General features: G+C 41.1%; 1 protein-coding gene across 3 annotated transcripts; it reads left to right on the plus strand.

The window, feature by feature from the left end:
- Window positions 1-24,327: 24,327 nt before the first annotated feature.
- On the plus strand, window positions 24,328-225,025 carry ITPKB (inositol-trisphosphate 3-kinase B). 3 transcript variants are annotated; one of them, XM_072647686.1, is made up of 9 exons: window positions 24,328-24,522; window positions 30,104-30,144; window positions 69,344-71,604; window positions 196,809-196,908; window positions 199,409-199,622; window positions 206,909-207,113; window positions 210,993-211,094; window positions 213,942-214,013; window positions 220,885-221,528. In XM_072647686.1, the coding sequence occupies exons 3-9, from the start codon at window positions 69,568-69,570 to the stop codon at window positions 221,098-221,100; spliced, it is 2,946 nt and encodes a 981-aa protein (XP_072503787.1). In that variant the 5' UTR covers window positions 24,328-24,522; window positions 30,104-30,144; window positions 69,344-69,567; the 3' UTR covers window positions 221,101-221,528. The 3 variants fall into 3 exon arrangements, with proteins under 3 accessions (XP_072503787.1, XP_072503788.1, XP_072503786.1); XM_072647687.1 differs by lacking the exons at window positions 24,328-24,522; window positions 30,104-30,144 and adding exons at window positions 67,328-67,512; window positions 222,522-225,025 and having other exon boundaries at window positions 220,885-221,083; XM_072647685.1 differs by lacking the exons at window positions 24,328-24,522; window positions 30,104-30,144 and adding an exon at window positions 67,328-67,512.
- Window positions 225,026-260,546: the final 35,521 nt, after the last annotated feature.

Genomic DNA, 260,546 nt, shown 5'->3' on the forward strand with positions numbered 1-260,546 from the left:
ATGGGAGAACCTGGAGGAAAGGTGAGATGTAACATATTTCAGGTGGTGGGGGCCAGGATGACCCGTTATATAAGGTACAACCAGATAGATTCCCAGTGCTGGTGCTTGTGAGAGTAGGTGGTAGAAACCAGCCCTGGTTATATATGGAAGGAAAGAGCATATTTTAATCAGCTTTTGAATATTAGTATTAATAGCTAGCATTTATATGGAGCCTACTATGTGCCACGCATTACGCTAAATGCTTTACAAATATTATATCATTTGATTTCCATAACAATCCTGCAAGGTAGGTGTTATATTTTCTCCATTTTACAGTTGAGGAAACCGAGGCAGGCAGAGGTTAAGTGACTTGCCCAGCATCGCACAGATGGTAAGTGTCTGAGGTCAAATTTGAACTTGTGTCTTGAGATAGACCCCTGCTGATGGGGTGAAGTATACAGAAGAGCAGTGAGACTTTTTGTATGGGAGATATAGACCTGAGCAGTCAGTATTTTTCCCACTCTGAGAAGGACTATCTCCAGCTCTGAGCTAGACCTGGCTGTTCCCTGTTTCAAGAGTGTTTGAACTCCACTCTGCACCAAAGGCAACTGTGGCTGTCTGGACTCACAAAGGCCCGGCCTCTTCCTCTTCATATCACTTTTTTTGGGTTTGGAACTTTTCTAGAAATGAGATCCCAAGGCATTTAGAGGGACTCTAGGCATAGGTTCCCTAGTTTTGGAAAGTGGAATGGTTAGGATGTGAGAGAGGTGAAAGCTGAGATGAGAAGCTAAGGGTTCTCTGTGGGCCAAACCTCAAGAAACAAATCTTCCCTGACTCCCTAAAGAGACTGTGAGTGTTATGGTAGGAGATGGACTTTCTTTCTCCATTCCTGTCTTTTCCTTTTGTTCTTCAGAATGACTCCCAACAGGAGTAAGCCCTGATCAGCAGCTGTCACTTAGCCTTGCACATGAGGGCAGTAGTGGGATGGAAGGGGGTGTCAGAGAAAGAATGATTTTATGGGTTAAAGGGTTTGAAATCAAAGATGCAGGTATGACTGTATCCCCCTCCTATTCACAACATTCCAGTAACTCCTCATGGTCTCCAGGATCAAATAGAGAATTCTTTGCTTGATTTTTAAGGTCTTTCATAACCTGACTCTTTTCTACTTTTTCTGGACCTCTTACCCTTGCTCCCCTCTATTCACTCTACAGTCCAGAGATCAGTAACACTAACCTCCTTGCTCTTCCACATGACACTCCATCTCTGGGCCCTGGGTCTTTTCTCTGGCTGCCCCCAGGCCTGGAATGCTCTCCCTCCTCATCTCTGCCTCCTGGTGATGCTGGCTTCCTTCAAACCTCAGCTAAAGTCCCATCTTCTGCAATATGAATTTCTCATTCCTTCTTAATCTTGGCACCCCCCCCCCAGATTATTCTCATTTTATCATATATATATACATATATATATGTGTATGTGTGTGTATGTATATAAATGTGTGTGTGTGTATATATATATTGCTTGTACCTAGTAGTCTGTATGTTGTCTCCCCCATTAGGCTGTGAGTTTCTGGAGAGCAGGGACTGTTTCTTGCCTGAGCACAGTGCCTCTCACACAGCAGGCATTTAATAAAAGTTGACCAACAGACTGATTGCCAGTTCGGGGGGTGAGGGGAGAAGAAAAACAAGTGATAAGATTTTTTCGGTTCCAACTATGAAAAAACCCTCTGAATTTGAAACCACATAGGAGTAGGGGTGAGAGAAACTGTAAGCTTGGGAGGGACTTCTTAAGAGTTACAATTCAGGAATGAATGTTGGATTACTGAGGTTCCCACTCACTGCACTGACTCTCAGCCAGATCTCTTGTCACCCACCTGCCCACCCCCAAATTAAACAAACAATAAACTATCTGGATTTCCCATGATCATCTAGAATGTTTTGTATCTTACAAACAAAGTGGTTACTTGATTATTTCCCCAGTCCCACACACGTATTTGGTGATGTATAGACACAACCACATGTGGTTCTTTCTTTTGATTTCCTTAACTCGGGCCAAAAGGAGATCAGAAATCTGACCAGAAATAACCCATTTGAATATTGGCCCGTCTGGCATCCACAAAAGACACTAAATGCTTTTGAATGAGAATAGGAATAGGTACTAGACTGATGATTTCATTGGTTGAGGGAACTCCTGGGTAAGCAAACTGCCTCTTCCAATGCAAGTTTACATTTCATCTAGAGAGCTGTCTCGAGAACTGAGAAATTAAATGACTTATCCAAGGTCTCATAGCTAGTGTGTATGATAGACAAGACAGGAATGCCATGCTTCCTGATTTCAAGACCAGCTCTCAATTCAGTAAGTCACACAGCCTTACACGCAACTTTTGGATGACAAAAGACCTAATTAAACATAAAACTTTTTGTTCTGGGTCCTGCCACCTGTTCCCCACCATGTCACAGATGGCATACCCATCCCACAGTGGCAAGACTTCAACTGTGTCTTTATCCAGCTGAGTGCCCCTACACCCACGTTGCCAGGGAGAGTAGAACAGCAAGTTCCCATCAGCTTGTCTTGTTAAATCACACCAGGCTGTCCATACCCCAGGAGCAGCATGTATCTTGGCTATTCACACGCCATTGGGACCACTGCTGTCTCTCTTTCTCAGACATGGAACCTGAAGAGCTGCTCAGTCCCTCAGCTTCTACTTCTCCCAATTGCTTCAGAAAAATGGATAGCAATCTAAACTCTTCCAGACGTTGCCACAAATTCTCTGTGTAATCTCTTCTATCAGACCTGTCATGCAGACTGGGAGGTATAAAGTAAACTGTTTTCTGTTGACAGATGGTTCTGGGGAAAGAAAGAAAAAAAAATGAATGAGAATAATAGTTATTCAAACTTTTTGTTCTTTTGGGGAAATGTCAAGTACATAAAACAGAAGGAAACCAATTTCTTCATAAAATATACATTCCCACAAAACTCCAAAAGTGGTTCTGGGAAGAATGACCCCAGACTTCTGTTTTGAAAGCAAAATTGTCTGTCTTCAATAAGATACTTAAGCTGTTAGGGAGGGGAAAAAAAACAAAAGAATTTTTCCCAATCCCTTAGAGCTACTTTCTCCACTTCCTAACCCATCAGCCACTTCTTACCAACAAAACAAAACAAAACAAAACTCCTTAGGTTTGATCCAGGTGTGACCCACCCGGAACTGATGAAGAGGGCCCGGCAGGCAACACTGTGCCTGCTTTGACTTCTTTAAGAAAGAGGAGTGTGAGAAAGAATGATCAGAAGATTTGGATGGAAGCTCAAATCCATAGACTACTGTCATCAGAATCTAGTTTTTAGAATCCTTGATTTTGAGCCCTAGGGGACCTTAGAAATCAGTTAGTCCAACCACCTCATTTTACAGATGGGGAAACTGTCTCAGAGAGGGGCAAGGGACTTGCCCAAAGTCATAGAGATAAGTGGTAGAGTCCAAATTAGAACCCAAGACCTCTAAATACCAATCCTGGGATTTTGTGAATGCCAGTCAACTGCAGAAATGAAAGTCAGGTAGGCCAAAGGAGATAGGTGCAGAGACAGGAAGTTAGTGATGAACTCAAAGGGAAGGTGCAGATTCCAGGTTACGTGTTCACAGGCTTGTGGTGGTTTAGCACCCTCATTTTACAGATGAGGATCATAAACCAGACCAGATGACTGTCAACTGGGGTATGGCCAGGAACTTGGTAAGTAGGACAGGGAGGAGAGAAAACGGGACAGCATGAGGGAGGGGTATAGTTGGCTGCTGTGGTATTTATAGGAGCTGTTGACCCATTGAGCTCTGGTTTTATGATTCCATTTGCTGAGGTCCTCTGACATTTTGGCTAGTGCTCTTAAAGCTAAATATGCAATCTTGGGCACAATCGTTTCATTTATGTTTGAAACATGATGAGTTTGCAGCAGCCAGGTGGTGCAGTGGATAGAGCACCAGCCCTGGAGTTAGGAGGATGTGAGCTCACATCTGACCTTAGGCACTTCTTAGCTGTGTGACCCTGGGGAAGTCATTTAATCCTGATTGCTTCAAAAAAGAAAAACGAAAACATGATGACTTTGTAGAATATCAGACTTGAGAGTCAGAAGGCCTGGATTAAAGTCTCTGCTTTATCACTCTCTTGCCATATGACTGTCAACAACTCACTTTCATTTTCTGGGCTTCTGTTGCCTCATCTATTAAATTAGGAGGTTGCACTCATTCATCTGTTAGGGTCCCTTCCAACTCTATGATTATTTAGTCGGGTTGTAGACTGCTGCAGAGCTTTAAGGCCTTGGATTCAGTCTCCGTGGGTCAGTTAGTGTTGTTTTCCATTTCCACAGGGCCTATTCTGAGTCCGGCCAACCATTTCACAAATTACTTATGTTGGTCACAAGGGGAAGGAAGGGAAAAGAAGGAAATAAGCATTTATATAGCACTTGGTATATACCAGGAATTGTGCTATGTGCTGTTACAAACACTATCTCATTTGGTCCTCCTCATAGGTCCTCCCTACCTGAGGGGTAAGTGCTATTGTTATCCCTATTTTATAATTGGGGAAACTGAGGCAAACAGAGGTTAAATGACCAGAGTCACACAGCTGTTAAGTGTCTGGGGTTGGATTTGATCTCAGGTTGTCTTTCTTGACTCCAGGCCCAGAACTCTATCCACTTCGCTGCTGCAAGATAAAAGAGTATAGATAAAAAACAACCCTATGTCCCTACTAATGGAAAAAAACAACCCAATACCAAGTATGGGTCAACAGTATCTTCTCAATATGTTAAGGATAGCTTCTAATGATTTTAACCTTCATTGCCATTGCTACCAAAACATTAGCCATTTGGAACCTTGGTCTGGGAGGGATTTTAGATCTATCAATCAATCGATCAATCAATCATCAAGAATTTATTAAGCACTGACTGCATACCAGCCGGGCACTGTGGTAGGCACTGGTGTCACAAAGACAGAAAAGAAACAGTTTGCGCTCTTCAAGAAGTCATAATATTCTATCATCCGAAGAGTATCCCAAAAATCTTAGTACAGTTTTAAGCTACTAAAGCTATTAAAGCTTAAAACTGCACTAAGATTTTTAGGACAGCATGTATAAGTATATTCAGAAAAAATATGAAATAAGTACAAAATAGTTTAAAGAGGGAGCAACTAATGGGAATTAGGAAAAGCTTCATGGAAGAAGTGGTGTTTTAACTGAAGGAAATAAAGGATTCTATGAGCCATCAGTGAGATGGAAGGGCATACCAGGTACCAGGCACAGACAATGCAAAAGCAGAGAGGTGGGAGATAATATTGTGCACAAGGTATAGTAAGAAGGCCAGTTGGACCTAGAGCTTGGGGAGGGAGTGATGTGCACAGGTTATCCCCAAGTCTTGGTGCAGCCTTAAGTTTAATAGCTGGATTGTTGTGTCTCACTGTTCATGATCTCATTTGGGGATTTCTTGGCAAAGATACTGGAGTGGGTTGCCATTTTACAGATGAGAAACTGAGGCAAACAAGGTTAAGTGACTTACCCAGGGTCACACAGTTAGTAAGTGTCTGAGGCTGGATTTGAACTTAGGTCTTCTTGACTCCAAGCTTGGTGCTCTTTTCATTGTGCCACCTAGCTGCCCTAGCTTAATACAATTAATAATACATAATTATATTTATATATAGATATTTATATAATATAATTAATAATATTAGTTTAATAGCTTATTACTACATTCAAGAGTTTTAGGGGGCATCCTGTATAATGGAGCCAGATTGTGAAGGGCTTTAGTAGCCAGGGTTTTATGTTTTGCACCACATCTGACTTGAGGTGTTATACTCAGCCATCCTTCTCTCCCTGTGCTCATAGCCAGCACCTTGCATCCATCTCAGGTAAGAAAGATCCTGAGAGCTCATGAGTTTGCCTTTGACTGTTGGGAGAAGTAAAGATTAGATCTGCATCTTCTGGGAGCTGCCTTAAGAAGTCAGATAGCAGCTTGATGGCCTGAGGAGAGAGAGGCACTGGAGAATCCAAAGGAATTCAGAGCAGAGATCTGTGGACTACTGAAGTTATCAAGTGGGAAGTACTGGACAACTTCCCCTAAGCAAACTCCAAGGTGAATGTTCTGCTCCTTAAAGCACCTATTCATTAGGAATGAGAAAGAAGATTCATTTAAGTTCCCCAGGAGCTATAGTACAAAGACACTAAGCCCAGCTTCACTGGGTAGTTCTTCAAGGCTATTCTTTCTCTGCAGAACAAGTATAATGATATTAAATGGGGAAGATACTGTGAAGGAGACATAGCTGGAGCATAAGCAAAGCAAATAGAGAATTCTAGCAATTTGTTTCAATTGTTTTGAAAATCCCCCTTATTGCATCAAATACAATGTGTGAGGTAGAGGCAAGTTTCAAAAGACCTGAATTCAAATCCTAATCAGTCAATAAATATGCATTTATTAAGCACCTGCTTTGTCAGGCCCTGGGAGTGTAATTATGAAGAAGAAGAATCTCCATGCTCAATATTCATATAACACTTATTAAAAGAAGAACCTAGAACCCTGAGTAAGAACTGAGCCGCAGACTCCTCATTTATATAATAGGGATAATAATATTTTGCCCATCTACTTAAAAGAGGTGTTGCTCACAAATTTTAAAGCATTATTAGATGTGCTATTAGTATGTGCATATTGCATCATATGAGTTAATCACCGTGACTCAGAGATCCTGGAAACAGAAGGAAAGGTATAGTCGGGAACTTCCATGTTTGTGTAGAGGTGTGTGGGGGTGGGGAGTAGCAGGATGAACTGAAGAGCCTTCTGAATAGACAAGATTGGTTAATTCTTCTTGGCATGCCTCCTCCCACCTGTGTTCCTGTAACAGAGGCCAAGACCTCTACTGAGGACATTGTTGCTGAAAGGAGGTCTTGATTTAGGAGCTTGGTGCACACTGCTGAACTTTGAAAATCTTGTTTCAATAATCACTGACTTTCTTCTTTAATGATTCCACCATCAGGATTTCTGCTCAGACTCAGCCCTGGCAACACCAGTGGCAAAGTTATTTTCCATATAGAAGACAAACCCTGAGACTCAGATGGCATATCTGAACCCACCAGTCAGAGAAATATAGAAACTCACACAAAAGGAAAGGAGTTTTGATGCCACCATATGATGGTGACATACCTTCATGGAGACCATTCCCAAATCTCATTCATCCTTAGAACCTAGAGATCCTCCTTTCTCACAGTCCCCTAGAAAGACTCTCCAAATTGTAGCTCATGAACCTTTATCAATGTGTTTGCTTTTATTAGTCAATCAATAACCAAGTATTGATTATATGCCTGCTTTGTATCATACCCTATGTTAGCTGCTAGGAAGCAAAGATAAAAGTGAAAGATCAAAGGGCTTACATTCTGTTGAGGGAGACAGCATGTACAAGTAAAAGAATGTATAAGATCTATGCAAAATAAATTTAAGACAATTCTTTTGGAAGGGGAAGGCATTAGCAGCTGGAAAGGACTAATGAAGAAGGTAGCATTTGAAATGAGATTTGAGGAAACTGGGAATTCCAGGGGGTGAAGGTGAGGAAGGAGGATATATAATTCAAAGCAAAAGCATTTAATGAAATAGCACAGTAATAAAAATGGCAGCAGAATATTCTGCACCCAACTCTGAACTCACTGATTCTCAGATGATGTTGTTGTTATTCATCCTTCATTTAAAAAAATTTATTTATTTATTTTTAGTTTTCAACATTCACTTCCTTAAGATTTTGAGTTCCAAATTTTCTCCCCATCTTTCCCCTCCACCCACCCCAAGACATTGTACATTCTGATTACCCCTTCCCCAAATCTGCCCTCCCTTCTATCATAACCCTGCCTTTGCTCATCCCCTTTCTCTCTACTTTCTTGTAGGGCAAGACAGATTTCTACACCCAATTGCCTATATGTCTTATTTCCTAGTTGCATGTAAAAACAATTTTTAACATTTGTTTTCGTAACTTTGAGTTCTAACTTCCTCCCTCCCTCCCTCCCCTCCATCCCCACTGAGAAGGCAAGTAATTCAGTATAGGTTATACATGTGTAGTCATGCAAAACACTTCCATAACAGTCATGATGTGAAAGACTAACTATATTTCCCTCCATCCTATCCTGCCCCCTATTTATTCTATTCTCTCTTTAACCCTATCCCTCTTCAAAAGTATTTACTTCTAATTAACCCCCTCCTCCCATTTGTCCTCCCTTTTATCATCCCCTTATTCTCCCTTATCCCCTTCCCCTACTTTCCTATAGTGTAAGATAGATTTTCATACTAAATTGAGTGTGTATGTTATTCTCTCCTTAAGCCATATCTGAGGAGAGTAAGGTTCACTCTTTCCCTCTCACTTCCCCCTACTCCACTCCAGTGAAAAAGCTTTTTGTTGCCTCTTTCATGTATGAGATAATTTATTCTATTCTATTTCTTCCTTTCTCTTCTCCCAACATATTTCTCTCTCATCTCTTAATTTTATTTTTTTAGATATCATCCCTTCATATTCAACTCATCATGTGTCCTCTGTCTATATATAATCTCTCTAACTATCCTAATACTGAGAAAAGTCTCAAGAGTTACAAATATGATCTTTCCATGTAGGAATGTAGACAGTTCAACTTTAGTAAGTCCCTTATGATTTCTCTTTCCTGTTTACTTTTTCATGCTTCTCTTGACTTTTGTGTTTTGAAAGTCAAATTTTCTATTCAGCTCTGGTCTTTTCATCAAGAATGCTTGAAAGTCCTCTATTTCATTGAATGACCATTTTTTCCTCTGAAATATTATACTTAGTTTACTGGGTAGGTGATTCTTGGTTTTTTCATCCTTCATTTTTGAAGAGAACCAGTTACATCACAGGATGACATCTTGACTTCCCTGTCAATTGGATTTAAGTGAGGCAGAGTTGCACAAAGTTGTCAGTCTCACTTTCTCCTCCAGAATCATTGGAGTCTAGCAGCAACACAAAAGCCAAGACAGCTGGTGATAGCCTAGTATTTAGTGGATGACCTTGATATCCTTGATATCTGACCAAACTTTTAGCGTTCCACAGCACCTACTTCAGTCACCTTAATTGCCATTGGAATAAATTGTTCTCATCCACTTATTCCTATCAGGATCAGAAGATGTGGTCATATACGTGGGGAATAGCTGTGTCTAGAATACCCTCCTGGAGAGGCATACATGTAGGAGGTTGTGAAGGGATGACTCATGTTCTGATGCTATAGAACTGCTGTGTCTTCTGGTGATGCCATCATGTTACTTTCTGCTATTTATAAGTCATCATTCCATCTGGTCTTTAGCTATCCAACCATCTTCAGGAGGACACACTCTGATGGTCTAACTCTGGGCTCCATAATGTCCACTTTTGGTTCAGTGATTCCAGAGAAGAATGTACTAAAAAAGGAAGTGGATGGGGTGGGAAGAAAATTGCAGATTTTGGTGAAGTCATAGATGACACACTTATCAGATTTGCAAATGCTAGGAATCTGGAAGGGATAGCTAACACTGGATGCTGGAGAAGAAACTTTGAGAAGTAGCTATAGAAGAGACAGACCAAAGATGAATCAAGAGAGTAAGCCAAGCCAGGACGAATTACAAGAACCCAGAGAAAGAAGACATAGAAACCTATCTGAGACAGTAAACTCTTCACTTGCTCTGCTGGGAACTTGCTGATTAGAAGACAGTCATTAGGATGGAGAAGTTGCTAGAAGCTGATTGGAAGAGAACAGAATCCTTTGGTTAGCAGGGCTTGTTGCTCTCCTGTGCAGTCTACAGGCTGAGAAACAATAAACTACCCTAGTGATACCTGTGTTTCCCCCTTCTACTCTATTTGACTTAGAGGGAGAAACACAGGGGGAAAAGCAAGCTTTGTATATGCTTTTCTGTGGGTAGAGGTTTGGAGCTAATTGGACAAAACAGAATCTCCTTCCACTTTCACATTCAAGGAGCTTGACTTAAGTGAACCTCTTGTCACTACAACAGGGTAACACTTTCTAATCACCCTCTTAAGGGTGGTTGAGAGGTAAAAGAGTTAATCATTCCTTCATTGACTCTAGAGTAGAGGAGGAGTAGTTTGTCTAACAGGAGAGTGGTGAGGACCAGAAAGGAAGCACCAAGCAGTGAGCTCTTTTCAACATGTAAATCCTTCAAATATTTGAAGTGAGGCAGCTCTGTGTGTTGTATATCATTCCTTAAGGGATCAAGAACATCAAGGGCTACAGTTGTCCTAGGCGTATGGATTTCCTTATTCATGTGCCTCCTTGCTAGGTTTTTACTAGCATGTACCCACTCTCCTCCATAACACTATGTGCATTGGTGGAAAGTATAACTCAGATTTATGGGTGGACTATGATATTTTGTCTTCTCTTCGACAAATATTAGACTTTTGACTAATTGTTTAGTAAATCTTTTATTTTTAAGAATTAATGGTTTAAGAGTTAAAAGCATAGTGACTGATTTTGTATAAAGGAGAAATCTGTGGGGGGAGGATTCAGGAGGTTAAGTGGTGAGTAGCAGCTGTGTACTCAGAGTACAACAATATTCCATTACATTCATATACCTCATTTGTTTAGCTGTTCTCCAATTGCTGAACACTCATTTTGTTTTCAAGGTTGGGTTTTTTTTTGTTACCATCAAAAGTGCTACGTTGAGTATTTTGGCACATAAGACCTTTCTTTCTATCTTTTATATTCTTGGAATATATTCCAGCAGTGGGAACTCTGGGTCAAAGAATATGAACAGCTTTAGTGACTTTTCTCACATTATTCCAACTTATTTTCGAGGACAGTAATATAAGGGCATAACTCCACCAACAGTGTATTAGTATGTCTGTCTTGCTTTGGCCCTTCCAAAACTGACAGTTATTTTTGCCATCTTTTCACATCATATTTTTGGAACTATGTTGATAAAGTAGATATATTCAGATAGGAACAAACAGGATAGCAAGGGAATTAAAGACCATATTATGTGAGGGTTAATTTAAAGGGCCTGGAGAATAGATGATGAAGAGGATACATGAAATTGGCCTTCAAGTATTTGAAAGATTTACATGTTAAAAAGAGTTTAGATCTTTTTTTCTTAGTCTTAGAGGGTTTGAAGAAAGGAAACGTTTTATAAAAATTAAAACTATCTAGAAGCACAATGGGCTTCTTCTGTTAGCAATGAGTTTCTCTCTAAGTCCTTAACTTAAATGGGGCTTCACAAAAAACACCTCAGACAAACTAGTAATATACAAAGCAATATGTACCTTGTGGCCCGTAGGACCTCCCCCTGTTCCCATCCCTGCCATGGGATTACCGAGACTCAAGCTCATTTTAGAGGCCTGACCGCTATAGCATGAGGTTTTTCCCCTCTGGCTCCATTTCCATTCTGGAATAAGACTTCAACAAACTTTTAAAACACAGTATAGCTCATTCCTATGGTGTTCCAGCCATGGTGGCAGGTCTCCAAATCCTGCATAGGCACTTCAGGTACATCATAGTTATTGGGTATGGGAGAGCCTTTATTTTACCCCATAGAAAATGCTTAAGGATTTATAGGAGTCTATGAACAAATGCAAAGCCACGAAATATTCAAATAGTTTATCAGCTTCCCTCCAGAAGGAAAATTAATTTGATATTGCTTTCAGGGCAACTTTCTATCAGTTCCACAGAATCCTATGTAGTCTCCCCAAGATTCACAGTACTTCTCTATAGTTTAGACTTCCCCCAAGAAGTTAAATCAGTTTTGTGGAATTTGCAGAACAAATATTTTTTCTTTACTCAATTAACATTTTTTAAAAAAACACTCAAAGATACACAAACATTACCATATCATGATGATTCCCATCAGAATTTTCTTTCTGCATAAATAAGTAGCAATAATAAAACATGATAGGTAATGCAAGCTTGAAGTCCACATACTTATAAAGAGTAATTGTCTTTTTATAATAAGAAAGATGAGCAATTAAAATAATACTGATAAAAATTCCACATACAGAAACCTGCTGCCCACTTCTAGGACAAATGCATACATATATATACACACACATATGCATATATACATATAAACACACACACATATATACATATAATCATGTTCTGCTGTATATTGTCTTATACCAGGAATGTGCTAAATCTATGTATTTTTGCTTGAATCTCACAACTTAAGTTTTTTCTTGAGATTGCCATACCTTGGACTAATTTTCAAATTAGATAATAGTCATTGTCTGAGCCTTAACTTCTAAGAGCATGCTCTCCTCATCCTCTCATCCCCCAACCAATCACTGCTTTGCCATATACTGTAGTCCCTCCAGGATTTAAAATAAATTCTTATGCTTCACTTTCATTACCCTTCAGAACCTGTGTCCTACCTACCTTTCCAGGTTTGTTATGTATTACTCCCCTTATATTATAGTACTTTAAATGACCTTGCTGTCTTCCTGTTGTTGTTCAGTTGTTCAGTCATGTTTCACTTTTCGTGACCCTGTGGATCATACTGTCCATGCAGTTTTCTTGGCAAAGATACTGGAATGCTTTGCCATTTCCTTTTCCAATAGATTAAAGTAAACAGAGGTTAAGTGGCTTGCCCAAGGTCACACAGCTAGTAAGTGTCTGAGGCCAGATTTGAACTCAGGTGTTCCTGGCTCCAGGCTTAATGTTTTATCCACCGAACCATCTAGTTGCCTCTGCTGTGCTTTACACATCAACAAGTGTCTATTATATGTGCCAGGCACTGTGATATGCATTAGAGATACACAGATGAAAAATGAAACAAAACTTAGTCTCCAATGGTTATAATCTATAGTAGATAAAATGTGCATATATTAGCACAGACATAATAAATATAGCATGCGTGCTCTGGTAGACCTTATTCCAACCCTACTCACACTGATGAGTCAAATCCCCAGAGCATGGTTACTATGTCCTCTCAGGGCTCTAGGGGTATCCCTGAGGGATTAGGAGGTATGCCTAATGTTATATAGCTCATGAGCCTCCACCAGTGTGCTCCTCCTTATGATTATTAGTGACATTAATTGATCAGCCAGATTAGTTTTTAGAAAGAAGCATTTATTAAAGTGGTATAATAAAGACATTGATAAAATACCTTCCTCATAATTCTGTCTCTATGCTTTTCACTGGCTGTTCCTCATGCTTGGAATTCATTCTCACCTTACTTCCACCCTTTAGAATCTTTTATTTCTTTCAAAATTCTGCCTAAGTGACATGAAGCCTTCCCAAGTTCCCTCAGCAGCTACTGCCCTTTCCCACAAAATTACCTTATATTTATTTTGTGTGTGTATATGTACATACATATTTACATGCATATACATGTATATACATGTATATATGTACATATTGTCTTCTTTAATGGAATGCAAACTCCTTGAGGGTAAGGATCATTTCCTTTTTTCCTTTTGCACTCTAATGCCTAGTACAGCATCTGACACAGTAGAACTTAATCAATGCTTTGATTGATGGATCTACCACTCTCAAAACCCTTTCAGAAAAAAAAGAAGCATCTTTGAATTAAGCCAGCAAATACTCCCCAAACTAAAATACTTTCCATTTATTTAGTGAAAAATTCTAAATATTTCATACAACTAAAACTAACATGGTCCCTGTTTGATGAAGTTAAAGAGAATGTTTTTTTTAAAAAGATTTCTATCTAAAGAGAAGATTCTCTTTTTCTCTTCCTCTCACAACTCCTAATTAGTTTTGCCCTAATTCCTTAGCTAGCTCCAATATCTCTTTCAAAAACTCTAGGCTTCATTTTTAGATTTCTTGCTCTTTTCAGTACAAACATGAGCCCAAAGATTAGCATATCTAAAACTCAATAACATTTCCATTACTCTACCTAGTCCACTCTGAAGTTAGTTCCTTTTAATCCACATACCTTAGTGGGGAGGGAGGTTTCTGACCCAACAGAAACACATGTTTTTCATGACAAATCTCTTGGCAGGAGTTTTGGGTACATTTGGCAGGGTATAGCTAGCCAGGGGGCAGTGGGTGAGACAAAGATAAATATCCATCCTGCTGGATGCCCAGGTCTGTGTCCTGATTGCTGCTTCTGCTCCAGCCTAGTTTTGGGAAGGAGGACCTAGGCTGGGAGACCTTTGGAAGGCCAAGGTCAAACAAATCCTGGGAATAAGGAGCCAGGGAGGGGAGAAGCAGATTACTTGAGCTTGTGCAAGTAAATATATATTCTCCCCTTCTCAGGACTCCACCCATAAGCTCAAATTGGAAGAACAAACAGATTCTGAATTCAAACTATGGGCACCAAGGGTATCAACCTCAGCCCCAAATTTACCTTTAAAGAAGAAGCAACAACAAAGTTCTGTACAGGAAACCTCTTCCATGTTCAAAGGCTGCTCTGGGGCGTCCCTTCCTCCAAAGCTAACAGATAGAGAGTCAATTTTCAAAAACGTCTTCCTCCAGAGACTTGCTTTTTTACCCTTTCTGATTATAACATCATAGAACCAAATAGCCTGGTCAGTATATTGGACAGTTGGCTCAGACTGACTATGCAGCAGCTACCCGTGTAGCCTCAAGTGTATATACACCTGCACATAGGGAGTTGCCCTAAGAGCTGCTCAGCTAGTTCCCCCACATTTGCTACACGCGTGGTTTTTTGGTTTTCCGTGTGGGTGGAAGAACCTCCCCACCTACCCCCCTTGCCTGTGAGGAGTGTCTCAGTCTTATTGGTTTACTCAGACTTAGGTCTTTGCCCTGAATTGTCAAAGGGATGGGAAAGTTCTTGTGGGGAAATCCAAGCAGATTCCTCTCTCCACTTCCCATCCATCATTATTGTCATTAAATATTTACTGGGCACTTTTTGAACTGTATTGAGTGTTGGTGATTATTCTAGGTATAGTGTGAGGTACAAAAAAATGGAACACATGAGTTGCTGTGTGTAAGGGCCTTATGATTTGGTAGTGGAGAAAAGATTCCATCTTTATACCATTTTGTGGCTAGGCAATCATAAAAATACCATATTATTTTTACAGCAAAGAACTTTGTGATTTGTCAAGACACTCTCATACCCATTAACTCATTTAGTATTCTCACTTATTCATGCCTTTGGGGCTCAAAGCCATGCTTTCTCACTCCTTTTCTAATATTCATTTTTAAACCAAAGAACCTGGGTCTTAGGCTTACCCATCATCCCAATCAATTACTCAATCATCAATCAGTCAACAAGTGCCTATTATGTGCTAGGCACTGAGCTAGGCACTGAAAATATAAAGATAAAAACAATGAAACAAAGCCTACTCTCAAAAGCATATAATCTATAGGAGATAATATGTACATACATAAAAAAAATATATAGCACATGCTTGGGAAGTCCTTATCCCAATCCCTACTTCTATGAAAGCCCATTAAAGAGCTTCCTGAGGGATTGGGGGGAGGGGTCTTATAATGCTATATAACTTATGAGCCCCTACTAGTGGGCTTCCCCTCTCCATGATTATCAATAACATTAATCAGCCAGATTAGTTAGTCTTTAGAAAAGGATATTTATTAAGGTGATATAGTAGTGACATTTGGTACAAAACTTTCCCCAAAAGTCTGTGACATGCTCTCTCAGAAGCACACACAAAGTACAGGAGAAAATGGGTTCAGTCGTAGGAAGTCTGTGCAGCAGAGGAGTAACTCACAGTTCCTAGAAATACTTTTGCTAGTGTCCAAATATCTGGGCTTTTTGTAGAGTTTTAAATTTGCCTTCATCTATCCTTGGCTCCTGAGACGGACACTCTCATCTGCTGATCCAAGCAGGCTTCTAGGATGGGGATGGAAATACGGAAAGTCTTTTGGACCATTGAGGTTCCCAAGGTGCTCCTTTTGTCAAGGGGTGCTGGGAGGAAACACCCAAAACCAAGGCCTGAGGCTCTGCTCCTTTGACCACAGTCAGTTCCTTTGTAGGGACTTAGTTAACTAGAATACTCTTTCCTTTCCACTTGTTCAATTCCTGGGTTTTAAACTGGTTTAGTTCACCTATGAACAGAGTGTTAGATTTAGAGCCAGAAAGTCCAGCATCAGATAAACCAGTAGGTTTTGTGACCCTGAACAAGTCACTTCACTTGTTTTAGTCTCAGTTTCCTCATTGGTAGAATAGGGATAATAATAGTACTTACCTCCTAAGGTTGTGGGGAAGATAAAATTAGATAATATGTGTAAAATGCTTCACAAGCCTTAAATTGCTTTATAAATACTGTTAAAGAAGACCCACAGGGCATGACCAAGTTTTCCCATCCATTTTGAACAGTTCAGCCTACTGAAGTGTTCACATCTAGTGAACAATGAATTGTATTCTCACCTGATACATGTGTCATAGCTAGATGAGGGTGAGATGATTTCTGGCTGTACCCTTACAAATACAAAACAAATAGTAGGAAGTTAGGGAGGGAGGCATTAACAGTTGGAGGGGATCAGGAAGGGATTTGTGTACAAGATAGTTTTTGAACCAGGTCCTTGAAGGAAGTGAGGGACTCTATGAGATGGGTGAGGAAGGAATAGATTCTAAGCATTCAAGGAGGGAAGCAGCCAGCTAGTGCAAGGCACTGAGATGAGAGTTGGAGTTCCATATGTGTGAGGAATATGCCAGTCTGTTCAAACCAACAGGATAAAAAAGACTTTGTTGATACTTGACTCATCCTTAGGATGGTATCCTTACCAGTCATACTGTTGTCTCCCCTTTGGGGCCAGCTGCTCAGAATTGTCAAGAAATGAAATGGGATTTCTTGGTAAATAATGAGTTCTTCATCGCTGGAGATCTTCAAATAAAGCCCTGATGAGCCCTAGAAGGGCTACACTATAGAGCAAAGGTGGGGAACCTGTAGCCTTGAGGTCACATGTGGCCCTCTAGGTCCTCAAGTGCAGCCCTTTGACTGAATTCAAACCTCATGGAACAAATCTTCTTAACAAAAGGATTTGTTCTGTAAAACTTGGACTCAGTCAAAAGGATCCACCCAAAGACATAGAAGACCACATGTGGCCTCGAGGCCCCAGGTTCCCCAACCTGCTATATAGGGACATCAGGTAGGGTTGGACTAAATGACCTCTTGAGCTTCTTAAAATTCCAAAGCTCTACTGGGGAAAACCTTAGGAACTGGTGCTAAAACAATGAAAGACTGACTATAAGCTTCTTGAAGGTAAACTTTTGTTTTTGCATCGTCCCTTCCCACCAGGCACTTAATAAATGCTTGTCAAATTGAACTGAATTAAATGTATTCCTCCTCCCTTCATCACAGAGAGAGGGGGATAGGAGTTGGTCCTTTACTTTTCCTCTGTCAGTGAGGCTGCATTTTACTTTTTTGGTGACTTCTTAGTCCTTCAAGCCTGCTTTGAATGTTTATTTGCCTGAAATTTATCCTTGAATACCTCACTCCCTGCCCCCAGGAATCATATCTCTATTCCCTTAGAGATAACCTTGTAATTAATGGGGGCTGTTAGGGAAGGAAGGAAAGAAGGGAAGAAGGAGAAGGGAAGGGAAAAAAAGAAAGAAAGAGCACTGGCTTTGGAGTCAGAGGATCTGAGTATAAATCTTAGCTCTGCTATTTAATTTCTTTGTGAACTTGATGAAGTTCACCTCTCTAGGCCTCAGTTTCCTCTTCTGTAATATGAAGGGAAGGGTTGGACTAGGTGAACTTTGAGGTCCTTTCCAGCTCTAAATGTATGATAGGGGTTGGGAGAGGTTTAACTGGTTTAACTGCCCCAATGCTATAAAGAGGTAGGAGAGATTCTCTGCTTGCAGAAAACAGAGTTGACTGTGCTTGGCCTATGTTTTAATAGAAGGATCAGAATTTTAAAATAACACAAAGGACTGAGTTTCATCAACTGATATCATGCATTTTTAAAAATCCATAAGGCAAAGAAAATAGGATGAAAATTTTCATTTCAGAGTAAGATTATAGTTTTTTTCCTCAGTTGATGTACCTGGTCTTTCTGTTAATGGTCTGTGGTATCTATTCTCAAACAACTTTTTCTTCCTTCTCCCTTAATCCCTTCCTTTCTCACCTCTTCAAGGTCTTTGATCCATAACCTAGTATATGATACCATTTTATGAGAAATGTGAACAAACACCCAGCACAAGCTGAGTGATGACAGGGAGGGTCACTCAGTATTTCAATAGATTCTGAAAAAAAAGAATAAAACTAAATTTAAAAAAAAAACAAAACCCCAGACGAAGAAATTCTGTATTACCACGTCTTAAAATTTTTTCTTGTAAAACTGACACATGAACAAAGCACCACCTTTTCTTTTCAAGGATTTTGCTTCCCAAGGATAGAAACAAATGTCACAATTGTACTTGCCAAAGTACCCAATGTTTCAACAAACTGTTTTCTTCCTGTGTCTGCTTTTATCAAGGAAAACTAGAGAAACCTTCTTTTCCCCTCTCCTGATGACGCAGTGGATTTTCAGCTTGACATCCCTTGAGTTGGCTTTTCCCCGCTTCCTGTCTTCTGTCTTCAACTTTAAAATTAGTCCTGGGCTAACCAGCAGAGAAGCCTGGACGGCCCCTCTTGGCTCTGGCCCTCACTCTCTGAGAATGGATAGGTAATTCCACCTTTTGTTTTCATTTTTCTCAGCTTGCAAAATGAATCATAGATTCACTGGATATCATTTAGAATGATTTAGAGCTCTGAGCTAGAGCTCTGAGATTATCTAGTTGAGCCCTTCCTGGGTCTTTAGACAGCTGCACAGTGAAAATAAAGTCAAGGTCACAGAGAAAATCCACTTGGCTTCAATCTATTCCACAGTCTCTAATTCCAGACTCTTGTTGCAGCTGGCTAATCAATGCAATGGACCCTGAAATCAGGAGGACCTGAGCTCATATCAGGCCTCAGACATTACTATTTTGTGTGACCCTGGACCATCACTTAACTGTTTTCTGCCTCAGTTTTCCCATTGTAAAATGGGGATAACGATAGCACCAAATTTCCAGGGTTGTTGTGAGGACAAAATGAGATAATATTTGTAAAATGCTCTGCAAACCTTAAAATACTACTAGTTATTATTATGGTGTCAATAATGCTATAACTGTATTGGGGCACTGGGAATCACTTGCCCCAATTAGGGAGACATAGGACTCAGTTGGGAATCTCTCTCTCTCTCTCTCTCTCTCTCTCTCTCTCTCTCTCTCTCTCTCTCTCTCTCCTGGGAGCTGGGGATTTGGTAGTATTTACAGTCCATATGAAGTAACAGCCAATAGTCTAAGCTTTCTGGGACCTTTTTTGTCTTGGATTAACAGAGGAGCAGAGAGTTGTCCAGTGGCCTTCAGTTTCTGTCTCTTCCATCTGTCATAAGCTGGCTAAAGTGTCAATCAGCCCTAGTCCCTTTAGAGGAGATGTCACAACCAATTAGGCCATAAGAGTCATTTTTGCAAATTCTAAGATGTTACAAGTTGGCCACATGCTGGGCATTTTTTAATGTGCCCAGGAACTATTTCTGATGCTACATCTGTACAAAATTCCTGCACTTGACCTAGTTTCTCAGGAATTGTACCATGAGTGACAAGTGGATGGGCAAAGAGCTCATGATTAAATCAATACCTAGCCCTCTTATTGGAAAACAGATAAAAGAGTGTGCCCTTTCAAAGGTAACTAAGGAGCTTGGAATTTTCTACCTTTTGCAGCTGAATTCTGCAACTTTCTCAGTCCCATCAAGATGTACTTCCATCCACACCTTGTAGATACATTCAGAGCACTCCCTGATGACTTCTGACTTCCCTGTCCTTTCCCTTAGGCTAGGCAACCACTTAGATGTGATTGGAAAGTCTCTATAAGACCCACTGCTCCCAAATGTCTTCCCCATCAGCAGACCAGTAGGTCACTCAGTGAGTTTGAATCTAAATACCATGAATTAGCCCAGAAGACATTAGTTTCTCAGATTGAAAATGCTGATGATGAGAGAATGAGACTTGAAACTCACCTTGAGTGTCAGACACAAGCAGATGCAGTGTGGGAGCAAGGAAGGAAGACCATTGTGAGGGTCTCCCTCTGAAAAAAGTAGGCCCAGGGGACTTGGGTAGCTACATGGGTCAAGAGGATGAAGAAAGGGGAGAAAGAAAAGCTTCATTTAGGTCTCCTTTTTGGCAAAACAAGTAGCCCTATGAATGAATACTACTTTAGGTCCTGCCCTTTCCTCATCCCCTCTAACCCTCCCCACCCACCACCTCAGTTGAGGTATATTCTGAGAAGAATAAAATGTGAACTTTATTTTGAAAGTTGATCACAAGACATTGGCCGGGTGGGGACCCAGGAAGAAGGCTGCTGGCGGGCTTGTTGGTAAAAGCTAACGACTGAGCTTAGATACTCTCCCCTTCTCTTGGCCAGCCCCAACTGCCTCTCAGTTCCTGTGGTGAGCTCTGCTCTGCTTATCCGATCAAGGGAGAAAATACCTCATCTGACACTGGGGTTACTCCTCAGCTTCACCTCTCCTCCCCCTCCCCCCAAGACTAACATTAGCAGTCTCCAGGTGCTGTTTTCCAGGTTCAAAAGCTACCTTATCCTTCCATCTCTATATTTATAGAGTTCCTGCCATTCTATCTAAATTTCTCTCCCATTCTCCTCATGGGGCACCCAGAGGTAAAATGAACTCTGTAAAGTCACAGGAAAAACCGAGAGGCAGATATGTATAGGCACAGCATGTACATGCCAGGAGGGAGAAATAGGAACAGATGAATTATGACTCCAGGAATTGAACCTTCTCTCTCTCTCTCTCTCTCTCTCTGTCTCCCCCTCCTCCCTCCTTCTCTTTCCCTCCCCTCCATCTCCATCTCTCTCCCCCTTTCTCCCTCTCTCCCCCCACTCTTTCTGTCCTGTTTGCTTTGTCCCCAAAGTTTTCAACTTTATTTTACACTGCTCCCCTTCTGGCACTCTAAGCTTCAGCCAAACTGGCCTCTTGCTGTTCTACACACTCTCCCCTCTCCGTGCCTTTGAAAAGGCTGTCTCCCATGCCTGGAACATACTTTCACATCATCACACCTTTTGGAATTCCTTGCTTTCATCAGTATTCCTCTCAGTCAACATGAAACCTTTCAAGATTCCCTCCTCTTCCAACTGCAAGTCCCCTACCCCTAAAATAACAAAATATTTATCCTGTATTGATTTTAAATACATATGTCTTATCCCATATTGATTTTAAATATGGATATGTATAGCAAATAATCTATAAACAAATAATAAATATGAATATGTATAACAAATAACAAAAAAACATATGTGTATATATGGATAAGTTCTCTATGTGTGTATGTGTGTGTTTGTGTATTTGTGTAATTGTTGCCAACCCTGATAGAATGTAAACTCCTTGTGGGCAAGAACTGCTTTGTTTTTGTTGTTGTCTCTCCAATGACTGGCACATGGTAGGTGCGTAGGAAATGCTTGTTGATTGCTTGATGTCTCATTGTGTTATGGAGGTACCCTGGTTTCTCAAAGGCTATGCCAGTGTACCACCACTAAGTCGTTCCAAACTAGAAAGCCTTCAAATACAGGCCTTGTGATGGACCCTGCATTCATTGTCTGAAAAACAGTCTAGCTGACTTGGAGGCACATCAGAAGACTTGCAACAAAAAGATGAGTTTTTGGTGACAGCGATGTTGAAAGACAAGGAGAGGAGTACCTAGCTGTAACAAGAGAGGAGTACCCTCCATGACCCAGAGAGCTGAAATCACAGGTCATGGGATCATAGAAAGGACCTTAGAAGTCATTTAGTGCAATGACTTTATTTTACAGATGAGGAAACAGAGAATCCTTAAAGAGTGTCTTAGATCTGGGGATCCAAGAGAAGCAGTGTCTGTAGAAATTTTGTTGTTTTTCAGTTGTGTTCAATTCTTTCTGACCCATTATAGATAATTTAGACCTTTTGTGTTGTTATGAAGTCATTTTGAGTCCCACTCTTTGTGACTCCATTTGGGATTTTCTTGGCAAAGATATTAGAGTGGTTTACCATTTGCTTCTCCAGCTCATTTTACAAGTGAGGAAATGGAGGCAAATAGGAAAAGTGAATTGCCCAAGGTCACACAGTTAAGAAGTGTCTGAAGCTGGAGTTGAACTCAGGTCTTCCAAACTCCAAGCCCACTGTGCCACCTAGCTGCCGCAGAAATAAAAAAATATATTTGTTATTTGAGGTGTTGAGTAATTGTGGAAATTTACAGGTATCTATTTTGAAATTTTCATTGGATACTGCAGGTTAGTTCCATATTTTTCTTATTCTTTTGGAAAGAGGATTACCTCTTTGACCCAGGGATCTAAATGCCACAAGATATTATACCCCATGGAAATAAAAAACAGAAAGCTTGTTTACGTAAACATATATACATTCTCACTTTCTGTCAAGTTTGCATACACATATGTAAGTTTACTTTCTGCTTTTGACCTCCATATATATGTGTGTATATATACATATATACTATATATACATACATACAAATGCACATGGATATGTGTGTATACATACATATATAAACTTTCTGTCTTTGATTTCCTTATGTGTGTGTGTATATATATATATATATATATATATATATACATAAAGTTAAAGGTTTATATCTACATTAAGTTTATATAGTTTAAATATGCACAGATATAAAGCATATACAGTTAGATATAAAACATTTATAAATTTATAAACATACATGTACATATACACAGATACATACATACATGTTTATACAAATATATATGTTTATCTGCTAAAATATTCATAATAGCACTTTTTGTAGTTGTAAAAAACTGGACACAGAACAGATGTTCAATGATCAGGTAACAGATAGACAAACTGTAGTCTATCGATATATTGAAATATTATTGAACACAATCAATCTGAATGCATTTATTAAGCGTTTCCCATAGACCTGGCACTGTGCTAAGGACTGGGGGATACAATGAAAGGCAAAAATGTATCTCCCTCAAAGATCTAGAGCATGGGACTTGGAACTTGGAAGACTCAACTTCATGAGTTCAAATCCAGCTCCAGATACTACTCTAGTATCTTTGCCAACTGATTTGCTTTAAAAAAAATCTATAACTGTATAAGGTGATGGTATATGTATATATGTTATTGATGTGGATAGGTGAGGGAAGGGAGCTCACCTCACAATGCTTTTGAAGTATTTACTTAAAAGAAAAAAGCTTTAAACCTAATTTCTTAACCCAGAATATGAAGTAAGTTGAAATTCCAGGCCCCAAGCAAAATTCTGGCAAATCCCTAGCCTTTCTCCAAGCGCAGAACTAAAGAAATATCCTTCTCTGTGCATTCCTGTCCCATCCCAACCGTATAATCTTTATCCTCTCCCTCCCATTTCATGGATTTCCAAACAGTACAGAGAATACATTTAGGAGCATCTAGAAGGGGAGAACTGGTCTACAAATTGTCATCCTTTTCAAACAGGTACATAGGCAAATTAGAGTTACTGTATATTATCTCCATCTAACCTTCATTTTTGAATCTGTTCTGAAAACCTAAATCTGATTTCACCAGAATGAGTATTCAAAAGTTTGTGGAATTGGGTAAAACTGTGTGAATTACATAGTGTCCTGATCTGAACTGCCTCTGTGTGCAGACCCCGGAGCTCAGCTGACATACTGAAAGTGCAGACAGCACAGTTAGCCAAGCCTTAATGCAATCTGTTGTTTTCCTGGAAGTAATCCTTTCAAATCAAAGAAATGATAAGCATAACAGTAACCATCCTGTTACAGTTCCTGCCAAGGCTTTTGACCCCAAAGGCTCTCAGAGAACTTTTACGGGGAACCAAGATAGCTGACCCACTGCTCCAATGTGGCCACCTCTCAAGCACCATTGTTGGACAGGATTATCTAATCTGTTCCCTTTTCCATATTTAGCATCAAGTTTCTCAAAAAGGAAATATTTACAGAGTTTGGAGATTGGAGGCAGGGGTCAGACTGTCAGCTGAACCTTGAGTTCTTTGAATATCTGGAAAGGGAAATGGAGAGGAGGAGGAGGAAAGAGAAACATCAGTCCCTTAAGGCTAGGGACCAAAGAGTTGACATTCTTTCAGGCCTTCCGTTATCAGACAATTACATTAGCCAAGGATAAAGACTCAGATGGTGGGAATATAATTCATGGAACATGAATGAGTCTAAAAGAGAACAGAGAACAGCTGCAAACATGTCAGAGCAAGAAAGAGAATGAACCCAAGGACTGAGAAAGCTCTCCTTGACCCTATTACCCCTGCCCATGTTCTCTGTTCACCTCCTACATGCCTTGGAATGCAGCAAGGGTACTCCATCTCTGTTACTGTTGTTTCCTACAGACCTTGGGGAGGGATGTGGGAGTGGGAGTGAGAGTGGGAGAGGAGTGGCTAAGTATGTGGGACTGGGGGGAAGGGAATAGACTGAGTGTTGAGCCCCACTGGGGAGATCGATTTGGACTTCTTAGATATCTAAGGGCCACTACCTCCCTTAGTATCTATTCTTTTTCCTGATGTTTCTGTCTCATTCCCTCTCCTCTTCCAGGACTTCTAGGGTGTTCTATTCCCTCTGACTTCTTCCCCTCTGAAGAAAGGAGGAGACTACTGGACCAGCCGGCTGCATGGGTAGGTGGCTACTTCTTGATTGTTACTTGGTCATGGGAAAGCAAATGAAGGCATTGAACTGATCAGAGATTCTTCACCTGGGGCCCATGAACTTGTCTCTTTAAGTATTTTGATAACTGTATTTCAATATAATCAGTTTCATATGGAATCTTGTGTAGTTTCATTTTATTTCTCATCCTGAGAAGGAATCTATAGGCTTCACCAGACTGTCTAAGGGATCTGTGCCACAAAAAATGTTAAGAACTCATGAACTGGATGGTCTCTGAGTTTCCTTCCAATTCTAGAGTCAATACTTAATATTTATTTATTATCTACTATGTGACAGGTACTAAGATGGGGACACAAAGAAGAAACAAGAAAGATAATCCCTGTCCTTCAGGATCTATAGGGCAAGACAACACACAAAAGGAAATTGAAAAGTTAGGGGAGGGAGAAGGTATCCAGCATGGGGGTAGAGTGGCGAAGTCAGGGGAATTCTAAAGTAGTGAACCTAGCTGAGAAATGAAGAAAAGTCTGAACTGAGCTTTCTCCTTTAATGGAGGTTTTGAAGCACATGGCCCCACACTCCAATCAGAGAAGCAAAGAGCAGGGATAATGTGGAGTCCCAAGGCTGTTGGGGTCTTGTGGGATGATGAGGTTTTCCCAATAATGAGCTTCCTGTTGGCATGATGGAGGAGTCAGAGAGGGCCCAGAGTAGTGCAGCTAGGTGAGAAACAAGCAATCAACAGAACTATGAACCTACAATCCCATCTAGTTCTAAAACTAAGAGCCCTTGCTTTCCTGGATAGATTTTTGAAGGACTTGACGGAATGAATCTATTCATAATAAATTTATCTGGGTGGATATAGCTTGTGACTTGCCCAAAGTCATCTGTCAACGTGTACTCGTTGAGGTCTATCTTCAGACATGGCTGAAGCTATGGCAGACCTTCCAACTCTCTGCTCAGCTACTAGTAGCCTGTTCGATGACAGATGGAAACTGGTGGCATGCCCAAGTCAGCCCTGCCTACCAGTAAGACTTTCTTTTAAGACAGAGAGTTACACACAGACTGACCTGTCAGCCCCTTATGTGATGCAGCAAGAGCTCCTCCTTGTGCCACTCAGTTCTTGAGTTCTGTCCCCTGATCCATCTATTCCTAACTTTTGAGGTCAAATAGCCAGGCCTCCTAAGCATTTGTTTCTTGGAGGCGGCAAATTTAGAGGTTTCTTTGAATGGATTTTGTGGATTCAGTCTTAATTCAATCAGTCAGTCAACAAGAATTTGTTAAGTCCTTACTATGTGCCAGACTTGATGTTAAGCTGAAGACACAATGAAAAAAGCAAAATAGTACCTGCTCTCAGCTAGCTTACATTCTAATGGAAGAGATAACACATATATAAATAGATAAATATATGTTATATACATATATATACATACAGACATATATATACATATGTATAATGTACATACATATATGTACATACATATATATATGTATAAATAGAAAGATAAGTATATACGATATATGTAGTAGATAAGTGATATATATAGCAGGTTATGCATTTATATATACTATGTTATACATTTATATATAGTAAGTTATATACATACATATACATAAATATACATACATATATATGTATATGTGAGTGTGTGTGTGTGTGTGTATTAGATAGAAGGTAATAGGGAGGGAAGGTCTTTGGCAGAAGGTAGCATTTGAGCTAAGTCTTGAAGAAAGTCCAGAATTTTAAGAGATAGAAGTGAGGAAGGAGAGCATTGAAGGCAGAGGGTATAGCCGCTGCAAAGGCCCAGAGATGGGAGATAGAGTACACAAACACAGTGTCTGGCACACTGTAAGCACTTAATAAATGCTTGTTGATTGATTATCATGATAACTTCCCATGATCAATCATTATAATTTTTGCCTCATGGAATTACCAAAACTGAGTTACCAAAGAGGCACCGAGGCAGAAGGAATCAATGGAAATGGTTTCAGCAATTATCAATTCCATTTTACAGATGAAGAGACCTGAGTGGCTTCTATAAGTCCACACAGATGATAAACAGCAGGGCTAGAATCCAAACCTGGGTCCTTACTCCAATTCTGTTACACCACATTGCATTTTCTCATACCCTTTGTGAAGGAGAGAGTTCAGGTGACTATTTCAGGTTAAAGTAGGATGTGAAAAGGGATTTGGTCTGAATTATTCAGCTAATCAACCAGTCAAAAAATATTTACAAGGTGTCCACTGTCTCTAGGACCATACTAGAAAGCATGAAGGACTTAAAAATGCCACTAACCAGCAGTAAAAACCTTGAGTATTGATTTCTGTTTCCTCTAGCTATAAAATGAGGAGTTTGTTTTTGCTGAGTTCCATTTCAACTGAAGTTGAAATCAAGTGTGTGACTCTTTGTGACCCCATTTTGGGGTTTTCTTGGCAAAGATACTAGAGTGGTTTGCTATTTCCTTCACCAGCTTATTTTACAGATGAAGAAACTGAGGCATACAGGGTTAAGTGACTTGCTGAGGGTCACACAGCTAGTAAGTGTCTGAGGTTGAATTTGAACTCATAAAGATGAGTCTTCCTAGTTCCATGCCCAGCGCTCTATCCATTGTACCACATAACCCTAGGAGTTTTGATAACTCATACCTGGCCCAACCATTTTATGATTCAGTATCTCATTATCTAAATATATCTAAATCATGATTGTAGTTCCATTTTCACCTAGGGTAGGACTAAACCTCCATAGGAGACTCTGAGAACAGCAGAACTGCCAACAACAACTGTGAGATCATTTTCCAGAATCTGAGTGTGAAGGGACCTCAGAGACCATCTAGTGCCTGACCTCAGTATATCCAACAGTCTAGTCTCTGCTTGAAGACATAGACTAGGGAGAGAGAAACCCTGTACCTGCTGAGACAGTCTGTTTCACTTATGGAGAGCTCTAATTGTTAGGAAGTTTTTCCTTCCATCAAGTCTATATTTTCCTTTCTGAAACTTCCACCCATTGTTCCTGTTTCTGCCCTGTAAGGCCCCAAATCCTTTTTCCAGATGACAGCCCTTCAGATATTTGAAGGGAGTTATCACATTCACCCGAAGTCTTCCCTTTTTCAAGCTAAAAATTCTGGTTCCTTCAACCACTTCTCATCTGTCATGAACTTGAGGCCCTTTACCATTTTAATCCCCTCTTTTGGGATGTTCTCTAGCTTGTCTTTGCCTTTCTTAAAAATGTGGCTCCCAGAATGGAGCACAGTATTTCAAATGTGACCTAACCAGGGCAGAATACAATAATACCGTCACTATCCTCTTTCTAGATACCCTATTTTCTCTCTTAATGTAGCCTAATATGCCATTAGATTTTTTAGTTGCTATTTCATACTGTTGACTATTATTGATCTTATAATCCACTGAGAACCCCTATATCTTTTCCAGACATATTGCTATCATCTTGCACTTGGGAAGATTTCCCTCTCTGCTCTGTCACCAGTATGAATCCTTACACCACTTGTAGCCTTTGTGTTAGATATGAAGTGTGGGAACTTCTCACTTCTGCAGCTCTTGCCCCCAGTCAGATGGCACTTGGGAATAATTTCAGTACTTGATATTGTACTCATCAACTCCCATTCAGGTTCACAAAGAATTGAATATAATATATGTTTATTTAAAAAGAAGGGACTCAATACCAAACCCATAAAAAAGCAAGAGAGTTTCTTTCCCCTTTCTGGTGGGCCTCTGCTCTCCTCCCATCCCCTCTTCACCCTCTCCAGTAGAGAGCCTTGACTCACAATTTTACTCTGAGCAGAGCTCACAAGGGAGACAAGGTAAAGAGCTCTCCCTCCCCATAGCTCCCTGCTCTTAGGCTCTCTTTGTGCAGATGAAGTTCCTCCAGAGTGGAGCCTTTGCCTTTCCTCTGTGGCAGCTGGGCCAGGTCTTATAAATTACTCTGGAGATTCTCCAAGTCTAAAAAAAGCGCTGGAACTAAAATTTGGGAGGGATAGATTTGACTGTACCTTTCCCAGGAGCCTGTGACAACACATAAAGGGGACAGGAAGATGGAGGGTGGGGTAGGTCAGACAATTGGGACAGAGTGGGGGAAACTTCATGTCCCTGCTACACACTATTCATTTCATTTATTATACACGGACTTCTATTTTATTGATTTAAGATTATTTATTCAGTCAATTTACCAGCAAATTATTTTGAAATTTTTATTTAGTATTTTATTTTTCCCCAGTTACATGTAAAAACAATTTTTAACATTCATCCTTAAAACTTTGAGTTCCAAATTCTCTCCCTTCCTCCCTCTCCCCTCCCCACCTCATTGAGAAGGCAAGCAATTCGATATAGGTTATTCATGGGTAGTCATGCAAAGCATTTCCCTAATAGTCATATTATGAAAGAAAACATAAACCAAAAAAACTCAGGAAAAATAAAGTTAAAAACAGTGTGCTTCAATCTGTATTCAGACACCATCAATTCTTTCTCTGGGGATGGATAGCATTTTCATTCTAAGTCCTTCAGAGTTGTCTTGGATTGTTGTATTTCTGAGAACAGTTAAAGCATTTACAGCTGATCCTCTTACAATACTACCATTACTTTGTACACAGTACATTTTACCAGCAAATTATTAAGTACCACAGTGTGCCAAGTACTGTGTTAGTCCCTGAGAATACCAAGAGAAGAATGAAATGGTCCTTGCCTCAAGGAACTTACATTCTATTGGAGGAGAAAAAGTGTACATAAATAAATTGATGCAAAATAAGGACAAAGAAGATTTGGGGAAGGGAGACTAACAGCTGGGTGAATCAGAAAAGGCACATAGGTGAAGACTGAGCAAAATTTTGAAAGAAAGAAAGGATCGTAAGAAGTGGAGGTGAGGTGGGAGGAAGGAGAGTTAGGAACAGAGGTGGAAGACTGAGTATTGATTGTGAAGATCAGGAAGAAGGTCACTTTGATTGGACCTCAGAGTAGGAGAAGGGGAGTAATGTAGAATAAGGTTGAAAAGGTAGTTTGGATCCACATTGTGAGGGGCTAACCACAAAAGCTTCAATTCTAGAGGCAACTGCCATTGTGGCTGGTTGAGTGGGGGATTGGCATGGTCAGATTTCTACTTTATGAAAGTTACTTTGGCACCTACGAGAAAGGTGAATTGGAGTGTGGAGGGATTTGGGGCAGGGAAATCATTTAGGAAGCTATTACATTAATCTAGGGGAAAGGTGATAGAAGGTTGAGCTTGGGTGGTAGCCTTGGGGGTAGAGAAGAGGAGATTGATACAAGAGATATTGTAGAAATAGAAATGATAAAATTTGGCTATTAATTATATAAGTGGGGTAAGAAAAAGACAATAAGCATTTATAAAATGCCTACTATGTGCCAGGCGTTTTGCTAAGTACATTATCTCATTTAATCTACATAACAACTCTGCAAGGCGGTCGCTGTTATTATCTCCATTTTACAGTTGAGAAAACTCAGACAAACACACCACTGGTGCAAAGAAAAATTTGATCAGTCATCTAAAACTTTTGCTCTCAAAGGTCTTGATTTATTAAAATACATAAACTTTAAAAAAATAAGCCTTCTTTCTTTTTTCCTTCTTCCAGGGGAGGAAGCGCAAAGTGTCACCCTCTGACTATTGAACAGGGTAAGTTTAGCCCTAATTCATACAGCAGAAAATAAATTTATGGGATTATCAGAAACAGCTGCTAAAGAAAGCTGGGATATTGTAATAATAATGATAACACAATTATTTAGTACTTTAAGGTTTGCACAGCATTTGATCTACCTCATGTCACTGGATCCTGCTAATGACCTTGTGAAACAGGTGCAATAAGGGATTATTATTATTAATCAATGAATTGGTAAACGTTTATTAAGCACCTACTATGTTCTAGGTACTATGCTAAGCATTGGGGATACAAAGAAAGGACAAAGGAACTTATAGAGTAATGGGGGAGACAGCAAACAAACCAGTGTGTACAAACAAGCTCTATACAGAAGAAAATAGGGTGCAGATAACAGAGGGAAGGCATTAAAATTAAGAGGAGTTGTGGAAGGTATTGTCATTATTATATTAATGAGGAAATATGTTCAGAAAGGTTTTGTAAACTTGCCAAAAGTACATAGCTAGGAAGTATCTGAGTCTTATCACCATTCTCAACCTCTGAGGTTGGTGTCTGGGAGGACAATCATGTCCAACTACATCCCCCTGGGGTCTTTTTAGACAACAAGATACTGGGTCCAATTATGTGCCTCTAAAGTGGAGAGTTTAAAAGGATAGGTCTTAGCTGTGTACATGTAGTGCCCTTCCCATAGAATCTAGGCTTCTTGAGGGTAGGAAAATTTATTTATTTAGGTTTTTGCATCCCTAGCTCCTCCAAAATACATCTCAAAAGTAGGCATTTAATAAAAATGTTAAATGGGAGTCCTTAGTACTTAGCAGAAATGCTATGGCTACCTGCAATAAGCAATTCAAATGGTTTTTCATATCAGTCAAATTTAACAAATCTGTCTTCCAATTTTTCCCATATTCAACACACATGTGTGTATACAAATATATGTATTCATATATGGTCATTTATCCATATATATACACTATGTATTGTATATAGATACATGCATACATCTATAGAAATATATAATATACACATATACATAAGTACACATATGTATGTATACACACACACACACACACACACACACACACACATACACATACAAGGGTCAAGAAAAAGAAAGAAAAAAACTTCAATGAAAGAAAAAAAGAACCCCCCAATGGGTTCATAATCTGGGCTTTTTGTTTGTTTACCATTTCTGGTCCCTGAGGCACTACAAAAGTGTTGTCAAACACACATAGAAACTGGGGCACAAAACTGAATCTTAAGGATCTGTAGGGTGGGCACATTGACTTGGAACATTATACATGAACATTATCTGTGTTCTGTTGCATTTTCGTCTGTTTTGTTTAAATGCTTCCCAATCACATTTTATCTGGTGCAGGCCCAGCAGAGGGCCCACTAAGTGTTTGATACCTCTGGTGTGGCATGAGATGGTACTCATCCCCCAGTGGAGCAGACAGACTACCTATCTCTCTTTTGATGGGTATTATTAGATTTAACTTGGACATTTCGCTGAGGTCTCTCACCCAGACTTTTAGCCTAATCTGCAGATTATGAGCCAGCAGATTCTTACTACTGCGAAGCCAGAAGCATTGTACTGGAAATCTCCGGAGTTAGATTCCACCCCTTTCAGAGACAATGTTCCTGAACTCTGGGGGGAGCTTGGGAAACTATACCAACCCTAGGTTTGGAATCAGAGGCTCTGGCTCTCCTACTTATTCCCTGTGTGAACAAGTCATTTCTCTCTCTGGGCTTTTGTTTCCTCATCTGTAAAATGAGGGAATTGGGCTGGATTTTTAAGGTCCCTCCTAGCTCTTCATTCTATGATCCTATGACAACTCTGACCTTTCCTACCTCCATTCCAGAAGCCAGACTGCCCAGAAAATGGAAACTTTAATTCTTTTTCCTATGGCCTCCAGCTCATTTCAAACCTAACAAGGGGATGTGGATTATCTCAACAGTGTCATGATGCATAACAAATATTCAGAAAAGGAAAAGATCATTCTTTGCCAAAAACCCCAGGGGTGGGATGGGAAGCAAATGCAGAGAGCCCAGGAGAGGAAGGGGGGAGGGAGAGAGAGAGAGAGAGAGGGAGAAAGAGAGAGAGAGAGAGAGAGGGAGGGAGGGAGGGAGGGAGGGAGGGAGAGAGAGAGAGAGAGAGAGAGAGAGAGAGAGAGAGAGAGAGAGAGAGAGAGAGAGAGAGAGAGAGAGAGAGAGAGAGAGAGAGAGAAAGAGAATGAAAAGATTAGGGGTGACATCTTGCAGACCAAAGTAACATCTTTTGCTATTTTCTAGCCCAAATAATAAAAATGTCCTGATAGGGGCTTAACAGCACTATCCTATTATGGTGATACAGTCTCAGGCTGTCCAAAGTCTGTGCCCTGGAAGCAGAGAAAAGCCTGACTGTACTTGAAGCTGAACAGTCACTACTTTGAGACTCCATCTTTCAGGGATTCCGACATCCTCTGTGGTCCTCGAAACCCTCCTTACCATCCATGACACCTTGGGTGTGTACAAGATTAAAAGGAAAAAACGGCGACAACAACAACGTATGGAATTCATTACTACTTTTAGGCTACAATCCTTATTTAGTCTTTGGAAAAGGAAATCTTTCTGCTGATTCATAGAACCCATCTAGCGCTGGGCATGAGAAGGAAGGAGAGAGGGAGAGGGGTAAAGGGAGAAGATGGGAAGAGGCATTTTAATAGACACTTTAATCCTGTTTCACTGGTGATTTGCTGGTGCTTTTTTTCACTCAGTACAGGCCCTTTCTTGTTTTCTTTCTCCTCCTTCCCTAACCCCCTTAAAAAAAAGAGATAGTTTTGAATCAGTATATTTGTTAAAATAATAAAAAACACAAGATCTTAGAGGCCAGTCAGTCAATTAACATTTATTTAGTGCCTACCATGTGCCAGGCACTGTGTTAAGTGCTGGGGATACAAAAAAAGACAAAAGACAGTCGCTGTCTTCATGGAGTTTATAATCTAATGGGGGGAGACAACAAGGAAACAAATATGTGCAAACAAGTTATATACAGAATAAAGAGAAAATAATTAGCTGAGGGAATGCACCAGAATTGAGAGGAGTGAGGAAAGGCTTCCTGTAGAAGATGGACTTTTAATTGGGACTTGAAGGAAGCCAGGGAAACCAGAGGCAGAGATGAGGAATGAGAGCATTTCAGACATGGAATGCCCAGAGAAACATAAGTATGTGGGCAAGAATGCTTTTGTTTTAGTCTTTGGCTTTGCATATAGCAGATACTCAACAAGTATTTAATTTAAATTTAAATGAATTTCTATGTGCCAAGCTTTGTAGGACAGCCAGTGAAAATGTCTGGAGTTAGGAGATGGAATGTCTTGTTCCAGGAGAATCAAGGAGGCCACTGTCACAGTCTAGGTGGTGGTGGGAGGAAGGCAGGGAGAAAGGTGTAAGAAGACTGGAAAGTTCGGAGGAGTCCAGGCTGTGAAGTGCTTTGAATGAAAGGCAGAAGATTTTATATTTGATCCTGCAGGTAACAGGGAACTGTTGGAATTTACTGAGTATAGCAAGGGAAGCCTGAAAAGATATGCTATTATAATAATCCCAGGCCAAAAGCCTACATGCAGGACTAGGTATTGATCTTTACCAGTAAGGGGAAAGTCCCATACCAATGGGTTTAGGGGCTGGAGTTACAGTATGTTGATGAGTTGTATGTGTTTTTCGTTTGTTTGTTTTCAGGAGGCAATGGGGTTAAGTGATTTGCCCAGTCACACTGCTACTGTCAGAGGCTGGATTTGAACTCTGGTCCTCCTGACATCAGGGCCAGTGATCTATCTACTGCATCACCTAGCTGCCCCTCAACAAATATAATGTAGAGTATCGAAATAAGTGTGTAAATGAGATATAAAGTTCTATCAGAATAGCTCATCCTGTATGTGTCAGGATCTTAGCAGAGATCTCCCTCTTAATCCATAGATCTCCCTTTCTATAGTCAACTTTTATTTGTATACTCCTGATGAGAATGACTTGCTAGTTTGAGAAATAGTCCATTCAATTTGTGAGCAGCTTTAATGGTTAGGAGCTTGTTCCTTATATACAGAGTTCTGAAGTACACACACATACACACACACATACTTCACATAGATACTTCATATATACATATATGTATATGTGTATATATACAAAGACAATACATACCACACACACATACATACTACTCAGTGCCATGTGTGTATACTATACACATATTCCACATAGTTATACTACATGTATGGTACATAGTAGATATCTCACTAGAGATATCTTTTCAGGCTAAGACATTCTGATAGTATTTTATGTCTCTTTTACACTCCTGTTTTGATTGCCTACAATATATTTATTGATCGACATACTGTAATCTCAGTGCCCAAACTAATTGGTATGGAATTCTCTCCTTATGGTCAATTCCCATTGGAATGGGACTCTTTTCTTGTTGGTAAAGATCCGTGCCTTTCGCCTAATGTGGGCCGTTTTGACTCTCCTTTTTTTTCTTTCTTATTTTGTTTCCATTTATGGTATTGATAATAATACTATATCTTTTCTTTCCTCAGCACTAATGCTACTTCCTTCCTATATATGGCCTTTCCTGACTCTACCAGCTGCTAGATAGGACAGAGAGGAAATGAAATGATTAAAGGTGACATCTTGCTGATCAAAGTAACATCTTCTGCTATTTTCCAGCGACTAGCAGATTAATTTGTAGATATTTATTTTGTACATACTTCTATGTGAACATGTGGTCATTTCCTGTAGATTGTAAACTCTTTGAGGAAATGGAGTGGTTCATTTTTGTCTTTGTGTCCCCTACCTCTAGTACATTTTGAATAGGACTTGTTATTTCAGTGGTATAGGGAACTCCATTAAGGAACTTCCCTCTTCTGATCAAGATCAGAACTAGCTCTGCAAATTATCTCTTAGAGTGACACCCAGCGTACTGAGAGGTTTAGTCACACAGCTAACACAATGAGTTTTAGAGCTAGATGCAATGTTCAAAGCCACACAGTCGAACCTCCATATTTTACAGATGAGAAAACGTGGGCCTCAAGAGGTGACCTGACTTATCCTAGGTCATAAAATTGGTGTGTAAGTTCTCAAAATGTCTTAGAAATGGTTTCACAGAAATGAATACCAATAAATCAACAAGTCCGCTTTTAGTACTTTTTCTCCTTAACGTCCGAAGTATTGTCTTAAGAGTCAATGCTTGAGCCCCAGGCCTTCTTGACTCTGAAGACAGTCTCTTTATCCACTGCTTCTAGAAAGTAAACACCTGAATATCGGGGAGAAAACCCTAAATACCTAGCACAATGCATACATTAGGAGCTCAATAAATGCTTGAATGAATGAAAGGTATTGATTCATTAATTCACATTCAGCTAACTATTAAATCTCTTGACTATGCTGTCTAGCCCACATTTCTCCATTTCCCCCAAACATGTCCACTGGAACTTAGATTTACTATTATTAATAGGTTACAATGCAGCTCCCAGCATTCCCCTGACTTAACCAGTTTAATAATCCGATCAAAAAAAGCCTGAAAAAGAAGCCTGAATTCCTTATCCACTCTGCGCAGATGGTAGAGACAGAGTTATATCATGGAACAATTCCCAGGTGGATCACTGTGGAAAGCAGAGCATCTTTTTGATGTCTGTGATTTAGAACTCCTTGGGACTTATTTCTTACCTTCTCTGTCCTCCTTTTCTGGCTCTGATCCTAATTTTCTTGACTTCTCCACCATGTTGCATCAGCTTTCTTATTGTGGAAGATGCCTCCACCCCTTTGATCTTCTCACCTGGGAAGATTTTTCCTCCACTAGCATCCCCTCCTCTGGTTGGTAAGTTCCTTCTGGAACCTCTATTTTGAGAGAGTGCCAACTCTGGCCATGCTTCTAATTTTCAAGTCATTTTTTTGGGTTGTTTCCCTCATTACAATGAAGACAGTCTTAAGGTTAGGGATCTGCAATTATGCTTCTGGCTTCCAGCTTTGAGAGAAAAAATGGACCATGCCAAACCACTTCAGCTTGCCGAAGGGAAACAAACTCTGGGAAGAAGCCAAGATGAGAGGAGCTGTCGGTCTCCATCACATCACTATCCCCAGCTGCTATCCTAGAGACTTTGGGGAATTGCCCATTGGGTGAGACCTGGAACTCTCTTTTGTTACCAAGGTAGAAATGGCAGGACTTGACGTTTGATTGGCTATAGCAGAGGAAATGGGATGGTGGCAGAGTCAGCAACAGAGGATGAAACCAGTTTGTAAGCCTGGAACCCTCAGGTCCTTTTCTTCTCATTTTGTTATCTAGTCCTGCATTTGTGAAATTAATTGTGGAACCTATGTGTACCACCTTATCATACTATTATTCATGGAACTCTGTTACTTACAACCTATATGACCTTGTACACATGTAGTTCATGTCTGAGTTTCTTCTTCTACAAAATGAGGAAACTGAACTAAATAACCAGCAAGGTCCCTTATAACTCCAAGTCCCATGAATAGTATGAAATTTTTAAAAAATGTATACATGTTTATAAATACACACATATACATACACACACATGTATATCTATATACATATACATATACACACACATATACACATATATATTTGGCTGCATTGACAGAAATTTGGTATCCAGAACTCAGGAAACAATAGTCCTCTATTCTGTTATATTCTGTCCCCTGGTAAATTGCCTGCTGGTCCATCTAATTAATACAAGAGACCCTGACGTATGAAACTTTGAATAAATGTTAACTTATCTACTGACTGTTTGACAATCTATGATGTCATGTTTTAAAAGTCTGAAGACTGGATCAGGAGGGTGAAATTGTCAGAAGTTCAGATGATCAACAAACTTAATGACATTTTCCGTCTTTGTTTTGCAAGGAAGACCTTTATAAATAGTTACCTATGTCAACCCCAACCAATTTGCAAGTTGGCCATTGACCTGATTCTTTTCTCCTTCCTTCTGACCCCTCAACAAATTATAAGAATCAAAGATCCCAAAATGTAGATCTAGAGATGAAATTAATAGTTTGATTTGCCATCCTGGAGACCCTGGGAAGCAGGGAAAAATTGTGGAAACAGCACTGACACATATCAGAGAGGAGACCTTTTCTGGGTAAAAAGGGAAAGGTGGAAAGTGATTTTTGTTGCTGTGCCATACTACAAGGCAATTTGACCGAAATGGCTGATAGTGGAGGCATAGAATTGAAGACAGGCAGCATCAGCCATCTCCAGCCCCCTGAGGGTCTTAATTAACTATAGTGAATAACCTCCAATAAATCCCATTTGGATATGTTTGGTGTGTGGTCTCCCTTTTCTTTTTATAGTGTGTCTTCTTACTTACCACAAAAATCACTTATTTAGGAGGATTTGTGGCTAAATGACAGGAAGTAAAAATGATTAGAAGAAAATAATTGCCTTTTTACACTTGTTTTAAAATTCTGAACTTAATGAATACCCCCACAAATTAACATTTCAAATACAAAGCAGGACAGAAAAAGAGACTTTTTTGTGACACTATGGATTTCTATTACATTCAGTTTGCTTTTAATGAATACATAATTAATTCAACATGTTACCTTTAAAGCTGTCCTGTTTGTCTATATTTCCTTCTGAACTTTCTTTTGTTCTATTGTATGTTTTAAAAATAATTTTAATTTAATTTAATTTTAAAATGATTGCCTCTTTTTGGGGGGCAATCCTATTCTAGCTCCCCTGTCCCTCCCCAATTTCCTATCCTCTATAAGCTTAAAAAAGGGAAAAAAAGCATAATCCTTGTAACAAATAATAATTAAACAAAATATATCCAGACATTTTTCATATCCAAAAATACATCTCTCTTTCCGCTCCTAGAGTCCATCAGCCCTCTGTCAGGAGGTGGATAATATGCTTCATCATCAATCCTTTGGAGTTGTGGTTGGCCTTTACATTGAGCAGAATTCTGAAGTTTTTCAGCGTTTTTTCTTCATGATGTTGTTATAGTATTATTTGTTGTCCTGGTTCAGCTCATCTCATTCTCAATCATCAATTCATATGAATCTTCCCAAATTTCTCTGAAATGATCCCTTTTATAATTTCTTATTCCATTATATTCATATACCATAATTTGTCCAGCCATTTCCCGTTTGATGAGCACTCTTTCCATTTCTTTGTCATACTTCACCTCTTTCTTTGTTTTCTTTGGTAGTGGTATGTCTGTGTGAAAGGGGATGTGTGGTTTCATCACTTTGTGGGCATAGTTTCAAATCGTTTTCCAGAATGGCTAGACCAAGTTGCAACTCCAACAGTACATCAGCGTGTCTGTCTTCCTGTAACTGTCATTTATACCAATTTGATCGTTTGAACCTAAGACTTGTTTTAATTTGCATTTTCCTAATTATTAATGACAGATAATTTTAATGTAATTATTGATGGCTTAGATTTCTTCCTTTGAGAATTGCCTGTTCATATTCTTTGGTCACTGATCTACTAAAGAATGACTGGTGTTCTTATACGTATGAGTCAGTTCTTTATATATCTTTGATAATATAGAAACTTGCTCAAAGATTTTTTTCCCAGTTAACTGTGTCCCTTCTCATTTTAATTGCTTTAATTTTATGTAATCAGAATTGACTGTTTTATCTTCTATGATCCTATCTATACTTTGTCTGATCATGAGCTATTTCCCCCATTCAGTTTTAAAATGTACTTTCTTTCTTGGTCTTTGAGTATGTTTATGATATGACGTTTTATATCTAGGTCACATATCCATTTAGAGCTTCATGTGGTATATGGTATGAAGTGTTTGTCTTAACCTAATTTCTGCCAGACAACTTATCAATTTTCTCAGCAGTTTGTTATTGATTAGTGAACCCTTACCCCAGTAGTTTAAGTCTTTGGGTTTATTGGATGGTATGTATCACATCCCCATCCTCTCTTATAATACAAGAAGGGAAAAAGAAGGAATGGAGATGGGAGAAACAGAATTGAAAAAGATAATAGAAAAAGCAACATTTGGTACAAAATGATAGAGTGACATGTGTGCTATGGGCTGCCATTGCTTATTCCTGGGCATAGAAGGCAGAAGAGCTCAGCATGGAGAAAGGGCACTAAAAATACTCCAGGCTCCTCCATAAATCTACTACAAGGTTACAGAAAAACCCAATGTCCTCATCTGCTCCAAAATAATAAACAAACTCTTTTCACATAACAAAGGAAGTAGAATACTTTTTTTAAAAGAGAAAACTCACAGACTTACTTAGATGGTCAACAAAAACACCAGTCTGAAGAGGGAAAAATGCTGAGCAATCTCACTGGCATTTCAGGGATGAAGGACTTGGACTTGATGAAAGAGAAAATGAAAAGACATACTGATATTTAGTTTGGATACCTCCTCACCATGACTTGATAGTGTGGTGTAGTGATAGATAGAGAATGGAACTTAGAGTCAGGGTGACATGGCTTCAGAATCTAACTCAGACTCTTACTAGATGTGTTGTGACCATGAGCAAATTATTTAACCTTCCTAGGCCTCAGTTTCTAAGTGTGTAAAATGAGGAGCTAAGACTCCGTGATGTCTTTGGTCCCTTCCAGGTCTAAATCTATAATCCCATGGTCTAATGTTATATTTTGGGGGGCTGTTATGAAGGTTTATTTTCTAAGTCAATCTTTAAGAACACCCTTGGGGGTGGGGTACCTGAGGCCTTGAGGCCACATGTGGCCCTCTTGGTCCTCAAGTGCAGCCCTTGACTGAATCCAAGCTTCACAGAACAAGTCCTCTTACTAAAATATTTGTTCCGTAAAATTTGGAGTTAGTCAAAAGGCAGCACCCACAGACCTAGAAGGCTGCATGTGTCCTTGAGGCTGCAGGTTCTCCCTTCCTTGCCGCAATCTAATACTTAAATACAGGGTGCCCCAAAAGTCTTGGTGGAATTTTTAAGCTCCTAAAGCTTAGAATGGTACTAAGACTTTTGGAGCACCCTGTATAGTCCAATATAACATTTTGATCAGGCCTAGCTCAGATACCAGCAGCCTTACAAGAGAGAATATTTAGCTTTGCACTCAGTTTGGAAGGGCCCACTTGGAATGACTGATAGTCCAAAGAGAGATCTGAGGAATATATATCCACCAAAATTTCCATGGGGGAGACCTGATCCTAGTAAGTCAATAAAGTACTGAATGTCATTAGTTTCATTAACCAGGAATTAAATATGCTGGAATTAAATATAGCTCTTCTTCACACTTAAAAATTTTTTTTCCAATGAGATATTCTACGGTGAAAAGACCTGCAGTGCAGTGCAGACTGCTGGACTTAAAATATATAGGATATACAGCTCTTATACATGTAGGCTGTATGACCATGGGCAAATCATTTAACTTCTCTGAGTCTCAATTTTTTCCTCTAGGATTCATCAAATTACAGCCAGAGTCCTATGACCTGGTTTTGCTTAGAGTTAATAATGATTCTTAGATTTTTAAAAATAATTTTATTATTTAATTAAAAAAAAACTCAATGTATTTTACAAAGTAAAATTGACTCTTGCATGTGGTGTACAAAAACTGGCTATGGGCCAGATTTGACCTGTGAGGCAAAGATTCAACAATTCCTGCTTTAGGCTGAAGGTAGTGAAAAATTTTACCTAGTTTAGTTGGTTGTTATGAGAAAAATACTTTTGTACTTTTTGTACCTTTTTTGAAAATATCAAAGTTCTATGAAAATGTGAGTTATTATTAATCCTGCCCCGAATGTTTTTAATCTACATGACCCTGAATGGGCCTAAGTTCTCTGGGCCTCAGTTTCCCCATCAATAAAGTGAGGAGATTGGAATTTGTGATCACTAGGGTTCTTTCCAGCTCTAAAATTTAATGAGAACTTCTGCGGTCACCCCCAATATTAGAATTATTTATTCCAAAAGGCAAGTGATCATTTTGGAACCTGTAGTGTAACCTGAATTATCTGTATTTGTATAAGACCAGGAAGAAAGCGATAGTGACTCGCCATCCTAACTCCTGATTAGTGACTTAGGATCATTGTTAAGTGCCCAGTCTGTTTGCCTACTCTAGTTATATATTCAAAAAAGGCTTCCATCAGGGAAATGCCCATGAAGCGGGAGCTCTCTTGAAGTGGGAAATTTTTGGTGAAACTAAAACCAAGTGAGAGAGAGTCAAAAATTTGTTAGGAAGCTTGATTTTCATTCTGTATTCTTAGGGTCATAGATTTAGACTGGAAGAGACCTTAGAGTTCATGTAGTCCAGTTCTCTAGTTTTATGGATGAAGAAACTTAGACTCAGAGAGAATTGACTTGCCCAAAGTCAAATTTTATTCCAGGTCCAAGACTTTTTTAGGCTATAAGCATTTATTAAGCACTCACTATTGTGCTAAGCACTGTGATTCAAAGACAAAACTATCCCTGCCTTCTAAGAGCTTACATTTTGAATAGTCCACCAGCTTCCCTTAAAAGGAAATTAAATTTGAGGTTACTGTCATGGAAATTCTGTCATTCCAATAAGTCTTTTCCTACAGACTCCTACAATTTTCTCAAATTTAATTGTTCAGTTGCTTTCTGTTGTGTCCAACCCTTTGTGACCATATTTGGGATTTTCTTAGCAAAGATACTGGAGTGGTTTGCCATTTCCTTCTCCAGTTCATTTGACAGATGGGGGAACTGAGGCAAACAAGTGACTTGCCCAGAATCACACAGCTAGTAAGTATCTGGGGCCAGATTTGAACTCAGGGAGATGAGTCTTCCTGACTCTAGGTCCAACACTCTATCTACTGGATCATGTAGCTGCCCCTCCTCAAGTTTAGGCTTCCCTTCAAAAGGTAAATCCAAATTTTTGAAGCTTGCCGAATAAGTAGACTGTCTTTGCATCAGACCTGCATTGTCCAAGTAACTCAATAGTTTTGCTGTACAAGTAGGATATTTCTCAAGAACACTATTGGACTCCCTTTGTTTCTTCTACAGAGAGAGGGATATGGAAAGAACTCTTATTTCATCAGGATGTCCAGTGCTTGAACTTTCTGAAGTAATCGATGGGAAAGAAACTTCTTGGGAAAAAATATGTGAAGAGGTAGGGAAGCTGTCCTTTAATAAATGGGCAGAAAGGACTCAGAAAGCTGCCAGTTATTTCCTTATATCTTCTCAGATTGCTCTCAGTAACCAGCATGGGATACCCACTGTAGGTCTCTGGGATTGTATTCATCCCAACTTGGCTTCTGGGCTGCCATCTCCCATTCTCTGAGCATTGCTGAAGGACTGAAATCTTAAGCCCTGTAGACAGTTTGTTCAAGCTGAGCTCCTTGATCACGCTTACTCAGGAACATTCCAGGACTCCCCTTTCCATGAAATTCCTCATCTCTTAGTGTTGTCTCTTTTCCCATAGGATCTTCCTCTCTTTTCTTCTTTTTCCAAGTTTACACCAATTGTTACAAGGTTCCACGGGATCCTGGCATCCTGGAACCGTATACAGCAACTTTGTTGTCTCGGCTATCAAGGGCATTTGAAGCAAGAATAGATAGTTCCCACTAAGAGCAATGAGTCTTGCTTTCCATCCCTGTCACATATATGAAAGTAATTTGTATCCATGAAGTCTTGTAGAAATATAAGGTATTAACATTCTTCACAATTTATTGTTTTTCTCACTTTTTTATTCTGGTTGGTTGGTTGTTGTCCTTCATTCTCAAAGAGGACCAAAATGACATCACCAAAATAAACTCAAATTTCAGTATGTCCAACTGTGGTTGATCAGACCAATATGAGCTCAGAATGCTCTACCACAGATTAGGCATAGATAGTCCATGTGAACATTTGAGATGGATACTCCAAATTTGCACATCCTACATTTACTTTGTTCTATCTCAATTCTGCTTTGTTTATAGAGCACAGCACCCTTTCTGATGTGGGCACACCATGCTGAGCAGTCCTATGCCAATTTTTCCCATGTCCCACAATCAAATCCAAAGTTCTTTAGAGAGACCTTGAGAGTGTCCTTGTATCACTTCTTCTGACCACCATGTGATTGTCTGCCCCATGTGAGTTCTCCATAAAATAGTTTTTTTTTAGCAAGCATACATTTTGCATTCAAACAACATGGCCAGCTCATCGGAGTTGCACTCTCTGAAGCATAGTTTGTATGCTTGGCAACTCAACTTGAACAAGTACTTCAGTGTCTGATACCTTATCCTGCCAGGTGATCCTCAGAATCTTCCTAAGACAGTTCAAATGGAAGTGATTCAATTTCCTGGCATGGCACTGGTAGACTGTCCATGCTTCACAGGTAAGTGATGAGGTCAACACAACGGCTCTGTAGACCTTCAGCTTGGTAGTCAGTCCAATACCTTTTCTCTCCCAAACTTTTGAGTCTCCCAAACACTGAGCTAACTCTGGCAAGGCATGCATCAACCTCATTGTCAATGTTACATCCTTGGAAAGTACACTACCAAGGTAAGTGAACTTATCTACAGCATTCAAAACTTCTCCATTTGTCACAATTGATGGTTCCACATATGGATGGTGTGGTGGTGGCTGATGGAGCACCTATGTTTTCTTGGTGTTAATTATTAGGCCAAAATTAGCACAGGCAGCAAGAATTAATCCATACTTTGTTGCATCTCAGCTTCAGAGGCTGCACTGAGTGCACAATCATCTGCAAACAGAAAATCATGCACCAACACTTCCTCCAGTTTGGTCTTGGCTTGCAGTCTTTTCAAATTGAAGAACTTACCCTCAGTATGGTAGTTAACTTTGATGCCGTGTTCATCCTCATTGAAAGCATTTACATCATGGCTGAAAACATCATGCTAAAAAGCGTGGGAGCAAACACACAGCCCTGTTTCACTCCATTGGTGACTGGGAAGGCATGAGAGCATTGTTCACTGTCCAGAACCTAGGCAAACATGCCATCATGTAATTGATATACAATACCGATGAACTTCTCTGTGCAACCAAATTTTGACATAATTTTCCATAAGCCCTCATAACTAACAGTGTCAAAGGCCTTGGTCAGATCTATAAACATTGTATATAGACTTCTGTTCTGCTCCTGGCATTTCTCCTGGAGTTGTCAGGCAGTAAGCACCATATCAACTGTTCCTCGGCCCTTTCTGAAGCCACACTGGCTCTCAGGTATATAACCATCTTCCAGGTGAAGGATCAGCCTATTAAGGAGGACTCTAGCAAGAATCTTACCAGTAATGACTAAGAGAGAGAGATCTCCCACACCCCACCCCATGATTGTCACAGGACAATCTATTCCCTTTACCTTCACAGAGATGGACAATGGAGGCATCCTTGAACTCCTGGGGGATGACCTCTTCTTGCCATATAACCTGGAAAATTTCAGTCAATTTTTATATGAACAATGGTCCTCTTATCTTGTAAATCTCAGCTAGAATAGAATCAGCAGTGCTTTGCCACATGGAAGGAGCCTAATGGCCCTCAAAACCTCTTCTTCAGTTTGAAGTTCAGCTAAGGAGGGATTGACTTCAACCTGAAGTAAAAGGTCAATGGCCTCAGCATTGATTGATAATGATCTGGTGGGAACACTATGGAAGTGTTCAGCCCATCTCTCTAGGATCATGTCCTTATCACTAATCAACGTAGTAGTTGTGATGCACCATAGGTTTTTGGTCCATAAATATCTTTCAAGGAATCATAAAAGTGCTTTGGATTGTTACTACCAGCATAAAACTGAATTTCATCTGTCTTCTTACTGAGCCAGGAATCCTGCATCTCTCTAAACTTTGCTTGCACTTTGCTTTTCATGGAATTAAATGCTGCCTTCTTAGAGGTGGGTGAACTATCCTGATGGTAAATTCTGTGGAGTTCTTGTTTTTCAATCAGCAGCTTCTGAATTTCCCCATAATTTTCATCAAACCTGTCTTGGTGTTTGTGAGTGTTCTGACCTAGATGAGCAAATGCAATGCTGTACACCAAATCTCTGAAAGCTCACCACTCCTTTCTGCTCCATTGTTACCAACTATGTGTTGGCTCAACTTTCCCTCCAAATTAGCAACAAACTGTTCACACTCAGAGAAGAGCTCTAATTTGATGATATTAATTCTTCTGGTAGTCATTTTGCCTTGGGGGCGGCACTTTTGATGAATGAGAATATTTAGCTTGGAAAGGATGTCTATGATCAGATCTATGACCAGCACTTTGCATCACACATTGCCTTCTTTACTCTCACATCTGTCTGTCTCTTCTCCTTACAATCACATAGTCTATTAGATGCCAATGTTTGCTGCAAGGATGCATCCATGAAATTTTATTACATTTAGGTAAATGGAAAACAGTGTTGGTGAGGAGAAAGTCATGCAACACGCAAGTCTTCAGCAGTAAATGACCATTGGTGTTGCTGTTTCCAACTCCATTCCTCCTTAGGACTCCCTGTCAAGTCTGGTGGTCTGAGCCTACTCTAGCATTAAAGTCACTCAGAATGATAAGCTTGTCCTCTTTTGGCACATTGATGATAAATGGTCTCTAGATTTTCATAAAATTTTTCTTTGACCTCATCAGGGTTCATCATGGTGGGAACATAGGTACTGATGATGGTGGCATGGTGTTTTCCTACAAGTGGCAATTGCATTGTCATGAGCCTGTCATTCACTCCTTTTGGCAGGCATACCAGCTTGCTGACTAGATTAGTTTTGATTGCAAACCTATGCCAGCTTCACAGTGCTCCTCTTCACTGCAGCCACTCTAGAAAAATGTGTATCCTGCTCCAACTTCAGTAAGCTGGCCTTCATTTGCCAACCTTGTTTCATTCAGGGCTGCTATTTGGATGCGATACCAGTTGAATTCTCTTGCAACAGTAGCAGTTTGTCTTTCAGGTCTACTGGATTTTGTGTTGTCTATAAGTGTGTGTACGTTCCATGTGCCAATGGCGAGTGGAATCATCTTTGCAGATGTTTTTGTACATTTTGTACATTTTTTTGTGTGTTTCACTGCAGAATGAGATTCCCTGTCTGCTGTGGTAATCAGGCCAGGGTTGGGGAAGCAGGCAATATTTAGCGAACCTTTTCTAGCCCCCTTCCTCACACCAGGAGGTGAGCAGTGCGATCCTTAAAAGGCTGCTTAGATACCTAGAGGGTTTCTGAGTCCCACTGCTGCTTCCAGTGAGAAATGACCCTATGACCTGGGCCGCCTGTGTGAAGGGTTGTGACTACAGTTCCCAGTGTATCTGCACCTGGTGCTTCATCACTTGCCTGTCACCACAGAACTTTGAGGTATAATAGTATAATGGTATGGGTGACGTCTTTTGATTCATGTGTAAATTGGATTTAAGTGAGGCAGAGTTACATGAAATTGTCAGCCTCACTCTCTCCTCCATCATAGTCCAGTGGCAGGACAAAGTCAAGATGACTGGTGATGGTTTAGGATGCAGTGGATAACCTTGGCGTCTTTGCTGCCTAACCAAGCTCTAAGCATTCCACATCACCTGCTTCAGCTACCTTCATGGCCGTTGGAACAAATTGTTTTCATCTGCCCATTCCACCAGGGGAAGTCTTCACATGCTTGAAGTAGACACCCTTCTGACTCATCAATGGGTTTAGGACCCCTTGCTTACCCTCAACTTGGCTTAGCCCATCTGCTAAAACGGTTTACGCAGATATGGCCGCTGTGCATGCTACAGCTTCTTAAAGACACAGGTGAGAGTTGGGTGGAACAGGTGAACACCAAAGGTGGAAAGCAGCCCTTAAAAGGGCTCAGCAGCCCTCACACTAAAAGTACTGGTCCTCCCTGAACACACCCTACACCCCTACCTTTTTATTCTAAAATAATGATAATGAAATATTTTTTTTAACACATCCATAGGTACATATAGGGAATCAAATAGGATTTATTCAGTGTTTACTTTGTGCCAGACACTGTGCTAAGCAATGAGAACGCAAAGAAAGGCAAAGCAACAGTTTCTGTCCTCAAGGAGTTTGAGTCTAATGGGAGAGACAACATGCAAACAACTCTGTGCATACAAGCTAGATACTGGATCAACTGGGGATAATCTCAGAGGTAAGGCACTGGGATTAAGGAGAATTGGGAAAGAAAGGGTTGAGAAAGGGAAAGGAGGATTGGGAAAGATGGTGGCATTTTAGCTGAGACTTGAAGAAATCTAGGGAAGCCAGAAGTAAAAATAAGTGGGGAGAACGTTCCAGGCATAAAGGACAGTCAACAAGAATGTCCCGAGTTGGGAGGAATGGCAAAGAAACTGCTATGCTATTACACATAAAAATTATATAATCATATGTATCATTGATCTCATCAATTTAGGTATCCCTTCCATCAGAGCAGGTCTTATCCTGTGTCATAAATATACCCAGCATATTAAAAGATTTTCTTTGGTTCTTTTAATACCTTAAGGCTACCAGTATGGTGTTCAAGCTATTCATCCATTATTTTTTTGTGCATGTTGTTTTCCCCATTAAAATTTGGCCTCCTTGAGGGCAGAAACAATGTTTTTGCCTTTCTTGTATCCCATTTGCAGTGCCAGGAACATAGTAAGTGTTAAATAAATGCTTGTTGTTCATGATGATGAGATGACATGACTGGCTCATCTCCTTTTCTGGCCAAAGATATCTTTGATGATGTCTGTGTATGTGCAAATCATCATAATCAGTGTGCTACTGCCTATTAAATACCTATCATGTGTCTTTTCATTATCCTTTGTGTTTACTAGCAATTTAATTCTTCTGAGATCATGTTGTTCCGTGATTCACAGCCAAATAGCATCACTAGGAGAATGATAGTGTTGAAAGAGATGGTTTATGGCAGCAAAGAGCTCAGCAAAAAGCAATGCACAGTTTTCCAAATGCAACTCAGCCTGATGTCTTCTTTTTCTCAGTTTAGGCACCAGCTCATTGTCTATCTGTAGCAGTTATCCAAGGCATATCTACTAACCATGAGCTATCCATCCAGCTGCATATCATAAACCAAACAATGTGTTTTCATCCATTTTGTTTTTCTCTTGTAAATGTTTAAACTATTTTTTGAATTATTATCGATGTCATTGAGGAGACTTTTAAACGTTCTTGGGCTTGGTATAATTAATACAAAATCATTGGTGAACAGGAGAATTCAAATGACCTTGCAATGGATAGGAAATTTTTCAGTTCTAATTCTAAACAAGATAATCTCCATGACACTGGCAAATGTTTCTGCCTCACTTCATGACACTTTTCAGTGAATTCTTGAAATAATACTAATAATAGTCAGCATTTGTAGAGGACTTACTATGTGCCAAGCAGGCAGCTAGGGTAGTATAGTGCATAGAGTGCTGGGCCTAGAGTCAGGAGGACCTGAATTCAAATGTGGCCTCAGACACTTAGTATCTGGGCAAGTCACTTAATCCCGTTTGTCTCAGTTTCTTCAACCCATAAAATGAGTTGGAGAAGGAAATGGCAAACTACTCCAATATCTTTGCCAGGAAAGCCCCAAATGGGGTCACAGAGTTGGACATGACTGAAACCACTAAACAACAACAAAATGGCACTATGCTAAACGTCTTCAAGATATTTTATTTTTATCCTCACAACCCTAGAAAGTAGGTGCTATCATCCTCATTTCACAACTAAGGGGACTGAGGAAGACAAGGGTTAAGTAATTTGCCCAAGGTCACACAATTAGTAAACTTCTGAAGTGCCATATGAACTCTGATCTTCCTAACTCCAGGCTCACCGTGCCATCTAGCCACCTACATGTTCCCTCATTTGCTTTGATGTTGAACACAGTTATTTTAAGTCACATTCTTTCTGATTACTTAGAATATTGAATAGTTTTAACCTATATTAGAAAATGCCCCTTTTGGAGACATTTTGAAAGTTTATCTCTAGCTGTATTTAAATTTCATTACTTTCAGCAAGGACTTCTCTCTGTATGTATTTGTTCAGGTTCAAGCATTCTTCTTGACTTCCAGTTTTTTACATATTATTGCCACTTCCTCCTCTAGGACACTGACTCCTGCGATAGTAAAATCCAAATGTGGTGATTCTATTATTATGATTCAGGAGACTTGAACACTGGAAAAACATCATCTGATGCATTTCATTTTGTGACTGTTGTCCTCCTTCCAATTCATGTGCAAATGTTCTCAAGATGATTTGATTTAGTTGAGTCTCCTGCCAGTCTTTTATAAAATCAGAGAATTTTAGGATTATGAAGGACCTCAGTGACCATCTAGTCTACCCCAAACATGAAATGAATTCCTACTCTAATATATACAACAAATATTCAAACAGCTCTGAAGACCTCCAAGAAGGAGAATTTACCACCTCTCCAGTAAGCCTATTACACTTTTGGACAGTTCTAGTTCTTAGGAAATTTTTCCTTTCTACCTTGTTATATTCTCAGCTAAAAATTTTTTTAAACATTTTTCTGTGATGATAAAGTTCATAATTTTCCAGCATCTTTCTCTGTAATGTTTGGCACAAGAGCTTATACTTTAAACTAGTGACCTTAGCTGCCCTGTCTCTCCACTTGTTAAGATTAAATATCTAATGGTTTATACTTAGGTGCCAGGTCCAGAGTCAGGAAAACTCATCTTTCTGAGTTCCAATCTGGCCTCAGACACTTACTAGCTGTGTGACTCTGGATAAGTCACTTAACCCTGTTTGCCTCAGTTTCCTCATCTGTAAAATGAGCTGGAAAAGGAAATGACAAACCATTCTAGTATCTTTGCCAAAAAAACCCAAAAACCCAAGCGGGGTTATGAAGAATGGGGCACAACTAAAAAGTCAGCACAACAAAATCTGATGATTGAGACAGTTAAGTTCCTTTGGTTTCCTCATTGTACCACTTGTTTTGTTTTGTATCAGTTAATCTTCTTTGAGAAATGTAAATATACTTATTGTATTCCTATAGGCATTATCTGCATTATGGTTCACGTATTTACTGCTGTTCATTTCCTGTTTTGCAGAGCTAAGCTGTTTATACAAGCTGGGTTTGGATGCACTATAATAACATTTAGTGCCTTCTCGTCCTTAGCCTTTCTTCTAACTTGATAATCACTTTGACCTTTACTGTAATCAGTTGTTGATCTGACTACATCCACACAGTTGATTCTAATGTGATTGGACATTTCCTGTTTCTTGAGCTTGAGTTAACATCTTCTGTGATATTGTTTGATACTTGCCATATCCAGAACCTTCTGAATTTCTCCTTGAAGAAAGTATCCACAATATACAGGCCTGAGGCTTTTCTGAGTTGTCTGAACCCTTTGACTTCTTTTATTCCTTGGTCTTGAATCATATTTTGCCATATGGTTTTCACTGTGCCCCTCCCCCTTCTCATGATCATGTATATATTTTATTCATTGAGTATCAAAGTATATGTTGACTTAATTTGTTTGGAGGATCTTTTCATGTTCTTCCAGGAGTTTGTCTAATTCTTCATCCTCTAAAATCCATTTTGGTAGATAAGCTAAAACTATCTTCTAGGTGGTTTGTTTATATACTCTTGTGGGTCCTGTAATGAGAAATAATCAGGTACCCCACAAAACTATGGTCTTTTTTGCCTTTGGGTACCTAATGACATTACCTTTGTAAGTTTCTGTGTTGGCCACCCTGAGGAGAATCTGTAAGATATATTTCCATTCAGTTCCAACTTCCTCATATCTTTTTGTATCACATACCAAAAACATCAGTATGGTTGTGGTTTAGCTCCTTCACTTGGGTGTCAACTTGGTTATTGGACAAAAATCACAGGTTAAGAGTAACAGTAGACAAATAAATCATTGTAGAGGCTTAAATTTGTGATCTTTAGCACATTCTGCCTTTCCCCCCACCATTCTGATACCAGAGGTGGAGAAACAGAAGGGAGAGCTGCACGAGGACTGTTTTTATTTCATGGGTTACCATGACCCATCTCACCACTCCCCTCCAAGAATCGTCACTGAGCAGCCTAACTTTCTGGTGTTGAATTTTTCCACATGTAGTTAGATAGCTAGAAGACAAAGACTGTTGCATGGCCTGAATTCAAAGCTCTTCCCACCACAGTAGGACCCAGCAGAACTCATGTCCTACTGGAATATCCACTCTTAGGTGTAGGGTCACCTGCACACAAGAGTTATTGCAGTGGGACAATAAAGAGATAGTCTTGCCTCTCAAAGACTTTACAACCCATGTGGGGTACTTGGCAGATAAAACAAAGTTCAGCTAGGAGGGTGGAGAGAAGACTCTGGAAGTTGTAAAGGTACAGAGTTGGGGCAGAGGGCAAGACCCTCTTAGAGGTGTTTAGATTATATAAGTAACCAAAAGTAAAATAGGATGACAGTGCCAAGGCACCACAGGGTATAGAGGCAACAGGGAAGATGGGAAGGCCTGGAAGATCTTAGGTGGCAGAGAGGTAGCAGAATAGCTGGTAAGGCCTGGGGGTCCTTCATCTCATCCAAAGGGAGGGAGCAATCAATGTTAATAAATGTTAACCATTCATAACTTTGAGGACATGAGATGTTTGACTCAACTGGGTATTTTCTCTACCAACTCACGCTGTGCTGCAAGAGTTCAGAGGAGAAATATTACTGTAGATTGGTTCTTTCAGAGAAGGATTCATAGATGACATACTTATTAGAAAGGATGCACAAGAATATTCCACTTTTGGACAGTCTGTTTCAAAATACCTTATGGATATGAACTCATTTGATTTTCACCACAACCTAGTAAGGTAAATGCTATTATTATCCCTATTTTACAAATGGAGAAACTGAGGTAGACAGGTTAACTCACTTGCTCAGGCCCACCCAGCTAATAAGTGTCAAAAGGTACTATTTAAACTCAGATCTTCCTGACCCTGGTCCCAGTACTCTGGGCACAGCATCTACATTTAGTTCTAATGCTGAGAATTGTCCTTTCTCTTTCCACATTTTCTTTAGAGAATGGGAACAGAGACATGGTGTACTGGTAGCTACAAGCCATTGACCCTCACCCAAAACCCCAGCCTCAGTATGTACCAAATAAACACATATATTAGAGGCTCAGAGAGCGTCTCTAAGCATGCCTGGCATTGTCCATAGCTATGTGGCTTGATGGGTCCCCTGTGTGTTTCCTTCAGTGTATTTATGAGTTGCTGTGGTAAAAAAAAAAGTTCATTATACCATGACAAGCTTACAGAAACTCTCTGACCTTGGCTAGGCTGCTCCTTGAATGACTGGTATAGAGTCTACCATTGTCCTCTGCTCTAAGTCTTTTCAGCCTGGGAGGATGTGCCAGACCTTGCATTCTGCTGCCAGAACCCAGGGTCACCTGGGTCTACTCTGAGGCATTAGAGTGGAACTTTAGAAGAAGACGCAATATTAATAAAAAGAATAAATGCTTGCTGGATGAGTAGAGCTTCCCCTTCTAATAAGTAGCAGGTGCTGGTGGAAGCCACATGAGAAGTTTCAGTGAAGACACTTAAGACTTCAGTTGGTACTCTCCATCAGATGGGTCAGATTGGGGCAGGTTGGACAGCAAGCAAAACTTCCCAGTATGCCTCAACCAGATTTAAAAGTAATTGGGAAGTGTTTAACAAGATAAATTAAAATGCAATACAATATAGATAATGTTCATTTGTGGTTTTCTAAGTCAATATGCAGCTCTGGTGAATTGAATATGTTTCTGTTTTTTTGACTCCACTGGTGGTATCAGAGCATAGTAAGTTCGATAGACTAAAAGGAGCACTAGATTTGGAAACTGGAAGATTTGGGTTCAAATCCCCAATTGGTCAAGTCATATTATCTCTCTAGCTTTCAGTTTCCTCAATTAAACAAAAAGAGATTCTGAACTAAATAATCTGTTAGAGTCCTTCAGGCTCCAGAGCTATGATCCTAAGTCAGGGATACTTAACTTGTTTTGTGTCTTAATCTTTCGATCTTCTGGGAAAACCTATGGATCCCTTTTCAGAATAATACTGTTTTGTTGCCTCCATTCATAGTTGAAGGAAATATTAAAGTTCAGGTAAATCTTAATAAAAATAAAGATGTATAACCCCTGTCCTAAGGAGAAGGCTCTGTCTTTGTGGAATACTGAACTATGAACAAAACCTTTGTCTGCATTTCTATCACCATATTCCCTGATCATCAAGGGAGTGAGTGTGTATACAAACCTATACACATATATACACATTTTTACATATATACACACACAGAGGTAAGTGCTTATATGCAACATACATATATGTATATACACACATTTATACACAAACACATATACATATACGTTGTGCAGTATTGTGCTTCATACATAGTACACTAATAGGCACTAAAAATATTATCTCCATTTTACAGTTGTAGAAACTGAGGCTAAGAGAACAAATTACTTTCCCACAGTCACATAGTTAATGAGTGTCAGATTCAAATCTATTTCTTCCTTAACCAAGATCTAGTAGCCTGGCATAGTAGTTGGCACCTGTGTTGTGAGTAAGCTGCTTTGAGAACTTTAAGGTGTCCTAAAAATGTGAGCTATTATTAAGTCATACTTCCTCTAATAGAAACCATGACCATAAAGCCATTGAGAGGCATTCATGAGTCAGGTAAAATCTTAATCAGATAAAATGTTGTAGGCTACATAAAGGAAAAAGGTATGCTAGATTTTGTTGTTCAGTTGTTTTCCGTCATGTCTGACTCTTTAGGACCCTCTCTGGGGTTTTCTTGGCAAAGGCACTAGAATGGTTTGCCATTTCCTTTTCCAGCTCATTTTACAGATAAGGAACTGAAGCAAACAAGGTTAAGTGACTTGCTGAGGGTCACAGTCAGTAAGTGACTGAGGCCAGATTTGAACTCAGAAAGATAGGTCTTCCTGACTGGAGGCTCAGTAGTCTATCTATCAAGCCAACTAGCTGCCTCTAGACACACACATCTATATTTAGAGAAACCTAGGTGGAACAGTGGATAGAACACTGGACCTGAAGTCAAAATAGACCTGAGTTCAAATCCAGCCTCAGACACTTATAAGTGGTGTGACTCAGGGCTATTTAACCTCTTTCTGCCTCAGTATTTCCCCTGTAAAATGGAGGTAATACTAGCATCTGCCTCATAGAATTGTTGTGAGGATCAAGGGAGATTAAATTTGTAAAGTGTTTAGCACAATGCTGGGCACATAGTAGGTGCTTAATAAATGCTTATTTCCTTTCCCCTTTGCTTAGGTATGCACATACACACATACATATGCACACATGCACATATATCCATGTATTATAGTTCTACATTAAAAGGTACTTTTTAAATTTATTAGCGGCAATGTGATATCTTTAACTATTGCCCAAGCAATAGTTTATTATTAAGTGCCAATATCATGAGAAATATGGGACATTTGGAAGAAAGAGTACTTATGAACATAGACCTAGAAGGGACCTCAAAGATCATCTAGTTGAGCTCCTCCTCACTTTACAAATGAGGAAACTGAGGCCTAGAGATAGAAGTGACTTGTCCAAAGCCCTACAGAGCAGTAAGTAGTCAAATTAGAATTCAAATTCAAGTCCTCTGACTTTAAACTGGGTGCTCTCTCCTCTACACAACAATGGGGAGCAATTGGATAGTGTTGAAGGTGACTGAACTGGCATGTGTACCAGAACATCTGGACTAGTGAGAATAAGGCCAGTGTATCATTAATCAGACCACGTGTGGGAGTGTGATAGTGATGGTGAGCTGAGGGGTTAGTGAGAGGACATGACATATCAGAGATTATGACCATATAAAAGGAAAATGAATGATATCTGTGGGCAAAGAATACACAGGGGGACTTACAGGAACCGTGTGAAAATGATTGGGACAGTATTTTATTTAAACTAGGTAGTTTAAGTGTAAATAATTACTAAGAAAGTTGAGTTGGTTGCTCTGGTATTCTGTTATATTTTAAATGTTACATCTTGCATCCAGGACCATCTTTAGTTGGTCGCCCTTGGACTCAGATGGAGTCTGAGGAGGAGAAAGTAAGGCTGGCGACCTTGCACAGTCTTTCCTCACTTAAATCCAATTCACTTGCAAGTCATGGCATCAATTCCCTCATGTCATGGTCCTCTTTGAGAACAAAGGCCAGATAACAACACCACCAATTAATGTTAAACCTACAGAGGTCCACCCAGTCAACCATCTTAATTTACATTGACTCTGTCAGCTGGATGGTATATTCCTACACGGTTAAATGAATGAAATCTAATTTCTATAGAGATACCTTTGAATGCCCCCATGCACTATAAGGGAGCCCCCATAACTGTGAACTGAGCCAGATTTGGCTGCTTCCCTGTTCTTAAACAGCTTCTCTGCCAATATGTCGTATCATCTCACTAACCCCTCAGCTCATCATCTCCATCGCACTCCCACACCTGGGGATGATAATGATACAAAGGCCTCTTTCTCACTAACCCAAATGTCCTGATACAAATACCAGCTCAATCACCTTCCACACCATCCATTGGCTTCTCATTGTCCTGTAGGGGAAAGAGTATAGGGTCTGAAGTCAGAAGACTTGGGTTTGAATTCTAATTCGACTACTTACTGCTCTGTAGGACTTTGGACAAGTCACTTGTCTCTCCAGGCCTTAGTTTTCTCATTTGTGTCTTTGTGGATCTGTGGCTTTGGCTTCTTGAGAACTCACACCCAACATCCCCCGAAAGTAGAAGGGTAAAAATTGTTCATCTAGCAGTCACAGCCAACTTAGACCTGTCCGTCTGAATTTCACCAACTGAAGTGACTATCCTTTTTCTATAGAAGGGATTGGGAAAGGTGGCTAGGATAGACCCATCCAATTTAACAGTAGTGCCAGGGAGGGAAAAGGTTTGCCTGAAGGAGACATCTATTCTTTTTGTAGCTAATGAAGAGTAAAAAGGGGCTCTTGCTGAGCTTTTTTGGTGGTGGGAGTGGCCTAGAATCAAATGAAACTCATTGAGGAAAAACCAAGGAAGAAATAACGAAAAGGTCATCCTTTCACTCACCCTCAATTCCTAGGATTTAAAAAGGAACCAACTCCTTTGGCCTCTTGATTTCATTGAGATGCAACGCTGAAGCAAAAATGAAAAATGTTTTATAAGTTCAATGCAGCCTCCAGGTCTATCAAAGATATCCTACAGAACCACATCTGTGGAGAGAGCATGGAAGGCACTCTTTCTGGCAAAAAATTGACTAAGGATGACCGATTTAGGAGTCCATGAACACACAAGTAAGTGGGAATTGCTACAGGAGAAAAGTGCAAACCCACAGAGCAGATAATCTCAAACTGGCAGCAAAGCAGTTGGTTCAATTAGAATGGTATTTTAAGTTGAATGCAAATGTGGGCACAAAAATAAGGTATATGTCTGATTGGCCACGTCTATTGCAATTTATGCCTGTTTCTACGTAATGGGGAAAAAGACTATACCTGAGTACATAAGAATTGGACCAGTATTTTAGATTCTCTTCCTGATCATGTTAGATTGACTTACATTCTAGAGTAGTGTACTGGAATGAATGCTGGATCAGCAGATTGGAAACCTTTGAATCTAGCTGAGATACTCACTGGTTGTGTAGGATTGTGGTCAACTCAACTCACTTCTCCAAAACTGAGTTACTACTTCTGTCCAGTAGAGAGAACAATAACAATGACCTGCTTTATGTTATGTGGTTGTTGTAAACAAGATGGCTTTTGAACCTTAAAGTGCTATAAAATGTGTTGTTTTCATTAATGTAATTGTGTAGAAATATACCATCCTGCTGATTGAAACAATGTAAATTAATTTGGCTGACTGAGTGGACCATAGTAGATATGATATTTAAAACATAATAGAATACCAACGCAACCAACTAAACTTTCTTAGTAATTATTTACATTTAAATTACCTATTTTAAATGCAAATAGTGCTCTAACTCTAAGTCAATTCCAAAAGACTCATGATGGAAAATACTATTCACATCCAAAGAAAGAACTATGGAATCTGAATGCAGATCGAAGAATACTATTTTCTCTCTCTTTTTGTTTGTTTGTTTGTTTTTTCTTTCTCATGGTTTCTCCTATTCATTCTAATTCTTCTTTACAACATGACTAATGTGAAAATATGTATAATAAGAATGTATGTGTAGACCCTTTATCAGATCAAATGGTGTCTTGGCAAGGAAGGAGAGGAGGGAGAGGAGGGAGGAGGGGAAAATTTAAAACCCAAAAGCTTATGAAAGTGAATGTTGAAAACTAAAATTAAATAAAACAATTAAAAGAAAAAATCAAATAGTGTACTAACAATTTTCACATGCTCTCTTTAGGGCCCCATATGTCTTCTTTGTCAATTACTGTCATTCATTTTTCTTTTATATAGTCAGACTCTCTTTAGAGGTACCAAGGTTCACAAATTTGGTGTCATCCTACACTCCTTTTACTCATGCAACAAATCTAATCTGTTGCCAAAACTTATCATTTCATTTTCTACTATATTCCTCATATCTGTCCCCTTCTTTCCCCTTACACAATCACCACCCAAGTTCAGGTCTTCATCATCCTTCCCTTGGATTGCTTTAGTACTCTCCTAATTGGCATTTGGCATCTCTGACTCATCTCTCTCTCTCTCTCTCTCTCTCTCTCTCTCTCTCTCTCTCTCTCTCTCTCTCTCTCTCTCTCTTTCTTATACACACACACAAACACATTTTATTTTTTTAATTAATAGACATAAATTTTCTCTCCCGCTTACCCCCTACCCACTGAAAAAAATAAAAAGAAAGCAAATTGCTTGTACCAAATATGCATAGTTAATCAAAAACACATTGCGTCATTAACCAAGTTTTTAAAAAAATGTTAATTCATGGAATAACAAGCATCTTCATTACATAGTACAATATAAAAGATGATTGTACATGAAGCTGCAAATCTGCTATGCACAACTTGCTATTCTTTTCAAATATACAACAAAATTATTGTGTAAATTTTTTTCTTCCCCCTGCCCTTGAGTTGACTACCATTAGACACAAATAGGCATATACATACATACATATATACATATATGCATATCTATATGTGTGTGTATGCAAAGTTATTCTATATATACTTCTATTTATCAGTTCTTTCTGGATGCAGATAGAGTCTACATATGTCCTATTGTTAATTTAGGTATTTATAATAGACAGAATAACTCATTTGCTCAAAGTCATTCTTAAAACAGTATTGCTGTTACTATATACAACATTCTCTTGGTTGTGCTCATTATTTCATGCAAGTCTTTCCATGTTTCTCTAGAATCACTGAGCTCATCATTTCTTGTAGCCCAGTAGTATTCAATCACAAATGCCTCTTTGGAAGTCCTGAATCCATCACATCCTTGAAGTGGATAACTTGCTTCATCTTTGGGCAGCTAGGTGGTACAGTGGATAGAGCACCAGTGCAGGAGTCAGGAGGACCTGAGTTCAAATCTCACCTCAGACACTTGATACTCACTAGCTGTGTGACCTTAGGCAAGTCACTTCACCCCAACTGCTTCATCCTGGGTCATCTCCAGTCATCCTGATGAATATCTGGTCTCTGGACCCAGATGACTCTGGAGGAGAAGTGAGGCTAGTGACCTGCACAACCCTCCCTCACTCAAAACAAAGTCAAGTGCAAGTCATGTGATCTCTGATGGCATGGTCTTCTTTGGTGATGAAGGACGAACACACACACAACTTGCTTCATCTTTGGAACTCTGGAATCATGGATAGTCATTGTATTGATCAGAGATTTTATAGATTTCAAAATTGTTTTTACCATGTTGTAATTGAACAATTGTTCTTCTGGTTCTGCTCCTTTCACTCTTCATTAGTTTATACGTCTTCAAAATTGTTTGATTTTATAATATTGATCTTATAGTATAAATTGTTCTCTTGATACTGTTCACTCTCTGTCAGTTCCTACGAGTCTTTCCATGTCTCTTTGAAATCATATATTTCCCCATTTCTACAGCATTCATCCTCTAAACAGCAGCCAAAGTGATTTACCTAAAGTGTAGATCTGACCATGTCATCACCCTTCTCAATGAATTCCAGTGACTCTCTATTATTTCTTGGATCAAATTACATACTTCTCTGTTTAGTATTTGAAGCTCTCCATGAACTGGCCCTTTTCTGTTTTTTCCAGTCTCCTCCAATAATCTACTTCACACACTATCGTCCAGCTTTACTGGTCTACTTGCTCTTGCTCATATATGATCCACCTCCTGTCTTAGTGCCTTTGATCTAGCTGGCCTCCATGCCTTGAATGTTCTCCCTCCTAACCTCCACCTCTTAGAATCCCTGACTTCCTGCAAAACTGCTTAGGAGGCCTTTCTGGATTGTCCCACCTTCTGGTGCCAGCCCTTTAAGGTTACCTTGCATTTTCTCTCATGTATCTTATATATAACTATTCATGTGATGTCATCTCATTGAGGGCAGGGACTCTTTTCACTTTTTCTTCATATCTCTGGCTTTTCATAGTGCCTGGTACATAGTAAGTACATAATAAATGTATATTGATTGAATAATTCTTTTCTTTACATTATCTTATAAAATTCTTTCCAGATATCTTTGCATTTCTCATACTCCTCAATTGTTATTGCATTATAGTATTACATGCATGAATTAATATGCCATAATTTATATAACCATTCTCCTTCTGTTGATCTTTTAGATTGCTTCCAATTTTTGCAATTACATATGTTGTTGCTATGAAGTTTTTGAACAGTTTTCTCCTTTCCATTTTTATAACACTTTTAGGGTATATCAGGTCAAAGGAACACATACACATGCACATATATGTATGCATATATACGTGTATATGTACATATAGACACATATGTATATGTATCCATGTGTATGTATGTACATGTATGTACATGTGTGTATTTCCATAGTTGAAGGATTATACTAGGTCTATTTGTTTGGATGCTGCTGTTCAGTTATGTCTGACTCTTCATGACCCCATTTAGGATTTTCTTGGCAAAGATATTGAAGTGATTTGCCATTTCCTCCTCCAGCTCATTTTACAGTTGAATAACTGAGGCAAACAGGGTGAATTGATTTGCCTAGGGTCACACAGCTAGTCAATGTCTGAAACCAGATTTGAACTCAGGAAGATGAGTCTTCTTGATTCCAGGTCCAGCACTCAATCCACTGTATCACCTGGCTGTTCTTATTGGGTGCATATGTATATGTATATAGTCAAAGAATTACACTGATCATTTTGTTACTTTTTTTCCATGTAATGAATATTAGATTATTCTCCAGAAAGATTTTATAAGTTTGAAAATCCACCAGCAATGAATGTGTATACCTATTTTTCTGCAATCTTGACAGCACTGAGCTTCATTGCCTTTCATTATTTTTGCCAATTGTATGGGTATGTATGATTTTATGCATATCTTACTTAAGGAATATCTGCAAAAAATGTGGCAGTCCCATGATCACACAACTATTAATATCAAAACCAAGTTCTTTCTGACTTCATTTCTTATATTATCCATATATCAGACTGTAGGAGGTCTACTGCTTTTTCCTTTATCTATTGTAAATCAGACATCATAATAATGAATCTATTCAGTCAAGGAAAAACAGCCTGGATGTGTGTTCTTGTCTCTACTTTTCCATTAACTAGCCAGTTGACTTAGACAAATCAGTTAATCTCTGTGCCCCAATTTCTCCATTCATTCTATGATAATAATAACAACTACCCTATCTATTTCATAGAGTAGCTGTGAGAATAAATAAAGATAATGGATATGGATATTTTTTTCCTTGGGGAGAAAAAATGTTATATGATTTTATATATTATCTATCATATAATGATGATGATGATAATTTAAGATTGTTTAGGCCTTTTTAACCATGGTAGGTATGTTCATTTGCTCTTCCCCAATGTACTCATCTACTCAGACTAGTGATCCCAAATTCCAGGTACTCTGTGGGGAGAATCCGTTCAAAACCCACAGCTTCTGAACGTTTATCAATGTGTTTCCTTTTACTAGTAAGCCAGAGGATACAATTAGTTCAAAGCAAAGGTGTTTTATAGCATGGGGAAAAAAGTATCATTAGCAATTTCCCCTTAGACTTGGGATGAATACACCCACAGACACAGGTATGGTAAGTTGAAAGAATAGATGCCCTTAGGGAATATACACAAAAGGCTATGCATGTAGTGTACACAGGTGACTAAGACACAGATAGAGAGAAATAGTCTGTGCCTCCATCACTGGAGGGTCACTGTTCTTCCAGGGGAGGTCATCGAGTTGCTGCCAATCAGCTAGGTGAGTGTATGGTTGCTGCTGGGCATGGGGGTGTGATGTGAGGTCTCTGCCAGATGTTGTTTCTTGCTGTTTTCATATTGTTGTGACTGGTTGCTGCCAGGTGAGGATTTACTGGGCATGTGGTTGTGGAGTTTATGTTTCCAGTTTCTGATCTCCATAGCTGAATGGCTACCTCTTCCCAAAAGAACATCGGTGGGTTCTACCACCTCTATTTTTACCTTAGAGCAAGGCCATGTGTAACCTTCTAGGTCCTCAGGTGTGGCCTTTGACTGAGTCCAAATTTTACATAACAAAATCTTTTATTAAGGGGATTTGTTCTGTGAAGTTTGGATTCAGTCAAAAGGTGGCCCTTTTGAAGATCTAGAAGGCAGCATGAGGCCTTGAGATTTGAGGTTCCCTACCCCTGGCTTAGAGGCTTTAAGCTTCAGATTGAATAAGGTAATGGACTCTTCATATATCCAGGCTCAGATCAGGGAAAAACCTTTTAGTTTGGTTTTTTTCCCCATAAAGAAAGTCTGGTCATTCTCAAATCATTGGTTGTAAAGGTTTTTGTTTTCGTTTGGTTTTGAATTTTGTTTTTCGTTAAGAGTACCTCTAGTGGGCAGGCATACAGAAAGTAGTACCCATTGGAATTAAATAGATCTTTAAACCTTCTCTCTGCTTAGCGGGCCAAGGTCTCTGATCCATGCTTCTATCTGACTTGAGGTTAGAAGGTCTTTGTAACTTCCATTTAATTTGATCTGAATATCATCTGAATCATTTCAACCAAGTATCAAGGGCTATATGGATATGAACCCCTTCCCCCACCTCGAACCAGTTTTCTCAACCCCAAGGCTCTTTTTTTGGACTTCCATAAATGGAGCTCCATGGAGGTAGGGTCCTCTACCCCAAACTTTTATTCCAAATTCCTAACTTTATTATGTCTATGTAGCCAGAAGCAAATTTTAAGTCATCCTACATTACCAATTAGGGGAAAAGTGCAAATTCTCCTTGTATAGGCAGGTCCCAGTGTGGCTAACATGTAAAAATTCATAGTCACAAATATTAAGTAGATAACCCACACTATATATACTGCCAATTTAAGCAGATTAATAGCTCCTATACCAGCAGCTAAGGGATATATTAGCGATGATAGATAGAGAGATTGATAGATCAACAGATAGATTAGATAAATGTAGATACACTTATGTGTATATATGTATATATATATCTATTTTTCTCAATGAAGCATTCCATATCATCAAAGCTATAACCAAAGAAAGGTGAATTAACTAACTAGAGTTAATATATCAAGATATTAGATGCTACATATTATCCCTTCACCACTCTTCCAAAATTTCCCTATTTCATTTAAGGGTACCAGTGTCCTTTCAGTCATCCAGGCTCTCAACTCCTTCCTGTTTTTTTTTATCTGATCAATTGCCAAATTTTGTCACGTCTCTCTCCACAATTCTCATATCTTTCCCCTTTTCTTTACTCATATGACCACCACCCTAATACAGCTTTCAAGTTCTCATGCCTCACCTGGGCTACTGTAATAGCTTCCTGATTGGTCTTCCTCCTTCAAATCTGTCTCCTTTCCAATCCATCAACACAGTTGCCAAAGTGATTTCCTTAAAACATTAATCTGGCAATGTTACTTCCCTACTCATTAAACTATAATGACTCCCTATTGCCTTTTGAATCAAGTACAGACTCCTCTGTTTGGTCTTTGAAGCCCTAAGCAACCTGGCTCTAACTTTCCTTTCAAAACTTACTATCTATCAGTCCCTTCTTCACATGCCTCACCAATGACACTAAATCTTCCATCTCCATGTCTTTGTAGTGGCTGCCCCCCTCCCATCCCTGGAATGTTCTCCACCCATGAAATGTACTATTCCTTAATTATATACAGAATAGGAGATTTTTGTTATTAAGCCAAAGCTATGGTGAGGATGTTAGCAGTGGGCTTCAGAGTCTGAACCTAGAAAGCTAAGAGAGGTCAAAGGACAGATTTCAGAACCTCTAAACCAACTAAGCCTGAATTTGGAAGTGATAGGTACAGTAGTTGTTATAAAAGAGAAGGTTCAGTTCAGCAGAGGAACAGTTTGGAAGCAGATAATCAGAGAAATCACCCAATGGATCAAATATTTTGGTTGAAAACCTAGTGAAGTGTTAGTTGAGCACAGGGTTGATCAACTCAGCTTAGCATTATAAGTATCTATTTACCACAGAAACTACAGTCATCAAGAAACTTTTACAGATGATTCCTGAGACAGAAAGAGGTCAAGGAAGTTTATAGCTCCAGAGTTGTGAATTATCCCAAACAGATGGGTTTTCTTCCCTCCTGAATTTCTTTGCCAGGAAAAAAACAAACAAAAAATCATGTGTTTCTTTCTATGTGTGCTCATGTTTCCCCATAGATACTGAGTGCATTGGTGGGACAGTATGATCCAGTGGTATATATAGATAGATCATGGTGGTACAATGGATAGAGTACTGGGCCTGGAGTCCAGAAGAACTGAGTTCAAATCCAGTCTCAGACATTTACTAGCTGTGTGACCTTGGGTAAGTAATTTAACTTCTGTTTGCCTCAGTTTCCTCAACTGTAAAATGGATATAATTATTGTACCTACCTCTCAGAGTTGTCATAAGGAATAAATGTGATAATATTCGTAAAGTGTTTAGTGGCTATTATTTTTTAAATGACTTGGCTTTAGTATATAAGTACCTGTGATATTATTATTTATCATGCATTTTGTTAAGTTAATCACTATGTTTAAAATCTAATAGTGCCATTATTATGAATGACTAGTTTTGGGTAAACAGAAGCATATCTGTGGGGACCTGAAAGCTGAAATATTGATTAGGGAGAGTGTATTCCTCTCCAACAGGGGACTTTGAGCAGCCTTGGACTCTGAAAGAATTTTGAATGCAACCTCATGGTGGTAATCATTCTCTGGGAATTTAGACTAGTCAGCATGGGGACAGGATGGAATAAATGAGTCAGCCTAGAGAGTGAGGTGTCCACATGCCCAGTGTGAGAACTTTGATGTGTTGTAGTGTGAGTAATGTAGAGTAAGTACCTATTATTAAATGAATGAATACTTGTTGATTAATTGATAAGTGGGCTTAAAATTGAGTATACCCTCAGAAACTGTAGATGAGATCAAAGAAATGTCTCCATCTGAATCCAGCTTTAGCAGGAACATGACTAGACCACAACCTAGGTCTTCTTATTCCCAGATCATTGTAACTGGATGAACTGATAAAACATCTAGGCCAAGTGGTGATTTGATCATCATGCAGACATCCTGGAAGCCCAGACTGGTACAGTCAGACCCTCTTATCTTACCTATCTTAATTGTAGTGCTTAATAACTAACTACTGGGTTGAGGAGTATTAGCCCTAGAAGAGGCAGTGAGGTGCTGAAGTGGATAAAGTTCCAGGCCTCTTCCAGTTCAAATCTGGCAGCAGACACCTACTAGCTGTGTGACAGTAGACAAGTCACTTAACCCTGTTTGCCTCAGTTTCCTCATCTGTAAAGTGAGCTGGGGACGGAAATAGCAAACATTTCAGAATCTCTGCCAGGAAAACCCCAAATAGGATCACAAAGAGTCAGATGTGACTGAAAAATGACCAAAGCAACAGCCCCAGAAAGGATCTACGGTATAAAAACTATGTTTCACCAGAGTAGTATTTCTGACAGTGTACTGGGACAAGTGGTCTCAATGGGCTATCTGGTGTTAAGAGAGTGCTTCAACTGCTGAAGGAGATCCTTCTATTTAAATGGATTAAGTGTGATTATTAGTCCCAATCTAAAAGCTCAGCTCCTTTGCCTTTAAAAGTACAGAAGTGGTCCTTTCTGCCCAGAGTTGTGTATCAGCTTGGGATGGGAGCAGTCCTAGTGAGGGAAATTGGAGAATCACACTCCACAAGAGGGACAGAAAGTTTTGTAATATAGAAGCCAGAGCAGCAAAAACATGAGGGGAGTGGTGCCGACTTCACATATTGTCACCAATTGTAAATTGCTGATTTCCCTGCATTTCCTCTGCGGTGGATCCCAGTAAAGGAACATCACCTAGGGCGTTTGTTTCTGTGGTCAAGCTTAGAGTCATGAATTACTGGAATTATTGATATTTTAGAAAACTGCAGGGTGCCTTCCTAGGGGATAAGGGGAAAAAATTGCATATAGTTAGGTGGCATTGTGAATAGAGCTCTTGCAGTTAAGAACTGAATTCAAATTCTGTTTGAAATTTACTAGCCTTACTTGGTGCGATGCTGGGCAAGTCATGTTACTTTTCTCAGCCTCAGTTTCCTTATCTGCAAAATGGAGATAATAATAGTTTATAGCACTTACCTCACAGGATTACTGTATCAAGTGAGCTTTGCAAACTTTTAAAATTTATATACATATGCTGTTGTTATTATTTTTATGACTGCACTCACAATACCAACATTGTTGTTAGTATCGCTTGGGTTAGTCTGCCTCTTCTATCCAGGCATTACTGTGTGAGGTTATTTGCAATGAGATTTCTGGGGCTGGATATGGTGGAAAAGCTCAGGATGTCTAATTTCTATATCATGGCACTAGGGAGTAAAGTTAGAATTGGGACATTCTTGCCCTCCTCCCCACCTCCAACAATGCAGTTCAGTAGGTAAATGACTGAATGTTTTCTAGGCTAGTCTGGCTGACCCAAAGGAAATATTGCCGTTGAAAAGTAGCCACAATGAAAAAGGATCATGAGTTTCTGAGGGATATATTGGCCAGTTCTGACCTCTTGGCTTCAGACTTCGGGCAAGGCTCTTCCAGACTGGGAAGGTTACTTTGCTCAGTTAAATGGGATTGTTACATAAACAAGCAAGGCATTGGTTTGGTGCATACAAAGTCAAAATTTCCATCTGAATTTTAGTTAATAGGAATGTTAAGGCCTCTTGAGCCTCAGGATTTATGAAACTCCAGGTTTTTGCAGCTGTGTTTTCCTTATGTCTACCCAACGCTGTAGTTAAAGTCTTAAGGAATTATGCAAAACACAGTTGTACAGTTAGAGTTTAATCAGTTTAAAAATCTCCCATCCAGCAGTATTTCTCTGTTTCTTTCTTTTCTTGCTTATTTCTGGTGGATACAAGGAGAAAGGATTGGAAAATGACTCTTTTGGGGAGACACAGGAGACAGAGCAAGGGGAATCTCAGACCTTGCCAGGACTAAGTTCAGTAGTTATGCTTTTTCTTAAAATAAATTTAAGGAAACTAAATGCAAAAAAAAAAAAAAAAGCTAATGTGGCATTTGTCATATGCACATTTATTTATAGAGAAATACACTCAAAAGTGTGCATTTATTTATACACATAACAATTACCCTGCAGGTACGAGACAGGTCACAGCCCCCTCAGCCCTCAGAAATACTACGCCCTGTAAGCACTTTGCATTTCCTGATGTGTATTTAAAAAAAAATACAACTCTGCCATGTCAAGCCTGAAACTCACCCTGCACATGTGTATTTCAGCACCCGCCCTCGGCCTCTTTACGTAGGACTCCAGCTTGGCATGCATGCCAAGAAAGGGCTCCGGGATCTGCTTTGTTCCAAAAGCTCACGCCAGCCTTGCTGTTCTACAATTTAAAATATTTTCAAAAAGTTGAGAGTCAAGTCTCTATCGGTGGTGGAAAATGGATCGTATATCTTTAACCCGCAGAGGTTGAAAGGTTTTTTTTTTTTTTTGGTTAGCTAACAATGGAAACTTTTTTTTAAGTGTTTCCCTCCCGGTCCTGCCAAGCAATAGAAAAAAAAAGAAAAGAAAAGAAACTTGTTCCGCTGAGTTCAACCCCAGACAGGCTCACAACTTCCTTCCTGCTTTCCTCCCCCTTGGTCCCCCCGCCTTACTCCCTCCGCCCTCCCCAACCTTTTTTTGTTAATCTCACATTGAACAAACACATCCTAGTGACTGCCAAGCTGAAACTGACAAGGGGTTATCTCTGCCTGGGAGAAGGGGCGCGGGGCTCCCCGGGAGACCAGCCTGCCCTGCAGTTCCTGCTGGCTTTGCACAGCCCTCGGAAGGCTTCTTTCTCTGGGTTCCCCTAGCCCTACTCCCCCCCCCCCTTTTTTAGTGTGTCTCTCAGATCTTGATCTGGATGAGGAAACGGTTTTGGGGAGCGTTTTCTCTTTAAAAAGCCATCTCTGCCCGGTGGGGTTTAGCGTCCTAGAGATGATGTAGTCTGAAGAGGACCAAGCAGTCTAAGAAAAATCCCAGGTAAGGGCTGGAGGCTTTTCAACTTCTCTTTTCTTGTCCCTTCCCGTGGTTCCTTCCCTGCGCAGCCCCAAACTGCCCCCCAAGTGAATCTGGGTATGGGGGGAAGGGACCTGGGAGGGATCATTCAGCTTTGGAGGGTAGAATATTTGCCAGAGAACAGGGCGGTGGGGAGTCCCAGAAGAGAGACTCAAGCTTCAGAATGTTCTTCGGCTTGCCTTCCGGGCTGCTCAGTCCGCTCTCCTCTTTCTCTCTGGCTGCACGGAGAGAGAGCCCTTGGGTTTCCCCCTTGCATGGGCTGGCGCCAGCGACAGGGGACACCCCGATTGCTCCAGGGGAGAGGCGGTGCAGGATTTGCAAATCAGGCAACCGGGGATGCAAGCTGGGTACTGGAACCGGCACCTCCACTTCCACCTCCTGCTAGCTTTTAACTCTCTGGGTTCATGCCATGCCTAGCTGGCAAGGAAGGTTTGCTGAGGCTCACCTCCAAGGGGACTTGAGAAATTTCTCAGAGCCCCCCTGTTGTAACCGGGAGGAAGGTACCACTACTGTCAAAGCCCAGGCTCCGCCTTGGCGTTATTGCATCCGTGAATGGGGAGTTTCATTAAAGTGGGACGCCCGCGCTCTGGTGTACCACAGAGACGGCCTCCTCCTCCTCCCTCTGGGTACACTGGGACGGATCCACACGTACTAACGCACACACGTGCACACCCCTCCACGGGACTGGGAGGCCAAACAGTGGAGTCCAGCAGTGGGGTGGCCAGGGAGTCAGTGCCCCGGGCCCGCGCGTTCTAGTACACTCAAAAAATTTATGGGTTCAGTCAGCGGAAGCAAAGCAGCGTCAGTTCAAAGTGATGCATGTAGAAACACACGAAAAGTGTGTGTGTGTGTGTGTGTGTGTGTGTGTGTGTGTGTGTGTGTGTGTGTGTGTACTTTGGACCCTAACGCTGACCGAAGAGGGACAACTCTTTTAGGCCGGATGAGGGTGTTATGTGGTAAGGGTTATGTGACAGGAGGCCCTTGTTCAAGATACTATGACACTGTAGGCATGAGAGGACAGCTGGGGAAACCCACTGAGACAGATTCATTGGAAAATCAAATTGACACCAGAACCACACCAAGGCCCTTATTTAGAAGCCGGGAGCACAAAGAGAAACTCAGGGGATAGGAGTCCAATCCAATTTTCCAGGATGCCTGGATGGGGTTGGGGAACGGATCTGGAAGTATGAAAATCCTAGGGACTTGTGGCGAGGTCGAACTAATCAAATACCCAAATAGATGCTTCCTGAGAGTATGTCATACTCACAAGAGCATATGGGTCAGACAAATATAGCACGTACTGGATACGTGCACTTAAGACCCAGAAGGGAGGGCACCCAGCACCTTAGGAGTGAAAATACACTCATGTGACGCATATCAAACACAAGCCTAGTAGGTCTGGAAAGGAATTAGAATTTGTGCTTGGAAGAGTCCTCAAATATCCTCAGAGTTTTGGGAATGCACACCAAAGAATATTTCCCCCACCCCCAATCCGGTCCGTCCCCTCTTTTTTTCTGGGCACAGTTTAGAAGGTAAGGGTGGGAAGCATCCTCGAGTCCTCAGAAGGCCAACCACAGGATTTCTCTAAATGAGACTTGCATGCTGCCCCCCCCCCCCCCCGCCCCCACTCCTCTACAGGTGTGGATGACCTGAGCTTCCCCCGGGCTCTGCCCTCAGGTTAGAGCTGCGTCCTCCTGCCTCCTCCAGACTTTCCCCCTTTCTCTGGTCTCTTCCCCTCGCCCATTTTCTCTGGTCTCCCTTTCTGGGCTCCTAACTTTTCTCTCTGCCTCCACAGCGGATCGGGTTGTTTATGGAGCTTTGGGCTGGGGCCAAGCCCGCTGCCCTGCCCCCATCCTGTTGCCGAGGCAATGGTGCCCCGGCTCCGCGGAGGACAGCAGCCGCCGGGCCTCGGGGGCTGACCCTGGAGGAGAAGGAGGAGAAGGAGGAGGAGGGGACGGCAGCGGTGGAGTCAGAGCTGGAGCAGCAGCAGGGCTTGGAAGCGCGGCCGAACCCAGTACTATGGCTGTGTATTGCTATGCGCTGAACAGCCTGGTGATGATGAATAGTAGTAGTGATGTGGAAAGCGGCAGCGGAGGCTGCGGCGGCAGCGGCAGCAAGGCGCCCCCGCCCCCCGGGAGACCCGCGCTCAGCCCGGGCAACAGCGTCTTCAGCCCGGGGACAGGCACCGCCTTCCTCTTTCCACCGGCCCATCTGCTGTCGCCCGAAGAGCCCGGCAGCCGCGGGAGTTGGCGGGGCGGCGGCAGCGGCGGCAGCGGCGGCAGCAGCAGCAGCTGCAGCAGCGGCAGCAGCGGCAGCAGCAGGAGGAGGTTGAACAGTAGTAGCAGCAGCGTGGGCAGCCCGAGCTGGGCACCCCGTCCGGGAGGGGAGGGGCAGCAGGTGGTGTCCCCGGGCAGCCTCTCCCCAACTGGGCCAGAGGAGGCCAAGAAAAAGCAGAGGATCTTGGGGTGGGAGCTGCAGAACGTGCAGGTGAATCAGAAAGTGGGCATGTTCGAGGCGCACATCCAGGCGCAGAGCTCCGCCAGACAAGCGTCCCGGAGCCCCCGGCTGGGCAGGGCCCGCTCGCCCTCCCCTTGTCCATCCCGCAGCAGCAGCCAGCCCCCCGGCCGGGTCCTCACCGAGTACAGCCGGATCGGGGAGAGGAGGACAAAGTCCTGGGGAGAACAATGCTCGGAGAACCCAGTGGAGACGGGGAGCAAGGAGGGCCAGTCCCGAGACTCTAGAAGCTCCGCTTTCCCCCTGGATACAGAGAGGAGCGAACTTACCCTCAGGGCGTCAGGTCGGGCCGCTCCAAGGGAGCCTGGGAATTGGGACCTGACACGTGGGGCAGAGAGTTCTCCATCTGGGGTGGTGATGGAGAAAGGGTCCCCTATAAAGCAGGCCTGTGGCTCATTCACGACTAAGGAGGTCCACAAGGAAGGCCCTCCTTTGCTTGGAGGGCAAGGCTGCGAGACCCTTGTAAACTCTGGAGGAGCAAAGGTCTCTAGAGAAACCGGCTCAGACGGGGCTAAAGAAGTAAAAAGGAAGGGCTCCATAGGCAAGGAGCCCCACTGTGAGGTTCTGTCCCAGGTGACCTCTGCTTGGATAGAGAGAGGTTTTGCCTCTTTTGGTGTGAGTGCCCAGGAGAACCAAGTGCACAGAGAAGGGGGAGCCAGGTGCAGCGGGACACCTGCGGCTCAAGAGAAGGGTGGCTCGAAGGCTCTTAAGTTGGAGAAAGGACATCTACCTGGCCAAGTGCAAGGATCCATGGATCCTGTGGAGAAGGAGAGTAGGACCACTCCATCTCTGGATATGCAAAGCTCTGAGGCCAGGGGCTGTACCCGGACACCCATAGAGGTCAGTCCGGCAACTCCAGTGGAGCCCCAAAAGAAGGGATCCCTGGTAGTGTTAGTGCAGAAGCCCGACTCTGAGCAAGGGGAGAAAACAGGGACCAAATCACTTGGAATTTCAAGCAGGGTTGTGCATCTGGGGAAGGTGGAGGTGGAGGTGGAGCCGGAGTCCAGAATTCTTGGTGGCTACAGGCAAGACGCTTTGCCTTGCAGGGATCCAGTAGAAAAGGAGGAAGGGTATCATTGTTCTCCCAAGAATAGTTTTGGTGTGCAATTCAAAAGCTCAGTGACTTGGCCTGGTCCAATGGAGGAGGCTGGCACAACCTGGACAGACCATGGTCAAGTGGTACAATCAGATGGGACTTCAGAGAGGAAGCAGCAACAAGGACAGCAAGAGAATGGTCGGGGTAAAGAGCAGACCCCTGATTCTGAGAGGAAACCTTCCCTGAGGGAGCCTTGCTGTCCCAGCAACATCCCAGCAGTCATTATCACAGACATGGGCGCCCTGGAGGATGGGGGCTTAGAGGAAGCTCAGGGAAGCCCTCGAGGGAATATGCCTTCGAGAAAGCTGTCTTCTTCCTCTGCCTCTTCCACTGGTTTCTCCTCATCCTATGATGATTCAGAGGAGGACATTTCCAGTGATCCAGAGCGCTCTTTGGACCCGAACTCAGCTTTCCTTCATACCCTGGATCAGCAGAAACCTAGAGTGGTAAGTTTTAATGGGAATGATTTTCCACTGGTCTGAATTTCTTGAGCCCCAACTTTTTGTGGCTGCTCTTGTACCCCATTTTTCTTTCTTCTTTTTCAAACTTACGAAGTTTTAGGTCAGTTCTGCTGATAGTCATTACTAGTATTGCTTTTAAGTTTTGCTTCCTGGGGTGTCCCAGAGAGAATCTTCTGGGTCTAATATACCCTTACATGCTAAAAGATAATGAATCAACTGCTGTTGTCATTTGAATGCAAATATGTACATATAAAAGAAGTATATTGTACATGATATATATATGTATATTTGCAGGAAAATGTATATGTATTTATACACATGTTTGCATTGATAAATATTGTTTTTACATATATTTGCACTGTATTTTATATGCACAATGCATATTATACACAATATATGTTACACATTCATATTATATTATATGCATTATACATATGTGCTCACAATGCATACATGTACATAAAATATGTGTGTATACATACATATATACATGTGTATATACATACACGTATACACACATACACATATATATTTGAACTGTGTATGGGTCATGACATGTTTCCTAGGAAAGCATTCTATTCATGAGCTATCACTGCAGACAAGCTGATTTATCCTCAAAGAGAGAGTCAGGGTGCGTTGGAGGTAAATTTTGCCTGATTAGGCAGAACATCATCTGAATTCTGTGATTCATTTAGGTGAAAAGAAACTTAGAAGTGTTTGATTCTCTTAGTTTGGCTTCAGCTGATAAGATATATAGATAGAAGAGAAGCAAATGGCCCTGATACTAAGGCAGGGTCTGTAAAAAACTAGGAGATGTATTCTGAACCAATCCATATTGGGTATATGGCCACTTTTAAGCTTTTCCTTTTGTAAATGGAACCCATCTTAGTAAGTTCAGATGAGACACCCATCCCTATTAGCAGGGCAGGAGGTATGGAGCAGTTGGAGCTATGAAGGCAAGTGAAAATCATGTTCTGAGTAAAGCAGGAGGCTCATTTTCCATTAATCAGAGAGACTGTATTAGGCTTCTTTGCTTGAATTAAGAGACATAGAGAGGCTGCTGTCCAGGAATGGAGATGGCTTTCAGTCCACTGGTGTTATTTTAAGATAATTTTTCATGTTCGTGTCTTTTGATTCATTTGCCAGACATCTTATGCTGATGGTGTCAGTGGACATACGTTTTATTTTTGTGGCATGGTTAATCTCAGCCCTACCCTGCTTTCACTCTTGGTAATAGCAAAAAAGATGTAAGAGTGCAAGTTAGTACTTCAGAGAATGTCTGGTCTTTCTCTTAGCTCTTCCAGAGTGTGAGGAGGTTTATGGCTGGATCTGATAGTTCAGTAAGGGGCTACTGCCTGTCTTTGGGGTTCAGGATGAGAACAGAATAATTAGAATCTTTCAGTGCCCTCTGCTCAGGTTTGCAGACCTAGAGGCTTTCTCCTGAAAGTCCAGTATTCAATTTAACTAGTGCCTTTCAACTGAAGCTCTGTACTTTCTCTTCTATCTCATTGCAACACTCTGGATGAATTACTGTGTACTTTTCTGCTCCTCACTTCCCACTCCCCTTCCACCTGAGAAAAATCACAGACTAGAACTTTCACAGATCAGGCATTTGTCCTTACAGAATTCATGTTTCTGTTTCCAGTGAGGAGGCAAATATATATATGCAAAATTTCACCCTGAATCAGACCAGGCATTTTGTGGAAAGAAAAAGGCCCTGAGCAAGTCGCACCTGCAGCTGGTGCTTTTAATGCCAACCTCACAGGAAGGTTGCTATACCTGAATGGGAGGAGGTGAAGAGCAGTGGAAAATGCTTCTCACCAAAGGTGTGGTCCAGATTTTTGCGTCTTCTACCAGGCAGTTAGAGACTTAGTAAACAGGAGGCTAGCCTCTTCTTCCCTTCTCAAGGTTTATTGTCAATGTTCAGTTGCCTGACATTGCTTTAATTTGTTGTCTCCCATCTTCTGTCTCCTCTGTGAGGGTGTTTTTTTTAGCAGATTCAACTGGCTGGAGTTTTGAATGCCCTTGGTATACTTTGATGACATATTTTTCAAAACCGGTAATTTTTATTTATGTCTTTTTCAATATCAGAGTCATTTTCCAAGATAGCACCCTCCTTGAATCTTCCCTTTTAACAAAACCACATTTTTGCCAATAATAGCATTTATACAGCACTTTAAAAAAAGATTTGAAAAATACTTTATACATATTATTTCATTTGAGCTTTACAGTGATTCTGGGGAGTATGTGTAATTATTGCCCCCATTTCACAGATGAGGAAACGGAGGCACAGAGAGGTTAAAAGGTCATGCAGGTCTTCCTAACTCTAAGTCTACTGTGCTTCCTAGATGCCTAACCAACCTTGTCTGCTGATATGTACAATATTCTCTGTCGTAAGGGGCAAGATAGGTTTCTTCCTCTTTTCTCTAGGACTAAGACTGGTCATTATAATGAACAATGTCAGTATTTTTAAAGAGATGTTATCAGGAGTCAGGGTGAAGAGATTCTCGAATGCAACAGGTTCATATATTTAAAAAAAAATGTTATCCAGAGGGTAGAAAACTGAGGAACCCAAGAGTACTTAAGTGACTTTCTCAGATCAGCTAATTGGACCAACTGTAGAAATCAGGCCTGTCTAGCTGTCTATGATTCTTACACAATCTAGATCTCCACCTCTGAGCATGCTTTGAGATGTTTGTCTCTGTAGTGTTTGGATACCCATAGGATTGAAAAAGAAAGAATTTTCCCCAATCCCAGCCCCTTGCCCAAAGCTCCACGTAAATTGAGTCATGTGAAACAGATGTAGTTTTACTTTGGGGCTTGGGAGGTGGGAGGTAACCAGCTGGAGATTATGGAATCCTAGGGACATCAGAATCTTTGGTTTTGCTCTTGTACAATAAGCTAAGGTTTTTTTCATTGGCTACAGGTTATTGTCTCGAAATTGTTGTCTATAAGACACCAGAAGATCAGATCATTTCAGTTCCATGTCCTTCATGGATACTGATTTGTATGCTACCAAGCAACTGGGTTGACTGCTTTTTTGATGGAGGTTCCTATATCATATAGAATATCATGGCCCATGAAAGATCTTAGTTCTCCCTTATACCTTTTTCCTACTCATGCCTCTGGTTTGTACTGCTGTCATTTTTATATTAGAACTTCCCTCCACTCCCTTCAATGTCAACTCCCCCTCCCTGCCCCCAAAAAAGAAGTTAACAGATTCCTTTCACAGGTGATACTGGAAAGCAAAAGCTTGGACATTGAGGATCGAAACCTCATGCAGGGCCCCTTCTTCATAGGTATTCGTTGGAGAGCTATTTTGAAAGCTAGAGATTAACTTAAAGCTATATTTATAATTGGAAAATTTCCTTAATTTAATTCAACAAATATGATCAAGTATGAACCATGTTCAGAATACTTTGCTGTGAACTGTGAGATATACGGTTTAGATAAGACACAGTCCCTTCCTTTATGAAGCCATCCATCAGTATAGTACAAAATAAAACATACATTCAAATCAGTTAGTTGCCCAGTATTTATTAAGCACCTATTGTGAGCCAGGTATTATGGTAGCTATTGGGGATATAGATACAAAAATGAAAAAAAAAATCCTTTCTCTCATTATTCCACCTTATATCTACCTTATTCTATCAATAACTATTATATAATATTATATAATAAGTGTGTTAGAGAGTTACAAAGCAAAGTGTTAGGAGGGATCTGAGGGAGAGGATCATTAAAAACCAGGGATATCAGGTAAGGCATCATGGACGTGTCATTTGAACTGGGCTTCAAAGGATGAGTAGGAGGAATTTAGCAGGGAAATTCAGAAGGGGAGGAGAACATAACAGAGAATAAGGAGATCAATGCTATGTAGTCAGACAGGAGAGATAGGGCATGGCTGTGTGGGGCTGTGGGGTTAGGGAAGGGAGTATTTGGTAAGGAATCTGAAAGTAGTCCAGTTTGGCAAGCGCAAAAAGTGTTGTCAAAGAGGATCATGACATCAGGAAGGGGATGCCATGACTTGCAAATGAACTGGATGTAAGTGAGGAAAGGCTGTGCAAAGTCATCAGCCTCACTTTCTCCTCCAGAGCCATCTGGGTCCAGTGGCCAGGAAGACTGGAGATGGCTTCCTCCCTGCAAGAGCATAGAGTATAATAAGGGAGTAAGAAGTGATAGACAAAGAGGCACCATATTGTGGAGGACCTTGAGAAAAAGGTATATGAGTGTCAACTTTACTTGGCAAGATCAAGAACTCTTGAAGAATTGTGAGCAGAAGATTCTTGGAGTACTATGGAGAACGAGTTGAATGAAGAGAGTGGACATGGGAAGATCAATTAGGAGATTATTGCCAGAGTTGAGATAGGTAATAATGAGGGTTTATTTTAGGGTAGTTGCAATGGGAATAGAGAGGAGAGGATAAATGTGAAAGGTGGGGGATTGAATCAACAAGTCTCATTAACTTTGAGGATATTAGAGGTGACAGGAAAGGAAAGACTCATAGATAACTTTGAGGTTACATATCTGGGAGAATGAAGGGATAGTACAGGAATGCTGAAGCCAACAGGAGGAGCAGGTTTAGATGTGAAGATAATACTTCTAGGTTTTTGACATGTTAAATTTGAGGAGTCTGAGAACTGAAAAGAAAAATGGGACTGGGTCTTTCTGAGACTTATAGCATGTGATGTGGAACTAGTTTTAAAATGTGACTTCCAAATATTGTACCACTTTATATTTTAAAGGAGTGATACTTCTTTCTTATGTCCTCAAAAATGTATCTTTCAGATAAATTAACAAATATTCTTCACAAAAAGGTTGTAATTGATATAGCTAATAGTGCTGGGCTCAGAGTTAGGAAAACCCAAGTTCAAAACTGGCCTCATACACTTAGCTATGTGACTTTGAGCAATTCACTTAACCTCTGTTTGTTTCAGTTTCCTCAATTGTAAAATGGGAATAATAATGGTACCTACGTCCCAGGGTTGTTAGGATCAAATGAGATGGTATTTGCAAAATATTTGGTGCATAATAGGTGCCACATAAATGCTGGCTTCTCCTCTTTCTCCTCCTCCTCCTTCTATTTCTTCGTCTCCTTCTTCTCTTCCTCCTCCTCCTTCTTTTCTTTCTCCTTCTTCTTTTCCTTCTCCTTCTCTTTCTCCTTCTCCTCCTCTTCCTCCTCCTCCTCCTCTTCCTCCTCCTCCTCCTTCTTCTACTTCTTCTTTTCTTCTTCTTCTTCTCCTTCTCTTCCTCCTTCTTCTCCTCCTTCTTCTTCTCCTCCTTCTCTTCCTCCTCCTTTTCCTACTCCTCCTTCTCCTTTTCCTCCTCCTCCTTCTATTCCTCTTCCTCCTTCTTCTACTTCTCCTTCTTCTTCTCCTTCTTCTTCTTCTTCTTCTTCTTCTTCTTCTTCTTCTTCTTCTGCTGCTGCTGCTGCTGCTGTTGCTGCTGCTGCTGCTGCTGCTGCTTCAAGAAGAATGTGAACTGCCCGGAGAAGGAGGAAATTTTAGTTTCTTTCTATTTTAGTGAAAGCCTTACTAATTCTAACTTAATTAATTCTTACTAATTCTAATACTAACCCATAAACATAGGTTTTCCTGGTTGGTTTTTTTTTGGGGGAGGAATGTGGTGAGGGGAGGTATTCCCCAGGCTCCTCTCTTTAGCTTATATAAGTCCAAACTTTGCAGAAGACATTCATCTGTTCAGCAGAGAGTTGGTTTAAATGACCGCTAAAATCTCTGTAGCTCTAAGAGTTTATGAAATGTTCTTAACTTGGGAAATATCTTCTGGGTTCTTATTTGTAGCTGCTGAATTTGAAATAGGTAGATAGACTCTCATGACTTTTGTTAGTGCATAGTTGTCCAATTTTAGGTAGGGATTGCTTTGTCTAGTTGTTGGAGAGTTTATATTCATAGGCCTATCAATACCATTGCTTTGCTATATTGCATTTTGACAGCTTTCAACCTGGTCACCTAAAGTCTTTTTTTAGGTATTTAGAGGGATGGACTTTGTTGCTTTGAGGAACAGAATTGTATTGCTGTAGGCAAGCAACTGCTGATTCAGAATAACTCAGAAGACTTTTTAAGCCTAGGACTGAAATACTTTGATTATTATAGATATTTAAATTCAGTGCACATCTGTTGAGTGTCTACTATGTGCCAGGTACTGTTAAGTGCTAGGTAATGCATAGACAAAAATGAAGCAGTCTCTTCCCTCAAGAAGCTTATATTCTACTAGATGTGCACAAGTAAATGAATACAAAGCATAAATTAAGTACTTTCAAGAGTGAGAGTGGTAATATTGGTGGGGAGGGAGTCAACAAAAGCGGTGTTCTGGGAGCTACGGATTCTATAAGGCAGAGTTGAGGAATGTATTACAAACATGGGGGATCCCTTGTCTAGATAAGAGGAAATTCTGCTTCTTGGGAATATAGAGGTTTAAATGGAAGATGGGATCTTAGGACTCATAAGTTTTGTGTTTTCAGTTTCCTCATTCTGAATTCCAAGGCATGCTTTGCTTTATGCAAGAAATTTTTTAAAAAGGATAGGGATTGGTGCAGTGATTTCATAATATAGACAATTCCTAAGAGGAGAAAGTTTCTCTACTAATGCTGTTTGGTACTTCTCTATAACTTACAAGGTTAGAAAGTTACCTAGAGCACTGAGAAGTTAAGGGACTCGTTCAGGGTCTTACAGCTAGTGTGCATTAGAGACAGACTTGAATCTAGGGTATCCTGACTTGAAGGCTAGCTTTCTAAACCACTAGACCACTCCTCTTGTTTAAAAAAAACCTGTGATTGAAATTGCAAAGTGAATTCTAATTTTTATAAGCTTGCTTTTTGAAGATACTCTTTTTTTCCCCAGGTGAAGAGCCTTTTTTCCCCTCTCTCATTCTGTGCAGATTTTTTTGTTACTGGTTTTCTTAAAATAGGGGACACTTGTGGTCCAGGTACCTGTCAGGTTGTCAACTGATGTGACCTAAATAAAAACTGTCCTTGAGGCTTTGTCTGCAACATGTGGCTGGAGAATAATTAAGACTGAAACCCTCGACTGGAACCCTTGTGGTCATGATTTTCCACCCATCTGATCATTGTTGTTCATTTGCATTATGCTGTGCTAGGTTTTCTGGATATCTGAATTAGAAAAGTCTCTTGTCTCAATCATGCTGCTGTATGGTTGGGTGGTGCCAATAGATTTGCCTTCACATTTAGGCTGGACTGATTGATTTTTCTAATAGTCATACTGCTTTGCAATGGGAAACAGTGAGGGGATCTGAATTCAAAACATACCTGTGCCAGTTGCATGCCCTAGAGTCTCAGGATATCCTCCTTTTTAAAATGGGTACCTGTTGTACCTACTTCCCAAGGTTACTGTAAGGTTCAAACAAGAGAAAAATGCTTTGTCAACCTATAAACCTGCTCTGTAAATGTCAGCTGCCATCCTTACTATAATACACGAGGACAAAACCTAAATCACAGGCCACATTTTCCATTGTCATTCTTTGTATTGGTAGCCCACTGCCTTGCACATAGTAGGTGTCTAATAAATACTTATTGATTGATTGATTACTGGCCTTCCCTTGGTTTCTTCATCTTGCTAAGGTAGGCAGAGACTTACTAGGACTAAATAGATGTGGTTAAACTCTGGCTGTTAAAATGCTTTTGTCTACTGAGTGGAAAGACATTTTAGCCTTTTAGTATTAGTAGGCAATTAAATTGTGATGTTTTCCACTTTAAAAAAATTTTCCTCCCTAAATTTTGTACAAGGATACCATACGGTACAGTTCACAGAATGTATGTTTTATTTCCTCTTTTACTTAAAAATACAAATCCCCAAACCAAACTGTACTGATGAATAAATTCATGAACATTAGATTGGAAGATCCTTGCAGGTAGGGGCTGGAAATTATCTCCCTTTGTCCCCAAGCCTGGTGTGGTGCCCACAGTAGGTGTTTTATAAATATTTGTTGAATGAACTACTGAATGAAGAAGAATGAAGAAAATGTACTTATAAAACAAATTCCTCTCTCTATGAAACATAAAAAAGAAGGAATATTGACTACGCTCCTCTAATGTAGAGACTCTTCAAGCATACTAGAGATTTTAGAAATTTATAGCATTGTTTTTGAGGGAAATATCATATAGTGAACAAGACAGGAGTCCCAAGACAGGCCTTTTCTTTCTTTCTTGTGTTTTCTCCCTAAAGGAATGGGTGGGTATAGATGACCCATTTCTATAGCGTTTATGGTTTTCACAGCATTCCCCCCCCCAATAGTCTCAGGAGGCAGTACAGAGGGCTGAAATAATCATTATCCCCATTTTTAAGGTGAGGGAATTGTGGAGAATGGGAGTACTCCTTGACCAGTAAAGGGCAAATATCTCCTGATTTTTTTCAAAAGGAAGAGAATGGAATACGTTGGTGAGCTTGACTTGGATTCTTGGTAGAGTTCTAAGACTTACTGTCAAAGGGGTAGCTTGTAAACATCTTTAAAAAAAGGCATCAGGGATCACAAAAAGCCAACATAACTTCAAGAACAGGTTATGCCAGACTAATGATTCCTTTTTTTAAAAGCAAGTTTACTAAGTGATAGGGTACAGGAATATTTTGAATAGTTTATCTACATTTTATTTTATTATATTAAAAATAAACTTTATTGAAGACTTTTTTTTGACATCACAGTCATTTTGTATATACTTTGCACTCCAAACCCAGCCCCTGAAATGGGTCTTTCCTTGTAACAAAATAAAATTAACCAAAACAAACTGACACAGTGATAGTGTCTAGCATGCAGCATTCCCCACCTGTAATGATGGCGATAGCTAGCATTTATATAGTGCCTACTAAGTGCCAGACACTGTACTAAGTGCTTTACAATTATGTTATTTGATCCTCACAAGCAACCCCAGGATGTGGGTGCACTTATTATCCCCATTTTACATATGAGGAAACTGAGGCAGACAGATGTTAAATGACTTGCTCAGGATCTTAGCCAGTACTTCCCTACATCTGTGTTGAAAGGAGGGAGGGAGTTTTCATCTCTTGTTCTTCAGGGCCAGGTTGGACTGATCATTACAATTCGGTTGCTCAGTGTTAGAGGACAAGTGAGGCTGGTGACCTGCACAGCCCTCCCTCACTCAAAACAAAGTCAAGTGCAAGTCATGTCATCATTTCTCTGATGGCATGGTCTTCTTTGGCAACAAAGGACAAACACAACAACAGCAATCTTTTTGTTTATGTGATTGTCTTTATTGAGGTTGTTATTCTTCTGGTTCTGCTTATTTTATCCAGAAATCATTTCATTTGCGTCTTCCCATTTGTCTCTGAATTTCTGACATTCATCATTTCTTGTGGTACAATAATGTACCATTATATTTGTTTACCATGATTGGTCCAATCATCCCCCAGCCAGTAGGTACCCACTTACCATTTTTTTAATGCCACTACAAAAAGTGCTCCTCTGCATCTTCTGGCATATATAGGTCCTTTGTTTTTTTTTTTATTTTACTTCCCGGAGTGGTGATATGCTCCCAGGAGTGCAATCTCTGTTGCAAAAGCTATCAATAGTTAAGTGCATTTTCTTGCAATTATTCAGTCTATACATACTTATTAAATTCTTACTAGGGGCCAGGCACAGTGAAATGCAAGAAATGAAAAATGAAAACAAAACAGGCTCTACTGTCAAGGAGTTTACATTCTGATGGGAGAGAACTGCACATAGATAAAAGCATATATACAGAAGACATACAGAGATGACATAAGACTTAAGAATTATTATCAATGAAATGTTTAACCATGAATCTAGAAGATTGTTGAAGAACCCTGCCAGCTTTATAACAGAGAGATGATGGGCTTGCATGCAGATGAGAAATGCATTTTTGGAGGTGGCTAATATGGGAATGTGTTTGTTGGACCGTTTGTATGATATAAAATTTCTATATTCCTTTCTTTTTTTCTTGCTTTTTTCCCCCAGGGTTGAGAGAGATAAACTAAGGTGGAAAAAATAAAGGCTTGATAATTCAACAAAATTTATCTAAAAAGAAACACAAAAGAGAAACTGAACACCATATGATGTTAATGACTCTGAAAAAGAGATAAGAGCATCCATTCCTTCTCCTTCATTGCAAAGATGGAATATTGTATATACTGTCAGACACAGTGTGGTCAAGTCAGCCAGTCAACAAGCATTTATTCCAGAATGTCCTTCTGAATGGGTAGACCAGTTTACAATTGTATCAGCAGTATCTTTTTTCCCAAAACCCCTTCAAAGTGGAATATTTCTGTTTTTTATCATCTTTGTTAAGTTGAAGGGTATGAGATGAAACCTCAGAATTGTTTTAATTTGAATTTCTCTTACTAATGATTTTGAAAAATCTTTCATATGGTTATTGACTATTGGTTATTGGTAGCTTATAATTCTTTTGAAAATTTAGTCTTCATATCCTTGCACTGTTACCTATTGGGAAATGTCTCTTGGTCTTATATATTTGTGTCAATTCTGTGTTTGTGTGTGTGTGCATGCATATATATTATTCACTTTTTAAAAAGGTATTTTAAGTAGACTTTCTCTTCAAGAGAGTTTTTCTTCTTACTCTAGCTAATCAATTTTGTTTATGGAAGAGCTTTTAATTTCATGTTGTCAAAATTAATTATCTCCTTTCTGATGGATGTCTTTTCTTTTGTTGGTTAAGAATTCTCTCCCTAATCGTAGCTGTTTAAGGTACCTTTCCTATTCTCCTCTGATTTTAAAAAATGAGTTATTTTTTTCTGTTTAGGTTATCTATCCATTTGGAACTTTTTCTGATACTAGGGATTTACCTAGATTTTAGGAAAGTATTTGGCAAAGTCTCGAAGGTATTCTGTGTATAAGATGGAGAGATTTAGGTTAGACAAAAGTATAGGTGGATTTGAATAACTAAGTGCAAGTAATTGTCGTTAATTGTTTGTTTTCAGCTTGGAAGGATGTCGTAATTAGAGTGACAGTTCTTGAATTTGTTCTTGGCCCTATGCTGTTTAACATTTTAATCAGTGGTTTGGGTAAAGATGTATAAGGCACGCTTGTCAAATCTTATTGATGGCATGAGGCTGGGAAATATTAACACAGTGGATGAGAGAGACAGGATTTTAAAAGATTACAACAAACAAAAACATGGGATAAATTTAATTCAAATCTAAGAGGGAGATGTATAAAATCTTACCCTTGACTTCAAAAAATCAGCTATTTTGCACCAGAGGCATCAACAATGCGATGTGGCAAATAAAAAGGCTCATTGGTGTTCAGGACCAGGAAGATGGTCCCACCGCTGTTCCCTGTTCCAGTCTGAGCATACCTGGAATACTGACTTTAGTTCTGTACCCCATATTTTAGGGAGAACAGTAAACAAGAGAGGCAACCAAGAAGGACTTGGAAGTCACGCCAGATTAGGGAGGATCATTTGAAGGAATGTTTAACCTGGAAAAGATAAGACTCAGGAGCACATGAGAGTTGTCTTTAAAAACCTGAAGAATTGGGATGTGGAAGGGGCATTAAATTCATTCTGCTTGGCCTTAGAGGGCAGAACTAGCAGCAAAGGGGGAAAGCTGGCAAAGACTTGCAAAGTTAGGCTTGACATAAGGAAAAAAGCTTTGGAACTATCCAGATAGGGAGTGGACTACTTCAGTTGGTAGAGGTTTCTCCTCATTGAATGTCTTTAAGCAAAGGTGTAATGATTACTGCGATATATTGTAGAAGGAATTTTCTTTCTGATATGGATTGAACTTGATGACTCTTGAGATCTTTGCCAATCTTGAAATTCTGTGCTACTGTGACTTGCTCAACTTTAGCCATCTACAAAGTGCTAGAACCCATATTCCAATCCAGTTTCTTATATTCCATGTCTAATAATGTTTTTAATGGAATATATTGCCTATAGGTTGCTTGGAATCCCAACAATACTGTTGTTTAGCCTAAATCTCTTCATCTTCTACATAGGATAACTTAGAGATTTTGCCAAATATTTTCCTAAAGAAAAGGTATGTGGAGGATGAATTGGAATGGGGAAATACTTGAGGCAGAGATGACCAATGAGGAGGTCATTGCAATAATCCGGATAACAAATGGCGAGTCACTGAAATAAAGTGATAGCTACATTAGTGAGAAGAAGAGGTCAGATGTTAGAGATGTAGGGAAAGGTAGAAACAATAGAATTTGGCTACTGATTGAATACGTGGAGGGAGGGAAAGTGAGGAGTCAAGGATAATGCCAGAGTTAGGAATCTGGGAAAATGGGAATGAGGGTTGAGTCTTCAACAGAAATAGGGAAATTTAGAAGAGGGCTTGAAGGGAAGGAAGATGAGTTCTGTTTTGGACATGTAGAGTTTGGAATATTTCTGGACATTGCTTGGAGTAATCCACCAGATAATTGGTAATGTGGGACTAAAGCTCAGGGGAAAGACTGGACCTGGAGATATCTGTTTGCATGAGTGTGTATGTGTATGTGTGTGTGTGTGTGTGTGTGTGTGTGTGTGTATGTATATAGATGTATATAGATATACATCTATATACATACACATATGTCTATGTATGTCATATGCAAATATACACATATGTATATTAAAGTCCAGGGTACACACAGGGAGAAGAATGGAGTCCCTGCATTGTACTGTTGATTTATCCACCTGGAGGATGTATAGCCAGAGGAAGGTCATGCAGAGAGGTAGTCCATGTCATGGCAGGGATGCCTTACTTTGACTCACATATTGTGATCTACTTCATAGGGCTATCATGAAGAAAGTGCTTCTTCAACCCTAAGTCACTATAGAAAGATCAGCTATAATAAAAGTAAAATTTTTAAAATTATAATGAGCTATAATAAAGGTAAAATTGTAAAAATTATAAAAGATAAGTTATAATAAAAATAATGATCTGCTTTTCTCAGGGTCTTTTGGTTCACCCAAGGGATGAGGTTCCCTGTAGGGTGCAAATATCTGGTCATGGAGAAAATGAAGTTTTTCTTGTCAGAAATCCCTACTGCTAAGAGGGGGATGTGGGATAACAGGCAGCTTTTAGATGGAGCCTCCTGGTAAAGTTTTGAGATCCACTAGTATGTCTTGCTATCCTGGTTGAGAAAAGCCTTTTTTGGGAGGTTGATGATTTAGTCTTGTCCAACTCTATGTGACCCCATTTTGAGGTTTTCTTGGCAAAGACACCGGAATTGTTTGCCATTTCCTTCTCCAGCTCATTTTACAGATGAGGAAACTGAGGCAAACAGGGTGAAGTGACTTGCTCAGGGTTAATCTTTGCCTAGCTTTGAACTTAGGTCTTCCTGATTCCAGAGTTGGCACTCTACCTACTGTGCCACCTAGATGCCCAGAAGCCTTGTTTTAAGGAAATCCAATATACAGAAATCTAAACTTAAAACAGTGATAACTTAGGTCTGGTTGTATAATAAAAGGAATTAGAAGAAATCTTAAAATTGCAAAATTTCTTTAAATAGCTGGCATTTCTGTATAGACCTGTCTTATTTGACCTCAGTTATAGTGCTGTGAATTGGGTACTGTTATTCTTCATCTTTTATAGATGAGGAAACTGAGTCTGAAAGAGTTTAAGAAACTTGGATCATATGCCTAGTTAGTGTCCTACTGATTCCCAAATTCAGCCCTGGACCACTATACCACTCTGTCCTCAAACTTAGAATTATTCATTTTTTATCAATATTCTGCTAATAGGAGTCTTTCAAGGAATTGCATTTATTGCTACATATGTACTTAGATTCCCACAAAGTGTGAGTAATTCATTTCTTGGTGATTAATTACCATAGGGTGGGTATTTTGGGAAATCTGCTGGCTCTTTTCTAGACCAAGTAGGGTAAATTATCTCTCAAGTTCAAGAAATGACAATCTGGTGACTGAGTCAATATGTCCTTTAAAATACTTTCTTTATGGTGTAGTAGAGAATGCATTAGACCCGGAAATCCATGGAATCTTAGAGGTTTGGAGCTAGAAGGGAATCTTAGAACACTTTACCCAAGCTGTTCATTTTCCAGGTGAGTAAACTGAAGCACGTAATGGTTAAATGACTTGTTCTGACCAGTAAGTGTCTGCGGCAAAATTTCAATCCAGATCCTCCTTACTTCAAGGCCAGTGCTCTATGCATTATTCCAGGTTCAGACTTTACAACTGTAAAGTGTTAGATTGGAAGATCCCTGATACTGCCTTCCAGTTCCAATATTCATCCAACTAGCATGTTCTCTGTTTCTGTCTCATCTCTGTCTCTGTCCCTCTCCTCTGACCCCCAGCCCCACCTCATCTCACAGACATTTTTGTGAAGAAACATTGGATATTAATGATCATTAGCAATACCTAGTGAAAAAACAATTTACTAGTGTCTGGACATGTCTCTTAACAGTTCCATTCAGAATTCTGTGTTAGAAAATATAAAATTTCCTTCTCTCTGGGCTTTGCTTGAGTTTGGCTGATCACAACTTGATGGGAACCTAACAGACAACAAGAAGTAACACTTTTCTCCCCCCACCCCCCAATACCCTGTTTAATACTCCCTTCCTTCCTGGAATCTTTCTTTTTTACTTTGTTCCTCAGTGAACTGTTAAATCTCATGATGTACCCAGCCAGGAAAGTAAAGAGATACAGATGTCAGGAGATGGTGCAGTCTGGAATTCACACTTAAGATTTCAGTTTGCTTGCTTCCCTAAGTAGGAAAAAAAAAAAAAAACTTCTCACTAACCCAAGCAGTGTTATTTTTCTGTTGAAGAGGAACTTTACTGGTAAAGCCCTTGATTATCATGCTAATCTAGCATTTTACTTTTGTGGTGAGCTTTAGGACTGAAAGGGAAAATAGAATGATACAGCATCTCCAACAAATGGAGCAAAATTATTTCCGCTGACCTGGTGACTAAGATTACGGCTTGCTGTTACTCAGACAAGATTGACTTGTAAATAGGTATTAGTGAAATGCTGAAAGTGCCCCATCCTTGGCCAAGAGCCTACATTAAAGAGCAACCAGGTTTGCCAGCAATTCCCAAAGCTCTTTTAAAAAGGTCTTAGTGAAGGACCTGAAAACTTGGCTTTTTCGGCACTTTCCCATCAGAGTTCCCATGTCTTTGCCTATCTTTCTTCTGCATCACCCCTTCCCTTCCCTGAACCATTTTCATCAGGATGAATACACTTATTGTACTGTTTTCCAAGTAGAAGCTGTAATACATTTTCTATTACAAGCTCTTCATTTTTTTCACATACTACAGGGAATGTTCAACCTGCTGCAGGACGAAAGGGGATTTGCTTTCCTGGTGGCTGGCCATCCAGAAAGCTAAATCTGCAATCTCTTCTGGTATGCTGTGTGTTAGTGAGGCCTGCTCAATCACAGGGGATATGTTATTACACCCCCAGGCAGCAACAACCAGCAAGCTTTTTTTTTTTCTCTCCAATTTTGCTGACATTCTTTCCAGGCTCAGTTGACGACTGAGTCTTAAAATATATAATTCAGCAGGATCTTCTGTTCTGACATTCATCTGTAGCCCTATCAGAACTGGGGCATGTCTAATCCCTTGACACTCTCAAATGTGTAATGCCTTCTTTTAATAAGTTACAGATTTGAAGGGCAAATGCTAAGAGAAAAAAATTATGCCTCAACTCTAATATAATGGAGGCTAGATCTTTGGTGTAGGGCTATCTCCTTCAGTACGGTATAGGATCTTTAGTTTGTGCCTAGAGCAGCTGGAGTTTATTAGCTGGAAACCAAAAAGGCTTGTAAATGACAAAGAGACAAACAACTTAATCTGTTGTTAATGGAAAATGGGGAATCCAACGGTAGGTTGGCCTAAAGCTTAAGAAATGACAAGTGAGACTTTAATGGGGAGAGCCAAACCAAGACCCGGGTAGAAACTCTAGCTGCCATGTGTTGTTCTCAACAAAAGAAAAAAATATCATTACGTAAACTGGGCAATTTGGGAAGGCCAGAGCTCAGTGAATCTTGGCCTCCAGGTCGCCATGGTGCTGGGTCACCATGGTGCTGGGTCACCATGGCGCTGAGCAGCAATTTTGTAGAGGCATCAAATATTTTCCATATGCTCTTACCTCAAGCTTCATTTTTCCAATTTGTGAAGTTTCATGTTTGACCATCATGTAGACCTGAAGTCCAGAGTCCTAGACATTAGTTCTAGGTGAACTATGGACAGCAGTCACTTAGCCTGTGCCAACTAGCTCTTGGGCTCCACTGCTTGTCCTCACTTAAAGAGGGTGAAATGAAGAAGAGAGAAGGTTGTTGGCTGTAGATGAAGTATTGTGCTGTGGTGAATGGAGTGCTGGTCTCATTTAGAATCAAGGAGACCTAAGTTCTTGTTCTGACTTGGACACTGTCAATAGGCATTTATTGAGTGTTTAATATGAACCAGGCTCTATGCTAAGCATTGGAGATACAAAGAAAGGCAAAACGTGGTCCTTGTCCTCAAAGAGCACATGTCCTAATGGGAAGGACAACATAGAAGTAAATAGGTATGTATGAGATATATATAGAATAGATAGAAAGTCATTTCAGAGGAGATGGCACTGGGGGGGGGGGGGCGGCGGCAAGGAAAGGTTTTCTGAAGAAGGTGGGATTAAGTCCTGAAGGAAGCCACAGAAGCCAGGAGGTAGAGATGTGGAAGGAGACGCTTATTGTTTAGTGATTCTGAGAAAATCTTTCTTTAGCCTCAGTTTCTTTTTCTATAAAATAGGACTAGTAAAACATAAAAAAAAAAACTCCCAGGGTTCTTTTGAGAGTCAAATGAGATAATATATAAAAATACTTTATAAACTTATAAAAATTAGATTTATTTTGGCATAGGGTGGGAGGTGGGGAGAAGGTACTAGCCACCTAGAGGGATCAAGAAAAGCTTCACGTTGAAGGTAGAGCTTGAGTTAAGCTTTGAAAAAAATCCAGGGATTCTAAGATGTAAGAATGATGAGAGAATTCATTTTGAGGATGGTGTCATGAGGTTCTTAACCTCTTTTTGAGTCCTGGACTTCTGTGACCACCTGGTGAAACCTTTTTCAGGTTTTTTTTAGCTATTTGAAGGAAATGATAAATGTCAGTCAAAAGTTAGGGAAAAATTTAAGATGTCATTTTTCCCATTTGAGTTCATTGACCCCCTGAAATTCATCCATGGATCCCAGATGAAGAATCCCTGATATAAATGATGCTTACTTCATCAAGTCCCTCTTATCTCTTAAGGATACTTGTAGCCCTAGAATCTAAAACCCTAAAATTAAGCCCTGTAATCCTTGGTCCACTGAGTGATTCTCCAATGTCATGCATGTTTACCTCTGTGCACATCACTCTTTCTTCCATTGTTGAAGACTGAGAACAGAGCAACTCATGGGCTACTCATCAAAAGTTCTTTGCCTCTCCTCTCCCTACTGCTAGTTACACTGGGCTCCTCGAAATGGGAATAGATTATCTTGTACAGCAATGATTTTCTGTTGCTACTTGCCTATTTCTATTTAGGTAAAGCCTTTCTTGCCTTATTTATCTGCAGTGTGTGTGTGTGTGTGTGTGTGTGTGTGTGTGTGTGTATGTGTGTGTGTGTATATGTGTGAGGGAGAGAGAGACATACAAGGGGAGATAGAGATGGGAAGGAGGAAAGGAAGGAAAAAAGGAAAAAAGAGAGGTAGGAAAAAAGGAAGGGGAGGAAAGATGGAGAGAAGTAGGGAAGGATTCTAAGAATCAGAGGTGAGGAGGGAATGAACTCCAGGCATGTGGGACAGACCCCACAAAGGCGTGGAGATAGGAAGAAGTCTATCCCATGGGAGGAGTGGTAAGATCTAGTTTGGCTGGATGATAGAGTTCATGAATGGGAATAATAAAGTGTGGGTTGGGGCCAGATTGTGAAGGCAAGAGGGAGGCACAGGAGATTATTGATCAGGGCAGTGTTGGGGACAGATCTGCACTTTAGGAGAATCATTGTCTGCTCTGTGGAAGATGGATGGGAGTTGGAAAAGATGTGAAGCAGGGAGATGAGGTAGGAGGTTATTGCTGTAGTTCAGGAAACTGCTGTTGAGAGAACAGCTTTCTGAAGCTTCAATACCTATAGGCACATGAACTGTTATTTTGATGATGGTCATCTCCGTAGCCACAGCACTAATATTCTTTGTAAAATGAGACCTCTAGAATTGGTGAGGTCTTCTACCATGACTTACTTTGCTCAGTGTTTGAGATGCAGGCCATGAGCAGGAAGGATCTTGTTCTTTTTCCTAATTTGGAAAATTTAGGATAATTTCATTCTCCTTCCCTACTTTTGAATGTGTGTGGACTAGCTAGAACTCTTCTCTCACCATTCTCTCTTATCTTTTCCTCTTTCTTGGTTTCCTTCTTCCTTTATTTCCTATTTTCCTTTTCATTCAATGTTTCTTTCCTCAAATTCCTTTCATCCTTTTTCCTGTTCCCCTCCCCCCTTAGCCAAATTGGCAGATGGCAGTGGGAATGATCCAAAAATGATGGGAGGGATGAGGAAATTGAAGTCTGATGAAAGAACCTGCCCCCAAACCAGTTGGAAGCATGGAGTCATCCTTGGACATTTCCACCTGGGGGGCCCATAGCTTCAAAAGTAGCTTTAATCAGACAAAAGAGTGCCCAGAGCTAAAAAGACTCTCCCTTTTTCCTCTCCTCCAGCTATGGTTGTGGTACAGGAATCCCCCTTTCATTTTTCTGGTGATGTCCAAATGACTCTTCAAACATTCCATTTGTTAAATACCATTTGAGTGTATTCTTGCCTGGGAATGCCTTTCTTTGGGACATTCTATTTCTCTCTTAAAAATAAGACTTGCTCCAGCCACGATACCTTTACACATGATACCTTCATCACAGAATTACCATTATAGAGGTGCCCAAGTCTTCATTTGCTAGCTATTCAGAGGACCTCCTGTCTCCTTCAGAGAAGTTGGCAGGCTAGACTTACAGAATTTTTTCCAAAGGGGTTTCTCAGTTTCAAGAGAGGCCTCACTTTGTTACCAGGGCTCAGAACGAAGTTTTTAAAAACAATCCACTGTATTCAGCTGCTGGCAAGAGGTGTCAGGTTACTCACCCTGGGGACCAGCCTCTTTTTATCCTGGGTACAGGAGGTGGAAACTCGACTGTGTCACCCTGCCAAAGGAATCCCAGTGCTGGGCCAGACACCCAGCTTTTCAGAGATGGGGGCCTCCAGTCCTCTCTTTCCTGGCTCCTGCCGCTTTGGCATTTGTGCCAGGCCTAGGAGAGTCACTATAGCTGGTTGGAGAACAGGAAGAGAGGTGCCCTTATTTAAAAAAAAAACCAGAACACTTTGTATAGTTATGGTTTTTTTCTCCAAGAAGGTCATTCTGTAAATGAGTATAATTTTTTTTTTTTTTGGTCCTCCTAACTTCTCTGTAAGAGTAGCCCAGGGGGGACATATACTGATTCCTACTTGAATTCAGGGAACAGTGTTATATTTTTTGCTCTAATAGAAACTGCAGCAGAGTGATACTGGTGATAGTGTGGTGGAAGGGGGCCCACCATTTTGAATTTGAGGATCTGGATTACGATTTTAACTCTTCTGCTTAGTATTTTGTGATGGTAGGCAAGTGAAGCCACCTCTTTAGGCCTTAGTGAGGGGACTGGCTGATATAACCTCTAGCTCTAAATTTAGGTTGGTAGAGAGGAAGGGGTGTTGACTTTGGTCAACTCATGTTCAAATCCTGGTTCTACTGTTTAATATCGTCATGAACTTGGGCAAGTTTTTTTTTTACCCTTTTTGGGCCTCAGTTTCCTCATCTGCAAAATGGGGGTGGGGGTAAGAATTGGATTGAAAGACCCTTAAGGTCCTGTGATCTTAAGAGAAGTACAATGTAGAGAACATGGGTTTTGAAATAAGTTTGAGGCCTGAACCTCAGTTTCCTAATTTGTAAAATGAGAATAGCTCTACTTGCATTTCCTATTTCACAGAGTTGTAGCTGTGGAGAAAGTTCTTTGCAAACCTCAAAGTGCTTTCTAAATGTGAGTTATTGTTAACTGATATGAAGCAACTTGTTTAAGTCTCTAGGACAGGGGTACTTAATCTGGGGTGTGTGAACTTCTAAACAAACGTTTTGGAGGTAACTAGGTGGCACAGTGCATAGAGCATTAACTCTGGAGTCAGGAGGACCAGAGTTCAAATGTGACCTTAGACACTTAATAACTGTGTGACTCTGAGCAAGTCACTTACCCCCAATTGCCTCCCAAAACAAACAACAAAAAAGGTTTAATAATATATTTCAATGTAATTGGTTTTCTTTGTAATCCTGTGCATCTTATATTTACAAACTTTATTCTGGAAAAAATGAACTTTATCAGAATTCTAGAGGAGCCCATGACACACAAAATGTTATGATTGCCTTCTTTTTGGGCAAACTTTCAGGGGAGATAAAACTGGCATTCAAGTGACTGATAACCTGGTTGGGGCTCTCTGGAGCTGTGTCTGAACACAGAGGTAGTTCCTCAAAGTCATTTTTCAATTTTGGCCTTTCATTTGAGTTTATTGATTGGATATGACAGGGGAATCCCAAGATGGGCAAGAAAAACTACCAGACAGTGCTGGGTGTTGCCCATGACTGTGGATCCAGGTGATTGGCTGACTAACTGGCTTGTACAGAGCTGAAGGTCACGGTCATGGTGACTGTCTATTTCTTCTTCAAGGATACTAGCTGTGTCAAAAAAACCAAGTCAATGATTCATCAGAAGATTTTGTTGAAGGTTCTTCCAAGAACTGTGGGATCCTTCATTTTATTTATCCCTTAATTCAGGGGGCATTTATTCAGTACATACTTTGGGAAGAGCTCTGAGCTAGGCCATGAGGCTCAGGTGAGTCTGCACCATGATTCAGGCTGGAGTGTGTATGATTCTGAGTATCTTTACAAAGGGTAAAGACAACACTGAGGATATTTCTGTGAAGAGACTTTCATCAGAAAGATGAGTATGGGTTCCCCTCTGGAGTGATAAATCTCGGGGACTCTAATGAGCCTTTTTCAATTACCAAACAATGCCTCAGATTTGTACTTGGCTACAAAATTTGATAGGGGACATTGGGCAAACTCTTCCTGCCTTTTCTTTTCCTTTCCTCCCGTGAGAGTGCAAGAAAGCAGCCACACAATGATTACCCAAATGCCATAGAAAACAAGACTCAAGGACATTGGGATTCTGATTCAAAGTCATGAGAATGAATCCAGTTTTGTAACCTGAGTCCCAAAGTCCTTCTGGCTTCCAGTTTTGAGGGAGAAGATGGAAGAGATCTTTACATATAATTGGTTTCCTTTGTAAATCTTACGTATTTTATATCCAAGAACATTCTTCTGAAAAGTGGTCCATCGGCTTCATTCCAGAGGACAGCTCATGAAACACTCTTCCTTTCTCTTGGGACAGGATCCTGAGTGTGGAATAGTGTTCATCCCATTAATGCTACTTATTCAGAGAACCTCCTTTCTCCTCCAGAGAGGGTGACAGAATCTTGACTTCCTCAGGGAACAAAGCTGTAGCTGTACAACCAGACAGAGTTGCTGTGTGGGCTGGTTTTGCTTACCTGTTTTTTTTTTTTTTAATTTTAAGGGTGTGTTCTAGGTGGGGGCAGTATTATTATGAAATAAGTTTAGTGTAAAGATCAAAATGCATCAACAGAATTTTTTAAAGTCATCTGAATGTAAAAAAAAAATAAAATTATGGCACCTTTGATGATATAATTCTGGTATGTTCAGCTTATTTTAGTTCCATTAAACAATAAGACTTGCTAACATTTATGCGTACTTATGATGTGCCAGGCACTGTGTTAAGGACTTTACCACTTAATATCTCCTTTGATTTTCACGACGCTGGACGGGAGGTCCTATTATCATCCCTATTTTACAGAGGAAGAAACTAGGACAAACAGGTTAAGTGACTTGCCCAGGGTCACACAGCTAATAACTAAGGTTAGATTTGAACTTGCGTTTTCTTGACTCCAGGCCAGACACTCTATCCCCTGAGCCACCTCTGTGACTTATTAAATAAATGCCTTCTATGTGACAGACACTGTGTTAAGTCTTGGAGATATAAAAATTAAAGAGAGAGAGAGAGAGAGAAGAAGAGGAAGAAGAAGAAGAAGCAGGTTCTACCCTCAAGGAGCTTACTTTCTACCATAAGTAAGAAGATGTCAAAAAATATATACAAATAAATTTATACAAAGTAATGAATTTGGGCAGGTACTAACCACTGGGGAGAATTAGGAAAGGCCTCTTTTAGGAGGAGAATTTAAACTGAGCCTTGATGGGAGCTAGAGGCAGGGTTTAAAGAGGCCTTGCTGGAGGAAGAGGAAAAGCATTCCAGGAGGAAGAGGGTGGGGAGTGGGAGGACAGCTTATGTAATGACTTGGGGGTGCGAAATGGAATGTCATATATGAGGAACTCATGGAGTAGGCCGGTTTGGCCAGCATGTAGACTAGGGGAGGAGAGTAACGTGTAATCAGCTTGGAAAGAGAAGCTGGAATCAGATTTTAGAGGAATTTGGATTCTATCCAAGGGGTCTATAGAGAGCACCTGAAGGTTCTTGAGCAGGAGAGTGATATGCCAAGGATACATACTTTGGGCCTGTAAACTTGTACCTCAAAGAGTTTCTGGTGGTGAGCACTGGGCCTTAGTTCCAGGATAATATTTAATTCAAATCATTCAACTAAACGGCACTTTGCTGGTTCCCTGCTGTTAATACACAAGCAACACTTCCAGTCAGTAGAGAGATGAAGCCTCAGTTCATTTATAAGCCTCATTTTTTGTTTATTTGTTTTGTTTTGTTTTTGGAGTTTGACTCTTCTCATATTTGGGCTCCACATTTAGCTTTCTGTCTTTCTGTGTATGCCCTTTGCAGAGGAGTGAGTGATATATTCCAGAGACCAGCGTCTGGCTAGATGAAATGGGAGGGTTAGTGCTTGGTCATATGTACTTGAAAAGTAGCTTTCATGGGGGCAGCCAGTAGAACAATAACTCTTTTATGGCCCATAACCTGGAAATATACACAGCACAGTAATTAGTTTAGTCAAGTAATATGGAACTGTCTCTGGGATACTGTTTACACTGTGGTATTATGCTCTACATTAAAAATTAGTTTTTTCCCCCTGGAGACTTCTCTCCTATTACTTCAGTTCAGGCTTCTGATTATATCATAAAGACATGTAAAGACCTGCACACTTTATTTTATTGTGGGGCAGTTCTGTTGTCCTTTTCTTCCCCAAAGGCAAGCTAGCTTGCTCTCCCTACATTTAATTCTGGGCTCATTTCATTGTCTGTTTGATGAGTCTATCCAAGATAGATTCGTAGACAGACCAGCTCTAGAATTTGTCCCATACAGCAATATATCACAGACTAGACAATGGACATTTTTCATCCATTTGGTTTTTCTTGTGTATATAGGCATGGATGGCTCTTTTTTTGAGGTGGGGGATGAGGTAATCCGGATTAGGTGACTTACCTAGGGTCACACAGCTAGTAAGCATCAAATGTCAGAAGCTGGATTTGAACTCAGGTCCTCCTGACTCCAGGGCTGGTAATCTATCCACTGTGCCACCTAGTTGTCCTCCACAGATCTTTGAGATTGGTATTTGTTTCATTTTTTGTCTGTTTCTCTAACAGGGAAATTTACAAAGAATCTGGTTCACCTGACATTTGGGAGTGTTGCCAGTGCAACTGGCTCCTCATTTATCAAGTGGGGTGTAGAATAGGAAACCATGCTCACCAATGGAGTCTGCTACTGCCATGGAGGATGTCAAGTAGAGTCCAAATGCAAGGTAGATTTCCTTTTCAGGAAGACCTGCAGTAGGCTGGGGCTTGATTCAGTGAACACATAGTTGTTTACAAACAGCAGAACCTGGAGCATGGCAACATCTGGTGCCCAGTCATTGAGCCCCAGAATATTGCAGATCTTCTTAAAAAGGAAATCCCTCTTGCATTTGGACTCTATCCGACATCCTCCATGGCAGTGAGCATGGACCCCTGTTTGTCTCACTTGATAAAAATCGGAGGAGGGATTGCCCCCTGCAACACTCTTGAGTGGTAGCTGAACCAAATGAAAATGTAATTGGGAACTGTTTAACAAAATAAATGAAAATACAGTAGAACGTAGATAATGTTAACATATGGTTTTCGAAGGCAGTATGCTGCTGCAGGGATTCTTGCCTGTGTGCCGTGGACCCTGTTTCTATCCTGTTTTGACACTACTAATATATTCAGAGACACTGAACAGAGTTATCTCTGTTTTTTACCTTGTTCAGGGGAGCTTGTATGATTTGAACATACATGTAGGAAATACCTTGTTGGAAGAGAGTCTTGAAGGCAATATTCTGCTCTGCTGAATCACATACATTTTTGTACTAAAAAGATAATAATAACAGTAAACATGAACATGGCTGGATATACATTGGTGCAGGACTTTGAATGATTTTACGCTTGTGGCTTAAACAAAGGCCCATCATTTTAGCATTAGTCTTTTCCAGGTGGTGCTGTAAGGCTGTGAGTCATGCAGTAACACAATTTCTGAAGAATTAAAGTTGAAGTTCACTTAGAGGGCAGTGGAGAGGTGTGTGGTGGGTGGGAGTAGGTCTTTACCTGTGAAGACAGGTACAAGAGAAATGGCAAGAAGGAATGTCATCCAAGAGAACAAGAAAATGAGATAGCCCAGTCATGAAGTAAGTGATGGATAGCTCTCCCAGCATCAGCAAAATTTCAAGAAGTCTAAAGGAATACATTGGGATGGTGATAAGCATTTATATAACACCTGCCATGTTCCAGGCACTATGCTTAGTGCTTTTACAAATATTAACTAATTTGATCTCTCACAGCAACTGTGTGAAGTAGGTGCTATTATTATCCCCCATTTTACAGTTGAGGAAACTGAGGTAAATAGAGGTTCAGTGACTTGCCCAAGGTTATGCAGTTATTAAGTGACTGGAGGATGGATCTGAACCAAGGTTTTTCTGACTCCAGGCCCACTGCTGTATCCACTAGACCACCTAACTGTCTATATTCATACCCAAAGAATGTTATTCTTCTGTGTCATGCTCAAGGGGGTTTCATAGTGATATTCCTGGAGACTCTGTCCTTGGTCCTGTCCTGTTTGACATTTGTTTCACGATTTTGAATGAAGACATAGGAAACATATTTTTCTGCTGATGTAGTTTCCTAATCATCAGTAATTTGGATGACAGCATAAGAATTCAGAAGAATTCCAGTGGGCTGGAATGAAGGGCCAAAATCAACAGGGTGAAATTTAGCTGGAATAGACGTGAAGTCCTCTGGTTAGGTTCAAAAAATAAACCATACAATTATGGGAGGAGGAGGGAAACCTGATTTAACAGCACAATATGTGTCACAAAAATATAGAAGTTTTAGTTAGAGTAAATTTGATGAGTCAACAGTGTAACCATAATGGCCTCTCAAAGTAGTATGGGAGTATAGCAATATACACAGGATGATCATCTATCCTGGGTGTTGGAAATTCCTACATTGAGAAGGAGTTTGGAGTAGATCAGGGATTCTGAACTCATGGTCCATACTGTCCCCCTCAGAGTCTATGAATAGATTTCAGGGGGACTGTGAGCGTAGAGTTTTTTAAAAATATATTTTTCCAGACACTGTCAAAAGGGTCATGATGCAAAAAAAGAGTTAAGAACCTTTAGACCAGTGCCCACTTGGGCAGCACACATGGGCTAAAATTAGAGCCATTGGACTAGAGAATCTCAGAGATTCATTCTAACTTTTAGGGATTCTGTGGTTAATTCATTTTATTTCAATACATCAGTATATGCCATATAGCTCTTTTAGGAATGTATGATGTGTTGGGAAGGGGAGGAGTTGAATATAATCAAACAGATAATTCTAGAATATTTGTAGCTCCTGAAGGTAGGCAAAGGCAACCTCGAGACATTCCCTAGGCAGCTACGCAGGGTATCACACCCTTGAGCAGTCTCCCTGGTGGCTGTGAACTGTGGTGAGAAGAAAGCCCTCTGTGGTGACCCTAGCCCACAGAATGTTGCCCTCTTCTCAGCTGTGTTTGAAAGGGATCCTGTTGAGATTGAAAATCATAAGTGCTATTTTGTGAGGGAAATTACTCATAAGGAGGCTGGGAAAAGGGAAAAAACCCAATCCCCCAAATGCCTCTTTGAAAATTCATATTGCTTCCTTTGACCCTCTACAGTCCTGGGCATACATTATAGACTATCTAGGGTTGAGTTGGATTCCTGAAATGGGACTTCAGGAGGTAGTGTACTGTATTTAGATTTACCACACTGAAAGAATGCCTCAAGGTCATAAAAATTCTACATTGAATTAACTTAAAAATATACATATACAAAACATACATACATATATGCATATACACGTATATGTTATTGTTCAGTTCTGTCCCATTCTTTGTGACTCCAGTTAGGATTTTCTTGGCAGAGGTACTAGAATGGTTTGCCATTTCCTTCTCCAGCTTATTTTATCAATGAGGAACCTGGAGTCAAACAGGGTTAAGTGACCTGTCCAGGGTCATAGTAAGTGTCTGAGGTCATATTTGAACTCAGGTCTTCCTGACATCTGGCCACGTGCTTTATTCACCTAGATGCCCCAGATATATGTGTGAATCTATGTGTGTGTGTGCATGTGTGTTCAAGTGTGTGTGTTTATATATAATACACACACTCAGGTAGCATTATGAGTAGTAATTTCTGTAATTAATAATTAAAAGTAAGTCTGAATTTGGTTGTAGAACTCTTTGACCATCCATGGCCTTCTTTGCCTCTTCTTCCTGTGAATACTATCCCCAAAAGACAGGGAGCCAGGAGTGACCTTGAATATCACTAGGATTGTGCTAGTTTGGGTTACCTTTTAGAATATCTGGCCTCAATGCTTGAGCCATGTAAGAACAGACTTTAATGTTTTATGCCCAAGGTCACATATAGGATTGAACATCAGGTGAAATACATGAATTCTCCATGGCTGCATTTCAGAGTCATAGATCTGACATTTCTATAAGACAAAATGTCTTTGTTTCTCTTTTGATGTCATGCAGTGTCATAGTTAAAGAAACATACCTTTTTCCCCCTTTTGCCTAGGATTTCTATAGATGACAAATTTTATTTTAACTTACAGAAAAGAGTTATTTTTTAGGAAAGAGAGTTTGGGGGAAATAAATAAGCAAATTAATGAGAATGTGGTTTTTTCCCCTATAAAAATGCACATTTTCTTCTCGGATATATACAAGTGATTATTTTTACCGAGGCTGAAAATCATGATCTATACAAAACAAATGGTGGCCACTGACTACTGTGTGCACTTCATGAGCAACACTCTTCAGGAGCCGGAGAGGCCATGTTAAGTTCAATAAAGCACTGGTTTGCTTACAATCCAAGTCAGGTAGTATAAACTGAAGACACTGGTTTGGTGCTGGAAATATTTAATTGTTTTGATTCATTAGTTTTAGAAAACTGTCCCTTTTGGTTTGAACATGTTCAGGTTTTTTTGTTTGTTTTTTAAATATATGAGAAGCTGGCTACTGTCACAGACTAGCGTTGAGGAAGGCGACGACTAGTCTGCATTCACCCTTCTGGCTCCCCTTGCTTTTTGCCCCCTTTTATCCTTACTCCTGGCATAAGTGCCATCCTCTTTCTTGGTATGATTGTCTGAAGGTGCAAAGCTGGTGTTGCCCTGTATACTTCCCAGAATACTAGAGAACCAGTCAGTAAACCGGGGGCTGTGACAGCTGTCTAGTGAAGGTACCTATGAGGGAAGGCACCTGGCATTAAGGGAAATAGGGAAAGGCTTCTGGTGGAAGGTGGGATTTCAGTTGAGTTTGAAGAAAGCTAGGGAAGCCAGGAGTTAGAGGTGAGGAAGGAAAGCATACCTCAGATAGAAAGGAAATCTTACATGGAAATACTACCTTTCAATTACTTGTAAATAATGTCCTTCTTCCTCTTCCTTGTCCCTCTCCTCCTTTCTCCCTCCTCCCCTCTCGTTCTCTCCTTCCCTTCCTTCCCTTTCCCTTCCATTTCTCTCCCTCCCTCCCCTTCCCTTCCTCCTTCTCCCTTCCTTTTACCTTCCCTCCTTTTCCCTCTCATTTTCCTCCTCTCCCTCCCCCTCCTTCACTCCTCTTTTTCCTCCTCTCTCTCCTCCTTCTTGTCCATGTCCTCTTTCTAAAACCAGAACCTCACAGCCTTGCTTTTACTTCTAAATCAGTAGGCTGTTTGTTTGTTCCCCCCACCCCCAAGTCAGCAAGAAATTGATGAAGGAAGTAAGAAATGTTGGGATGCTAAATTCCAATTAACAGTGTCACTAATTAATGTTGCTGCGTGACTCATTCTTCCTTATTAAATTCTGATTAACTCAAAGACCTAGGTTAGTAATAAAGTAGGACCTAGTTGTTTGCATAATCTTGCCCCTTTTCCTTCCCCGGTCCATCCATTTTAGAGTGAAAATTGTTGGTCTTGGTGGGGAGGGTGTAGAGGTGAGGAGAATTATGCAAGTAAATGTGATATTGCTCTAGTGGGTTTTTTTAGACAAAAGAAGCTACTGATTATATCTGAAACTCTGTGAACACAAGGTATTATTCTTGTTGCTGTTGGTCAATGGGGTTGTGCGTGACATCTAAAAGCAAACATTTGTAGGGCCCAGCAAAATAACACGGAGCCAGGTCTTGCCCGTTTGGGGTTCTCTGCTTGTGAGGTTGCATCAGAGAAGCTAAAGTCTCCCCCGCTTGACCTGAGCAGTGGAAATAAAGAATGTCCTCAGTGTTTCTAATAAAATTACAAATTAAGTCACATTTTTCCTGTCCCAGATAAATACAGCCATATGCATGGGGGATAAGAGATAGGAGAGTCCAAGCAGGAGCTGATCCCAAAAGGGATGAAGCAGGAAACCTCTGGGGGACGGTATCATTCTTGTCACCTTTCCTTAGAGGAAATTTAAAAAAAAATCCACTCCAAACTTCACTTCCATGCTTGCGCCCATTCTGTTTCCTGAGTTTGTCTTTAATTAGAAGCATGTGAGGGAGGGAGGTATCAGAAAAAAAGCAGGCACCATGGATAAGCAGAATCAGGGATATTTACCTTTTGAGGTGGAGACTTTTTCAGCTTTCGTAGTCCTCAATAGCCAACATGACCTAGGATCTTCCCCTCACACCTCAGTTCTTCCAGATTTCAATCTAGATCAATATACAAGTCAAGTCCACAAGCACCTAGTATGTGTAGGGCAGGGAGCTAAGTGCTGGGAAGACAAGGAAGGGCAAATATACCCTCAAGGAGCTCTTTCTAATGAGGAAGATGACATACAGACAACTATGTATGAGCAAGATAAGTACAGGCTAAATTGGAGATAATCATGGCTGAGAAGGCATTATTTGCATGAAGGGGGATGGGGAAGGGCTTCTTATAGAAGGAAGGATTGTTGTTCCACCTTCTTTGGCTTGTTTTCAAAGAGGATCAATGGAGTCCTCATGGAGTGATGTCTTGACTCTCCTGTGAAATGGATTTAAGCAAGCCTGAGTTGTGCAGCGCCGTCAACCTCACTCTCTCTTCCAGAGTCTTTGAGTCCAGTGACAAATCAAAAATCAAGACAACTGGAAATGGAAGGATTGTAGCTGAAACTTGAAGGGAGCCAGGGAAGGGGGGAGATGGAGATGAAGAGCAGAGATAGTTTGTGAAATTGTGTGGGAGGGAAACTGAGTCTGGGTGGGGGGGAGAGACAAGTCAGTGAAGGGAGACCTGGGTAGCTGTGGGTGGGTTGGGTGGATGAGCTATATTTAGTGATCTTTCTAGCCTCTGGCTGGCTCTGTGACCCACTCTGTTTCCTACTACCTAGCCCCATCCTTTTCTCCTTCACGTTTCTCCTTCTGATGGTAATGTCCCAAGATTCTACCAACTATTTCTGGGAAGCACTAGAAAACTAAAGACCCAAAAGAGAACTTTAGAAGCTTTCCTCTAGTCTTGTGTGTTCATTTTACAGATGAAGAAACTGAGGCCTAGAGAGATGAAATGATTTACCTTGCCCGAGAGCTCACAGCTTAGCCCATTTAGCAAGGTCTGGAGTAGAACCCAATGCCTTTGTTTCTTTTCTCTTTTCTCCATTCTTGCCTTATTGCCACTTTTCTACAATATATCTCCATTTTCCCAAATGTTTAACAGACACATGTCACATAGAGATGACCAGGAAGTGCTTTGCAAATATAAAACATCTTGGGACTCTGTTAAAATAAGGGAACATTGAGAGAGCTTGCAGAGCTCTCTTCAACCTTAGCTTTCTAAATACCTTGTCTCAATGGCTCCATTGTCAGATGTTAGCCAGGCATTGATGGCATCTGGGAAAGCTTGCTGACCACTGCTTATAGCAGCCTCGGGCTTGGCTTTGGGCCTGTTCTGGGTAATTGAGGGCTGCAGACCTCTTCACTTATTCTGGGATTATGCCCACAGTAAAGTGAGAAAGAGTCTGGCTGTCAGCCAGTGGTAGGCCCCTCCTTCAGTGCTTGTTAGATAGGCTGGGACTGGCAGTTAAGTAGCCCTTGGTAAATTGGCCTAGGTTACCCAACCAGAGGGACCAGTGCTCACCCCACAAGGGTGGTAGGAAGACTGTCGAAATAGCATCTCTACTTTGAGGTCTGCGGAAGACATAGGTGCTATATATATAGATGGACCCATTATCTCACCCTTGCTAAGTTTCCACCCTCATGGCTTAGTGCAAGCCACAGGGGAGCAGATTTCCTGAATGAAGCCCTGGCCCTGGATCTCTACTGAGCCAGAAGGAGCAATATGTACTGTCTATGTGAAATAACTTTCTCTCCTGGGTGATGATAATTATAGAACTGTTGATAGTTTGGAATAGGTGATAGAGCAAATGGTTCCCAGAGAAAGCTAATTAGTTTGCAGGGGGATGGGAGTGTGATGGGGGAGGGGAGGAGAAAGCTCCCTTTGGGGTTCTGGAGAGAAAGAACACTGGACAGAAGGCCTAGATCTGAAGCTTGTAGGACATGGCAGGGAACTTCAGTTTCCTCATATATAAAGTGGGAATAATAACGCCATACTACTCTCTTCCAGAGTAGTTATAAGTGAAGTGTTTTGTAAGACACTCTAAGACACTCTATGGAGTGTAGGTTTGTTGTTCGTAAATCCTTAGAAATCAGTTAATCCAGTTCCCTCAAGTGAGGAAAGTAAGGCCCAGAGAAGTTAATGTCAGCCACTCACTTAGGGTCATATGGGTAATAAAATGGCACAGCTGGGATTTGAACCCTGAGCCAGGACCTTTTTCACTGGGTCACATCAACTCCCCTATATATAAATTGCCATGAATCCTCTTCTTCCCCCCCAACCCCATTTTTTTTCTTCTTGACCTTTTTTTTTTTTTTTTAGTTCAGAGGCCTAAAAATGCTTTACTTGGAAAGCTTTTACCAAGGTAGGGCCACTCATGCTTTACCTGGAGACCTTTATCTGAATAAAATATCCTGGGATTCTTTGGAATGTCAATGGGTTTGATAATCCCTATGCTTTATGCTAGCTGTTTACTAGAAGTGTGGGGGCCTTGACTATAACAGGTATTTTTTTTTAATTGCAATATAGTGGTAGACCTGGGAGGGACATTAGAGGTCCTCTAGACCAATGCCTTCATATTACAGTTTAGGAAATTGGGGCTCAAGGAGGGAAGGGACTTATCTGAGGTTTCAGAACTATTTTCAGACCCAGAGCTCTTTCTGGGAATGGTGTCTTCAGATGACAAATTTTTAAAAAAATCTCAGTTCCTTAAAATAATTAGTAAATATATAAAACGTGCTTTTTTGTTCTTGCGTAAATGTGGGCATCCTCAGTTACATTTTCTAAACATACGACAAGAAAGTAGAAAGCCCCTCAAACAGCCTGTGGCTTGAGGTTTCAAGGGAAGTAATGAGAGTTTTTATCATTCTTTCCTCTAGCTGACATTCTCTTCTCCTAATTCTCATACCTGCCCTTTCTGCTCAGTCTCATCATTCCGCTTGTGGTAGAAACTTCAGTTCAATATATGTTAATTATGTTGACATGTTGACCAGCAGACATACTGTCTTCTGATACACAGCATCATGTTAGGTGCTGAAGAGTCATAGAGCTCCTGGGCCCCGTGAAGTTACAGTCCATTGGTGGGGAGGGGAAGGAAGCAGTTAGGAAACATAAAAAATAAGTAGCCTATGATAAGCATAAAGAAGAGCCAGATAGCATGCTAAATTAGTGGAAGCGGTACACACCAAGCTGGCCCTTGATGTATGAGAAGGTCAGGATTTCAAGAAATGGAGATGATGGGGAAAGTCCATTCCAGCAATGGCAGGAAATATGAGCAAAAATAAAGAAATAGGTGAGGAAAGGTTGAAAACAGGAGCCAAATGAGATAGTAAGTCACTTTGGCTGCTAAATAACCTCTTTGAAGAGGACCAGGAGAGAATGCTGGGTAAGCAGGTTAGGGTCATATTGTGGAAGGTTTTGAATGTTAGAAGAGGTTAAATTTTATCCAGAGGTAGAGGGAAGCTATTGAAGATTTTTGAGTAGAGGAATGATGGGGGTAGATTAGGAAAATTTCTCTGACAATTTAAGGTATAGACTGAAAGAGGAGATGGATTGGGAAGCAGGAAGACCAGTCAGGAGCCTAATGTAATCGTTTAGCCAGGATTCGATTAGGGCCTGAATTGTTGTTCAAAGAGTACCGATAACATTGTCATGAAGACCTGAATTAGGATTGTTGCTGTTGAAGTGGAAAGGAAGGTGGTAGAGATATTATGGTGGTAGAGATTACCGGACTTGTCAATTGCTTGTTACCACATGAGGTAACATAATAAAAGCTAGCATTTGTAAAAAACAAACAAACAAACAAAACTGTTTAAAGTTTGCCAAACTCTTTACAAGTATCATCTCATTTTGCCCTCATCAGCTTGGAAGGTAGGTTAGTTTTCCTGGACTGCCTTGCCATCCCCTGCCCCCCCCCCCCCTTTCTTTTTTGGTCTTTGTTACAAGAGATGACTTTCTGAGAAGGGAAAGAGGAGGGATATATTGGGAGACTAAGTGATGTACAAACAAAATACATCAATAACAATTAAAAATTTTTCCAACTATAAATGGATACCAGTTATTTCATTCATATATACAATAGGAGCCCCAAAGTCAAACTGTGTGTTTTACCCCCACTCTTGGCCATCTTTTTGATTTCTGTGACATCCACCTCTGTGTAGATGACCTCTACATCTCACTCCTGAGCCCTCACTTTCCTCCAGCTCGTATCTCTACACCTATAGTCTCTCTGTCTCTGTTTGTCTGTCTCAATCTCTCTCTGTCTCAATATTACTCCTGATCTGTCCCTCTTCTCTGTCTCTGTGTGTCTGTCTTTGTCTATCTGTCTCTGTCTCTCTAAGACTGTCTCTGTCTCTCTATCTCTCCTCCAAATCAGCATGTACAGATTTTCTGTCAGGGCTACCCCAGTCTTTTATGTTCATAACATTGAGACTATCTTTCATCTTCCCCTTGTCCTGAATTCTTATATCCAATCATTTACCATTCATAACTGCATTCATAATTCTGTTGCTTTATGGGTTTATTTTATGGTTCTTTTTACCTCAGTTTCTTCTTCTGTAAAGTGGGGGTGCCCACTGTGAGGCTAAACTTCTGTCACTGATCCCCTGCTAAACAGGGAGTGCTTAGAGGAGATTTCCTGCCTTATTATTTCCTGATGTTTGTCTTTTTTACCAAAGCACTTCAGTTGAGCTTTTGGAAAAAATGATTTCACTTACCCTTGAATGGGGAAAAGTGGATTGGTACAATGTAGCCTTCTTTTCCTTTCTATTCCCGTTTACCAAAAAGCAAGTTGTATGTGTGTGTGTTTGTGTGTATGTGCGTGTACACATATGGGTGCTGCTGCATGTAAGGATGATGCAGGAAAGTCATTAATGAAAGACCTATGGCGAGTCACTTTCACAGCTGGAGAAAGACTTTGGTGATCCTGACACTTTTCTCCTCCCCTGGCCCCATTTTTCATTAACTGTACCAGGAACCAGTATATTAATATACTACATTGACCAGCTTACGTCTTAGGCCCTTTTGTTTCCTCCACAGCAGCTAGTATGGTATAATCTGAGCACCCAGTAGGTCCTCAATAACTAGCTATTGAATGCATGAATGATCTTGTAGTGGGAAGGTCTTCAACCTTGTGAATTTCCTCATTGGAGAGTAAGGCAGCCTTGGTCCTATCCCCTCATGCCATTGCTTTCTTAGTGAGGAGGTACCTGGGTCTGCCTTTATTAATTTTATTACCCTTTTTTGGGGGGACTGCAGTATCAGAAGTGTGGTGTCCACCATGACAGAGGTTAGAGTCCCCAGCTGTGCACTGCTTTGGCCAGGCCATGTCTAGAGCATTGTGTGGCTAGCTCTAAGTGGTATATTTTAGGAAAGACACTGACAGACATGGAGCAAAGTTGGGGCTGGTGGGGTGGTGCTGAGCATGAGGAGACAGGGAACTGTTTTTAAAGGGACTGGACCTGTTTAACCTGAAGTAAGGAAGACAGAACAGAAACAAAGTAGATAAATTCAAGTATTTAAAGGACTGCTGCTTCAGTTTTCTCACGTGTAAAATGGAGCTAGTAATAGTATCTACCTCATGAGATTGCAATGAGAATAAAATGAGAATTTTTGTAAAGGCTTTGCAAATCTTTGATAAAGGAAAGGGATCGATTTTATTTGGCTCTAGAAGGTAGAACTAGCAACAGTGGGTAGGAATAGCAGAGAGATAGGTTTCAGTGCGATATAAGGATCATAACTTCCATAACTGTTATTGGCCTTTCATGGGAGGTGGTGAGTTTCCCAGTAATGGAGATGTTCAAGTTCAGGATTAGATGATTAATTATTTTGTTAGGGATGTTATAGAAGGAGTTCCTAAACTCTGAGATCTCTTCCAATTCTGAATTTCTGTGATTGTATGATTATATTTGTAAAATGGGGTGGAGATACCATTTTTTCCCACTTTTCTCTTTTCCCTCATCTCACCATTGGGATCTAGGAATAGGATGGACTGGGTCTGTAGAATCACAGCAGAATTAAGAGGTGATGGAAATATTTGATGTATTGCTGTGCCATAGTGGATAATGTACTGGATGTGGAATCGGGAAGACTTAGCTCTTAATCCTGTCTCAGGCACTTGGTAGCATTCCATTGTAGGCTTCTTGAGGGTGGGGACTGTCTTTTGTCTTTTGTCTTTGCCTTTGCCTTTTTGTCTCCTTGGTGTTTAGCACAGTGCCTGGGACTTGTTTTGTCAATTACTCCTGTCTAACTCTTTGTGATTCCATTTGGGCATTTCTTGGCATTCTTTGCCATTTCCTTCTCCAGATCATTTTACAGATGAGGAAACAGAGGCAAACAGGGTTAAGTGACTTGTCCAGGGTCACATAGCTAGTAAGTGTCTGAGGTTGGATTTGAACTCAGGTCCTCCTGATTCGTGACTCCTAAATAGGCCCTGTGCTTTATCCACTGTGCCACCTAGCTGCGCCTGGGATGACATAGTAGGAGCTTGATAAATATTGATTGATTGATAGATTGAAAGCAGGGTGACCTAATCTCTCTCAACTTCAGCTGCCTCTCTGTAAAATGAGAATAATAGTTGGGTTGCTGTGAGGATTGCAAAGTTTAAAGTGTGATTATTATTGTTAGAAACAATGTGAAAAAATAAGAAAGACCAGGGTTGAAGTCCCCTCTCGGATGCCTTTTGTCTGGCCTTGACACTCAGCCCACTTAACTTTTAACTTTATGAAACCTCCGTCATTTAGTTTTAGGACTACACATTGTAGAAGAAGTACTGACAGTGGGTTTTGCCATCTGGGAGGTCCTTTTGCTATTGGGACCCTTTTCCTTATCTCTTAACCCTGATTTGTTATTGTTAATTGGATTTGCCCCCACTATAGGAGGCTGCCCTCCCTACTGTCAGAAATACATTATTTATTTCCTGATTTTCTGTTTGTGGAGTTGCATAGACTGGTTGTGGAGTCAGACCAAAGTGCATCTTCTCATGTCCACTTCTGCTGCATTAAGGTAGACTAGTACTGTCAGGCCCAAATAGAAATAAACCATACATAAAGGTGCCTGCAGGTAGTATGTTGACATGGAAAACCACATATTAACATCATCTGTGCTTTGCTTTATTTCATTTTGTTTTTATTGATTTCATTAAGTAATCTGTTAAATTTATTTTATTTGCTGTTTCCCTATTATGTTCTAATCTGGTTCAGGCCACGTTTGGGAGTGTCTTTCCAGCCCTGTGTTTCACACCTCTAGTGTAGATCCACCTCATGAGTCCTGAGTTCTGGGGTGTAGGCAAGGAGACAACTCAGAATCTTTAAATCTGAAAGTTGGAAGGTACATCAGGGGTCATTTAGACCAGTGATGGCTTCCACAGCATCTCTAACCATTTGGAAGAAAGTCTAAAGCTTGTGTTCTGGTCAGCTACTCACTTCCTGCGTGACCTTCCTCTCTATAAAATGAGGCCATTAGAATGGATACTAAAGGCTCCTTCTGGGTTCCCCAAGTTACAGTTCAGTCGCTAAAACCTGACTGAGTATAGATAGTGGCATCCATTACCATAGTTCCTTTCCTTTGGAGAAAGTATGGAAGGGCCTATGTTCTATGCATACCCATGTCCTGACCAGTCGTCATTTATTTCTTCTATAAGACCTTTCCTGTTGAGCAACTCTCTACCTCTAGAAGCAATCTACGCTGCTTTGGTATACTTGAGTCTTTAGGAAGTATCGCCTTATCTCAAGTTGGAATTTGTATTGGGATGAATATTACACAACACTGAAACTTCCATAAAATTTTCTGAGAACAGAATTGGGGTCAAAGAACACCTACAGATTAACTCAGGAATTTGTGAAGGAAGAAAATAAGGGAAAGACTAGAAAATGGGAAGCCAAATGTTGGATGCTGCCATGGAAAGGAAGGGTGGTAGGGTCAAGAAGGCTAAGTGTAGCATTGTGATTTGGTTTTTTTTTTTTTTTGGTTTTTATTAATTAACAAAAATTTATTTTCTCTCTTCCCCCTTCCCCATTGGAAAAAAAGGACAAAACCCGTGCAACAAACGATCATGGTCAAACCAAACAAATTCCTCAGTGGGTCACATTCAAAAACGTGTGTCTCATTCTGTATCTTGATTCCCCCTCTATGGGGAGTAGGTCACATGTTTCATCATGTATCCTCTGGCATCATGGCTAGTCATTGCATTTTTCTGGTTTCTTAGGCCTTTTAAAGTTGTCTTTACAATGTTGTTATGTAACTTGTTCTTTTGCTTCTGTTTACTCTGCATCAGTTCAAACAAGTCTTCCCTGAAACTGTCCCTTTCATCATTTCTTACTAGTATTCCCACTAGTATTCCTTTCCATTCATAGGCCATCATTTGTTCGGCTGTTCCCAACTGATGAGGATTCCCACAATTTCCAGCTACAAGAGCTGCTCTTGTTCTGTACATAACAGTCCTTCTGCCCCATCCCAAATCTCCCAGGGATGCCCAGTAGTGGTAACCCTGAGTCGAGTTATGCACATTTTTGTAACTTTCGGGGCATGTTCCAAACTGCTCTTCCAATAGCTGGACCAGTTCTTTGTGATTCATTTTTACAGTTTGGTTCTGTGTGGGATGGAGGGAAGAGACCTCCAGGACGCTTCATTTTGATTTAAGCCCACATGCAGGGCCCTGGAAGAGGCTCATCCTCTCTCTTCCCGCCAGAGCAGGATATTTACCACTTCATTTTTGATTTACGTTCACATGGAGGGCCTTGGAAAAGATTCATTCTCTCTCTCTCTCTCTCTCTCTCTCTCTCTCTCTCTCTCTCTTTCTCTCTTTCTCTTTCTCTCTCTCTCACTCCCTCTCCCTCTCTCTCTCACCCTGGAAGAGAAGGCAAACTGTGCCACGCTGTAGGTAAAGCAGCCCTGGCTTTTGGAAACTCTGGCTCCTCAGGGAACAATTCATCCTGGGTCCTGGGAGCCTGGCTGCCAGCTGGCTGGTGCCTCAGCTCTAGTCTGCCACCTCCAGCTGCCCTGCCCATGCTGGACACCTCAGGCCACACAGCTGCTGCTGACACACCCAGGCCCTGAAAACCAGACAGAGTGGCGGCTCCAGACTCAACAGAATCCTTATAATTGAAAATGGAAAAAGCCTGGTAATGTTTGAAGGCCCTCTCCCCCTCCTTCCAACCTGTGTTGAATGATTCTGTAACATGGCATAATCCTATTGTCTTAATTTAGCTTCTAAGGCAGGTGCTATGGCGAAAAGAGCAGGATTTTGATTCAAAAGATCTGGAAGGCAGGAACTATTTCTGTCTTTTTATCTTTATAATCTCCCTCATTTAACATAGGTAACCTTGAATTTAGAGCTGAGAGGGGCCTCAAAGACTACCTAGTGCAGCCCCTTCATTTTACAAATGAGAAAACTGAGGCCCAGGAGAAATTAAGGGAAGTGTCAGAAATAGGACTTGAACTCACAACCTCTGACTTTTAGAATCAGTGCTTCTTCTACAGTACAGAACTACGTGCTACTCAGCAAGCATTTTGTTGTTGTGGCTGATTTTCAGTCATATTTGACTCTTTGTGACCCCTTTTTTGGGGTTTTCTTGGTAATGACACTAGAATGGTTTGCCATTTCCTTCTCTAGCTCATTTTACACATAAGGGAACCAAGGCAAGCAGGGTGAAGTGACTTGCCCAAGGTCACACAGCTAGTAAGTTTTTAGCAAGCTTCAGTTTCCTCAATTGTAAAATGAGGGAATTGGGACTAGGTGATATTAAAAGTTCCCTTCTGGCTCTAGATTTATACTCTTATGACAGTCTGCACACTCATGCATAGGAAGAAAGGCGCTGCTAATTTATGTTCATACATACAGAAAGAAACATTGGCCCTAGAGTCAGAAAGTCAGGTTTTGCATCTCAGCTATGCTTTGGTCTTGCTGTTGAGTCGTTTCAGGGTGTCTGACTCTTAACTGGCTAAAATAACTTTGGCCTGGCCGTCTAACCTCAGAGACTGTTTTCTTACGTGTAAAATGGAGATGATAATGCTTGCTTGCATCACTTACCATACAAAAGTGGTTGTGAAAACTTTAAGGCATGTCTAAATAGGGAAATTAAGAGATTATCTTCATCGTCCTCCTCACCATCCATACAAGACTGTGAGAGTGTTTATTTTTAAAATTCCAAGCTTCACAGGAAGTTTGTTCTGAGGTTCAAAGGAAGCCACTACTTTGTTCCAGGGCAAGGTTGCAGAGGGAGTGGACACCTCCATCCTGTTTCACAGTAAATGGAAAGCCTTTTCAAACCACAGCACCAGAGAAGAAAGCTCTTCAAACTAGCCCCCTGGTGTTGAATGTGCATCCCTTGTTTAAATGGAGACGATGTCTTTTAGAAAGACTTGGTGATGAAGCAGAAAGAACGCTGGACAGGAAGTGCAAAGACTTGTCTTCTGTCGCAGGTTCTACTACTAACTTCCTCCATGACCTTGAGCAAATTTTTGACCTTTGCCACTCATTTTCCTTCTCTATAAAATGAGGGTAGTAGACTACTTGGTCCTTAAAGTTCCTCTAGTACTGATACTACGCAAGTGTGTGGCTCAGTAAGCCTTTTTTGTTTCCTCTCCCAGAGTTAGAAAGTGCTGCTTTGTCCTGGAAAAATCACCCTAGAAAGAGATTGGGGCTACTTTTCTTGTGTGTATCCCATCATTCAGAACTCGCCAGCCCACAGCCAGTTTTTCGGCTTCCATCTCATTTTTTTCTCCAGCTTCTTGGTTGGTAGGGAGGAAACTCCTACATTATGTTGTTATATAATTAAACTTTTTTTTAAATTTAATTTGAACAAACTGGTATTACTTAATTCTATGTAGCTACTTCTTGTACCAGTGGAAATTGAGATTGTTCCATGCCTGGAATGCTGCTATACGTTAATATCACAAAAGACCAGGCAGGCATATCAATTGACACTATATATATATATATATATATATATATATATATATATATATATATATATATATATATATATGTATATAAAATTTACTTAAAGTTACTGTTTTCTTTTTTATCTGTAAAAAATGCACTTTAAATGCATATAATTACAAGTAGTTATCTTCATTTTACTTTAAAATAAAATTATCCGGCCTATTTTCTTACCTTATGGGGGAAGGAGGGATTTGTCTTATGAATTAAAAAAAATGTGCTGCATGAATTAATGCTGGTTGTTACTTTGAGGTATTCTTAAAATTCCAGTCCTTCTTAAGGCACTCATTCCAAATACCCTTCCTCTTTTTAAAAATATTTTTTATTTCATTATTTCTCAATTACATGTACATCTTTTTTTAACATCCACTTTTAAACATTTTGAGTTTCAAATTCTCTCCCTTCCTCTTACCTCTCCTCCACCTATTGAGAAGACATGCGATAGGATATTGATTATACATGTGAAGTCATGCAAAACATATTTTCATATTAGCCATGTTGCAAAAGAAAACACACACATATACACACAAACAAAAAAAAATAAAGTTTTAAAAAGTGTACTTAAATCTATAGTTAGAGTTCATCAGTTCTCTCTCTGGAGGTACGTAGCATTTTTCATTATTGTCCTTTGGAATTGTTTTGAATTATTGTCTTGATCAGAGTAGCTAAGTCTTTCACAGTTGGTCATCCTTACAGTATTGTGCAGTGTCATTTTCCTGGTTCTGCTGACTTCAACCTGCATCCATTCATATAGGTCTTCCCAGGTTTTTCTGAAAGTATCCTGCTTATCATTTCTTATAGCACAACAGTATTACATCACAGTCCCATAACTTGTTCGGCCATTCCCCCATGGATGGATATCCCCTGAATTCCCAGTTCTTTGTCACCACAAAAAGAACTGCTATGAATATTTTCATACAGATGGGTCCTTTTCTCTTTTCTTTGATTTCTTTGAGATAACAGACTTAAAAGTTAATATTCTTCCTTTTAATGCCAGTGTCCACCGTTCATCTCATATTGTACAGACTGGTTCAGCTTGCCAGAAGGCATGAAGAAGAGATTCATTGGGAAAGACAGCAGTGACTAAAACATGAAATTTAGGTTAAAATGTTTAATTACTTTCTTTGCCATGGCAGAGGCACTTGGGGATCTACTTTAATGAAATATAATTTGGAATTGGCATGCTGTTTGTATTCCTCTGAAAGAAGCTAGTTTACATAAGTAAATTAAACATACTTTTATAATCTTGCTTACATATGAGTCATTGGACTGGAAAAGACTTTTTCATGCTATAGATTGAATTATCGCAGCTTATCTTCATAAATGCAGAAGTAACATCATGTTGCTTCCCCTCTTAAAAATCTTCAGTGTCTCTTCCTTGTTCACAGGATAAAATAAAAATTACATACTCTGGTATTGAAGGCTGGCCATGTTCTAATGTCAACCTTCCTTTCTGAATGTATTTCAATCAATCAACATTTATTAAGCACCTACTATGTGCCGTGTTGGGCTAGGCACAGGAGAGTTCCTGCCCTCAAGGACCTGACATTTTATCTGGGGAGACAGCATACATGTATACATGTAGGTAAGTACAAAATAAAGACAAGCAGCGCGGGGGGAGGGGAGGTATCAGGAAAGGCTATATGTAAAATATAGTATTTGATCTGATTCTTGGAGGAGGCTGAAGATCTGAAAAACAGATTGCTAAAGAGAGATTGCATTCAGGAAGATACTTTACCTTATGGCCCTACATTCACTGCATGCTAGCAGGACTGATCTTAGCCAGCTGTCAGTAACCTCCTTGCATTCACACACACCATCCCCTTTCTTTAGATATTACACTCTCTCCATATCTTTTGCCTTTTGAAATCCTTTCCTTTGTCCAGCATCCTGACCTACCCACTCTCCCTTCAAGTTCCTTAGGCCTCCTGACTCACTTTTGTCAATGCATCTCATCTTCCTAGCGAATTATATGTTTCTTGAAAGGAGGGAATAGGTTGTTCATTTCAATATCCCCTAAACCTAATACTATGTCCCATATAAAAGAGATGCTTCTGTTGGTTTGACTGGGAATTGGTCCGGCCATTCTGGAAAGCAATCTGGAATTATGCAAAACATGTGACTAAAATGTCCATGCCCTTTGAATTAGAGATTTTTCTGCTAGGCTTATAGCCCAAGGAGAGCGATGATAAAGAGAAGGGCCTCATAGACACCAAAATATTTATAGCAGTAGAGAAATGGAAGCAACACAGATGCCCTTTGGCTGGAGAAGGGCTAAACAAATTGTAGTACATGAGCATAATGGGAGATTACTGTGCTGTGAGAAATGATGAATGGGATGAATGCACAACAGCTTGGGAAGACTTAGATGATCTGATTCAAAGTGAGGTAAGCAAAACTAGGAGAATAACACACAATGATTACAAAAACTAAATAAACAAAACTGAATGTTGCGGAATTATAATGACCCAAACCTGGCCCTAAAGGAGAGATATAGAAGTAACCCTACATCTTTGCAGAGGTGTTTAACATTAGGGAGGTCAGTTGCTTTTCATGTGTTGATCAATTTTGATGAATTATTTTTTCCCTTTTATTTATTATAAAGGATGGCTTTCTGAGAGAGGGAGGGGAGGGATATATTGGGACATGTAAATGATATAAAAGCAGAAGATATCAAAAGTTTTAAAAGTTTTTATTATTAATTTTTAATTAAATTTAAGTTTTGTTTTTAATAAAAAAAAAAAAAACCAAGGTAGATGCTTAATGTTTGCTGAATTGGGGAGTGGACTGGTCCTGTGATTTCAATGGATTGGAAACTCCCACGTCAGGAGACTCCCTGTACCAATGCAGGTTAGCATCTTCTCAGCAAATTACTAAGTCTTCTGAAGTTGCCTGGACTAGGAGTCAGTACACCTCAGAGATGGGATTTAAACCCAGATCTTACTGACTGAGAAGTTGACTCTCTTATCAATTATACCACTTGCCTCTAGATGCTGAATTGAAAAGTTCCAAATTAGAATGGTCTCAATTAATGGGGTTTCACCTTATTAGTACCTTAATTGCTTAAGGGCATGGAGAATACACATAGATTTTGAATGGAGCTATTCTGGTTTTGTGGTGAGATCTCAATGCCTGATTTAGAAAAATCAATCAAGCATTAATTAAGTGCCTACTGTATATGTGTCTGACTCTCTGCTAAGTGCTATTGTTATAAGGATTAAAGTAAAATGATCCTTGCCCTAGAAGAAATGATAATCTAGCAAGGGAAGAAACATGGATGTCTTTACATGTATACAAGATAAACACAAGATAATTTTTGGCAAGAGAAGCATTAGCAGCTGGGATCAGAATGATGTGGAAGATGATTCTTGAATGGGACTTGAAAGGGAAGGAGAGATTCTGTCCATTCTTGTCACTGGAGACAGCCAGTGCAAAGATGCCAGGGATAGGAGATGGTATCCTCTGCATGTATGGGAAATGGCAAACAGGCCAGTTTGGCTGAAAATAAATGGCCAATAAAGTTTGAAAAATTATAGTACCATGTTGTAAAGGGCCAGAAGAGAAGACTATATTTTATCTTAGAGGTAAGAGGGAGTCACTGAAGTTTATTGAATAGGAGAGTATGGCATGGTCACTCCTGTGCTTAACTTTGGCTGCTGCGTGGACAGTGGTTTAGAATGAAAAGAGTTTTGAGGCAGGGAAACCACTTGGGTTGTTGCAGTTAGTGTAGATGATGAGTATGGATTCCATAGATGGGTAGCATGTACATGGATGTCCAAAATATTTTTAGCAATGCCAATGCTACTGATTCAGATGTCCTAGTTGTAAATATTTTGGATACCCATCAATGGAAGCATGCACATCCACAGATGTTACACCTCAGGGTTTCCTACTTCTTCCACTATCGCCATGTTACCCTAATTTCAGATTACTCATTGGTTTCTGTGTTCCAGGTAACTCAAAAATACAGTGTCTGTGGCTCCCACAACAGCTATTTCTGACCCTCAGTCTTTACCTTGCAACGGTTAGGAGCACAAGTGGATCCTAAATTGAGATGCAGCAGCGGGGTAGCCCAGAGGTTCTCAAGCTTTTTGAGCATTATGATAAAGTTAGAAGAAGGGATTTTTAGTGGATATCCAGAGAGGTTAAGGGATTTATCCAAACTAACACAGCACAGTTAATGAGTGGCAGAAGGGGGATTCGAACCCAGGTACTGTAATTACAGATCTCTTTCTATTATATCATGCTAACAGTAGTTATACTATTCAGGCAGCTGGACCTGGAGTCAGGAAAGCCTGAGTCCAAAACTGACCTCAGATCCTTACCAGCTGTGAGACCGTGGACAATTCACTTAACCCTCATTTTCCACCTCTGCAAAGTGAATATGACAGTAGCATCTACCTCTCAGGGTTGTTGTGAAGATAAAAGGAGAGGATATTTACAAAGTGTTAGCACATTTTCGTGCACATAGTATGTGCTCTGTTAATGTTAACTATGCTTAAATGCTGGCCATTATCATATCTGATTGACTAAGAAAAAACATAATGCCAGAAGGCTAATGATAATTCAGAAGCATTTTTAAATTAATTTGTATTTCATGTATTATAACAGTATTTACCCAGACTTGGAAAAATAGCAATTTCACATAGGCACAATGCATTATTTATTTAGTCTACAGGGAGATACATTCGCTTATTTAGTTTACTGAGTCATTTAAAGAGATGCCCTCAGCTGTTCTGTAGCTTTCAAAAGACTGGATCAAAATTACAGTGCTGGGATTATGGGCCCACAGGTTAGGAACTGTCAGTTTGATGGATGGAATTCTGACTTTGGATTCAGAAGACCTGGGTTTGAGCCCTGGTTCTGTCACTTTGTAACTGTTCAGCTTTGGGAAACCTCCTTAGCCTCTCTGGGACTTAGTTTCCACATTTGGAGAACAGATCAGCTAACTGCTGCACAGCCCACCTTCCTGGGTTCTTCCATGTACTGAGTTACAAGACCTTGGGTGAGTTCACTTTGCTTCTCTGGGCCTCAATGCCCTGCTTTGGTAATTAGGGGATTGTTTTGTTAGCCATAATTGTCCTACCTTTGTGCCTTTGCACTACCTGTCTTCCGTTTCTGGGGTACACTCCTTCCTCAGTTCAGCCTGGTCACTGTTTGCCTTTAAAACCCGGCTAATGCACGGAACTCGTCATTTATGTGAAGCTGCTCCTGTTTCTCTGTCCCTTTATCCAGGATTACCTTGTGTTTCTCATATACGTTATGTAAAAACAAAGATCAATGCATATATACATATAATTAATACATAGATATGTATGTATACTACGTATGTACATATATGATCTATATACACAGTGTATTATAGATGCATATGTATGTGATATATTCATACATACATATGAGAAACACAAGGTAATTGGGGGTATATATACCTGGCACATAGTAGGCACTTAATAAACGCTTATTGACATTTTCTGCCTTCAGAGAACTTACATTCTATTAGGGGAGACAACACACATACACACAATTATATGGAGACTAGTCTCTTTAATTTTATAAAAATGAAATTTTACAGAGAATTTAATACAATTATAGTAAATATATAATATAATTTTATAAAACAAAGTTATACATGTGCCTATATGTTCTCTGTATAATTTTATGTATACATGTTGTTTCCCTTGATAGAATATAAGCTCTTTAAAGGCAGGAAATGTTTCCTGTGCTGTCAGTCGATCAATTTATTAAGCTCCTACTGTGCGTCAGGCACTGTGGGAAACACCCAGTATGCCCTCAATGAAGTTCTGTTTTTCTGTTAACTAAGGCGCCCCAACTCCGTGTTTGGACTTTCCCAGAGATCTGGTTTTAGAAATTAGAGAGAAGGTCCAATTTTCAGATCACAGTTATCTCTCCAACAAAAAATATCCCTGAGTCCTGGGGCACAAAGGGTGTACATATTGGGGAGACAGGCAAAGAGGCCACTTGGCTTTAAAGACAGATCTTAAGTCAGCTCTGTATTTTATTTTTTATTTTTTGCGAGATCTCAAGGCATCCCTGGGAGGCAGCTGATGCATGCTGGGATGGCAGCCCTAAGATGTTGCTGCTGGCCATGCGTGGGTGGAGGTGCCAGATCAAGGGCAGGCTGAGGCCCCCATACTGACAGGCAGATGCTTTGGAGTTTAAAAAGCCTGCCTGTGGATTCAGCAGCCGAGGAGTTTCCACCAGCTGGGGAGGGCTCTTAGGAAGGGAATGGCCCAGGGGCCCAGCCCCAGTTAGAGAGACTAGTCTCAGCAGCACACCATAAGCCTGTCTGTGGAGTTTCTGAAGGCTGGAATTGGAGGTGGGTGGGGGATGCAGAGCTTCTCTCTCCCCCACACTCTGCTTGGCATTCAAGTGTCAGCCCATGTGGACTGGTCCCTAGATAAGATGGAAGAGGCACTTATCGATGTGGCTAATGGTGGGCAAGTCACAGGGAGGAAGATGGAGGGATTTGAGTGAAATCAGCCCCATTTGTCTTATTGATATTTTGCTAGTTGTGTTCTGGTGAATGAGCTGCTTCTCAAGAGAAGGTGGGTTATTCAGCTTTGGAAAGAATTTTTCCTTTCTCACCATGTGCCTAGAGAGGGGACTGTGACTCTGAGGGATCTGGGATTCATTCTTATCTCTCCCCACTCCCCACAAATACATACCTTGTCCTCTGCTTAGGTGTTAGAAATAATGCCCTCTGCTTAGAACTACAGGATCTCAGATTTGGGAGGGAGCTGAGAGGTCGCTTAGATCAAGCCCTGACCCACAGCAGGAATCCACTCTGTACTACCCCTGAGATTATAGGATTATGTATCTAGAGAGGGAACAGACTTTAGAAGCCATCCAGTTTATCCCTTTCATTTTAAGGAGGGAGGGAGAGACAGAAAGAGAGGGAGAAAGAGAGAGAGGGAGAGAGAGAGAGATTCTTTCTTCCTCCTCCATTCACAATCTTTGACATAATGTTGTGTCCTGATTCTTATCAGACCACAAGGTTTAAGCTGCCGAAACAGGGCATATTTGTTTTAGATATTTCAATGTTAGAAAAATAAAACCACCTTCCTATGGTTCCCATACACCAAGTGGGTTTGGTTGATGAGACAAAATAAAGCAACAGAGCTTCTGGCTCATAATTGCTCTTCTGGGACTCAATTTCCCCCGATATGAAATGAAGGGAGTTGAATCAGATAATCTCTGAGGTCTTGTCTAACTCCTATTAATCAATCAGTTGATCAACAAGCACTTATTAAGCACCTAGTATGTGCTAGAACTGCCCCCCCAAATTAAATTAGTCTTGCCCCAATGACCTGGCATTATTTTGGGGGAAAACATGCACAAATCAAAATATATACTAAATAATTATTAGATAATAATTAAGTAATTTCATTTTGTGTATATGTATGTGTGTGTGCGTGTGTGTGTGCACGTGTGTGTGTGCGTATGTGTGCATGTGTGTGCACGTGTGTGTGCATATGTGTGCATGTGTGTGTGTGTGTATGTGTGTGTGAGAGAGAGAGAGAGAGAAACACCCACTGGACCCTCCCAAGGAAAGGGATAAACTTTGTGGAAAGAGACATTTTTCTTTTAGGTGGAAATAACTTTCTTTTTTTAATGAGAAATTCTCACCAAATTTTTGCTTTTTCATTCTAACTCATTGCATGGAATTTTATTTCCAACTCATACTCTTCCTCTCTCTGTCTGCAGCAACAAATAAAATTTCAAAAAATTGGTGGTTTTTCCTCAGTATGGATGCTACTTAAGGTACTGTGGCAAGAGCACTGGGTTTGGAGTTGGAGGACCTGGGCCCCTGTCCTGGCTCCACCACTTCCTGTGTGACCTGGGGACTTGTCTCTGAGCTTGTGCCCTCATTTGTGTAATGAGGGTGTTAAATTCAGTGAGCTCCAAGGTTCTCTCCAGCTCTAAATCTATGTCCCAGATCCTCTCTTGGTGTAGATTGCAGCCCTTCTGTCCCTTAGTAGGTGATGGGATAGAATGGCTCCTATCAGAGAACAGCTCACATTTATGTAGCAGCATCATAGAACTTATAAAGCACTTTCATATCCACAGCCCTGTAAGTGAGGTCAGTTCAATATTCTTATCCCTATTTTACAGAAGTCACTTGCTTGTGGCCACCTCCCAGTCAGTGTCAGCCCTAGGTTTCAAGCCCAGGTCTAATGATTTTAGGGGCAGGGTTCTATGACAGCACACACAAGACTTCTTAGAAAAATTTTTACCACTGTCATCAGTAAATAATGCTGATTGAAATGAATGTTAAAATTTTTTTAATGTTCTTGGGGAATATTTAATGAAATAAATAAAAATATATTTTGCAAAGTAATATTGATCAAACGACTACTTCATGTAGAGCCCCACAGCATCTGCTATAGGAAGAAACAGAAAAAATATCTTGGCAGTTTTAGGGCAGAAATTCTTAACCTGAGGACCCTGAATTTTTTAAAAATATATTTTTTTAAATAATCCCCTTCCTTTGTAATTATATGTATTTTATACATTTAAAAACATTATTCTGACTGCCAAATGGGGTCCATGACATGCAAAAAGGGTAAGAACCTCTATTACAAAGAGAATGAAAATGCCCCAAGTGAGACTGGTGGTAAAGTCCTTAACAAAACTAAATACAATATGTCCACTAGCCCTCATAAGCTCCTTGTAGATAGAGATTGTGTGGATTCTTATTTTTGTATTACCAGCCCTGAGCTGTGCCTGGGAAATGCTAGAATCTAGTAGCTAGGTTTTTAATAGATGTTTAAATTCAATTGAATTATTAGTAATTACAGTTGTATTCAAAGCACTTTCTATACATTATTGTGTCTGATGTGCCAACCTTAAGATTTAGGGATTGCCATCAATTTTCAGTTTATTGAAAATATCTCAGACCTCTCCACAGATCACCTTTTGTGCAGTGACCTAAATGTTCCTTAAACGTTTTTTCTACCCCTTCCATCTTTCTCTTCCCACCCAAGAGCCAACTTTCTCACCAGAAGAGGAAAAAAAAAGGAAGTTTCAGCCAAAGTATAGTTGGCTGGCCCTGTTTTTTTTTTTCTGTAGACCAAACATGGCCAAGTATTTTCCTTTCTTCTGAGAACAAGTCCTTCCCCTTGTCCTAATAGGCCCCTGTTCTGAACAGACCAGAAAGTCAAGGACATTGTTGAGAATGACTCCAAAGATACCTCTTTTGGGGAGGGGGGAAGGGTGGTAAGAAGATAGGGATGAAAGAAAGCAAGAATGGATGTAGAAAACTTAACAAACTCAGTGAGATAATTATAATAATAATCTCTCTTTTCTTAGTCGCCTTGGACAACCTGCTGAAAGTTCACTGGAGCTTCTCTCTGTCATATTTCCATTGTTTGCCTGGGCTGTAAAGTGGAGGCCACTTAATTTTATGGAACTGATGTAAATGGGGGGTGGGAAGGTAAAAGGACAATATTAAAAATTATGACCTACAGATCTTTTTAGACTCTGCCTACTTCTCTCTGATTTATAGATAGATTTGTAAAATACGCAACTGACCAAAAGGCAGTCCCGACCTTTCTTCTACAAGCTCCTCCACCCCAACCCATAGGTGGAAACTCCTGTGGTAAGACATTTATTGTAAACATCCTTGGGGCTATATTTCTCTTCTTGTGGCTTACATGTTTGTGAACAGATACACTCCTGACCACATAGAGGCTACTAACTTGGTTATTCAGGTATATTTGTTTAGCAGGCTCAAAATAGATCAACTCAAAGTTTAATATATACTAATAGGTATTTGAGTTTCATAAAATAATGTATTTTTACCTTAATTTTATTTTTTCAATGACCAAACATTTATTCTTCCTTCTTTCCCCTCCCTTACCCACTGAGAAAAAAAGAAAGGAAGAAAAAAGAAGAAAGAAGCATAAAAAGTTAAGAATGTCTAAAGAAATAATTAAAAAACATCTAAGAGTCTACCTACTAAGATGCACACTTGAACAACGTAAATACAACTATAAAACATTGTTTATGAAAACAAGGACAAACCTAAGTAATTGGAGGAATATTAATTGCTCAAGGGTAGGTTGAGTCAATATAATAAAAATGACAATACTTCCTGAATTGATTTATTTATTCAGTGCCATACCAGTCAAACAAATTCATCTGGAGGAACAGAAGGTCAAGAATCTCAACCTACTTTGTCATACAAGTGCAAAGTCCTTGAGTACTTCACTGGAGACCTTCCTGGACAAGACAGAACATTAATGACTGTTGTTGGGGTCTGATCATTCAGCCATTTCTGAACCCACGTAATTGTTCCATAGCCTAGTCCAGATGTATCAAACATACAGCCCAAGGACCACATATGGTCCACAATGCTCTTGAGCGTAGCCCAAACCAGATTAAAATGTAATAGGGAAGTATTTAGCAAAATAAGGAAAAATACAATAAAATATAGGTAACAGATTTTAAACTAAGTCAGTATGCAGTCCACAGAGATTTCCTAAGTATGGGTTAGTGACTCTCTTATTTCTATTTGAGTTTGACATCACAGATGTAGTCTATATAGTCTATATCTTTTGTGTTCCTTCCCTAAGGCAATGGGATAATAAGAAAAATGAACTTTCAAGGCCCATTCCAGCCCTGAAAGACAATTTACTTCTGCTTTCATTGGCTTAGTACGCTACATTGAAAATAGAAAATATTTTGGGTCTCTCAGTCCTTCCATCTTTAAAGTCCATCTGTCCATTCCCGTCTTCAAGGTCACCTCTGGTTAACAAAGGAATGGAAATCTAGCAGGGTGGTAGATGCTCAGATTCTGTAGGAGAAGGAATGTCTTCCAAAGCCTTAGCTCACCTTTTCTCACCCAGTGAAGGGAAAGTGTGTTGGTCACATTTTAACACTGGGGGATGATCCTCTGTCTGACAACAATTTTGTTGATAGCTTTTAGGGACAGGAAATAGAACTTCAGGAATTGAAAATAACGGAAGGGCTACTAGAGATAATCTGTGGATCTTCCCATCTGTTCCTAGCTTAGGGAAGGAGCAGGTTTTATTTCCCAGTTCTGCTGATCAGCATTCACACAGCTGGGCAGACAAGTTCCAAGACACTTTCCAGACCACAAAGCTTTCCTACCACTTAGACCAGGTTACACAGCTTGCTCCATTCAGAGAGTGGAATAAATGAAATAATCACTCGCTACTCCTGACTTCAGACACATGGGCAGTTGGCTGTGGGTAAGGCAGTTTGGATCTTTGCTGGGGCAAACATAACATCCAGATGTTATAACACATGGTCCGCATCCCAGAGGCCAAAGTGGTAGAATCAGCATCTGCTCTGCATGCTCTCTTGGCCCAGGAGCCTTTGTGAGAGCATCCCAGGGAAATCTTCCTTGGAGTCTTCCCTGACAAGATGGCTCATCTCCCATGGACTTGGCAAAGTCCTTTAATGGCAGAACTGGGGTGGGGAGGGATTAGTGTGGAGCCAGTCATTTTATCTCTCCAGAATCATAGAGTTAGGGAACTTAGAGTTGGAAGGAAACTTTAAAGTCATTTAATCCAACTTTCTTATTTTACAAATGAGGCAACTAAGCCCCTACAGGTTGGAAGACTTGGCCAAGGTCACAAAGAATGTGTCAAGAGATGTGACTTGTATACTAATCTTCTACTTCAAATCCAGTGCTTTTTATGCCATACTATATTGCTGGGGACCTCTGACTTTTAGGTAATTAGTGAATCTTTAAGGAGAGAGAGAGAGAGAGAGAGAGAGAGAGAGAGAGAGAGAGAGAGAGAGAGAGAGACAGAGAGAATGCATGCCCATGCAGTGTATAATCTTCTACAGGAAGCCTTTCCCAATCCTTCTTAGTTCTAGTACTTTCCCTCTGTTAAGTATTACCTATTTTCTATTTATCCTATATGTAGCTTGTTTGTGTATATTTGTTTACATATTGTCTCCCTCCATAGATTGTAAGCTCCTTGAGGGCAGGGACTGTCTTTTGCGTCCTTTTATGTTCCCATCTCTTAGCACAGTGACTGTTACTTAGTTGTGTTTGTCTTTCATTCTCGAAGAGGACCATGACATCAAAATGAAGACATGACTTGCAGTTGACTTTGATTTGAGTGAAGGAGGGCTGTGCAAGGTCACCAACCTCACTTTCTTCTCCTGAGCCACCTGGGTCCAGTGGCCTGATATTCATCAGGATGACTGGAGATGGCCCACCTGTTACTTAGTAAGCACTTCATAAATGTTTATTGATTGACTGATCGTGTAGTTGTTGTGTACAGCAATTAGGGTTACGGGGTTTGGGGAGCATTTCACTATCAGGTACCTGCTTTTGCTCCAAGATGTAATTATTTCACCCAGTGCTATCTTAGTGGGAACCTTTGACTGTCATTGGTAGACTCAAACCTCCAGAAGTTTTACAAGACACTCACCATTTGTGACTTAAATATCTCTGGCATTGAGGAAGAGACTGGTTTCTGAAATGCCAGGTAAGGCCCAAAAAGGAGATCAGGGTGTATTTTGTGCTTTCTATTTGTACAGTCAAAGTCATCTTTGTAAGGCACACCTCTGATCATGACATTTCTTTACTCAAAACTTTCAGGGGTTTTGCATTGCTTGCTAAATAAAATATGAACTTCTGATTCTGACCTTTTCATGTTCCAGTCCTCTATAGTCCAGCTTCAATCTTCCTATCTAGTTTTACTTCATAGTCATCACGTAGTGTACCTAGCAGACACAGTATTTTCATCCTGCCATTTATCTTCTCTTTGTCAATGTTGCCCTTCCTTCCCCCCCCTCCCAATCTCATGCTTAGAATTAATTTTTCATTTGTCATGAAGCCCCTCCTTTCTTTCAAGATCCAACTCAGGTGCTATCCCCGCTCCATGAAAATTTCTCTTGGTCCCCTGAACCCTCCCCCAGACTTTTCCTCCTTAAGCGCCATCCCTCAACTATCCCCCCTTTGTGACTATCTCATTTTTCCTTTCATCATAGTTAGTTGTATAGGTCTTTCCCCTGGCTCCCATTAGCTCTTGAGGAATGTGCTAGCATCATATCTCTCTTTGTATGCCCAGTGCCCAGTGCAATGCCTTCCACATGTTTGATGCTCAACAAGTGATCCTCAAATGTTTTTATTGAATTCTGAAAAGTCACATCAGCCTTTTGTTACCTAAGAGGTGATCTATCTTAGGCATTAGCAAAATAAACTTTCATTTTTAGGCTCCTGGGGAATCTGGTATGGAATTCAGAAGTTAATATAAGAAATAAACAAACACTAAAGTTCTTTACTTCTCCATCCCAGAATGTTTTCCAGATGCCTGAGACAAAAAAATTAAAATAAAAAGACAATCTGAACTTCAGATTTTGTTTCTGTGAGATGCTGACTTCCCACTCCTCAGATGACATAGTCATTCAGTATCTTTTCCAATACTAAATGCCCTTCTGATTGTTAAGATATGGTGGTTGTCAGTGCATGTGCGTGTGTGTATGTATGTCTGTATGTTTAGAATGTCGCTGGGTATTTCAGTATAAGGGTGAATTCTGGGGATTTTCTAAAGTCTGAAAATCTGTCATGTTCCCTGATGGAGGAAACAGAGGAGGGTAGGTATGAATGATGTAGGTGGAGGATCAAATGGAGGGCAGGGAGAATGAAAGTAGGGTTTTTGTTTTTTTTTAAGATTTTAATCTCTATGAGTAGGCATCATTATTATCATTCCTAGTTATTTATGCCCCATTTACCAGTTACATCTATTCCAGAAATAGGGAAGCAATAATTACTGGAAGATGACCAACCCAGAAAGACTGACTCAGATCGAGGCACATTGTGGATAGAATGTATGTATGTTCCTTGAGGACAGGAACTGTCTCAGTCCTTGTAATTGTATTCTAAGCACCTGGGCTGTGGTGTGAGGTATGATTTGAAAACGGTGGCCACAAAGAGATTACTTCTCCTGGGAAGTATTCTCTAACTTCCTTTTTAGATCCCCACTCCAAAACAGGGAGATGAGTTTTTGTTTAGTGATTATTACAAAAGATAAATTCTCTGGGCCATAATTTCCTCATCTGGGAAGTCAGGGTGGTGGTCTCGATGAGATTCAAGTTTAGGGGGTCTATGGATAGATTTCAGGGACTCTGTGGACTTGGATAAAAAAAATCTTTATTTCAATATGATTGGTTTTCTTTATGATCTTACATATTTCATTTTATGTATTTAAAAATATTATTCTAAGAAGAACCCCTTAGACTTCACCGGATTGTCAAAGGGGTTCATGATACAAAAAAGGTTAAGAACCTCTATTCCAAAAGGACCTTCAGATTTCACTTTTCTTCCCTAAAGCAAATTATGTTATCTTAAGAGACTGAAGGGGCCTCAGAGGTAAACCAAGCAGGTGGTCTAACATCCTTCCCAATTCAAAATTCTCCCTCTAAGATGATATTCCTTGCAGAAGTGTCCATTTTGAGCCATGTGGGAGCTGCCCATTTAATTTGGGGGGAGCTCGTTGTAAGAAAGTTTATAATCTGTATAGTGAACCAAAAGTTGCTTCCTTATAACATTTATTCACTGGTTCTAGTTCTACTCTTTGAAGCTATATGAACTAAATCTAATCGCTCTTAATGTACAACCTTCAAATATTTGAAGACAGACATCAACATCTCTTGACTGTATCCCTTTCATTCCACTCACATGGTCACATGTCTAGTTCATGCCTCCATCATCTCTCACATAGACTATTACAGTAGTCTCGTAATTGATCTTTGTCCCTAAGTCTCATCCCTGTTCCTCTCTTGATGATTAATTGTTATGTCCTATCTCCGTCCTTCAAGTTTTCCCTTGTAGGAAATAAACGTCTGCATTCCCTCTTTTTCCAGACCTTTCACCATCCTCATTCACTTCTTCTGGCCATGTTCCATTTTGACATTGACATTGGTCAATGTCATTCTTGAAAGATCGTGCCTTGATTCAATTCAATACTTCTGAGTATATTGCATCCCTTTTGTAGACATTATGTTTCTATTAATGGGTTGGATTAGCACGTTTGGCTCTCATACCCCATCCTATTAGCCCATGTTGAGCTTTCACTTCAATTAAATCCCTAATTCTTGTTCTCATGTGTTATTGTCTAGCCTTGCCTCCACCATCCTGTAACTTGGAGTTGATTTTTTTTAGCCTAAGTTCAGGAGTCCATGTTAAACCCTGTTACATTTCATCATATTAGATTTGCCTTGTTACTCTAACCATCTGAGTTTTTTTGGATTCTGATTCTCTTTCCCAGTGTGTTAGCTCTCCCTCTCAGTGTTATTTATGAAGGATTTTGTCACATGTCTCACTGATCCTCTGTGTCTGTGGCATGTCCTTCATCTGTCTGTTTAGTAACCCACTCAGAAAAGCAAATGAAGATGAATAGGGACTGATGTCAATTCAACAGTTTTTTTAAACGTATGCTGTGCCTCAGTTTTCTCATGTATGAAATGATGATAAAATAGTACCTACTCCACAGGGTTGTTGCAAGGACAAAATTTTATATATGTATATGTATATATGTGTATGTACATATATATGTTAATATATATGAAGCTCTTGGCCAACTTTAATGGACTATATAGGGTATCCTAAAGTCTTAGTACAATTTAAGCTTTAATTTGCTTAAACTTTAAGTAATATAACACATTGTGACAAAGTACAATATAAAGTGAGGGAATATAATATAATTAAATATAGAAATAAATGAAATATAGAAATATTAAATATTGTATTATAAGATGGAAAGAGTAGCTTGTATTATGATAATGTATTGTACTAGATGCTAAGGGATTCAGAAATTAGGACACAGATCCTACCCTTATTTATCTTGTGATCCTAATTCTGGAATAGTAAACGAAATGTATTAAATACGTAGGTGAGATACTCCCTCCCAGCCTGGGGGAGGAAAAATGCAATAAGAGATCCAGAGCAGGAGAAATTACCACTAGCCAGCAGGGAGAGATGTTTTCTTCATGTTCCTAAGGTGGCTCATAGTGATCAATGATTTATTTGAGTTCCCCAACCATTTATTTGATCATTTTTGTGTCTGTCGTTTTCCCCCATCCAATATTTTGAAGATGAATTATGTTTAGACTACACACATATATATATATAATAGTCAGATATATAATAGTAATGCTAATTGTTGTTATTGTTACTAATGCAATTATTTTTCCTCCTCTCTTGAATATGATTTTTAAAAGGGGCTCTGAAGCCATATCTACATCTTCTTTCAGTACCTTGGCAGGCAATTTGCCTGATGGTAGAGACCATTATAGGATGTACATTGTGCTTTGAAATTAGATTATGATTAGAGTGCACTGGAGGATTTGAATTCTCTGAAAAGTGGTGATTTGGAGCTTCCTGAGTTAATTCTAGGAGCAAGGTTATGGTGCAGTATAAAGAATTTATATCGTTGTTTTATAGCATTACAAATAATGATTATATATAATAATATAGAGATTCATGTAGTGATTGAAGCTTTACAAGGTGCTTTACAAACATTATTTTGTTTTATGCTCACTTGTCTTCATTTTACAGTTGAGGGGACTGAGGCACAGAAAGATGAGATGACTTGCTCAGTAATGGATAAGCTAGTATCTCAGGGCAGATTTCAATTTGGGTCTTCTTGATTACAAAGCCTAATACTCTGTCCACTCTATTAACAAGTATCTATACTTTCCATTTGATCTAGGAATGTAAGCAGAAACTCCGTATAGAAAGCTAGGTTTGAGTGCAGTGGACTCCAGATCAAGGAGAAAGTCTGTTTTAAATGCCTTTGGTCTGAAATTTTGAAGTAGTACCAGCAAGTGTCTATACACAGGGAGAGGCTTTGAGGTATGGGAATGGAGTTTTTAAAAATGAATATTTAAACAGGGCTTTCTTAGCATCTCTTTAGCATAGAGGTGGGTTGTCATTGTTTCCAGAATTAATATTTGATTCTATAGATCTGCCTTGTGGATTCTGTTGAAATCTCAGCAGGGTTGGTTAGGGGGTCACACCTAGCATTCTGAGATAGGAAGAGATAGAGGGAAAAAAAAAGTTTCCTTTCTTTCTTTTTAGATAAAAATCTCTTTTGCTTTTGTATAAAGGTCATTTCTGCAGATCCTTCCCCCTTCCTAGATTGAACTCTCTCTTGTATTAAAAGAGCAATCCAACAAAGCCCAGCTTGGGAACTGAATGTGTCCAGCATTCTGCCCTAGTGGTCTCCCACCTCTCTGCCATTCATTATCCGTTCTGGACCCATTGATGACCTTACAGTAAGGAATTTGGCTTCCATTTAATGATCTTTTCATTGATACTCTTGTAATCATTATATAAGTTTCAGTTTTGGTTCTGTGTATTTCTATCAGTTCATACAAATCTTCCCCCGTTTCTCTGGGTTCTTCTGAGTTCATTGGTATTTATACAAGATGAGGTTGGTGATTCTCTGCTTTTTGTCCCCGTCTACTTTGGTCATCTGGGTTACTTTTTTTTAAATCCTATTACAGAGAAAGCTGGGCTCCTGCTCCTTGTATTTCAACAGCTTGCCTGACTGCTTGCCAAGCTTAGCCTTAGCTGAAAGGGTAGATTTCTGGAAAACCGTAGTTGGAAATGCTTGTTGGGATGGGACTAGATAGAGATGGAATTGGCCCTTTAAGAAATTCATACTCTGAATTAAACCTGAGCTTCCTACTGCCCTCTCTCCCTAATAAGCTGAACAGAATCGTGGCATCTTGTCAAGGATTCCAAAGTGAAGGAATCAACTGGGGTAAGAGCCCCAAATCCCTGGAACAAACTGAAAATTGAGTCTTTGCTAGTCAGCTACATGAGCAAAACTCTTCCCTGCTGAACAAGATGCTTGGTAAGAAGGATTAATTGGAAAGAATGTAAGAAAATGAATTCTTGAAAAAGCTTGTACTAAAGCTATAGATTTTGTTTCTTAAAGGAAGGTGGGGGGCTAAAGATCAGGAGGAAGAAGGGTGTTGATGATTGGCTCATCAGCATTAATAATTTCCCTCCATAAGTGTATGTCACACACACACATTTGTATATACACACCTATAAATAATCACTTCATTGAGATACCACCTTCAGACCTTTGCCTCATTCTGAATTGGGTGGTAGGTTTGTGTGACTTATTCCCCCTGTATTTACAGCAGATCCCCCAGAAATAGTCATCAAACTGACTGTCTCATACCACAAGAATCTCCACAAATAGGACAAATGTTTTGGAAGGAGCAGAGGGCTCATCCTCCTGTTGCTCTGGGGAAAGGGTGGAGTAAGAATCTTCACTGATTTATTTTAAGGAGCCCAGGACTCTGGAACAGCAGGATTTACTTTAGAAGCCCATCTCTTACAAAAATAAAAATAAAAAGCCTACTCCCCCCCCCCCCAAATACCCGTCAAACCTCACCACTACCATCTTATTATTGTTATCATTTATTTAAAGAGTCATTGGTTTCTGGTTAGCAAGTTTCCTGTTGCTTTATGCAACATGTTATATGAAAGGAGCCCCTCTAGAAGGTATTTTGTTTACCAAAATGGAAATTGAGCCAGCTTACTGAAAACTTTGTGACACTTAGAAAGCCAACAGGCAGAAACTTCTGGGTGGAGGATCTTCCCTCAGGAACTCAGCTTCTTTGTTATTTTTATTCATTCATTCCTCTGTCTATCCATCCGTCCTTCCTTCCATTTGTTCACCGTCACTCCTTTATCCATTCATCCTTCCATTCATTCATCCTTCCATTCGTTCATCAGTCCATCTGTATGTATCTATCTGTCCATCTATGTAGATATCTGTCTAGTTAAATCATCTATAAATATTCAGGTTAAGTGCTGACATGTGTGTTATAAGTCAACAGGAGCCAGTGGCCCAAGCACTGAATTTTGGGTCAGAGGTAGTTGTTTTTCAGGCATGTCTGACTCTTCATGACCCCATTTGGGGTTTTCATGGCAAAAATACTGTGGTTTTACCATTTTCTTCTCCAGCTCATTTTATAGATGAAGAAACCGAGGTAAACAGGGTTAAGTGACTTGCCCAGGGTCACACAACTAGTAAGTGACTGAGGTCACGTTTGAACAAGGGAAGATGAGTCTTCCTGTCTCAGGTCTGGTACTTTATCTACTGTACCACTTAGCTGTCTCTTGAGTCAAAGGACGCAGGCTTGAGTCTCAGCTCTGCCACTTCCCACTACCTGTGTGATCATGGGCAAGTTACTTCCCCTTGGTGGGGACTCAGTTACCTTATCTGTAAAATGAGGGAGTTGCCAAGAGTTTCTTAACCTGGATATGGTGAACTTTAAAAATAGATATACTTTGATAACTATATTTCAGAATAATAATTTTTGATAAATATATATTTTGCATTTAAAAATATTATTTTGAGAAGGGATTTGCAGTCTTCATCAGTCTGGCAAAAGGGCCCATGTCAGTAAAGAGGTATGAAGTCACCCTGTCAGTGAGCTATTAAATGCTCATTGTGTGCCATGCACCGTGCCAAGGACCCCGATAGACAGTCTCTAAGGTCTCTTTCAGCTCTTAAGCTGGAATCCTGAAATGACATCTTCCAGGTTTCCTGTAACCCTCATTTATCATCCAGTGATTTATAGTCAGATGTACCGTTTTTACGTAGTAATAGCTTCAGAAGTTTTTTGTTTGCTTCTTTTTTCAGTTTGGGGCAGTTTAGAACTGAACATGCTAAATACAGAAATGATGGGGAAAATGAAGAGAACATAAATAGTAGATCAGAAAGAGGAGGGCACAGAGGTTTGGATGGTATGACAGGCTGTGCTACATTATTTTTTTATGAGGGAAAATGGAAGATCTTGTCAAAGTTCAAACTTTTCCTGAAGATGTCAGTTTTGGCCCCATCGGTCTTTGCTCCCCTAAGCTCCCTGGGTTCAGAGGCATAGTACTTCATGTGTAGAAATGCAGATCTAAGGTGTCTTCTGCTCATCTCCTCCTTTCACTCATCTTATCATAGGTCTTGAGATGGAAGGATCTCAGAGGCATCTAGTCCAACCCCTTAATTTTGCAGATAAGAAAACTGAGGTGACTTGCCTGGAATACAAAAAGGTAGGAAGTAGCAGAGACAGGATTTGAACCCAGGTCTGACTCCAGAGCCAGTTGATTTCCTATTGTACAAGGAAGAGAAGAAGGAAACAGATGTTTATTAAGCACCTACTATGTGCACTGTGCTAGGCACTTTACAAAAATTATCTCATTTGATTCTCACAATCCAAAGAGAAAGATACTATTATAACCCCCATTTTATAGATGAGAACATTGAGGCAAATAGAGGCTAAATGACTTGTCCAGGGTCACACAGATAGTAAGTGTCTGAGATAAGGTTTGAACCCCTGATCCCAGGCCCTGCAATCTATCCAGTGTCTTCCTTTTTTTTTTTTCTATTGATTCAGGTCTAGCTGAGAAAAATTCTTTTGGATCCAAGAGATTTTCTAGAATTTCTAGAATTAACTCTCACCAACCACTTGAGGCCAAATCCCAATTCTTTGCCCATCAGCCTCATAGAATGTGGGGATGAGGGTGGCCAAGAAGAGACAGTTGAGTGCTGATTTATATATGTGGCTTCGTGGATAGATGGGCTGAGTGTTGGGAAGACCTGGGTTTGAATTAAGACACAAACTGGGCAAGACATTTAATCTTTACTTACCTCAGTTTCCTCATCTGTAAAATTAAGTGTTGAACTTGGTGATCTATAATCTATGATATTTGGTTTCTTTCCAAAAAAGATGTGGGGTTTTTTCCCAAATTTTAACATTTGTTTATTAAAAACTTTGAACTGTGAATTTTCTCCTGCCCTCCTTTGAGAATGTAGATTTAGATGACATTCGCCAGCTGGCCCATGTCTGGAGGGTTGGGGTGAGTGGGAAGAGAGTGGGTTAATGTTTCTTTCAAGAACCTGCCAAATAGGGTATGCTGTTTTGCTCTTGCCCTATTTAACAGGATTATCAACATCTAGGTGGGTATTGCCTGGCTAAGGCAAGCGTGAAGATCCATATGATAAGATATGGATCCAAGATCCATAGTTTGTGTCAGGGGTCTGGACGCCAGAGGAATATTGAAGTAGGGGAGGGAGGGGATCCTGAAATGTAGGTGACAATCTGTGTGTGCAAGGAAGCTAGTGAGCCTTCCTGAGAAGAGAGCTGGTTGCTAATTGGGTTTGTTCTTTCTAACTTGCCAGACAGTGACTCCTTAATGGCACCAGCTACCTCTGTGAGATGCTCTGGCAATTTCATCTCCTCCCCGCTTTTTTTTTCCCTCCTCTTTCTACTCATCTTTCCTCTAACATGTCATTATTAACCAGCCATCAAAAAAAAAATTCATCCACCTCTTTGGGGACATCCACACCTTGGATGGACTCTGTACCTCATTGGTCTTTGAGTCCCTAGTTCCTAACACAATGGTTTGCATTTAGTAGGTGCATTTAATGATTTAATAAAAGATTATTGAGTTTGGATTTGATAAAACATGGATGTGGCATAGGGATAGGTAGGTGGCGTGGTGGAGTCTAGCAGTCATGAAGACCTGAGTTTCAATCTTGCCTCAGACACTGTGTGATCCTGGGCAAGTCACTTAACATCTCGTAGCCTTGGTTTCTTCATCTGTAATATAAGGGGGAGGTCCCTTCCAGCTTTGAAGCTAGATTTTTGCAGAATTTGGGTACTTCTTCTAGAAGTACCCAAATAAGACACTTCTGGTCAGGATCTGGCAGACTGAACCCTAGAGATGCTGATAGAAAACTCCACCAGTTCCAAAGCACAACAGTCTTACCGTGTATGCTGAGTGTCCCTTTCTTAACTGGGGCCCTGGGCCTGGCAGAAGTTGTTTGGATGACAGGCCCACTTAGAAATCTTGATCAATATCTATCCCCCAATTGTAGCTCATTCTAATTTTTGGGATTTCAGTTCCATCCAGAAATGCTGTTCACCCTGGATCTGAAAAGAAAGAGAACACACTTTGTACTCTTAACTCTGAGCCCAGAATGCCCTGTGATTTCTCAACTTTCTTTTAAGCTTCTCTGAAAATGAAGCATCAAGGAATGGGAACTTCCTTTCCTTTTATTCCTAATTTCATTATTGGAATTATAAACTCTAAAGGGTTGAGGGTTCTCTCCTGCCCTCTGTAGGTTATCAGGGGAACTTGAACCCAGGTCTCCTTAGATGGACCAGACAAAAAACTGAAGCTTTCTAAGAGGATAATCTCATCTCACAGTAGAGAGGTAGGAATGGTATCTGTTTTATTGGACCTGTCCCAATAGAGCATCAGCATTGATGGTTACGTCACTCAGGCTGGAGGATGTTCAAAGCTCCATTGCTTTAAAGCTGAAATGGTAGTGAGAAGTCATCTTGTCCATCTTCCTCATTTTACAAATGGGCAAATTGAGGTCTAGAGAGATCCTTGCCCATGGTCACTTAAGTAGTAAATAATGACTAGGATTCTTTCCACCGATTAATCTATCTGCAGCCATATCTGGACCAGATTACATTGATCAACAGTTGGAACACTCCCATATTAGATACTGGGAGGTAGCTGGTGGCTTAGTAGTTAGAACACTGGGCCTAGATTCAGGAAGCCTTGAGTTCAAATTCAACCTGTTGGCTGTATGACCTGAGACAAGTCACTTAACCTCTATTTGCCTCAGTTTCCTTATCTGGAAAATGGGGATCATAATAGTATCAACCTCCCTGAATTGTTGTGAGGATCAAATGAGATAATATTTGTAAAAAAAGAAAGCAGCTCTTAGTATAGTGCTTGGTCCATAGTAGGCATCATATAAATGCTTATTATCTAATTGCCTTCATTAGTTAGGTGCTGATCACCTACAGGTTTCATGTAGATATTATGAGAATCCTGCCGACTCTGTCAGGAACTGATCTCACTGAGAAACATCCTTCCCACTACAGTGGGTGACATTAGTTATGTACATGCAGAAGGATGTTTCTGTGACAAAAGGCAGAGTCTATTTCCCTAGCTAGACCCTGAGCTGCTGGGGCCAAGAATGGGGGAGTTGGGTATTGTAGCCGGAACAGCGGAGACCATAGAAGTCACCAGACCCATGTTTGGGCCCATTTTTGGTGGCTGGGTGGTGTTGGCAGCAGGTGAGAGCTTTGCTTTTCATTAAGGATGAGGAGCTTTAGACACATTGGCTCTGAGGCTACCCTCCACTCACATAATTTATAGTCCTACAACCCGGGGTTTAAAGAATTGACAGCATTTTGCAATTTTTCTGCCTTCTCTTCTCAAATAAAGTTGATTCTGCTTTGAACTGTACTCAGGCCAAGTGTAAATAGAAAAATGCCCTTTTTTAGTTATACCTTTTCATCTGCTTTTCAGACTATTATAATAACCAGAATTAACCTTTCATTAGTGAATTAAGGAACCTGCATGAGAGTCTGAGATTTTCTGTCTTTTACATGCAGTCCTAAGGTTACCTACCTCCACTGACTTGCTGTTGTGGCTCAGGCAAATCAGCTAGAAATTAACTTCTTAGCCTTTTTATTTTGGGGGGCATACTTTTCTGCATGGGGAGCAACCAGTCTGCTCTCTGGAGTAAAACTGTGAACTCTCTCCTTCCACTTAGCCACCATTGAAACCAAGGAGCACTTAGCTCCTTAGCCATTTAGCCTACCAAAAGTTGTAGGGCCTCTTTTGGTACTCTGGCTCAATTTAGTGAAGAATTTACTACAGAAGGAAAGATACATTGTGGAACTTTGTCGAAATTATGGAGAATTACAGATTATATTTAAGAGTGCTAGTTGTGAGAAGCACATGGTCAATAGACAATGAGTCAATTAGCATTTTTAGGTGCCCAGTGCCAAGCATTGTGCTATATTATCTCACATCTGATGATGTTTGAAGATTATTCTTGACTTTAACCAGCCCCCAACCCAACCCATCTTTCTCCCCATACTCAAAATATACCTTAAGAAGTTTGTGCTTCTGATTAGCCTGAAAGAAAGGCATTGCCTCTGCTGAGAATTACTGGGGGTTGGGACTGGGGGACAGACTCAATCTAAGAGGTTTTTTTTCACAACAGTGCCTGTGGAGTTTTGAGATGGATTTTCCAATCCTTTTTACTTTACCTGAAGTCCAAGATGGATCTGTTTTTTGGGTCCTCTCACTTTAGTTCTAGACTTGGCACTTTAATCCCACTCAATGCTTGAAAGGGTCCCAAGTCTAGTAACAGGATCTCTGTGAAATGAAGGAATGGAGAGTTAGGAATTTTTCCATTTCCTTTCCTAACTAACCACGACCTGCTTTCCAATCAATACCAGACGTGCTCAGAAATGAAACTGGTCCCACTGGGTGGCTGTGGGATTAGAGCCATTCCGAAGGCCAGACAGAATCTTGCTGCTGGTCAGGGGGGCCCCCAGTGTGCCTGAATAGCTTTGCCCTCTGGGTCTTGGTGAGTTGGACTGAGAAGTAGCTCTGTCCATGGACTGGAGCCTTATCTCTCAGCCTGGATGTGCCCATTCTCTTTCCTGTAGCAACTTGCCTTGTTAATCTTTGGTTAGTTTCTGCAATAACGTCTTTATTTGGGCTGTCTTTGTTCCTCTCCCTTCTCATCCTCCCCCTTCCACTTTCCCCCTTCAACAGTTCTCCTCCTACAAAGGGCAGCTTCCTCTTGCTTCTCCTTATTTCATTTTCAGGAAGAAAGCTACCCTTCACACTACTCATCATCTCTTGGGTCCTCTCAGATAACAAGAACAAAACCAGTGTTGTGGTTTTTTAAAAATAAAATTGCACATGCCAAAAGATCCTTTGGAGTAAATATGATAGTCTCTTGTGCTTCTGCTAAAGAATTATTCATACATAGCCCTCCCCCCTCAGTTATCTTCTGGTTTCTGTAACATCCAAACTTTTATAGAAGAAAAAGGAGACTACAGTATTTGTTATCCCTGCCTCAAATATGTTATATCCAGGATTATAAGATTTAGAGTCTGATGCTGCCTTGGCATTTATCTATTTCAGCTCTCTTATTTTATGGGTTCTGAGTCATTGATCTAGAGCTGGTAGGGGCCTCATTTCACAGATGAAGAAACTGAGGCCCTGGTCGGAGAGCTGGGGGTAGGGATCAAGTGACTTGTCCAAGGTCACACAATTAGTAAATGCCAGAAGAAAAATTTGAACCAAGGGAACTAATGAATGCTCATTCCACCATCTTTCCCTGATATTAAGTGATTTTTCTATAGTCACCCAGTTAAGTATTGCTAGGCTGAAACTTGAGTCAAAAATTTCTGACTCCAAACTCTCCTGTACTGGAGCAGGTAAGTGGCAAAGTGGATAGAGCACTGGAGTCAGGAGGACCTGAATTCAAATCTGGATTCACACTAGCTGTGTAACCCTGGACAAGTCACTTAACCCCAATTACTTCCACCAAAAAAAAATTCTCCTGTACTATCTTTAGAATATTTCCATATCCTCCCGCTCCTTCATTAGCTAGCAAATAAGTGGATGAATGAATAGTTATCTAAGAAGTTACTATATCCATCCTTTAAAAATGCTTTAAAAATGTAGGGTCATGTTGAGAAGAAGAGCGTAGAGTAGATGAAGCAGCAAATTAGGGATTAAGAGATCCGGGCTCTAGTCTTGACCAGATATCTCTTGTTAATTCTGTGATCACTTCTTGTAAGATGCTTGACCTTCGTATTCCTCAGTTTCTTTATCTGAAGAGATAACAAGATATGTAGATGGTGTATTAGCTAGAATATGTTCATTTGGAGTCAGGAAGACTTGAGTTTGAATCCTCACTAGCTGTGAGACCCTAGGCAAGTCACTTAACTCTGTTGCTTCTGTGAGGGAATGGAAGCAAACATACACACACACACACACACACACACACACACACACACACACACTCTTTGTTGTGAGGACCAGATGAGAATGTATGAAAAGTCCTTTGCAAACTCTAAAAGTGCTATATAAAGGCTAGCTACTATTACTATTATAATAGCTACCCTACCTCCCTCTTAATTTTATGACATTATAGATGGAAACCCTTTTAGAAGGAGGACAAGCTTTTACTATCATTCCTGTCGGATAGCATTTATGAAGTTGCTTGCTCACCGACATCTCCCACTACTAAGACTAAGAGTTCCTCTCCCAGGAGCTGGAGCTCCCCACAGACTTGTGCACAGGATGATGAGTCTGGTGCCTGTTTTATGTCCAGTTCATCCATAGGAGCCCTCTTGCTGCCAAAATAGCCGCTCTTACCCTCCCCTCCACCCACTAGTGGATAGCTCAGTGTTCCTGCTCTCTGAAGCTCTTTTCCTGACAGGATGCATGTGTGCAGTGGGGGAGGGTCTCTTCTCCCCAGGCTTAGAGACACCCAGCCGGACACACAGATGCTGACTTCTCCTATAAACTCTCTTTCCGTCCATGGGGATGTTTTGTGTCAGCTAAGCCCTGCCAAAATTTTCTTGGTTGCAAATGTGGAGTTTGGGTGAATTTTAGGTGTTGGTTCTTATTCTTTATTTGGGATAAAACTCGTGTGTGTGTGTGTGTGTGTGTATGTGTATGTGCACGCGTGTGCATGTGTGTGTATTTTCCTTGTTGACCACTCCACAGTTTCCATTCTTAGCTCCTTTCTCTTGGATTTTCTTCCCAACATCTACATTTCAAGACAAAGGTGGGAAGTCAGGGGAGGAGAGAAAATGATGGTTTGTTGAATTGGGTGCCGGGCACCAGGTCCACACAGACTTAAAGAAATCTTACTATAAAATTTAGAGCTTGAAAAAAGCTTAGGGATATACATTTGTGGGTTGCAAGCTAGCTGGCAGAGACCTCAGAAGCCTCATTCGCTTTACAGATGAGGAAACTGAGGCCCAGGCAAGTTAAGGAATAATCACAATAGTCCTCATCATCACAACACATTTGTGCAGTCATTTAAGCTTTATAAAGTATCAAGTTGCAAAATTACTTGGAGACAGAGCAGGTTTGAGCACATTTGCTGTTTGGGTCCAAAATTCCCCTGAAATTTAGCCAACCAGGACTTTGTGGTCCAAACTGGCTGTGACAGAATGTGCTGGAAACCTGACGTGATTTCCATGTCCTCCATCACTGTGCATGTGTTATCATAAATTAACACTCCTTCCTCCATGCTAGCAATTATCAGGCTCTCTTAATAGTCTTCCTTGCACCTTTATTTTATTTAATTTCTTACATGCAGCATAGTACAAGTGAGAACAAGGTGAAAACTTTTAAATGGCTTTGATTTTACAGAAATCTTTGAGGTTGGATTAGCTCTCCTTTAGTCTGGCTTTCAGTAGCTGGTGGACATTAGTTCCTTGCCTTTAGTCAGATGTGGATGAGACAGATTGAAAAAAGGGAGTCTGAGTTCTTGCTCAAGGTCTCACAACAATAGGGCTAAGGAGAGACCCTGTGCCACTTTGACTTCTTGCCTGAGGGCTCAGTAAGTAGCCTTTTCTTAAGTAAGGCTTTTATTTTGGAGTATATAAGGTGGCTCCACGAAATGGGTAGGGGAGTCTCATGGAACTTTAGAGCCAGAAAGGATCTTAGGGTGGGAACCTGTAGCCCACAGAGCTTGGGGGCTAATCGTACAGATTTCTTTGTCTCATCCTTCCACTTAGCCATGTGTCCACCCTCGCAAACACTGTAATTTGCCCATTGTCTTTGGCTGAAGATAGATAGATAGATAGATAGATAGATAGATAGATAGATAGATAGATGATAGATAGATAGATAGATAGATAGATAGATAGATAGATAGATGATAGATAGATAGATAGATAAATAGATAGATAGATAGATAGATAGATAGATAGATAGATAGATGAAAAAGGTTTTTCAGCACCCATATAAACACTCAGGTTAATAAGATTAAAAGTAGAACAGGATTTATCTTAAACCAACAATAAAAATCCAGGAAAGATTTACATACCAAGTCCATAAACTACTACAGCAGGCAATTTCTGCTCCCTTCCTGGTGGGTCTATGCCCAGGTACCCTTGTAGTGCTCCATATTTATAGTACTACTCTAGGTATCTCTCCCACTCCCTATTCTTTCAAGGGGAAAGCATTGAGTATTGTTAGATAGTCAAAGTCTCCTTTCTCTGGTAAGTTTCTACTTTCCTAGGGACCTATGCAGTTCTAAGACTTACAGTACTACCCTATGTCTCCATCTGCACCCCCCTCCCCAATACCACCACCTTATCCTCAGCAAAGGTAAAGGGCTAAGAGTTGTTGAACCTGGGCAGTCCACATGAGGAGTGAGAGTTGAGACCCAGATTTACCCCTTGTTGTGGTTCTGTGCATCACTGGCTCCTCAGTTCTGACTCTGGAAGTTCCCAGGTTAATCAAGGTGCATGGTCCAAGAATTACTTTGTTTGGTTCAGGAACTTCTCAATTTCTCTTTACCTCTATTTGATGTGGTTTCCTTCTCCCTAAGGGTTCCTGGAGGACCTTGGAAACTTGCCTCTAAGTAACGTCTCCCTGTGTGTCTGGTGCCTCTCTCTCCCAACTCTCTAGATTCTGTGGTCTATGTGTAACTCTTTTTTAAAAGCCAAAACCAAGGATGTATGTAACTTGAGAGCGTGAACTATTTCCATCATCATCAGGGCATTTTGCAGGATAAGGTGACTCCTCACCTTGCTAAAAGATGGACTTTTTCCATAAAACTTCACCTCTTCTTCAGTAAATAGCAGAGGGAGGAGGGGCTCTTGCTGTGTTAAACCTGGGATCTGCTCACTGCATTCATTCTCTAGTCTAGCTACCCTTGTTATAGACAAGGAAACCAGTAGCTGGAGTAGGAAAAGCCAACACTTCTGATGATGGGGAAATGGGGGTGGGGAAGAGTGGGGAAGATGGAGATGTAGAAGGAGGAACATCCTTGCTTTCTGTTGATTTTTCCATTCTCAGTTCATCAGAGCTTAATGAAAAGAATGGGGAAGCAATTTCTATGAGTTGGAATTCCCCCCTTTTTTTCCTGAGGGACCCTCCTGACCCACTTTGGATACTTCCTGGATTCCTAATTAGAGCCTGATTTCCATTAATTCTGTTCAATGTACCTTAATTAATTTCCCAAGATGCTCTGTAGACTTTCCCCTATCTATACATGAACACTTAGACCTTGCTTATAAGCTCATATAGACAAGTGGTACATATGACCATTTCCCAGAAACCAAATTTTCCAGCCATTCAAAGGTAGTGTTCGGAACCTCTTTTTAAAAATGTTTTATTTATTTCATTAAATATTTCCCAATTATATTATTTTTTAACATTTTTTTTGAAAATTTTGAGTTCCAAATTCTCTCCTTCTTTTCCTTCCATCCTTCTTCCACCCACTGAGAAGGCAAGAAATAGGATATCAGTAATACATTTGCAGTCATACCAAACATATTTCCATGTTAGCCATGTTGCAAAAGAAAACATGCAGAAAATAAAAACAAGAAAAAATGTTTTAAAGCTTTAAAAAGTATGTTTTAGTCTACCCTCAGAGTTCATCAATTTTCTCCTCTGGAGGTAGATAGTATTTTTGATCATAGGTCCTTTGGCATACTGGCAATACTGCTGTTCTGGCTCTGCTCACTTCACGCTGCATCAGTTCATATAACTCTTCCCAGGTTTTTCTGAAACCATTCTGCTCACCCTTCCTTATAGCACAGTAGTATTTTATCACAATCATGTTCCACAGTTGAACCTCTTGTTGAAGTTAAAGATAAAAAGACAGGTGTAGACACAATTTGACAAGTCCTTCCCAATCTGGGGATGAAATGGTTTGGGATGAAGCTTTCACTTTATTTCGAGAAGAATTTGGGGACTAGTAGGTGGTCTTTTTTTCCCTTCAAACACATACACACAAATACACATACAGGTGTACACATATCTACCTTGGGCTGGAATAAGGAAAACAGCAGCTGAAGGAGTCACCAAAGGCCTTTGGCAGTAAAGGAATCCTAAGGCTCTTTTCCTCCCCTCTTCTTAGGTAGGCTTTCTTTAGACTTTCTCTGCATTAAATGACCATGAACTCATGGACAGAATGGTAGAGCCCTATCATCTTGAACTGGAAGAGACCCCAAGGCTTAGCTAATCTCAGCTTTACTGAAAAAGTGAATCTCATAGGCAGCATGCCTTGTCTTCAGATCTCCAGGGATGGGGAGCTCAACTCCCTGAAGTAACCAGCCCTTTCTATTTTTGGACATCTCTAATTGTTAGGAAGTTTTCCATTATGTTGAACTGAAATCTGCTTCCCTGTAACTTCCATAACATCACTATGAAATAAACAGAAGTCCCCACTGGACTTTTCCTGTTCTAGGAAACATGGATGGCTTGCTAAATATTACTAGATTTTCCCAACTCTCCTGGAGCAATTACACCCTCATTCCCTGCCTTTGAGATTGAATGATGGAGATGTGATTGATGGGAGCCAGGACCGGTCCAGCTGTGTGATACAAAAGGAGAGGCACGTATAAGAACATAGAGCTTTCAGAGTGCTAAGGCTGTCTATGTGTTAGACAGAAAGTGAGAGTGGGAGGCAGAGGGAGAGTGGGAGAGTTGGAGGTGGCATTCTTTCGCTGCCTCCATGCTAGCCTGATAGGATTCTGTATATGCTTTTTTTGTGGTTTCACATGAAGTAGCTTAGAGCTTGGGTGTGCACTTGAGTGCATCCTGTTTGGAAAAGTAAGACTCATTATGCCAGGGGTGGGGTAGGGAAATAATGGGGAAGATAATACCTTATGAAAGTGCTTTGCATCTTCCCTCATGTAGGCTGTACACAGCAGGTGAGGAATGCCTAGATTGCCTCTTCTTTTTAGGTAAGCCAACTTTAATTTATTGGCCTAAATCCAGCATTTTGGTTCATGAGGACAGAATTAGTATCACTAGATGGAAATTAGAGGACGGCAGGCTCAACTCAACATAAAAGAAAGCTTCTTAACAATTAGAGATATCAAATAATGGAGTGGCCTTTTCCAGGCTCCCATCACTCGAAGTATTTTAGCCCCAAATGAACTCTAAAGCTGTAAAAGTTCATCCCCTTAGTAGAGAAGTGAGAACTATGGGTTCAGAATGATGAGTACAATATCAGATGAGGTTTAACAGTTTTTAGCTTCACTGTTTTTCTTTATTGTAAGGAAAAGTTCAGTTCTGAGACTCGAGGGAAGTTATATTCCAAAAACAAAAGGTATCAGAATGACTTATTTTAAGAAAATTCTGCTAAAAAAAGAAATCAGAGGAAACTCAGATTAAGAATTGATGTTCCATTAAATTCTGAACTTTGCCAATCCTGAGATTTTAGCAGTTTCTCAGGATTTCCCAGGGTGAATATGATATACCTAAAATGTCAACAAAAAAATACTTTGCCAATAAAATTTTCTTGTTTCCTGAAAAAATAATTAAGTAATTGGATTGGATAATTTCTAAGGGCCCTTTTTGTTTTATGTCATGTGGGCTTATGAACTTGTTGGGAGACCTTTTGATATCTTAACAATTTCTACTTCTTTTATGAGTTTATCATATTCTATATTTGTATTGCCTGCATTTATATATACTTCAATATTGTTTTATCTCCTCCATGAGATTACAAGCTTCTTAGGGCAAGGAATAGGTCTAATTTATCCACAGAACCCTCCTAAGGGGTTTGTACTATTGGATCTATATCCCTAAAGGGGGTGGTGGTGGTGGTAACTCAGTGGCACAGTGGATAAAGGACTGAACCTGGAGTCAGGCAGACCTGAGTTCAAATCCAGCCTGGACTATCTATGGGACTTTTATGGGACCTCACTTAACCTCTGTTTGCCTCAGTTTCCTCATCTATAAAATGGAGATACTAATAGGATCTGTCTCCTGGGCTTGTGAGGCTCAAATGAGATAGTGTTTGTAAAGTAGTTAGCACAGTGCATGGAACAGAGCAGGTGCTGTGCAAATGTTAGCTATTATTATTAAAGGGATAAAGCCCAAGTTCACAAGAGCAGTAGGGCATCCTGCCATCATAAATCTAAGGCTGAAAGGGTTCTCCTCAGAGACCATCTAGTCCAATGCCACACATTTCACAGATTAGGAAACTGGAAGGGGGGAAAAGTTCAAACCACGACCAGAAAAAGTGAGCAGAATGCACCACATCAAGGTTATGTCAGAGATAACTGGGTTAAACAAGTCCAGAAGGCTGGGCAGGGTTAGGAAAGAAGGCTGTCAGAGTTGAGGGAGAGAGGTGAGGCCATCCTCAAGGAACAGGTCATGTAACAGTTCTCATGGGAAAGAGACGCATAAGACTTCTTCAGCATTTACTGTTTGTCTATTTCAAGGAACTTACATTCAATGGAGAAGTGAGGAGACAGTGTGTGTGTGGGTGTGGGTGTGCATGCGTGTGTGTGTATGGACATATAATACAAATTAAATGCAACTTAATTCTGCGAGGGGGTAGAGCAGCTGGGGAGATTGGGAAAGGAAGCATTTGGGTTGAGCTTTGAAGTCAGAAAGGCATACAGAAGAGACAAGGTCAGAGGAGGGTGTGTTCTAGGCACAGGCAACAGCCCATGCAAAGGCCCGGAGATGGGAGATAGTGTTTCATGGGTGAGGAGCTTCATAGAGTGTGTGGAGAGGACTAATGTATAATAAGTCTGGAAAGGGGTGTTGGAGCCAGATTGTGAATGCCAGACAGGGAAGTTTGTGTTTAATCTTACAAGTAATAGAGTAACTAAATTTTATTGAGCTGAGAGGCTGCTTGAGTGAGCTTTACCCATGGTAAGGACTTAATATTTGTTGAACGAATAAATGCTGCTGGAATGTTAGCTAGCAATAATAGCTGGCATTTATATAGTGTTTTAAGATTCACAAATCACTTTATATATGTTATTTGATCCTCACGACAATCCTCTGAAGGAAGTGCTACCTTTACCTTCATTTTGCAGATGAGGAAACTGAGGCAGAAAGAAGTTAGGTGACTTTGCTCAGTGTCACACAGCTAAGAGTCCGAGGCGGGATTTGAACTCAGGTATTCCTGACTTGTCAGCCCCTCACTCTATCCCCTGTGCCACCCACTTGCCAGTACAGCACTATATAATCACTTATTACTAGGGGAATGGGGAAACTTTTTTTTTAGAAAGTTGGAAAGGGCCTTCTGCTGGTGCTCCAGGGGAGGGGGTGGGATGGTCCCTTCTTATTCTCTAACTTCCCTTTTGTTCTAAGGTTAGACATTTAAATGCTTTTGCAGAAAGGATAAACAGCAGATTCAAATCAGGGCCAGGTAAAACAAATGCAAATGTAGTTTATTAAAAATGCAAATGTGCTTTATAAAAATATAATACTTAATTTTAAAATCAAACCCTTTACATGGAAGCTAATGGAAGCTTTCCCCTGCCATGCTGATGCTCTGACTAGCTATGCCTTTTAAAGGGAGGGAAGTTCCATTTCTTTGTACTTATGAACTTGCCGTGAATTGCTCTTAAATAAGAGTCAAAGTAAAACCTGCGATGCGAGTGTGTCGCATAGTGCGATGGGACACGAATTACAACTTCACTTGCTAGGGATCGGTAGCAATTTTTACTGCCTTAGACTTAAAGCTAGAAGAGATCCTGGAGGTCATCTGATTTTACCCTTTCACTTTACAGATGAGGAAACTCATTCCTAGAGATGTGAATTGATTTATTTAAGGCCACATAGGCAGAGTAGTAGGGATATGAACTCTGGTCCTTTGACTCTAAATCCATTTCCACTGCATCAGGTTGATTTCACTGGACTACCTGCATGCTATCAGGGTAGAGTAGTTCATAGGATCTAGAATAAGAGAGGGGTCTTTAGGTTCCAGCATCCCCTCAGTTTAGGGATGAAAAAACTAAGTCCCAGAGAGGTGACTATCTTGCCCAAGTCACATAGCCAGTAAGGGACGGAGCCAACATTCAAACCCATGTTCTCTCATCTTACACCCAATATTCTCATATATATTCTCTTGTTCGACCCCTTATTTGACAAATTAAGAATCCTTGAACTAGATAGGTTAACTCACTTTATCAGAGTTATATAGGTAGTAGGTACCTGGCACCCAGATCTAGCTTCATTTTTCTGGGTTGTAACTCCTGAGCTTTCAGCTCAGCATCAGTTGGATGCTTTGCACCATTGTCTTCTAACTGGAGGAGGTGTGCCGGGCGTTCAGAGCTCAGAGTGCTTTATTCTTTGAACACAGGCCCTTCATTTAAAAGGTTAACAAGATTTGGGGATTCCCCCCTAAAAAGACAGAAAAGTTCTCCGCTTGCCTGTTTCTGGCTTGTCAGGGAGGTGTATGAGAGCCTGTAGAAGGTAAGATATCAATGGCACTCAGTCCTGGGTACATAGGTTGGAATGCTGGAAATTACCCCATCTCCCCACCTCCTATCATGTTTACAAGGAAGCTGTCCTCGGTTGGGGAGGCAAATGAATACCAGCACAGCCCCAAAGCTTCTAGGGAAAGGCCAACCCCTGCTTGGGGCTGTTTATTGAGATTTGGGATGGCTGAATGAATCTTTTTGGTGAAGGAAGGTGTTTTAAAACTAAAATGTCCAATTGTTCAGGTTAAACAGTGCCTTAGTTGGGTGCCAAATGCCTTGGTTTTTCTGTGGCCAGATTTACATCTGAACCAACTGAGGGAGGGTCTCCAAACAAAGTTTTGGTCCCCTTTTTGCATCCATATCTGTCTTTCATTAACTGGTACCTCAGCACTGTGCCTGGTACATAGTAGGCTCTTAATTGTTCATTGACTGATAGAATGACTAACTCCTTTTTTTCTTCCCCTCTGGGGTATATAGGCTTTTCCTTTCCTTTTTCCTTACCCTTCTCATTTCCCTTCCTTTCCTTCTCCCTTCCTGTTTCCTTTTCCCTTTCTCTCATCTCCTTTCCTTTCTTCTTTAGAGTGGGTTTTAAAGATTAAGGAGGAAAGGTGAAACTTCCCAACCAACATGTTTCTTGGTCAATTTGCTAAGAAAGAACAACTACTGATCACAGACTGCTCGATAATCATCTTGTTTTGGTTTGGGTTATGGTGTTGCATGAAGACCTATAAAAGGGAGTGTGACTTGTTCATTACAGCTCCTTCCACATCTACCCTCTTTTAAAGAAAACAGTCCACCCTGTTAATCTTTTAAAGAGAGCACAGATTTAAAAAGAAATAGGGTTTTCTCACCACTAACAGTTGTTATGCCCTCAGATCTCCAGATATCTTACATCTTCTGGGAGAGTTCCAACCCACACCCATGAAATGATTCTGTCATAGGAGAGGTCATCAGGGTGACTGACTTCTTCTAGTGTCCAGAACACACAGAGACCCTGGATGGCACTGTCTCCATGGAACAGAAGAACTGTTTTAAGACTGATTGTTTTAATTTTATGTGGATACTTGGTTAGCGTTTCAACATTAAGAAACTAAAGAAGCTCCACCAGAAATTTTTAAAAGCTAAAAAGCTCCCAGACACAAATTACAGAATCCAAATTGTTGGCCAGAGTTGGGACAAAAGCAAAGGGTAGAGGGAAATGAAAACAAAGGAAGTGGGAGGGGGAATAAGAAAAGACTGTACATGTTAGTAAACTCAAAAACTATTCAACCAGTATTTATTGAGCTACCACTATAGATGTAAAGCATTGGTGATACAGAAATGAATGATATCATAGTCAAGTGGTACAGTGGATAGAGCACTAGACTTGGAATCAAGAAGAGTCATCTTCATGAGTTCAAATCCAGCCTCAGACACTTTTTAGCTGAATAGCCCTGGGCAAGTCACTTAACACTGTTTGCCTCAGTTTCCTCATCTGTACATGAGCTGGAGAAGGAAATGGCAAACCACTCCAGTATCATTGCCAAGAGAACCCTCCAAAGGGTCATGAAGAGTTGGGCACGACTGAAAAATGACTCGACAACAGAACATATGATCATGTATTTCTATCTGGAAAGGCCCTTGGAGGTTACATAATTAAATCCTCCCCTCTCCCCATTCCTAAGAAAGGGAAATGATTTACCCAAGGTCATACGTAGTTGAACCAAACACCCTCCTCATTCTATTGCATCATGCTGCCTTAATGACAGATAGGACTGCAGAGTTCCTGCCTTCAAAGAGCTTTTAGTCAAACCTGGTGACATCAAACTCAAATAGAAAAGGGAGGCCAATAAACTATACTTAAGGATCTCTATGGTGCATGTTAACTTTGAAAACCACAAATTAGCATTATCTATGTTTTATTGTATTTTTATTTATTTTGTTAAATATGTCTCAATTACATTTTCATCTTGTTTGGGCTACACTCAGGAGTGTTAATGGGTGTATTTGACCTCTCTTGTTCAGGCATAGTCCAAGGGACTCAGAAACCAGCTTCTCCTCCTAAAAAGCTTTCATTTATATTACAGTCATTTTCCCATTGTGCCAGACATTCAACCTCTAGACTATGTGGCCATGTATGACTGATCCCTCTGCCTCATCCCCCCTCACTCAGTCTGCTGTCAATACCTATAGATTCGTCATACTTTCTCTCTCCTCCTCCAATTAGTCCTATCCTCCACCCTCTTCCAGTTGTTTGCCCCCTGACTATTAATTCAGCCTAAGAATAGGAGCCATGTTATTCCAAAGCCCCAGGTCTCTCTGATATCAAACTATTGTTTATTGATGATGTTGATCTGAATCTATGATTTCATTGATATGGGATGTACTTTAGGCATATGTACAATTTATACATAGGCACGAATTAAAAGGAAGGGAAACCACTAGGCACCATGAGAACTGAGGCTCCTGGTGAGGAAATTCTCTCTATCAACATAGATTGGCAAGCTTGAGATCTAATACCTATGACATTTATTTATCTGTTTATTTAACCTTCTTTGCAGTACTTTATATTTATAGCTCTTAAATTCCACTTGATTAGTTTCTGTCATGACTACTATCTCTTGCTTCTGTGCCAGTTTTGTAATCTTTATCAAAGAAATAATGTTAATTGGACCGGGCATTCTATCACATGCTTCCACAATTATGTGACATTAACTTAATTGTTTAACCATGGGCAAATCCCCTAACCTCTTAGCTCACACAAAGCCTTTGGGATAATTTCCTTTTAATTTGTGCCTATGCATAAACTGTACATATGCCCAATGTGTATCGAAAAGACTCCACAGTGATTGGACAGACAGACAGAAGAGTGACATGTAGCATCAATAAATTGCAAAGGCCAAGTAACTCTAGAATAATGTCAGTTTCAAAGTCCTAGAGACCTAGGACTTTGGAATAACATGGCTTCTGTTCCTAATTAATAGTCAGAGGTCTATAGTTGAATGGAACCTCAGATGCTTTCTGGTCCAACCCCTTATTTTACAGATGCAGAAACAGAGACTCAGGGAAGATTAAGTTATTTGCCCAAGGCAGCAGTGAGGTCAGGGTCTTTAGTCAACGTCCCTGTTTCAGTCTTTGGTGAAGTATCTGTATCAGGCAAGCTTGGTGCTTATATAAAGTCTCATCCCAAAGGTTTTACTGAAAGGTTTCAGGTTGACTTAGATTATTTCCATTTAGGCCAGGGATGGTTTAAATAAGAGCCATTTCTAATTAATTGGCTCTGAGATTGTCTTCTTGTCGTAATTGTATTCCCCAGTACCTAATTATCATCTTCAGAGCATAGTAGGCTCTCAGTAAATGCCTGTTGAATTGAATTTGGTGCCAAGCACAGATATCCATGAAGAGGGACTCTATTTTCAGTCAGCATCTTGTGGTGCGTAGGCTCTTTGGAAAGGGGCCAAGAAAGCACTGGGTATTTTGCTCTTTGCTGGGGGCCTTTATGCTGACAAATTTCTGTTCCTCCTCCCCCTTCCCTGTTCCTCCACCCCTTCCTACCCACCACCGGGCCAAAAAAGCATTAGAAAGCCTTGATCCTCTTTCTAAAGTCTGAACGAAAAAGCCAAGTCACTTTAAAGAAATATGAACATTTTTGCAGAGAATCCATTCGCTGTTTTCTTGATTAGCACAAGGGGCTACATCAGAACTTTGACTAGGCATTTTCAAACCTTTTTTTTCTTTTTGGTCCAGGTAAATGGTGCCAAGAAATCTCCTTCCAGCCATATTTCCCCTCCTTCTCCTTTCCCTCACCCAAACTCAATTCTCTTTTGGCATTCTGACTGCCCACCCCACCAGTGTTCCAGATGCCCCATAATGGAAAATGTCAGAGCTGAAGCCCACGTCATGGGGTCTCTTAGCAACCAACCACTGCAGCCTGAGGAACAGTTGGACCTGTCAGACCCATCAGCAGCTGCATCCACAGGGGAATGGACTGGTGCATTGTATACTAAATGGACTTGGTTCTCTGTCCCATCCTCCTACCCAGTGTTAAAAACTCAGGGTCAGGGAGACTTCTTGCTGCTGCTAAGTTGACCATGAGGTAGCAGGGTGATTTAGGGATGTCTCTTGGGTTGCCAATGGCTTCCTTAAACAGGGCCAAAGTGCTGGCATTTGGCTGAGGTGCTAATATCAATAGAAAAACATTTAAGTTCTTCATTGTGACAAACTTCCTTCTTTTTTTTTCTTTTTTCTTTTCTTTTGATTTTAACTCTTCTCAGGCTGATCTGCACAGGAGCAAAGAGAGTTTATGCTTCTCTCAGTATTCAGTTGTGGTCTTGTTTTGTGGGTGAAAGTGCTGGACTAACACATGGCAAGGGAATGTGGTCCATTAATTATAAGATCTTCCATTTGTTTAAAAAAAAATGCTTTTGTACATTCTTTTTGCATAGAAGAAAAATAGCTTTGGACTAATGTGAAAATAGGTTTAATATGAATGCATATGTAAAGTCTATATTAAATTACATGCCATCTTGGAGTGAGGAGAGGGGAGAGATGGGGAGAAAATTTGGAACTCAAAATTTTTTGGAAGTGAATGTTGAAAATTAAACATAAATGAATAAATTTCCTAATAATATAAAAAGAAAAATAGCTTTGTCCAAATGCAGGTTTTTAAATATTCATTATTCATTCTAAAAGGGAGTCAGATTTTGTATTAAAATTTTTTTTGCAAGGAAAGGAGTAAGAGAAGGAACATAGAAAAATGATAACAAGGACATAGAGATAGGAAGATCTGTGTTCAAATCCAGCCTCAAATATTTGGTAACTGTGTGATTCTGGGCAAGTCTGTTTGCCTCAGTTTCTTCAACTGTAAAATGGAGATAATAATAGCACCTCGTTGCAAGGGTCATTGTGAGAATGAAATGAAATAATGTTTGTAAAAAGCACTTAGCACAGTGCCTGGTATACAGCAGGAGCTTAATAAATGGTTATTCCCTTATTCCTTATAAGAGGAATGCCTGTCACATAATGCCTGCTATATAAATGCTTATTCCTGTTCCCTTATTCCTCTTAGGAGGATCAAATGAGATATTTGTAAAGTGCTAGCACTGGGTAGATGGCACATGGTAGGGGCTCTATAAATGCTTATTCCCTTCCATTTCCCTTCTTTCCCTTGCACATCTCTCCTCCCTGCCCCCTCCCACCCACCTCCAGCCTCCAATTTGTGGCTCATTTCCTTTCAAAAATGGAAAGTAACCATATTGTTTTAGGGGGATTCTCTGTGTGAAGGTACTTGAGATCTTGAAACTTTTGAGGGTGCTGCTAGTAGCAGGCAAGAATAGGAATGTAGATATGGAGGAGTGGAGGGCAGAAGGAAAAGTGGGAAAGATTTCATTAACAGCAGGCAGGTTTTCTTGGGAATTTGTATGAGTTCTTTGCTCAAATGTCAACAAGGTCGCATTTATAAGATCTTAGATTTAGAGTTTAAAGGTGTCTTAGAGGGTCAGTACCTTTGAGAACAGAGGGTAGGGTATGAATCTACATAGGGTGGATTCAGAGCTGGAAGTGACCTTTAGAAGTCATCCAGTTCAGGCCCCTTAATTTACAGAGGAGGAAACTAAAGTCTTCAAGAGAGGTGAGGTAATAACAAAATGGTAGGGGCCAAAATGACCCAATTTCAGATCAGTAGAACAGCATCTGGGAGGAGAGGCAGTAATTGTATTTATTATACAGGCCCCAACAGCTACCAGCTGGGTGACTATGGACCAGTCTAATCTTTAAGCCTCAGTTTCCTCATCTCTAAAATAGGGGTTATAATGTTTGCTTGCATAACCATTCTGGAAGGGTTGTTTTGGAGGAAAGTGCTTAGCAAATGATCTAGTGCTATAGATGTGTGCGTGGGTGTGTGTGTGCACACGTGCTCTCTTATGATCATTCTGGAAATCAGGTCTGGTCCCTTGAGATCTTAGCCCCCTAATCTTGGGACCTGCCAGCTTTCACAGTATGTGGAGTTTTGCCACCTTTACAGTTGGCCCGATGTCTCTCCATAAAGGCATAATTCTTTCTTCCTCTGGAGGATTCAGATACAGTCACGTGGCATGCCAGCAGGGGCCAACATGGTTGTTTCCATCTTTTTGGGTCTTACTGGGCATCTGTCCTGTTACTCTTGCCTGGAGTATTAATCACACCTCTGTTCTCACTTCCTGGGAGGCCTCACTCATCATACAGGAAGCTTCTCTCCCCAATGCTGCCTATAATAAATCTATTGTGAAGAGGATTGCTAAGCCCATGTACAACCTGTACAGAACCCTTTGCACAGCCCTGTCTCATTTAGGAACAGGTCAATTAACCTGTCCTTCTCTGTCTTCTATTTTTTGTAAACCCTTTCTCTGAAGTCCTTTCTGAGCATGGTGAAGGAGATAAGTTGGGTGTCTGCGGGTCACTTAAAAGTACAGAGCTGTATGGGATCTAAAAAGGGACATCCTTTTATCTTACAGATCAGAAAACTGACGTTTGGAGAGGTCAGATGAGTTGCTCAACCTTACCTAGATAGTAAGTGGCAAATCCTGACCTTGAATTCTGGTGCTAGGACAGATTCAATGATCTTTCTCCCATATCTTGATGCCTTCCTTGGACAGTACTTTAACATATTTTCTCTCTTTGCTTTGATGGCCTTCCCTTGGAAAGTGAAAACCTATTGGACTAGAATCTCCCTTAGGGCAGGGAACCTTCCTTAACCTAATTTTTTTTCTTACCCAGTACTGAAGCCTCTAAAACTTAGCATAGTGCTTTCACATTAGGAACCTACTAAATCATTCTTGTTTTAAGAAGCACAGAGTTGAGTGGTAGAGGGATAGATGCCCTGTCTTATGCATGGTATACAGAGACAGACATGTATATGTAAAAGCTTTAAGGCTGGTGTCTTGGTTGACTCACCTTCCACTCTACTTTTCTATCATTATCTAACAATATTCCCCATCCTATACAAGTACAATATATTTCAACCAGACCTTTCTATTCTGCTGAACATGTTTGCCAACTCTGAAGTGTTGCCCCCATTGTCCCCCATATCTGGAATACTCCCCTCTCTCCTATTTCTGTCTGTTGACATCCTATCTGCAGAATCACAGAATTTTAGAACTGGAAGAAATTTTGCAGATGATTAAGTCTAACCACCCATTTTCTAGATAAGAAAGCTGAGACCCAGCAAGTATTTTGCCTAAGAGGATGCAGCTAGTAAGTGGCAGGATTGAAACTTAGATCTCCTGACTCGAAGCCCAATAGTTTTTTTCCCATTATATTACACACCCAAGCTTTAAGACCTAGCTCACTCTCATTTCTGATGCACTTTGTACTCATATATCTTTGTATCTCCCCCAGTTAACTAATGTAGTATATTGCATGTAAAAGGTGCTTAATATCACAAGAATCAAAAACTGAACATTTGGAAGGGACTTCAGAAGCCATCTGGCATAGGCCTTACATATTTGATAATAAACATTTGTTGAATGGTTATGAATGAGTGAAAGAAATTGACATTAATCTCAGGGAACTAGTCTCTTTGATCTCCTCTTTGGTCCCAGGAAAGAAGAGGGGACAAAGAGATCCTTTCCTTTCCCACTGGTTTTTGCCCTCAGGTTGGCTACCTTTGGCTGTGGGGATGCACCCACACATGCACAGTGCCTATACTCCCTTTGATCACTTACGTCCAATACATTTAGTTTCATTTCACTAGGCTTTCCCTACTTGCTACTCTTTAGTTACAAGTTAAATGATATGTTTGGGGAGGCATTAAGGGGCTAGGACCCTGGACGTGTATGCCAACAGCAACCTCAGGTAAACCTGAAACCAATGGTCTCTTGGTTGACTCACCCTCCACTCCACCATTCTGTCATTATCTAACAATACTCCCCATCGTACATGTACAATATGGGGAGTTGGAGGTTTGAGTTTGAAACTGTGCATTGGGCTGGTGTTGTGAAGATGTCATTGGTTGATCTTGGGGTAGACCCAGCCTCAGAGGAGGAGACTGGGGAACTGAGACAGAAAGAACCTGTTTTGAACCTCTTTTTTTTTTTTTTTTAAGAAAAGCCTTAAGCTTCTCTGAACAAAGCCCCAAACAGTTTCCACTGCTTTGTTTATCTTTAAAATGTTTTATTGATGTTCTGTTCTCTTTCTTTAACATCACTGTCATTTCCCAATGCCTCCCCTCCTCCATCCACCCCAGAGAAAATCCTCTCCTCTAACATTTAAGCACAGCCAAGCAAAACAAAGCGTGCCGATTGCGGCCGAAAATGTGTGCCTTGTTCAGTCCCTATGGCTCACTGCTTCTTCCAAGGCTTTTCCTAGGCCCATGGTGACCTTTAGGGAAAAGTCTCTCCTGTGGCATTTTGTGCTGGCTCTCTAGGAGTTAAGGAAAAACAGAGAAGGAAAAAGAAAAGACTGCCCCAATCCTTTGCCAGCCAGCAGTCAGCTAATCAGTAGGCCTCCCAAGTCAGCTCTTTCATAGGGCTCCTAGCAAACTCCTGAAGGATTGATTGGGTAATACCCTAGTGAGAATATCCCTTTGTGTGCTCTGGAAACTTTAGAAATCCCTGAGGGGTAACTCCCTCCTGGTACAGATGACTGGGATGCCTTTGACCTGGAGGGTTTTAGGAAAACATGGTTTCACATGGCTGTAGGGCCTCCAAGACAGCTTGGGGGCTGGGGAAAGGAGGAGAGGAAAGGAAGGGGCTGCCCACAGGCTCACAGGGAAGTGGAGCCTATTGAGAACAGAGGAGGCAGCCTGTAGATGTGCCCTGTTCTGGATAGCTCCAACAGATCTGGAGACACCAAAAAAATTTGTTAATGCTGGGGCTGACATGACTCGTTGTTGGTGTGGAGCATTCCATGGCACAGAGGAAAGCACCCTGGGTTTGGAATCAGGAATAACTGGCTTCCAAAGCTGGCAGCTTACTACTTAGTGTGACGTTGAGCAAGTTGTAGTCTTTCATGCCTCAGTTTCCTTATCTATTATGGGGGGAAGAGGAGTTATTGAACGGGAGGATTTCTAAGATTCTAGATCCTTTCATGCTTTTGACTGGTCTCTCCCAGTTCAAGGCTTCATGCTTTATTCTGGGGAACAGCAAAGAGAAAAATGCCAAGGGAACCGAATGATAGTTCTCTTTAAAAAGCAAAACAAAACAGAAACACTCAGAAGAATGAACTGTTTTTACTATAGGTTGCTGAGATCAGAATGTGTGTGTGGGAATTGTTGAGGTGTGCTGCCTAGTTTATGGGTTATAGCTTGGGCTGTATAGGCTTCCAAGGGGGAAAGAGCAAAGTAGTCACGGGAGCTGAGTTCAAATTTGGCCTCTGCCACTGCCTGCCTGTGAGATCTTGGACAAGTCATTTAACCCCTCAAGGCCTCAGTTTCTGTAAAATGAGGAGACTATTTTAAATGACTTAATCATTACATTATAGAATGAAATTTTATATGGTCTATATAATTTATTTTCTGTGTCATTTTCTTTTATTTATAATCTACGTAATCTATTTATGCAGGATAGCTACTTGGCACAGTAGATAGAATCCTGGGCCTAGAGTCAGGAAGACCTGAGTTCAAATCTGCCTCAGTTTCTTCATCTGTAAAAAGAGGTAGAGAAGGAATTGGTAAACCATTCTAGTATCTTTGCCAAGGAAAGTCCATAACAGGGTCATGAAGAATCAGACATGACTGAAACGACTGAACAACAACAAATCTATATTTATATCTAATATACATGATATTATAATCTCAGCAAGTTTCTGGAGAACTGTTTCATCTTTGTCTTTGTTCCCTACCCCCATCCCTGCCTAGTCTATAGGGTAGACCAGGGGTGGGGAACATGAAGCCTGGAGGCCACATGTGGCCTTCTAGGTCCTCCAGTGCAGTCCTTTGACTGAAATCAAATTCACAGAAGAAATCTTTTATTAAGGTTTAATCTGTATGTGTGTATATACAAATACACACATTCTGTCTCTCTTTGTGTGTAATATATATATGTTTATGTATATATGTGAACACTATATATATATCTATATGTATATGTATTATATATATATATATATATATATACACCCTATATACTACACACTATAGGTATAGACAGAGAGAGAGAGTTTCTGTATAGATATCTACATTATACCAGTAAATGCTCATTGATTATTTGATCCATCTCTGAGGTTGCTTCGATGTCTAGATCTCAGATTCTAGGAATACATCTCAAGGCAGCAATATCAAGATACTAAATGCCTGTAGAGTATTTTATGTTTTAGAGTGCCTATACATCTATTTTCTTTTTCATTTGATCTTTATAACGATCCTATGAGGTAAGTGAATAAGAATTAGGGTCAGGTGACTTGTCCTAAGATGACACAGGTGGCAGATGTACAAGAAGAAGGAACTTTGGATTTATCCTTCAGTGTCCTATTCACTGTTCCACACTGTCGTCTATAATAGTTTAGATGAATGAATGAAAAGAGCATTTATTAAGTGATTTCTGTGTATAAAACACAGTACAAAGTGCTGGAGATTCAAACAGAAAAGTAAGACAGTCCCTGCTTTGAAAGGGTTCACATTTTGATGAGGAGATCACACACAGGAGGTTTCAGCTGCAAGTCAGATGGAAAGTCCCCATGGCCCTTAGGGTACAGCATCAAGCAGATGGTAATGCAGTGTCTTTAATGTCACATTCACTGATAAAAATCATATCAGTTTCTGGTATTGAACTATTTGACAGTGCCGAGGACTTTGGTGATGAGAATTTTCTTTTCTGGGCCTTCCCTCTCTTTGGCAGTAGCACTTGCAGAAACAGCAACTTATGGTATTGCTTCTAGGGATGATGGCTGGAAGTAGGGCCAGTGAGAGAGGTTGGCTAGGGGTCGATGCGGAAGGAGAATTTTGTGCTCCTACTCTTGGAGCTCTTGAGCTTACTGATGAGTCAGTGGCAATTGGTCAGTAGTCAGCGTTGGTACTTACAAAAAAAAGTGGTCTCCTTCATAGTGATTGCCACCTTCATTAATAGATGGAGTGCTAGTGGACTAGACTGGAAACAGGGTCAGTGGTTTGGGGGGCTCTTGGGTTCAGGGCTCTGGGCTATCTCCACTGGGTGAGGAATGTGGACAGTAGCTTTCCTTGGTCTCTAAGATCCCATTTTTCCTTTCCAGTGGAGGATTTCAGGGATATTTCTTTATGCCTTTATGGATCTTCTAAATGAAAGCATTGAGGGGAAAGGGAATGGCTCCTGAGTTGACAGATTTCAGTTCCATAAGACTTGCATGTGAAATAGCTCAAACCAAGATGGTGGCATATTAGCTACTGTGAGCATGGTCCTATACCTCCACCATGGTATAGTGCTGGGTACAGGAAGCTGGTTATAAGAGGCTTAGGACAGGATTTAATGCTTCTTGTCTCTAAGTTACATTCAAACCTTGATTGTACAACGGAGGAAAGCAGCCCTCAATCAATCAATCAACAAGCCTTGCAAATAAGTGAAAATTCACAGGCCAGGGTGCATGTCAGAAATCAGGCAAGTGCCTCATTTCTTTTGGAATAAATAAATAATACATACATGTACATATATATATATTTATATATAGGCATATACAGGCATGCACATACATTTGTTGTTGAGTTGTTTCAGTCTGACTTTTTATGACCCCCTTTTGGGGAAGTTTTCTTGGCAAAGATACTGGAGTGGTTTGCTATTTCCTTCTCCAGATCATTTTACAGATGAGAAGCTGAGGCAAACAGGATTAAGTGACTTGCCCAAGGTCACACAGCTAATAAGTGTCTTAGGCCCTGTTTGAACTCAGGAAGGTGAGTCTTCCTGATTCCAGGCCCAGTGGTCTATCCACCGCTCCACCTAGCTGCCCCACATAGACATATAATGTATACATACACATATATTTTTTCCCCAAAATTTGTTGTGGGGAAAGCTTTTTTGGAGGAGAAAGCAGGCTTAGTTTGGGTGTTTGTTCTTAGTTATAATTGAAAATGTGATAAGACTGGGTTCAATTTAGTCTGGTTCTCCAAGCAGTTGACCTAGGGAATAGTGTTGCATTGTTCAGTTATCCAATCAATTTAACTTCCCTTGTCTCATTCAGGTATTTACTCCCTCCTAATGCCATTGTCCAGGACATCCAGAGTGCCTCCAAAGTGTTAGCTGTAAAGTTAGCACCCAAAACTACACTAAGACTTTTGGGACACTCTTTGTACTATACCAACTCGAAGTTTGGCCAGATAAGCCGCTTGGACTGGAAATAGAGATAAGCCAAGGGTGGTGAGGTCGGGGAGAGGGAATTAGAGTCTCTTATCCCACAGTACTTCCTACATGTTTAGACTCTTGACATTTACTGCCTGCCATTTTCAGGTAATCCTGTTAAGTCCCTGTGAGAAGAAATGAGAGACTTGGGAAAGAAACTGTACCCATCTATGATTTTATCGTGGACTTGGAGACATGGAGACTAGGTCTAAGATGTTGATTCAGACCCTGCCTCATATAAGTCACTAGCTGGGAGACCCTGGGCAAATCATTTAACCATTCTGTCTCAGTTTCCTCATCTGTAAAATGAGAGGGTTATACTTAATGACTTTTTTAGGTCCCATTTAACTTTAAATCTATGATCTCTGATGGGGATCTCAAAAACTCAGCTGTGGCTGGAACAAGGGGCCTGACACCCCACCTCACCCCCTTCAACCCCACCGAAAGAACTGTAAGGATATCTCAAGATGTGGCTGGCTTCTCAAGTACTTTTAATGGAAAGTAGTAAGAGTTCCATTTTCCTGTTTCAAATAAGCATTTCCCCCTTGGGGTTATAGCAACCACTTCCTTCTCTGTATGCAGTGGAACAATGTAAACACCCCTTTCTGCAGAGCTTTCCCTTCTGAGAACTTTACTGAGTTCCTTTAAAAAAAATTCAAAAACAACAACAAAAACCCAAGCCCCAAAGTACATCTATGCAAGAACTTCTGAAGGGTGTGCTGGGTTCTCCTTCCCCTCTCCCTGAAAGCTGTCACGGTGTCAGGTGGTCGCCCTCCTCTCATTCATGTATGATTGGTGTAGTGTCAGACTGTCATCCTACCCCATGTTTGGAGAGACTTGGGCTGGAGTGAAGGTCATAAGAACATGTTGCTTAGGACCTCACAAGGTTATGAGTGATGGGTGCAGAGGGGGTTTGCAGCCCCTTACAGGGTTGTTAGTTGCTTGATTTTTACTTGCACTCACCATTCTTTTCACAAATTCCCCCAAAAGAGGAACCCAATATTTAAAAAAAAAGGACCCCCATTTTTAAATAAAGCCTGACCTCAGTGGGCATTTTCCCCTCTAATTAATATTTTCATGAAGATAAACATTCAACGTATGATAAGAATTGAGACTAGAGGTTTGGTGGGAAGTTGGAGAGGCTGCAGTCAGTAAAGGCGTGTATGGTGGACAGAGAGGTTGTGTAGCGGATAGAGTGCTGGGTCTGGAGTGGGGAAAACCTGATTCAAATTCAGGTTCAGACACTTTATAGCTCTGTGACCCTGATCGAGGCACTTAACTTCTATTTGCCTCACTTTCCTCCACTGTAAAATGGGGTTAATAACTTGACTACCTCCTAGAGTTGTTGTGAGGGTCAAATGAGGTCATAATTGTAAGGTGCTTAGCGCAGTCCCTGGCACATAGTGGGCACTGTATAAATGTTAGCTAGAACACCCATCCCAAAAGGGGTGGAGGTAGGAGGGGGAGCAAATCTGCTTTTCGTGTTCTTGTGTTTAACCTTTATGTATTATTAAAGGAACAATAAGAGTTCAGGTCCCTGGTCCTATCAAGAAAAGCTCTCTTAGGCAAATAAGCAGGAGCTTCTTGCATCTCTGATCGTGACATTGAAAGATAAACCAGATATAGAAACTTATATTGCAAACAGCCTCACATCTTTCCTGCTTTCTGGAGGATGGAAAATGAAGCTGAAAATTTGGTGTATGTGTGCGTGTGTGCGTGTATGCCTGTGTGTGTGTGTGTGTGTGTGTGTGTGTGTTAACTTAGAAGACCTATCAGTTTATAGGCAAAACTTCCCACCTGTCCAGAGAACTCACCATTTAATGGATGGGAGGTTTCACATGGTGGTCATTGGGTGGGTAGGGTTTGGCCAGGTTGCTCACTGGTACCCACCACTTGATTGTTGAATTCAAACAATCAGCATTTCTTAAGCACCTGTTATGTGTCAAACAGTGTATTTGACATTAGAGATAGAAAGATAAAAATGAAATGATTCTGTACTGTAGGCAGGGTCTGGCCTTGATATCAGCCTCCCAAAATCCTTATTTAACCCTCCCTTTCCTTTCTATAGCCTGGCCTTTTAATTAAAGGGATGTTTGGGAGACATCTCTAGATCCTTAGGATAATGCATAGAAGATAACTACCATCCTCCGCTAATGACGTTTTAGGGCCACTTGTCAGAATAATGACATAGTGGAAAAGGTATGGGATTTAGAGCCACAGGTCCTGGGTTCAAATTCCAGTTTTGCTACTCAATATATCTGACTGACTTTGAGCAAGATATTTAGCCTCTCTGGGCCTCAGTTTCCTTATTTGTAGAATTGGAGTGGGGAGAGGAAAGGTTGGATTGGCTGAGTTCTAAGGCCCCTATCAAATCTAAATCTTATGATCTCTATGATCTCATTGAAATTGGGGTATGGCAAAGAGGAGGCAGAATTGTGGAACTTTTGGGGTAAGGGCACACCTTCAAGGTGTCTTGACTGCAAACAAAAGAGAGGGAGATGCCCATCAGCCCTGGCTCTGGACTTTGGGTGTCTTCCTCTTTATGTAACTGAACTGGCCTGTCCCTGCTGTTCTAGGACTATGTGATTGTTACCCAGCTCTTTCCCATAGGCTCCTCATCAGAACCATATGGAGACTTTCCCATTGTGGGGTGGTGTGGGGTGAAGGTGTTTAGGTTGGGGATCAAGCCTACCACAGGGCTGCTCCCCTGTGCCCTGAAGACCTTTCTTTAGATCTGAAGATTATTTCCCATGTGGGCAAGTACCTTGTGTGATTGTTGTAAGAGGTGAGTTTCTGAGCCTAGGTTAGGCTTGTGCAAATGAAAATCAAGGTTTTCTTCCCTCCCACCGAATCCAAAGTCAGATATTTTTCCCCGTCATTCTCTTTCCAAACATCCTCACCAGCTGCCTACCATCCCTATGGCCCATGCTTTCTGGGGTTGGGATATTTCCCCATATGGAATGAGTAATAATTGTCATTTTTGCCTCCAGTTAATTTTCAAATACCCTTACTGTGCTATGGGGATTTTATCACCAAGCTTATGCCTCCTATGTATAAATCACTAGAGATCATAGAGATGAAAATTAAATAGTTCCTACCCTCAAAGAGCTTATATTCTATTGGGGGAGACAAATATATCCATTAAAAATAATAAGTATAGAGCAAATTTTTTTGGGAAGGGAAGGGTACTGGCAGCTGAGGGGGATCGTGAGAGGTTTCATGGAAAGGTATCACTTGAATAAAGTTTTCAGGGAAACCAGGGAGGCAGAAATATTTAACAGGTATGGGGAAACCTCTAATTTTTGACCTCATGGAGCTTAGAGATAGATAAGGGATGAACTCTGTTGAAGAAGAGGTGAATGGCATGTAGGTTGCTTTGAAGCAGTGTTTTAGGTGGAAATAGAGGATTCCATGCTAAACTATGAAAGAGAAATGTTCTCATCTACCCATTCTGCCTGAGGAAGTGTTGGGGTAAACATCCCCTTTACTCATCAGTGAGTTTGAGGTCTCTTGGCTTCCCTCAACCTTGCTTAGCCTGTTTGCTGAGACAGTTTTACCAAGGTGTGGCCATTGCACATGCCATATCTTTTGGAGCCACAAGGTGAGAGATAGTTGATTGGCTGACGTCAGAAGTGATACAAAGACACTTTCAAGGTCCCTCTGAAGAGCTTTGGAATTAATTATGAGACCTGGGAGACACTAGGTCAGAACTGGCCAGCATGGCATGTCTACATCAAAGAAGGCACTGTTCTCTGTAAACAAAGCAGAATTGCAATAGCTCAAAAGAAGTGTGAGATATGCAAAGTCAGAGACATCATCACTCCAAATGTTCATATAGACTATTTGTGCCCAATCTGTGGTAGAGCCTTCCAAGCTTGTATTGGTCTGACAAGTTAGACATATAGTCAGACACATTGTACCTTGACCCAACATAGTGGTGAGAGGTGGATCGGATACCAAAGGTGGATAAGCAGCCCTGAAAAGGGCTCAGCAAGTCCTTAGGCTAGAGATCCTATTCCTTCTTCCTTGAACACCTCATACACTTCAACAGCCACGAAGGCAGCAGAAACGGGCATTTTAGAGCACCTAGAGCTTGGTCAGACATCAAAGAGACCAAGGTCACCCACTCATCCCAGGCTGTCACCAATAGTCTTGACTTTTATCTTGCCACTGGACTTCGATGACTCTGGAAGAAAGAGTGAGGGTGATGACTTTGTGCCAGTCTGCCTCACTTAAATTCATTTCATGTGCAATTCAAGACATCACTCCATGATATCACTGGTCCAACAAAGGATGAACAGTAACACTGAAGAGGAATGCAATCTCCACTTAAAGGAAGGAGGGGTTGGAAAGAGTTAGTTTTCCCTCATGTTCCTTCTCCAGCCAGAAGATCTGAATACAAATCTTCATTGAATTCTTGGAATCATATACTTAGACTAGTCAGGAAAGATGATCTAATCCACCTCCTACCCCCACCCCCATTTTACAAATGAAAAAACATGGCTAGAGTGGTGAAGTGACTTACCGTAACCAAGATCACACAGGTGGTGAGTGATGTGGCAAGACTTAGTATGTGTCCTGAGAATTACTTAATGAGCAGATGGTTCTGTTCTGTGGTCATCAGATGGAGTCTGGGCAGCCCTTTTTTCTCCATCACCAGATCAATGTCTTTAACTCCTAAGATGGGATTGAATGAGAGGAGTGAGGTGCCAGACATTTGATCTTTCCTATCTGTATCTTTTTGTTAAAGAGAGATCAAATAAGTGTGACATAAATACTAGGAGCTTCTGTAAATCAGGGCAAAGGATTGGAGAAAGATGCATTTTCTGTCTCTTTTCTCTTTTTTACTCCCAAACTCCTGTTGCATGTGGGTTTGGGGATTCATTCATTCAGCATTCAACAGATGTTTATTGAGGTCCTATATCTTGGGCTGAGTACTGTTCTAGAAGCTGTAGGGGATAGAAATAGGAGACTCAGGTGCCACACTGAGTGGGGAGAGGGCAAAAGAGAAGCCTGATGCTACAGGACGCAGCTGGCCGACCACAGCCCAGCTAAAGTGGATACAGCCTCGTGTTTTTTCAAGTGGCCAGTAAAGGTACCAAGCAGCTCTTTCCATCCAGAAATAAACACATAAATGAATGAACAAATATACAGATATATATATATATATATATATATATATATATATATATATATATATATATATATATATATATATATATATAAATAGATAGTTGCTAACAGTAAGAATAGCTAACCCCTCCTACTCCTACCAGATTTACCTCTCCACTCCAAGGTGGCTTAGTGTCCTAGGGATAGTCAGGGACTGTCAGTGGATACGGCTAATGCTGGACCAGTTCTGTGTGAAACAGCTTATGAAATACGCAGATACCTAAAGGGACCAATAAATATTTGGCTACAACTTTTCTGGACATTTACCTGTGAGTTAATGCTGTCAGAGAGTGTTGGGCTTTTTAGATGAACAGGGTGATGGTGATACGAAGATGAGCCCCTCCAGGGACATCTCCCACCTTGACCTCTTGGGTTTTCCCATCCTATCATCATTCCCCCAGTGTTATGAAGGTATCCTTGGTGTCTGGCCCTGTGCGTGACCCTACATCCTACCATTGATTACTCTGCCTATGGCCAGATGTTTGCTGTGTCTTGAGTATCTTTCCGTTTATTCAGGTATGCAGAGGCAATGGACTGTTTCTTGTGAGATTTGGCCTTTTTTCCTTCTTTTGGTCAGACTTGTCATTTGATTGGTACAAGGAAATCCCTCCCTCTACCAATACAAATCAGCCATTGTTTTTTAAACTTCTAGTCAATCAATCAACAAGCATATATTAAGCACCGACTATATGCCAGACACTGTGCTAAGTGTTGGGGATACAAAGAAGAGAGAAAATAATCCCTACCCTCAAGAAGCTTTCATTGTAATGGGGGAAATGACATAGACCTGTATAGCTACATATGACAAATTAAGTAGGAGATACAAGGTGACTTTGAAAGGGAAGGTACCAGCAACCAAGAGAACTAGTAAAGGACTTCTGTAATCCAGTGCTACTTGAGCTTTCTGGAACGAAAGGAGGGATTGCTGAAGGTGGAGGTGTAACAAGGCCGCTTTCCAGGCCTGGGAAACAGCTAGGGGAAAGATACAGAGAGGGAGAACTCTGTGTGAGTAACAATTAGGGCAGTACAGCTAGGAGGTTGAGAACAAGAGCCTGTATAAATGGGCTGGACACGTAGAAAGGGTCTAAGTTGTGAAATGGTTTAAGTCCCAGACAGAGTGGTTTATGTTTATCCTAAAATAATAGGGAGCCATATAATTTTATGGAGTAGTGATATGATATTGAGAGGTTAGTGACTTGCCCAGGGTCACACAACCAGTCTGTGTCAGAGAAGGTATCCAAGTCTTATTTCCAAAGTGACTTTCTTTCTACTGTACCAGGCTACCTCTCTGTCTTGCTTTAGTAGCCCCCCAAATCCTAACCTCTGTTTCCTATTGCAACAAATAGACATAGCTGCATCCCTACAGTCCTCTGAATCTGTACCTAAAAACCCCAGGGGAGTCACTCTGAGTTTCCTCTGCTTGGAGATGTTTTTCAGTATTATGCCATGATGATGAGAGTTAGCTAAAATCTCTCTGGAGAAAGAAAGGATTTGCCTGGGGAGGATCCTCCTTCTCTTTATTAGATAAACATGTTAATGGAATGCCTTCTCCTAGATTCTTTAATGTTACTGTTCCAATTTGGGAATCACTTAGATGGAAACTGTCTGATTGTTCATAACTAATGGGGATTTGATTCTGAGTCAGCACTGGGTTTCAGATATAGGAGTGCTCTGCTGACCAACTTCCCTTATATGACGGGAGTGGAGAGATTTCCATATATAGGCCAAATTGGGGGAAGCTGAAGGGGGAACATAGTTCAGGAGATGCAGCTTCTATTACTGTGCAGGAAACTTAATAGTATGCAAATAGTTTAACAACCCAGCTCCCTAAACTAAAGAGTTTCCATTTTCCCCACTTTCCCCATTTCCCTGTCCCCACTTCCCTCAAATTCTGCCCTTCTTTGGAGGTCTAATGACTTATTTCCTTCCCCAAAGATTGCAATGACAATTGCTTTACAGAATTGGGTTTTTTTAACTTGGTTTTTCTTAGGTTAACTTCACTGTAGAGATAGATTTATTTCCTGGTAATATAATTTATTCTTAAGGGGGACAAACTAAACCAACTTGTTTTCTAGGCTAGCTTCATAATAGTAATAATAACAGCTAATATAACATAGCACTTTAAGGTTTGCGAAAGACTTCACATGAGTGATTTCTTTCGATTCTATATGTACATATGTGCTTCAGATACCCCTGGATAGCCAGAAATGTGGGCAGTCCTGAGATTCCATATTCTCCCTCTTTGCTGCAGAATTTTTGAGGCTCTTCTCCAGTTGGAAAAATCATTTCCTTGCTGCTAGCTGGCTGTATGGAACACTTTCCCTCTTCCCTTCTGACTCCTGACCTCCATGGCTTCCTTGAAGTTCCAACTAAAACCCCACCTTCTACAATAAGATTTTTTCAACCCCTCTTAATTCCAGTGCCTTTCCTCTTTTAATTATTTCCTATTTGTCCTGTATATAGCTTGCTTTATATAATTGTTTGCATGTTGTCTTCCCCATGAGATTGTGAGTTCCATGAGGGTGGGGACCATCTTCCACCGTTTCTTTGTATGCCTAGCACATAGCACGGCACCTGGCACACAGTAGGCACTTAATAAGTGCTTATTGGATTGAATTGAAGAAGGGGTTCTACCCTCAGGAAGCTTATGTTCTATAGTCCATAAATCTTACATCCTCAAAATTCCATGTCTCAGAATAGGTTCTGGCTTCCTCTCCCTGTTTTGAAGCCAGAAAGGGTATATTGCAAAATGAGATTTCCTCCTTCAAGCCTATTGGACTTTTTAACATCAATGGTATCTGATCCTTTCGCTCCTGGCCATAGAGTAAGATAGAGATCCCATGTCTTGAAGCTGTGCTGGGCTGAGCAGAATCTGGCTTTTCTCAAACGGGCATCTGTTGTGCCCATGTGTTTCTGGAATGTAGACTTCTTGGGTCTGAACAGGCAACACATGGTAGATGCATGTATGAATGTTTATTCCCTTCCCGAGATAATATTTCTGGCTCCATCAGAGTCCAACCCCGCCACCTCTCCGTTTTCTCCAGGCAGGTCTCTAGGAAAACCATTGTAGAGTAGTATTTATATATATTTAAAGATGTACTGAATAGAATAGACCATTCCAATGTCTCTCAATAACACTCCTTCATCTTACTTTCTTAAATAAGAAAGAAATTGAGATATGAATGTGCTCTGTAAGCTACCCCAGGAAGGCATCAGCTTTAGCTTGGGCCCAAGCGCTTGGCTTAGGGGCTATGATTTTTGTAGAAAATCTATTTGAATACTTACCAGAGCTCCAACTATGAGAGGGGAGTTCCTCCTTCCTGATACCAGCATGGTGATTTCTACCACCCTGATTTTGCCAACTCCCAAGGTTTCTTCACCTCATCTCACCTATGCCACAAAATTCTCAAAGCAAAATGAATCATAACTAATTTCAGTCTAAAATAGTCAGAAATCAGCTGGTGGATATTAAAAATCAAAGTAAAAAATAATGCTAACCCACATCTATTTATGTGATGCTTTGCAGTGTGTAAAGCATATCCCTGACAATAGCCTTGTTGATAAGGGGTATAAGCGTTATTAACCCCCCATTTTACAGATGAGAAAACTGAGGAAAAATGAGAAAACTAATGATAAAAAAAATAAGAGAATCAGTCACAGTGAAGAATGATCAAGTGACTTTTTAGTCATATAACGTGCCATCATCGGGACTTGAACTTGGGTCTTCTATGCAACAACAGCTAGTATTTGTATAGATAACACTTGAAGGTTTGCAAAGAGCTTTGCATATGTTATCTTATTCTGTCCTCACAACAATCCTGTGAGAAAGGTGCCATTATTCCCATTTTACAGTTAAGGAAATTGAGAGGCTTGGCCAGCGTCCCATAGCCAGTAACTATCTGAGATGGGATTTGAAATGAGGTCTGAAGCCTTATGACCTTTAACACTTACATAGCCTCCAGAGGCTAAGAGCATTTGGATCATCAATTCTATTGCCACATCTGACTTGTCCAGAGACCTCTCAGCTTTTTAATCCCTGTTTTTCCATTTCTTATGTACCATAACTGACTCTGGCCCCACTTCCTCAAAGCCAGGGCCGTTACATCTCTTCTGAGGGATTTGTGAGTCTTTTCTCCATCACCAGCTGGAGCCCATTTACTATGTTCCTCCATTTTTGGGGGTGGGGTGGGGAGAGAAGTTCCATTTTATTATTTAACACCAACAAACTTTTACAGAGTAAAAGTATCTACTGACTTCACAGATACAGCAAAAACAAATTAAAAACATTTCCTCTAATACGTTGGGGGCATCATCACCCCTATATCACCCAGATTTCTGGAGAAGATTTAGGCTATCTCAGTTCCTCCAGGTTTTTGTCCCTCCAAGTGCAAAGCCAGCCTTAATTGCTCCCAGTTTCTACTGGGCTGGAGTGCCAGAGCTTTGCTCCTAATGTTGTCTGGGGTGGTACTAGGTTGATTCCACTATTCAGACTCTGTCCCTAGACTCCTGGATCCCCATGGCTTCTCCCCAGTTCTTGCTCCTCATCCAGATCTGAGACCCATTCCTTGTATCCAGAGCTGAAAAGACCCAGGCCCTGTCTCAGGGCCATACAGCCTTAGGGGGAAAGAAGACCCCTGGTCCTCCCTCTTGCATCATGGTTTTCTCATAGGAGCCTATTAATGAAAGAATCACCTCATTCCCTCAGATGCAAATGTAGTAAAGACCCTGACTGTTGCAAACTCAGGCCATTTTATTTTTTCCATGGCAAAGAAACCCCATTATCCAAGCTGACATCAAAACAGAAATCAGGGAAAATATGCATAGGAAAATAGAAACCAGACAACACAGACTGAAGGTACTCTTCAGTTGGGGGTTAGTTCACTCAGCTAAACCAAGAGAGAGAATACCAGATCTGAGCCCATGGGAATTTTAAAGACATCCACAGTTTTGGTTCAGTAGACTATAGAAAAAGACTCCTCCCAACTACATCTTAAACCAATGTCTAAGCATGCTTCAGGCGTTTAGTCTCCTGGAACCGGCTCCCTGGCATCTTCTGGGTGTGTGATGCTGCCATCTTAGCAAACTGCTGGTGCCTGCACATATACCAGACCCCCATTTCATTTGCATAAGAGTCTGAAGTCTCTAGGACCCATTGGAAGGACTTCCAGTGAACTTTCATTTTAACTCTTTTACTGGTTTATCAACTTGGACTTTTCTGGATTCAGAGGAGAGCTAGTATGCAGATGTTAGCATTCCAGCTTTGCCCCTAAGGTGTTGCTGTATGAGCCCTTTCATCTCCATTCCATCCACTGTAAAATGGAGGTGATTATGTGGAGAGGTTATTCTTATAAAGGAAAAGGGATGAGAAATCATAATATAGGTTATAAGGGTGACAGAAGATGCCTGAGTATGCTATGAAGAAAAATGATGAGTTAATACTCATCAGTTTCTCAGAATCACAAATAAATCTATGAAAATGAGGATGAGATAAGATTTTTAAGGCTAGGAACTTGAGGTTCTATTCTCTGACAAGTCTTATTCACACCAGCTGTTGTATTGCAAAGATGGTTATCCTGAGCCCCATTGACCTTTCTCAGATTCATTTTCCGAGTGGTAATGGACAGTAAAAGTGGACCTTCTCCTTGGCCACAGAACCATTAAAATCCTTGGGATGGAGCCTTTAGAAAGCAACTCCCAGTGTTGAATGCCTTCTCTCAGGAAAGCTGTATATCTTCATCCAAATGAGTACCATTTTGCTCCAGGCAAATTAGTGTAGTCTGACAGAAATATGAATTGCACCGAAGTTATCTTGTTTGAAAACATTTTCTAAATATAGTTAAATATTTGATGCTGCATGTAAGCGGCAATGTGGTATTCAAATTCTTCCTGAAAAGTTTCCTCATCATAAATTCCTGCAAAATGAATTTCCAGAAATCTGCCTTTCAACTCATTCCAAGGCTACCCCCTCACCCAAACCTCTCCTGGCGTTTTCAGGAGGAACCCCTAAGTGTTCCTTGCATTCTCAAAAGGAAGGAAGTGACTTTGACCTACAAGCAAACTGCCAACTCATGCTCGTGGCCTCCAGAGGTTAAAAGGCAGGGATTTAGGGATTTGAGACATAGACTCTCTTGCCACATCTGATTTACTTTTGAATTTTTTATGCAGGATTCTAAAGCCTTAGGAACGTGGTGCTCATTTTTCCCCAGTCCACTGAGAGAGAGAGAGAGAGAGAGAGAGAGAGAGAGAGAGTATTTATTAAGCACCTACTATGGGCTGGTCACTGTATTATGTTATTTAACATTATGGTGTTGCTGTGTAAGCCTTTTCCCCTCCATTCCTTCCTTTGTAAAATGGAAGTGATTATGCTGACCACTCTCCTCTGGGTATTGTGGAGGGGTTATTTTTATAAAGGAAAGGTGATTACTAATTGTAGTATAGGCTTACAGGGGACCCTCGTTGTGAGGTAGGTACCATTATTATCCCCATTTTACAGGTAGAGAGAGGTTAAATGATTTGCCCGAGGTCACAGCTAGTAATTGTCTGAGGATGGATTTGAATTCAGGTCTTCTGGATTCCAGGTACAGTGCTCTAATGCAAATATTGGCTACTATTTAAATAGTACTTAACATGTGCCAGCCACTTTTTAAGTGCTTTACAATTATTATTTCATTTGACCCGCATAATAACCCTGGGAAATAGGTGCTATTAATTATTCCCATTTTACAAATGAGGAAACTGAGGGACAGAGAAGTTAGGTGACTTGCTCAGGTTGACACAGCTAGTAATTGCCTGAGGCTGGATTTGAATTCAGCTCTTCTTGATTCTAGGTACAGATTCCATTGTACTACCTTGCCGATTTCCCCTTTGCAAAGTTCTAGGCTAGAGAGATAGATGTAGCAGGAGTAGCATAGAACAAGGACACAGGACTGTGCTTGTTAAGATTCAAGGAAGAAAAGATGCCCTTTTAGTTTCTTGGCCATCTCAGAATAAAACTTCCTGCTGATTCAGTACTAACCTCAACTTTGGTAACATCTATCTTGAAATAGAAAATTCTGTCTTTGGGCAGTTCCCACAGTGGTCACCTAGTTGACAATATCCTTTTATCTACTTCATCCTCCCAGAGAACAAAAAGAATTACTCATTTCTAGGACCAACACCAACTCCTTCCTATAGAGCCCCCAGCAAGTATGTATAGTGTGCCTTCTGGGAACAACTGAAAACAAGAAGAAACCAGAAACCTAAACCTTGCTTTTCCTGCTATTGAGAGAATTTGGATTTATTTATGTGAAAGTTCATAATTCTGCTTTCAGAATCTAGCCTAGTCAAGTGGCATAATTTACTCCTGAGTCTACCCCAAAAGAGAACATTTCTACCACCTAGCCCAAGAGCCAGCGTGACTTAATGGAAAAAGCCCTGGCTTGTGTGGATGCCTTCTAGGAAACCTGACTTCTAGTCTGGGCTCTACCACTAAATATCTCTGCAAGTCACTTTCCTTTTCTGGGTCTCAATTTCCTCATCTGTAAAATGAGAGTGTTAGAATAAATGATATTTAAGTTTCCTTCTATCTCTAGCATTAACTGGTCATTTAGGGACTTATGGAGAACAGATCTGAATAGATCTGTCAAATCCAGGGCTAGTAGGAACAAAGTTTTATGGAATAATTCTGTGTTTAGAGGATTTACACCCCTGTCTCCTATAGCCTTCATCCATTTGGAGCTGTGACTTGAACCATCAAATAAAGTGAGAAAAAAGACCTCAGGGATGGTCTCAGGGGTCCCCATCCTTTCAGAAATAGAATGAAAAGGTATTTGCTATGAACATGTTAAACATTGTGCTAAATCCTAGGGATAGAAATACAAGAACTCAGGTAGTTCTTATAAAGGAGCTAGAGATGTAGGACAGATGAAAAAACCTGAAAGCTCTAAGATGGTAGCAGCAGGACAGATGGCAAGGCTCTAGGGTTCTTAGATGGATGGCAAGGCTCTAGGGTCCTTGGTTGGAAGGCAAGTCTTTGGAGTCTTTAGTAATCTTGTCAGGTTGTATGGTAATATGGAGGATAGTCTAGAGGACATAGAAGCAGAGTAGATGATTAGGCCCAGAGGACTGAAGGATACTGATAGAATGGCCTACTGGTCTTGTTTTTCACTGAGAGGATTATGGTTGGTGTCTCCCAGTCTACACAAGAGCTTGAGCAGCCATGCTACTCTTTCAAATGACAGAATATTGGTAAAGGGCTTAGTATAGAACTTAGCATATTGCAGGCGCTTAATGAATATCTGTTTCCTCCATTGCTTTCTTTCCACTCCGCTGCTCCATGTGTACCCTTGTAGTTGATGTCAAGGTGAGATTGCCATGGGTCTTGGGGGTTAAGGTCAAGGTGAAAGGAAAGCTGACCATGGCTCTTTGGAGGTCAAGATGAGAGGGAAGATAGCCTGTACTCTTGGAGTCCAATTGCCCTGTGGGGTCATGGAGAGAGGGAGAATCCTTGAACAAGAGTGTTAAGGATTAATTCATTTCTGCTAGGTCTTCACATTTCCTCCCTAGGCAGTAACCTAAAAGAGACCAGTTTAGCAGCATTCAATAGATATTTTTAGCATCTACTCCATACAAGGCACCCACAGAATTAGGGATACCTAGGTTCAAGCCTTGCCTCTAACATGTATGAGCTAAGTTGAGCAAGTCACTTGGTGTTCTTGACAACTCAGTGTATCCTAAGCAAGTCACTCAGTGTTCTTCACAACTCCCTATGAAATTAAGCAGTAGAATAGTTACTGGGCTGTGAAGGTCTCTACCATAGGGAATTCACAGATCTAAGCCAAAAATAGGAATGATACAGGCACTAACAAAGTCATTTCTTAAAAAGGTCATCAGGGAAACCTTTGCAAAGGAGACAAGATTTGAATCTTGAACTGGGCTCAGAGAGAGAGGCAGTGTGGTAGAGTTAACTAGATTATACTCAATGTCAGGGGGTCAGAATTGTAATCCTCTTGTGACCTTTTGGAGTCTCAATTTCATTTGGAATGAATGAATAAGTGATTGAAGGAAGTAGAGTGAATCAGATTTCAAAGTTCCATTCTAGTTCTAAAATATTATGGGGGGATATAGACTTGGAAAAACAATTTTAGCTACCAAGTGAGTGTTTGGTGGTGGTCTTCGCTTTCTGATCCTGGATCTCTATCTGCTTGCTGGTAGACTCTAGATAGAATCTTTGGTGAGTTGAGCCTATAGCAAATTTCCATCTACTACAACTCTGCCCTGGCAAGCCATTCCTTGTCTATAGAAAAAGAAATTAGGGTAAAAATAAAATCTCAGAGCTAGGGAGCTAAGGCGAAAGAGTTAGTGGATAACATCAGGAGGGGTGGGAGAGAGGAGCTCATGTAAATAACAGGTGTCCCCAAAGCAGGTCAGAACCCCTAGCCTTAATTTTCCGGAGAATGCTCACAGTTTCTTTCTTTTAAAAATCACGAATGCTTTATCCATTAGGAAGTCACAGCTGTAGGAGCTTGCAGGAACCTGCAGGAAAGGGGGTTGACTCTTCCCCCAGAAGCCCCACCCCTCTTGCGACAGCCTTCTCCCTACCCCACCCCATTTCCTTTCATTGTTTCCTTCTGTATAGCTTGTGATGGTCTTTAGGACAGACTTTGTCCTACTGTCCTAACAAGGCCAGCTGGCCACTGTATTAAGTCAGATAGGGTTGAAAGCCCCCTTTTTCCCCTTCTCCCTATACAAGGTGTCCCAAATGTCTTAATGTCACCCTGTATTTCACCCCCCCCTCTTTGTTTTGAATCCCAAAGACACAGAGGCAGCGGTGGGTATAGTGAAAAGAGCCCTGAAATTGGACTGAGAAGTTCTGGTTTTGAGCTTTACCTGCTTATTTTTTCCCTACATAACCTTGGGAAAGGTCCTTAGCTTCAGTAGGCCTCAGTTTCTCCCCCCCTTCCCTCTCTTCTTCCAAAGGCAGTCCCTTTTGCTTAGGCTCTTTTCCTACTTGACTTGCCTTAGTGTGAGAAATTGGGTGGCAAGTGGAATAGTCATTTCTGTTTTGATTGTGGGACTTTGTTACCTTCCCCCTCCACACCACTTCCTCACTCACCCCACCCACCCACACTCCAAAGAGCTTGACTAGGAAGGGCTAGTTTGTCAAGATGGTTGGGACTTTTCGATGCTTGTCTAAAGTTAGGGAGTGAGCCAAGGTGAAATGCATGATAGACTAGTCATACAGAGAACTATTAGTGAAACAGCTTTTTCTCCCCCTACCTTAGCTATGTTTTATCTCTATAAGTATGAAGATAAATGATTCTGGAAGCAAAGAGAAGAAAAAATACTTATGGACAGAACCAGTGGAATGCATTTGAGGAGGGGGGAGGAAAAAAAGCCCCAATAACAATTCCAGTATTGTGATGCACCCAAAAGAGTATATTGTTAGACCTGGGTTGGAATATTGGCCATTAAACAGTTTTAAGCTTCAGTGGTTTAAAAAGGCATTGAGACTTTGGGGACATTCTGTACTAATTTAGCTTGTGTGACCATGGTCAAATTATTTAAATTCCCTGGACTATTACTATTTCATCTGTCAAATGGGGATAATATGACTTACGCTATCTGTCTCCCAGAGTGAAAGGGAGCTGTAAACATTAAAGGGCTTTGGAGATAATAAATAGTATTTATTTATTGGTCCACTGATGCTTTTGAAGTGGATCCTTAAGTAGGCAGATTACTAAGAGGAGACTGTTGGCTGTTAGTGCTCAATGGTTGAAGACTAAAGGGTTGGATGGATTTCTCCATACTAGATGAAATGGGACAGTGCCAGAGGAGGGTTGGATGGATTTCTCCATACTAGATGAAATGGGACAGTGCCAGAGGAGGCAATCTTAAGACATCCCTGCTCTCTTAAAGTAGAAAGTAAAGATCTCACTTTCAATTCATTCATTCATTCATTCATTCATTCATTCATTCATTCATTCGTTCATTCACCCCTATCCGCCTTTGCTTGTCCTAGATGATCAGAAACCAGGAACAATTGATCTCATACTTGCTGTTTGTCTTTTTGCTTTAACAACCACACCTCTGGTTTAGCTCACAGAGTTTTTGACCTCAGCCTTTTGTGGTGTAAAGACTTTGTCTGTTCTTTTCAAAACCTAGATATTTATAAAAATCCGTAATCTCCTGGGTGTTAATATTCCTACTGATGATTGATAATGATTTCTACACTGATGAGTGAAGACTCAAAGAGGACATGAACACTGTCTTCAAGTATTTGAAGAGCTGTTATATGGAAGTGATTAGACTTGTTGCAGTTGGTACCCCTAGGGATCTTGTACCAGAGCAGTGGCAGAGGGAGATGCTGCAAGGTACAGTCAAGTTCAACATGAGGGAAAACCCAGTTAGAGCTAACCAAAAGTGGGAAAGAATGCTTCAGGAAGGAGGGGATTCAGTCTCACTCCACACTGTAAAAGAAAAAAGAAAGAAAAAGAGAATACTGTTGTAACAAATATACAGAGTGAAACAAAACAAATTTTCACCTTGGTGGTATGCAAAAACATGTCTCATTCTGCAACTTGAGTCTCAAAATTCTCTGTGTGGAGTGGGTTAGATTGTATGCTAATTATGTTTGGTCATTCCATTCCATCACAGTTCTTAAGTCTTTTCAAGTTATTTGTCTTTACAATTTAATAAGAATTTATTAAGCAACTACTGTGCTCCAGGCACCATGCTAGACACAAGGGAGAGAGGTAGGAGTGACGCAGTCCTTGCCTTCCGAAAGGCAAGGGAGATAGGATGCATACATATAAATATGTGCAAAATATTTAAAATAAATACAAGTTCATTTTAGTGGAGAGGCACTGGTAGTGGTGAGGGTCAGGAAAGGCCTCATTTAGGCTGCGATGTTTGGGCTAAGCTTTGGGTAAGCTAAGTCATGGAGATAAGGAATCAGTCAGTCAACACACTGCGAGTCCTTATGGTATGCCAGGCACTGTGCTGTAAGTGCTGGAAGTTTGTTTTAGAAATGAAAGCCTGCCTACCCAAAGACACTCAGATGCTGTCTATGGAGTGCAACAAAGCCAGTTTCCTAGATAGTAGAGTTTATAAAGGGGAAGAATATTTATTAAGCTCAGAAGGTTAAGGCAATAAGCATTTATTAAGCACTTACTATGTGCCAGGCATTGTGCTAAGTTCTAGGGATACAAATACAACCAAAAAAAAAAAATAGTACCTGTCCACAGGGGGCTTACTTTCTAATGTAGGGAAGGCAACCTACAAAATGCTACCCGAGAAGGGAGATGTAGGGAGAAAGTACCCTCATGTTGGGACATGGTGTTGAAGTCTAGAGAAACAGAGCCAGGAGAATGAAGTATCTTTCCCAGACTTCTCCACAAAACAGAGGCCCTCAGAATAATAACTCACTAGTGAGAGAAAGGGCTGGCATTGGCAGAAGGATATTCCAGGGCGAGGAGGCCTTAAGTGCTGAGGGAAAATCCAGGGACAGACAGTAGCCAAGGCATGGTGGCAAAGTCTGGAAAGAAGCTGAAGTGAGAAGGGAGGTTAAGCCTATTGTTACACAACTTGTAAGTGTCAAAGGTGGGATTTGAACACAGGTCTTCCTGACTCTAACTATGACTTCATGTAACTTTGCCTCACTTCAATTCATGCACAAGTCATCACCTCGTGATGTCACTGGTTCTTTTTGACAAGGAAGAACCAACAATAACAACTTCAGTATGCCACACTGCCCCTCTAGCTGATGAGTATGGTGTATGTAATTAGAGGAGAGACATTCTAGGCAGGAACATCATGAGAGTAAATAAAATGGAAAATAAGACTGCATGTGAAAATGGAAGCATAAAACATCCTTGGTGTATTGAATTGAAATGAAAAATAAACTACCATCTACCTTCCTACCTCTTCCAATGAGCTTTTGTGAGAACTTGACTTCCTACTCTGTTTCAAGGATCCATGTTTTTATTGGCATAGCTGTCCCCTGTTAGTGAGCTCAAACTCCTACCCCACTTAGGCTGAGTAGGTGGTTTTTGAAAAGTTCATCAACCTATAGCCAAGCTGGTGATGAGCCACTCCAAACTTGGCTAGTCTAACCTTCAGGCTCAACACTGTCCCTGAGCTGCCTCTGACTCAAAAAAAATTTGGTCGTTTGGCCCAACTAGAACTTAGGCTTTGCTGACCCAGCCTTCCAGAATCCAGGGTCACTGTCACAGCCCAGTGGGATATCAGGGAAGAATTTTGGTAGAGGATTTGGTGAGGACACATGAAAGAAAAGATGGTGCAGAATTCTGATCACCTCAGAAAACAGTCACAACGCAACTTAGAAGTATTGACTGTGGGGGCACCCAGCAAAGTGAGGGGAATCAGTTAATCAACAAGCAGATACTATGTGCCTACTATATGGCAGTCACTGTTCTGGGAGCTAGGAGCTGCCCCTGACCTGGAGGAGCTTACATTCTCTCAGGGCTTTCAAAAGGTACATATATAAGTACATACAAGATAAATAAGAGATAAACGGGGGTTGGGCTTTCCTCGTAGCTAAGACTATTCAAGAAAGGTGTCCCTGAGAACGTCATTGAGGACGATTGTTTGCCTGAGCTTTGAAGGAAATTAGGAAAGAGGTAAAGGTGAGGAGAGAGTGAAAAAGCAATTTGGCTAGATCATAGAGCATGTGCATGGGCAGGAAGGCATCTGAGACTGAAAGAGGGGGCCAGAGCCAGAGTCTGAAGGGCTTTAAATGCTGGAGGAAGTTGTGTTTAACTCTCAAAGATAATAGGGAGCCATTGCAGCTTATTGAGTAGGAATGTGACATGATCAGGCTTATACTTTAAGAAAATCACTTCAGTTAAGTGTGTGGAGATTGGAGAGGGTAGAAACTTAGGCAGGGAAATCGATTTAGGAGGTTATACATATACATATACACACATAGCCTATATATATATATATATATATATATATATATATATATATATATATATATATATACATATACATACACACACATATATATGTGTATAATACAGATGGTAGATGGAGCATCTAGATGGCGCAGTGAATGGAGTGCCAGGCCAGAAGTCAGGAAGACCCATCTTCCTGAGTTTAAATCCAGCCTCAGACACTTCCTAGTTGTGTGACCCTGGGCAAGTCACTTAACCCTGTTTGCCTCAGTTTCCTCATCTATAAAATGAGCTGGAGCAGGAAATGGCAAACCACTGCCAAAAAAACCGTAAATGAGTCACGAAGAGTTTCATGACTGAAATGATTGAGTGACAACAACAACAAAGTTGAGAAAGTTGGGTCCTTTTCAGGGAGAAAAGTGGTTATTATAAGCTCATTCATTCGGTATATATATATTAGCACAGTGCCAGGCACTGTGCTAAGTGCTAGATATAAAAAAAAAAAGGCAAAAGAGAGTTTCTGCCCTCAAGGAGCTTACAATAAGTGATTATAAACAGAAAGGTTTATTAAAAAAAAAAAAAGAACCTAATCTTAGAGTTGGGAATCCTGCTTGCATGACATCACCAAAACTGTTTGGTTTAATTATTCAGATCCATCTTGCCTCCCTCTAGTTCTCCCTGGAGCTCTGAGGAGCTCATTTTTGGCAGGGTTCAGGTTGGCTCCAGCATGGTTTCCAAAGAGGACACCAAGCCTCTTCTACCTGCATGGGCTTGCTCAGGGGCTGGAGTCACCCCATCTGCTCAGTGAATGTGGAACATAATGAACAAAGTTGGCCCTCCTCATCTGTCTCCTGGGAGAGGCATAAGGCTTTTCCCTTGAGAGGGAAATAATTATCACTAGGGAAACCCTAACTACTTTTTTGGAAAGGCCAAAAGAAGAAGAGGAAGAAAAAAACATTTTCCCAAACATGGAAAACTCAATGGTTTTTTCTCAGACTTTTGCAAGCACAGAAAAAATAAAGTGACACCAAGTGAACCTTCCTCCCCTGGTCAAACCTCATCCTTCATGCACTTTTGGGGCTCTGTTGAATGTAGCTTCACTGAACACTTCTATGAAAAAATTTCTGGGAATAGATTCTGAGGGCAGGTTGTGTAGGTACTCATTATTCTCCTACCCTGAAAGTCATTAACTGACAAAGCATTGACTGTGTGTGAGGTGTCCCCATTCTTTTCCCTCCTCTTCCCTCTCCCCTCTCCCCTCTCCTCTTTGGCTTCTCCTCTCCTCTCCCCTTTCTTCTCCCCTTCTCTTCCTTAATACAAATGAGTGAAATAACTAAAAGGCTTGAAAGTTAAATTGAAAAAGTGAGATGAATGAGAGGGAAGATGGAAAATTAAAACCTAGGGAAGTAGGCTTAAGGATAAGTCTGTAAGACCCCTCCCCTTTTTTGCCCCATTAGCAAACTTCAAATTTGCTAAACACACAATTAGTCACAGAATGGTAGACTTGAAAGAGACCTTACAGGTTATTAGGACCAACTTTTTCATCCAAATTAACATATATTTATAAAGTACCTATTCATATAAAAGTGTTGTCTTTGGAGTTAGGGAGATAAAAAGGTTAAAAAGTGATCCTGCCTTTTAGGAACTTACAGAAAAAGAAATTTACACAAGAACTTTATTATATGTTTAAAAGCAATAACAAGTTGTACATAATAGGTTTGCAGCTTTATGTGCAACCATTTTTATTAGACATAGAAATGTTTGTTTTATTCCATAAATTAAAAATCAAATAACTAAAAAAGCAGAAAAGGTAACATGTGTGATAAATCTCACTTAATCAGTCAACCAACAAAATGTATTAAGCCTCTTCTAGCATGTACCAGGACAGCTAGGTGATGAAGTGGGTAGAGTACTGTTTTAAGTCAGGAAAACCCAAGTTCAAATCCACTTCCGACACTTACTAGTTGTGTGACCCTGAGTAAGTCCTGTAACCCTGTTTGTCTCAGTTTTCTCATCTGTAAAATGAGCTGGAGAAGGAAAAAGGAAACACCACTCTAGTATCTTTGCCAGGAAAACCCCAGACGGGGTCACAAAGAGTTGGACATGCCTGAAATGATTGAACAACAACAGCTATGTGCCAAGAACAGTGCTAGGCACTGGGAACATAAGTACAAGGAATGAAACACTGTCTGTTCTCAAGGAGTTTGCATTCTAATGAAGGTATTAAAAGGTACATATATAAACTGAATAAATCCAAATGAATCCAAAGTAGTTTGAGAGGGAGGATACTAGCATTTGGGGTGGGTGGGTAAAAAGGACTTCATGCAGAAGATGGTGCTTGAGCAGTTGTGTCTTGAAGGAGAGGGGGAGCTCTGTGAGGTGAGGGTAAAGATAAGGGAGAGCATTCCTGGTGGGAGCATCTGCAGAAGCAAAGAACAACACACCAGAGATGGGAGGAACAGATAGGAGTGAGCCTGGAAGAAAAATAGGTCAAGGTCAGCCTGTGTAGGGCTTTAAAAGCTGAGCAGAGGAGTTTATATTTTGTTCTAGAAACCAGGAGAGTTGGTTAAATAGGGAAGTCAGGTGGTCAGATATTGATGGAGACAAAGAGGGAGAAGCAGGCATGAATCTCTAAGAGAATCTGAAGGACATTAGGGAAGACTTCATGGAGGAGGTGCAGTCAGGGCTCAGCCTTGGAGGGAGAGAGGGATGCTCAAGGGGGAGATGAAGAGGGAGTACATTCCAGGCATAGGGACTAATGGTTTATGCCAAAGCACGAGGACAGGAGACAGAATGATGACTTCCATTAGGCGAACAGCTTTGGCTGGAACAGTGAGTGCGTGAAGGGTGTTGTAGGAAACAAAGCTGGAGAGAAAGGTAGGTTGGAGCCAGACTGTGGAGGTTTTTAAATGCCAGGCTATGGAGTTTATATTTTATCTTAGGGAGAGAGCTGCTGGAAGCTGTTGAGAAGGGAAATGACATAGTGAGAACTGTGGGTTTAAGAAGGTTATTTTTGTAGCTAGGGGAGAGATGGATGGGAGAAGGATGGATAGGAGGCAGGGAGAAGAGCACTTGGGTAACTTCTAATAATTTTAGAGGAAGGGTGATCAGTGGTTTAAGAGCAGGAGGAGTAATGGAAGTCCCAATGGTTTAAGAGCAGGAGGGGTAATGGAAGTCCCAGTGGTTTAAAAGCAGGAGGAATGATGGGATCCCTAGTGGTTTAAGAGCAGGAAGAGTGATGGGAGCTCCCATGGTTTAAGAGCAGGAGGGTCAGTAGGAGCATGAATAGGGGTGGAAAAGTTCTAAGACAAGAATAATGGACATGGAAGTAGAATGGACAGAACCTGGCAACCAACTGGATGTAGGAGTTGAGGTTGCGGGAAGACTGGAAGACCAGGATGCCTGAGGTTTCAGGCCTCACCCCTAGAACGTGGTTCTTCAAGTTATGTCAAAGCTCAGCTCCAAATATGTGAGATGTCACGTGATTTTTTCCAAAACCAGGCCAGATTGCCTCCTCCAGCCTGCTCAGTCCTGTTGCAGATCTTTTGACACAATTAGGGCATCTTATTGGTTAGCATGGATTTGGCCCTCCATAGCTAGACAGATTCCTCTGGGTCTGCCTGAACTTTGAAAAGAAAGGAAGCAGGAGCAGCGAAAGGATGCTCCTTACAGAAGGTGGGATTTGAAACAGGGGGTCAGGAGGAAGAGCATTCCAGGCACGGGGGAGCAGCTGGTGAAAAGTCCTGGAGTTGGAAGACAGAGTGTCCTGTGGGAGAAGGAGGGGAAGGAAAAGGAGGGGGAAGAGGAGGAGGGGTGGGGAGCAGCTCTGGGAAAGCGATCAGCTTGAAACAGAAACCAGATGCAAGGGGGTGGGGGTCTGTCTCTCCTCCAGCCCTTGACTTAGGGGCCAAGAAGCAGTCCTCAGACTGCTCAGCCTTGGCCTGTGGGAAGGGGAAGCTGAGTGAGGTTTCTCTTTTGGGGTAAGTTTTAGATTTCCAGGAGTTCTTTACAGACAGCTGTAACCTATGAAATAACCCAGGCATGGTGGCCAGGAGTGTGAACATGACTGATGAGTCTTCCTGGAACCTTTCACTCTTTTTCAGGAGCATCATTGACAGAGTTTACATGGGCAAGGATCCCATCTCCTATGAGGTTTACCAAAGCCTGCTTTCTCTCCTTCTCTAGCAGTTTGGGATATCTTGGCCAGATTACTAGCCATTCGGTCAATAGGCATTTATTAAGTGCTTCTTGTATGCCATTGTGCCAAGTGCCAGAGATACAAAGAAAGTCAAAAGACCAGTCCTGCCCTCATGGAGCTGAAATCAAATGGGGGAGACCACCTCCAAACAATCAGGTCCGTACAAGATCTACACAGACCACATCAGAGTAATCTCAGAGGGAAGGCACTGAGTTGGGAGGGGGTTATGGGGTGGGAAGGGAGAGAGGTTAAGGCTTCTTAGAGAAGTTAAGCGAGCTGAGCCTTGAAGGAAGCCAAGAGATAGGGCTAAAGAGGAAGAACATTCTAGACCTAGGGAGACTGCCAGTGAAAAGGTCTGGAGTTGGCAAGAGTAAAAATGGGAGGAACAGCAGGGAAAAAAAAGGTCATTAAGCCCTTTGAAGCCAGGAACTGGGTTTATAACCCTCTCTTCTATCCCCAAAATGTTCTTAGCATAATATTTTGTACATATTAGAGTGCTGGACTTGGAGTTAGGAAGAACTAAGTTACCCTGCCCTAGACACTTTCAGAGTTATACTCATCTGTCTATCTCACACATAGGATTGTTGTGAGGTTAATCCTGAAAATGAAGTGAAATGAAACCTTCAAATACTATATTATATAATGCTAGCTGCTACCATTATTATTATTAATGTTAATGTTGTTATATTTTGAGGAGTAGTATTGTGTAGTAGAGTCAGAAAGACCTGGGTTCTAATCCAGTCTTTGACACCATCTACATGAAAAGACAGTCCAGCCTCTTAACATTTATTGGTCTCAGTTCTCTCTCCTCTAAAATGGAAGTCACAGTACCCTTCACAGAGCTGTGTGGATCAAATGAAATGATCTATGGAAAGGTTTTGAAAACCTTCAAGCCTTATATAAATGTCAGCTATTATTAGTAAGTACTTAATACAGGCTTGTTTGAATTGAATGTAGTCCTTGGCTCAGCCTGTAGGCCAGTCAGTCATCCATCAGCAAATATTTATTGAGCCTTTAGTATATGCAAAGCCCTGGGCTAGGGGCTCTCCGGGGGCTGCCAGCATGAGATGGGTCCTGTCTTGAAGGAATTTATAGTCTGTTTGAGGGAAAACTCAGAAAAAGAGCCATCCAAAGCTAAGTGCTAGGTCCAGACACTAAGTACTCTAAATCAGGAAGGATGTAAGTATTGCCTCAGTTTCCACATCTTTAAAAAGAGGATAACAATAGGAATACCTCACAGTGTTGTTGTGAGGATCAAATGAGTTTTGGAAGGATATGTAAATAAGCACATATAACATGTAAAATGCTTTGCAAACCTTAAAGCAGCTAGGATCATAAATGGTGGTCCAGTGGAGAGAACCGTGGGCTTAAAGTCAAGAAGTTGTTGCTCAGTTGTTTCAGTCACGTCTGACTCTTCATGACCTCATTTGAGATTTTCTTGGCAAAGATACTGGAGTATCTTTTTCTAGCTCATTTTACAAAAGAGGAAACTGAGGCAAACAGGGTTAAGTGACTTGCCCAAGTGACACAACTAGTAAGCGTCTAAGGCCAGATTTGAATTCAGGAGGATGAGTCTTCTTGAGTCCAGGCCTGACCCTCTATCCCCTCAGTCACATAGGTGCTTAAGAGGTCAGATACCTTTGGGCCAAATGTACCCTTGAGGTTTCTTAGCAATGGAGAGCAAGAGAATTCCTCAGAAGGAGTCGGCAGCAGTGCACAACAGTGGAATGAACTCTGGGCTAGCCATTAGGAGGCTTGGATTCCTGGCTTAGCCACTTAAGGTAGGCTTGACCTGAAAACCATTGCCTCTGTGGCTCTCAGTTTCCTCATATGTAAAATTGAGGAGGTAGTTCTGATCTCTGAGGTCTGCTCTAGTTTTAACAAGTCTCCCATCTTTCAGAATTTGAAAACAACAGACAGATGGACTAAAGTATTAAGGGAAGGGGCATGTTTTTAGACTTTCTTCCTGCCACCTGCAATGGCCAACTCTAGAGTAAGCAGCTTGTTCCAGGATTAGCACTCAAATCAATTCAACAAACATTTTAAAAGCCTGAAATTTTTTTCCTTCCTCATTCCCTCCTCCTTGCTCCCCTCAGCTAAATTCCAGCTAAATCCTTTCCCCATCTCCCTTAAAGCTTCCCTCTGTTGATTGTTTGGACTAGAGCTTGTTTGTACATGGCTGTTTACAAGTTGTCTCCCCCTTTAGAGTTCAAGCCCTGAAGTACAGGGGCTTCCTTTTTGCCTTTCTTTGTGCACTCCAGCGTTTAGCACAGTGCCTGACACATAGTAGGTACTTAATAAATGCTGATTGACTGGATCATTGGGTCTGAATGCTGGGCAACAGAAAACTCAAAGATGGAAGCAGTCTTCTAGCAGGAGATTGGATGGAATCATTTGATTTGGAATGAAAGGGCCTTGGTCCAATTTCTAGCTCTATTGCTTACAGCTGTGGAATTGTAGGCTAGTCATGTAACCTCTGTGTCTCAGTTTCCTTATTTGTAAAAAGTAAAGTGGGCTCTGAGACTCAGTGAGCTTTGAAGTCTCTGCCTGCTCTAACTTGGCAATCCTATATTAATCAAGCCAAGAGAGGCTGTCCCTGAAACCCTACCCAGTTCCAGTATCATCTGTCCATGTGAAACCCAAGGGAGGTACCCTTTTGTTAAAAAAACTGTATCCCTACAGAAGTGAGTGGGTAGGAAGAAGGTCCTCTCTTGTTCTCTCCTAGCAACAGACACGATGTGGGAAGGCATGAGGCTCTGGGACCCCTAAATCAGTCCTTCCTCATCCTTTAACCCCTGTCCTCCCTCCCCAGCTCCCTACTTACCTGTCATATGGAAGACAAAGTCCAAAATTTAAGGTGAACCTCATTAATAATTTTGTTTCTTTAAATGCAGTTATTTACACTTTAAATTTAAATTAAATTTCTTTAAATGCGTTTGTTCCTTCCAGCCTTTCTGGGCATCTGCTCTAAGCTGACACAGGGGAGGGATGAGGTGTACCCTACAGGTAACCTCAGGATTTTATGTTAGGCAAACATAGCAGAGACACACCTGAGCTCAAGAGGTGGTTCTGTCCAGGAGATATGGGTGGGATGAATTTAGCCCTTTGGCTTCTTGGCATTCTTGTCCCTGATAGGAAATTAACTACTCCCTCTCCTCCCTCCTCCCTCATTCTGATGTTCCCATGATAAGAATTTCACTCCAAGAGCTCTTGATAGGCATTAAGTATAGGAGGATGAATTGCCATGTTTTTTCCCCCAGTACAGTGTTGTCAGTGGAAACCTTTGGTCAGGAGAGAGGTTTGGTTGTTATCTGTCCTTCCTCTCCTCCTGTTAAGCAGAGTTTGTTGAACCTATCTAGCCCCTAGAGCTCTGACCCTCTCTTAAATTGGATTCAAATTTGCCCTTGGGACCAGACGTTGTGGGAAGGGAAGGAAGAGATAGGCAGATGGGATATTGTATACTCCCAATAATAACAGCACATTATTGGAGCACTTTAAAATGCTTTCCTCATAACAATTCTGTGGGTAGGTAGTACGCATGTTAACCCTGTTTGATCATGAAGGAACTGAGTCTCGGAGAAGTTGTAGTGATTGGTCCAGGGACACTCTGCTCATAGGTGTCAGGCTCCAGACTGGAACCCAGGTCCTCTGATTCCAAAAGCAGTGCTAATGTGCATAGATGTGTTTATGTGCCTGTGCTCCAATGAGATGAGGATTTGTAATTCCCTGAGCTGGTGGGGGAATGGGGATGGAAACTAAACTGGAATAGCTAGGTTTCTTTTGGAGGAAAATTGCTCTTGTACTTTACTATAATGTTTTTTTAAAATCCCTTTTCCTGGAAACCTTCCCCTTATCTCAAGTCTTTGTAGTGCTGTGGCCTTTTTTTTCCTTTTCACTGAATTCTTTTTTCACTCTCTCTGAATATTTTAGCTTCTGCAAAGTCAGGTGTTGGAGTGCTTGGCATGGGAGCGTTGTCTGGACACGGTCTCTCTCCCCAGACTTCACCAGGTTTCTTCATTATCTGGATTCCTCCTAACTGTCCATAGATTACCTCCAGTCTTTGTCCTTCCCCAAGTTCTGGCCTCATCCAGAGCTCAGCATGAAACTTTACATCTGCCCCAGAGAGAAATGCTGGCCACCATTCTTAGTCCTAGGATGGTCAGTGAGGTAACATTGGCGCAGTATTTTGGAACACAGCACAAACCTAAACAGAAAAAGAGAGATTTATTCTGCCATGCACTCATCCAGGGAGTGAGATGGCTTTGTGCAGATGAGAGTTTGGAGTCAGGGAATTTTGGTTGAGCTTTAAAGAGGACATGTGAGAGGATCAGCCATACTACTGATGAAAAACAACTTTTTTTTTTTTTTTTTTTTTTTACTATCAAAGTGGCTCCTGCCAACCTAGTTTGCTGGTATTATAACTTAAAGTGGTGAGTAAAGATGGAATAGCAGAGAAAGCATTTGGGTGGGGAGTCAAGAGACCTGATTGTAAGGCTGGCTAGCTGTTTCCTTACCTCACTGAATGATCTTGGGCCATCCTCTGGGCCTCAGTTTCTTTAGCTGTTCTAGTTGGACTGGAATGGATGATCTTTTAGGGTCCTTGCAGCACTAGCATCTCAAGAATCTGTAAATGACTGTTATTAGTAGAACCATTCTGTAATTAGGTTAACTGATTGTCAGCCAAGCCTTGGAAATCTAAAAGGGGCAGCTAGCTTCGTCCATTTACCAAATGTCGGTTAGTGGCTCTATTTGAGGGGGAAAAGTTTTCCATTTTCCTGGTTAGTTCCTGAGTCGTATATGAAAGCCATTTGTATTTTAGTCCCTTGGGCTATATATTCTCTGTTCTCTATCCTGCCCTCCCTAACTCTCATTCAGTCTTCCCCTATCTCTGTCTCTGCTAAGTCAGTACTTTCAGTTCTGCTATCAGGTGACACAAGGTATAGGCTTTATCCATGAATCAGATCAGAGAACATTAAAACTTCCAGGTTCTGTGTCTTGGATTGCAGTCTACCTTTATGACCCCACATAGCATGAGCTCTATTGTGGGGGGTTCTTAAGAGCATTTCTAGAAAGGGAACAAGGTAAGAAAACCAATAGGGATTTTCATTCTACATTTGTTCTGACAATCCTTTATGCCGCAGTAGACAGCCATTCCCCCTTTCTCACCAAAGACAAGTCATATCTTGTTGAAGCCCTTTCATTCAAGATCCAGTGAGGTGGTACCTCTTCCATGAAGATCTCTGGGATCTTCCCTGTTGTCAACAGAGAGTTATTGCAAGTGATTTAGCACTTTCCCTGGACCTTTCCTTTGCACTTATCCCATTCTCTCTTTTATCACAGTTATTTGGGGTTATCTCATGTAATCTAGTGGCTGGAAAGGAACCTTAGACATTACCTAGCCCAACCCTTTCATTTTTTCAAATAAGGAATTGGCCCAAGGTCACATGGACAAGTAAGTGAAACAGTCAGAATCTGAACCTAGGTCCTCATACTCTCAATTCTTTCCCCTACTAAACCAATTACCTTTGAATATATCTTTCCTCACTACCATCCCCCAGACTAGATTATAAGATCTGTATGGTATCTATATGTCATTATATCCCAAGGTCTGGTACTTTCCCTACACACAGGAGGCTTAAGAAATGGGGAATGGAAACCCCATTGTTATGTCAGTTATACTGGCTCTTGGTTTTCTTACCTTGTTCCCTCTCTAGAAATGCTCTTAAGAAACTCCCACAGTAGAGTTCAGGCTGTGTGTGGGCATAAAGGCCAATTGTAATCCAAACCACAGAGACTGGGAGTTTTAATATTCTCTGATCTGATTCATGGACAAAGCCTATACCTTGTGTCACCTGGTAGCAGAGCTGGAAGTCCAGATGTAACAGCCCCATAATATATCTCAAGGCATTGGCATCTTGTTAAGAACTTTCTTCTGATGGGCTACAGGCCATTTCCAGCCGAAGTAATTATTGCTTAAGCTCCACCTGGGCAGGGACACCCTTCCAGCTAGGGTTGACTGCCCAAGGGAAACAACTTGAATGAATCTGCTTGTACGTCTTCTGACTTCTATTTCTTATCTAGCTATCTGAGATCTGAAAGGAGTTCTCTCATAGCAACTGCACCCACTCTGCCCATACTTGTTGACAGTGTCAACCACTGATAGATTGTTTTATCACAGTGGTTCCAACATAAGCTCTTATTACCATTGCCTCCTCATTGTAGTCTGGTCAGCATTAATAAGTTTAGAAACTGTGCCAGTTTGCACCATGTGAATATATACACTTACGCAAGTGACTCAGGGGTTTGTTTGGGTAGGGAATCTTCTGGGACAAGTGAGTGACTTCTGCCTGAGAAGTATAGGGTCCTTTTAAGTTGCTTTGGAAATGGGCAGCAAAAATATTTCCTGTTCTTCTTCCCACCACATCAACTGACAGTTATAATAAAGTAGTAATGAGATCAATAGCTTTTTGTCATTCACTAAAAAGCAGGCCAAGTGGAGGACCCACAGTGGAGCCATTGCCCCTGAAAGGGCTTGGACCCCAAGGCTTCCATTGCCAAGGTCCCTGCTAGCAGTTGCATGAAGGGTGTCCCGAGGCAGTTGGCAGATTGGTAGGTGAGAGAAAGGGGTTGCCTTCCAAGAGAGCAGGCAAGTGATTATTTCTAGGATTACTTTGAAGATACTGGAATGCTGAGGATTGCTGTTTTCTGGAAAATCCTACCTTATTCTAAAAATAGAAGTACTTAAAAAAATAAAGGATCATAAATTAAGAACTGGGAGAGTTCTGGAAGCTCATCTATTTCAACTCTCTCATTTTACCAATGAGAACATTCAGTGACTTATGCAAGGTCAACACAAGCAATAAAAGTGGCAGCTCTTAGGTCACCTCTCTCCACATCCAGCATTTTCCCCCACTGATCCTAGGGAAGGCTTTCTTTTTTTCAGATTCAAGAGCAGTGAGTGAAGGGCCCCCTCAGTTCTTAAGACTATGAACGGTCAGATAGGGAGAGAAAATGTCATGGTGACTCAAGTCTACTCAGTGACTTTCCACTTCCCATTCCATTGTCTCAGCTGTCAGAGCTAGAGGAAGACGTGTAGGTAAAAGCTCTCTCAGAACCCTGTCTTTCTTGAACATAGGGTTGTAGAGACGGAGAGACAGAGAGATAGAGAGAGACAGAGAGAAACAGAGAGAGAGACAGAGAGAGAGAAAGAGAGAAAGAGAGAGAGAGAGAGAGAGAGAGAGAGAGAGAGAGAGAGAGAGAGAGAGAGAGAGAGAGAGAGAGAACAGAGACAGAGACAGAGACAGAGAAAGAGACAGCGAGACAGAGAGATTAATTGATTTCATCTGGGAAACTTTCTTTGGCATTGGCCAGGGAACTGTTGTTACCTGAAGCGGGTTTGGTCCCTCAGGCTCAGCAATGTAGATTTCTACGAATACTATAGAATCCTTTTTTTTACCGCTTTTCTCCTTTCTTTTGGGCTGGTTGGATCTCAATCTGCAGACATTTCCTCAGTAAGATTTCAAGAACATCTACACTGCCTTTTTGGTTTGGCAGTGAGCTCTGGCAGAACCCCCTGCTGCTGCTATTTTAAAACCAGAGAGGGGGAAAAACCCCTCTCTCTCTTTGCCAACAGATAGTAAAGAATTCTCCAAGAACATAGTGAATAAATGCCTGCTCAGTTGAATTGAATAATTTCTGGCATTTATCTGGAAATGGAATATTCCATTGCCTCCAGCTCTGTTTAAGGCAGGGCTGCTTGGGGTTGGGAGGGCTTCCATGCCTTTGGCCCTTTGGGGCCCATCTCCAGGTCTAACAAATGCTTCCTCACGGAGGACTGGGAAAAGTAAAGCTGAAATTGGAAAAAAGCCCTTAGCACTTCGAACTTAGCTATGTTGGGAGGGAATTGAATTGTTTCCAAATAGACTCTGAATACCTTAAAGTTTCAGGATAGGAGCATGTGTCCTCACCTCTTTCCTATTGCCCTGTCTCCCTTCTTCCTTGGAATTGGTCATTTGCCTCCGAACAGATATAAGAACATACACAAACATTCATAATCTGAAACACTCCCCAACTCTCAGACTATGCCTTTTCCCTACAGAAATCTGAAGGTTAGGCTTTTCCCATTAGAATGGGAACCAGATTGTTGCTAAATGGGGATTATTTCATTCTTTCTATCTTCAGTGTCCAGCTCAGAAACGAGTATGTCGTAGATGCTTAATAAGTGACTGAGTGATTCCTTTATCTATGAAATCTTGCCCTCTCTTCTTAGTCATCCCCAAATTCTAGGAATCCATTTGTGTGACCTTCTTCTTCCCCTCCTTGGATACATATATAATGTATATCTAGAGAGAGCTCCATCCACTGTATCTAGCCTGCCTTCAAGGTATCTAATACTTATTCTTTATTCTTTTGAAGCTTCCTTACACTTGACACTTAGTCAAAGCTCAGTAAATATTTCTTGAGTGATTCATTCGACTGACTGATCTGATTAAGTGGGCCCAACCCCACTGCTGGGCAAGAATCTTTCTCACATGTTCCCTGGAGACAAAAGACAGAAGAGATTGATCTTCCAATCCAACCTCATATAAGGTGCTGTTCCCCAGCTCAAAAACTGCCAGCGGCTCCTCGTTATCTATGAGATCAGAGTCAAACTCTTTGGTCCTGTATAACTTGGCTATATCCCATCCAGACAACCTTACCTCTTCTCTTTCTCTATAACAACTGTCTCTTCACTGCTCCTGAAACACAGTGGCCTGCCTGGAAGGTACTTCCTCTTTTTCTTGTTGTAGTTCAGTCATTTTTTGGTTGTGTCCCCCAATTCTTCATGACCCCATTTGGGATTTTCTTGGCAAAGATACTGGAGTGGTTTGCCATTTCCTGCTCCAGCTCCTTTTACAGATGAGCAAAATGAGGAAAGCAGGGTGAAATGACTTGCCCAGGGTCACATAGCTAGTCAGTGTTTGAGGCCAGATTTGAACTCATGAAGATGAATCTTCCTAACTTTAGTCCCAGCACTCTGCCAACTGTACCACCTAGGTGCGCCTGCTATTTTGGTTTTTTTTCTCCCTCTATGCCTATCAGTCCTTCATGGTCCAGCCCAGAGCTGCCTCTTCCATGGGGTCTTCTCTGATCACTTGGAACACAGCATCTCTGAATTAAAGGGATAAAGACACAGTTAAAAACAAAGGAGACATAGCCCATGCTTGCAAATTATAATTTATTGATGTAGAAACAAAGGATACAGGGAGAGAGACACACAGTGCTCTCAGGATACATTTGCTGCCCACATTTAACAAGGAACTGGCCAGCTCAGTGGAGACTGCAGGCTGACCTAAGTAATCTCCTCCTCTCTGCTCCCCACCCCCCACATCATCCATTCCTTTGTACCTCAGTGCACCAGTCCAAGGGAAGAAAATCCTTTGTGCCTATAAATCTCCCGATCAGAAGTAAGCCAGTTAAGAGTCAGCTAGATTCTTGTGCTCACCGTCAGTATTTGATAGGTAATGACTCAGGCATGCAGTGAATATTTATAAAGTACCTAATGTGTGCCAGATACTGTGCTAAGTGTTGAGATTGCAAAGATTAAAAATGAAGGAATTACTATACTCTAGCTTAAATTCTATTAGGGAGGACGAATCAATGTGTTCATGTATGTGCACATGTATATTGAATGTGTGCAAAATGATAGAAGGTAATTATTAGGAAGGGAAGGAATAAGAGTTTAGGGGTTCAGGAAGACTTCCTGTAAGTGGTGGTATTTGAGTTGAGATTTAAAAGGATCTAAGGATTCTAATCGAGCTGCTAGATAGTACAGTGATTAGAGTTTTCCAGGCCTGGAGTTGGGAAGACTATCATCCAGAGTTTAAATCTGGCCTCAGACACTAGCTGTGGGACCCTGGGCAAATCATTTAACCCTGTTTGCCTCAGTTTCCTCATCTATAAAATGAGCTGGGGAAGGAAATGGCAGTTTGCCACTCCCTTATCTTTGCCAAGAAAACACCAGATGGGGTCATGAAGAGTTGGACGCAGCTGAAAAACAAAAACAAAGGATTCTAAGAGTCAGAAATGAGGAAAGAATGCATTCCAGTCAAGCCTGGGCTAAGACATGGAGACAAGATAGAGTATTATGTGTGAGGAACAAGAAAGCTAGCTTGGCTGCTGCATAGAATATGTGTATAATGTATACGAAGACTAGAAATGTATGCTGGGGCCAGGTTGTGAAGGTCTTTGGATGCCAGACAAAGGAGTTTGTGGTTGATCCTACAGGTAATGGGGAGCCAATGAAGTTTACTGAACAGGTAAATGGTATGGTCAGGTCTAAGCTTTAAATATATTACTTGGCAGCCATATCAGTATGGATTGGCAAGGATGGGGAGGGAGACTTGAGGAAGACAGACTGATTAGAAGGCTATTGTAGGAAAGACCAGGAATGACGTGATAAGGTGAGTGGACGGAAGGGGATGTATAAGAGAGATCTTATGGAGATAAAAACTGATAAATAAGAAATTCAGAGACTTGATATTTTACTTAGCTAACCTCACTTCCGCAGGTAGAAATTCTATCAAGATAAGGCACTAGCTAATAAAAAGGTCACCCAGGGCAACATTACTACTTGTTTCATATGTGAATGTCTTTTGTCCCCCTCTTCTCAACTAGGGAAGGATCTGATTTTATGCCTACTTCAAATGCCTTGAATAGATGAGATCTTAACTTGAGGTCTCTGTATTTTTTAAAATAAGTTGGTAACTTTATTTCAATATAATTGGCTTCCTTTGTAATTTTATGTATTTGATTTTATACATGTAACACCATTATTCTGAGAAGGGGTCCATAAGCTTCACTAGATTTCCCAAATGGTCCATGACACAATAAAAGGTGGAGAATCCCTGTCTTTTTTATTTTTTGGAGGCAATCGGGGTTGACTTGCCCACAGTCGCATAGCTAGTAGGTATTTATGGCTAGATTTGAACTCAGGTCCTCCTGACTCCAGGGCATCTATTCTATCCATGGTGCCTCCAAGCTGCCCCAGAGAGTCCCTGTTTTAGAATTTTGAATGAATGAACGAATACATCCATGAAAAGAAGAGAATAGATCCCCAGGAGAAAGCACACAGGATAAGATTTGCCTAGATTCATAAGTCTTTCCTCATTCACACTTCCAAAATGGATTCTCTTTCTATCGATCTATCTTGGACTGAGGATGGTTGTAATTCCTCTGTCTTTCCTGACTTCCTTCAAATCCCAACTAAATCTCATTTGCTACAAGAAGCCTTTTCTGATTCCCCCTTAATTTTAGTGTCTTTCCTCTGTTCATTATCTCCAGTCTATCTTGTATACTTTGTACAGAGTTGTTTTACTCCCATTAGACTCTCATTGAATCCCTTGAAGACAGAGGCTATTTTGTTTGGTTTTGTCTGTTCTTTGTGTTCACAGTGTGTACCATAGTGCCTGGTACCATAGTATGTGCTTAATAAATGCTTGCTGACTTGACTTGAACCTGGTCCAAGATGCGTCCATGTGCCTTTTGGCCTTCCTGTTTCTAGAGAGCCAAGTTCACTCTGCCTCTGTTTGGGAAGAATTGAGGGTAGAAGAGCTAGATCAAGGTAGGCACTTATTTTAAGGGTGGAGTGTGCCAGGTAATGGTTTCCTATGCACTTTTCCACTGGACTTGGCTTAATGGCTTCTAAAGGAGGAGGACAAATCACTGCTTGTCTCATCTTGTGTAATTAGACTTTTCCATTGTTGCCCCTGTGCATTGTCTCCATGGATTGTTCCTGGAGCCTTCTGGGTTCCCAGATAAGAAATACCTCCGCCTTCATTAGCTTTCTGTTTTTCTCCCCATCAGAAGAATCTAGAAAAAAACAATTTTTTTTTTCAGTAAAGGCCCAGCCCCTTTTATGGCAAAGTTTCCTCTAGTTCCTGCAAAGTACCTCCCATAGTTTACATGAATAGCCCTTGGCCTTGGGATTAGGGGTTAATGTAATTGTGATGAAGACTGCTGGTTTCAGGAGGAAAGTTTCCCTCTCCTTGGGCAGATCCAAACTTTAACACTTGATGACTGAAACAGCTGTCTCTCAGCAAAAAGAGAAAAAAATATGGACATATTAAATGGTTCTTTTTCCTCTTTTTTTGTTTGTTTTAATCTTGGGATTCAAAAGTCTCTGGCAGCTGAGATGCTTCCTACCATCTGGCAGAGCACTGGGTTCTGAGCCTACCCAGCTGCCTTTTGGGATTCCACATGGTGCTCTGACTTCTCCTCTGCAATTCTTCTGTTCCATTCCTCAAGTCAAAATCCAGAAGAGCATGGGATTTGTGATGAGGAGACCTTTGGAAACCTGATTTTTCTTCTTTATTCCGGGGTGACCTTAGGACAGGTCATTTCATCTCTCTAGGCCTCTTGTTTCCCTGTTCATAAAATAGTGGTTGTGGCAATGAGGAGGACTAAGGTTCTTTGCCCATCTAAATCCTATAAGAATTCAGGTTAGAAAACAGGGACCTTTATAGTTAGCACCACTGAGTATATGTGTATGTATGTATATATATATATACATATACATACATATATATGTATATATATACATATACATATATATATATATGTACATATATATCATCTCCATGCATGAGATGTCTGTCATCAGAGTATATACCATCTCCATGTAGGAAGTCTTCATTGAACTTCATTGGTCTTCAGTGAAGACCAAGTCTTCACTGTCTTATTTTCTTTTGCAACCCAGACAACTTTTGTCTTTTTATTTCTTTCTTCTTGTTGGTCTTGGGCCTTGTACTTCAATAATACAAAGTGCTTAGCAAATACAAGGCTCATTCACAATAGGGCAAAGTGGGGCACAAATGGCTTCCATTGTTGAAATCATAGGATTTTGGACTGAAAAGGACCATCAAGATGATCCAATCCCTGAATAGCATGGCACAGTTGGAGGGGTGGGGGGAGCTAGATTTGGAGAGCCAGAGTCTGAACACTGGCTCTACCACTTAAATCTTCATATAACTTTGAGTGGGTCATCCCTCTGGGTCTCACTTTCTTCATCTGTAAAATGTGACCCCTCACATTTGCTTAAGTATTTTTCTGGATTACACACGATTTGGGGTTAGCAAGACTGTGGTTCATTCCAAAAAATACTTAAGAAACAGAACAGATGTATAGATAGCTCATTACGGAAATGATGTAATAGGTTGTATTTTCAGACTTCTTTTCATGAAATCCAGTGACAGTCTGGTCGATAGAACAGTGAGAGGACCTATCTTGGAGTCTTGTATCACAGTTACTTTGGATTATCTTGTACACATTTGTTTATATGCATTTTAGCTCCCCCATTAGAATGAAAGGTCCTTGAGGGTAGGGGCTCTTTTTGCCCCTTTTTTTGTATTCCCGACACTTAGGAGGAAGTTGACAGTACGTTACTACCTTCATGGAGTATTCACCAGGAGCTAGAATCCTGCCAGTAGATTTCTCCTGAGGGAGCCATGGTAATGTGGATGATTGGGTTAATATGACTGTTTCTCCAATGGGAAAGTGAGACACGGTGACCAGACATCCTGAATTTTCTAGAACATTGCCCCATTATCCCCAGAAACCATCCGAGTGTTCCAGAATGTCTGACATTTTGGCAGCCCAACAGTAACTGAATGAATCAAGTCAGGAAGCACTATGCTAAAAATATTCTTCATAGATAAAAGACTGAGACATACAAAAAAAAAAAGATAGAGGGTCATAGGTTAAAGAAAACCGTAGTTATTCATTAATTACTCATTCAGTCCACAAACATTTGAGACATTAAAAAAAAAAGAGGATCATAGGCTAAAGAAAACCGTAGTTATTCATTAATTAGTCATTCAGTCCACAAGCATTTATTAAGTGTCTGCTCTGTGACAAGCACTAGGGTACAAAGACAAAAATGAAAACATATTTATGTTGGTCAATATTATGTATGTGTGATGTAATAGAAAGAGCTCTTGGTCAAAGGACCTGAGTTCAAGTCCTGACCTAGCTACTTACTAACCATGTAACTATGGAAAATAAAATAAATAGCATTATCTCTCTCAGGCACCATTTCCTCAAATATAAAATGGACTCATACCTCAGTTTTATTGCCTCAAGCTCCCTGTGAGGCCCAGCATCCCTGGATTCTATTTCAACTCTACGTAGCCAAAGGTCGACCCCAAAAGAAGTTGGCTTAGAACGCATTGCCCCACCAAGCAAGAGGACTGAAGCCACTGACAGCAGAAGAGGGCACCAGGCCATTGTGAGAAAAGCACTTTGTAAATCTCAAGGCATTACATAAATATAGATTATTATTCTTATAACTACAAGTTTCTGTGTCAAACTTTGGAGGAAACCTTGGGTAGAAGTCTAGCTCTAAAATGTGTTAGCTATGTGACCACTGTGCCATGCCCCCAATCACCCCTCTAAGACCCTAAGTTAGAGATGAGTTGCTCTATGATCAATACACTGATACAATGACAATTCCAAAGGACTCACATTGAAAACTGCTATCTGCCTCCAGAGGAAGGGATAGCGGGGAGGAGGGAGAGAAAAGGAGAGAGAGAGAACTGATGAACTGTGATTGAGGAATGAAGCATCCTTGTTTTGCTTCTTTTTTGGGCAACATTGCTAATGTGGAAATATGTTTTGCATGACTTCCTATATATAAGGAGTATCCTATTTCTTGCCTTCTGAGTGAGTGGGGGAGATGGGGAATGGAGGGAGAGAATTTGGAACTGAAAATAAAAATTTAAAAAAAAATCAAAAGGAGTAGCTTATCTGTATTGGGTTAAGGGAATTTACGTAATGGGATTTCAACTACACATGATGAAAATCACAAGTCCAGATTAAAGAAGAAAATGGTGCGATATGTATTATCTGTCATGTGTCTATGGTTATACATGTATATGTAAGTACTTGGTACAGATGTTACAATGTAGGTGCTGGTGCAGCAGCTGACTTCAACATTTCAAGTTGTAAAGTCAATGAAGGCTATTTCAGCACTATGCAGTTGGGTTTTGTTTTTTTAATATTATGGGAAGAAAAACCTTTGTAAAAAAAAATATCCCCATTTTTGGTCTAAAGAACATAGTCACCATTAAAGTAAGGGAAAGAACATTCAAGAAGTATGGCGACCTGTTTCCAGCTTCACCTTTTGTTCATGATGCAGCACCAGACAAGCTACCTGATTTCTCTGGGCCTCAGTGAACTCATTTGTCAGATGAGAGTGAAGATTCCCACTTTCTCTGTATTCTGGTGAATCGCTTTTTGTACCTTGAGGCTCATCAGGACTACTGGTACAAGTAGTATGACCAACTTTACTAGGCAGGCTGTCACCTTGCTTAGACTTCACCTGACCAGTAAATAAGAATCTTCTTTCTAATGGGTAGGACTTTTTCTTTGTTGTTTTCCAGAGCAAATCATGGCGGAAAATCAAGAACATGGTGCACTGGTCTCCTTTTGTCATGTCCTTCAAAAAGAAATACCCTTGGATCCAGCTGGCAGGGCATGCAGGTAGGAACAGCTCCTTTGGCCTCTGCTAGTAGAGCCTAAGGAGTCCTCTCATGTCTACCTCCATGGGACACATCCCATGTCTACTTTTATGGGACAACTTTATGAAAGTTGAAGTTCAGAGGGCAGAACTTGGGCCCAGGATGTCTCCCAGAAGTTTGGGGGTATTTAGGGTTAGAAGTAGGTAGATCAATAGGCCTGGAGTCAAGAAGACAGAAGCTCAAACCTGGCCTCAGATTAGCTATGTTATACTGGGCAAGTCACTTAACCTCTATCATTCTCAGTTTCCCCAGCTATGAAATGGGGGAAGTAATAGTGTGTACCCCCAGGGTTGTCAAGAGGACCAAATAAGATTATATTCATAATTAAAGTTCTTTGCATGGTGTCTGGCTCGTAGGTAGGCACCAAACAAATGTTAGCTCTTGTTATTATTATCTGTAAAGTGGGATAATAATAGCACTACATAGGGTTGTCATAAAAAGCAAATGATATTATATACAAAATAAGATGCTTAGCATGGTGGCTGGCCCATAGTAGGCCCTTAATAAACTCTTGTTCTCTTCCCCGTGTTCCCTAGGGTAAATTCCTTTTAAAGATGAGTTTATGGCCTGATATTGGGACAGTCACCCCATTTTGAACCCTGTTCTTCAACCATATAAATGCAATTTATCCTCATTTTAATCCCTCCTGTCATGTCCTTCTCCCACTTCATGCCCACTGTAAACTGTCATGGTGGCCTCTTCTGCCCCAGGGCATGTAACAAACAGAATAATAGTCTGACCCTGGAGCTTCCTGAGGCTCAGGATCCCCTAATTCTTGGATGAAAGGAAGAGGAAATCCTGAAGATAACCCCTATAGCAACCCTCACAGCATGTGCCAGATATCCTGTTCATTTCAGCATTTATCATATGCTTTCTGTTCCAGCTTTAATGTTTCACCAGGGTCCCCTTTCTCAAATTAGATTGTAAGCTTCTCTAGGACCAGGACTCTATACCTTTGTATCACCTGGCCTCGCTAGCACAGTACCAAGTACATGAGGGGTCTTCTTGAATGACTGGCACCACTCAAGTCTATCCTGACCCCTACTTGTGGAGTGGAGGTTACCCAGAGTCCTCCAAAGCCACACCAAGCGAGCCCACATTCTAGGAGGCCCTACCAAGCTGGAGAGGCTTCCAGGGCAACCCCAGTTGTGGAAAGTCTGTCAGTTGTCTAAAGGCAGAGAAGTTCACTACAGGAGTTTGATCCCCAGGTGATTACTTTATTTGGCTAGATCATCTCAGGAAGAACAGCAATGATACATTAAAAACAAGAAGAAGAAGCATTTATTAAATGCCTGCTGTGTGCCAGGCTTTGTGCTAAACACTTTACAGATAGGTGTTGTTATTATCATCCCACTTCACTGATAAAAATGATAATTCTAGCAGTAGTAGCAGCAATGACAAACATTTACATAGAGCCTACTGTGTGCTGGGTACTGTGCTAAGCCCTTTGCAAATACTTTGTATTTGATCCTTACAACATCCATATGAGAGAAACGCTGTTATTATCCCCATTTTACAGATGAGGAAATCGAGTCAAACAGTGTCCAGGGTCACACAGCTAGTAAGTATCTGAGGTCAGATTTGAACTCAGGCCTTCCTGACTCCAGGCTCAGCACTATCTGATGAACCACCTAGAGGAGTTAAGAGCTGTTTGAGTAGAGGAAATTCTCCCTACCCATTAAACAACTGATCCTTTAAATGTTGAAGAATAAATGTAAAAGGACTATGAAATTCAATGGACAGACAGCTCTTTGAAAACATTATTTTTGTGTCATGGCTGCCTTGAGCAATCTGGTGAATCCTACGGACCCCTTGTCAGAATAGTGTTTTTAAAAGCATGAAATGAAATACATGGGATTATAAAGAAAACCAAAGGCTAGTGAAAATGAAGATGTAATTTTTTTTAATCCAAATTCATGGTGAAATCTATCCATTAACCAAGTTATGAGCTCCTGGGCTAGAGTATTATGGGCATGTATCCATTTTCCCATACTATGTCTTTCTGTTTCCTAGTGAGTGAGATATGAAAGCACAGGGATCAGCCCTCAGGGGAAATACTACCCTCTATTCATGAGACCAGGAGAGGACCCTGTTGTGCCTTAAAGCAGCGCTGTAGAATATGGTGACCTGTTCCTTGTCTGTAATGCTTGTGAGTTGCAGCAGAGGACTCTGTCGAACCTTCTGGCCAACCAGCTGCTGGTGGAAAGAAGGGGGGGCCATCAGAGTACGTGTGAAAACCACATCTGAGGTTTGGGAGTTAGAGAATTTCACTTTAAAGCCTGGAATAGAATATTTTACCAATTCAATTCATCCCATTTTTATCCAGTACTTACTATTTGCAGAGCACTACTGCCCTGCCTCTTGCCACCAAATTAGGTTAAGACACAATCTCTACCCTCATGGAGTTTATGGTGTAGTACTTACCTGGAGACCAAACTCTTTTGTTCTGTCTTACAATGCAGGGAGTTTCAAAGCTGCAGCCAATGGCAGGATCTTGAAGAAACACTGTGAATCAGAGCAACGTTGTCTTGACCGCCTTATGATGGATGTTCTGAAGCCCTTTGTCCCTGCCTACCATGGGGATGTCGTGAAGGATGGCGAACGGTACAACCAGATGGAGGACTTGCTGGCTGACTTTGACTCTCCCTGTGTGATGGACTGCAAGATGGGAGTCAGGTGAGCCAAATTTATGTGGTTTTGCTTGCTACAAAATGAGATCGCATAGTCAGGGGTTTGTGAGGAAACTGATTACTGAAAGAAAGTCTAAAGACTAGATGGACCATAGGAGTGATTGGAGGTTGAGGGAATGTTCTCTAGTTCCTACACATTTCAAGAAGTTAGAGCACTTTTCTAGGGATGGTATCCAAATTCAGGTTCATCTCAGGTTAGACTTGGTAATGGAAAGACCTGTTTTGAACTAGAACCTGCCAGCTTAGACCATCCTTATACATTTTCTAACCCAGCTCTGGATAACCAGATACTGGTCCTGGCACCACTTTGGATTAAAGTGGGGTCCACTCCAAGACATCTATCCCTGAGGTAGACTGGAGGGGTGACCCCCAAAGAGTTGTTTGAGATGAGTTCATATTGCCAGGTACTCTGTTTTGTACTTCCTTAGGGAACAGTGAAATAGTAGAAAGGCTATTGCATGCAAGGTCTTGAAAGGGGATAGTTTGGGAGAAGGATAATGTAGGCATTGAGCAAGATGATTACTTGCTTATAATGGAATGATAACAAGGAAGCTATAAATACATCTAGCCCTCAGGTATTTCCATAATGAAGGAGAGGGAAGGAGTAGGTAATAAAAATAATGATTCATTCAAAAAATCATATTTTTATTTAGCTGAAGGACACAATCAGATACACAATGGAAATTAGAGAGACACTCATCTCTAGTAGGCCTACACCCAGTGACCTTCAACTCAGTAGGAAGATGGAAAGGGGTAAAATAATCAGGGGTGTAGAACCTGTGGCCTCGAGGCCACATATGGCCCTCTTGGTCTTCAAGCATGGCCTTTTGACTGAATATAAACTTTAGCAAAATACCAAAATCCTGTTTGTTCTGCTTGGAGTTAGTCAAAGGGCCACACTTGAGAACCTAGAGGGCAGGCCACAGATCCCTTACCTCTGGATGGTTTTGAGTGATCTTGCATAAACCACAAATCATGTCATCCTTTGTGGCATTTGGGTACTTAACCCAAACCCTAAACTACTAAGAGATGACTAAGAATTGATGGTGGGAACCTAACCCACTGTTGTATTCTGCTACGCAGAGGTCACCTTGGGGAACCATTGGTGGTGATGGGGGTTCGTCAGAGGCATAGAAGGACAAAAGAAAAAAATGGCAGAATCTCAAATTGTTAGAGTTGGAATGATAATGATTATAGCTGACGTTCAGCACTTTAACGTTTACAAAACACCTTTGTATGCATTATCTCACTTGATTGACCTAAAAACTCTATGAGGTAAGTGCTTTTCTTAGCTCCATTCGACAGAAGTGAAATGGAGACTCGAGAGAGGTTAAATGAATTGCCTGTGGTCAAACAGCTTGTAAATGTCAGAGGCAAGATTCCAACCTGGGTCCTTCTGACTCCTGGCCCACACTCTGTCCACTGTTTCACACTCCCTGCCTAAAATGGTCTTTAGATGAACTCATGTATGAGTGAGCATTTTGCAAATTGTGAAGCTCTGGATGCATGACAGGATTGTTTTAGTCTTATTATAATGAGAGAGATAGAGGGAGACAGACAGACACAGAGAGACAGAAAGAAAGAGACAAAGACAGAGAGAGAGAAAAAGGGAGACAGGCAGAGGCAGGCAGAGAGAGAGAGGGAGAGAGGGGCAGCATGGCCTAGTGAACACAGAGCTAGTCTTGAAGCCAACACTTGGGTTCAGATCAAGTCTGTATGTCTGTATGCCTCTGGATAAGTTCCTTAAACTCTCAGTGCTCCAGACAACTCTCTCTAAGCCTCAGAATTTCAGAAAAGATGCTGGTCTGCATTGGTAGAGGGAGTTTCGTTACCTGAGAGTCCCTTGTAGTATGAATCAATCAACCAAAATGAATTGATTAAGTGCCTACTGTTTACCAAGGGCTGAGAATACAAGAAATCAAAGACAAGCCCCTATCTTTATTACTGGGTGGAAGGGGAGACAAGAGAATAAAGCAGGGGTCTAAAGTGGACCACAATAGCAGGCTTCTGTGGGAAGTGTGGGCCCTTTCCTTTCTGACCTGTTGCCATCAAAATTCTTTTCCCTCCCCACATGCCTCTCCTGGGAGCTGCTTGGTTGTGTAATTTAGTAAATCAGTTTGCCCTGACAGCGCCTGATGAGCTCCTATCGTTGGGTTAAGGCCATACTGCATTACACGAAGCCATTTTGCCAGCCTCAGTCTGGTCATGACCCAAATGGGAACAAGAGGATTAGACAGGATAGATCAACGTGTTTAAGCGCTTCCCATTGGATCAGGGCACAGCAGAAATACTTATTTTCTTTGATTGAATGCCCTACTTTGAAGTTGTAGGGAAGAAGAGCTAGGATTTGGGGTAAGGGTGTCATGGCTAGCAGGCCATCTTCGAAGAAAAAGGACAAAGTGGAGACCTGCATAAAAGCCTGACCACTTTCCTTCCTCTCCTTTCTACCCTTTGACTTTCTCATATGAAACTTGAGCTATTACACTGGAGTGTTTTGTGTTTCTTTAGTACTATTTGGTGAGGGCTGGGGTGAAAAGTTTAGGGAGCAGTGGATAAATGAAGGAATACTGTTAACAAAATGTGCTTGTTATTTTTCATCTCACCTCTTTCCCTTGCTGCTAAGTCCCTTTGTTTCCTTGAACCACAGGGAACAAATATGTTGGGAAATCTGGATTTGATCCCTCCATCAGACAATAATTCCTTACTTAATCTACCAAATTTCATTTCTCCCTTTGAAAGGCCCTCCCTGGAGACACTCAGCTGAGCTCCTCTGGAGCCCATGGTACTGTCTCCAAAGGGGAAGCAGGGGACCTTTCTTCCAATCAAAACACTGCAGCAGAACTCATCCTGCCTGGAGGGGAGTGGAGTTCAGGTGGTGGCACAAACAAATGGAAAATATTCCAACTGGCACTTATCAGAGCTTTGCCCAAAAAAGCACATCCTTGTTTTGAGAGATTACAGCTGATAATTTCCTGAAAATTGGCTTGCCTAAGTGGTGACCTGCTTCAACCCAGGCCATTGGCCTTGAGAACCTCCTAAGTGGAGAAATGTCATTCATCCCTCTCCCTTAAGTCACTGGACAGAGGGCTGAGGGGTCCCTGACTCAGGGCTGATGAAGCTGTTGCCTTCACCCTCTCTGCCCAAAACAGCCTCTCACAGTAAGGAGCAGTGCTCTGGTAGGAAGGAAGCCTCAAATTCCTGAGCTGGGAAAGATTCTGTCAAGGCTAAACAGCAGCGGGGTGGGGGCCTCTACTGGGCCTAAGGCACAGTCAGAGCAAAAGGAAGGCAAGAAGAAGGGAAAAGATAGGTACCTGGTTCCCAGTCTTCCACCCACTCCCAACCCCAGTACTTTTTCATCCTTCTCATGCCATAGCATTCTTTTCCCTGTCTTTTCATCAATCTGCCATAAAGGACCCACTAGACATTTGGGAGGCATCCATTACTCTTAGCTTTGAGACCTTCTCTCCACTAGGCCATGGCACCATGTTGGCTCTCCTTTGCTATCTCAATCAATCATTCACCAAGTACTTGGTATCTCAAGGGTGCCAAGGGCAGCACCCATCTGCAGTTGCTTATCTATTGTCCCTTGCTACATTTTGCTCCTCTTTCAGTCTTACAAGCCTTTGATGTCTTCACAGCCACTTTTCAGGCAGGTCATCATTTCTGCAGCCTCTTTTTAACCACCACATGTGTTTCCATTGTCTTCTGGGTCACTTGTAACTCTGATCCTTCCAAGATTGTGGTGATTTTGGAATATAGACAAGAAATAAAGAAGGATACTGGTTATAGAGTACTAGGTTGTCTTGGGACCCAGTCCTTTTCTTGGAAGGGACTTCAGGGAAAACGGTGGGCTCCTTGCTTCTCTCAGGACTTTGTTGTCTCTCATGTTCCCCACCATTCAGTGTGTGACTCTTAATGACAGTACTACCACTGTCTATCAGTCCAGCTTCAAATTCCAGCTCCTGTTTGTGAGTACTTTTCGTATGAGTCTGGAGAAAGTACAAGTAGAGAAGAGCTTTGACCTTAGAATCTGATTCCTGTTTAAGAAACCACAGAGGAGATGTTTTGCAGAAGTATAGTGCCTGATCCTCCAGTCCCCTGGAGTCTTCCCCCTTCCAGAAGATGTCTCTTGAAAGGGAGCCATCTCTCCTTCCTAGTAAGGATCCCAGATCATCTCTTTAAAAATTGGCAGATATTGGCTGAGAAAAGCTAGGTGGTACAGTGGATAAAACGCCAGGACTGGAGTTAGGGAGACTCATCTTCCTGAGTTCAAATCTGGCCTCAGACACTTACTAGCTGTGTGACCCTGGGCAAGTCACTTAGCCCTGTTTGCCTCAGTTCCTCATCTATAAAATGAACTGGAGAAGGAAATAGCAAACCACTCTAGAATCTTTGCCCAGAAAACCCCAAATGGAGTCACAAAGAGTTGGATACGACTGAAACAAGTCAATAACAAGATATCAGATAAGTCAGAAATGGCATCAAAACAACTCAGTGCAACTCTAGCACACTTCACTGTGGTATCTTGATTGCAAAAACAGAGAGTGAGTGTGTGTGTGTGTGTGTGTGTGTATGAAGGATTGAATGGATAAGAAAGAGAAGAGATGTCTCAGCAGTCTGATGCACATCTTAGAAGATAAAACAGGGATCAAATGTCAAGAACTAGAACTTTTCTTTTTTTAGCATAGGGTTCAAGTTCCCTCCCTTTTCCTTTCTTTTGAGTTGTGATACCAGTTGGAACAATGGTATATCTTCACTTGGGCAAAACACAGCTCAGACTGGGTGTTCAGCATCCTAAAAAAGAACGCTGAGGAAGAATGGTCAGCGCAGAGAAGGAATGGGGTGGGCAGGAAGAACAGAAAACAAGGCTGCATGAGATACCGAGAGGAAGAGAGAATTTGGGAGGGGGAGGCAGGCCCAGGAGAAGGAAGAGGGTAGGCGCCTCTAGCTTGAAATAGGCTGCCTGTGTGGGCAGCTCCCACCTACGCAGAGTGGCTGGAGGAAGGCGACTTCCCTGTAATGTCACTGACATTGTTAATTTCTGTTTTGTCACGTGCTTCTTTGGGTAATTCTGGAAGCAGGCTGGGGGAGTTTAAAGAGAGGGAGAGAGTCCTGTAGGCAGAATGTAGGAGCTGGTGGAAGGTTGTGCTTAATCCCCTCTATAGGTGACTTCCACTCATGAGTCTGTATCCCAGGACAGGCAAAAGGCTCTGTGACCTATTCCTCCTTGATGGAAGGAAGCTTATAGGACCCTACCCTAGGGACCCTGGACTTTATTGAGACAAATGAGAGAACCAAAACAGGTTATTTGTGCACCCAAAACATCACCAAACCAACCTTCATCATTTAGGGGAATGGGAAAGACACTGAGCCCATTTATGAGACACTTAACTGAATACTTGAAATTTTTGCCCTTTCTGTATTCTTCACAAACTGACTCTAGCTCATCCCTCCAGCCCTACTACATTGTACTCCCCTTGATGCATGTCATGGTCTTTCCAAATGGATCGCCCATCTCCTTACCATTCAAAATCTGTGTCAGGGAGCAGTGGATAAATGATCCCTGGCTCCTTCCATCCTGGAAATGCATTCCAAGATCATAGCCTAGAGTGTCTTCCTTTTTCACCTTCCCCTCTTAGATGCTATAGGCTCAAGAGACCCCATCTGCAAGAAACCTTTCCTGATCCCTTAGCTGCTCATGCCTTCCCCCCAAATTATATTATATGTATGGTGTATATCTATGCATATATGTATATGTGTGTGTATGTATGTATATATATATATATATATGTACAAATATACCTCTATCTACCTAGTCATCCATCCATCCATCCATCAGTCCATCTGTCTGTCTATTTTCTATTCTGCTAGACTGTAAGCTCCTTGGGGGAGGAACTATTTGTCTTTTTTATCTTTTTTATTTGCAGCACCTAGTAGAGGTTGCTTCACACATAGCAGATCCTTAATAAATACTTGTCAATTGATTGATCTGGGGCTACAAATTCCAAAGCTGTCCCACTCTCTTTTCGTGGCCCTACAATGAAGTCTAAACCACCACCTGCTTGATAGAAGGTAGGGGGGGATGTGGGCTGACCTATGGCAAAATTAGAATTAACCACTGTAGGGACTTGCGTAGCAACCGAAATACTCATAGGGAAGTTCCTTGCAATGGAATCAAAAAGAACACATATTCTGCCTCCTCTTCCTTAGCTGGGGGCTCTAACCATGTCACAGCCTTCCTTTCTCCAGCTCCCTGGGGCCTCTTACTTTTTGCTGCACTGAGTGGGCACCATTTTAGACCACAGCTTCTTTCTTTCTCTTCTCAGTTGGCTCCCATTATGTTCGATTCCATTCGGATATTTGTTAGATACCTGCTGGATGTAAAGTAATGTGCTAGGCTCTGGGGTATAAAGAAGAAAAAGGCTGCAACTGTTATGTTCTCTCCAGAGAGAGCTTTAAGTACAGGATTCCAAGCCTGGGGTATCCATCTCTCCTTGGTGGTCTGTAGAGTGAAGCTACCCAAATTGGATGCTGTTTGCTTTTCTCTTCCCCCCTGTTACAGTGGAAAGAGTGTTGGCTTTGAGGTCAGAGGAACTGGACTTGAATCACTAAGCTCAGTAATACTTGGGGAGTATCATTCCTTCTCTGAACCTAAGTTTCATTGTCTGTTAAATGGAGGAATTAGACTAATTTAAGGGTTCTTAACTGAGGTCCATGGACCAGACTGTGGATAGATTTTATGATGTCAAATGAAAAGAAGCTTATATTTTTATTTCAGTATAATTGGTTTCCTTTTTAATCCTATATATTTTATTTTATGCATTTAAAAACGTTATTCAGAGAAGGGGTCCATGGGCTTTACCAGACTGCCCAAGGGGATCCATGACGTACAAAAGATGAAAAACTCCTGGAGCAGATGATATCTAATGTATCTAAATCATGATTCTTTGACCTGTGATTCTATGACCTATTCAGAAAATGGCTTTTACACAGACAGACTATTACACAGACCCTGGAGTCCTCATCCTACTACTAACTGACTAAATGACTTTAAGCAAGTCGCTACTGTTCTTGTGCTAACTGTCCAATAAAATGGAAATGCTAGGAAAATCCCATCTTTCTGTTTCCCCTTTACTTTCCCACCCTTGTTGCTACCCTTGTTGGTTAAATATGTTCAGATAGCTTGGGCCCAACAGGAGTGGGATATGTAGCCCAAAATGGCAGCATGCCGATGCCACAGAGAACCTCAATGCACTTTTGTACCCTTTGCAGAACCTATCTGGAGGAGGAGCTCACCAAAGCTAGGAAGAAGCCCAGCCTTCGGAAAGATATGTACCAGAAGATGATTGAAGTGGACCCTGATGCCCCAACAGAAGAAGAGAACGTTCAGAGGGCAGTGACCAAGCCCCGCTACATGCAGTGGAGAGAAACCATTAGCTCAACAGCCACCCTTGGATTCAGGATCGAGGGTATTAAGGTAAAGAGGGAGGTGGGGCCACCCAGAACAGGGCTGTGGCAACCCTGCTGTTTGTACAGTGGGAACCACGCAAATCTCAACCCTCACCAACTCACCCTTTAGAACCTTTTCAAAGAGCAAGTCATTGAATTCTTCCAGGTTTGTTGTCATGTCAGACTCCTCATGACCCCATTTGAGGTTTTCTTGGCAAAGATAGTAGAGTAGTTTGCTATTTACTTCTCCAGCTCATTTTACAGATGAAGAAACTGAGGCAAACAGGGTTAAATGACTTGCACAGGATCACACAGCTAGTAAGTGTCTGAGTCCAGATTTGAACTCAGGAAGATGTCTTTCTGACTCTATCCACTGTGCCACCTAGCTGCCTCTAGGCAGCTGTTCCTCTAGGACACAGGGCCATTTTCTCTCCCCCAAGTGTAGGATTAAGACGTTGTAGTTACATGCAAACATATTCCTTATAAGAGCCAAACTAGGCCTGCCCCTAAGAGAAAGACATTCAGTCATTGAAGTTTTCAGTCAAGAAAATGAGACATCCAAATCTCTAGATGACCTTGGCATAAAATCGTAGATTTAGAATTAGAAAACCATCAAATCCAACCCCTCCTTTGTATAGCGGAGCAACCGGAGGTACAGAGAGGTTAAGCAATTTACACAAGGTCACACTGCTGATGCTGCAGGTCAGATTTGAACTCAGGTCCTCCTAATTGCAAGTCTAACACTCTGTCTACCACTCCATATTGCTTCTTCATGGTGTTAGGTCCGAGATCACTCAAACATTTCTATCACTGAGGCCAAAATCTTGGTATTAAATTAGCTGAGAAAACAGCTTCCTTTAAGGGAAGGTACTTTCTAGCTTGTCTTTGTACAGTCAGAATAGGACAGCCAGAAATTAGCCATGGCCTTGTCGGTAAGCCAGCTCCATGGAGGCATGACCAGTACCTGTAGTAATAGCCACCATTTACATAGTGTGTCATGGTTTGTGAAACATTTTACAAAAATGACCTCATAGGATCCTCACAGCTACCCTGGGAAGTGGGTGCAGTTATTGTTTCCATTTTACACATGAGGAAACCAAGGCAGGCAGCTTACCTGACTTGTCCTGGGTCATACAGCTTGTACGAGTCTGAAGCAGGATAACCATAATAATCATGATAGCAGCTGCCACTTCTGTAGCTCTTCCTGTTTGCCACGTATCATGCCAAGTGCTTTATAATTACTACTTTGATCCATACAACTACACTGGAAATAGGTGCTATTTTATTCGCATTTACAGGTGAGGAAACTGAGGCAGATAGCATGACCCTTGTCCCAGGGTCTCACTGCTTTGTGTCCAAAGCAGGACAATAATAGTAGTAGTGTTATAATACTGATATCCACTGTGCAGCCTAAAAAATAGAGATTTAAAATTTGCACATTACAAATATTACCCCATTTGATCCTCACAACCCTGGGAGGTAGGTACTATTATTATCCCCATTTTACAAATGGGGAAACTGGAGCAGAGAGGTTAAGCCACTTGCCCCGGGTCACAAAGCCCATAAGTGTCTGAGGCTAGATTTGAATTCTGTTTTTCCCAGCTCCAAGACCTGCACTCTATCTACTGCACTATCTGGCTGCCTCTTTCTAAGCTTGTCCTAGGCACAGAGGGATGTTTACAAAGATAAGTCTGATGCAAGCTTTGCAACCCATTGAGGCTGGTGGAATGAGGAGATAAGACCAGAAATAATGTGATGTGAGGGAGAGGGAGATCAGAGCAGAAAAATCCAGGCACAGTGCTGTGAGAAACTCAGGAAGGGAGAGGTCACTTGGATGTTCAGAAAAGGCTCTTTGGAGTAGGGCTGGGGGACAATGGGGGTAGAAGTGAGGAAGGAGAAGGAGGAGGAGGGTGGATGGGAAACAGAGTGGTCCAGAGGCCTTTCTGCTTGAAGCACAGTTGTCCAGTGTAACTAAAGAGGGCTTGAAAGGGTTAAGTCAGGGTTGGGTTAGCTGGTGGCCTGTCATATTCCATTTATTCCCCATTTAATAGAACACTTTCAATTCCTCTCCATTTTTGGTTCAGACAAAGGTCTCTTCTCTGGCTTCATCTACAGTGAGTAGTCAGAGGAGGCATGCTACTCCTGTAGAGCCATGCCCACCCTTCTCTTTGTTCGTGCAAATGTTCCCAGCTGACCTTTCAGATACACCTGCCATACACCAGGCCAGGTCGGCATATCTTTATAAATGAGGTCAGTGGAGAGCAGATGCATGCCAGATGTACAGATGGTCTCCTGGAGGTCATCTTGTCTGACCTCCTGCCTCAGATGAGATCTGCCCCTAATCCCTCTGTCCTCTTTTCAGAGACATCCAGAGGAGGGTAGTGTATCCTCCCTCAGCACCCATTCTGTTCTTTACTGTTTTCCCTGCAAAGCCTCATTCAAGGTTTTGATTTTGAGTTCAAGGTTTTAGTTGATGCAGGATTCATGATGAATTTATAAATATGATGCTACGGAAAGTTGCATCACATTGCCTGTGATTTTTCAGCTGCAGTATCTAATTTTCTGGCAGCATCTAGACCTGCACCCTAATATAGGTAATTGTCCAAAGAAACCAGCTTTGCTGTGGTCCCCCAAGTCACTGCCTATGAAATACAGTGATTTTCTGAGACCCTTGCTAAATAATATGTTTACCTTTCCTCTCTAGCACCTATTTAACCTCCTTAAACCAATCTATTTTTTTTTCTTTTAAGCCTTTGGGCAGGATGAGAATTATATTTTTGTTTCATTCCCTGTCTCCTTTTTTCATGTTCCTTTCTTTCCTTTTGTCCTTTCCAAACAAATCACTTTCTTCCTTTACCTTCTTCTCTTGGACAGGATGTTCTTCCGGTCCCTGTCCATTGTCCTCTTGTGGGAACAGATGGGATCCTCCTCCATGCCAGAATTGCACTGATTTGGAGAGAAACAAACTGTTTCTCTTAGGACTCCCTCTCTACTCCATGAAGGCAGCTCGGTGGCTTAGTAGATAGAGCTCAGATCTGGCCCCAGAAACTTGCGAGCTGTGTGACCAGAAAGTCACTTTACTTCTGTTTGCCTTAATCCATTGGAGAAGGAAATGGCAGACACCCCAGTACCTTTGTCAAGAAAGCCCCATGTGTGATGTGGTCCATGGGGACATGAGAGGCAGACATGACTGAATGACTGGGCAACCACTCCACTCCCCTGTCCAGGAAACACACTCCACTGATGAACTTTGGTGCAATTTACTCAAGACTATATATTTGTGTCCCCAATTTTCTATTCCTCATTTGGCCCATACCTTCCTCCCTAGACTATTGATGTCCTTCCAATGCCTGTCTTCCTCTTCCAGAACTAACCTGGCTAAGAGCGGATGGTCTACAGTAATCCACTAGGTGGTGAGGAGAGCTAAGATGAGAAGCTACTCATGAGGCTGACCTTATTAACATGTGAAGAGTAAAAGTCCAGTGAGGTCTCCTTTATGAGAGACTAGAATGAGGCATGTGACAAGCATCCTCTTGGGTTGGATGTTTGGTGGTGAACTGAGTTGGTTGAAGAAAGAATTATATTGTGGCATTGTTTTTCAGGAGAAGCTGAAAGGAAAGGTCTTAAATTCCTGAAGAAAGCCAAGTTTAACTTTATTGTGTCTCTGTGTAAGAGCTAGAGGAAGGCTAAATACTTTTCCTCCTACCCAGGGAGAGAGAGTGAGTGTCATCTCTGGATTTCCCATGGCACCAGGTTAAGGCATTTATTCCCTTACAGCAGGCACTCCAGTCTGTCCAGGGACCAACTTACCTATCAAGGCTCCAGCACAAAAGCAGAAATCATTTGCTATCATATGTACTAGTGACTTCATCCCTTAATGGGGAGGGGGTGTTGCTCTCTTTTTCAGAAGGAAGATGGCTCTGTGAACCGAGATTTCAAGAAGACCAAAACAAAGGAACAAGTTACTGAAGCTTTCAGAGAATTCACCAAGGGAAACCGTAACATCTTGGTGAGTAGCATGCCTCTTGAGTTCTCATTAGAAGAATGTAAGCTCCTTGAAGGCAAGCAAGAGCTGTATTAATTTTTTTCTTTGTAGCCTTAGCGCCTAACAGAGTGCCTGGAACATTAGCAAGAGTCTGTTCAGCTCAAGGTCTTGACATTTCATGCTTGGAAAATGAAACAAGAGTCCTACCAAGTGGGCATATACGATTGTGCTTGTATAACCTATCACTCTTATTTTGCTTTTCTCCCTGAAGTGCACTGAGGTTCTTATTATATTAGAACATAGATTTTAGCACTAGAAGGGCCTTAGAAATCATCAAGCAACACAACCTTCTTTGTGTTGCAAAGGAGGAAACTGGAAAGTGACTTGCCTAAGGTCAGGCAAACTGGAAAGAATTTTTGGCCTAATTGATTCAGAACACTTTATTTCAAAGCTGAGTTAGTGTTTGTTGTGTACTCATAGTTAGGTGGTACAGTGGATAGAGCACTGAGCCTGGAGTCAGAATGATCCAAGTTCAAATTCAGCCATAGCTTTGTGACCCTGGCAAGTCATTTAACCCCTATTTGCCTCAGTTCCTCATCTGTAAAATGGCAACTCACTGGAAAAGGAAAAGCCAAACTCTCTAGTGTCTTGGCCAAGAAAACCCCATGTTCTCCATGGGGCCATAAAGAGTCAGGCACTACTGAACAATACATATGATTATATATGTGTGTGTGTGTATATATGTGTGTATGTATACATACATATATATTGCTCAGAAAAACTTTAAAGTGTCATATTAATGTTACCTTTTATATGTACATGTAAACACATGTGCATACATATAATATCTGTGCATATATCTTTCATCATATGAATATACATACACATGTGTATACAAACATATTGCTCATAAAAACTTCAAAGTGCCATATAAATGTCACCTTTTATACATGCACACATATACATACAAACATATATATCATTATAAACATATATATGTATTTATGTATAAGCTAATTTGGTCTCCCCAACAACCTTGTGAGGTAGGTGCTGTTATTACCCCATTTTACAGATGAGGAAACTATTGAGGTTGAGGAAACTTGCCCCTGGTCACTGATCCAGTAAGGATCTGAGGCTACTGTGCTGTGGTGGATGGCACGCTGGACTTACAGTCAAGAAGACCTGGGTTTAGAACCTGCCATGGCCCCTTACTGGTTGGGCAAACTTGGGCAAGTCACTCATTTACTCTTAGCCTCAGTCTCCTCATCTATAAAATGGGTTTAATAATAGCACCTACCTCACAGAATTGTATGAGGATCAAATGAAATAATGTATGTAAAATGTTTTAAAACTCTTAAAAGTATCATGTAAATGTCAGCTCTTATTATTATTCTAGGCTCTCAAGTCTAGCTCTCTTTGCACTAGAACGCCGATTGTCCTCTGCACTCAAAGAACCTGGCTTCAGATTTAATTACTACCTATGTTACCTTGAACTAGACTCTCAATGTCTGTTTTCTCAACTGTAAGACCAAAAGTTTGGACCATAGGCCTCTGAGGTGCTTTTCAGCTCTTGTCCCATGAGCCAATCCACTGGCATCTAGTGGGGATCTCCCTGTCCTTTTTTTGCTCCCAAGGCATGCTTAACCTAAGCCCTTGGCAAACTGTGACACTACCAGCTGTCACAAGGGCAGGCAGCAGAATTTGCTTTAACTCTTGACTGACCTGCATCATCATTGAGTCCTTTTCCAACAGCCCTTGAGTCGTCCAGGGAGAAACAGTTCTGCTCTTTAGCAATGCCATCTCAGAGAGCTGGGTGCATTCACCCCCGATGGTGACTCAGTGGGGTTTATTCTTGGTTCTGTAAACTCCTGGAGCCTCCAGCCAGGTCCCCTGCCAAGTTGCGTCACTGTGTACAGATGGGCATCAAGTAACTTTGCCCAAGTGTGTGACAACATCCCACAACGAACCTGTTGTCCTGAGTACATTAGACTAACAAGCTTAGCCAGTGTTTTCCCAGGGGACTGAGGTGGCAGGGGAAAAAGGGGGCTGGCTTAGGGATGATGTGGGCTCCTCAGGAGCCTGCTCCACCTCACCCCTGGTACTGAGAGGCCAAATGTTGGTGGCAGGGATACGGATCGTGACTTTTTTCATGCCTGTTATCACTCATCCTTGCCTGCCCTTTTGAAAATCAGGAACATTGAGTTTTGGCTTCAGGAACACACCATAGCAATGAGGTTTTTAAGATTTAGCTGGATGTTACCTGCAGACAATCCAGAATGAACACGGCCTGTAATGTCATGAATTAATAGGCAGTGGAAAGTAAAGTGTGGCATATGTAGTGGAGGCAGCACTAGCCTCCTCTTGTTCCCAGCCAATGCCTTAGTTGGGGGAAAGTGGAGGAAAAGCCCTGCACTGGGGAATCCCAAAGGCCCACAGTTTCTGTCACTCAGTAGCTACAGGACCACAGGCAAGTCATTTAACAACTCTGATTCTCAGTTTCCCCAATTGTAAAATGAACTGTGTAGACTAGATCAGGGATTCTAAACCTTTTTAGGAGCTATGGACTATATACCATGTGGCAGTCTGGTGAAACCTTTCTTCAAAATAATGTTTTTAAATGCATAAGATAAAATATATAAGATTACAAAGGAAACCAGCTATATCAGAGTGAAGAGGCAGTCTTTGTTTCCCCCATCCAATTTCATGGACCCCCTGAAATCCACCCAAAGAGGACTCCTTTCCAGATTCAAAAACCCCTGGGCTTAAATGAAAGTCCCCTTATTACTCTGAAATGATGAGATTCTAATGAATTCCATGAGTCTTGAAACTCTCCAGGGGCAGCTAAGAACTTGTGTTTCTTTGTGTTTCCAGATTTGTTACCGGAACCGACTGAAGGATATCCGTGCCGCCTTGGAAATCTCATCATTTTTCAAGTGCCATGAGGTAGGTAGACTGCCTTTTCAGTCTTTCATGAGAAGGGGTAAACTACCAGTACTTCTTAAGTAAATGAATTTTCTTGTTCTTTTTATGAAGTGGCTTGGGTTTGGTTTTTTTTTTAAGGATGAACATAGCAATAACTGAACCATCAAATACTGGGACCCTCTTGCCATTATGGTCAGGGACCGTGTGATGCCAAGCTGTCAGGCCCTAGGTACTAAATTGTGTTTGAGAAATAAAATCATTTCTCCCTTTCTTCCTTTCCTTCTCCCAATTTCTAGCTTTCTATGTTTAAGAATGTGTGGATGGAGCACCAGTTTCACATAACCTGTACTCCTTCCCTTTGGGGCTTAGGTTAAGATGTTTCCTGAACTGTTTGAATCACAACAGATCCCCCAGTATTATTATATAGGGTTCTGGAGAGCTTATAGAAAGGTAGGAGGAAAGGCAGCTAAGTGGCACAGTGGATAGAGCACCAGCCATCAAGTTAGAAGGACCTGAGTTCAAATCTAGCCTCAGATACTTACTAGCTGTGTGACTCTGGGCAAGTCACTTGACCCTGATTGCCTCAAAAAATTTTTAAAAAGAGAGAAAGAATGGGTAGATAACTCCCTCTAGGAAACTCTGCCAGCACAGACATGTTCTCAGGGAAGGGGTTTTCCAGCCCTCTTAAAAACTAGAAGCCAGAATGACCAGTTACCCTGAAAAACCCCATTGATGGCAAAGAGCCCAGAAAAACTGAAGAAGAGACACTTATCTGAGAAAATAGGCAAGTCCCAGGGAGTGAAGTCCAAGATCAAGGGATCCTGGGTGTTCCCTCCTCCTCTCCACCCCCAACCTCCCCAAGCTCACCCTGAGGAAAGTAGAGAGCCCTGCCTGCTTCAGAGAGCAAGGGCTTTGCAGCTTATGTTCGTTAGCTTGACTGGGTGGGAGTGATGGGTCAGGGCTTGTAGAATTGTAGAAGAGACTGAATCCCACCTCTGTTCTGAGGCCCTGAGATTTGGTATCTCTGAACTCAGCTTTATTCCTCTTTAGCCCTATCCCTGCCCTTTCCTCCCAGCTGTGCATCTGGCTCAAGGAGCTGAAGATGAGGCTGTGTAGTTACAATGGAAAACCCACTGGATTGTGGATGAGAAGACCCGGGCTCCAATCCTGACTCTGTTACTTGATGCCTGTAGCAAGCCACCTCATCTGCCTAGGCCTCAGTTTCCTTTTGCCTCTTTTTGTCACACAGCGTCTAGCATATAGTAGGCATTTAATAAAGGCTGATTGATTGATTGTAGGAAGTACTTCTGATTCACCCTCCCAGAGCTGAGTTGCTACCCTTGGAGCATCTCTCTTCAGGTATCCTGAGGGGTGTAGGGTTTCTATCTCTTCTCTAATTCCCTCAGAACAACACGGCAATTGAGTCATCACTCTCTCTGCCAGTGAGGAGCATCTTCTGCAAAAGCTTGAGGCTTGAACCTAAGTTACATTGGTAATAGGAAACCACTGTGGACTAAGGTCCCTTCCAACTCTGGATCTGGGAGCCTCTGAATCTCTGTCTGACCTGCTCTTTCTACCACTCCACGGGGTGGGGTGTTGTGTGATAAAGAATTCCAGCCTCAGCAGCCCAGGGGTTGGGCCAGGCCCGTAGAATGCCCCTCTTTTCTCTCAGGGTCCCAGCTTCACTGGGGCCATTCAGAGTTTCCCAGATCATCACCACCTCCAGAAGGGCCCAGCAGGCAGGAATGTTTTTGTGTTGTAGGCAGTCTTTTCTTTCACTGTCACCCACAGCCAGAGAGTCTGATAAGATGCTTAAAAGGTCACCATTCATTCTCTCTGGCTGAAGCTCTCCCTTCCCTTTGCCTTTCCAGATCATACCTCCTAGAAAACAGTCATTTGTCCCGTGCCCTCCCTTCCCCTCCAAAAAAGGCCTACAGGGCTGCTCTGCTGGACCTACTCTCTGGCTGCCCTCTATCCCACATCATTCCTCAAATCCATTCATGAGCTAGACAGCCAGGCCCCTGAGGGTAGGGGTGCCAGGGAGAGGGAGAGGGGGAAGATAGGGGAAAGTAGAGATTCACAGAACCTAGAAATTCCCAGCTCAGTCTGCTGGCAAAGTCTTTTGGCAGAATTTCCCAACTAGGCCAAAAAATGCAGACGCTGGCTGTACCTCCAGCTTAGCCCAGTCTGGAATTATCTGCTGGAACAACTGGGTCTGTGCAGGGAAGGGGCTCCAGAGGCCCTCCCTGCCCTTTCCATTGGCTCTTCACACTCAAGCCCCCACTGCCTTGTACAAGCATTGCCAACCTGCTGCTTTCTATGATGATTTTTCCCTTATTTTTCTCAGCACCTCAGCAGCGTTTTGCTGCTGAAACAATGGCTTTTGTGTTTCAAAAAAACAAAAATCCTCTACATGTTCCAGAGTGAGGCTGCCCATCAGCCCTCTTCCTCCCCAGGAAGGGGTCTGCATTCCACAGGGAAGGAGGCATAGGCCTCTCCTACTTGAAATGGCTGTCCCTGCCCCATTCCAATGGCCCTGGGAAAGCTGGGAACAAGGTTGAAAGACCTCCCCTATTGAACTCTGTCCTTCGGAAGCCAGAGAGTAGCCTCTAACGTTCCTTCCAGCTCTGAATCTATGTTCCTATGAAATAGTGGATATAGATCTTAGGCAGTTCACTGGGCCTCATTGGTGAAATGAAGGGGCTCTATGCTCTGATTTTCTCTGGACCCTCATATTCAAGAAACAGTTCTGCTCATTGCCTTGGTCAGAGACAAAACCTGGGTCTGAATCCTGACTCTGAAACTCACTAGGTGGATGATCTTGGAAGGGTCACTTAGCTTTGGTTTCCTTCCTAGTTTATGAGATAGGGACAAGAGCCAGGATTTCACTGGTGTAGGGAACTCTCAGATGAGGAAATGCCTTCTCTCCATGAAGGTCAGCACCTTTGTGGCAACTTCAAGTCTTAGAGAATCACTCTGAGCGTCTAAACCTGGGTGGGGCCATGTAGCCAGTACTTATCCACGGTAGCGTTTGAACCTTGGTCTTACTCTGACAGATGGCTTTCTGTCCAGCATCCCATATTACTTCTCAGTATTATTTTTAATAATTATCATTATTCATACTTACTAGTAACAGCTAACATTTATATGGTGCTTACTATGTGCGAGGAACTGTACTGAGAACTTTATAATTATTATATCGTTTGATCCCTATAAGAATTCTGGGAGGTAGGTGCTATTATTATCTCCATTTTACAGATGAGGAAATTGAGGCAAGCAGAAATTAAGTGATTTGGCCCGGGTCACACAGCTAGGCACTATTGAGGGTTGGATTTGAACTCAAATCTCTCTGGTTCCAGCCATCCACACAACTGCCTAGTTGCCCCATTGTGATAATTATCATCACAGTTTGGTGCTAATTAGTGAAACCTAAACCCAGGGCCAATTCTTTGGAGGGACAGGAAAGTGTAGGCATAGGCCTGAGAGAATTCTGGATCCTGTGGGCTTAGGTTGGCAAGCCATGGGGAGCTGATACTATCTTATTGCAGGGAGAGGTGTGGTGCTGGTTAGGAGATGAGCTCTCTACTCTGAGTACCACCTGTCAGACTTGAAAGACCTCGAGGGGAGATGTAGCAGCTTGGCTCTTCAGTAATAAGCCCAGAGTATCCCATAAGCAGATGAGGAAAGAGAAGAGATAGACAGGATTTGAACTAAGGTCCTCTCATTTACAATCTAGTGACTTTTCCATACTTCTGTGTTCCCATATCACTCACCTGGTAAGTCTCAGAGCCAGGATTCACATCCAGGTGTTATTTTAAGAATTACGCTCCTACTCACATGGAAAATCTCCTCATGAATGGAGTCCAGAGCAATCCCAACTCCCCTCTCCTCCCCTTCCTCCCTGACCTTGGTGATATGGATATCCCTGCCTGGATCTCCTCTTAGGGAAAAGCATTCAGGGCAACTCCTTCCAGATTCCACACTCCAGAGGGCCTCTGGAATGTGCACTGGTCTGACCCAGGGGCTTAGGAAAGCTGACCTGCCCCTGGAGCAGTTGGTGGCCTTTTGTTTTAAATGCATTCCTGTACCTCTCAACAACTCACTTGGGGACAGAGTTGGGACAAGGGGCATGGGGTGAAGAGGACAGAGTTGGTGGGACCAGAGCAGGGGAAGGGGAAGAAAAAGAAAAGAACTCCCTCAAGTTTCCTCAGTTTTGCCTCATTGGCTGAGCCTTGGGGAAGTCTCCAACCTCACCCACCCTCTTGGGATCTCTCATTAGGGGGTGGGGGTGGGGGCTGCCCACTGTTGTAAATAACTGCACAAGCTTCCAAACGCAGCCCTAGGGGCATGCAGCCTTGCTGACACACAAGAGGGGGCAGGTGCCAAAAATAAAGCAAAGTGTGTATGTGGGGGTGGGGAGTGGAGGAGGGAATGCAACCTAATCCACCACAGCCATCCTGGGCCTGGCAAGTGTGGATAAATGCCATTGTGCAGACTGCCTAGTGGGGGAGAAATAAGAGGAGACTGTGAGGGAGGGAAATGCCTATATAATTCCTTCTTTAAAATTATCCAGGCCTTTGGGAGTTCGAGAGATTTTACGGTATATACATTTAGCTTGTTAGTAGCTTGGAGACGTGTGTGTGTGTGTGTGTGTGTGTGTGTGTGTGTGTGTGTGTGTGTGTGTATGGAAGGTACCCCTCTTTCCCACTTCTCCTGCCTTCCTCTCACCTGACTCAAACCTGGAGTTACTTGTACAGCAAGACTACACTTATTTTTAAACCCCAAATAATCACCATTCTACTCCCCAGCAATAGTGTATTCCCAGGTTTTTTTCCCCTTTATGTACCCCAAAGCACAGGACCTCAAATCCTGTGAGATGCTATCCAACCAACCCTCCCTAGCTATATCCCCTTCTAAGCCCCAGTTCTACCCCTACCTTGTCATAGTGAAACCCAGTTGCTTGTACCCATACCTCCGAGCCCCACCCTAGGGGGTGCAGTTAGTAAATGGTGGGTAGGAAGCTAACTGAGGGGGCTCTCACATTACCTTGCCTGGCCTCCCTTCTAGAATGGCATCTGATGTTTCTGGCCGTGAAGCCCACTCTCTGTCCACTCTTCACACTGTCTCTGTATTTTACCAAGGGGTTATCCCCTCTTCCTTTGTGCCTCTCTAGGTGCATCCTTCCTCCCTAGACCACTGGTGTCCTTCTAATGCCTGACTTCCTCTTCCAGAGAAGGCTAAGGACAGATGACCCAGCTCGGTGTTACGAGAAGCTTACCTTCTATGCTGGGATGCAGCATGTCCACATTAAATTACAAAACAAGTCAGCATATACAAAATGTATATGCAATAAATACATTTATAATACGTATCATATATTGCATTGCATGTAAAACAATATTCAGATTATTACCTACTATTATACACATTACATAAAATATAATACAATAATAAAATGAAATAATTTAGAGAGGGAGGCACTTGTGCCTGAGGGGTCAGGAAAGGTCTCAGGAGATAGCGTTTGAGCTGAGCTTTGAAATCAACTAGAGATTCTAAGAGATGGAAATAAAGAAAGGAACGAACATTCTAGATGTGAGGGATAACCTTGCAAAGGCATGGAGGCTGGAATATTGTGTGTAGATTATTAAGAAAGATAGTCTGGCTGAATTGTAGAATGTATAAAGGAGAATGAAAATAGCAAGACCAGAAAGGTAGATTTTAGACAGTATATTGTGAAGGATTTTCATTTAATTCCAGAGACAATAGGAAACCAACAGAGTTCATTGATATGTCATAGATACTTTTAAAGCTGTTGTCTTTTTTAACTCCATTGGTTGGTGAAGAACTTAAGATCTTTTTGTGGGCTTTTCCCACAGCTCCTCTGAGTAAGAGTGTTGCACACTTAGATGGGATGAAGAGGGCATATTGAGAAGACAGAATTAATATCTGAGATTTTTAAGAAAGTCATTTCACTGAAAAGTTTTACTGAGGTGGCCATAGTTCACAAGATATATAATCCATGGATCTCCTCCCTCCCTGCATTCATTATATAGATAGCTCAACACATTTCCCAGAGCACAGTACCTTTGTAGAATTGTTGGAAGGGACTTTAGAGGTCAGTTGTCCAAGACCTGGTCCCTCCTAACAATTCCCTCTGCGATATCACTCACAGGTAGTCATCCAGGATGTGTGAGTGAAGTCTAGTGATGGGGAAATTCACTACCTCACTGTTTCATGACAAAGTCTGTTTCATTTTCAGCTAACTCTTAAGTTCTTGAGAAGTCCTCCTTCCCTCCCACCAACACACTTCCAACTCATTGCCTTGGTTTTGCTCTCCAAAGTTATACAGAACAGGCCTAACCTCTCTTCCACATGGCATCCCATCAGACATTTGAAATTAGGAAGCCAGCTACCGTATGCCCATTGGAGTCTTCTGTCCTCTGGGGTAAACTTCCCCTGATCTTCATGGCATGGCGTGGTTTGGAGTTTTCTCGCCATCTTAGCTACCCCTCATCTAAGCATGTTCCAGTTTGCCAGTGACTCAGAAATGAGCATAGGGCCTGACAGTGTGAACCGAGTAAAGCAGAGAACTAGCTTCCTTCGTTCTGAAAACTCTGTGGCCTTCAATCTAAAAGGCCTCATTGCCTTTTTCTTTTGGGGGGGGCAGTGGAGAGGAGACAACTGTAGCCCATGAGGACTCGTGTTGAACCTTGTAATTTACAAAAACCAGGGAAGATAAGACCATGGAAAACAAGGTGATAAGTCTCAGTGTTCCATTCATGAGCCTCAAGAGTGTGGGTCTTGAAGTTCCAATAAAAAAGAGAGTCCTGGAGGGGACAAAACAGACCGTGGCTGTAGATTTTATTTCTGTCTCTCTTTCTCCCTGCTGCAGGTCATTGGCAGCTCTCTCCTCTTCATCCATGACAAAAAAGAGCAAGCCAAGGTATGGATGATTGACTTTGGAAAAACCACACCCCTTCCAGAGGGACAGACCCTTCAGCACAACATCCCTTGGCAGGAAGGAAACCGAGAAGATGGATACCTCTCAGGACTGGACAATCTCATTGACATCTTAACAGAAATGTCTCAGAGTGAGGCCCTCCCCTGAGAGCCATTGCTTCCCCCTCCTATTCTCAGCCTGCTCTCCTCTTCTCCTTCTCTCCCCTGTTATCTGGATCCTAGAACTGACTTGCAAACTGCACTATAAGACACTTTCTAGAGGAGAAGGAAAAGAGAGAGAAAGAGAGAGAGACAGAGAGAGAGAGAGAAAGACAGAGAGATAGAGAGAGGGAGAGAGAGATTTCCAAGCTATCTCTTTGAAGTTAAACAGTTTGTGTTAGGGTTTGGGCTGCTGTTTTTGTTTTCTTTTCTTGTAAATAGAATTGCATACTAGGACAGCAAAAACAAAAATAAAGCCCAAATTCAGGTTTGACTTCTTGTAGAAAAGGATCCATTTGGTTTTTGAGAGGTGGGAGCAGATGGTGACTGGCCCAGTGGTCCTCCAAACCTCTTGTAGCTTGTCTGGATCCATTCCCCCAGCCAAATTAATGCAGCTTTTAAATACTACATTTTGTCCTCTACCTTTTTCCAAACCAATATGTTCCTTCATTCTTGCTAATGGGAAAAATCAGTGCAGCAGTCTCTGGTTCTGTAAGAGCGGTCTCCCAGTGCATCCTGGGCAGTCTCCAGTCATCCTGATGAATATCTGGTCACTGGATTCAGATGGCTCTGGAGGAGAAGTGAGGCTGGTGACCTGCACAGCCCTCCTTCACTCAAAGCAAAGTCAAGGATAAGTCATGTCATATTTCTCTGATGGCATGGCGTTCTTCGAAAACAAAGGACAAACAACAAGAGAGGGTGTTCTAATGATGCGCCACACAGACAGCACTAACCAGATCAGCAGCAGCCCTGTGGAGGGAGCTCCCCCCGAGCAAATGCATTGGCAAGGATCAGTCTTGTCTGTGGAGATTTGCTACCATCTAGTGGCTATTTTGGGTAATGATTGCCCTTCTGAGTCTGTCCCTCACCCTGGGAATCTTGTGTAAGAGACTCTGAATATTTACAATGAGAGATACTTGCAAGAACCTAGAATGAGCAGCCTTGGGGCTTGTGCAAGACTTAGAGCAGATCCTTTAATCCCACCTCCAACTTGAAATTCAATCCTTGGGGAAGTGGTATTTCTGGGTTCAGTGGCACTTTTTTTAGGAGGAGGGGAGAAGGGTAGAGAACTAGGTCTCCCTATCTCAAGCTGGAAATTCAGTACCATTCCCCCAGAGCTAGCTCCTATTTCTGATCTCTGCTTTTCCAACCTAGGCTAATTTGCCCCTCCCTCCTTAGGCAAGCTGGTGGCCTTGCACTTGAGGGGTTTGACCTATTGGTGCCAAACTTACCCTGTCATCTTTAGCACTTCAGTAGCATATTTCCAGAAGGAAATAAGGCAAACTCTTCAATCAAAAATGAACATATAACCTTTCAAGGCATTCGGTTTTCCTCCCTCCCAAACTTTCTTCCTTTTTTTTTCCCCTTTAGGCCTCCATCTTTAAGCCAATCCTCCATGAAGCTGAAACATGAGGGTTGGAATTGCTTAGCCAGAGTACTTGAAGAAGAAATAGCACCATAGAAGGGAGATGTGGGAGACTCTCCAGCCCATCCAGGAGGTTCTCAGAAAATTCCTTGGAGGTTGACAAAGAAAGAGGCCTTGAGCCCCCATCCCTTCAGGCCCTCTCTCCTTCAGGCCTCCCACTCCAAACCTTTCCTCTTCAGCAGCAGTCAGCACCATCTACCACATATCCAGGAGGCCACCGCACTAGGCACCCTAGGTTCTAGAGATCTGAAATTAGTGTCTCAGAGAATTTCTGAGTGGTGTCATGCATGGAGGAAGCCCTGTTCTTTGTATTATTACTGTCAGTTTTTTTCCAAAAAGAGAGAGAGAAAAAGGAAGAATCTGAGTCATCAAGGACTTTTTTAACCAAGATCCAAAGTTAGCTAGTTGAGAGAGAGAGAGAGAGAGAGAGAGAGAGAGAGAGAGAGAGAGAGAGAGAGAGAGAGAGAGAGAAGAATCTTTCCAATGTGGTCAACATTGGGTTTCTAGGATGGAATTGGCCAGGTTAAGAGATTCCTGGCTCTGGGAGTTGTGTGATGATCTCTCACCTCCTCCTACCCCCCAGGATCCCTTAGGAGAAGTACACATGGATATGCCTGGCTGTGACACCTTACATATAGGCACATATATATTAGCTTTACATAGCTAGGAAGTTATCAGAAGGTGGCTTGATAGACTGACTAGAAGAGGGACCATGTGGAGCTATAAAAAATTTTAAACTTGTGTAGATTTTATTGAACAAAGAAGTGAGCTCCCAAGTAAGCTAATTCACTTCCTCCCCTCTTCCTGCCCCAGCAAACAAAGAGAAACCCTATGATATGCATGTCAGTGATTGTAGTATGCAGGGGGCCTGAGATCCAAGAACAGCTTTGGGTCTCTTAGGAATGTTTATTGGGGATTCTTGGCTGAAATCACTAGTAGGAGAAGCTCCAGAGGGTATCAGTCTCCCAACCAAATCAGTCAATCAGTAAATAATTATGAATTCTTGTTCCTCCCACACAACTCATGAATCCAAACCCTGCTAACCTGGAATTCTTGTTAATTCAGATGTGGGCTGGACTGAAGTTTTCTCTAAGTCCTCCTGATTTATGTCACTGGACCCAGATGGCTCCAGAGGAGAAAGTCAGGCTGATGATTTTCCTTAGCCCTCCCTCACTTAAATTCAATTGACTTGCATATCATGGCATCATCTCCCTGATGTCATGGTCCTCTTTGAAATCAAGAACAACCACAACAACAGTGTAGACAAGATCTAAGCAGATGTAGCTATTTAACCCACTTCAGAGTATAACTTTAAAGAACTCAAGTATATGTAGATCATGTGCTGAACAACAACGTTTCATAAAGTTACTCATCAGAGCAGGTCCCTCAGCATCCCTCCTTGGCTAGGCCTCATCAGCTTTTAGTTCGGGTCCTTGAAAACAGCCAAACTGCCTTTCTTTCCAATTCTCCCACAGTTAAGATTTTTCAGTGTTCAGGAAGGTTCTCCACCCAGTGCCCAATCCCCTTGCTCCCTAACTGAAGTTGCTAAGGTTTACACTGTATTTCCAACTTCCAGATCCTTACTTCATCCTCCTTCCCTTTTATCATCAGATCCCCTTTTTGTGTCCACTTCATTGGTTTTTTTCATTCTGGCCTCCATTCGGCAAGGGAACCCTAGAATGGGAAATCAAGAAATATTTTTTTCCTCTCCTCAGACTTTAATGCCTAATTAGGATCTCCATTGGGTCTTGGACATTTAGGGACATTAGGAAAAATGGCTAAGTTGTATGTATGTATGTAATTCCCTTGTCATTTTTTTCTTTAATAAGACTATAGCAGATAAGACAAGTCTTCTTACCTTTCTAAATTATGCAAAATTCAGTACTAATTTGTCTGCACTGTTGAGCTTTTATCCAAGTTTTATCCCTAGCTGCTTTAGGTGGATTTGCCTCTAGTGTCATGGAAGAAATTTTTAAATTATATTTATTTTGTGTTTTTTTTTTTAATTGCACAAAACACTAAGACTAAGTACATGTAAGTTTGTTTGGGGTTTTTTTTAAGCTTTTTGTTTTTTCTGAACTTACTTTCTTGGCTTTTTGGAAAGGGCCTGGAAGTAGCTTTCATGCATTTCTCAGGTTTTCTTTTCCTGTTTTTTAGCTGTATTTAGCATTGCCTTTCTCTAGACATGGTTAGCCTCCACATGTATATAAACCAGGCCCTTGCTTGATAGGTTTCATAAAAAAAGCAGATTGTTCATTCCCAATGTTGGTGCCTTCTCTTTTGGTTGAGAGTCTTCATGCCACAGAGGTCTCTCCTTGTTCCCTTCACCCTCTGCCTAGTCATTAGATAAAAATTCAAATTGTCATAAAACACCAGCACACAGTGCCTGTATGAAAAGCAGCCAATGACTTGTAACTTTCTAAATAAAGGTATATGGAAACCATTGAAAGGGTCTCTCTGGTATGTCTCTTTCGCAAAGGAAATTGTGGTGTTGTGTTGAGATAGGTAATTTGTACTAGGATGATAGAATTTCAGAGATGGAAAGGATATTCAAGACAAGTCTAGCTCTCTGACTTGAGAACTGAGGACCCAGAAGAGAGGTAACTTTTCCAAGGCCACAAAGCTAGTAAGTAATGGAGCCCCAATTCAAACATATTTTCTGACTCCAAAACCTGTCTTTTTTTTTTTTTTTTTTTTTACTACATAAGTTCCTTGATTGTCTCTGGTAATGGAGACAAGCCTAGTCTTTATTATTAAGAACTGTACAATTTGTACATAACATCTGTACACAAACTTTTTTGATGCTAATATTTTCTACTAACTTATCCATAAAACTTTTCAAAATTATTTTTACTATTGATTAGAGAAATGTAAATTAAAACCACTGAAGTACCACCTCACACCTATCAGATTGGTTAATATGAGAGGGAAGGAAAATAATAAATATTGGAGGGGATGTGAGAAAACTGGAACACTAATGCATTGTTGGTGGAGTTGTGAACTGATCCAACTATTCTGGAGAGTAATTTGGAACTTTACCTAAAGGGTTATAAAACTGCATACATACCCTTTGATCCAACAATACCACTGCTAGACCTGTATTCCAAAGAGATTTAAAAAAAATAAAAAGGAAAAGGACCTATTTGTACAAAAATATTTATAGCAGCTCTTTTTCTAGTGGCAAAGAATTGGAAATTGAGGGGATGCCCATCAATTGGGAAATGGCTAAACAAATTGTGATATGTGATTATGATGGAATACAATTATTCAATAAGAAATGATGAGTAGGTGGATTTCAGAAAATCCTGGGAAAACTTACATGAACTGATACACGGTAAAGTAAGCAGAACCAGGAGAACATTGTACATAGTAACAGCAACATTGTATCATGAACAACTGTGGATGCCTTAGCTATTCTTATTAATACAAGGATCCAAGACATTCCCAAAGGACTCAAGATGAAAAATGCTATCTATTTCCAGAGGAAGAACTGATGACATTTGAATATAGACCAAAGCATACTATTTTCACTTTCTTTCCTGCTTTCATTTCTTTTTTTGCTTTGAGTTTTCTTCCACAAAAATGACTAATATGGAAACGTTTTACATAATTATACCGGTGTAACCTATGTCAGATTTCTTATCATCTTAGGGAAAAAGGAAGGGAAAGATAGAATTTGGAACCCAAAAATTAAAAGAAAAGCTATGTTATAATTGTTTTTACATGTAATTGGAGAAGAATAAAATATTAAAAATTACTATTTAAAACTAATAGAGGTTATATAGAATTTCAAATTTAAGAGCTGGACAACATCTGAGAGATTAGTTTATTCAAAGTTTGCTGCCCTTTTAACAAAGAAACCATGTCCCAGAATGGTTAATCCACCTGTCCAAAGTCACACAGCAAAGAGTACAGCCAGGACCAATCTGACTCTTTAGTGTGGTGCTCTTTCCACTACATCATACCCCTAAGGAGCAAACTTGCCAAATTCTTCATGCTCACCCCTTTGAAAAATTACATTTTTGCTCTGAATTTAAGCAAATGTCAAAATGAGTACTTCTACATACATTATTGAAAAGGAAAGGATCATACATGACCCTGAATCTTCTCACTGCTTTCCCAAGCTCTCTCTGGCAAAGAAACTAATAAGTGAGACTATGGTCAAAAGACCAGGGGCAGAAAACCCTTACTTAGTACAATGGGTATTTTCATTTATCTCTGTCTTGTACTACCCACGTCCACCCTGGATTCCTTTTCCTCACTTATGGACCCCAGGTTTCCCTTTAAAGTGCTGGCCTTTGGAATTCAACATCACCTGTGGTTCCTGGTCCCTCAAGGACCATGGGCTCTCACTGGCATTGGTCCAGTCTTGGGAGTTGACCCCAGAAGATCATTATCTCACTCTTTGGCCCATGTTCCCATCCAGGGAAATCTGCTTAATAAATCTTAGCTGTGATTCCTCTCTACGTTTTCTCCAAAAGTAAGTAATAGGGTCCCCAACTCCATGTAGGCACTCACCATTCAATATAGATATTAATTTTGGTATCCTTTATTTCACCTGCCACAGAAAGTGTATATGTCACAAAGGTCATATAGGACCACATGAACAAATACAAAAACACTCAAAGGATATGAACAGTCATTTATCAAAGTTATTTATCAAAGGAAGAAATCCAAGCTCTCAACAACCAAATTTTTAAAACTTGCCAAGTCATTAATTAGAGAAATACAAAATAAACTTTGAGATTCCCTCTTACAAGTCAAAGATTTGCAAAGATGACAAAAAGGGGGAAAGGCAGTTGTTGGAGGTATTGCAAAGGGAAACAGGCATGTTAATAACTATCAGTTAACAAGTCCTCTCCCCATCCCTCACAGCACACTAAAATCTGGAGAATGGAAGGCATTGTCTGAGTCTGTCCTCTTGTAGGTTATAGATCAGAGTCCCTTTTTCTCCTCTTCTCTGCAGCAGAAAATTTCATCATTAGAGGTGCCATTTGGGGAGGAGGATTATAAGGAGTTGAGGGAAAGGTCCTTTGAGATGTGGGAGTAAGGAAATAAAAAATCTGAGGACCACAGCCCTGAAGGAAATGGGAACCCCACTTCTGGAGAGTGTGTGAAGAACTAGAAAGTTTATTTTGAAGACCTTTCGTCATTTCTGCTCTACCTCAGACTGCTGGGACACCTGCTTTTACCACCTTGAGATCTTTGGTCCTCCTTGGTTTCTACCTTGTGCTACACAGCTAGGTGGCACAGACATTGAACATAGAGTCAGAAAGACCTGAGTTCAAATCCAGCCTCAGATATCAACTGTATGACCCTGAGCAAGTCACTTAACCTCTCAGTTTTCTCAACTGTAAAATGGGGACTATAATAGCACCTCAATATTTCACAAAGTTATTACTGAGGATCAAATGAGAGAATATTTGTAAAGTGCTTAGCACAATGCCTGGCACAGAGTAGGTGCTTAATAAATGCTCAACAATACACACACACACACACACACACACACACACACACACACACACACACACACACACTACTGACAAGGGGTGAAGATATAGGACCAGCAAATTTCATTCACAGTCCACTAGAGGCAAAGATAATCCTAGCAAGAAGCAGTGCCCTCTCTATGCTAAGCCCTGGGCATACAGTGACCAAAATGAAACTGTATGGACCCTCAACATTCTAGAGAGAAATAGATCCATAAATACATAGGTATTGACAAACTATACACAAAGCAAATGCAGCATCATTTTGGGAGAAGAGGCGCAAGTAGCTGGGTGTGGAAAGTGTGGAAGAGTATCAGAAATGATCTGAATTAGAAGCTGGCATTTGGGGTGAACCCTAAAACACACAAAAAATTCCCTAAGAGGCAGTTGGTGAAGAAGAAGAGTTAAGTGGTGATTCTTCTTGAAGTCACACTCTAGGGCCTGCTGAAAATCTCTTTAAACCCTATGTAATGTTCCAGCCTTGAGACAAGGCCTCTTCCAAGAGCATCCTGTTATTTATTTATTTCCCTGCAGGAAAATTCACACTTTTCTCCGGAGAGGAGAGGGTTACTCCAGGAGAGGAGTAACACACCAGCAGGTCCCTGACCTTTGATGAGCATCACGTGGCACCTCTCAATCAAATGGGTTTTATGCAGATGTCTGACTTACAAAGCGAGTCATCGTCTCGAGGCAGATCAATTGGGATGTGTCTGTGTGTGTTATGTTCATATATATTCTCAATTATAAGACATCTATTCACTTAGAATAGAAAGTTAAAAACTAAGACTGTTTCACCTAATACAAGGTTTCCCCTCACCTTACCAGATGAATTGGGGTAAAGAAGTCATTAAAGTGTTAACTCCCTTACTCTAGAGGCTAAGTTGTCCCCAAGTAGCTAAGACTATAAAATCATCCCAACTGTCAGTCTTACTGGACCCCTATTGAGGGCAGTTAGATGGCCAGGCCTGAAGTCTGAAAGATTCAATTCATGAGTTCAAATCTGGTCTCAGATACTCACTAACTGTGTTACCTTGGGCAAGTCTTTTAACCCTGTTTGCCTCAGTTTCCTCCTCCATAAAATGAACTGGAAAAGGAAATGGCAAACCACAATAGTACCTTTGCCAAGAAAACTCCCAATGGGTCATGGAGAGTTGAACATAACTGAAAAATGATGTAATAACAACTCCTGAGGAAAGTAATTGGATGATCTAATTCAGTAATTCAAGTGAACTGATAATAATAACATTCAGCATTTTAAAGTTTAGCTCCTAGCAGCCCGGTGAGGTAGGTAGCAGAAGTATCAATATTCCCTATTCCTAGTTTACTGATAAGGAAATTGAGTAATTCCGTGACTTGCCCAAGGTCAAATAGCTCGTGAGTATCGTTGTCAAGATTTGAAACCAGGTCTCCTGCTTTCCTGAGTACTGACGGTCTTCATTTACTCTAAGGTACAGTGTATGTTATTTCTCCCAGGACTGTATGGGGCGGGGCGGGCGGAGGGAAGTATGCTTTAAAGGGGATTTAAGTGGGAGCAGAAAATGCTTAACACAAAGGAATGACTCACTAGTATTGGAATTTCCTATTGGAACCTGAGGAAAAGAGATTTAGGGGAACGGGCAGAGTTTCTCAGTGCCTCCTATGATGTGGGTAAGGCCCTGCTCGACCTTGCAGTAAGGTGAGTGGTCTCTGTTCAGAAAGTCAGGTAGTACAGGGGACAAAGAGGCAAAGAATCCATTTCTAGATATCCTGGGTCTGAAATAGGAGAGGTTCCTTATTCCTCTCTCCAAACTACACCTGGGACTTATTCTTGGCTCCTCTTGGAAAGATGGTAAGAAGGTTCCTAAATGCCTTGGGGCTTAGGTACACATGGTTCTCATGTAAATTGTTAATACGTACAAATGTTCCTCTTAAGAAGCCTTCCTGCTGTTCTGTGTGAGGTTAGGTAAATAGAAATTCCTCAATCAACTAACATTTATTAACTGCTTAATGTTTGCCAGGCACTGTGCTAGACCTAGGGAATACGTGTTGTTTGTCCTTCATTTTCTGAAGAGGACCATAACATCAGGAAGGTGATGCCGTGACTCTCAAGTGAATTGGATTTAAGTGAGGGAATGCAAAGTGTAAAGTCCCTAGCCTCATGTTCCCCTCTCCTCTGGAGTCATCTGGGCCCAGTGGCAAGATATAGATCAGGAAGACTGGAGATGGTCCATGAAGTGGGAAATCTTGGGCTTTTTAAGCTTTCCCAGGTCTACTTTTCTGAAGCAGCCCCTATTCAGTGATTAAGGCAGGTAAGCAAAGAAGCAAAGAATGGCCTCTTTTACCTAATCAAAAAAAAAAAAATCAATCTGGGAGGGGACGACCCTCAGAATTTCTGGCTAAAACAGAAATTGTTGATATTTACGTTCACTTTGAGCCTTTGGATTTGGACCTATTGTTGGCCAATCAGTGATAATCAAAATGGTTTGGGTTTAAGGCAAGGTCTCTAATAAAGAAATCTATCCCATAAATCCCAAGGAGGTTTCAATGGTCAAAATTTAGTTTCTCTGGGCAGAGCACTGACATGCAAGGGTATTAGACCCTAGGTAGACAGAGGGAGAGGAAGGAGGGAAGGAGAAGGAGCTACAGCTTTGTTGTCCAACTAGAACTGGCCAGGGAATACATAAGCAAAAATCAAACCACCTGCCTTTGAGGGCCTTTCATTCTACTGATAGAGACTATACATGTACAGATGTGAAGTACATACAGAATAAATACTAGGGGAGTGGGAAATCACTGTCAGCTATGTGTGGTGGAATAGGAATCAGGAAAGGTAATTCACACATCATCCTTATGGAGGCATTTGAGCTGAGGTTTGAAGGAAACTAGAGCATCTAAGAGATGGGGCTGAGAAGGGAATGTATTCCAACCGTGTGGAATAGTCTAACGCAAAGGCAGAGAGATAGGAGACAAAATGTTTTATACAAGAAATAGAAAGAAGGCTCCTTTGACTAGATTAAAGAATACTTGAAAGAGAGTAATATGTAAAAGGCTAAGAAAGATAAATTGAATCTATGTCGTGTAGAGTTTAGAGGGCCAGAGGAATTTGTGTTCGGTGCTAGGGACTATAGATAGATCCTGGAGCTTATGAAGGAATCAGAAATCATATCATTTTGGCATCTGTGTGAAGGATAAATTAGAGGAGAGAAGAGGCACAGAGAGCCATAAGTGGGATTTTGTAATAGTCCAGGCAAGAGATAGCAGGGGCCTGAACTAGAGTGTTGGCAGTTGCCTGGAGAGAAGAAAACAGACAAGACATTTATAGTAGAGAGAAGTATAATGAATAAAACTTGGTATGTGGTGTGAGGGAGAGTGGGAAGTTGAAACTGACTTCAAGTTTGGGAAGATAGGTGACCGCAAAAATGCTGGTTCTTGCGCAGAATTGGGGAGTAAAGAAATAGGGAACTAAGATTGTTTTACACACACATACACACACACACACACATCCTTCTATAGTCTATGAGCTTAGGTGGCAGAAGTGGAGGGAAAAGAATAGGTAGGCTTCTATCAGTTTCTCACATTTATAGAGACAATATGGTACATGATGAAAAAGTAGTGGTCTCCAACAGGAGATTCCATAAGACAAATTGTTTTATCTTCTTAGTCTCTATTTTCTCCTTGGTAAAATGGGGACACTCCTTACCTTAATAGGATTAATGTAAGGAAAGTGCTTTGTAATTCTGAAAAGACTTTAAACATTAGTATTAGAAAGGCAGTATGGTAGGGTGAAAACAGAGTATCTGGCCTTGGTGACAGGTCTTTGTGGATTTAAATCCCTGGACTGACAAATACTGGTTGGGGAACTCTGGGCAATTTGCCCAACAATTGCCAACGTGCGTAGATAGAGCAAGTCTCTCAGAAAAATTTCCCTAAACTGACGAAATCCTAGGGCTGGTTAAAACAAAAAATACCAATAAGTACCTGCAGATAGTATTGTTGTAAGATTCAAATAAGATGATCTATGTAAAGTATTCTGCAAACTTTAAAGTGGTAGAAAAACGTCAGCAGTCATCATTGTTCCAATTTCTGTAGAGTTTTCGAGATGACATGAATATATTGTTACAGGAACATTTTCTCCTACCACCTCTCGTTGGCCCCCTGGCCCCTGAATTAGGTTCCTGGGCTGCTGACGCTCTCCATGTCCCTCCATAAGAGATCAAAGTATCCTTTGGGAGTGCTACCACCCTCATCCCTGTTACACATACAAAGTGATTATGGGAGAAAGGCATATATTAGATTTCTAAACACACAGAAGTACTTGGGTTCAAATCTTGCTTCAGAAACTGAACAGCTATGTGGCCCAGAGAAAGTTTCTTAACCTCTCTAGCCTCTGTTTCCATTTCTGTAAAATGGGGATAATTAAACACCTTCCTCACAGAGTTGTTGTGAAGATGAAATGAGTTACCATATGAAAAGCACTTTGAAAAGCTTAAGCACTATAGAAATGTTTATTGTTGTTACAGAGTATCTTGGTTTGGAACTCTTTCTGGATATCTTTTCATTTTCCATGGGTGTCAAGAAGCAATTAAATGTCTCTTTTTGTGTTATCCCTTGTCCTTGAAAAGTGATTGGCTCACAACATTTTCTTATTATACATTTCCCAGATAATGTCTTCTATCCTACTTTTTGCAGACTGGTTGGTCCTCAGTGGAAATATCCAGCAGCCTATTTATGTCCCTCATGTGGCTCTCCATTCCCTCAGTCCTGCAGTTTCAATTCTTTAGACCCTGTGGTCTGCCATCTTATAGTCACTTCCAAAATACTGATGTTAAAATGTCATTGATAGAGGAGCTGTTGTAAATCAGGCACAGTATTAGAGTGTGTCTACCTCCATAACATCTCTCACATTTCCCCTTCTTTCCACACATACATTCACTTGAATGGAGTCCAGGCCCTCAGCTCCTTCTTTTGGACTCCCCCCCAAAACTTCCTAGTTGTTCTCTTGGTCTTATGTTTCCTCCCTACTTCAATCCATCCTCCACAAAAGGCTTCCAAAGTGACTTTCCTAAAGGGAAAACTTAATCTCATTACTTCCCTACTCAACAAACTCCAGTGGCTCCCTCTTATCTCTAGGAGCAAATGGAAACTGTATAGCATTCAACGTCCTGCACAACATGGCCCCAAATCTAATTTTCCAGCCTTATTACTCATTATGGACCTTGCATTTGCTGCTCTGCCTGGTTTCAACTCCACAGAATAAGATGCTCCTCCCAGGATAAGCTCATCTCTCTAAACTCATCACCGTTCTGCTAACTCAAGGCTTGATCAAAAGCATCTCCCTCAGTCTCGTCTCCCCTCTGTTTGGAGGGCTGGAGGATGGATGGAGTATCAAACTCCTCTCAATGCCTTCCTTTACAGAGGCAGAAATAGCAACAGCAGCCGTACCAGTACCGGTAGTGGTAGTAGTCTGGTGTGTAGTAGTTTCTTAGTAAATGTTTATGAATTGATAAAAATACTTCATCCTACAATCCTATGAATTGTAGAAATAAGTATAAAGGCATAAACTGAGTCCAAACATCTTCTGCAAATATTTGCTCCACTAACTTGCTAGAGATTGTAGCAAGGACATTTCTAGGAGTAGGGGGAGATTCATTGCAAAATGTTCTTGGGGACCCCAAAATTAAATTTGAACAATATAAATGGCTGCTGCTGTGGCTGCTACTTCTGCTATTACTAGTGCAGCTACTGCTACTAGTAAAAGTACTATTGCTACTAGTACTGCTACTCCTACCAGCGCTGGTACTGCTACTGCTAATGCTACTGCTACTACTACTACTACTACTACTACTACTACTACTACTACTACTACTACTGGTACTGCCACTGTTGCTATTGCTGTGGCTGTTACTATTGCTATCTATTAATGATAATAACATAGCTAGCCTTTTCTCTATGTAGTACTTTGAGAATTGCAAAGCATTTTACCAATTTTATCTCATCTGATCCTTACAACAACCCTGGAAGGTAGGTGCTGTGAAGATCTCCATTTTACAGGTGAAGAAACAGAGTCCCCAAAAGGCCAAGTGAGTTACCCATGGTCAAACAGCTGGTAAATGTCTGAGGCCGAATTTGAACTCAGGTCTTTTTGACTCCATGTTCAATGTTCTGTCCAATGTGTTTAAAAAAAAATGAGTCCTAGTGTTGGAATCCTAGTGATGTAGTGGCAAGAACAAAGAACTGGGAAAGAGATAGACTTGGGTTCTGGTCCTAGATCTTGTATTGATTTGCTGGGTAAACTTTATTTATCATCTGTGGGTTTCAGTTTCCTCATTTATAGAACAGGAAGGATAATGGAAACTTCCTGCCTCATAGTGTTGTGAAGAAATCTCTTTGTGAATTGTCAAGTGAAATGTGAATGCCAGCCATTGTCAAGATGCTATAAAAACATTGCAACAGCAGAACCCACCATTTCATTTTTTGATATCTTAGATTTCTGTGTTGGGACCCACCCTTTGGCAGTTAAGAGAAACATGAGAGTCAAAAAGCCTGGGCTTGAATCTCAACTCTACCACTTACTACTTGTGTACCATTAGGTCACAGCCTCTACAAGCTTCAGTTTCTTCCTATGAAAAATGGGGATAATACTTGTACAGTCTATCAATTATTGGGTTGTTGAGAAGAAAGCATTTTAGTCACTGTAAATAGCAACAGACATAAGCTATTAATAAGGAAGTAGGGAGGTGGAATAGTACCATAGAAAAAACAGTGGAGTTGGAATTATAAGATTGAGTTCAAGTTCTGATTTTGCCCCTACTACCACTGAGACCTTGGACAACATTACTTCACCTAAATGGTCCTCAAGTGATCTTGTCTATAAAAGGAGATGGTTAGATGAGATGATCTTTGTTGTTCTTTCTGTAAACAGGTGTTTTGGGACACCATGTATCTATAGCATCCTTGCACCCCCTTTCTAGGGGCAGAATTAAGAAGGGGACAAGGGGAGGGGCAATAGGTCCAGTTCTTTCTTGCTCCACCAAGACACAGATGATCAAACAGTAGTACAGCAAGGGTTTCCAATCAAATTTATTGAGGTCCTACTATATTCTATGGGAACATAGAAAAGGAGAGAAAAAAGCAAAAGACCTGGTTTCTCAAGAAATTGATTTCCATTTTTTTTCAACATCTACTTCCACCTTGGATATCAACATATTTCTATGTCTAAGCAAAATCATGTCTGGTCTAATAAAAATAGCAGACATTATCTTGATCCTTTTATAAAACCTGGGATATGAATTGTACTTCTGATTACTATATTTCAAGAGAGATAATGTGAGTAGAAAAGGCTTAAAGAGTAGTTGAAATGTTTATATATATGTCTATATGTATATATATATGGTACTATAAGAGGGCAGACAAAGTAAAAGTAAATAATTCTGTCATTTAATGTTAGATTTGGAAGTCCATTTTTCAGATGATGAATACCTGATAAAAGTAGTAACTTACCCATAAAAGTTCATAACCAAAGTCACTTAGCTAATCAGTGTCAAAGTCAGTACTAGAACCTGGGACTCATGACTCCTACCTCAGTGTTCTATGAAATCAGGACTTTTCAGTTTGAGAATTTGAAAGCTGAGAAGGAAGATGGTCAAGGATTATCAGATCCAAAGGTATGGCCAGGGTCAGAAAAGATTTTTTTTTTTAACCAAATTTCAGAATTGTTAGGACTATGGAGGCATCTCTTGAATCTTGAAAATGTTTTTGGGCAGGAATGTGATGCAGAAGGGGAGCTAGGTGGCATAGTAGATAGAGTGCCAGGCCTGGAGTCAGAAAGACCTGAGCTGAAATCCAACCTCAAACACTTACTAGCTGTGTGACCTTGGGCAATTTCTTCAGTTTCCTCATCTGTAAAATGAGCTGAAGAATGAAATGGCAAACTATTCCAGTATCTCCTCTAAGAAAATCCCAAAGGAGTCATGAAGAGTTGGACACAAAAGAAAACAACTGAACAACAAAAAGATGGTATAGTGGATAGCTTCAAGCTTGGAGTCAAGAAGACTTGAGTTCAAATCTAGCCTCAGATACTTACTAGCTGTATAACCCTGGATAAATTATTTAACCTCTGTTTGCCTCAGTTTCCTCATCTGTAAAGCTAGGATAATAATAGCATCAGTTTCTTAGTGTCATTGTGAAGTTCAAATGAGATATTTTTGTAAAACACTTAGCATAGTGCCCAACCCATAATAAATACAATATAAATGTTTGCTATTATAATTATAAGTATGAGAAAGATATTCTGGTTGATAGGTGATGCTTTCCCAATTGTCATTTGTAAATGTTAATATCATCTCTGACTCCCAATCTTCTTATATCTAAGTATCCCCAAGTTCTTGCAAAACTGTCCCTTAATGCTGCCAAAATTGTGTTATCTCCATCATGGGTTTGTATGTAAGTAGTTTACATCTACATAAGCACACTTGTAATATTTCCCTCAGGGACTATTTTTGAATCCCTTATACCTAGTACAGATACATGATAGGCTTTGCATAGATGAATATTGATTGAAACATTTGGACAAATAAACCATTCTATTTTATACAGCAGGTAGTAACCATGTGCATATGAATACACCTGGGCTGATGATTTCATCAGCATAGGGAGCTTCTGATAGAGAAACTCCCTCCATAAATGCAGAACAACATATCTATAACTCAAAGTCTTAGAGACTTGCCTGGGGACACTGAGAATCAACTTACTCATAGTCACATAGCTACTATATGTAAGAGAAAATTATGGAACCCAGCTTCTTTCTGACTCCAAAGCTGGTTCTATATCTACTAGTAATAGCAAGGGGTACTAGTGGTACAGATTAAAGAAGGACCATAGGGAGAGCAGCAATTTGAGAACAGCTGTGGGGGAGTAGGTCAAAGGTTGTCGGTTCTACTTCTATCATCTCTAGTGTTGTTAAGGAAAGCTCCAGGACAATCTCTATAATATATAATATAATATGTAATATAACCTAGTGTTAACTTCCAGTGACTCAGGGGATATTTGAAAGAATTTATTCACCCCAACCAAAATATCAGCTGGTCCTGGGGAAGATTTGCACTGAAGGGGAAGCAAAAGATTTTAAAAGACAGATGTGACTTTAAGGGAATCTTGATTTGCTGGCTGGGTGTGACTGGGTTTGCTTCACAAAGGAGTTGTCAACACTGCCCCTAGAAAGAAGAGGATGCAAAGCAGCTGCAATTCAGTAAAGAACCAGCAGGTGGCAGTGAGAGCTCAGAAGAGAGCCAGAAGATATCAATGTAGCAGAGAATGATGACATCAGCAGATAATGACATCAGCTGCTCACAGCTCACAGAAGAAAATAACTCAGCAGATGGCAACAGGACACCAAAAAGTGACGTAAGCAGTTTTTCCAGGGAAGCAGCAAGTGGCAGACTCATATGTAAAGAGCTTTTCCTGGTGGGATATAAGTTTAGGAGCATGAATTGCTTGCTCTTATGAACACTCCCCAAACTTTTATATGGCAATCTGTGGAAGAGTATGCCCTTGTATGGATGGGAGACTTCTACTTTTTATTTTCCTTGATATTCTGTTAGATTTAATATCTTCTTTGTGAGTTAGTAGTTTGGACTGAGAGAAAGAGAAAAAGGAAGGAAGGAAGGAAGGAAGGAAGGAAGGAAGGAAGGAAGGAAGGAAGGAAGGAAGGAAGGAAGGGAGGGAGGGAGGGAGGGAGGGAGGGAGGAAGGGAGCAAGGAAGGGATATGGGTTCAGATTCTGACTCTGCTGCTTATACTTGTTTGACGTTGTAACTTAACCTTTCTTGGTCTTTGTTTCTGCATTTGTAAAGGAGGAAGAAAGAAAAGAAAAGAAAAGCATAGTTTGAGGGCTTCCAAACTGTGGTTTTCAATAGATGCTGCCTCAAGACCTCCCTTGAACCTGAGGATAGCTTTCAGGGCAGACTCTTGAGAAAGCCAAGGCTTCAGATAAATTTATGGAAAATAATATTAATTCACATCATAGATTCATATGCTACTGTGGAATATTCCCATGCTTATAACATTATAAATCAAAGAAAGAGGGATGGATTTGATCAATCAATAAGCATTTATTAGTCACCTGTCATGTATGTTCTGAGTACTGTACTAAGTAAAGGTGATACAAAGACAAAAATGAAATAGGCCCTCATTTATATTCTATCAAAGGAAGCGACTTTTGAGGTCAAGTCCAATGCTTGTCCGAACAAGACTCCCCTTTTCAATAATCCTGACAAGTGGTCCTAGCCTTTGCAAGAAGAACTCGAGTGAGGAAAACCCTTGTACCTTCTGAAGCAGTTCATTCTCCTTTCGTATAGTTGCAGATATTAAGAACTTTTCCTTACACCAATCCTAAATCTGTGCCTCTGAAGCCTTTACCCATTTCTCCAGTTCTGTCTTCTGGGGCCAAGGAGAAAAAGGTTCTTCCCTCTTTCACATAATTTCCATTGAAATGAAAAAAGACAGTTGTCATGATGTGAGTATTTAGGGTTAGGTTAGGGTTAGGATTAGGGTTAGGGTTACTATGCACCAGATATTTTACAAATATTATCTCACTGGATCTTCACAACAGCCCTAGAAGGCAAGTGCTATTATTATCCCCATTTTACAATTGAGGAAACTGAGGCAAACAAAGGTTAAATGACTTGTCCACACAGCTAGTAAGTGTCTTAGGCCACATTTGAACTCAGGTCTTCCTTCCTTCAGTCCTAACTCTATTTTCTAGATGAAAAATACTAATGCCCATAAAAGTTAAGTTACACAGCTAGCGAATGGCAACTTGTAGAGGAGATAGTTTGAGGCAGGGGTGTCTTTTTGACAACCCTGAAATCACATGAAGTAGGCAATGACTTGCTCTGCCTATGGGTAGTCTGAGAACCAGAGGGAGGGGGCCCAGGGAAACAGAGAGGATCCAGTGGGCAGGGTATTGGGAGTTACCATCAAAATTACAGGCTGTGACAGGCAGAGGCATGTAACAGCAAGCCTCTGCCACTGTCCTCCCCCACCCCCTAGTTGTAGCTCTAAAAGGGAGTCCCTCATCCCTATTATAAGCATCCCACAAATATGACACACAGCCTTCACAACAAGTAGTGGGCCCCTATATGTTCTGTGGGTAGTACTCCTGGAATCAGGGGCTAATATGAGCCTTTTTTGGCTTTGGAGCTAGGGAGTGGTGAATGCCCCCTTATTTTACAAATGCAGAAACTAAGACCAAGGAAAGTTAAGTTACTTGCTCAAGGTCATACAACTATAAAAGTAGGGTCTGAATTTGAACTCACGTCCCTTCATTCAAAATCTGGTGTTCTTTCTATAGTAGCATTCCCTTCAGACGGCATGAGGCAGAGAACTTGGTCAGCTTCCTCTGTATGTTCTTGCCAGGAGAAGCACAAGACTTTTGGGAACAGACCAACATTTCTCTTTCTGTAAAACCATAAAAGGTAAAAATCTCCGTTCTCCAGAGGCCCAGGGCTGCCCTGGGAATAAGGGGATGAGTCAGACTTACCCAGGCCTGTGGAGCAGGGATGCAGACTGTTTTGATACCTTGTTAAAATGTCAGCAGTGTCTCTACCACCTCCACATAGCATGACACTGGAGGATGACAGGGGGATGTGCCTTCCTCAGCTTTTTCGCCTTCTGTTTTCATAGGGATTTTGCGAGGAGAGAGTTTCAACATGCAGAAAAACTGAAAAAGTCCTCATCCTTCCCAAGGCAAAACCCTACTGTTCTGGAGTGCAGTTATCAGACGGTCCACTGGGGATGGGGATGGTCTAATGATCACCCTTATCTGTTAGAGATAAATTAAATTTAGACCTTCCAGAAGGAAGGGAAGGGGAAGATAATATGATTGTAATCTGTGGCCCTGGAGCCAAAGCTCTGGACTCATATGGAGCTGGGTTCAATTTGGGCACATCTGCCTTGGGACTATCAGAATTTGGAACATCTTCTTCTGGGAATATCTGGTCTAATAGTATTCTCATCTCCAAAGCAAACCTTCAGACTTACAAGACATTGGTTATGAGACAGGTTTTGTTTAACTTGCAAAAAATTCAAAGGACATCTATATGAAATGATAAACAGCCAAGGCAGTGTCCCTCCTCCCCTTTCTTTGTAGAGCACGTTATTTTCAGGTCGCTCAGTGGCCCAGTGAATAGTGTTGGACCTCAGAAGAGCTGAAGTCAAGTGTACTTAGAAGCTATGCCACCCTGGCCAAGTCACTTAACCTCTCTCAGCCTCGCTTTCTTTATTTGTAAAGTGAGTGTAATAATACTATCTACTTTCTAAGGTTGTTGTAAGGATAAAATGAGAGAATATTGTGAAGTGTTTTGAAAACCTTAAAGCACTCTATAAAGGCTAGCTATTAACCTTATCATCATAATCATCATTATTATTTTTATTATTATCTTTCAAAGGTTGGGAATTGGGTCGATCATGAAACGATCACGCAATTTGGCAACTCACTTCATGTAGATGCCTCCAACAGGTGTTAGCCAGGGAAGGAACCATCTAATTGGGAGAGGTCTCCCCAGAGAAGTAAATAGGGATTGAGTTTTCTGTTTTCTGTTTCTGGAACCTAGAAGGGAAAGGGAGCTTCTGGGACTTGCTGACAACATGAAGCTCCGGTCCTTTCTTAGACTGTACAGAGACTGCGTATAGACCAGTTTTCACCTGGGAATATCAACTGGACTCTGGGTGGCTTTGGAGAGTCACCCCAGTGAAAGAAACTCCATAATCTGGTATGTCTTTCATTCACAACAAATTGGCAATGGAGCTGGCTTTCACCTCTCTGTGCCTCAGTTTCCTCACCTGTTAAAATGGGAATAATAATAGCACCCTGTCTCACAGGTCTCACAGAGGAGCAAATGAATTGACACATGTAAAGTATTTTACAAACCCTAAAAACACAATATAAATACTAGTTGTTTTTATTCATCGTTGTGTGTTTGTCCTTCGTTGCCAAAGAAGATCCATGCCATCAGAGAAATGATGACATGCCTTGCACTTGACTTTGTTTTGAGTGAGGGAGGGCTGTGCAGGTCACCAGCCTCACTTCTCCTCCAGAGCCATCTGAATCCAGTGACCAGATATTCATCAGGATGAGTGGAGATGACCCAGGATGAGGCAATTGGGGTTAAGTGACTTGCCCAAGGTCACACAGCTAGTGAGTGTTAAGTGTCTGAGGTGAGATTTGAACTCAGGTTCTCCTGACTTCTGCACTGGTACTCTATCCCCTGCACCACCTAGCTGCCCCTAATCATTGTTATGCTAGGAAGGAGCTCTGCCCCCTTAGGAAATTAATTTGGTCCTACTAATGGCTAAGACGTGGGGACTATCCTGCTCAAAAACAAAGCAATAAGGCACATGTTTAGGTCAGGGTGGGAATCAAAACTATAGTAAAGAAGCCCCTGGGTGAAAGGAAGAGACTCTAGCTCTACCAAAGTTCCAGGCTGTAGACAAGGAGATGCTGAATACCCCCACCACCAGCAGGCTGTACCTAAAATTAAAAACCTAACCCCTAGAACAAAGACCAAGACCTCTAGGTTGTATACTAGGAAACTGCCATGGGGCAGCTAGGTGGTGCAGTGGATAGAGCACCACTGCAGGAGTCAGGAGGACCTGAGTTCAAATCTCACCTCAGACACTTGACACTCACTAGCTGTGTGACCTTGGGCAAGTCACTTAACCCCAATTGCCTCATCCTGGGTCATCTCTACTCATCCTGATGAATATCTGGTCACTGGATTCAGATGGCTCTGGAGGGGAAGTGAGGCTGGTGACCTGCACAGCCCTCCCTCACTCAAAACAAAGTCAAGTGCAAGTCATGTCATCATTTCTCTGATGGCATGGTCTTCTTCAGCAACAAAGGATGAACACACTAGGGAACTGGACAATTTTCTGCAAGGGAAGACCAAAGATCCCCATAGTGACTGAATTTTGAATTAAAAATTACCCCAGAGACCCCCATAAAATTAGAAAGACTCAAAGGGATACTCACCCTGGGAGCCAAAATCTGCTCCTCCATAATGCTTGGTTGCCAGAAAACCCCCAAGTCAAGACAAGACCTCATTAATACTGATTTTACCTGGGATTGTTGAGCAGACCTTGGAAGGCCTCAGGGAGGTGTGTTCAGTACCTTACTCCAGTACTGTGATTTTGATAGGTCAGAAAGAACCAGCTCCCACCCGCAGCAGTCCCCTCAGACATACTACTACCCTTGGTAAACTCCCCTAAAAGGGGAAAGAACTCAGGGTTTCTAGAGAATTGAGCAACCTTCTCCCCACTCCACCCCATTGGCTTTTCCCACCCATAGCCATAGCTAGGACAGAAGCACTAAGGCTTTGCCTCTCAGTGGGAAATTTGGAGAGTGCCAAGAGAACCATCTAGGGAACGGTCAACTCTTACAAAAATTTTTTTGTTTTTATTTTGAGTTCCAAATTTTCTTCCTCCCTCCAGCTCCTCCCCTATTTATTGAGAAAGCAAGAAATATGATACCCATTATACACCTGAAGTCAGGTGAAATATTTCACATTGCAGGTGGGGAAGGAAGGGGGAAGGAAGCAGGAAAAATAAAGAAAAAAATATACTTCCACCTACACTCAGAGTTCATCAGTTCTCTTTCTGGAGGTGGAGAGCATTTTTCATCATAGCCGTTTGGAATTGTGGTGGATCATCATATTGATCAAAGTAGCTAAGGCTTTAATAATTGATCATCATTACAATACTTCTATTACTGTGTACAGTGTTCTTCTGGTTCTGCTCACTTCTCCTTGCATCAGTTCATGTAAATCTTCCCAGTTTTTCCTAAAATCATCTCCTTCGTTGTTTCTTACAACACACTAGCATTCCATCATAAACAGATGTTATACCTTGTATAGCCATTCCCCAGTTGACTAGACTGCCCTCAGTTTCCAGTTCTTTGCTACCACAAAAAAAGAGCTGCTATAGATATTTCTGTACATATGGGTCTTTTTCCTTTTTCCTGAATTTCTTTGGAGTACAGACCTAGGAGTGTTATTGCTGAGTTAAAGAGTGTGCACAATTTTATAGCCCTTGAGACTTAGTTCCAAATTGTTTTCCAGAAAGGCTGGACCACTTTACAGCTCAACCAATAGTATATTAGTGTTCCAATTTTCCCATTCCCCTCCAACATTTATCATTTTCCTTTTCTGTCATGTTAGCCAATCTGATGGGTGTAAAGTGGTACCTCAGAGTTGTTTTCAAGTGCATTTCTCTAGTCAATAGTGATATAGAGCATTTTATTCATATGACTAGAGATAGCTTTGATTTCTTCTTCTGAAAACTGCCTGTTCATATTCTTTGATCATTTATCAATTAGGGAATGATTTGTATTCTTATAAATTTGACTTGGTCCTCTATATAGTGAGAAATGAGCTCTTTATCAAAGATATTTGCTATAAAAATTTCCCCTCCAGTTTTCTGCTTTGCTTCTAATTTTGGTTGCAATGGTTTTATTTGTGTAAAAACTAATTTTATATAATCAAAATGATCTATTTTTCATTTTGTAATCCTCCCTACATCTTGTTTGATTCTATGTTTTTCCCTAATCCATAGATCTGACAGGCAAACTCCATGCCCTATTAATTTGCTTATGCTATCACCCTTAATGTCTAAATCATGTACCCATTTTGACCTTATCTTCACGTACAATGTAAGATGCTGGCCTACACCTAGTTTCTGCCACACTGTTTTCCAGTTTCCTCAGCAGTTTTTGGTCAAATAATAAGTTTTTATCCCAAAAGCTTGCGTCTTTGGGTTTATTAAACACTGGACTACAATGGGATAGTTTCTTGCTTCATAAGTGTATAGAGGCAATGTGGTGTCATGGATAGATAGAGTGCTAGGCATGGAGTCAGGAAGCTGTTGTTGAGTTGTTTTTCAATTGTATCTGACTCTCCATAACCCCATTTGGGGTTTTCTTGGCAAAGACACTAGAGTGGTTTGCTATTTCCTTCTTCAGTTCATTTTACAGAAGAGGAAATTGAGGCAAGTAGGGTTAAGTGTCTTGCCCAGGGTCACATAGCTAGTATGTGTCTGAGACCAGATTTGAACTCAGGAAGATGAGTCTTCTAGATTCCAGGCCTTGAGTGCTATCTACTTTGCCACCCAGCTGCCCATGGAGTTAGAAAGACAGGAGTTCAGATATTTAATAATAACAATACCTAGCACTTTTATGGTTTGTTAAGTGACTTAAAAATTTCATCTCATTTTATCCTCACAACAACCTTGGGAGGTAGAGGTTATCATTATCTCCATTTTATAGATAAGAAAACTGAGGCTGAGTGGAGTTGTCACATAGCTAGTAAGTATCTGAAACTGGATTTGAATTCTGGTCCTCTTGCCCCCAGGTCCAGCACTCTGTCCACAGCCTATCTGCCTCCTACAGATATTAGTTATATGATCCTGGGTAAGACATTGAACCCCTGTCTGCCTCAGTTTTCTCATCTATAAAATGAAGTCATTGGACTTGATGACCTCTAAGGTCTCTGCCAACTCTAAATCTAGGAACCAATAAAGACAAAGAAGGTGGTGAAACTATGGTCAACCTTGGCTCATAGGGTCATAGATCTAAAACTGAAACAGAGGCTTTCTAATCTAACTGCCTCTTTTATAGATGAGGAAAGTAAGGGCCATAAAGTTGGAAGAGCCCACTCAAGGTCACACAGGTAGCCTCTCCACATCTCTCCACTATTCAAATCCTTCAATGGCTACACATTACATATTGATTAAAGATTCCTTAGCGTGGAATTCAAGATCATCTATGTTCTGAATCCAGTCCAGGCTTATCTCCCAAACACTCCCTGATAAGTATCCCATACTACAGCTAAAGTGAATTACTCATTTCTTGAATATCTTATGCATTTTCCTGTCTCTGTCCTTCCTTCTGCTTGGAATGTCACTGGATTGTTACCTTCTAGAGGTCAGGGACTGTCTTCTACCTCTTTTGTATCCCCAAGGCTTAGTATAGTACCTGGCACATAGTAGGCACTTATTGTTGTGTTTGTCCTTCATTCTCGAAGAAGACCATGACATCAAGATGATGATGTGACTTGCAGTTGACCTTGATTTGAGTGAGAGAGGGCTGTACAAAGTCACTAATCTCACTTTCTTCTCCTGAACCATCTGGTTCCAGTGGCTTGATATTCATTAGGACAGCTGGAGATGGCCCAGGATGCAATGGGAGACCCTTTTAGGCTGAGGTCTTATAGCATTCTCACTTTGAGCGAGATACACCCATTCAATGAATAGGCTTCTTTAAGTAGTTACTCCAGGGATGGCCCTTAATGTTTACCAAACTGAAATTCAGTTGAAAAGGCTTTCCACTTTCTATCTTGGTCCATTAAAATCCTAATCTATCTTTCAAGGCCCAGCTCAATTAAACTTCCCTGTTCTCCCCAGCTGAATGGACTCTTGTCTTTCTCTAAGCTTAAGCAATTCTTAGCACTTTATGTGGATATTTCCTATGGCATTTGTTACATCCTGCCTTCTATTACAGTTAAAATAGTACTGATAATGGCTGACATTTATATCATGACTTAAAATCTGAAAAGGGATTTTTTTAGGCATACATTATCTCATTGTTTAGTTATGGAGGTGGGGTGGAAATAGCACAATAGATTTCGAATCTGAAAGACATAAGCTTAAATCCCACTTCTGACATAAACTTGCTGTGTGACCTTGGGTAATTCTCTTAACCCCTCTGTACTGGTATCCTTATTTGCAAAGCAGGGAGGATAATAATTGCACTACTTGCCTCATAGAGACACTGTGCAGAAAGTGCTTAGTAAATCCTAAAGTGATACATGAATGTGAGTTATTGCTGCTTAAGTTGCCTGAGACCTCTTCTTCTTCATCTTTGTACCCCCCACATGACCTTGCACATAGTCAGGGATTAGTGAATGTTTGTTGAACTAATTAGGTTATGAGAGAGGCAACAAGGACCATGTGCCACTTTGGGTAGTAGCAAATGCCTTGGTTTGAGTACCAATCTGTAGAAGTACTAAAGGATAGTTAATGGATAGAAAGAGTGAAGGAAGAAACCCTGGCCTCTTTCTACATGATGATAGCCACATCAAGTCTCCCCATATTCCTTCTGGCCTCACCTTTGGTGTAAGCCCTCCTGGTATTCTGCCAGTTTTTAAAGCTTTTTTTTTCCTCTGGAATTTTGCCCCAGCATCTGGGTGAAAATTCTAGATCATTTCCTGGAGTGAGGCTGATATGTCTTCCTTAAGCTCCTGAGGCAGGCAGAGACAATACAGTTGTCATTTCCTAGCTCTTAGGCAGACAGTATTGAAGAAGCCCTAGCAGAGAGGTCTGTTACTCTAGGCTCTGGTAGGAATCAGTGGCAGGGTCTACAGAAGGAGGTGTTTCTAAAGTGCTTGCCCAGTGTTTTCTGGGAACTGGCTGAGAGATTCCACAGGCCTGATTTCCTTAACCCAAACACAACATCTACATAGATTTAAGGCATACATTTCTCTCAGTTTCCCAGAAGCCCTTGCTTTATTCAGTCGTTTCTTTCTATCCTTCTCCTTTGTCCCCACCAAACCCCTCACGTTTATCCTTTCGAAGTAAATATTTTTGCTTGGATATCATCCATAATTCTTGATTTGTACTAGGAGAGCTTGTGGTTAATGCAGAAGTGTGTCTTAAAATGCTCCTTACTTTCCCCCTGTCAATCAGTCTGGAATCAGTCCTTACTGGCTGTTGCTCACTGCATACAAAATGTAGTAGGAAATTTATGCTCTAGTTCAGGAGACTAAATACACACATACATCCAAAGCAAATAACTCAAAAATATTTAACAAAGCAGTATATCAAATCCTACAACATGATATGACCCAGATGATCTACAAAAGAACCAATGGATGTGGAATGATATGATGATTAGTTGTCTGGAAATAAGTCAGGGAAAGCAGGTACAAAGTGAATTTTGAACAGTGTTTTCAAGGTTTCTTTTATTCCCTGTCTCTATTTCCTATTATTCCCCGCCAGTGAAACAACCCTCATGCTTGTCTCTTACTATAGATAGAAAGCTAGAAAACCTCAGGCCCAAAGCCTGTGATGCCACAGCCCTAGGAAGAACTTCCTTGGTTTGGGACTTTGAGAGTGTTGTTTGTCCTTCATTTCTCAAGAAGACTAATGACATGGTGGATAATATCTTGACTGTCTCCTGAATTGGATTTAAGTGTGGTAGAGTTGCACAAAGTCCTCAGTCTCACTCTCTCCCCCAGAGTCATCAAAGTCCAGTGGCAGGATAAAAATCAAAGCCAGAGATGGTCTTGGATGCAATGGATGACCTTGGTGTCTTTGATGTCTGACCAAGCTTTAAGTGCTCCACAGCACCTACTTCAGCTGCTTTTGTGGCTATTGGAACAAGTTGTTCTCATCTGCCCATTACACCAGGGTAAGTCTTCACAGGCTTGGGGTAGACATCCCTCTAACTCACAACAGGTCATAATCTATCCATTACTCTCAACCTGATTTAGCCCATCTGCCTGTAAGAGCAAACAAAGTGGGATTTTTGTTCTTATCTTTTTGGAGTTCAGTTTCCCAGGCTCCTTGAAAACATCTGAAGGACTGATCACCTTTGAACCCTGATAGTTTACAGCTATGGTGAGTCCTGGAGGTTTCGTGCCTGCTGACTCTGAGCCAATCAGGAGCCGCATCTTTGTTATATATACCGGCAGGTTGGTATTCTGCTTTGGAGGTTCGATGGATGGGACTCTGGGTAGCCTTTTGTTAAGAGTCTCCCCTCACCCACTCCCATACACTGCTCAGAGGTTTGTGCTCTCCCACCTGGTAGTGTATGTAGGTAGTTGTATTATTTTGATCAGACGGTAGGAGCCGTGTCTGTTGATCTTTGTGCTAATTTCTCTGTTTGTGTTTTCCTCCGTATTTTCTCCGCATTCAAAGTGTTATCCTTTCCCCTGAACTAGTGAATGACGTAATTACTTTGAAGCTGTCTTTCCTTTATAAAGCAGATCAAAGAACCTGTGCTAGCAGGCCATCCTGGGTGTGCTAGGGTGCTTGCTAATACACTGCCAGGCAGTTTTACTGCGGTGTGGCTGCTGTTCATGCTACAGTTTTTTGGAGCCACAGGTGAGAGTTAGGTGAAAGGTGGATACCAAAGGTAGATAAGCAGCCCTGAAAAAGTCTCAGCAAGCCCTCAAACAGAGGTGCTAGCCCTCCTTGAACACCCCATACATCCTGACTTTGAGGGTAAGACAGATGGAGTTTGGTAATTGAAGTTGCACCCCACCAATAGTCTTCTTCCAGAAAACCAGATCTATAAGACAGGCTAATCCCCAAAGGCTCTGTACATGAGGCTCTTTTTTAACGTGGTGCTTTTGGGATGGAAAGCGTTTTCAGTTCTGTGTAGGTTATGTATGTCCACATGGATTGTCTAAACAAATAGGTGGCTTGAGGGAAGACATGGATGGATGTGATCTGAGGTCAACAGAGCCTCGGAAGTGAAGGCCTTCTCCTGAAGAGGAGAGCCTGAGTGGAGCAGTAGACAAGCCCCCAGAGGACTACAAGGCTGTGAGTTGCCCTCTTCTTCAGTCTCCAAAAGAGATATCAGATAGGAATTCTATCTACTTGTTCCCCTAAATATTGCTGACCTAGGAGGACATAGAGTCAGAACAAAGCTGCTTCCCTGGCTGCTATCCCTTAAAGAAGGGAAGTAGTGTCAAGCTTTTCTCAACCAATTCAACTCCTTGCCCCCAACAAGTGGTTACACAAAAGACTATTTTTAGATGGAGCAAGATAAGTTGTTCTTCAGTTCTGTCCAACCCCCACTTTGAGGGGTTTTTTTGGCAAAGATAGTGGAGTGGTTTGCCATTTCCTTCACCAGCTCATTTTATAGATGAGGAAACTGAGGCAAACAGGGCTAAGTGACTTAACCAGGATCACACAGTATCTGTAAGTATCTGAAGCAGTATTTCAACTTGGGTCTTCCTGACCCCAGGCCCAACACTCTAACTGTCCCATAGGGACAAGATAAACTTTCATCTTAACCAAGAGAGGCCCCAGGTATGCTAAAGGGGAAATTCCCAAAAAGCTCTAGGTTAGCAAGCTGGAAATCAGGGACATGTTGAGGAGCCAGCTTCCCCTACAGGTCTGGAGCTTCCAAAGTCTGTCTTTTTCTTTCCACATGTCTAGAGTCAGTCTGAACAGGAATCTGAAATCATGTGTGTCTTCTCTCAAAGAAGGAATGTCTCTTCTCCAAAGCTCTTTAGTGAACTCCACCCCTCTTGCTGTCACACAAGGATACCTGGACATTATTTCTATGAGTTAGGAGAGTCTTATACAAAAGACTCCAGATGTGGCTAGAGACCTGGGCTACTTGTCTTACTACTTGGCCTACCGTTGATACTGTTGGCTGAAGAATGGGGAAGATCCCTCCAGGCCCAGTCAGCTCTGACTAGGAAAGGTTGACTGCAGTGGTGATAAGAGAAAAACAGCAAATAGAGGTTCCAAAGACTGAGCAGAATAGTTACACCAAGTTAAAGTCTTTTGTTGAGATTTAATTCATATCTCAGGAGAGAGGGAAGGAAACAAACAATTATTAAGCACCTGCTATATACCAGGTACTGTGCCAAGTGCTTTACAAATATATCTCATTTGATTCTCAGAACAATTCTTTGAAGTAAATGCATTATCCACATTTACTGTTGGGAAAACTGAAGCAAACAGAGGTTAAGTGACTTGCCCAGGGTCACACAGTAAGAGTATGAGGAGAGATCTGAACTTGAGTCTTTCTGCCTCTATGACCAATTCTTTATTCATGGTGCCACACAGCTGCCTCTAGGCTAATATGGTAAGAGAATTAGACCATGGAAATCAACTGATTTGTCAGATGTAGGTCAAAGAACCAGAGAAGATATGATGGAGGTGGGGGGTGGGGAGGAAGCCTGGAGGTCAGGCTGTGGAGCAGTAGCTTTAGAGAAAGATGCTTCTTTGCCCAAGAGTGCTAGGATCCATTAGCCTTTCAAGGCTGACTTGTCCTATTAAGACTAAAAGCCTTCATCTAGTGTTGACAGCTTGGCTATGTTGAATAATGTTTCTTGTAATATATTTCAAGGGACCACTGAGGCAGCAAGCTGGGAGTTTGGGCTACAATATTAATAAAAGCAAAGGCTATGGACTTCAATAGTCTGAGTTAGAAAGTACCCTAAAGGTCACTCGGTACAACTCCCACTTAAAATTTAAATAGTTGGACAAGGGGACCTCTAGCCTTTACCTGAAAGACAATGGAAGTCCATCAGCCTACTAAATGTTTTTCCCCCTCCATCCCCCTTCATTCCTTTATCTTTTCATTTAAAAAAATAAAATAAAGTAACCAATGGTGCTGTGCTAAGTGGCAGGATGTTTATCTGTCTAGCATAATTTTCATTTTTACTTAAACTCTTTCTTTCTATCTTGCTTCTTTTAGGCCTAGACTGATTTTGTTGGGTCCCTGGGCCTGTTGGCCTATGCATATTTGCAGGGTTGTAGCCTAGTCATTCAAGGCAAGTAGGGGAAACCAGTAAAAATGCAATTTCTAAACTTAGTTACAAAGAACAATCCTTTTATGAAACATTTTCCATTTGGAGTGGGAGGTGGGAGAAAAAAGAGAAATGAGATGTAGGTATGTCTCATATCAATTAGTAACTTACTACTTTTAATTCTACTTCCCCTCCTCCCCCTCCCCCCAATGTGATTAGATTTGTCTGACATTGTGCCATGGCTGATAGGTAAGGAATAAAAATCTAATGAAAATTTGTGCAGTTCTAGAGTTTTATTCAGGCCTGCACAACATTGTGGGCTGCTTATGGCCTGTGTTCTGTTTGCAGCCCACCAAAGGATTTTGGTCAGCCTGTGAAAATGCAAACCCTTCAGTAAGTTCCCCTAGGGCAGGCCTGCACAACTTTAGGTGGCCCATAAAAAAATGTAGAGAATGTAAAACAGGCCTGCAAAATTGGCAGGTCATATGTTGTGCAGGTCTGATTGTGTGTTTGGGAAAGATTTGGACCCAGAGAAGGTGACCTTGTTTTGTTGGGAATTCAGATGAGTTTGAAAGCCAAGCTGCAGGCTGAGGGTCTGGAATAATATAATATTCTTAGAAAGTTTAAAAATCAAGCAAGCCTCTAGGAGATTGTTTAGTTTTTGCAGGTGATCAAAGGGGAAAGACTTTTGGGCAGAGGATATTCTGTAATTATATGAATGAAGAGTTGTAAAGGGTCAAAAAGATGATCTGGTTCTACTCTCACTTTTCAGATGAGGAAACTGAGGCAGAGAGAGTGACATATCAAAGGTCATGTAGTTGGTAAGTAGAAGAGATGAAATTCAAACCTGGGTTTTCTGATGCCAAAATCCAGTGATATTTGAGTTTTTCATGGGTAGTATTCATATCATAAACAGTGTGGTACAATTTCCTGCCGGTTGATTTTTATGCAAACTTATTGGATATTTGACTACCAACAACTCCAGAGTGCCTGTCCCAGGCTTTGGAAAAAGTGATAGAGTAAGGGGATATCTACACACATATTTTATTTGGTTTAAAATTTTTAAATAATTTTGCTTTATTTTTTACATTTGATCAAATGTATCTTATTAATCATATGGATAAGAAATATGGCATAACCAGAGATGCCTAAGGATCTCTAAGGAGGGAGAGTGATACATTGGAGACTGTCCAAAAAAAGGTAACCAGGACAGTGAAGAACTTCGAGATCATTCTACAGCAGGGTCAGATGAACAAACTGGGGATGCTTAGCCTTTAGAAAAGAAACCTTGATCTTGAAGTATCTGATGTACATGCATATATACATTTTAAGAACAACTTTGACTGAATAAGTCATTTTGATTATCATAGATGTCCAAATTAACTATAACAGACATGTAGAAAGATATCATTTGCATCCAGAGAAATAATGGATAAAAAGAAGTATGTATAGAATATTTTACATATATCTACCTATTTGTATCTAATGGTAGCCATCTCTAGGATGGAGGGTGGGGCAGGGAAGGAAGAAAAAAAGGAAAAAAGAAATTTACATAACTTTATTATATATTTAAAAGGAATAGCAAATTGTACATAACAGATTTGCAGTTTCATGTGCAGTCATCTTTTTTATTATATTATGGAAATGCTTGATTAAAAATAAAAATAATTAATTTTTAAAAAAAGAAAAGAAAACTCTGTCTTCAAGTATCTGAAAGACCATCTAGTGGAAAGGGGAATTAAGCTTGCTCTGTGGGGTCGGACCCAGAAGACAGAATTAGGAGTAATGGGTAAAATTGGTCAAAAAGAGGAAAAATTAGGTTTGATATAAGCAAAACTTTCTGACACTAAGAGCTATTTAAACGTGGAATGGGTTGCCCAGGATATGGTAGGCTCTTCTTCAACACAGGTTGGATGACCACTTTGGGAATATGTATGTTGTTCAGCTGTTTCAGTCTATTTGGGGTTTTCTTGGCAAAGATACTGGAATGGTTTGTCATTTCCTTCTCCAGCTCATTTTACAGAGGCAAACAGGGCTAAATGACTTTCCCAGGGTCACACAGCTAGTAAGTTTCTGAGGCTGGATTTGAACTCAGGACAATGAGTCTTCCTGACTCTAGACGTAGTACGCTATCTACTGTGGCACCTTGGTGTTGTCTTTTGTTCTCGAAAAGGACCTTGACATCAGGGAGGTAATGATATGACTTGCAAGTGAATTGGATTTAAGTGAGGCAGGGCTGTGCAAAGTCACCAGCCTCACTTTCTCCTCCGGAGCCATCTGGGTCCAGAGGCCAGATATAGATCAGGACAACTGGAGATGGCCCAGGATGCCATCTAGTTTCCCTGGAAGTGTGTATAGCATCTATTCTGCAGGAAGGGATTCCATACATCCAGATATTAATTTGATTAGTTGACTTCTATGGTCCCTTACAACTTTGAGATTCTGTGCAAAAACAAACCAAACTAAATCCACTGTTCCCTCCCTTTTTAAGGAAAAAAAATTAGGAGGTTTTTTTCCTGAAGCCAGAACACTTGTAAATATAAATAAATGTTGAATGTTTCTCCCAGAATGGTGGCTTTTTCCTTTTTGGCTTAGAGATGGGAAGGAGACGATATAGGATGTTGGTAGGACTAGACAGTCCAACAACAACTATGCATGAATCACCTCCCCCTTCATTCTTCATTTATAAATGAATGGACAAAAAAAGCATTTACTACTTGCCACACAGAGGCAGTATGGACTAGTCTGAAGAGAGCTGGAATCAAAGCCAGGGAGACCTTCTCTGCTGAATATCCACTGGCTGTGGGACCTCTCCATGCACTAGTCAGCTCTCTAGGACTAACTGGTATAAGGACCTTCCTGATTTGGGAATTTCTTATGCATGTGAAATCACAGATCTAAATCCTAGTTTTGTGTTCTTGGCACTGAATTAAGCACCGGGGAAACATGCCATGCAGAAGGCAAAATTCTCCAAAAGACAAAAGCCAGGATAGGAAGAAGAAGAAAACAGTTTTTCTTCTCGGAGCAGGAGTCTAATCAGGGAGATGACATGAACACAAAAAAGCAATGCCCAGTGGAATGGGACAAGGACCAAAAGGTAATTATTTACACCCAAAGAAACCAGGAATGTTTAGCATGTAGAAGGAGAGATCTGGGGGCACAAGTATTTGAAAGACTGTTGTTTGTAAAAGAGATTTGTCTTGTTCTGATTGGTCACAGAGAGTAGAAGTAGGAGCAAAAAGTAGAGGAAAAAAGTCAACAGGCAGGTGGAAGAGGACGTGAGTCCTTCTGAATGAGTGGATCATCATAGACTTGGAAGAAGGGAAGGTACTTCAGATGAGGGGAACAGTGTGAGAGAAAATGGTATTGAGCGTCCCATGTTTATGAGGCAATAAGTTCACATTTCAAGCATGGATGTCTTGTCAAATTCAACAATTAGAACCTCAGTAGATTTTAAAAGATAATAGTTTGGTTTGTTTTTTTTTAAGATCCCAGAGGGACTCCTAAACCCAGCCTGATGCTTCCCAATGTTCTGCAGAATCTTTGGGGAGATTGGGGAACTCCCAGGTGTATGGGAAAGGACTTGTGTATCACTAATGACATCACCTCCATGAATAAAGAGCATGGAGAGAAGAGGAAGAGAGATATTTCTAAAGTTTAAATTTCTAGAGTTATTTTTAACATAAGTATAAATAGTTTCCTCCACTACCCACCCCCCTTCAGAAACAGCTGCAAGTCCTGGCTCCAAAGACCCAGCACCTCCTCCCCACAGAGGCGATGAGGGAATTTATTCTATGCTGAGTTCAAGGGAATTCTCCCTTGAGAGGCCAGGGGTCAGCAGCCAGGAGGTATGGGGTTCTTAACTCTATATGTCACCATCTAAGGATTGTAAATGGGAATTGCTGGTACTGAAATGTATGTGCCAATTTATTCTCAGTATGGGGGAGAAGGAAGCTGGGATGGAGAAAAGGGAAGGGAGACATCTCTTGCTCTGAGACTGATGGGGATGTCTCCCTTGCTGTTCAGTTGACTTCTGGGTCATGTCTTAAGTCCAGACAGGGAAACTTCCTGTGGTGGATTATTTCAATGAGAACTTGGCCATTTCAAAGGACAGCACTCTCATCCTCATCCTTGGGAATGGGATCCTGGGTAGAGGTGGGAGATGAGGCTGTCTGCACCTGGGGCAGCTTTGGTTTCAGGGAGGGATGTGTCTTTCTGGGAGGACACTGTGAGCTCTTGATTTGTTTCCAGAGACCACAGGGATTGAGTCAACCCTATAAGAAGACCATGGCACACATCCAACTCCACAGGGGATGAGTACCTCTAACAAAGGTCCATGTCCTGTAACACCATCAAGTAAATGAAGGACAGGGAATATTCAGACTGCTCATAAGTTCTTCTCATTAACTCCCCATTACACCAATGATTCAGATCCAAGAAATCATAATAGGAGCAATATATGTCCTTCTATTATGACTCTGAAACTTTCTAGTCTGTGATGATATTACCACTTTTAGTTTGAGAAGGCAAGGGGGTAACTTCTGGTGAAACAGGCAGGTAGATGAGGGGCCTGACTTCTGACAATCCTATAAAATCAGGCCTGGCTTCCCATTTTCCAAGGGAACTTGGTATTCATATTCTGTGCATTAACTTTCTGAATCAAAAGTGTCTTTCCCAGGCCAGCGAGCATTGTCTCATTCTATTAGAATGTAAGATTTTGAGGATAGGAAATGTCTTGCTTTTCTACTTGTATCCCTAGCATGTAGTACAATTCTTGGCATATGGTAAATATTTCACAAAAGCTTATTCATTCATTCATTCATTCATTCATTCATTCATTCATTCATTCATATAGGGCAGCTATAAGACTCAGTGGATTGAACACTGGCCCTGGAGTCTGGGGGAATCTGAGTTTGAATCCAGCCTCAGAAACTTACTAGTTATATAACCTCGAGCAAGTCACTTGATCTCTCTTTGCCTCAGTTTCCTCATCTGTAAAAGAAGGGTAATAACAGCATTTGCCTCAGCATCATTGTCAGGATCAAATGATATAAAAATTTGAAAGAACTTAACACAGTGCCTGGCACATAGTAAGCTCTATATTAATGTTTTTTTATCATTATTATTATTTTGTCAACATACAAAGTTTTGGACTAGTTCCTAGCTTATTCTGGGATCCAGAAAATCTTGATCCTGCCTAGGGTAGGAGATATTCGGAGAAAGAAAGTACCCCCAAACTGAGGATGATCCTCTTGACCATTAGCAGAGGGGACTAATCACCCATCCTTGGTGGCAGGCAAAAGCACTCCCTGACCCGGAACAGAGAAGGAGAAATGGAGAGAAAGAGAGACAGACAGACAGAGAGAGAGAGAGACAGAGACATAGAGAGAGACAGAGAGAGAGAGACAGAGAGACAGAGACATAGAGAGAGACAGAGAGACAGAGAGACAGAGAACTGAGAAAGGCAGTTGCAGCCAGAGCAGATAAAGAACTCTCCCCAGTAGATTCTCAGTCTTGTAGCTTTTGGAGAGTTTTCTTTTCTCAGGCTTTGAAGTTTGGCTTATGAAGCAAATTCAGCAAAGAGTCTCTTGCCTCGGTAAATCTATTTCTCTTTATTAAACTGAAGCTTGTAAAGTGTGGTGCAGGCTTCATCATTAAAGATTTCAGTAGCTTTTTAAAAGTGTTGTTTGCTGGTTATTTACATTTTAACTGGTTTGCTAGGTAAAGATAACATTAATTTTTTTTTTTTTGCATATAGGGGTTCTTAATCTGGTCTCCACAGACCCCTAAGGAGTCTGGTAATACATTTCAAGACATCCATGAATTTGGACAGAGGACAAAAATTACACCTTTATTTTCACTAACTTTTGGTTTCCTATGTAATCCTACATATTTTATTTTATGTACTTAAAAACATTGTTCTGAGAAGGGATTCACAGGCTTCACCACACTACCAAGGGGGTCCATGACACACAGAAAGATTAAAACTGCTGCTACAGAGAGTGTAAGGGAAAGAAGGGAAACTTGTGGATAATTGGTTGAGCTAAATTTAACTGACTGGGAGATCACCCTTTCAGCTTGTCAATCAACCGATAACCTGGGGGCTCAGAGCATTTTATGAATTTATTGCAGCTGGTATTTTAAAGGCTTGTTTGTTTGTTTTTGTTTCTTAGCTTTGTAGAGAAAGGATGCCCCATGGAACTAGGACCTTCCTTCGGAGTCAATCTTATTATCTCTAAGCCCACAGTTCCTTTAGGAGCAGAGGATTTGGGTTTTTTTCCACCCACTGAAGAGAGAGAAGGAAGAGTAGAGACTTTAACAGAAAGTCATGCTCTGAAGCAGCCACAATGACCTTTGATGGAAAATATTTGCATTATACAGTAGATCGAGTGGTATGGTACAGTGGAAGGCACACTGGGTTTTGTGTGCTTCGTCTTCTCAAACTATCTTCCATCACTCTGCATTTATTTTATAAATATTAATTTATATATGTGTGTGTGTGGTGTGTGTGTGTGTGTGTATACTTTGCTCAATAAAATGTAAGCTCCTTCAAGGCAGGGACTATTTTTGCTTTTTTTCCCCCCATATTCTAAATATGTGGCAAATAATAAGTAAGCACTTAATGAATGCTTCTTGAGTGAGCAACTGGGTGGAAAGATCTGGTTCCAAATCCTAACTTTGCCACTTAAAACTGTGTGATGTTGGTCAAGTGGCATAAACTCAAAGTCTCAATTATCTCATCTGCAAATATTATCTCATCTTACATATTTCACAAAGTGTTATGAGGAGATGCACACACATATTATTGTTATGCTATGTGTGTACATCTGTATTAATTATATTGTATATACACACATGTACACAAACGTAGTTACATATATACGGTATTAAGCTTATTAAATCTTATGACCACACTAAGACCTTCAGGACACCCTTAGTGTATATATGAATGTAACAGCCATTGGAAAAGGGCTGGCTGGCCACAAAAATCGCTTAGGATTTTGCCAGTTTAGGAAGAAACTAAAGTCAAGATCAGCCCTCGCTAAGAGAGGGTTGGTTTTCCCCCCATGCATAGGGACATCAGTAGTTTGGGGACTCTTCTGGAGAACAAGAAGCGAAGAAGGCAGAAGTGACAGGTGGATGGTGGGGCATGAGATGGGAGCAGCAGCCGGTGCCTGCCTCATCTACATTTGCCTTCTGTAAGACCATGAGAAATGACCTCCATCTGAATGGACAAGCTGGGAGGTATTGTGCAGTCTTTTCAGTCATGTCTAACTCTCCATGGCTGTATTTGGGGTTTTCTTGGCAAAGATACTAAAGTGGTTTTGCCATTTCCTTCTCCAGCTTATTTTACAGACGAGGAAACTGAGGCAAATAGGGTTACGTGACCTGCTCAGGGTCACACAGTAAATGTCTGAAGCCAGATTTGAACTCAAGAGGAGGAATTTTCCAGATTACAAGCCTAGTGCTCTATCTATTCCATCATGTCATTAAGCTTATGAAATCTTATGACCACACTAAGACCTTCAGGATACCCTTAGTGTTTATATGAATGTAACAGCCAGTGGAAAAGGGCTGTGTGTTTTATCTTGACTGCTCCCTCTCCCTGGTGTAACAGAGAGAAGTAAGGCTGATGAGAGGAACAATGGTCCAGCCCTACCCTGCTCCATTTGTGTTTCCTTAAATTTATTCTGTTAAAGGATACATTTACCCAGTGTATAGTAGGTGTTAAATAAAATGCTACTCTCTTCCTTTCTCCCCTGCTAGCCTGCATTGGGAGCTTTATAAACTGATGAAATTCCAGGTCCAGTAAGGGAGGGGGGAAAGAGAGACAGAGGCAGAGAGGGAGAGAGACAGAGAGACAGAGAGAGAGGGAGAGACAGAGAGAGAAAGAGAGAGAGACAGAGAGGGAGAGAGACAGAGAGGGGGAGAGACAGAGAGACAGAGTGAGAGGGAGAGACAGAGAGAGAGAGACAGAGACAGACAGAGAGAGAGAGACACACACAGAGAGAGACAGAGAGAGAGACAGAGAGGGAGAGAGACAGAGAGGGGGAGAGACAGAGAGACAGAGTGAGAGGGAGAGACAGAGAGAGAGAGACACACAGAGAGAGACAGAGAGAGAGACAGAGAGGGAGAGAGACAGAGAGGGGGAGAGAGAGACACACACAGAGAGACAGACAGAGACAGAGACAGAGAGGGAGAGAGACACACAGAGAGAGACAGAGAGAGAGACAGAGAGGGAGAGAGACAGAGAGGGGGAGAGACAGAGAGACAGAGTGAGAGGGAGAGACAGAGAGAGAGAGACAGAGAGAGAGACACACACAGAGAGAGACAGAGAGAGAGACAGAGAGGGAGAGAGACAGAGAGGGGGAGAGAGAGACACACACAGAGAGACAGACAGAGACAGAGACAGAGAGACAGAGAGAGACAGAGACAGAGAGGGACAGAGACAGAGAGGGACAGAGACAGACAGAGAGATATGTATACTTTCCTTAGGGACTTCCAGTCCATTTTTGGAGGGCCACAAACACCAACCATTTCATACCTACCCTGATAAGTGCAGAGTCACTCAAGGTTACATATATATTATATATTAGTATCTATTATATAAACATACAACACTAACATATAGTGTTTTGTAAATCTCCAAGCACAGTGTAGCCATAGATTGCCATCATTTTCCTACCTCACAGGGCTGTTGTCCCTGAGGAAAGTCCTAAGTACACCTTAACTTTCTGTGGAGTTCCCAAACCAGACTAGCCAAGTAGAAATGAAGGGAATAAGTCTTTTATTTAGCATTTACTACGTGCTGGGCACAGCACTTTACAAATATCCTCTAAAATGAGCTTCAAAACGGTGCTGTGAGGTAGGCGTATTATCCCCATTTTACAGATGGGGAAAACAGAGCTTAAATGTCTTGTCCAGTGTCACACAGCTAGTGAGTGTTTGAAATTGGATTTGAACTCAGGTCCAAATGCGCTATTTACCATGTCACCTTGCTACCTTTAGTGTTTCCTTAGAAGACTAAAAAGTAAAGTAATATGTTCTGGGTCACACAGTGAGTTGATGATAGATATAGGACTTGAACCTGCATCTTTCTGAATCTGAAACCATCTCTCTCTCTCTCTCCATTGTGAAATGCCACCATATTATTATTTAGTACTATGTGAGTTGTTCTTCCCCTAAGGCCAGGGGCTGTTTCACTTTTATATTTGTACCCCCAGTCCCTAGTACCTGCTTGGCATATGGTAGGTGTTTAATAAATCCTTGACACCTGACATCTTAAGCGAAAGTGACATAGGACCTTTTGGCCTCTCTCTATCCCTGACATCAGCTGATTTTCTTCCTCTATCGGTTGGAGAAAGGATTCCCATTTCAGGTAGGGGTTAGACAATGTCCTCTAAGCTCCCTTCCTGCTCTGAGATGCTCTGATTCCATTTGACAAATTCCATTTTAATTTTCTTCTCTCTCCTTTCTGTCCCTCCCCTGTAATTCTCAGACTTTCTTTTAATTCAGCAAAGGTATTCCCAAGACTAACCATGACATTCCCAACTACTGCTGCCTCAATCTAATGCCCCATTACTACCAGTCAAGCATTGAATGGGGCTCTTCCTTGATGATGTCATATTCCATCCCTCTTGCAGGCTTGGCTCATCTGCTTAGCTATACAGTCACCAGTGTGGGACTCCATTCAACAAACAATCTGACTCAGACAATTAGAGAGTGGGGAAGAGAACGAGGAGGAAGTTTCCTGATGTTCTCAATATCCCAGTGTCTGTCTTTAAAGAAAAGTTCCCTTAGCCAGGAATTGTTCCTCTTCCTCCTGAGAGCAGAGATGATGGAAAACTCAATTTCATTTATTTTTTTAAAGGTGAGGGTGGAGGGGAATGGGGAAGATGGGGTTGTAGGGAATGAGGAGGATGGGGCAGGGTGTGGGGAGGAGGAGGAAAGAGTGACAAGAATTC

This window comes from Notamacropus eugenii, chromosome 2 (genome assembly GCF_028372415.1).
Source record: "Notamacropus eugenii isolate mMacEug1 chromosome 2, mMacEug1.pri_v2, whole genome shotgun sequence".
NCBI lineage: Eukaryota > Metazoa > Chordata > Mammalia > Diprotodontia > Macropodidae > Notamacropus > Notamacropus eugenii.

Excerpts from the sequence above, each read along its gene's own strand:
- ITPKB (XM_072647686.1), top strand. The coding sequence starts at position 69,568 with ATGGCTGTGTATTGCTATGCGCTGAACAGCCTGGTGATGATGAATAGT. Across the intron at positions 196,909-199,408 it reads CCAGCTGGCAGGGCATGCAG|GGAGTTTCAAAGCTGCAGCC; the intron begins GTAGGAACAGCT and ends CTTACAATGCAG. Across the intron at positions 211,095-213,941 it reads AGGGAAACCGTAACATCTTG|ATTTGTTACCGGAACCGACT; the intron begins GTGAGTAGCATG and ends TTGTGTTTCCAG.